The sequence below is a fragment of the Cavia porcellus genome, unplaced genomic scaffold (genome assembly GCF_034190915.1).
Source record: "Cavia porcellus strain 051 isolate PalLab524CR breed Dunkin Hartley unplaced genomic scaffold, mCavPor4.1 scaffold_12, whole genome shotgun sequence".
Taxonomy (NCBI): domain Eukaryota; kingdom Metazoa; phylum Chordata; class Mammalia; order Rodentia; family Caviidae; genus Cavia; species Cavia porcellus.
The window spans coordinates 82,677,556-82,902,359 of record NW_026947495.1 but is presented as its reverse complement, the minus strand read 5'-3'; the positions used below and the strand labels follow the sequence as shown (position 1 = coordinate 82,902,359).

At 51.5% G+C, this 224,804-nt stretch overlaps 1 protein-coding gene across 5 annotated transcripts; it reads left to right on the top strand.

The window, feature by feature from the left end:
* Positions 1 to 48,616: 48,616 nt before the first annotated feature.
* Positions 48,617 to 191,181, top strand: Satb2 (SATB homeobox 2). 5 transcript variants are annotated; one of them, XM_063259515.1, is made up of 11 exons: positions 48,617 to 48,836; positions 54,244 to 54,468; positions 72,861 to 73,037; positions 110,080 to 110,206; positions 111,212 to 111,335; positions 117,564 to 117,666; positions 133,551 to 134,023; positions 149,759 to 149,971; positions 153,307 to 153,462; positions 164,069 to 164,266; positions 188,370 to 191,181. In XM_063259515.1, the coding sequence occupies exons 2-11, from the start codon at positions 54,303 to 54,305 to the stop codon at positions 188,829 to 188,831; spliced, it is 2,199 nt and encodes a 732-aa protein (XP_063115585.1). In that variant the 5' UTR covers positions 48,617 to 48,836; positions 54,244 to 54,302; the 3' UTR covers positions 188,832 to 191,181. The 5 variants fall into 5 exon arrangements, with proteins under 5 accessions (XP_063115585.1, XP_063115588.1, XP_063115586.1 ...); XM_063259516.1 differs by lacking the exon at positions 48,617 to 48,836 and adding an exon at positions 51,747 to 51,859; XM_063259519.1 differs by lacking the exon at positions 48,617 to 48,836 and adding an exon at positions 53,420 to 53,569.
* The last annotated feature ends 33,623 nt before the right edge of the window (positions 191,182 to 224,804 follow it).

Below are 224,804 nucleotides of genomic sequence, written 5' to 3'. Positions count from 1 at the left end.
CCACCTTCCTGTCGCCCAGCTGTCTCTCTCCCTGTCTTGTGCCTGCTTCTCCTGGGATCCCCTACAGGGACCAGTCTCTGCCCCACACTGTCTGTCCACCCTCGGGGACAGCCTCCTGCAGCCGGGGTGCTGCTGTGTGTGGCAGGTACAGGCTTCTGGCAACACCCAGAAACTCAAGAGGACACGTGGAAGAAAGGAGGCTGAGCCTGTCTATCCCCAGGGCTCCCGTGCCCTCCCTGGCATCCGAGATCACGCTGTTCTTCTCAGGCAGACAACTCGGGGCTCACAGGTTTCCAGCCTGATCTTCCCAGACGAGGATGTGGCCCGAATGAAGGTCTTTCTTTCTAAATGTGCAGTTACGAGGCAGATGCTAGACCTTCCTTCACCTGCTCAAAGAACTGAGTGTTCCAGAAACTCACTTTGCCTTGAAGATGATTTTGCTTCAAACCTAGAGTACATTCACCCTAAAATGCTGGAAATAAACCTCGACCACGCCCAGGGATTTTGGCACCTGTATGCTTACGATATCTTACTTCACTGTTTGTCACAGAAGTCAGACAACGCCACTCCTGATTCCTAAAAGAGCTCGTTCACTCAAACATTGTGCAGACACTGAGAATTCTTCCCACCATGTAGAGCAGGTTCCAGAACTGTCAGCCCTTAAATAAAAACCAGTTCGGAGCATTAAAGTCACAAATTCACTTTTCAGCCTTTACTAGTCCTCAATGGTAAAGGGATTGTTTTCTTTCTAAAGTTTAGTTATATATTATTAGAAAGTAACAATGTCTATTCTAATTACTGTCTTTTAGCTGAATTGTCCATTTTTTAAAAAAATTTTAACCATGGTTTAATAGCAAAGGCTACTCAATTCTTAAAGCATGAGTGTCCTGCAATTTAAAGGTTCGGCTGTAATCCAGGTATTATACAGCAAGTGCTACAGGGAAATTACGTACTGTGTCACCCTCTAGACAAAATTCCGGGAAACGTCTTACAGAGCTGTATTAATTTAGCATCACCAGGGTCCCTTATTGCTTAACATAAGGTATGGTCATGCTTGTCCCTTTAGCTAACATCCGAGTGGAGGAAGCATTTCGTTTTGACCCCAGTGCTTGATGAGTCCTGCGGCTCTTCTCCACCAGGCCACCATCAGCCCTGGTGAGCACAAGGTCGTGAGTTCAATCTCCAGTACCAAAAAAAGAGAGAAGAAAGTGGGGTGAGACACTCCACTGAGACAAAGTACCTGATGCCTGACATGGTGGCGGGAAAGGCTTATTCACTTGGCAGTTGTGGAGGTTTCAGTCCGTAATCAGCTGGCTCCAAGGCGGGGTGGCAAGAGTTCACTGCGGTAGAAAACAGCACAGCAACCAGCAACGGGAGCAGAAGGGGAGGAGCAGGGAGAGAACTCTCGTGTCCCTACCCTGTGCGTCCCCCACGTGGGCGTGGCCCTCACACCCATCAGCCAGCACTGGACCAGGAGTCATTCACAAACTCTGGAAGCCTGCCCCCACGACTGCATGCGGCTCTGCAGGGACATCCAGACTCAGACTATAACACGGAGCAACCCATTTTTGCCCACTCCCGTGTCAGTAATTTCTACTGAGCCTTAGGATCATTATATGCATGTGCAACATTAACAAATCACTCCTTTGGTACCAGAGCATGACGAATATAATTTTTGAGGAAACGCCCCTAGTTTCTCTGAGAAGCATGTGGAGTCCTCATGGTCAGAACCTAACTGTGTGCCCCAGTGGGGGAGACTGTCCTGCTTACGCAAGTCCTTCTGGGGTCCCGGGCCTGTCCTTTGCTGTGGAGATTTCTCCCACAATTTAACGCACACACCATTTCAAGCACGAGTGACCTGTCTGCATAGCATTCCCGCAGTCAGACACATTTGTTTAAAGTGCAGTGGCCCTGGTAGGGTGAGGACCTGCCACCCTTACACAGAGCCCGCAGGAGCCGTGGTCGGCTGGCTCCCCAGAAGGTCCACGTCCAGGCCTGCGGGGGTGGGGAGCATTTCAGACCAAAAGCTCAGATGAAGATTAACCCATTTCCTTGCAACTGTGGCAGATTTGGGTTTTATTTTTACCCCACAGTCTTTAAGTTACAATACCTCTTTTGATGTAGCATATGCACATTGTGGATTCATAACTGCTTACTCGGATACATTTGGAAATTTCAGAGCCTTTTTTGTCATTATAGATGCCAATAAGTATGTTTTCTAGGAGAAAAAAAATTGCACTTTTTTATTCCTGATTTGAGGATCTTAGATTCTTAAAAAATTTATAACCTAATAATAAGCCATGTCTACCACTCATACTGAAGGATTTTTGCTTTCCTTAAAAGGAAGATACAGGACATTTTGGTCTGAAAATAACATCCTCTAATTCCATCTGGAAGTTCTAGCTACCTTTATTTTCTGGTGCTTCCTATTATAGTTTCCAAAAATTAACAAGCTCTCCTGAGTGAAGGCCAGCATCCTGAGCCCTTTCCTTCTGCCCTAACCGTGAGGCCACCGCACCCCTGCTCCTGCTGCCCCTGGAGCATGCAGTCAGTTTCACTGTCTGACACCTGCTGTGTCTGAATGCTGGTGTGAGTGCTTCGCCAAGTCCCCTGGTGACTGTGCAGAGGTGGGGCTTTGGGGCTGATCATTCCTGCAAACGGAGCCCCACATCTGAGGTCAGTGCCCTCAGAAGAGAGGCCAGGGTACTCCGCCAGCCCCCTGTCCCTGCAGGACACCCTGAGAAGCTCTCAGAAGCCATAAACTTACCCTTTCCTGGCCCCATATCTGCCAGAGCTTCAGTCTTCCCATCACCAGGACAGACGGATTAACAGGAAGCTCGCAGATGATAGGCTTCACATGAAACGGAGACCCAGAGCGATGGGCCGGCCTGCACTCTTCTGGTGTGAGGTTTGACAAGGCGGTCGTGGAGAAGTGTAAGCAGCTGAGATTGAATGACCAGTCACAAACGAGGGGAAACTCGGCAAAGCTGTGTGTCCAGCCGCATCTGCCACCCCATGTGTTTGCACACCAGGTTGGGGAGGACATCACCGATGCATGTCTTCTGACCTACATCAGGAGACGATGAGAAACCCCTCAGCCACCTCAGCCGCTGCTTCTGGGAGCAGGCCCGACCTTCCTCCTTCTGGGGTTTTCTCCAATGCCAGAGTGCCGGCCCTGGGTCAGTGTTTGCTGAAATTCGTCCACGCTCGGTTCTGAGCAGGGGCCAGGGTCCCATCCTCTCCACGTGCCTAGGAGTTGGAATCCTAGCTCCTCCTGCCTTCCCTTCCCTTCTGCCCATCTGCACACTTGGCATAGTTTTGGCCCTGAGCCTGTGTGTGGGGACAGAGCAGAGCCGAGCAGGGCACTATGTGTCACCCTGACCACTGCGGGCAGTGCTCAGTCCCTAACCGAGGAATCCTAGTGGCGGGTATTTCAGGAGGATACGCAGGGGTGAAGGACTATGTCTCCCTCCGTAACCATGCAGGGTAAACTCCGGTTACCGCACTCCACTGCCTGCCAGCCCGGGAGAGCTGTGCCCTCAGGAGGCCAGTCACCCTGGAACCTGTATTTTTATTATTGCCTATTTGGGATTCTCTATTGTATAAAATTTTGTCATCCTTTAGACCGTGTCAAATATGAATTGTCTCATTAAAGAAAAACTTTTCTCTGTAATTTTAGAGGGATGAGAGAGAAGTGGGTTACATGGGATCTTCTTTTATTTTTATTTTTTTTAAAAGGGCTGGAGAGCGCCCGCGGGTCTCGAACCACCGGACCAATCGGCCCCGGGCGGTTGGGAAGCCAGACTGGAAGGAACCGCTGGGCTAAAGCCAGCCCCTCATGGGATCTTCTTTTCGGGCTTACCTGGCTCAGTCAATTAGTTCACTCCCAAATACAAAAGTCAATTTCTGTTGATAGTGCTGCTTTTATTTTATTTTATTTAAAAAAAATTTTTTTTGGTGACAGGGCCCCATTGTGTCATTCAGGCTGGCCTTGACTTCACTGTGTGGCCTGGGCTGGCCCGGAACTCGCTTCAGTCCTCCTGCTTCAGCCTCCTGAGTGCTGGGATCACAGACGTGTGCCTCCAGGCCCCGCGTCTGTGGATAGTACTAGGGAAATACTTTGTTCCTGTTTGAAACCATTTCAGATTAATTTCTGCAAATCTGTGATATGCAGAAATTTTCAGAGAAATAAAACGGGGTGTATGGATTTAGGAGACAGGAGAAACGCCGTTTCTTAATTAACAGGGGCGTGCCCATTCCACAGCGAGAAGTCCACATTGAGCCTTGCCATGCATGCCTCCGGAGTGAATATGCCCATTGCTCAGTGTGCAGTCCTCTGTTTACACGTGTGTGCGTGTGGACTCTGTGGGCTTTTTCGTGTGGGTGGATATGTGGTCAAATTATGTGGATGCGCTTGTTTGTTGGGAAGAACGGGGTGTACACAGGAAATTAGGAATTAGAGGCCCTTCTGGTTTCACTTTAACAGAGGTAAGGACGGCTTGGAGTGGCTTTCATTCTTCATATGAAATCATTTAGACCGGCATTATTCTCATAACATACACCAAGCAGGAATCCGAAACCATCCTAAGGAATGAAGTCTCCGGCATGCGTGGGCAGGGTCCTGCTCCTCAGCGGAGGACGCTGACCGGCTGGCAGCCACCTCACTTCTGCAGAGCTGACTTCAGGTCATGGGAAGCTGCTCTCTGCACCTTCCGATCCCGGCCTGCGTGGACAAGAGCGCAGCCTGAGGAGGCTGCACAGCGCGGGGCTGAAAAAGGGCGCCGCTCCGCAGATGGCTTTGCCTCCCGCGTTGGAATCAACATGGCAAAGACAGAGGAAGTGAAAAGTGTTGATTTCCGTGGGAAATCTCAGAGCCTCGTTCTGGTGGGAACACATCCATGCAACAAACATCCAGTGAGAGCCTACTATGTGCCAGGCCCGAACTGGTGCCAGGGCCGAGTCTCAGGGAGGCCAGGGGCCTGTGATGGGCTGCTGCGCTGGGCGGGTCAGGCAGAGCCCGGGGCCTCCTCTGGAAGTGGCTGTGGCCGCACAGGTGGCCAGGGCTGGGTCCTCGAAGGATGGGCAGGACCTGCGAGGAGGAGGCCGAGGAGGTATACACGGTGCCCGGCAGGTTCAGCATGCAGAAACCAGGCGTGCGGGGAGCCCAAAGCAAGGCGGGTCACCTATTTCCCGGCTTTTACTAGAGAGGTCACAGTCTGCTGTCCCATCCGACTGAATTGGCAGACTTTTTTTTTTTTTTTGGCCTATGCAGTGTTTTAAAAATATTTTGAATTAGTTGCCAAGATGTAAAAATTGGAAGATTTCTCATAAAATTCCAGATTTCTGGCTTCTCTTGGCAAAAGAAAATTGGAAGATCTGGCAACACTGGGCCCGGATTCCCACGTGGCCACGAATGACGGCGGAGGAGCAGCTCTGAGCCCCATCCCCCAGGGAGCTGCAGCCTGGCCGCCCCACCTCCCAGCCTGCGGGCCTGGGCTGAAGGTCAGACAGAGCCCCTTCTCTGCCCCAGCACAGAAGCAGCAGGCTCGGGGCGGGTGGGCGGTGCAGCGGCGAGGGCCAGGAGCCAGAGCCCTGGACACCTTCCCGCAGAGAGTGCGGGGCAGAGGAATGCTCCCAGGCCGCCGTGACGTGGTCAGAGCTGTCCTCTGCTGACAGTGGACAGCACTGGGAGCAGGGCTCCTTGCCAGGTGGCGAAGGAAGCCTCAACACAGCCCAGAGAGATCCAGGCTGGGTGGCACTGCCTTCCTCAGAACCCTGAGAAGGCACAGGTGTGACGGAAATCCTCGCTGCCACATGGCCACAAACCCTGCCCAAAATCTGGACCTGCTCCCCATCACCCCCATGCCACTGTGCTCTGCCTTCAGAAGCAGCTCTGGAGTCCTCGCTGTTCAGTGTCTTTAGCTGTGCCTCACAGCTGCCTCTGTGTCCTTGGTCCATTCAAAGCATCCCCCTTTCGTGGTCCTTTTGCCTCTGAGAAAGAGCTGGGAGAGATGTGGTGCCAGGTCCCGTGGCTAAGGTGGACTTCCCGTAGTGGCTGAAAATTCTTCAAACTCATTGCTGCACACACCAAGCCTTCACTGTGGAAGAGATTCTTACATAAGTGCCTCAGTTTCCATCCTTCTCTAGGCTGTAGCTCACATCTTGGGTTTCCTGAGAGCCCAAACCAGGTGCACAGATGCCGGAGTCCAGCTGTGCACTGGGGTACACGGGGTCTGAGACCACCAGGCCACCCATCCTGCGTGGAGGGCAAAGTCCTTCTCGGGCCTTCTATCGCGCCAACACCATGTTCTTCAAAGGAGACAGACGCTAAAGGCTTGGAGCCTGCTGAGCAAATCAGCAGAGTCACAGAACTGCTGACGCACTGGCCGTTGATAGAGACGTCCTGCAGATGAGCGGTCACTTCTTTGTCTAAACTCTCATGCAGTCACCCAGCTTCTTCAGGGTAGAGGCCTAGAGTGCAATGGTGGCAACGCTTGCTGTGTACCACCACGCTGAGGAACACAGGAGGCTTGATCACTGTGACCTCTCGGCATGGCGCTCCATTACCACCATCCCCTCAGATCTCAGGCACAAGCGATCTAAGTGACTCCCCAGAGCGCAGCAGCTGAGAGGGCTGTGTTCGATTCCATGCGGTTTGGCATCGTGTCTGGACCTCTAGACCCTCTGTTTCCCTTTGCGCTTTACAGACTCAGGCGTGTCTGCTTCCCACCAGGATGTGCCGATGCCCAAATGCAAACCAATCGGCCTCAGGGTCCCTCCATCCCAGTGAACCAGGAGAACTCATGGCAGCTGCTGTGTAAGGCTCAGCCACAAGACACACCCACGTCCCCCACTTGGGTGCAAGACATGAACACCATGTGTCTCACTGTCCTGCGTGTCCCTGTGGGAATGTGTTTTGCAGTTAGTTTTGCTTAAAATGAAAGATCACCACCATGGCTCAAAAGTGTCCTTCCTGTTTCTCGAGTGAACTCACTGGGCACTTAATCCCCACATTAATGGAGCCTGAGAAGTTAATGGAGTCTTTGGGAGGTGACAGAGCTCAGGGCTCTGACTCCGCAGTGAGAGCCAGAGGGCCTCTCGGCAACAGGCGTGCGAAGGGCTGCGGGCGTGGCTGTCACTGCTCCGTCTGCCTGGGCTGTCTTGCCAAGGGAGGCCTTACCACGTGGTGCCCAGCAGGAGGCTCCATGCACCAAAGTGAGCCTCCATCCTTGGTGTCCCCAGGCTGCTGGTGACTGACCACAGAACTACACACACTGAGACAGCCAGGACAGATCATCTCCTCCACCTTGGACAAAGTAAGTGGGTGGTAAGAATCTGATGGATTTAATCCATGAAAAAGGAGCCTCCGAGCAGACCCAGGGTCTGCCTGGGTCCCCGAACTCTGTTCTCAGGCCTCGGGAAGTGAGGTGCTCCAAGCCTCACTGCTCGAGCGTATTTCTCTGGCTCCTTCACAGCCGGGATGTATTTTCAAATTGTGCCTAGTACCTCGGTAGTCAGATAATCGGCTTCACAGTGTTAGCATGTAAGGACTTAAGGAGTCTAAAGACAAGATTGTTAAGTCGGTTAAAAACAGAAGTTTAGACAAAATATCGAGTTGACTTTTAGTGTTCTATAGACACTGGCACTCATTGATAGAGCAAAATCTGACTTCGTAAATTAAAAGCACATCTCATTTAATACTTTCCTCAAAAAGCAATGCTGTTCTCCAATATCTATCAAAATGAGTGTATCGGATTCAGAGCGATGCCCCGAATGAGGCACCCTGAGTGTTCAGAGTCGATTCAAACAGCAGCAGGTCTTAGTCAGGTGACTCTGTGGCCGTCATAACGTGAGACTCCTGACTGCTGACCTGATTCTTTCGCTGACAGATGAGAAGAACGATGTCCACCTCATCGAAGCACAGCCTGAACCGGGCTCCGGGCTCTGGGCTCATGGTCACTGCTCTCCCCTGACTCAGGGCAGTACTTCTGCTTCGTATGACATCGTTAGGTGCACTCACCTACTTGCTACAGCGAGTGTGCTGTCTCTGGGTGCCCATTAAACCACCGAGCTTTAAACACATTCATGCCCGGCCCTGGCCAGAAACTCCAGGGATGCCTCAGGAGTCGGGGTTTCAGAGTTCCCCCTTGGGTGCATCTCCTGTGCAGTCAGACTGAGAGCTGCTCTGAAGCACCAGGAGGTGCTCTGTGACTCCACCGGAGCTAGCACTCAATGTCCTGGCCACCCTGGAACTACCAGCTCCAAGACAGTGGCCCCTTGAGCAACCCCTGATCCCTGCCTGCCCATGCGCCATTAAAAATACCCACAAGGGGGGCTGGGGATTTAGCTCAGTGGCATAAGCACCTGCCTTGCAAGCAGGCGGTCGTGAGTTCGATCCCTGGTACCGATAAAAAGGAAAAAGACAAAAAAAAAAAGAAGAAAAAAAAATACCCACAAGGAGGCCAGCATTATGTAAATTGCTAAGTTGCCTTGGTTGGGTTTGAACTTGTGATCCTCCTACCTCAATTTCCCAGAGTACAATCACATGTCTTTATAAATGTGATGTTCCCAAGCTTCTCCTCCACCGAGGTCACCAGCAGGGTCAGGAAAGGCACATGGCTTGTGACCGCACTGTCCAGCAGGGCAGCCTCCAGCCACACGAGACTATTCAAGTTCGAATTAGTTAAGATTCCAGAGTGAGAACGTGGGCTGAGTCGGGGGACGTCCAGGCCTGGGCTGCTGGACAGGGCATGATCTCGCCTCACTACATTTCAGCTGTGCTGCAGTCTGCCTGTCTGTGGCCTCACCTATGGGCAGTGGGGCTGACCAGGGCCCGTGCGGAAGGGGGAGCTCCGTGTGACGCGCTTTGGTGTAGTTTGTCCGACATTTGTGGTCTCTGTTTTTGCTCTCAGCCCTCCTCTGTTCGTCCGGAGCCCACTGCATGGCCCAGTCCCTCTCCTGGGGAGACAGACATTGCTGTCCAGTGGCGTGGAGCTGGGGAGTGCCAGTGGGGGATTGGGGGCGCCTTTCAGTGCTAACGCCCATCATAAATACTTTTTGCTACTCTAAACTCTGTCTAAATTTGAGAAAGACAAAATCAAAATTTGTTATGGCAGGCTGGGGATGTAGCTCAGTGGCACAGTACCTGCCTGGCAGGTGCAAGGTCGTGAGTTTGATCCCCGTCACCAAAAAAGATTTGTTACGGCAAGGAAGCTAAGCATCAGGCAAGAGATGGTCACAGCACTTAATGGGTGTGATAATTGAGAACTTTAACTTTTTCAAAAGTAAAAATTGTTTAAATTATTTGAGAGTAGGTCATTCACAGAATTAAGTTAGCTGTTTTTACTAGAGAGAATCTATTTGTATTTTGTCTTTTGGAATGGGCAGATAAGGACCTGCGAGCCTTTTCCCATTTGGAACAAACTCATCATATTTAAACAACTGAATCAAGCGGTTTAAGGACTATTTTCAATTCTTTTTTAATTTTAAAAATAAAAAATGATAATATAGAATTTCAAAACAAAATAATAGAAGATTAACAATGGTTGATGTATTGTGTGTTGTTATCTTCAGAGCAGTTGTTCAGATGACAAGATATAGGCGTGAAAAAGATCAGACAAGCAAACCACAAAAGCACGAACTGTTCTCTGATGAACTGACGGAGACTAGCAGCGTGCTTACCTACGCTGTGAGTATATATACAGGCATATAAGTTTCCTTCTTCGTTTCTCCTTTTCCCGAACATCTACAAATAAGGAATTGAGCAGTGTCTTCCTTTCCAATTGCATAGTATCTGCTTAGCTTCTTACTGGGAGATGTTATATTCTCAAGAAAGTCAGAGTTCACCTTCAGGAGAGACCCTTTACACTTCTAAAACACGCTGAACCTCGTCTTTCATTAACATTGTTACGCTGACGCAGCCAGCCAGGTTTTACTTTAAGCCAAGCATCCTCAATCATCACCACTAAAAATTTTGAAAATCACAGATATATTAGCAAAAACCAAAGACATCTGTATTTCTTTTTAACTGAAGGCTGTCTCGTAATGCATTAATTAAGACACACAGTATCTTAAATGGCTGGCCTTGTGTTCAGAGGTTGTTTACCAGTTAACTCAAAATAATGTTAATTAAGATTTTAAACCAACATTCTTATCAGATCTTATGGTTCGTAGCCTATATCTCTTTTCATGAAGACATTACCTATACTAATTCAATTTACTGGACCACAATGACCTCAATTTTATTTTATTTTGTAATATTCATTTATTTACTTATTTTTGTCTCTCTGAGACAGAGTCTCACTGTGCAGTTCAGGCTGGCTGTGAGCTCACTTTGTAGCCCAGGCTGGACTCAAGCTTGCAAATGATTCTCCTGCCTCAGCCTCCCGAGTGCTGGATTACAGCAGTGCACCACCAGGCCCGGTACGACCTCACTTTTATAATGCTAGAGGCCTGACTAGCGAAACCCATAGGGGAAATTTAGAAAATTCAAATTAGATATTTTTATAAAAATAAAGACTAGCCTAAACTAGAATATTTTGCTAATGTCATCTTAACATGGTGAAAAATTAGGGGGAAATCATTGTGAATTTTTGAAACCAAAACTTACTAGATCAGGCCTGTTTTCCAAGGAGTTACTTTGATAAGGATACTACATGAAATTTTAGGAATACAATTTTTAAATGTTTGTGTTTATAAACCGAAGTTTCCAGTTCTGTAGGTCACGTTCCAAGGCTCCTGCTGTCTCGCTATCCAATACCTGCGGCCACGGTGGAGGTGCTGTGACCTCAGAGCTGCCGCCCTGGGGTGCTTGGAAGGACAGAGGGGCGAGAGTGTCCTAGGCGCCCAGTGTGACTGCTCATGTCTCGCCTCGTGAGAGCCTTGTGTCTGAGCGACACTGCGAGAGTGACACCTAATGTCAACGTGGTGCCTGCGGTTCCCCGGGAGCTGGAGGGCAGAAGGGGTCACAGCAGCCAGGAGGAGGGCAGGTGGCCATGAGCGGCGGGCGCCTCTCTCTGCCGCGGGAAGCACAATGCCAGCCTGTCCAGCGTCCCTCCCCCACCCCGCGTCCCCCCGAGCGAGCTGTTTCTTTCTTTTGGCAGGCAGAGGCCCACACGCCTCAGTTAGAAACCAACTTTCCTTTAAGACTCTAGCTCTTCACAGACCTTCTAGGGAGGCAAGTTGAGAACCCAAATTGCATTTAGAAGATTTCTGATGTTAACTAAGAGAATAGTGACCAGTAGGTTAAGAGCTGATTTCTTTTTCTATTCTGTCAAAAGCTCTGCACAACCACTTCAGGTAGCCCTTCATTAAAATGGCATCTGAAAGACGCCTACAAGGTAAAAAGCGGGTCGAAATGTTACGAAATCGGGTGTTTGACCGGAGACCCCCAGACAGGCTGGGTTCACGCTGGGAAGTGGAAAGAGTCGGAGACCCTGCTGGGCACCTTCGTGCTTTGGGGACGTGGACGAAGGCTGCCCATCACCAACTTCGTGACAGGCCAGCAATAGCCCTGGACAGGGGGACTGAGGCCAGCCTCGGGAGCAGAAAGGAGGCCTGGACGAACCCTTCGCCCTTGTCAGGGGGACTTGAGGCCCAGCTAGTCACATCACCCATCCCTACACTGATATGAGAGAACATCTGCTCTCCTCCTCCCCCAGGGCGGAGCCCTGAGTCTCCGACTGTGTAGCTGGCCTGTGCCCTGGTGCCATTCAGGAAGCAGCAGGGACCAGAGATCAAGTTTCAGCACAGCCAGTGGACGCTGGAGATTTGCCACCTGCCCTTGCGTGCCCATGTCCAGCAGCTGACTGTCAGTGTGACATGGAGGGGAGACCCACTTGGCTAACAGTGAGCCGTATCCCTCTGTGAAGGTAAAAATCAGGGTCCCAAGCGCTGCTGCTTGGGTTCACTGAACAGAGGTTACTGTGTCCTCCAATCTTCAATTAGGATTTTAATCCTGGGCGATCTAAGATTCATTGTGCTTGACATTACGAGGTAGAAAGAGAATTGGGGTGAATCTTGGGACCTCGGTTTAAATATGTGCAGCTGTTTGAAGCTGGGTGGACTCTGGGCCCTGAGGCCTTTGCCTCTGATGCATGACCAGGCCACACACCCCTGGCTTCGCGGGTAGGAACCGGAAGTTCAGCTTAGCTCCTCTCCACCACACACTGGAGCCCCGCCTGTGTCTTCTGCACGCTGGAAGCCCGACTGATGGCCTTCGGGGGCTTTGGCCTCCCAGGCCAGTGTGCTCCCAGCAGCTCAGGGGTCGGCACCCCTGCCTCTGCTGCCCTGAGGGCCAGGCCCTAGGGCAGGGTTCTTGTTGTGTACCATTTCCCCTCCACTTCATGACTCTGAAGTTACCACGGGGAGAGAAAGTTCCCATTTCCCTCAATGCGCCTGCCCTGGGTAATTAGTGTTGGTTTCCTAGGTTACCAGATGGGATCCACAGCAAACATTTTGGGATGTTTCTTTGGTAAGAATGAGAGCAGCTTGCCAAATGTCTGGCACAGTAGTACCTCAGTTCACTAACTTAGTGATTTCCACTGCCCTGGTTGCAAACCGAGTTGGATGAGAACCGAATCAAATTCAATTGTTTGGTTCAATGTTTCTGCACAGGATGAAGCAGACTGTGACGGGAGTCGTTAGCCCATCGTCATAGAAGCTCTTCGGGACAGAGAGAGACTGAAACTGTCAGAAACTAAAGGGCACTGCTTGTTCTGAACCTGCAGGGCCAAGGGTCTCAAGTGCAGGAAATCTGGAGACCTAGACTCAGACTTAACTGTATTAGTCAGACTCCCATTGCTGGACGCAGGACCTGGCACCCACAACACACAGGAGGGGAGGATTAATACGGCTCATAAATCAGGGATTCAGTCTGTGGTTGGCTGCGTCAGCCAGACACCTTCCTCTGAGAACCCAGTGAAGCTGACACGTGAGGACCAACGCCCACATCAATGCTGGCCACTCACCTCTGCACATGGAGGAAAGCAGTCTTGTTGTGCTGAGTGAATAAAGGGCTCTGGACTTGGGGAGCTTCAACTTGGAGCCCTTGTCACCCCCAGATTTAGGGTTAGGTATATGGTCTTAAAACCTCCATGTAAAATGGCCTCAAAACCCTTCCAGACTCATAGGTTTAGTCTAAGCACTTCTCAGAGTGATCTGTGTTCCCATCTTGCATTGAGCAGTCCCCACTGTCACTGTGGGTAAAGCTCAGGATCCCCAGGACTGTCCTTGCTTTTGACATCAGTTTCAGGTCTGCAAGGGCCACCTGTAGGCTCAGCAGCCAAACTCTGTGCAGGGTGAGGTCAACCCCACACTGCCCAGTACTGGGAGCCAGCACCTTTGCTCTCTCCAGAGACCACTAAAGTAACTGCAAACCCCAAGCTAACGGAGATTAACTGCTTGTGTTAAAAACTGGGTTTTGAGCACTTAGGATAATCTATACATCCTGTTGGGCAATGCAGGTGAAAAGTCCATACACCAGCAGGATTTTCTAAGAACCCAGCAGAAAAGGAGCTTCATTTTGCTCACCATTGTGAGGAAAAGCTAAATTCTTTTATGCAGGGAGAATATTTTTGATGTTGTTATTCTAGGAAGTAGACATTTTGCTCTTGGAAAGTGGTCAGACCTTGAGTTCCACTCCTAGTTTATAAATGAGGATGGACAATGTGTGCTGGTGATTGAGTAGGGGTCAGGAGCTAGTCCAGGTCCCTGGACTCCTAAAATGAGTGCACAGTGAAGACTTAATTAAGAGACAAATGACATGGTTTGGGGTCCAAGAAGGCCACAACTCTTTGAAGCTAAGACAAAGATTTCTCTGGACTGCCCGTATTTATTGGATTTCAAACAAGTTGGGGTGGCACGAGAAAAAGTGAACAGAGAAACTGAGCTGAAGGCAGAAAGCTGAGCAGGATCTTGAGAAGTTAAAACAGAGACATTTTTAGGCAGTAAACTTTGCCAGTGAGAAGAGCGGTCTTGTGTCTATGGGTGGAAGTTTATTGCGCTGGAGTAGGGAAGAGCCAAATGCCACGTTTTCTTGTCTTCAGAGGCTGTGAATCCAGAGCACTGCGGTCAGCAACTTAACCCTTCCACGGCCCAATGCCCAGTAGGAGCCCTTGGTTTTCAGGGCTTCTCGTTTGGCAGTGCCACCCTCCCACAGCGACCTGACTAGAATTCTGTTTCTTATCTCTTCTTCCCAATTTCCTACCAGCACCCTTTGCTCCTGCTGCAGGGAGGCTATCAGATGAGAGGAGGTCTTTGTCAGCCTTGTGACAGGAAGTGATCTGTACCAGGATGCAGAAAAACCTTACTCTGTGAGCATAATTCACTCCAAAAACATGCTTGTAATCCGGGTGCTTGTGAATCAGAGCAAACATCCCCATCAAAAATAATCATGTACAGGGCCAGGCATAGTGGTGCATGCCTGTAATCCCAGCACTGGGGAAGGAGGCTGAGGCAGGAAAATTGCTGTGAGTTCAAGGCTAGCCTGGGCTACAAAGTGAGTGCAAGAGCAGACTGAACTGCAGTGAAACCCTGTCTCAAAAAGTCAAAAATAAAATAAAATAATATACAGTTAAATGACTCATTCCACATCCCAAAAAGTACTCATATAAAAATGATTACAACACTGTAATATACAAGATAATAAAGAAAACACAAAATGTAAAAAAATAAAATTCACCTGCACTTAGCTTTAAATGCCTTTGTGGCTGGTGTGAGGGAGACAGGAGAGAGGAGGGTTACTCTGCAGGACGACTTTCACTAGCACTAGCGGAATCGCTGCTTCTGCCTCCTCAGCGGAATCTGTCTCTTTTCATGCAGTTTTTACAAGAACTTGCCCCACGATGCTTGCTTTTGCCTCCTTGGGAGGATTTTGCAGAGATGTGTCACTGCATCATTGGCTAGCCGATCCAGCGCCTATGCTGCTGCAGGCTTATCCAGGTGCTGCTGCTCTGCAGAATTTCGCACTGTTTCCCATATCTTTGTACCTCCCTACCCTCATTGAAGACAGGGATTCCTCCACCCTCTCCTCTCCTCTGCAGATCTCCTCCTCAAGCTCCTGCTGTTACTCACCACGAAGACCCATCGCTTGCTGCTCCTGGCCCCCTCCTCCCCAGCTCGTGAATGTTGTCCTCCTCCATTTCCAGGCCTGTGGGTCTCCCCAGCACCAGATTCATCGACAACTAGCAGCTCCTTCTGAGCACGGCCTGTAAGTCATGGCTGAGAGCGCACTCAGACCACAGTTACCCCCAGAAGACTGCGGGCTCCCTTGGTGACCTCATCCTAGCCTTTACCACTCATCTTGAGGTGACTCATGCCTTGGAAATGACTATTCCAAAATTCTCAGAGGGTGGTAATCAGCTACCTTGAAGCATCGGTGTGATAGTGCTTCGGTGTAAAGCTTTTCACAGCTCAACACGAGCTGCAGGCATGTGGGCTGGAGGCTGGAGCAGAGTGGGGAGGAAGGCACCTGTCCTCTGAGAACTCAGACTCCTTGGGGGTCCTCAAAGCCTGGAGGAGGCTCAGGCCCATCATCCACAACCAGCTAGGCCACTAAGGCGGTCTCTGTCCCAAAAGGTGTTACTTCACTGCTAGACTGGAGACCTTAGCGATCTGCTCAGGGACAAGCTGGCAGTGACCCGGAGCCTCCCTGTTCAGCAGCCATAGATGTTTCTTCTGCGCCTTGCATTTTTGAAGGTTCGTGGTTATTGAAATGATACTCGAGCAGGGGCCTGACTTAGAAATCTGCTTCCATTAGCACAAAGCAAGAGGGTGAGAGTATTTCATGGGCTTGTGACCAGCACTGTGTTCTCTTCTTCTGAGTGTCAGTATCCTGACATGTTTTCCCATAAAGGCTCTCTCTCATTGCAGTTAGAAACCTGCTCTGGGGCTGGGGATTTAGCTCAGCGGCATAAGTGCCTGCCTTGTAAGCACACAGTTGTGAGTTCGATCCCTGGTACTGGAAAAAAAAAAAAACAAAAACCCTGCTCTGGCAGGGAACATTTGGAAACCAGCAGCTTCTGGAACTCGGCAGTGAAGGCCTCAGCCGTGGCCCTGGAGCTCACAGCCTCACAGTGCCTTCGCTCTAAGAGTTGTCAGACCACTCCCGCTCACCAGCTCACCTCGAAGCCTGCTTTGTTCCCCTGGGTTACCAGGCAGCTTACCTAGGAGGCCAGCGTGCGAGGCCTCTGCCTTCTCACAGCTGAGGTTCTCCACCATAGTCTCACCCGCTATTGCTTCCTGTTTATCCAGATCAGAAGCAACTTTGCTGCATAGTCCAGAGCGTGCGGCCACTGCTTTGACACCCTGGTGACTCCCTCCAGGCCCCCAACTTCAGCCTTCTCCTTTAATATTGTGCGAATGGTCGCCGTAGCTGTCTTACATAACTTTTGCCATTTTGGCCACTGTCACATCTTATTCATCCTTCTGCAAGATTCCCTTACTGACTTCCACTCTGATCATCTTCTTCCTACCACCTTTTCAACCTTTCTCTGCACAGGGGCCACTGTATTCGCTGGCACAGATGTGGACTACAGTACGGTGTTAATAAGGGTTTGTCACATCCTGCTCTAAGTTAATGTAACTGGCAGGAAAGCAGCGGAGGAAAAGGTCTCTGTCTGCAGGCAGCCTGACCTAGAGTAATGTGAAGTGTTCCTGAGCTTACTGCGTTCTGGAGAAGCAAAGGACTGTCCATAGCTTTTTTGAAGTGACAAAAAAAATCACTAATGCCAGTTGTGGCCACTTTCCAACATTCTGAGAAATTTCTGATTCCTGCCAAACACCACAGCCTGCGGCTAAGCATGGGAGATCATCGCCCACGATTCCACAGCAAGCGAGCAGAGAAAGAGGGAGGGTGATAGAGGGACCGAGAGACAGAGGAACCACTGGCTCAGTGGTGACCATTGACACTGGTGTCACAGGCTGATATTCCACGACGTTGCTCTTTTATCAAGGGAAAATGTATTAGAAATGTTTGCCTGTCCTGCAGAGCGCTTGACCAGACGCCTCGCAGTCCGAGGTCTGGCTGGACTTGCTCTCTCCCGTGCTATGTATTCAGACTGGGAACCGGCAGCCTCTTTCTGCTAAGGGAAGCGCAGGGAACATTTTAGGCCTGATGCCCTCTGTCACAGCTCCCCAGCTCTGTCCGAAATGCAGCCACTCGCAGTGTGTATGGAACGGGCACCATTTGGTCCTGAGAACGTCTCCTTTCCAAAACACAGCTGGCCAGATGTGACGATGGCCCTGGCTGTACATCCCCAATGTACACCACTGCTGTCAGGCTGCTGTTGTTCTCTCACCTGTGTGAAAGGCTGAGGACAGACGAGGGGCATCCTGAAGAAATGCAGAGGCAGGATTGTCGTGCTGGTTGGGTCTGGAATGTCACCCCTGTGTTAAAGGCTCAGTCAGCCCCATCACTGTGGGGAGGAGGCTGGACCTTGAGAGTGGGCCCACGTGGATGCCTTGAAGGGGACAGTGGGAAACCCACACCTTCCTCTTTCTCTTCTAGGCCAGGACAAGGGTTGCTTTGCTCTGCGACCCACCTCTGTGATGTGGCCGGGTGCATGTGAACTAAACCACCAAAGCTGTGAGCTGAAAAGGCCTTTTTCTCTGCAGGCTTTGTTTCCGGTCATGGAAGCCTGCGAGACACAGCCAGGAGCTGGGCGTGTGTGGTCGGGGCTGTCACGGGTCTGTGCTGCACGTGCTGGCCCTGGGCACATGGGTGTAAAGGTGACAGAGACAGATGTGCCCCCACTACCCTTGCCAGCCGCTTCCACCACCCTCTGGCTTGACTGAACGCACAGCAGAGACATGGGGGGAGCCTGCGCTGGGAGAGGCCCGCAGGGAGGCGTCGGGCCTGGAGCTTGTCGTGTGAGATGAGAGGGTTTCAGATCTGATCCCAGCAGGGCACAGTGGAGGCTATAACTAGATGACAGGTAGGAAAACAGAATGAAGACAATGCATTTGGTCACCAAAACCAGCCACCACTGGTCAGAGATTACAAGCAGCCCTCCTTTCTACCAAATAATCTTCCCACTTACTTACCAGCAGAAACCTGAATGTATTAAGAGAAGCAAAATGCACAAGCAAATTGGAAAGTCAGTTCCAGGATGCCCCACCTCCGAGGTGGCTGTAAGAGGCAGTTCTGGCTGTCGAGATAGAAGTCCTCTAGCAGTAAGAGGCAGTTCTGGCTGTCGAGATAGAAGTCCTCTAGCACGTAACTCCCTTCCATCCCTTGCTGGAAAAAGACAGACCCAGCTGCTGTGCACATTAGCCCCATGCGCTTCCTGCCCTCAAGGCAGAGATAGATGCAGGCTCAATGCTTGGAGACGGAGCAGCCACCTCTTCCTGAAAATCAGATGCGCAGCAGTTGGACTGGGAAACCAGCAACTTTGAGCCCTGACATTTTTTTTTTAATAACCGTAATTGTCCTGGTTACTCTTCTCTTGTTGCTGAGACAAAATACCTGATGCCCAAAGTGAAGGAAGGGAAAGTCCATTTAGTTTACAGTTTTTGGAGGTTTCAGTCCATACTCAGTTGACTCCAAGGCAGGGTGGAGTGGCTGAGGAGCAGCAAGAGCAAAAGGCCAAAAAGGGCAAAGCATGTCTCCTTCTCTCACCTATATTGTGTGCCAGTTACCCAGCCCTGGGCATATTCAGCACTCACCCACCAATCCCAGCGCTAGACAACGAACCAATCACAAACACGAGACTCAGCTGCCTCCATGACTGAATGAGATTTGGGAGGCCACTCATGCACAAACCATAACAATAACTTATTCAAGAAACATCGAACTTCAGTGCTCAAGCCACACTTGGTGTGTCCCTATTGAATGTAGCCAAACACAGCCAGCCTAAGAGAATCAACCGACTTCAGGATTTTTACAGTTGTGGAAATTGATCATGGCAGTGTTGAATGCTATTGAAGGCCCAACATAAAATCTTGACTTTGCTCTGCGTAGTGTAGACAGCAGGGTGGAAAGCAAGGCAGACCCAAGTTGACGGCAGTTTCTCTTCACTTTCCCCCAGGTGAAGCCCAGAAGGGCTGCGAGGCTGGCCGTTGGGTGCACACAACCCCTCTCCAGCTCATGCCCTCTCACGAGCAGTGCCACAAACACTTGGCGGGGTGGGGGGCATCCCAGCTCCTTTAATTGGCTCATCACCCCCAAGTGTGTTCCCAGCAGAAGCGCTGTTACCGATGAAGTTCTTCAAGTGAGCCACTATATAAGAGGAACAAGTTTTGTAAAAGTTTTAATTATCCATTCCCGATTCTCTCTACCCAGCTTTATAAATAAATTCTATTGAAACCATGTTTAGGATGAGTAATTCTTGAAAAATTTTTTCTTAAAAGCTTTTTGCCATTAATATTTTAGTTAATTAAAAATGCATTATGCCTTAATCCTTTGTTAAATGCACAACAGAATAAAACAGCATATAATATTGGACTGGAACTTTCTTTGGAACTGGATGGTTAAGCTTACAATTAATGGTTTATTAATGTAAACCTGGCGGGGGGTGAGCCAAAGAATATTTTCTGTTCTTATGTTTGCAAAAGAGATCAATTTACAAGGACATTATTTTTTCCTACTGAATTCCCAATTGTTACTATTAAAAGACATAGAATATGTGTAATACAAACATGTGTATCCCAAAGGACAGTTCAAAACGATTTCTAAACATGGAAAGTTTCTGGAAGAACCCAAAGTCAAATTAATATCCCAGAGCTTGGATACAAACTTGGATTTTGGAAATGTTTTCCCAGATTAAAAAGGAGTTTTGGTATGGGGCCCCATATGGAAAACATGCATAATTTATTCAAAAGACCAAAGTAAAAGTGAATTCACAGTTTGAAATCTGGATAATTATGCTATAATTAAAGGACTGGTTTGTTTTGTTTTAAAATTATTGTCTTTGGAGTTTCCACCCATCCTCTATTGCTATTCAGGGATTCAAAAGTGCTCTTTTTAAAAAAAGTTTGATTTTTCACTGACCTGAAAGTTTTTGTCTTCCTCTTATATACAACCAACTCAATGAAATATCCTGCCCCACCTTCCGTGTATGATACACCACGGGCCGGCCCACGGCTCTCCCGGGAAAGTGGACATCTGACGGTGGCCACAGTCGGCAGCCGAGGGGCACAGGCTCAGAGCCCGCGCGTGGCGCCCACAAGCCCACTCCCTCTGCGACTCGCTTCTCATCGCTCTGTGACCCCTGTGACGGAGCCAGCCCCAAGCCCTGGCAGTCCGAGCCCGCGGAGCACAAAGACCCCAAACAGTCATCCCCAAGGCCCCGCTGACAGGAGCACAGGGCTCTTCCACGGAGCTTGCATCTCCACCCCAACTCTCCCAATCCATTAATCACAAGCAAACAAACGTTTTGAGCTTCTTACATGAAGGAGTAATAGAAATTTTTTTCAAATATCTAAAAATTCTGTGTAATAGATTCCAGTGAATAAATATACATTTTAACTTCTTCCAAGACCATAAAGAAATGGAACTAATTATGTATTCAAATACAAAAACTAGTTTTGTGGATAAAATACCCAAGCTACCCAAGAAAGTTTAGAATATATAAAGTTGTTGTAGCAACAAAATTTTCAGTTTCCACACCCACTGCGCTCTTCTGTATGTATGCAGATTACTTTTCCTTTTGTTTTGTTTTTGGAGACCTACTTACTATGTAGCCCAAGCTGGCTTCAGACTCACAGCAATCCTCCTGCCTCAGCTTCCCAACTGATGAGATTACAGGCGTGCACCACCACACCCCGCCTCGGATCACATAACTGTTCACACTCACATTATACAGTGATTCCTTAGCTCTGGGACCAGTTATTCGGCCCCTCTGGTAAATTTCACCCGGGGGGCATAGTGTCTCACTTCTTCCATGAATCCTGGAATAGCTTCTTTTCAGAAAAACAAATGAAGAACATAAAACATATTTCTATTAACCATTTAAAAATTCTGTTTTGCCACATCACGGAGGACTAAGGCGTGCTCCAGTGTTTGGTCTTGTCTGTACTACATGGGCAGAAAACCTGGAGACAGGAGGGAAAACTCAGGAGAGAGACTGGGAAAGGCAGCTTGCCCGCCTTGCCTCGCAGGTTTGTGGCACAGCCTGCTGGGTGTACCCTGCAGGAGGCCAAGCCAAACCCTTAGGTCAACTGAGAGCAGAGGTGGGACCCCGTGGCCCAGGCCAGGTGGGCTGTCCCCTTCGCAGGGAGGCTGAGAGCTCTGAGCGCCCAGAGAAGCCTGAGGGTCCTCATCACAGGGGTGCGCTCAGCATGGCCTGGATCGGAGCTGTCGCCTGCTGCCGCCTGGGGCTCATGTGCAGCCCAAGAGCGGGGAGCGCCACGCCATTCCATTAGGATCCCGCTGGGAGCCGTCCTGGGCACCTCTTCTCTGGGACTGCAGGTGACAAGGCTGCCAGGCACAAGCTGTGGCAGAACAGAGGGCACTGCCCTGGCTTCCTTCCTTGGCCACCGGAGGGCACTGGCGTGGGCCCCTCACCTCCTCCCTCAGTCCTTGGGGCCCGGAGGAGCTCCCCGGCCAGCTGCTGTGTCCAGGGCACCCAAACCTTCTCCTTGGGGACTCAGATCCCAGTAAGGGACAGCGGTGCTGGGTGGTGGGCTCAGGACTGAGTGAGGGGAGCTGGGGCTGGGCTTGGGGCAGGAGCGGACAGGACAAGTGGTGCAGGCGACCCTGCCTGGGAGCAGAGGCTACAGAAGGGCGGGAAGGGGAGGGAAAGGAGGCCGTGAAGAGGACACAGGAGAGACGGCAAGAGGTGAAACAAGCTAAGGAGCTGGGTAAGGCACGGGGACGGAGGGAGGGAGGGCGGGAGAGATACCGGGGAAGGGGCATGCGGGGCTCCCACCCTGGACAATGCTAGGGGCGCCACAGGGAGCAGGCCACTGCACTGGGACCCCGTTCCTGTGGCGTGTGGCTCGGCTCCCTGTGGAAGACTACTGTTTGCTCCCGTGGTATTACTTTAACAATATAAAAATAATCAAAATCAAATCATTTTTCAAGTGAAATTTTTTACTTCCCGCATTGCTTCCTGAGTAATATTTCTTTCCTATCAGTTGCAGATTGGATTTTTAAGACGATGAAAAGTAGTCTTATACGTCCTGCCAAAATTAGAAAAAAAAAATTAAACTGAAAACTCCCATCCAAATATTTCACACTTTGTGCTGATGGATCTCATTACATTTCTGGGATCAGAAATAGAAGCATTTAATAAATATGTGCTGATAGAATGATACAACCTTTGCCGCCCACCAAGCTTCATTCATCTCAAAGTAACACTGGCCATTTGGAAGGAAGCATCCTGAGCACAGGCAGGGGCGGCCGCTGTCACCATCTGTGTCGGGGGAGGAGGAAGGCCAGGAGACGTGAGGTGGCCATGGAGCCCTGCCCTGGACACCAGGCCAGCGGTTGCCAGGAGAGAAGCCCTGGGCTGGAGAGAGAGATGCTCACCTGGTACCTGGAGACAGCACTGCCCTGCGGAGTCCCCCCCAGGAGTGCGGCAAGAGCGAGGGCCAGAGGCTGGAACTGCATGTGAGAGGGGGATGGACAAGCACGCTGGTGAGCCGGGGCTCAGGGCCCGCAAGAGGGAAGAGGGCTGGGGATGTGGCTCTGTGGTAGAGCTCTTGCCTTGCATGCATAAGGCCGTAGGTTAGATCCCCACCACCACTGGGGGGGAGGGGAGAGACGCCCCCCCCAATGGCTAACCCTAAAGGCTGCCCTGCCCCAGCCTCAGTGAGGTTGAAGCCTGCATGCACTGAGGGTCAGGTCAGAGCAATGCCACAGTTCTGCATAGACAAATGGACGGTGACCCTAAGCACAACATTAACTGCACTAGGGTGAGCCTGGCGGAAGAGGCATGGGCAACGGAGAGCAAAGACAGCGTCTCTAGCCCGAGGAGCTGGGAGCCCAGGTGGACGAGAAGCCCAGCCTTGGGAGCAGAGGGGCCGTCCACAGCCCTGGCAACTGTGCTTCTGCTAGGATATACATCAAGCAATCAAAAAACTTCCACTGAATTTTCTACTGAAAAGAAGACGTATAAACTGAAGTAGAACCCATGTTTCAATCCTGAAGGTAAAGCCCAATGCCTGCTCACACAGCCAACCCGCCCTGCAGAGCCCCAGTCCCCAGCCCCCAGGCACACTGTTGAGCACCTCTGGAGCCTCAGGGCTCCCACGGCCCCCAGAGCTGACTGTCCCGAGACCCGCATCAGGGCCCAGCCTGACTCTGACAGCAGAAGGACGCACCTGGCACCTGCTCTGCCGTGAGATTAAGCCCTTCCGGTCCCCAGAGCTGCTGTATCACCTCGAGGTGTGGACAAGGCACTGTCACCTGTCCCAGGCTTGGCAGGCAGCAAAGCTGATCTCAGTTTTCTGTTACTGGGAGGAGAATGCTGCCATCAACAACCTTGTCTACAGCTTTGGGGACAAATGTACGCTTCTCCACTTTTCTGTTCAGAGAAGGAAAGAGGAGGCAGGAGAGGTGTAGACCGGCTTTGGAGGTGACGTTTCCAGCGTGACCGTGCTGGTGTTTGCCCCGACCCCACCCGCAGCACGTTCCTATGCAGAAATGCATAAGGCCATAGGTTCTGTGTGGGTCAAAAAAGGGCCGTGATTGCTTACAGTTTTAAAAATTGGTTGTTGTCAAAGACACATTGCAAGAAATCACTCTCAGGCCGCTCGCCCGCTCCAGACACTCTTTCCCGTCACTCTTGCCGCTCTGTGGCAGCTCTGGGGGCTCCTTCCTGAGTGCCTTTGTGACTCACTCACCGTGGTCACCTCCATGTCTGGAATGCATTCAGGCATCCTCCTTCTTGGTCCTGTGACTGCAGAGGGGCCGGAAGTTGCATAGTGCCAGATTGAGTGAATAACTGCCGTAAACACTTGGCCAACAAGGTGTGGTCAAAACAGCATAAATACCTGCAAGTTTGTTATATTAACCCTGCTCAGAATATCAAAAATATTCCTGCTTGCTTTAAACATGCTTATCTCATTGTTTTGGGCAACATGTCTTTCACTGTACTAATTTTTTAGAAATTTGTGTTACTATATTTTTGATGTTTCATGTATTTGAATTTAATGTAAGGGACCTTGGCTAAAAATCTTATTTTGTTTCTTACATAATAGGCTTAATTGTGATAGTTGTGAGATTTTCTCGTGTTTCTGGAGATGTAATGCATTAGGAGACGGTGCCTGTCATGCTTTGGATCTGAGATGTCCCCAGTTCACGTGTTGAGACCTCGGTCCCCTCCATGGTGACACACAGAGATGGACTTTGGGAAGGGCCGGACCCTGACAGCTCTGATCTCGGGAGTGGGTTGGTCTGTGACAGGTCCCAGGCTGATGGGAGCTGGGAAGCGACGGGCTGAGGCGGTGGGGCCTTCTTGGAGGAAGCAGGTCAGGGGGCCCCCTTGAAGGGCTGGTGTTGCCCCTCATCCATCTGCTTTCTGGCTACCGCGATGTGAGCAGCTCTGCTCATCACACCCTCACAGCATGACGATCTACCCCGCTGTGAGCCAGAATCATTGGCGCTGGTGACCATGGACTGAACTCCCTGAACCGGGAGCCAAAATAACCCTGTCCCATTTCACGCTGCCTTCCCAGACACTTGGTGACAATGAAAGAACACTGACCAGTGGAGCCTCCCATGCTGCCCACAGCCTTGCTTGTCTGGGATACCCCAGTCAGCCCCCGATCTCTCGCTCACAGTCTGCTCGGGTTTCTTTATGGATCCCTGGAAGGATGAGACGGGAATGTCAGGGTGCAGTGCAGGGACTGAACCTGGGCCTCGCACCCGCCGGACAAGAGCTCTGCCACCGAGCCGGCTCATTTTAAAGTTGCCCCATCTCTGACACCAATTTTCTTTCCCAGAAGATTCAGTTACCCTCCAATCAAGTTGTATAATTCTTTATCATTTTTCCCAATATGACATGTTTAAAAAAATTCAGCATAGTCTTAATTTGCATTTTTAAGTAACTTACTCCAAGATTAAACATTTTTTGTATTTTTGGCCATTCGTGTTTCTTTTAAGTCAACTACTTATTCATACATTAGTTCATTTTTATTGAGATTTTCTTTTCTATTGACTTTAGGAAATGTTCCTACATTAACAAAATTGATCATACATTGCAAATATTTTTTCACTTCATGTTTTAGGTTCATTCATGATGGTACTGTGGGAGGTGATGCAGCAGGTGTCTGTTGTGGGTTCTTGCTTGTTATGGTTTGGTTCAGGCTTCCCCTGCTCCACTGGCTCTGGCTTGGGAGGGAGCACTTGGCAGGGGTGAGACCCTTTCAAGCCAATCACACGTGACGGAAGCAGGATAGGAGGGTGTTGCCCAGGGGGGAGGATGTGACCAGCCAAACCCCCACTAGCAAAACAAACTCCAAAAACAACTCCAAGAAGGAATGGTTTATTTAGGTGACAAGTCTGTAATTTTCAACTTTCACACTTATTTTTACAAAGTAGTATACTTTTCTATCCTTCTAGTATAATTATGGTTAATATTGCAATAAATAGAGTAATTTCTTTTTAATAACCTGTGTGCCTTTAAACGTAGGTAACACCCTAGTTTTAGATGTTTCATGCTAGCTGTACCCTCTGGGACATGGAGTTTCGTCTGTCTGCTTTGTTTGGTTTGGCAGCGCTCTGCCCTGCGGGCTGTGAGAGTGGCTCCTGTCCCCAAGGCAGGTGAGTCTCACTGGCAGTATTTTCCCCCGTGGTGCATAGAACAAAAGAGCAAAGCAGGCCAACAAGAGCTTCCTGAGCAGAATACCCACAGAATGGGCTCGGAGAGCTGTGCCAGGGCGGCGTCCATCGTGGCTAGCTCAGCTTTTCACGGGACAGCAAGGACGGTTTGGCTTTCAAAACTGCCACATCACCGTGTTCGCAGGATGAGGGAAAAGACATCCGATCCCTCAGTGGCTGGAGAGACCCAGGTACTTCACAATGAAGAGGAGCACAGAGAATAGAAAGTGTCAGTGTCCTGCTTGGGGATGGGAATCGTGGCTGAAACACAAAGTTACAGTCTCAAAGTCTTACCATAAGCCAGGCATGATGGTGCACACCTGTAATCCCGCACTCAGAAGGCTGAGACAGGAGGATCACCAGGAGTTTGAGGCCTCCTGGGCTACATAGTGAGACCCTGTCTCAAAAAAAATCAAAAAAGAAAATGTATTGTGACATGTATGTTTCTAGCTAGGAAAGTGGGGATAAATCACTGTCTGTCCCAGCCTCACCTTAAGTAAGCCATTTGCCCAGTCATGTGCTTTACAAGTCAGCTTGGCCCAGAGCTCAGCCCGCTGCCGTCTCAGGAGCACTGGATCTCCTGCTGCCCGTTAGGGTTCGGTTCACACCTTCGCCAATGAGCAGCAAGCACCCCCACCCAGGACCTCTGCACAAGCACTGGAGAGAACTCAGGGTTTCTGGGAGACGCCGCTTAGCTCTGGTTCCTTCTTGTGGTTTTATCTCAGCATCCAGCGCTCTGCCCTGGAGCTCTAGGTCTCAGTGGATCCCGCATCTCAGCCAGCGTTGCACCACCCAAGCCGTTCCTCAAAACAGGGACTCCTGGCCCTGGGAGCTGCCGTGGAGAGCAGGTGCTCTCTCAGGCCAGGGCTGGACACGGGGCCCTTCATCATCCTGCATGCTATCCGTGCCCCGCTCCTGTCACCGTGCTCTGGTGATGCTTTCGTCCCCAGTAAGCTGGACCTGTCTGCATCACCCTCCTATGGAAGGTATTTTCTTGGTCTTCGTGCTCCAGAGAAACTTACAGGTCACCCTGCCTTGCTCATGATTTTTAATTGAGATTTTCATTGGCATTGCATTAATTTTATAGATTACTTGGGAAAAAACTTCTTGATGAAATTATTTCCTTTCTAGAGACACAATTCGCTTTCCTATTTGAAGTCTTCCTTTGTATGTCTTGATGAAAATTTGCCTTTTCCTTTCTAGAGGTCATTAAGCCTCGTATTTATTCCTTGGACTCCCTGGCCAGAGCTAGCCTGTGCCACCCCGAAAGTGGCAAGTGGCGAGTAGCAAGTGGGGAGGCCAGCTTTCCAGAGGGGGACCCTCCGGAGGCCCTGAGCAGCATCCTGGCCGGTGGACGTGGCAGCCAGGGGCTCTGACCTGCAGACATAGTGCAGAGGGAGGAGGCAGGTGCATGCAGTGTGGGCGCTGTGGCCGGCTGCTGGCGGCCAGTGGCACTCCCAGCATCAAGGTCCGACAGCTGCAAGTGGGGCCCAGGCCAGGCAGCGTGTCAGTGCCTCCTGCCGGCGAGTGCCCAGGGAAAGGCACCTGTGAGATGGAGCTGAGCCTGGGAGCACCCCACCCTGCATCTGTCAGAGGGACCTGGGCTGAGTCGTCATCGTCATGGTGATTTCTTGGCAACGGCATGCACTTCCTCATCTGGCAACATAAGTGATGCCAGGACTTCGCCTGGTGGCACAGAAATTGCCTGACAGGAGGTCTGGGCCCTGGGCCTGTCCTGGTGGCTTCCGTTTCCACAGAAGGATAACCAAGGGTGAGCTGGGGTGGCATAGGCCAGGTCCAGCCAGGGAGTCCAACCCACATAGGCGACGGGCCTGGTGGGTTCCTTGTGCTGAGAAATGCCAAGGGGAGGGGAGCAGGGCAGTCCAGTGCCCTGGTCATTTGGTGGACAGCACACAGGGGCATCTTGTGGTCATCTTCAGGGCTGGGAATTAAACCCACAGATTTCTGAGCTTTATCCCAGTCCTTTTTCACTTTTTATTTTGTGACAGGGTCTTGCTGACCTACCACAGCTGTCTGTCAAACTGCGATCCACCTGCCCCATCCTCCTTTGAAGCTGGGATTTGCAGGCAGGTTCCACCACCACTGGCAGCCAGTAGGTTGTATCATCTTTAACATGTGGCTTCGGCCGGATGCAGTCACAGGGCCGTCTCAGCTCAGGGACACTGGGAGGAAGTCCAGGCTGGCCCGGAAGAGGAAGCCCTCCTGGTGACAAGCGTTCTCCCCACACTGAGCTTTCAGGCCCATTGCGGGGATTCACTGTGGGTTCCCTGCCTTTGCGGCTCTGGTTGTAACTCACAGACTGGGGGCAACAGCCTTAGCTCTGCGCTGCAGGAGCTGTCACTGTGATCTCTCCTGACTGTAGAGTCACATTGGTTTCAGAGAGATCCAAGCAGCAGGACGTGACAGTTGTCTGTCCTGTCTGCTGCCCCCAGCAGGGCACTTGGGGTTCAGTATGAACCCCAGTATGAAGCCCAGGCCGCAGCACAGGGCTAAGAGCAGGGGTGAGTGGGCCAGGCCCAGCTGGGTCCGGGTCGTGACCCACTGATTGGTCAAATGAGCAGGAGGTCCCCATGAGAGGACAGGGACAACATGCCTACCTGGCATCTCCAGAGTACCCAGTATTAAAGAATCAGTTCACTATCAGCCGGTGACAAACAAAAGAACTGTCAAGCTCTGAGAATCCGCAGAAAATTTACCTTTTGGAGCAACAGAAGTAACCGATAAACTTCCTTCACGCAAAGCTGAAGCAGTGCTGTTTTCACTGTACCCTTCCCCCTCCCCTGTCCCCACGGTCTCTGCCCTTGTGACTCAGGTCATGGGGCAGCTCACAAGCCACATGGCCCACCTGGCAGGACTGAGCTCTGCAACCCGCTGGGCCCATGTCCCCTGAGACAGGTCTCCTGGGAGGACATAACTATCCTTCTCTGGTCCACTTAACTGCTGGGCAACAGTGCCTTCTTTTTCTGGATATTTTATTGATAACCTGGTCTTATTTCAGGGGAGATTTCACTTTGATCTCACACAAAAACAGAGTGCAAGGCAAAGAATCAGTGGAGACAACATGGAAAATGGAAAATTAGAGTGGGACAGATGAGATAAAACCAAGAGAATGTGATTGTACCAGACGTGTATCACAAGGTTAGGTGTGAATCGGAGAATACAGGCCAGAGTGTGATGGAGAGTCCCAGTGTCGAAAGGGAAAAGAACCAAATTCCTTCCTGAAGGTCACTCATGAAAATTCTGGTCGCTCTCCATGTGAGTTCCGGGGAAGCCTCTCCTCGGCAACTGCATGGACACCTCGGCAGGGTCACCGGCAGACGTCCACAGGAATAGAAGCCCTTGCATGGGTGGTGACTTGGACACCAGCTCGTCCTAGACTTTATTTCTGAACAGAAAGCTCTGAAAACAGGCCCCTGTGTGGGTTTCGATTCTACGCGGTGAGGAGAGGCAGATGTTGTGCGTGTGCAGAACGGGGAGCTCTGAGCTCGTGGCGTGGTTTCTGGCTCCTTCGAATCCTGTGGTCCAATGCCTGGTGATTCCGGGGAGACTTAGATGAGGATTTCACAGCGAGAGGCTTTCACGTGAGCCCTGGAGTCCCTCACTGCCTTTTGACAGAAGCTAACCTCTCCGTGGCCCTGCAGCGTGCCCCATGGATGGTGTTTCGTCGTAGTGATGATTTGAAGTGTACAGTTCACCTGCGGCCCGCGTGGCCGCTGGTCCCCTTTCCACGTGGCGGGTTTGCATGGTGTGGGGCGTGTGTAGACCGAGCAGTGAAGTAGCTTAGGGAACAGCTGCAGGAGCAGGAGCGTCCGGGCCGGCGCACATTTTCCTGGTGTCTCATTTTCATCCTTTGGCTCTTGGCGGAGACAGATGGGGATCGAGTGTGTACCCCGAGCTCAGTTGTCCTGGTTGAAGGCTGTCCTGTATTTGAAATCAGCTCTGGAAGCCTCCCTCACAGAGGTGTGGTTTTCATTATGTGAAAGGGATTTTCACATTCAAGAGTATAATTACCAAGCCCGGCCCTCAGCCCACTGGGAAACCATCATGTGCTCCTGCACACTTTTTCCCCATGCCCTGGCTCTTCCCAGGCACAGTTATGTGAGGTTCTCATCTGCCGGCCTCTGTCACAGGGCCCTCCAGGCAAGACAGACAGCCGTCGCAGTTCAGGATAGACAGACAGCCAGTGCCCCATGTGCGTTGGTGACCATGTGGAAACCCACCCCTCCCAGCTGCCATGGCGCCCAGCCTCCGTTGGCCCAGAGAGACGATCAGAGCTCTGAAGGCAAATTGGGTTTGGAGCTCAGGTCCAGTTAGAGTGTAGAAATGGTGCTAAGAAGAGGCAAAGATGGCAGCGGACACGCGTAGCTCATCGGCTGCACCCCAGCGCCAGCTCAGGGCAGTGTGGAACTCAGTGCTGCCTGCAGGGACAGCCTCCGATCCCAGGGCCACCGCTTGCTGAGACTGCAGATGCCACTGTCCCCGCTGCCTGCCAGCAGCCTGGACCCGTGTGGCCCCGCAGTTGGTGTTTGGCCCTAACTTGAGATGCCCTAACAGTGAGGTATCTGCAGTAACAACTTGCATCTGCAATGCACTTGCCATTGTGTCTTGGCTGCTTCAAGTATTATAATTGTCCTAGCAACCCGAGGAAGAGCAGAGCTCAGGGTGCACCCCGAATTAGGGATGGGGAGACTGAGGCACGAAACCGTGGTGTGACCCATCGTGGTGTTCAGTAGTCAGGGGAAGCAAGGGTCTAGCCTTGTGAAGTTCAATCAGCATCAGCACCCCAGTGCCTCCCTCTGTGCCACCTCAGCAGGGTTCCCGGAGAATCAGCTCCTGGGTGCCCTGGGAGCTCCTCTGGGGCCTGGGGTGCCTTCTGCAGAAGGCTGAGCTCCTGTGTGAGTGTGAGGGGGTCGTGGGTACCTGCAGCAGGGCAGCTACACCCTGATTCCCCTCCAGGCCCTGGATCTGAAAAAGCCCAGCGAGGACTTGGAGTGCACAAGAAGCAGCTCAGGCTCATCCTCTCATGGGTCCCCACTGAAAACGGCCATTTGGACATTCTGTGTGGTCAGACTCAGAAAAAAACAACCCATCCCACCACTCGTTCACCATCGTGTGAAAGATCGCCCCAAACCTAACATCTGAAACCCATGACACACATGGTTTACCTGGGTGAGACTGTTGGAGCCAGTCCAGGGGCAACCCGCGGCCACTGAGACCCAGCCATGGCCCTGACCAGTGGAGCCTGGGTGAGGCCGCCTGAATCCTCCCGCAGTGACAGGCATGTGGTGACCTGAGAGGCAGAGGAGGGGGGCGTGGCACAGAGATGGAGCAGAAGTCTAACGGGTGCAGCCGGGTGACTTGAAGGCATTCTCTCCTCTGGGGACACAGGAAGAGGTGCGGGTTGGGGAGGTTCTTAGTCCACTTTCCTGGTACTGGGAAGCCCACCACCTAGAGAAGGAGGATTGATGTAGGCTCACAGTCTGGGGATCAGTCCATGGTCAGCTGACTCCAGGGCAGGGATGTCACAGCTGAGGACATTGGGGAGCAAAACTGCAGGGTTGTTAGCAGCCGAGGAGCAGAGCAGGGGAGAGCAGCAGAGGCCAGGATGGGGGGCAGATGTGGCCCCCAGGGCCACACTGCCATGCACCACCCTGCCTGGCTGCAGGGAGTGGTGCTGACTGCAGGATCTTCTCCATGGCACCAGTGTGAACGGTCACTAGGTGTCAGCACCTGAGCAGGGTCCTACACACCTGCTGGGTCTCCTCTGTGCCTGGGTAGTGGTTCCCTACCATCCAGGTGTCAGTTAGCAAATCGTTGCTGGGGCTGGGCTTCCATATGTGCCTCCCTCTTTCCTGGGGACAGTGTCCTCCCAGAATGCCGTGTCTCAAAAGCAGAGTCCCAGTGATTTGGCCTCCTGAGACAAGCCCACAACCTGCTACCACCCAAAGGTGGGGCCTCAGTCACTTTCTCCACCTGAGACACAAGAGCTGGCCCAGGGAGTGGACAGAGCTGCTCAAGGCCATGGGTGGGAAGCAGAGAGAGAAGGGAGGAGAGAGGCGAACCTCCCAGGTGTCACCCGCAGTGATGCCTCTCTGCCTGCCCCACCTCCTGAGAGCAGGCAGCTGTGGCACCGCGCAATGCAGTCGCCTTTCTAATGCCCCACTTCAGGAGGCTCTAGGGGACATGGAGGTGTAAACTGTAGCAGGAGGGGGCTGAGCTCACAGTTACCCGCATATGTTCCCATTTTGGAGATTATTTGCCCGTAATGTTAACCTGTATCCCTGATTCACTTCTTCTTGTAAAACTACAAACAACACAGAAGAACACAGGAGACTTGAGAGCCACCTTCCTGCTGCTCACTGAAAGACAAACTGGCCCCTTCTCCCGGAGCAGGACGCCTGTCCAGCACCTTACTCCATGCAGTTACAAGAGCACAGTGTGCGTTTACAGAGACCCGCACAGACACAAGGCACGGCCTCGCAGGTCAGCAGCTCTGAGCTCAGGTTACTCTGCAGCCACTTGGAGTCTGTCTCCCAACCTTTTCACATCGGCAAATATAAATCTTCTTTCCTCTGACAGAACTGAGGGACCCTCTGTGGCTGGTATGCTGCCTAATCCTCCCGTCTGATGGAAGCATGGGCTGCCTCTATGTGCCCGGGTAAGCAGTGGCCATCCACGGATGTTCTACGGAGAAGGTTCAGACGTGTGCTGGGAGGAGCACTGGTACACAGCTTCCTCTTCCATCCTACAAGATGTGTTGCTGATCAGACACGAAAACCTCCTGAGGTTTCCCATCAGCATCTACACTGAGGCTGACTGCAGCCAGGCCCGAGCCGGCAGCCCTCCGACAGTCCTGGGGGTGCCAGGAAGCGGGGTGCCTGGGGCAGCAGTGGGGATGGTTCCTCAGCCTCTGACAGCGTTTTTCTGGGACCTGCTGAAAGCTGAGCTCTGAGAACTGGTTCCTTCAGGGAAGGAAGAGAAAACAGGCTGGTAGTTGTTTACTACACACCTAGGAAATGTAGTGCTCGTGAACTTCACTGAGGCTAGGTTTTTGTTGTTGTTATTTTGGTCCTGGGGATCGGACTTGTGGCCTTGCACTTGCCAAGCAGGCACTTGCACTGTGGAGCCAAACTCCCAACCTGAAGTTATATTTTCTTGCCTTATCATTGTCCAGCCCTAACTTCTCTCTCTTTTTCTTAAACTGGGTCTTGCTATGCAGTTCAGGCTGTCCTTGTCTTTGTACTCGCAGGGACTCTCCTGCCTCAGCCTTCCAAGCCCTGGGATTACCGGTGTGTGCACCATGCCTGGCAGCCCTGCAGTCCCCTTCGATGAGCTTCCTCTCTCTCCATTGAAGGGACACCACTGCCCAGTTTCTCCTTCCCACATGCAGGAAAGACGTTCCTAGAAGATGTAAAAACCACTTGTGCCCTCCCCTCCTTTAGGTGTCTTTAGGAAAATCCCACTCTCTCCCTGGTTCAGGAGGACTCAGGATTGACCAGGACAGTGGGAGGGCATGCAATGGCTGCCCAGGAGGGGGCAGCAGTGGGGACAGAATTGTCTCATGGTTTGGGAGAAGCTGGAGTGGTTTTTTCTTCAACCTCCTGGGGGAGCCAAGAAGGCAGGGTCCTGGGGGACCCCCAAAGCATGGCCAGGGGATGGGGCTGAGGTCACACTGCCCACTGTAGGAGGCAGAGTGGTATGGATGGTGTCTCCCTGTGGCTTCCATCTGAGTACTGAATCCTCTGGTTTCCTGATTTCCCCTAGCGCGAGCTCATCACAGTCACCATCACCAGGGAGCAGCCTCCTGCTCTCCTGGGGCAGCACTTCGGGGGAAAAGTCCAGAAAGACGTGGTCTCTGACAGTGGAAGTGCAGGAACCCTGGGGCACGCTCGGGCCTGGCCGGGAGCCCTGTGTAGACCCCACTCCGGCTGCAGGGTCCCATCCCTTGGATGTGCCCCAGCAGTGCCCAGGCCGGCAGTGTGGACAGGGTTCTGTGTGGTGGGTGCAACACCGCAGGTTCCCTGACCCGTCCTGTCCTGCCACATCGGGAAGTGGCCAAGCCCTGCCTGTGCGATACCACTCACCAAGCTGTGTACTGCTCCCCAGCCCGGTGTTTTAAAATCTGGTCCAGCGAGGCTGTGGGGGAAAAAGAACCTTCTCCATCCTGCTGGGAACTGAAACTAGTTCAACCACTACAGAAATCAGTGTGGAGACGCCTCAGAAAACTAAAGCCAGAAATCCCATTCCACTCGGCCATTCCTGTTCTCAACAGCTTCTTGAGAGAGTAAAGACATCCTGCTACAGTGACCCACGTGCACACGCGTTTATAGCAGAACAACCCTGACAGCTAAATCATGGAAGCAGGTCCTATTCCAGCAGCAGGAGAACGCATACAGAAAATGGCACATTTGTACACAGGAGCACTGCTCTGCCGTGAAGAAGAGCCACCCTGAGGCACCTGTAGGATAATGGGTGCACGCTGAGACTGTGATGCCAGGTGAGACAAATCAGACACAAAAGCTTAACTGCTCCATAACTTCTCCTCCAGAGCAGCCCCAAGTCTTAATTAGTGAGCACTTTTAAAACAAAATAAAAATGGAAAACAGGGAGACAGATCTTTCTCAAATGGGAAAGGGACCAAGAGAGGAGGGAAGAAGAGGAATAAAAAGAACTCAGAGCAGTCATGAACGAGTTCCTACTCACAAAGAGCAGTGGAAACACTGTGCTGAACGCACCTACAGCTCAAAAATCACATCAAGTGGAGTCTGGCTGTAGCTGAAGCCCACGGTGCTTGCCAGCATAGGAAGGCCGGAAGCCTGAGGTTCACTTCTGAGAGTGAGCGTGAAGGACACTGGGCCAGTCACTGGAGACTTGCAAATGAAGGGATGCTTGGCAAGTGTGAGGCCACAAGTTTGAGTCTCAGTCAAGCCCCAGAGAAAAGAAATAACACGTAGGGAATCACACTGTGCAGAGCCTTGGGGTTCCCGGGCCACTCCCCAGCCTCCCCTGGGGAAACTGCCCTGGTGCCTAAGCCAGCAGATGCATTTGGGGTCTGGGGGCCCCGGTGCCCCCTGGGCTGACAGTGGAACTTGGGTTTTGCTCGTCACTGAGTCCCTGGCCACCCTCACCAGGTGACCCCACGTTAGGGCCACACTCACGCATGGCTTGTGGTGTCCGAGGAAGTCTCACAGGCATCCTGTGTTTACTTACCCGAAATGAAACTGCACAGAAAACAGGAAAACATCAATGCTCTCCTGCTTCAGGCTGTGAGGACACACACGTTGCCTGCCATGGTGATGAGGACAGAGGGTCCCTGCTGGGGTTTCTGCTGTTCCGTGAGGTCCATGGTAAGCACGAAGCACATGCTCGCTGGACTAAACCCAGAGCTAACAAGGGCTCGAGGTGCCTCTATCCACCACTGCTGTCGTCCTCCACTTCCCCGAGCCCTCAGGGACACTCACCAGTCAGCAGAGGGAGGAAGGGAGCCATGGGCCTCTTGCTTGGAGGGTTCTGGTGAGGTTTTCTCCTATTTGTGGCACACCTGCCAGAGTCACCCTGCTGCGGGACCAGAAATTCTTGGTTTAATGATGTTTGGGGAGCATAGCCACTGTGCCCTTCAAATACCTTGTTCTTCCACTGCAGCTGTGTTGTTGCCTGGAACACATCTGTATCCGAAATTGAGCACATCCGCACTTAGCACACACGGTCCCCAGCACCACCGCTCAGTGACACAGCACCCCAGGGAGCGGCTTGTTTCCTGAGACAGCGTGGCTGGCTGTGTCCATAGTTCAGGCCTATGCCCAGAGTCCCCCAGGAGGGCATGCCTGTCACCAGCCATGGAAATGATCAAAGTGCAGCATTTAAAGCACGGTGCTACTGAGTGACTTCAGTGTGCACTTCGTGGAGTAGAAGGGTCCCCAGTCAGTGTGTCGGAAGTCGACTGGGAGCTGTGCATTAATGAATCACTGGGAGAGGGACCTGGGGTCTGGGGTGTGTGTGCAGCTGTGGGTGTGCAGTGTACAGTGTGTGGTGGGAGTGGGGGGAGGGAGGCACCTGTCCTGCTTTGTACCACCAGGCCAGCCCCACCCGGTCATCTCTCCAACACTTTGGCAGGACGGGAGCAGAAGCTGGAGCACGGGGCAAAGGCGCTGGCCACATCAAGTCCAGAAGCTGTGATCACATGTGGCCCTTGAGCCTCAGGGTTTGCATCTGAGGTGCATGCGAACAGAGATGCATTCTGCACATGCACCAGCTGTCCATGAGGACATCACCCTTGGGTGCTGCAAACATAGGCTATTTGTTTTTAAAATTCTAAAAACACTGAAATGTACTGTAGATGCAAAATAGACATCAGTTTTCAAAGACTTAATGTGTAAATGAAAAAGAACATAAAATCTCCCAATAACTTTCTTATGGTTAGTCGTTGCAAATATGTTGGATACCTAGGGATAAATTACATATGTCCCTGTGTGTGTACAGAAGACACCTACTCGAAAATCTTTTCACTGGCAGCTTCTGTGTGGCTCCCAGGACACACCCCACCCTAGGGGGCGCTGGAGCCCAGCAAATGGGCCCATGCAAGGTCAGCAAAAAACTCTCCCAGGTGTCCAGGGGCAGCCTCGCCAGGCTCCTGTACTCCAGTGGACCTGTCGCTTGACCCCTTCCTTGCTGGCAGGCACGAGGTGGGCGAGGTGAGGACACTGGCGTACAACCTGGCATTGGCCTGGACTCGTCCCCTGGGCAGCCCCGGTTTTCTGAGCCCAGGCTCTAGCCGTGACACCCATATTGTAGATCCCCAAGCTGTTGGTCTGAGGCGTGGGAAGGCCAGTAGCTCAGCGGACTGGCCTATACAAACATTTCAGATCATACATTCTGGTAAGAACTTGCTTTTTTAAATTGACTTTGCGGATCGACATATAGACATTGATATCACACAGCAATAACTGGATTGCATGGAGTAGTTTACAGTTTTCCATGTCCTTTTCAACAAATTATCACTTTTTATTGTCACAACATCTTGTGAGGCAGGCAAGGCATGTATAGATTTTTATCCATATGCTAAAGCTAAGAACCAAAAGAAGGTTGCCTTGACCGCTTTAGAAAGCTGCTGAGTGACAGAACTGGGGATGGATCAAGGAGGATCTGGTTGACTATGTGGATTCCTAGTCTTTGGTGGCTTCTGTTGTTGTCTAGAGGGTCACCGTGGTGGGGTTGGGTGTGTGGTCCGCAGCTTCCTCAAGTCAAGCACTTCTGCCCCCTAAAGATGGGAAAAGTAATTACAGGGCTCGGACGTCAAGATCCAGAAAGTTGTGGTTCGGGAACCTGGGGAAGGAGCCTCGCTGAGTGCAGAGCACTTCGACAAGACTCGCTCAGTTGTTCCAGAATTTTAATTGTTCCCAGAAACCTCTGCAGTATCTCACAAAGCTCAAAAAGCACTCCAATTGTTTCTTGGTGGGAGGTCTGCAAGTAGCCAATCCGAGAGCGTTATTCAGTTCTCCTTGCTGCTGATTGGCTGCGGCCTGTCTCTCTCTGGGGTGCACAAGCCTCTGCATCCTAACAGTTTGCTGTGCCTGTCTCCAGTCTCCAGTGGTCTCTGCTTTATTCTTCCTAAAGCCCTAAGAACTCCAAGATGCCACCAAAACGCTCTGCACTAAGGTTTTATTAATACAGTATTTTATTAAATTACCTGACTGTAGGAGACAGCGCATTTAGGGCCTACACCATAAAAATAGGCACTTACAGGCAGGTTTCTGACCATATCCAGAATTCATGGTTTTTCACATTTCATGGGTGCTCCAGGGACCTAACCCCCATGAATTCTGGGGGACCGCTGTGCTGACTCCCAGCCAGTGGGGTGCCTTGACATCCCCTCCTGTGAGCTGCCTTCTGACCCCTCAGAGCCCGGGAAGATGCTGAGTCATAGGCAGCCAGAGGTGCTGGGAACTCTGAAAGCAGCAAGAATTCTCAGCATGTGGGGTTCAAGGAGTTTTTCTATCAGTGGTGTCACCACAAAGACAAGGAGAAGCATTTTCCTGGATCTCCCTACAGAGCTCACCCTGCAATGCCCTGGGCATGGTTCAGAACACAGAATAGGTGGTTAGGCCAGGGATTTAGCTCAGTGGCTCAAGCACTTACCTGGTAAGTGCAAAGTTGTATGTTCAATCCCCAGAACCACAAAAAAAGGTAGAATAGGTGGTCCACGGTAAGCACATTCCAAAAGCTAGGTCTTAGCTGAACAACTTGATGTGTGTCAGCCCACTGTATAGCCCTTCCTAAAACGGGAGAGTTTCAGAGAGTTTATGGTCGTGAATATACAGTGTGATTGGAACGCACGGTGAATGTTTGCATGGTATTGTAGTGAAAGACACATCACCACGAATCCTCCTCAGAACCCTCCCCTCACTGCAGACACGCTTACCCCATCAATCTGGCCGTTCTCTGAGGCAGTTCGGGCCCTGTCCTGGACGACTGCTGCTGCAGTGTCCCAAATTCACTCGAAACATTTATGCCAATTGCAGTTAAGGTATCCTCAGTCACCTTAGTCACCAGATCTGGCACTGTGTGACTTCTGGCTCGTCTCCAAAGTCACAGGGACCATGACAGGGAAATGTTTTGAGTGGGTTCATGACAACAGGCTAAGAAGGACAGCTCAACTTAAGAACTTCAGGAAAGAGGACTCCAGAGCTGCTGCAGAAGTGGAAAGGACAGTGGGACAAGCATGCTGGAAGTGAGGGGCTGCAGTGGGGTGGAATGGAGGGATTAATGGCAGTGTGCCTTTTTCGGTAATGAGTTGTCTAGATGTGAGTATTCACTGGTGTGCGATGACATCTCGTGTAAGGAAATGCAGTGCTCTGAAGGGTCAGGGTCAGTAACAAGCTGACTGAGTGGTGGCCTCGAAGAACACAGGCTTTGCCTTAGCTTGAGCCTCTGCTGTCCTTGGGGCTCCACTGGGCTGCTCCGCCCTCTAGTGAAAAGAGCTCTTTCCTGGTCCTCTGCAGACTGTGACCAAATGATCTACACCGGGCTCCATCCCCCTCTGCTGGACACAGCCACACACGTGCACTTTTGCCTCCCTTCCCTAAGCACTGGAGTTGCCTCTCCCCATTCATCAGAGCCCGGAAGCTCCCTGCCTCCAGCCTGGGTTCCTTTTGAGACAGTCTCTCTACACAGCCCAGGAACTCACTGTGTAGTTCAGACTGGGCTCAGGAAAAAAAATAGAGCTGCCATGCCTGGATTTGGTGATGCTTGTCTATAATCTCAGTTACTCTGGAGGCTGAGGCAGGAGGATTGAGGGTTCCAGGCCAGCCCGGGCAGTGTAGCAAGACCCTGTCTCAAAATTTAAAAGAACCTAAAAGTCTGATGATGCAGCTCAGTGGTCCAGTGCTGGCTACTCAGGTGTGCTGAGTCAGGCTGGTTCTGTGAGCTGCCTCCCAAAGCCTCCTGACAGGTGCAGCTGGAGGCTCTCGGTGAGCGTAGGGGAGGGAGGCTGTTGTGCAGAGGCTTCTCTCTGATGCCCTTTCTCCTTCTAGGACCCAACACTGCCATGGGAGCAGTGCCACCTATGGCTGTTCTGCAGTCCAGATTGGAGGAGCGAGAAGACTGTGCCTGGCTCCCTGGGTCCACCTGGCTTCCTGTGTGGCCCCCTGCCCAGAGCCTGAGGCCTGTCACCCCTGTGTGCCCCCCACCAGCAGGAAACAGCAGTGACCGGCAGAGAGCAACCCATGCCTGCTGGTGTGTGGGAGCTGGCTAAGCCCAGGGTCCTGGATTCAAACTATGTAAATACCCAGCCAAGCCTAGGAGGACAGGGAGTCTCCCTTCAGCTGTCCCTCAGAAACTGCCTACTGCAAAGGCGTGCAGGCCAGGCAGTCAGCATGCCAGCTGTGGCCTCTGCAGGATGCTCAGGCAGAAGCCAGTAGGCACCACGAGGGTGGAGGCCAGGTGGCTGTCACTCCATCCTGTCCATCCTCTGCAAACAGCTGAGGCTCTCTGCAGAGGCTCTCAGGGAGAGGAGGCCAGGCTCAGTGGCTGCCCCTCCTGGGCTGCAGCCTTGGGGCGGGGCCCTGAGAGCAGTGAGAAGAGCCCAGCCCCTGCAAGGCAGCCTCCTTTCATCAACCAGGAGACAGCAGTCTCCTTTCTCAGTCAGCACCACACAGTGAGGACCGAGCTGGCCCTGTGCAGACCCATGGACCTCCGGGTACACAGAGGTGTTTCCAGGGCAGCGGGAGGGCCGCTTCCAGCTTCCTTCCTGCAGTGATGCCTCTGCTGCCATCCCTGCAGGGAAAGACCCAGCCCCTCTGCTCTCCTCCAACAACAGGAGATCCTGGGTCTATACACTGGGTTCTGGGTCTCGGGTGACCACCGCACAGGTACCAGGGAGGGCACTGTACACTGCGGTTCACAGGAAGTTCACACAGCTGCTCCTTACTTTGCCTAAAAGAAAATGGATCTGAAGAACAGTGGGAACCAATATTCAAGTCCTTTTCACATCCGGAAATTAGCAACATGAACCGAGAGGGGGAGTGGAGTGGCTACAGCCACGCTGAGTGCCGTGAACGCTCGGAGTCTCAGGCAGCACCTCACACTTGGTGTTTGCTCCTCCAACTTTGTGGGGTGCCTTGAGGGGTGCCCATCCGACAGGAAGGGAGTTGATGTTCAGAGGGCTGTGGACCTCTCCAAGTCCCCTCAGAGGTGTAGGGCAGAGACCACTGCCTCTCTCTGCTTCAAGCCTGGATCCACAGTGGTGCATTTCCCTGCTGTTACAGAAACGGCAGCCTCTGCCAGAGAGGGCACACTCTCCCTTGAAGCAGGGTTATCTTCCAGCAGAGTCACTTCCTGCTGCTGCCGGCACACTCTAGAGACCTCTGCAGGTGAGGGTCTCAGCTCTTCCCAGCCCTAGCACACTCAGTGGGAAGGAGGGTAGGCTAGGGCAGCAGATGCTGAGCACCTGGAATCCACCGCTAGAGGGGGCCAGGACAGATGGGAGCTGGGGGTGACTGGATGGGACACTCTTTGCCAGGCACACCACCCCCCCTCCCCAGCACGTGGGACAATGCCAGGCAGGGGCATTTCCTGGATGCTGAGGCTGAGCTGGACCTTGAGATAAGGGGAGAGAAAACTCAAAAGGCAGCTAGTCCACTTTCTTCGGGGGTGGGGAGCGAGAGAAGCCAGCTGTACCGGGCAGCGGTGCTCCGGAAAGCAGCACGGTGCCCAGCAGGGAGGAGGCCGGATCTGTGTTTACATGGATGCTCGCTGGTCCGCTGTAGAGACTGCTGCGTGTGGTAGTGCTCGGGCAGACGTGACAATGTGCAGTTCCCCTGGTGGTTTAGCTAGCACTCAATCTTTCTCCTCCAAACTGGCTGGGTGACTGAGACTTTGAAATCCTCTCCTAAAACCCAAAGACAATCAGCGGGAAGCAGCTGTGACTGCCTGAGTCTGCGGAACCAGCCCAGAGTCGGGGCCACCAGAGCTCTCAGCCTGGGGTGGGAGGCAGCCTGGGGTGGAGGCAGGCTGGGCTTCAGGAGCCTCTGAGAGCGCAGCTAGCAAGGGCCCTGCATTTCCAGGCTCGGTGCTGACTGCCGGCCTGTGTGTAGGACAACAGCGGCAGTGAGGCTGTGTGTGCCGCTTTCTTCCCCTCGGTGCCTCTGCCTCTTGCTCCGGTCACTGCAGGGGAGCTGAAGAACTTGGTGTTTTCTACCCTTAAAAGTGGAAACCTGAAAGCCAAGTAAAAAAATTCCTGGGCAGGTGAAATGCAGCCCCGTCAGCTAAGCGAGCGCAATGCCATCCTTCACTGAGTCCGTGAGTGTGCCGGGCACGCGCATTGTCAGTCTTATGAGCGAATGTCACTTCTTTGTGCCTGATAGAGGCAGTACTGCTCATCTCAGCCAACCCAGGCCTCCCTTCTCCATCTCCCCAATTCCCTGGGGACTTTGGAGAAGGGAAATCGATCAGTCAATTAGTACCTTGCCCGAGACCCATTTCAGGGACATCACGGCACTGCTGCTGAATATCGGACATCGGACATCGGTTACGGGAAGAGGCAGAGCCCCTTCCTTGTGACAGTGCAGCTGTTTGCCCGTGTGGCAGGAGCTCGGGAAGGGAAGGCTGGCCCTGCAAATCACAGCTCTCGTGCTGACTTTACTAAAGTAGAACGTAACCCTAAAAGGACGGCTGTCATTTATATTTTACTTATAGAGTTTATTGTAAGGACAGGCTGTATGTTTTGAGGGCTTCATTCAAAATAAACTTTCTATTAATGCCCAACCAAAGTTTCAGAAATTAGATTTTATTTTTTCAAATCTGGTTTTAGAAATGTTTATCTTCTGTCCTTAAAAATTAACTGAAAATTAAGAATTGAAAATAAGTGAACAAAAACACATTTAAGCACTAAGTCTGGTCAGACATTTGGGGGAAACAGTCATGCAATTTGGAAGAATACCTTTATGATACCAACAACCCCCTCCTTTCTGTTCTGTTCTGTTCATTCATATGTTTTCATATTTGGCTTTCCCCCTAGTATTTCAATGTTACAAGTAACTTGCTTGTAAAAATCAGCAAGCTTTGAACCAAAGATCTGCCGGATTTTGGTGTTACAGTGACACTGTTCCTCTGATGTCAGTATTAAACAAAGTGGCATTAAAGGAGTATGCTCCCCAAGAGCCCTGTGGGTATGGAAAAACAACAAATCCACCAGGGTGACCTTGCTCTGCAGCCTTGTAGCGCAGCCATAGCGGACCCAGGGCAAGAGAGTGATTCTGGCCTGGCAGTGCTGAGTGGAGTGTGGTGGGGTCCCCCCTGCCGGCCTGAGCATCCGGAAGGCTGAGCTCCCAGCCTTGGCCACAGGGCTTCCACTGAAGATCTCCACCTTCCCTCCCCATATCTGGCGTCCTTGCTTTTTCTTCTCTGGGTGTCAGGAGACTCTTACGGGTTGGGTCGAGGGTCTCAGGAGAGGGTGGGTCTCATGGGGTGAGGGTCTTGGCCCTAAAGCGCTGGCCCTGACTGTGGGTTCACAGTCTAGCTGCAGCAACACTTGTCCAGGGATGAGAGGTCTTTAAACGTTAATCGCACCTTAAACTGAAAGCTTCTTCCTCCTGGAGCCCAAGGGATTAGGAAGAGAGGGGCGCTCACTGGTACTCCTGCTGATGGCAGGCAGCTGGCAGAGCCAGGCCACCGGGAGTTCTGGCATGTAAGGGTCCAGCCAGCACTATTCAAACTAAGTCCTGAAATCTTTGAGACTAAGAAGTTTCAGCCATGTATGCCTGCACGTTTGGGCATTATACAAGAGGTGATCACATGACGTTTACATTTTATTTCTTTTTATAAACTATTTTGGTACTGAGGATCGAACTCACCACCTTGGGCTTGCCAAGCAGGCGCTTGCCACTGAGCTGCATTTTAAAACTTTATTACACCATGGGCATGGCCATGGGCATAGACGCATCACTAGGAATCCCTCTCGGAATGCTTCCCCTCACTGGCTCGGAAACCCTTCTCTTCCTCCGGATGGAAGAAGCAGCGTTGACCGCTGCTGCGCAGTTCCCTCTTGTGGAAAGGCTGGAACACATCAGAGCGGCCCTGCCCACCGTCCTCACCCACCCACACTGTGTGACTTCCCGGCTCTCCCCCAGTGTCAAAATGACCCTGACAGGGAAATGTCCGAATTCCTTCAGGACACTGAGGCGGCCAGGAGAGCGCAGCTGAAGACCCTCAGGAAGGGCCTCCCAAGCTGCAGCAGAAGTGGTGAGAAGGACGGGGCAAGTGTGCTCAGAGCCAGAGGACTCTCAGGGAATTCCTGGCAGTGTGTCCTGTACTGCAGTGAACGTTAAAGTGTAAATATTCACATTTTTGATCACACTGTGTGTGAGTGAATACGGCACAGGAGGTGACCTCTCACGCACAAACTTCCTCTGTGTCCTTTGGGTCTTGTCTCTCTGCTCTGCCTTGGGTTCCAGAACTGGAGCCCAGGTGAGGACACAGCAGTCCCAGGTCTAGGTAGACCCTGGCCTCAGAGCTGCCAAAACGGCACCGAGTGGGCCTGGAGCCCAGTAGCCAGGGGTGGCGGCAGGCATTGGCACCAAGCTGCATAAATTGAGTGCCCTGCAAGCAGGCAGGGTGCAGGTCTGGCCAGTGGGGGGTACAGGGTATGGCATAACTGCCCACAGAGGCAGGCTGGACTCTGAGAGGTCCCCACCATGTCCTACCTGGGATGGGTTTGTCCCCATGCTGACCTCAACTCCAGGGGCTCCAGAGGCCTGACTCAGGGAATGTGCCTTGCTGGCCAGGACCTGACACTCCGATGGGACCCAGACAGTGCCCAGCTGGCTGGCTTTGAGGTGCTAGGCCTCACGGCGGGGTGGCTCATGTAGAGTGCATACAGAAGACTTGATCTGGACCCCATGAGCCAGAGGGGTGAGCTGGGAGCAGAATGCTGAAGAATCTGACCTGGAAGCCAACAGGAAATGTGGAACCCAATCCTTGGGGCATTTTCTGTGAAAAAAACTGTTGGGATACAGAGCGGACACCTCTGGAAGATGGGAGTAAAGGGTAGGGAGTAAGAGGGGACCTCCCCGGGCTCCTTGCCCACCCTCCTCCTCAGGTGCAGGAGAGTCTGTGCCCAGTGCCCCTGCTACCTGCCCAAGAGGATCTGCCTGTTTTGGTCCCTCATCTGGACTCCTCTAGCAGCTGGGGCCTAACCCAGCTCCAGCTAGGACTGGGAGGAGTCACTCCCCCTCCCCGCATTGTAGTGTGGTCTGGGGGCCCCAGGCTGCGCTATGACCTCGGCTGCCTGCTGCCCCAGACACTGTGCCGGCCTCCTTGGGCCACTGCACTTTATGGCCCCCTGGAGAGCTGAGACCTCCCAGAGCGGTGGCAGGGACAGGAGGGAGGGAGGGAGGGGTCGACTTCCTTTCAGAACTCAGGAGGTGGCACTGGGCTGTGAGGAGACAGACTGTCTGCCTGAGGTATTCAACCCCCCACACACCCCAATAGACACCTTGGCCCACCCTCCTCCTCTGGTCAGGGAAAGTGGCCCCAGGAATGGAGGCCGGAGTGGGCAGTGAGAGCTGGGTGCAGGCAAGCAGGGTGCAGGCTGGCATTTCCCAGGCCAGAGCCTTTCCACCCGGAGCCCCCTTGCCCCTGAGCCCCAGGCCCTGTGCCCCTCAAGCCCGTGGGCCAGGACAAGCCCTGGGCAGCAGAAGCCTCAGACCCTCACTGAGCTCACTGCACTCTGCCTGCTCCCTTATCTCCAAAGGAAGGCAGAGGACAGGTGAGCCCTGCAGGCCCTCCAGGACCTGGCGGGAAGGAGCAGGGCCAGGGCCCAGTGGCTTCCTGCAGGGGCAGGGCCAGAGCCAGGGAACAGTGCTGAGACCCAGGCCTGGGGTGGGGGGCAGGGCTGAGCCCAAGGCTGGGGCCCTTGTGGGGAGGAGACCTGAGCTCCGGGAAGTGCCTTGGGGATCAGCCTAGGAACTTCCTTCCCGAGAAGCCTGACTGCCTGGGACTGACGGAGGTCTACCTGGTGGCCCGATCCTGCATGGCCTCCTTGTGCCTTTCCTTGGGACAGTGTCAGGGGACAGGGGATGGCATTTGAATCTGTCCCTTCCTGCCGCCCACCTTGCCAAATCGAGTTCACAGGCCTGGTCGCCCTGGTCCCCTGGGTCACCTCTGCCCCCAACCACTTGTCTGAAACTTACCAGATTCCAACCTTAAGGCAAGAAAAAAAGTGTTTCATATACAAACCGATCAGGGTATTTGTAGATAATTGCGAATGTCAAATACTCAGGCGCGATGACAAAGTGCAGAGATGGCTGAGCCGCCGGGTGGGGCTGCTGGGGGGGCAGGCAGGGCCCAGACCCCAGAGGAGGAAGGAAGGCCACCGATGTCACCGTCACTCCGCTGCTGCTGTAGACAGAGTCCCCTCCAGAGTCAATGGTATCGGAGAGGCGATGCCAGGCACTCACTGTGAGGCTGCCACCGCTCCCAGTCCGAGTTGCCAGAGCAGCCTGCTCTGGAGCTGGCGGCTTGCTGAGCCTCAGGCGCCAAGGCCCCTGCGGTGGCGGTGGCGTGTGCCCTGCAGCCTGGCGGGGCGGGGCACACAGACCACTTTAGGACCAGGGCTGTGAGCTCCCGCAGAGAGCGGATGGACCTTTACCGAAGGAGAGGGAGGAAAAGAAAGAGCTTCTTCCCTTCTGGCGCCTGCCGGAGAGGGACACTGGGCGGTCCCCTGGCTGGCACACACTTGGCTGTCCTGAGCCCACCCTGCTAGGTCCCAGGGGCAACAGCTTCCAGAATACAGAGAAAGGCCTTCCAGCAACTCCAGTCCAGGGGGTGCAGGGGCTCTGGATCGCAAGCCACTGAGGACTGAGCAACCGAGTGGATCCACTGTAGGTGAGGTAGGGCACTGGTGGCAGGTCCGTGGCTCTCCAGTTGTGCGGATCACAGAGGGTGGCAGCAGGGCTCAGGGTAGAGGAAGGGCAGAAGCACAGAGGAGGCAAGCACAGCACCCTACACCCTGCCAGCTCTGCGGTCCTGGGCACAGTCTGCTCCTGGTCTCTACCCGAGTCCTGGGCCAAGGTGTCCCTGGAGGGGCTGCCTAGAGCCCTTTCCCTTTCTGCTCCAAGGGCAAAGAAGGTGGTGGTGGGGATCCCTCACTTAGGAGCTCAGGGAAGGACAGGGAGGTAATGGCTGCTGCAGGAGTGAAGGCAGAGTCTGCTAGCTGGCCCTAAGATCTATAGTCCAGTTTCTGAGGTTTTCAAGGAGGACAATTTAGAAAAATGCACCAGGGCCATGGCGGGGCACCTGAGGGGGGGGGGAGGCTGCGGGTGATGATCTGGGAATGTAAAATTGTGGCCCCTTCTTGCTGCAGCTGAAAGGTTAGGAGGGAGAAGGTCTGAGGCTGGGTCCCCAAGCCCAGTGCCTGGGTTCTGGGGGTTCCACCAGTGGGTCCAGCCTGGGTTCCAAAGGCCAGTGCAGGACACCAGCGGCTGTCCCAGTGTGGGCAGTGGGCAGCCCCGCGCGCCTGAGATGTGATTCTATTTGACTTTCCCAATCAAAGTGCATTGATTGGGGCCCAGAGAGTTCAGGGCACGTCACTGTCTTAATTAAACCTGCTATAAACAGACAGACCACTTCCAGCTCTTGCACACAGGGCTTGGAGAGGAGGAGGCTCCTACAGAAGCAGTGCCCGGGACGTTCGTTCTTAAAAACAGCGGAGAAACTGAAAGTGAGGCGAAGACTTTAAAGAAGGAAACCAGGACTCTGTGTCCTGTTCTCAGACATCAGCACAGGGCAGCAGTGCGGGCCTACAGAGTCCCTGACGCAGGCCGGTGGACCCGCGCGGGGAGGCAGAGTCCCAGAGCCCCTTGGTCATGGAGGCTGAGCTGCCCATCCCAGGGAGGCTTCTGCTTCCTTCTCTCACTCCTTCATCCTTTGTGCTGCTTCTTGGAAGCTGGATGCCAAAGGAAACATGGCTTCTAAGGCACAGCGAGCTGGGGGGGGGGGCAGGGAGCTGTGCACGGGCCTGGGAGGCCTGTGAGGGTCACTGAGCCAGGTGGGGAGCAGCAGGAAGGCAAGTTGCCTGGAACTAACCCTTGAAATGGGGAGGGTGCACCCAGGCTCCAGACCTGCAGCCACCCCCAGCCCACGATCTAGTGGGCTGCAGGTCTTCAGGAGGGAGTGGGGGGGCCGATGTGGTGGCTGGGCCTGGGCCTGGGAGCCGAGGGAAGAGCGCTTTCCTGCCGGGAATGTGCATAGGTCACATCTGTCTCTGAACTGCTCTGCCTTGAAAGCCACCGGCAGTGGACACCCACAGCAGAATCTGGGTCTCAAGGTCTAAAACGAAGGCAAACTCGGGGAAGCTCGAGGTTTCCCAGGAACAGGGGGCTGGCCCTTTCCTTAGGAGCTGGACACAGGAACAAACGGGAAAGAGCCGAAAGCTTGGGCGTGTTAGAGGCAACGGTGGAGCCAGCATTTCCCTCCTCTTCGCGGGCAAAACTGAATTCCCATTTCTTTGCACTGAGTAGCACCTGAGTCTGGCAGTAGTGGGGTTCAGAAATACTCCTCATTTCGTTAGGCTGACATCTGGCAGCACTAGTTATGCTGCATTTGGTAGGGAATTTAACTTCAGGTACATTGCATTACGGCGATTTTCCAAGTCCTCTCAAAGGTAGATTTAACTTCCGTACAGCAAAAACGAAAACACACACAAACACACTACTACAGTTGGACAAAATCATACCTAGATTGCTTTTAGAGTTTAGAAATCTTTGCACCGAATCCACAAACACTAATGAGTGGACTGTTCACAGTGATCTCTTACGAAAGACCTTTTTTGTATTTTAAAATGGGGGCTTGGTTCTCAGGTAGAAAAATTCTTTCCTATCAATAGGTTTGGAAAAGACATGCGAAAATGAAAACAGTTTAGAACGCATCTTAGTATACAAGCTTCTAACTGGAAACAACACGCATCACCACCTTCGTGAGTCAGAATACAGTGTAAGTTAAACTAAAATGCAAACCATCAAGCAAGCCCCACGGACTTTTCCGCCCGAGCCCGTGGAGGCATCTTCAGAACGCCTCTTCTAGCATGCTTCTCCTTGAGACCCACAAGGCCACATTTTCCCCCTCTTGAATAACAACAGTTCACTTTTCAAAGCCCTTCACTCGTGGAGTGGAGCGGCAAAGATGAGCCTCCCCTAGGCAGAGACTTTGGAAACAAACAACACACTCCCCACACAAACGCGCACACACAGTTGCTGGGCTTGAAAACCTTGCAGCGAGGGGGAAACGGAGGGGGAGAGGGAGAGAAAGAGGGAGAGAGGGAGAGAGGGAGAGAGGCAGAGAGGGGAGAGGGGGACTGCGAGCGCTCTTAGCTTAGGTAACCAACAAACCCAATTACTAGGCTTTATTGATACTAAAAGGAGAAGTTACTGTCCTAACAGTTCTCCGGCGTATTAGCGACTGAAATCTGCCCGGGCTGACGGAAACGCCGCGGGCGGTCTGGGCTCCGGAGGTGGCAGCGCTGACCACGGCCAGGCCGGGCCGGCGGTGGCGGTGGACGGAGGTGAGCGCCGGGCAGGGCGGGGCTGCTCGCTGGGGTCGCCTGCGCCGTCCGAGGGCTGGCTCCGGGGATTCGGAAACCGAGAGGTCACCGCGGACAAAGAGGTGTGCGCGCAGGCCGGCGCTAGAGCCCGCAGCGTCGCGTCCCGCGTGGCGTGGGGCCGAGGCCGCCGTGGGGTGGCCGCGCGGGCGCCTGCGGCCCCTCTGTGTGCGTGGGTGGGCTGCACAGGGAGCCGGCTTTGTTCTCGCACCCGGCCCCAACCCGCCGGCAAGTGCTAGGTCCGCTGGGCTCCCGCTCCTGCGAGGCCCGGGAGGGAAGGGGACCGTGGTGGCGCCATCCGGATCTCAGCGCGCGCAGCCTCTCGGACCGAGGGGGCCCGGGGGCCGGGGAGGAACCTCTGCTTCGTGCCGGGCCCAGGCTGGGGTGGGTGGACGCCTCCCGACGCGGGGCCCCTGGGTCGCTTCCCCTGGAGGACCGGGTGCGCAGTGTCCCGTGGCCGTGGGCCGTGGCCTGGAGCTGGGGCGCGCAGGGAGGCCGCGCTGGGTCTTCCCGAAGCCGCTCGTGGCTGGGGCTGGTTCGGCGCGCGCGCTCGCAGGCTCCCGTGGAGGGTGGGATGCCGGCGGCAGCCTCCACTCTGGGCCTTGGCCCGCAGCACCGGGCCGCAGGTGGTGCGCAGCCCACGCGGTGGCGCTGTCGCGAGAGGGCGCGGGCGGGCGGCCCCCAAGTGCCCTGCTGGGGTGGGGACCCAGACCATCGGCGATTCGTTCACCTAGCGTCCCAGGCCCGGCTTGCTTGTCCCTGAGGGTTTGATACGCGGCGTCCACTCAGAAACTCGCCAGCGCTACCGCAAAGCCCACCTAAACCCAGCAGCGACCCGCGGGGACAGCTAGGCCCAACCGCGGGGGTCGCTGCCGGCTATCACCAAATACAGCCCCGCTGAGTTCTGGGCAGTACTGGAACCATTTTTCCAGGGTCTGCACGTGGGCGCCCTGGGCCCTCATGGCCCATGACCACCACAGCCCTCCGTGGTCCCCATCCTGTCCTGGTTGGGCCAGCAGGACAGGTCACCGGCGCAGTGGATCTGCTGGCCCCGGAGGCAGAGAAAGCACGCAGAAGTGAATGGTAAGTTAAGTGTCCCAGAGTCAGAGAGACTGGGGCAACTGGGAGACCTGTGTCCCTGCTGTTCCCTGGCCCTCAGGGCTACAGGCTCAGCCCTGAGTCCTGGCTGTGAGCAGGCAAATGCTGGCCTTTTCTCCACAACAGCCCTGGGCACACCAGCCTAGGCCTCAGAGCTGGCAGCCATTTGGGCACAGCCACGGCAAACCCCACCAGGCAGACAAGACTGGGCAGATGTAGGCCAGGCAAAGCTGGAGTCCTGTGAAGGCTACTGATGCATCTGACTATCCCCAAGGACTTCCTGTGTGTTCCCCAGAGGAGGGCACAGAGTCCCTCCTCAGGCTCTGAGAGGCTGCCGTCTCTGGCAGGGCCTCTGGGCCTGGAGGGGAGAACATGGGAGCTACAGACAGGCTGGGCCTTCTCAGGCCAAGTGAGTGTCCATGCTGGACACTGATCCCAGGCTGGGCAGTAGGGCCTTCGAGATCCTGGGCAAGCATCAGCGACCCAGTGTGCACCCCACGCAAGCCAGGGCCATAAAACCTCAGTGTCCTCAAGCAACGTGGTCATTAGAATGCAGGCCACCGACAAAGGAAGGTGGCCTGAGGGAAGATAGGAAGAAGACCACAGAAAGACCATGCACAGAAAGCCCAGAACATAAAGATCAGCCACTTTAAAAATAACTAATCTCACTGGGATCCTGAAGAAGTGACCTTTGACTGAATGGAATCAAAGATCCTGGCAGTGGGAGAAGGAGAGAGATGGAGCCCATGGCCTCCACGAAGAGAGCAAGAGGGAGCCCAGGGCCAAAAATATTTGAAAAGGTGAAGCTGGTGCTCCAAATGCTAAGCAAACCGTATCTGCATTCGCAAAAATGATTTTGGATCAAACATTTAAAAAGAGACAAATGTACTTATGCCAATTCTTAAGTGTGATTTTGTTTCAAAAATGTTGGGAAATAAACCATTATGAACAATACAAAACGAAACAAAAAATCTTGAATCATCATCAGATTTATTCACTTCCTGTTTTAAAAAGTAGAAAATTTTAACAAAACATAAGAATGTTATTTAAAATATCTCTTATTGTTGAAATTAAATATGCTGGAAATAACCACTTTAGTTAAAAGAAGGTCAATTCAAAAATTGTACAGTAAAAAGCATATGTAATTTGAAACAGAAAAGACCTTTATTAGGGCAATTAAAGAAAAAATGCACTTCACACTGGACATACATCTGAAAACCTCCTACACTTATCCTTTTGAAAATCGAAAAGAAACTTACAAAATGAGCTACCTACCAAACACATGCAAAATACATTTCTGCCAATGATTTATCGAACTGGACATTCTTCTCTATGTTAAATGCAATTTTATTTATTTACTTATTTTAAAATGTAATGCAAACTACTCTACGACATTTTCCCAAAATGATAGATCTTTCCTAGTATTAAAAAACGACCCAGAAAAGTCGATGGATTAAAAAAGATGCAGACTCTAGCCACAATGTACATTTAATTGTACATAACTGCGTACTTTATTTAAATAACCCTTCTCAGGGGTTTAATAATTTAGAATCAATAGTTCCCTTCAAAACATAATAAAATATTTACACTTTATAAAATATTAACCGGTTAACAGTGCGGCCGTGTCGCTATAAGTGACGCCGAGGCCGCCCGCCCGGCGAGGCGAGCGCCGGATCCCGGAATGCAAATGAAGCTCTCGGAGCGGCGTCGGTGAAATAGCTCATTAATGACTTGGGGTGAGCGTTCCAACCATTCGCATCGTAGATATAATAATAGTGACGAATCAGACAGGAAAGACCCTGGCAGCGCTCTGCACCCCAGAAGCAGCGCGCGCGGTCGGCACCGACCTCGCGGTCCCGCGCGGATCTGAGGCTGCGAGGCGGACCGAGGTGAGCGCCAGGCGGCTGGCAGGACGGGCGCCCTCATCGGGTCCGCGGAGCACAGGGCTGCAGGAGTCCGCTGTCGCGCCCGTCCGTCGTGCAGCAGGACTGGGCCCGCCGAGGGCGGTGCGTGGCCAGGTGCGCGGCCCACGGCCTCGCGTGCCTAGCTGCGGGGTGGGGGCTGGGCGGGCGGAGAACCGAGAAAATTAGTCGAAGCCCGGACCTCAAGGGCCCCGCGTCTTCGCTCGGGCCGGCTCCCTATCCCTTGCCGAGCTACGATCGCCTCCGGGCTGGCGCGGGATCCGACGCGCCCTGGGGGTGCGGGGGCGGGGTTCCCTAGGGTCCCGGACCCAGGCCGGGGGCGGAGTTCCTCCCAGGGACCCCCCCCTTTTTCCTGAGACTCCGACGCCTCTCAGGCCGCGGGAACGGAGCCTCACGGGTGCGGGGGGATTGTGAAAGCACGCGGCGAACGGCCTCGCGCGCTGTCGGCCACCCAGCTCTCAGCGGTCTGCGCGCGGGTCCGAGGATTTCTATCTTGGCCCTGAGCGCGTTTCCCGAAACCGAATCCAGTTTGGCCCTCTGGCGCCGCCGTACAGTTAGCGCTTCTTAAGGGAGACCGACGCGCAGGCGGCAAGCCGTGGGCGTCCCTGGGGTCCGAGCACTGGGAGGCGCCAAGGTGTGCGGGCGGATGGAGGAGCCTCAGGCCGGCGTGGAGCGTCCACACGGACTTGCCCACAGCCGCCGCGGCGCGTGTCCGCCGACGCCGCAGGCATTCGCGGGGCCGCGGCCCCTGCCCACGTGCTTGCTGTTAAGGAGGACCGGCGCGCGGGCGCGGCGGTGGGGCAGGAGCGCGCCCCAGAGCCCGGGCCGGCTGGGGCCACCTTAAGCGGCCCCGCGGCAGAGCCCGGCCGCGGGAGCCGGGAAAGTTGGTGGCGGTGTCGCGTCGCTGCGGCCCGGCGGGGACGTTCGCGCCGGGAAGCCCGGGTCCCCAAGCCCAGCCGCGCGCCCTGTCCGGCCCTGACGCGCAGGGTCTGGAGCCCCGGCCACCGAGGATGCCACGGAGGACCCGGTCTTTGTCCGGCGCCGCACGGCGCGGCGCGGGCGGGAGGGGCTGTTGCACCCGGCCGCGCCCCGGTCCCGGCCCCGGCCCCGGCCCCGCGCGGGCGTCCCGCGGGTGGCGCACGTCCCGCGGCCCCTCCTCCGGCCCCTCCCCGCGCCCGCCCCCGCGCGGACCGTCTGCCGCGGGCGGCTCCCCCCCAGCCCATCCCGAAATAACCCGAGCCATCCCCTGCCCCCACCCCAAATTATTATTTCGAAGGCGCAGGATCTGGGGACGCCGGGGGGAGGGGGCGAAATCGGAAACCGGGTACGGCCCAGAAAGGCTCACTCGCGCCGCGTGACTCCACGCGCCGAGCCGCTGCCGCCCGCTGCGCTCCCGCCCGCGTCCGCCGGTGGGGACCGGCCCGTCCCCGGCCCCGACCCCGTCCCCCGTCGTCCCCGCCACCGCCGCCGCGCGCGGACCCCCGCCCCCTCCAGCCTCCTCCCCGCCTCCGCCTCCCTCGTCATAACCAGCGCTCCGCGCCCGCGAGGACACCGGCGGCTGGGAGCTGGGAGCAGGACAGGGCGCCCCGCAGCCCAGCGCAACTTTCGCCCTGGAGTCGCTGCTGCTGCTCCATGGACACAGCCCCGGCCAGTCGAGCCCGCGGCCGCCCGTGAGCAGTAAGTACCGGGCGTGCCCAGCCCAGTCTGGCCCGCCCGCGCCCCTGCTTCGGCCTCCCCACCTGGTCTCTGTGGATCCGGGCGACGATGCGGGCGCCGCGTCCTCAGGTGTTCCCTCGTTCGCGTCCCCACTGCCAGGGCCTCTGGGGTGCCCAGCTCTGTGCGGAACCGTGGCCGCCGGCGGCCGGGAAACTTTGCACGGCGACGTGGAGCTGTGTCCGGCCGCACCGCGCGGGATCCGGGGCGTCCGCGTGCGGGCTGAGGAGACGCGCGGGGTGGCGGAGGCAGGCGGGAGCGCCGGGACCCCGCGGCCGCGCGCTCGTGGCCAGGCGGCGTAGAGAGGCGCCCGAGTCCCGGGGCGCATGTGGATGCGGGGTCGGGCTGGTTCCCTGCTGTGTGGTTGCCGTGCCCGGCAGGGCTACTGTGGCGCGCAACCGCGATCTCCTCCCCAGCGTGGCCGGCGCCTTGGGCCAGGTCCGGCCTGCCGCGTCAGCCGCGAGGACCCCGCTCCGCGCCCAGCCTGACAGCGGCCGCCTGGTGCGTGCGGCAGGCTGGGGACCCGGGGACCCCAGCGACACAAGGGGGGGGTGCGCGGCCGTGGGGCGGCGCCGGCCCAACGCCTGTCACGTGTGTGAGCGGCTGTCCCTCTCTCTCCCCGCCCTCCCCGCCCCTAGGTCCCCGCGCGCTTTATTGCGACCTGCCGGCGGGAGCCTGGTCCCCGAGCCCGAGCGGCATGGAACGGCGCAGCGACAGCCCGAGCCTGCGGGACAGCCCCGAGCGGCGAGGCGGCAGCCCGGACGCCAAGGGGCCCCCGGCGAAGGCGGCGCGGCTGGAGCAGAACGGCAGCCCCCTGGGCGCGCGCGGGCGCACTAACGGCGCGGCGGCCCGGGCCGTGGGAGGTAACCGGGCGCGCGGGCCGGGAGCGGGTCGGGGTCAGGCGGAAGCCGCGGGCCGGGTGACAGCGCCCGGGCCGCCTCCGCCGCGGGTGGCTTCATCTCGAGTCAGAACCAGAAAGTGGTTTACCCAGAGGGTGGCATTTTTTGGGCACTTTGCCACTGTGTGCTGAGGTGTTGGCAGGTTTATGTCACAGCCAGCTAACTGTTTCTAGATTTTCCTCGAGAGCTCTTCAGCGCTTTAACTTTAGCCTCGCCTCGGTGCTGGGTGCAGGGATGAGGTTGGGGTGCGCTGGCTTGGTAAAGTCATCGGTACATTCAGGCCTGTGCAGGACTGCGTGCTGGTGCTATACTTTGTGTTAGGATAGCGCTGGAGGTAAAGGAGTGGCAGCTGGGAGCGGGTCCTCGGTGGTGCAGGGCAAAGGGGAGTCCATGAATCCCTCAACCCATGGGAGTGTCAGTGCCCCTGTTGTCTGCAAAGTTTCCACGCAGGCCTTTGTAAAGTTGTCCCGAATTAGGGAACCGGAGGATATTGCCAGGTAGCCTGATTAGCTACCTGCTAGCTCCACTCCCAAGAATTTAGTGTTATTTAAAGATAGGCTTTTGCTTTTGTTTTCACTACTAAGTGACAAGGAAAAGTAACCTTGTAATATACAGATAAAAGAGAAATGTGAGCATTAAAATATTTTGGGGTTTGCATGCCAATTGCTTACTTGTCTTATGTACAAAAATGCACATTTCCGCATGATATGTAGTGGGGTGTGTGTGTGTGTGTGTGTGTGTGTGTGTGTATCGGTTTGAGATAAATTGCTCCTTCCAAATTTTTAATTCTAAAGTTTTTTCCCCTAACGTTTCCCATAGTTTATTTAATGTAATTCTTACATTGGCTGGGCTAAAATGATATAAAACCCTGGCGAACTTAGTGATGAGCTGTCAGCCCATGTACCAGATGTCTGCTACCAGATCTTGAAGTAAATACTTAAAAATGCCTGCTCTCTTTTAAAGAGTTAAAAACAGACATTTTATAAAATGACATTTTTGGTTTTTGCTTATTTTGCTACTTCTGTTCCTTTGTGGTATACATGGACGATAGTTTGCGTCAATTTTTTATATTAACCCTGTCCCTGGGGAAGCATTAGTTTTAAAAACTTGTTTGGCTGTAGAGTGTGGCTTATCTATCTTCCCTTTTAGAGATGTGAAAATATACTTTTGATGAAGGAAGAGAAAACCTGACAGTTCTGTGACCAAAAGTGGGGTGTGCTGTGTGTGGTGTCAACCTGAGACTGGCCAGAACCTGGGGCTTTCCCTGTGATCACAGATGTGAGTGTAGAGGAGAAGCTTGGGTGGGACCTTGCCTGGGGGGTCAGGTGAAGGTGATGTAGTGGTGCTGATGCTGGCTGGACGAGTTTGCAGAAGTCCTTGGGAGGCAATGTGTTCTGAAAGTGGCCTTATGTGCAAGAAAAAACTTGGGTTTAAAATTTCAGTCTCTTTCTGAAAACCTAGAATCCACTGGACAGGAAGAAGTCTCTAAATGTTTAGAGTGTAACTGATAAAAATTGTGCTGCCCTAAAATAATAATTGCCCCCCACCCATCATATTGAACTGTAAAAGAAACTGATTTGTTTTATTGACCAGGGGGATACTGTTAGTGTAAAATAGTGGTGGCTTTTAAATTTTCTGAAACTGTAAACCTTATTTGATCACTTAAATTTGATACAAACCACAGATTTTGTCTTCATGAAGCAAAAGTTTGTTTCAGTGAGCTGCCTTAGTTACCTTTTCTGAGGTTTAATTTCATTTAGTAATATCAAAAGTCTTTATTTTATGCTTTCCCAACTGAAAATAAAGATGACATTATTTTGTCTTAGTGTACACTTGCAGTATTTAGTAGTGCAGTGGTTAAAATAGTTTATATGTGGTAAATTTTCAAAGTTTTTTCCTATAAAAGTGCTTTTGTACTATATAGCACAGGTTATTTAAAAAGAGATTGATTTAGAGAATTTCAAAATGTGTTAATTTAGAATATAAAATTCTGATAGTACAAAGCTTTCTTATTGAATGTTAATAATTATTTTGTGGGTTTAGGTTTATATGGTTTCCAAATGTACATTAAGATGTTAATAATTTCATTTCTTTGTAACTTTTAATCATGCATAGACTAGAGCAGTACCAGGCCTTTTAAAAAAATGCACATTCTCAATTTTTAAAAAAATGTTTAAAATATATTTCTAGTTAGAGGTACTAGGTGAAAGACTGTTTCTGAACCTAAGATAAATGTAAAATAGTTCATATATCTACCAGTGTGCACCCTTTTGTTTAAATTTTCTTTATAAAGTAATGTATTAAGCATAGATAACTGCAAAAAGCACAGTTGTATCATTTACTACCATTTTCAGGTATACCATAGTGTGTCAGTGTCAGAAAGATGGTCTTAATAAACTGCATTTGAAAAGTAGAGCTTAAAATTTGGGAACACATATTTGTTAATCTTTGATGTTCCCTGTTTTAAAGCATTCCCTCTGACCCAGGATAGGGGAAACATTGAATTAATCGGTTACTCAATAAAATGCTAATTTAGCTTATGCTTCTGATATGCAGTGAAACAGTTCACTGATTTTGAGTGCATTGGCCTGCATAGTAAAATCTGTTGTTCTACTTTTTTAGGGAAAGCAAGTTTGTTATGATTTTGGATGAAAACTCCATATTTGTATAAAAGTAGGGGCATGATTTTAGAGTCTGGATTTAACTAGTAGAGGTGATGGCTGGTTTACCAATTTCCAAGCCCACTTTTGATGGGAGACTTAGTAGTTGGTTCATTGTTTAAAATGTGATTAGTGTTAGATGACTGTCAGAAAACAGATCGATTTAGCTCTGTCTTTACAACACATACTAGGATGTTCCTGCTCATATGTAAGCAGTGTGTCTTAAAGCATGTATGGAGTAAAATACAAGCGCTCAGATGCCTATGACAGTCAGCTTTTATAGAAGGTCCTCAGGAAAGAAAAGGCTAATACCTCTTTAAAAAACATATGAAGGCTGCAGAGCTTAGAGCAAGCAAGAGCACCATGGTGTTGACAGCTTTATATCCCTGCTGGGTCACATTCACTTACTCAAATTGGCGTCCCCTCTCAGCTAGTAATTCACTCCATAAGGATTCCAAAAAAGGATGATTAATGGTGGGGACATTTGTATTTGTGAAATGGTTGCTTAGAACTTACATTTGAACTTTTAGAAACAGAGATTATTAAGGACGATGTAAATAAGAATCAGATGACCCCTCTTGCCACCACTGGCCCAGTCCCTCGTGGGCAGCGTGGAGCGCCTCACCCTTGCGGCTGCAGCCTGAAGCCCAAGGGGTGCTGGTGCTTTCTAGTGCAGGCAGAGCCTGTCTTCTGCCTGGGCTGCCGGAAGGTGCCGGCCAGTCGTGTTTTAGTAGCAATCAGGACCGTGCTTCATCCAGTTTGACACAAGCTTTCCCCTTCGTAATGCTTGGCTTAAAGAAGAGCTTTCCGACAGCTTTATGGAACTGAATGAGCAGCGCTGGTGTATGCCGGGTGGTAGGAGGCATTAAACATCAGAAATCACTTTTATGTTTTTCATTTTTGTTCAGAGTTTTTTTGATTTTGGGGGCATTAAATGTTCTAGATTTTAAAGGAAATACTTGTAGAGAATATTGGGAATATCCTATAGAGATAACATTTCTAAATTTACTTTTGAAAAATATTTTGTTGTAAAACTAACAACTTACTTCTTTGAAGAACTGTGGATGGAAGCCGTGTGCTCGCTGGTTCACCCACAGCAGCGCTGTTCTTGCTAGGAGGCAGCCCTCCGAGGATGTGACTGTCTTGCTGCAGGGGGACGGCGTTGTGCCGCACACACTGCTGTGCCCCACCGCGAGCAGTGCAACCAGGACCGCTGTGCAGGGCCTCCCTGGAGAGAGCTGGGTGTTGTCCACAGCAGCAGCTTAGTCGTCTGCGTGTGGGACATTTCCTTTCAGAGTGAAAGAAATATGGTTCAGGTCAGGTGTGGGCATTGTGTTAGCGGTCGCAGAGAGACATTTTACCTTCTGAAAGGAGTGCGGGTATACATGAGTGTAGATATTTACATTCAGTGCATACATTACTTAGGAACAAGGAACTGTAAGTGTCAGTATGGGGTACATGAGAAAATCCATTCTCAAGGAATGTTTGTAGGAAGGACTCCCAGTCTTTCTTCAAAAGAGAAAAGACTGTTTCTTCTACTTTTTTAAAAAAGGTTTTAAGATCTTTTAAATAGAGTGAACTTAGGCTTTGGGGTCATCCAACAATCTGGCATGTTCTCTGTAGTTTTGCTGAGGTAGAAAAATAGCCCTTCTGTAAAGTGTTTTTAGGCCTTGGCCTGTTATTAAAATAAAGATATACTTGGTCAAAAAATATATGCAATGGAACATACACATTAAATAGAACATAGGGTATCCACCCCTCCAAGTCCTGAGCATAATTTGGTGTTTCAAGTAATTTTGGACGACTCACGTTCCATCAGCAGAAACCCACTGACCATTGTATATTCAGTGTCATCTGCAGTGAAATGTGCACATGTTGTGTGCCTTGCTGTGTTTGTGCGTGGTGTGTTGGAACTACATAAATGTCCCTTAGGCATCTGTTTTTTTAATCCCTGGAAAAAATGTAATATCATCCTTTCCCTGGGTTGTAAGCAGCAGGGCCAGTCTGTACATCTTGGTATTAATCCTTTTTTCCTGTTGGCTTACCTATCTCTGTAGTGAAGGAAAAGAACCTAATCATCACTTATTAGATATTTAAGAATGTGAATATGGGTCATTTTAGGAGTTAGGAAATGAGGTTTATTCCAGCAAGACTGTGGTAATTACTTAGTGTAGTTGGCGAGAGGGTAAGGAGTGAAGCTTGGTGGTTCTCCTTTGTTGATTTAAAATTCCTGTTTTTTTTTTTTTAAGAATTTAGTATAGAAATAGTTTATATGTGTGTGTTTCTAAAAAAAGATTAGGTTAGCAGGGCTAGATAAATTTCAAATCATGTATTTGTTTTGGTTATGCTTTTTAGAATTTGTTGAAGAAGTGACATAATTTCTCATCATTAAAAAAGTTTCTTATTAATAATCTCACATTAGTGCAGAGCATTATTTCAGGAAACCAGACTTCATCTTGCATAGCATGTAAATTAATACACCATCTTTTATTTAAAAAGTAAGCTTTAAAAAACCTATATACCTGACGTGTAGCAGCATGGCGATTTTTGCTGTCTTCCTTGTGGGAGAGCTGAGGTACAATGGCACTTGGAACATATTTAAAGACGGAGCACTTGACAAAAGTTGTATGTGTAACAGTTTGTCAGTGAAAAGTGACAAGTGGGAAATGACAAATGAAATGTTGGCATCATCACTCTTTATTTTGATAAAAATGTCTCAATTTGCAGTGATATAATACTGTTTCATATTATTTCATGAGTTGTGTGAGATGCTAAGGAGAATTTAGATTTTGTGAACGGAAAATTAGCAGCCCGAACTCTCTGCAGAAGCGTTGGCAGCGAGGCCCCTTCCCCTGCCCCCAGAGTAGGAACAGCAGTGGCGTGTTGGATCTAACCCATGCATCTTAACTCGTTATTTGTTTCAAGGGGTGGGGAGGAAATAACTGAAAATGGTTTCAAGTAGGAGACCTTTATGCTCAGCTCGGAATGAGGGAGAGAGTTTGCCTTTTCGTTTCCTCCTCCTCCTCCATGGCGCCTGGGGATGCGCGAGCCCTTACTGCCCAGGACGGCACGGGTCTTTGCCCTCTGCCCTGGCCGCTGCCCTTCAGTCTTGACTCGGGCGTCCGCGAGGAGAGCTGCGAGTTCCTTTCATGGTAGAATACAGGAGAGGATTTTAAGAATGTCTGTGTGCTCCACATGGATCTTTATTATACACAAAGGAGGCATCATCTCCTCCGTAAGAAAACTGGGATGGGTGCTGAGCGGGGCGTGGAGGTCTGGGCTGCAGAGAAGCCAGTTGAGGACTCACAGATTCAAAGTGGACAGCACAGATGTAGCCTCTGTCGTGTGTTATTTTCCATTTTTTAAAGTCATGTTGCTTTTGCTCATTGTTATCAATCAACCAGGCTTTTACTTTCTTCTTTTACCCAGAAACAAGCCCCTTCAAGCCCAGGAACGTAGCGTGCTTTAGTGTTTTATAAAAATGTTCCATAGTGGAGGTTTCAACATCATGGGACTCTATATGCTTTTCTTTTCAATTAACAGAATTGTTTTGCCATTTAATAGCAAGTGATTTAGAAATTGTGGTAAAATCAGTATAATTAAGTGGCACTGAAAGACATTCGTAATCTCATACAACTTGTGTCTTTTGCTCCCTATTTACAAAGTTTTATTTAATTCTACATTTTAAAAATATGCAAAAGGATATAATATGTGCAGATGTGGCTGAGATATATAATTATGGCAATTAGATTTAGAGCGTGGACTTTTCCCCTTTTTAATTGATGTCTGTACCTTTTAAAAAGAAAGAGTAGTGGATGTTAAAGTTCCTAATTTGACAAAGGCCCAAAATGTAGGATAAAAAAAGCATTAGTAGAAATTGTAAGCATGTGAACCTTGAAATAAAGTTATCTGTAGCAGGCGTGTTTGCTATCTGTGGTTATGGCACATTAGGGGAGTAGAATCCCTGGGGGAAGTCGATTTCAATTCCAGTCCTTCTCGAGGCTTTTTCTGCTCGCTGGTGAGGAGGCGAATTTAGCTGTGCCCTTCGCCAGTTGCCTCGCTCCCGGAATGCAGTCCTGTCCTAACACTGGTTATTAAACTGCAATGCAACATGCAACAAAGATTTAAAAAAAAAAAAGGGCAGGGAGCCCTGCACGCTGCTATTTATAAATGCAGATGCATTTCACGTTGGAGTGACGGCTTGGTGCCCCTCAGCCACAGTGACTGAGATGCACAGCACAGTCTTTGTTCCCGTGGGGACTTGCAGGATACCAAAAACACCACGAGGAGAGACTCCAGTCGGAGTGGAGTGGGTGTTTCCCAGCACCAAGACCCACGGAGGCAACTGTGAGCATTTTCACGCCAACAGCTTGGAGTCTGTCATGTTTCCACAGCTGTACCTTTTCTTTCTTTAAAAGATGTCTTTGATGTTTCAGTACTTTTATAACTGATAATGATTGATTTTTTTGACACATGAAAGTATTTTCTTTGCAAAGAGAGAATATTTGGTTCAAAATGCCCAAAACTCCTAGGAAATGACCAAAGGCATAGAGGTAAAATAGCAGAATTTATGTGTCCTTGGATTATACCCCGTGTTAAAGTTGGGCATTTTAAATTGCAAATATTTCAGTTATTACTACGTGCAAGGAAGGCAAAATTGGTATCTCTAACAGCTTATTAGAAAAATACATTCATACTAGAACTGCTCAAATCGCAGTGTTTCTGAGCTATTATTATTACTATTTTTTGGTTACAAAAACAAGAACTTTCTTTTGTCATCATCCAGAGATGGTAACACAGCAGCATGATAAATGTCTCTTTAAGTGTCGTAGTAAAAGAAAATGGCTCGTCTTCTGAGGCAGCGGAGAGTTTATGTTGTTTTGGACCCATTTCCCAAGCAGTGATCGAAAACAGATTACAATAACAATTATACAGTCAGAAGATGCAATATCCATTTCTACTTTAATTGAGTGAAAGAATAATAAAAACATCATTAAGAAAAATGAGGTGGACCTGTCACACCATGTGCACATTTCTCGTCCTAGAGGAGAGGCAGAACGACCAAGCTCCCTTCCTGACTTGCAGGTTTTTGAGCTGAATCTGCGCTGGGAGCCCACTGGGTGCTGCTCCTCCTTGCGATGCTGGCGGAGAGGTTAAGGATGTGCTTGGGCTTTGTCTTCATTCACAGGCGGCGCAGGGCTTCGAGAGGCTGGGCACCCCACCTGCCTGTGCCTGCCCTGGCCCCCGTGCAGCCTGTCCAAAGTTGTGGCAGCACCTGGCCGCAGAGAGCTTGGTGTGGCCCTGAGCCTGCCGTCTTCCCCTCCCCGGTCAGGTGGACAGAGCTCCATGTGTGTGTAACACCATTGTTCCCCCAGGGGAATGGGTCATGCACAGTCCCTTGAGATGCAGAGGGTCCTGCTCTCATGCAGCCTTCCCATTCCTGGTCCCTGGCCCCACCCAGCAAGCTGGTGGGCAGCAACCCAGAGCCACGGGTGCTTCTGGCCCTGCCCTGTTTGCTGCCCTTGCAGCAAGTGGGGAGCTACTGAATGAGGGGGTGACTGTGGGATGGACCCCAGGTTCTGATGGACGCAGCTGGGAGCAGCTGCAGCCTGACACTGGACTCTGTGGAGGGGCCGTTTCTTTGATCTCATGCTGCAGGTATCTGAAGCCTGTGACTTACAAGCTCTCCGAGGAAGATGAAATGCAAGGCGTGAGCTAGGCAGTGTGGAGGACCTCCTGGTGGGACCCTCCCCACCATAGAGCTGTCCCAACCATGAAGCCATCCGTTTCGTGGTGGAATTTGTACCAAACAGTCCAAAAAAGCTTTTTAAAAACTGTTACTCAGTCCAGGGAGCCCAGTTAATAGCAGCTTCATTAAAATACTTCTGTCAGCAAAGGGTTTTCAGGCTTAGCGTTTACAGAACCTGACGCTGGTGACTGCCGTGAGCCTGCAGGGTCTATTAGTGGTTCCGCTTTTGCTGGACTTCACAGTTTAAACCTAAGCAGCACTTCTGAGTGGAACTTGGCATAGTGTCATTTTGCCTTAGAGGGAATTTTTGTTTTACAATTAAAAAAGCATTTTTTTTCATAAACCTCCTTCTCACGTCCCACCTGCCCTAAGAAAACAGCAGTTAAATAGTCAAAGTTTTAAAAGGGCATCTTTAATTTTAAAAAGGAGTGATTATCTGAGATGAATGTAACAATTTTCCATTAGTTCATATGGCAAAGTAGTGCTTTTGATATTAACAAGAAAGATCTGTGAGGTTGATAATGTAATGAAAATATTTTTCTTCTGTCTCCTGTACATGAGAAAGTCATGTGTTAAGTTTTTTTGTAAAATCAGTTTTGAGGACCCTTAAAACTTAGAAGTCAGTGTCTTGTCTTCTTTATCAGAAGCTGAGAGACAAAAAATGTATGCCACCTGCCGCTAAGGAATAGAAGGAGAGAAATGGGAATCTCGTTATAAATTGACTGCATTTCCCAGGGTAGTTTTTCTTTTTTGTATGTGAAATATCCCTAAAATTCCTAAGTGCACGGATATTTTCTGTGCATGAATGCAGTGTTAGAGCGTCTGATCAGGCAGCTGTTGGGAGTACAGAGCTGGGGAGGCAGGCGGTTGGGGTGTGTGGGGGACAGGGGTGTGCAGTGCTGTGGAGGTGCAGAGTGGGCGGCTCTGCGCGGCTCGCCGGCCTGCAGACCAGTTTGCCCTTCAGGTTTGGCCAGTGTGCGTTAGGAGACCAAAATCCCTTTGTCACTGCAGCCGGGAGAAGAGCAAATTGCTGTCCTGAGGGAAGTTGTGGCACATATGAGTCTCAGGAGAAGCCGCTTTCCCAGAGCAAGGAAGGTGGTCCTGACTGCTTTTCCCCTGTGTGTCCAGGTGACATGCGGCAGGACTGCCGCGGGTGGCAGGCTGCCGTGTTCCTCGGCCGGGGCTGCGCCGAGAGTGCATTTCTGCAGCTATCTTGTAGGCCCCGGGGCAATGGGCCATGCAGTGGTGTTCACAGGCCACAGCTTCCTTGGGGACACGGCTGAGCCACGAGAAATGCCAGGGCCCACAAGGACCCGTTTTGTCCCTTGTGTGTGTTGTGCCACCGTGGCAGACCCAGGGCCACCCTGTGTGTGCAGCAGTGCTGCCCCAATGTGCCCCTCAGGGCTGGGCGTCAGTGCCCCTCTTTTGATGCTGCTCCAAGCAGTTAGTGGAAAGCAAGCTGCAGAGCCAGTCCCTCGGCCCCCCAATAAAAAGCTTTATAGCAAAATAATTCTCGGCCCCATATAATGGGGCTGTTGTAGGTTGGTGTTTGATATTTTGTAAGACTGAAATACAGTCCATGTACCCAAACTAAGCGTTTATTGTAAACAAGTTAACTGCCAAGAGCTTATATTCTGTCAAACACAATTACACCGAAGGCCAATGCACGGCGTGGAAGCAGTGTGGGGATGGTCCCTCCTGCCGAGGGCTCCTGAGATGTTCTCCTCGGGTGGCACCCCAGGCTTGCTCTGCTCCTGTGCTGTCAGCCAAACGGAGAGGGAGCTTCTCTCTGGGGGGCTGTGGTATGTGGGCCGCGTGCTGTCCCTGCTCAGGTCTGAGATGAAAGCACTGCACCCGAGCTGGGTGCACCCCACACCCATGCCACACCCCTGAGCAGACCCCCAGGAAACCCCAATCCTCTTAACACAGGCTCGCAGGGGTGCTTGACTTGTGTTTTTGGTATTTTATGTGCAGCCTGCAAGATTAGAACTGTTTCAGAATTGTGTCCTTTGGGGAGGGCAATGCTGATAGGTTTCATTTTGAGGCTTGGAAATTATTTTTTGCTTAAAGAATTTGTAAAATAACCCAGGGGGTTTAAGGGACATGAAACCTCTTTGTGCTGAAGGCATTCGTACCTGGAATCACCCTCAATTTAAAATACTGTCATCATCTAGGGTTTTTTCTTTTGTTTTGAGGAAGGTAAATTTTTTCTTTTATTTAGGGCAAAGATTCCTCACTTTGTTCAGGAATCAGATCACTTTAGGCTTCGGCAAGGCTTCTTAAAAGCAGTTAAAAAAAAAAGCCAAATAATATTCCTTCTTTGGTCATCCAGTAGCTCTTGGCTAATGAGTAAGGACGAAGTAGGATTGACAGTGCCTTTGTACGCAGTGATTTACATGGTCTCTGTAGTCTTTGAAATAGTAAATTTACATTTTATTTTTGAAATCATATAAAGTACACAATTTAGAATGTGAGAAAGTGAATCCTGTGCTGGTCTTCTCTGTTGGAGTTCCCATGTAGGTGACGGCTGTTAAGTTTCATAGGTCCCTGTGTGTTTTGTCTGGGAAGTAAGTGATCCCACTGGACCCAGTTTTCCTCTTCGTAGCGGGGCTTTGTCAGTGTGATCCGGTCACAGAAATAACCTGTGAGCAGCAGACCCCAAGCTGGGTTCCGGGGCGCTGCGGGCAGCCAGGTGCCTGGGCTTCCAGGTGCGCTGCTCCCCTCACCACTGTCCGGGTCTCTCGTTCTGCATGTCCTTTCTGGGGATCAGCCACGCTCCTCCAACAGTCCAGGTGGATTTGGTAATGGTCGCCTGTCTGTCGGAGTCGGCGGTGTGAAGTCTGCCCTCATTTATGCCACAGTGATGGTTTCTACGCTCCTGCTAAGTGTGCATCCGTGTTTCCCATTCCAACCCTAAACAGAGTCAGCAGGGCTTTCGTCTCATGAGGGGCAAAGCCTTTATTTTTTACTCTAAAAACTTTCCCTTTCCTTTTTCATTTGATAAAAACTCTTCCATTCTAGGATGATTTCCTCTGAGGCTCTGGGCAGTGTTTGATCTCAGTTTTTAATAATTTTTGTGTGAGGCTAGCTCCCCGAAGGAAACGTGCTGGAAACCCGGGCGGTGCGTCTCATTGAGAGCTGCACGCTTGATTCCTTTATTAGCTCCTGGCTGGGGACCTGAGCGCTGCTGACCGCTGCCCGGCACCAGGCCGGAGCTTGATCAAGGCTTTGGGACAGTCCTTTACGTTTGGCCCAGTGGCATCGGGGGACCCCAGACCTGTCCTGGCGGAGCAGACGTTCACTTAGGACTCCTTTCATTGACTGCTCTTTTGGCCCACAGGACTGTGACTTGTGAGTTGCTTTTTCAGAGGGATTGGTGGCAGTGTGATGAGACTCACCGTGAACGTATGGTTTTAAACATGACCCGCTCAGCGGTCTCCAGCATAAAGTCTTACACAGCAGAGAGCCAAATCCTGGAGCTCCTGGACTCGGGTAGTGATTTCCTGGCCTTGGGCTGCAGGCCTCGGGTGGACCTTGGGCCCTGGGGGCTTCCTTGTACATTTAGTGTGCAGGCCACACCCAAGCTCTCCACTCTACTTTCTATTTTTTAAAAAAATTTCCAAGCCAAGATCAGGAAGTGTGTTGTCTGTTCTAGTCAGCAACTTGACAAAGAGGCCTCAGTCCCTTGATCTAGCACATGGGCGCCAATACCTCCCCTGGCTGGGAACACGCGGACATCGCACAGCTCTGTGGCCTGGCAGGTCTGGGCCAGGGTAGGGGGTTCCTGGCCTCTGGTCACCATCCCTGTCTGTCACAGCTGTTTTCCTAGAAAGCGCTCTTTGCTGGTCAGTGCTGATGACCCCTGTAGGAGGCCACAGGGCTGCTGAGCCTTTGGGCTCCCGAATTGGAACTGCTGGTTCTTGGTACTGATCAGTATCTAGTATTTTGCCTTTTCTTTCTTTCTTTCTTTCTTTCTTTCTTTCTTTCTTTCTTTCTTTCTTTCTTTCTTTTTTCTTTCTTTCTTTCTTTCTTTCTTTCTTTCTTTCTTTCTTTCTTTCTTTCTTTCGAGACAGGGTTTCACGGAGTTGCTTAGTGGCCCAGGGTAGGCTTGCACTTGTGATCCTTCTGCCTCAGCCCCCAGAATGCTGGGATTACAGGCATGAGGTGCCACCTCACTCTTAAGAATCAATATTTTGATACAGAGAGGACCTGCCCTGAGCCTGAGAGGAGCCCAGGGTGATATCTACTGCTTCCCACCATTCCTGCCCAGGGCGGCTAGCCTGTGTTTGGTAAGTGGCCACTATGTGGCTCCCTGGTGTCCACAAACCCTGCTGTGCCACAGTGTTTCTGTAGCTGAGGAGGATGTGGCTCAGGCTGGACTGTGGTCTCTCGTGAGGTGTGGAGCTCAGCCCACTCCCACGCCAGGCCTCTGGGTGCCCAAGCACGGGCTCGTGTTGCCCAGCACTGCTCTTGTCCTGGAGCTAAGCTAGGCTGCTGGCCTGCATGGCACCCAGCCTTGCTGGAGGGACCCTGCCCACCTGCCAAGGGAGAGAGGACAGGGCATCTCAGGCAGGGGCTGGGTGCTGGGCTATCCCCGGCCACTCGCCATGCGTCATGGGTGGAAAGAGCTTAAGACAAACCAGACCCACGGAGACAGCAACATGGCTGGCCTAGCAGGGACCTGTGCACCCTTGGGTGCCACCTGTGCACCCGTCAGTGCTCTTCCCTCTCCCAGAGTTGGTGGAAGCAGTTTATTGTATGCTCCAAAATGGCTTCCAATGGAAGTTAATTCAGGATAAAGTGAGTTTTTTTTTTTTTTTTTTTTTTTTATAAGAAAGATAGTCATGTATGCATGACCACACTTTGGTCAAGGTAGGCCCCTGGAGGACAGCGGGCCAGGAAGTGGTGGGGCCTGAAGATGTCTTGGCCGCCAGATTTGCCACCAGGTTTACCAGCAACATTGGGGCAAGGTTTTGAGAACCCCAGGTTGTGTGACTCCTGGGTTGTGAGGAGGAGGCGTGAGGGGAAGGGGTCTGGGGGGCCCGGGAGGGCAGGACAGACTGGCCCGGCTGTCTTGAGGCCACGCCTGGGATCGCGTGGGGCTGAGAGACCCTGTCTTCCCTTTCCATTTCCGGTTGTAGGTCTTGGCATTGGAACTTCCCTAGGTCACACTAGGGTGGGGAGAGAGGCTGCAGGTGGCACTGGCCCCAGCTCAGGGTGTGTGAGGGAGAGCCAGCACCAGGTTCTTCCAGAAATAGGCAGTAGGAAGGGTGGCCATCACCAGCGCCTGGTGCTCAGGGGACTCCTTCCATGTTTGCTCTAGGCTGGTGGGCACCAGGGCTTCCTCACTCGGCCAGAGGGTCCCTCATGGAGGGCCAAGGTCTGGCTTTGGTTAAGGACGGCATGGACTCAGGCAGGACAGCCTGAGCTCCACCCCTCACTGAGGTGTTTTCCAGGGGGAGTTGTTGCTTGCTGGCCCCTTGTCTTGAGTCTGCATTCAGATCAGCAGAGACCACAGCCCAAAGAAACTCAGGAGGAGATGGGGCACCCTGGGCTCCTGAAGCTGTTGAGAGGGTACAGAACCCCAGGACTCCGAGAGGTAGGGATCCCTCCTGACCCCTCCTCATCCCTCCTGACCCCTCCTGACCCACCTCACTGGGTGATGGTCACTTATCCTCGTGGGGATTCGGTGTCCTGCACAGGAGGTCCCTTTCCCCTGACCCTGAGTGCTCCTTACAAGGAAGGAGAGGAGGGGGGAAAGCTGTTGTCTGGGCCGACAGGGGCTGGACACAGGAAGCAGGAGCTGCAGCCCCAGTGCCTGCTGACGCCCTGCCCGGCCACTCTGGGCATTGACTTTGAGCAGACAGTGACCTTCCCTGGTCTCCCAGCCCCAGAAGCAGAGGAGAGGAATAGAAAGGGTGTCTGGGAAAAGCTCGCCTGTTGGCCACCATGCTGGACAGCGTGGCACCAGGCCGGTACTCAGCGCTCAGGCTCTGTGGGTGGGTGGGGTTTGATGGAGGCCACCTGTGCAGGGGTGCGTTTTCTGGTAGCTCCGTTTCACCCAAGTCACAGGCACAGGTGACTCTGATTTTAATCCTACAGTTTAAGATGTCCAACATATTATTTTTACATGCAATAAATTTTTAAAAATTGCCATGATCTATGTATTTTTCTTGATTGTCTTGAGAACAGAGAGTATGGTTTGCATTTACAGTGTGTTTCTGTGTGGGGAGCCACGCAGTCAGGGCGGTGGCCCGTGGTTCAGGGCCTTGTGGGGCAGGTGCTGCGGCCTGGAGCGAGTGTCCTCACGCTGGGCCTGTTCCAGTGGCGTGGCCTGGGGGGCTGTTTCTGTTTGCACAGCGACTGTTGGTAGTATGAGGCCAGCGTGGTCTTCAGAGGAGATATTTCGCAGTGGGGATCTTGAGCCTGGCTTTCAGAGCCCATGAGCAGACTGGTTCCTCTCAGGCAGCATGGTCGGTGTTGGTACTGCTGCCGAGGAAGGCAACACAGGCTTGTGGTTGGGGAGCCCCGTGTGGATGCGTCACACACAGCACACAGTGTCACCTCTGGAGCATCCAGGACCACACCTGACATTTGCAGGTGGAAGGAGCTCAGATAAACCGCAGAGGTTTGCTCACCTGCAGGGAATGATGCCAAGGTCACAGGGTCCTGGCTGGGGCCGTTTGTCCATTTAACCGTTCTCCTGCCCGGCTCAGCTCGCGTGACTGGTGTGTTGTGGAGAGGCAGTAACAATGGCAAATTAAAGATTTTTAAAATTTTATTTTGAGACAGGGTTGCACTAAGTTGCTCGGCTGTGTTTAAACTAGTGATCCTTGAGCCTCAGCCTCCTGAGTAGCTAGGGTTACAGGTATGCCCGCCACCCCTGGCTAACGTCGTTTAACTTCCTGTAACTCTCTATGCTTTCTCAGACATGAGGTCCTGGGAACAGCTTGAAGCTCAGCCTCATAGCTACCATGTTTGGACAGAGTTCCAGGCTTGTTTTTTGTGTTCTCTGACAGAATTTTCCAAGTATCTCCATGGCTAGGACGGGGCTTGACTTGCAGAGCACAGCGGGGCCCAGGCGCCTGCCCTGAGGATTGAGCTCCCATTTCTGCTGTAACTGTAAAAGGCTTAGCAGGGCTTGATCAGAAGGTCCAAAGTTCTCACCTGATCGTCTGGAAATGGGTCTGTGCTACCATAAAAGAGAAATAACACCGTATGCTCGCATAGCCGGGCGGTTCCCTAGCTCTGCTGCCCGCCCGCCTGGAGTGGGCTCTGAACCTGGGCATCCTGCTTCCCACTCTGCTGTTCCCTGGGACTGGCCTTTTAACCCTTCCTTCTCACCCTGCCTTCGGAAGTGCGTCCTGCGCCCCTCCCGTCCTGCCCCTCGCTCCACACCTCCTTCCTCTTTCTCTCCGTGTGTGCAGTGCGCGGGTGATGGGGCACGGGGAGTCCCATCTCTCTCGGGGACTTGTTTTGAAGGCTAGAAGGGTTGAGCAGACGCCACAACACCGCCAGCCTATTTTACGGCTCTTCATTTCTCTTGTCGTTGGCACTAGTAATTCCATCTACTTTTTATTGTAAAGACAGTCACTGTTTAGATCAAATTTTAAAAAGAAGGTAATCTTTCCTCAGGGATAAATACAATGTTCTTTGATAGTTTATTGGCTTCTGTGTATTTGCTTCACAACATACCCAGCCGTCACCCGCTGCAGGTGACTGTTGTATTGGCAGGCAGTGCCCACACCGGGAGGTGCTTGCCTGTTGACCGAGGGGTGTCTTTCTGCTGTTTTTTGGGCTTACTGCTTCTGCCTTGAGTCAGTGAACAGCAGCACTTAAAAATGCTTCACTTATTGATGGTCCCGAGATCCCTGTGCTTTATCCTGTGTTTCTGTGATCGCCTATCTAATTGAGCTGTTAATATCATCTGTCTTTGTAACATGGTCTGGACCGTAGCTCCAGACCATGAAAAGTTTATGCTCCCAGGAAATTGCCAAGTAACAGCTCCAAGGCAACTGGATTCAGGGGTCTTACCTGGTGCCGAGGTGCATGGCACACACGAGGATGTGTGACTGTGACCCTGTGAGCACACACAGGCCCTCGTGGTCAGGCACTCCTGACCCCACTGGGTATACCTGCTGCAGTTGTAGGGAGCGGAAGTCAGCCTGCTTCCGGGCCAGGCACCCCGTGCCAGCTTGAGGGTTTGCTCTAGAGGCTGTGCAGCGCTCCCTGCACAGGGTGGGGCCTGCAGCACACAGCAGCTGCTCGGGCTGGCCAAGTGCATGAACCCAGACAGGACCGGTTGCACAGAGAACTCGGTGCAGCTCAGTGTCATTCATTTCCTGTCCTGCAGTCTAAGTGTGGATAGTCAGACATCATCTACAGGGGTGGCCCCCATGTAGGCTGTTTTCTGTAACACCCAGTGGCCAGGCTAAATCCCCTTTTTGTCTGAAAGCTCGGCCTGCCCCGCCTTGGCATTCCCATCCATTTGTACCACGGGCAGCGTGGGTGCTGCTGCAGACGCAGGAGCCATGTGGTCGCTCAGCACCAATGCCTGGCATGATTGACGGGATTTGCTAGGAGTTTATGCAGTCTTAATAATAATTACTCTGGTCTTTAATGATAACAATGCCTAATGAGTATTATTACTGTTAATAATTGCTACATTTAATAATTGTGCCCAATACTTATTATCTTTAATAATAATAATTAGCACAGGGGAACCAGTTGCGCCATTGTATTATCTTTAGAACAGAAAGCTCAATCTGGTAGCCCGTAGTTTGCAGCGAGTCTGCCCCCGCCTGTGCCCTTCAGCAGGGAGTGAGTCAGGGCTCCGGGATAGTCGGGTGGGGAGGGCCTCCAGGCGTTGCGCTCCCAACGTGGCCCCCACGGACTGCACCATTACGCGTGGGTCTGGCTGTCCCCGGCCAGCCCTGGTCTCTACCTCCCCGGACCTGGTAGGACTGCGTGTTTCTCGCAGACAAGGGCCCCCCGCGACCTCCTTCCGGGACATGCAGACTTGTGTGCGCCGTGCAGGGCAGAGTCCGGGTTTACAACTCGTGTGTTGATAGCACTCGAATCTTCTGCCTTGGCTGTATGTAGATTTCAATGCCTGTATGACTTTTTTTCTTTTAAATAAAAAAACAGTTTAAAAATGTTTGGCGAATTAAACATTTTTTAGCTTTTCACACTTTGATACAAAGCAGAGAAATATTTCAGTGACAACAGATTTCAACAGATTTTCAACTAAACTAATTTGCTTTATTCTTTAGGGTAGTTTACTTCTTTTCTTCGCAAACACAAGAAAGATACTTTTTCTAGTGGTAACTGGTGTTAATACATAAAATAATTTTCAGGGGACGAGGCTCTGTATCTGGTAGTGTGCTTGACGAGAGCTAACTGTTAGTTAAGGCTTTAGTGATCAGGATCTTCTCCGCCCAGTGGATGAGCTGTTCACCACAATTAAACAAGTGCAGCCAGAGGAACTTGTAAAAATTCTCACTGCCCTTCCTGTACCTACTCATGGACTGTCTCAGGCCCTGAAATCAAACATGCCACCCTGCTCCCAGAGGTGTCTTGGGCGGGAAGCGGGGGATGCATTCTAGTCGAGGCAGCGTCACTGCGGTGTGCCAGGGCTGGTTCGCAGTTCCTGGTGAAAGCAGGTATGCAGACCAGGCTCCGTGGTCATCCTGACCTTGCCTGTATGCTGGGCCTGAGCTCATGGGGGGCCTCCCTTTTTAATGGCTGGAATCTCAGGGCTCTCCCTGCTGCTCAGGCAGTTCTGCAGTGGGGTAGTAACACAAGGGGACCCCTGCCTGCCATCCAGCCCCCCTGCCAAGAGGCTGGTGCAGTCTAAGGCCCTGGGCCACCACCAAGGGACATTTAGCACCATCTCATCCCAGGCTGGGAGCTGCATGGTAACCCAGCTCTGCTCTCATCTCCTCCAGGTTTGATGGTGCCCGTCTTCTGCGTGGTGGAGCAGCTGGACGGCTCTCTCGAGTATGACAACAGAGAGGAACACGCTGAGTTCGTCCTGGTGCGCAAGGATGTGCTCTTCAGCCAGCTGGTGGAGACGGCGCTCCTGGCGCTGGGCTACTCCCACAGCTCTGCGGCCCAGGCCCAAGGTAGGTGCCCCTCTCTGGGATGGGCAGTGCAGGCACATGGCTTGGGGAACTGACCTGGCCTCTCTCAGAGGGGCAGCAGGTGTCCTGAGGTCTCATGCCCTGTCCTTGGGGAGCTTCTGTCCGGCACCCTAGAACCACCCATGTCCTCAGCTTTTACATTCCTCTCCTAATGTTTTTCCTGAGTCTGCAGATTGGCCTTGGGGCTGGTGCTGGGGGTTTAGGTCCTGAGTTTGTCTTTAAACGTACTGTGTATGAGCACTCTGTCTTCTAAATTTATTTACTGCAGTGCAAGTGTACCTTCCACAGTTTATGATCAGCTTTTAATTAAACAGAAGGAAACAGGTACTGCAACTCTTTGAAAACTGTTTTGTCATTTTGGAATGGTCCGTTCAGTTATGAGGAGCGTGGCCTTTGCCATCACTTCCTTTTACCTGGCACCTGTTAGAATCACACCCGTGTTTCAGCCCTTGCCCGTTGTGAGTGCCCCCGGCTCCATTCTGAAGCTTAGCTCATTGTTCTTTTATGCCAGCGAGGTGACAAAACAGATGACAGTAGAAACACTCCCAACCCTGAATAGTGGCATCTTTTCTTTCTTTCTTTCTTTTTTTTTTTTTTTAACCCAGTAGAATTATGTTCTTGTTTTTCAGCTGGAATGACTGAATTGTGTGGTTTATGACTGTGGTTATAACTAAAGAAAAGAAACACGTACCTTTACAGGTCTTATTATGTATATAACTCCCTGCGTATATTACCTTTCCTCACTACTTGTGTAAATGCTGAGAAGTTTTCTGTGGTTTGAGTTTCTCTTCGTATTATTCGTATTTTTGTTCCTGATAATGGCCAGTGAGACCCTCATCTGAGAGGACTGTGAAAGATGCGAGGACGCACTCAGAGAGATAAATCCTGTTACTAAGGACACGGCTTTAAATCCCCAGCCCTTGGCTCTGATTCTGTGAACAGATCCTTGCTTTCTGCAATGTGTGGTTCAGCCCCACCTCCGTTCTACCAGATGATTTGAACGGGGATTGTAGGCACCTCCTCGGGCTTCATCTCTGCAGGCCTCGGTGCCCGCAGTGTCTGAATCCACTGCCCAACATCCTCCCCTGGGCACCAGGCTTTTGGGGCAACCTGATGGAGGCCGTCCCCTCACCCCTCCTTCTGTGCTAGGGACTCGGACTTTAAGCAGGCATACCACACCCCAGACTGCTTGCTTCCGCCGCACACCAGGCACGTGAGTGGTGAAAGGAGCCCCCGTATTCCCCAGAGCTGGTGCTGGAGCCCAGGCTGGCTGTGCCCTCGCTGCGCCCAGCGCGGCATGCCAGCTCCCCGCTGACAGGCCATCCGTCTCTGTTAGCGCAGCTGCCCAGGGCCCGCAGGTGGAACGAGGAGTGCTGAGCGGCCAAGATTGGCTTCTTGGCACCTGCGGCAGAGGGGGCCCTTGGGACGCATCACCAGGGAGCCACACTGCTGCTGGCAGAGACATGCATGCACTCCCTCACCCGGGCCGCCTGGAAACCAGGCCAGGCGGTTGTTCGCCTCCTCAAAATTGCTTGAAAAATTGGATTGGAAGTACTAGATGTTACATCCTTCTCAGTGGAACCCACAGGCGTGGGGGCGCACTGGGTCCAGCGGGCTTCGTGTGGAGCAGAGTGGGTGGAGGTTGGCACCAGGGCCAGCTCCATCCTCTCATGGGGAGAGGCAGTCGCCTGTGTTTGCTTCACTTGAGCCTGCTGCTCTCCATTTTGGGCAAGTGGGGGAACTTAGAGCTGCTCATTTGAAGGAAACCTCTGGATCTTTGCTATGGCTCAGATCCCTGGAGTGTGCGACCTGGGGCGGAGCCTGGAGGAGCAGGCCAAAGAGGGTCCCCAGGCGTGAGGTTCAGGTGTGGTTTAGCTCTTGTGTGACCCTGCTGGGTGGGGAGCTGCGGGGATGCCACAGAAAAAAATCCCTGTGCCTCGGACAGGCTGCAGTGCCTTGGAGAATTAGGAAGGCTCATATTGCCAGAACAGTAGGGTGCTGGAGCCTATTTCATTTTAGTTTTTATTTGTTGAGCTTTCAAGACAGGTTGCTATGTACTTGAGGCTGGCTTCAAAGTTGCCACGGTCCTCCTGCGTCAGCCTCGCAAGTGCTAGGATCACAGGCGTGTGCCACAGTGCTCAGCCTCAGGCTTGTTTTAAACACTGAGTTCTCGTAACATGAGTCTTCATTTTGACACGAGCCGGAAGGTTTTTCAGTAGCTGAGTTGGAAGAGAACTGCAGATTCCCTGGGGAAGGGCAGTGCACAGTAATGCGGTGTTTGGGGACGGAGCTCCAGCCTCAGGGAGGAGGTAGCATATCCTCCCGCGAGGGAGGCCCTCCGTGGAGCAAAGAATTGCATTCAGAAAGCGTATTTGCTGCCAAAGGGTGATAGAGGTCCTGCTGAGGCAGAGTCCAGGGCTCCCTCCACAGTTACAGTAGCCATTTGTATTTTATAGGCCAGATACCGGGACCCCACGGGAGACGAGGGCAGGCTCTCCTAAGTCACGGTCCCTATGTCTTTCAGGGGCGCGTGTCCTACTTCCTGTCTTTAGAGGGTCCGTGTCCTCACTTCCTGTCTGTAGGGCACTCAGCCTGCCCTATCTGTGTTTCTCATGGCATGCTAGACATGCGCCTTTTTGTGCAAAAGCTCCAGGCTGTGGACTGCTTGCTCTTCCCAAAGCTGGGGGCTGAGGGTCCTGGTGTGGCCCGGTGTCTCTGCCAGGATGATGGTCTCTGCCTCAGATGCGCCGGTCTCTTGGGAGAGAGACGGGTATTAGCCTGGGGTGCTGCTCCTCAGTCCCCGGCCCCACTGTAACACACGCTCCTCCTTTCCTGTCCCATCCTGTTGGCGGGCTTGTCTGATCCCACGTCAGGGGTGCCTGCCCCTGAGCCAGCGGGCACCAAGGGCAGCTGGATGCCCACCTGCAGGCTCAGCATAGTTGTAGGTAGACATTTTATCCTTTGCTTTCTGTAAATTTTCAGATAAATTATACAATTTATGTTTGACCAGAGAATTTTATTTAAAAACAAACACACTGGACAGTAAACAAGCCCAGATCAACAGGGTATTTTGGATGTCAAAACTGTAGATTCAAAAAGAAGTTTGTTAAAAATCATTTCTTATTTATGTTCCAGTGATTGCCTCTGTGCACTCATTTCTAGTGAGATTTTTAAAAAATGGCACAGAAAAATGCATTTTGTAAATATAAGTCAAGCAGATTGCTAAGTACTACAGTGATGTAAAATCTACATTGGTGCAGAACAGAGAGACAAGGAGAATATATTAAAATGTCAGGGGCTGGGGAGAGAGCTCAGTGGCCCAGCTCCTGCCCGGCAAGTGCAAAGTCCTGAGTTCGATTCCTGGTACCAAAAAAGATGTCAGCAGATGGGCCATGGGTTGTGTGGGGTTTACTCCTTCTTCTAATCAGAAAGAAACAAGTATGAAATTTTTCTTCCTGTCTGAATTCTTTCCAGGGTAAGTGGGAAGCCATTTCTGCTTGTTCCTGCATTTTGATGCGCAATCCACTGTGTCCCCAGTTTGTCACAAATGTGGGAACTGCATACCATACCCAGGGGTTCCATCGCTTCCTCCTGTGAAGGATGAGACAGGACCAGTAGCCATTAGCGAGCTTCCTCGTGAACCTGCGAGGGATCCCTTGGCGGTCAATCCCGCGGGGTGACGATGAGCAGTCGGCTCAGGGCCGCGGCTCTCTGGGATTTGTATGTGTTCACTCATGTAATTCACATCATGGCTTTTGAAGGGAGTTTGTAAAGATGGTTATCTGTCTTCTCTCTTGCTCTTTGTACTTTGGGTTTCTCATAGAATTGAATAAGTTGTTGTATTTTTCCCATTTTACAGAATAGGAAACTGAGTCACAGGAGGCTGGACTTTCTGGGGGCTCGGGCTAGGCTGCAGGAGCCCCAGAGGCAGGTGTGTGGACTGGGTGCTGGTGTGCTCGCGATGCTTGCGCATGTTTGAGAACAGCGCTGTTGTGCATGTTCCATTTCCACGACGAACTCTGCAGATGGGCCTTGACGTTACCTGAGAGAATCTTGATGTTAACAGTCCAGCCCCGCAGGACCGCGTCTGCATCTGCAGGAGAGCCTCCGGCAGCCGGTTCCCGTAGTCAGTGTTGCTGCCCAGGCCGAGGGAGTCCTGATAGGAAAATGAAGCCCGTCCCTGGGGTCTGGGTCGGGGTCTTCACTCCTCTGGCTTTCAGAGGTACACAGCTGGAAAACAAAACCAGCGTTCAAGGAGCTTCTGTTTACAGTTTGAATACACGCAAGAAGTTTAGGGTATAAATTTGGCTGCAGATTGGGTGCTAATTGATGGCTACACGGTTGCTTCATTCCCGAGCACACGCTCCACACGCTCGGGCCGCCTCCTGCCAGATGGCCGGGTGAGCCGGCCCAGGTCTTCTGGGAGACCCTGTCTCGCAAGACCGCGCCTGTGGTCTCGAGTCCTTTGGTCTGTGCTGCCTGGGTCGGGTGGTGGGGTGCAGTCAGCGTTGGTCATTACCCTGGGGAAATGTGCCTGCTCCTGCCAGTGGTGTCGGCAGCTTCCTTCAGTCTTCTGGGCTCACTGGGTCCAGGTCATTCCCTTAGGGGAGAGGAGTTCACAGCCCAGCCTGGGGCCCCCGGGACCCACGGGGCCCAGGGTGCGTGTGCTACGTGAGTGAAAATGGAGGCTTAAAAGTTTCATGTGTGCTAAACTTTAGAATATCTGTAAGGGAATTTTTTCCCTGGAGCACCCCTGGTAAGTGGGTTGCCACTTGTGAATTAGAGATTTTTTTATCAGAAGTAACCCAGCTGTCGCTGTTTGCAGGTGATTCGATTCCTGCTCCTGTGGTCCATGGTGTGGCTGTGCTGGTGAGGCCAGACCTCAGCATGAGGGCCCTGTGCGGGAGTTGCTCACGGGGAGACGGGGTTCAGTCCCTCAGGTCAGAACGCAGGAGCCGATCAGTGTCAGGAGGCCCTCTGGGGGCAGAGGACTTCACCCCGTGCCCCAGAAATGAGGACAGGGTCATGCAGGGCGAGGTCCACGGTCAAGCAGGGGCTTTGCTGTCTTACTGCTGCACACCGTCTGGGGACGGCCCTTACAGAACTCTTTGGGGCTTCTGTCCATGGAAGCTACCACGAGGGTCAGTTTCATCATCAGGAGGAGTGGTCTTTGAATTTAGATCACTCAGTGCATGGAATTCTCTGAAAATTTCACTTCTTAAAATCTCTTAAAATTGTTTTATGGGAACGAGTTACCTGGGGTCTCCTGCTCTAGGGTCCACCGGGAGCGATTGGCAGATGTCATTTATCCCCTATCCATTTTCACCCCTCCCCACTTGATCATTTTAAAGTGAATATTTTATCTGGATATTTTATCAATGTAGCTAAAAGATAAAGGTGCGTTAAAAAACATAATTCCATCTTGACTCCTAACAGATAATTCTTTAATATCATGAAGTATTCAGTAAAGGTACATATTTTCCTATTTTACACTAAAAGTGTTGATTTATTACAGTCAGACAGTCAGGTCTATAAATTATACTCAATCAGTCATGCATTGAGTCTTCTTGAATTTGTGGGTTTTTCTGTCCTCTTAAATTTTAAAAAAAGTCTAAAATTTATGTTTGCTTTAATTAAGAATTATTTTCGTTTGCTAAACTTAATGAAATTCCTAAGCCTATAAATTCCTTCAAATATTATAGCTTCAGAAAAGCAACCAGTAAACTCAGCCATAACCTTGGAAAGGAGCTCAGTAATTCACACTCTTTTGGAGGAGGGTGGCTTGGCAGACCTGTGTGCTGGAAGCCGGCCCGCGCCCTGGCATCTTCCCTGCACCCCTGCTCTCACCTCGTGGCCTCTGCTGCTTTCTTCGGCCCCCGCCCCATGGGATTCCTTTTTAATTAATCGCTTCTGTTTGGGAAGTTTCCTGCAAACTTTTTTCTCTTTGTAAGGCAGAGTTGGCAATGGTACACGTGTAGAATTGTTCAGCCTTGGAGCAGACTTGAACAAGCAAATTGCTTTTTAGAAAATCCGGGGCTCCCAGAGATAGAGCTGGAAATGCTGCCCTGCCCAAGTGGATGCTGAGCCTGCTGCGCCCTCAGTAGAGCCCGAGATGCTGATTCTGGACAGACCCTGTCCTCCTGGCCGCTGTGCTTCTGGGGACGGTCCCACACACCTGTGTGCGCACATGTGCACACGTACGTGCAGAACGCCTGGTGTGCAGCTGAAGGCCCACTGCATTTCCCTGCCTGGGGTTGAGTTAAGATCGAACGTCTCACACAGCATTTCTCTATTCCTTTTATTTATTTTGTCATAAATATGTGTTCCTTTAAACATGCAGGTATGTAATTATGGCTCCCGTGAAAGTCAGGTGACAGAGCTTTTGTCTCGGGGTGAACGTGTAGAGGTGAAGACTTCCGGCCTGCTTTGGGGATGCCTGGAATTGGATGGTGGCACTGGGTGAAACCCCCTCCCTGGCGCAGGCTGGTTCCCTTTCCCCAGCCCTAGACTTGCTATCTGAATGTCTAGTTTCAAGAGTCCTGGTGGTGGAAATAACTCAGGAAGAACCTGCGCTGTCCTCCGTGGTGCAGGAGTGCTTGGCAGCATTTGGGCATCGGCCTCAGAGCAGGAGTAGTGGCCTCACTGTGCTCCTCACCTGCATGAAGCCTTTCTAGGGGCGCAGCACCCACGCCCTGTGCATCGGGGGTGGATCGTCTCAGGGCCGTGTGGGGGACAGCCACTGGGACACACACTTAGAGCTGTAGCCGTGCCTCAGGGACATGCGTGTCTCTGAGGAGTTACAGCTCCATATTAGCAATACTCTGATATGAGATAATCTACATTTGATGTTTTATCCTACCTCCAAAGCATGCCTTTTTCCAGTTCATAGGTTTCAAATGCAGGGTTGCATCATTTGCTGAAAACCTAGGTAACATTCTGTATTGAGAAGATGCTGTATGCTGGCGCACAATTATAATCCCAGTGCTTTGGGAGGTCAGGGCAGGAGAATTGCAAATTCAAGCCTGGCCTGGGCAACAAAAGCCTGTCTCGAAATAAAACAGAAAATAGGCCAAGGACAGACCTAGTGAAAGGTGCTGGGTTTGAGCCCCATCCCCTTTCTGCTGCACATGCGCGAGAACGTGTCTTGCAGACTGGGACTCACTTGGTAGACTGCGTCGGGGTAGGTGGCAGACTCTTTTTCCCCACGTGGTCCAAGACACAGGCTGGGGCCACCATCGACTTCCGCTCTTGGTAAAGTCTGCCTTGAATTCATGTTCCACGGAGTTTTGGCCATAGAGTTTAGTAGTATTAATTTCTTTCAAAAACTTCCCTGCTTCTAATTTTTTTTTTTTATTTGGAAAAAAATTCTCACAAGCTGCCCTGTGGAGTTTGTGTGACTGTGTGATATTGGAACTCTGAAGGTGTGGGTTCTGCTGGCGCTCTAGTGTACCTTTCCAGCTTTGCCCGGCTCCAGTGGGACTGCTGTGTCTGCCCGCTTGGAACCTTGACCCTGTTGCCGTCCATTTACCTGTGGAGCAGCCAGAAGTGGGTGGTTGGCCCTGGGCACCCCACACTGCCCGGAATCTGGGAGCAGGGTGCGGTGCGCATCTGCTGGCTGCTGGGTGCCCAGGAGAGAGAGCCTGAAGGCCGGCGCCTGCAAGCTCAGGGAGCACACAGGCCACCCTTTCAGAAGCAGCGGTTGGAGACATTGTTCCTGCACCAGTGGCTCCCCTCTGTCTGTGCTTGGCTGAGGAACAGGAACAGGATGGAGTAGCACTTCTGCCCTCCATCTCCTAGCTGCCCAGTCAGGTCAGGGAAGGCCTAGTGGCCAAGCACATTGCAGGCTGGGCCCAGGCTGCGCTCCACTCTGAGGCCTGAACCAGCTGCTGGGCTTGGAGTCGGCTCACACTGTCGGCCTCTGCCTCAGTGGGTCCACAGGAGGCGCCTGCTGGGTCCCGGTGTGGGCTGGCGTCAGAGGGTGACCTCCCAGCAGAGGAGCCTCCTCGGAGAGGCGTGGAGCTGACTCAGCATCATCTTCCACTGCAGTGAGGACACGGTGCCCTGGAGCCAGGCAGACCCCACTCCTGGGGAGCAGCTCTGGGGAAGGGGCGCGTGGGAAGGAAGTGCTTCCACGTGAGCACTGTTGGAAGAGGGTGGCGTGCAAAACACGGAAACTTCGGCAAAGCCTGAGTGTTGACTCTGTCCTCCGGCAGACCCATCCCTGTCCCCAACCTCCTTCGTGGCAGGCCCTCAGCGCCTGCAGCTTCACAGCACCCCGGCAGCAGGCGTCGGGACCCTGGAGAGAAACAGCCAAATGCGAGCTGACCTCTCCGCCTGGTGGACTCGAGCCCCTGCAGATTATTGGCCAGAGCAGAACTGAAAATGTCTGAATTGGTTTTGCACATGAACAGTGACGAAAGTAGGCTTTACAGTGTTACCTTTCAGTTTTCTGAGAAACAAGCCCATGCGGACTTCCTGGTGTCTGGTGCGGCTGAACGCAGAACCGCAAGGATCTGTTGGCAATCAGGGTGGTTTCTGCAGAGAAACCGAATCTTTTGTCTGCTGGACATGACATGAGTGGATTTAGTGATGAATATTTAGGTGCTTACTTTTCTGTTCCGGGTGCTTGACATGCGTGAACTCAGTCCTCACTATACCCCATAGTGTAGCGCATCACCCACCTTACCAGTCAGGAAACCAGGGCACGGAGAGGGAAAACCTGGACTGGCCTGCACCGCAGGCCCAGAGAGGACTGTTCCCAGTCACCCGGTGAGGTCATCTGTCCTGCTGTCTGGGGGTCCAGAGCTCTGCTCTCGCAGATGGTACCTGCGCTCGGGGGGGACCCTGGAGTTGGTAGCTGTGTGAACACGTGTGGTTCTGTATCGAGTAGGGATCTTATTTTGACTTTAATGAAGTTGAGTTTGACTGTCTGGGATAACATTTTATTAGATACCATTTTTGTATGTCAGTACTTATAAATGTATATAGCTTTTGTAATCTTTATCTAATGCTAAAATACCTTTAAAAAAAAAGGACAGATCTCCCCCTCTCCTGCCCCCTGGACCGATACATAGGTAACAGTTCAGATTCTTTCCCTTTGGTTGTGCTGTAACCTTGTGATACATTATTTCCATGTTCTTTGTTATTATGCCTAATGCTACTTAACGGGAGATTTTCATTTTCAGGTCAAATGTTAGGTGTTGGTTTTGTTTGTTCTTATCTCAGGGAATTTGGGAGTGGCCACCAAGGGGACTTGGTGAGTTCAGAGCCTCTACCTAGCACACGCTGGATAATCAGAGTGACTTATTCCAGTATCTGTGTGCAAATTAGGTACACTGAGGAGAATCTCTTCATTTGGCTCATTGCAGGTGAGAGGCCAGTTGTTTAAATTTCTTTTTCATCGACTCTCTTTTTCTTACCTCTGCTTTATAGTAAAAGAGTTGTTTCTTTCTTTCTTTTTCTTTTCTTTTTTTTTAACGTGGAGGAAGAGTAGAAAGACATTGTGTCATTCAGAAAACTTTAGTTAATTGATTTCATATTTTGTTTTTGTAGCAGTCTGGTTCTTACCCACAGTTTGGTCTCTTTCTCCTGGAGAAGCACACACAGCATTGTGTGGACTTGAGCCTGAGCGCTCCCCGCTTGCACAACGACCCTGCAGCGTCCCTCGGCCTGGGAAGTAATAGCTGATGACAGGTCCTCTGTTTGCAGCCTCTGGTTTGTGTGCTGTGCAGCGGGGTGGAGGTTTCCTGAAAGACGCATTGGGAGCCCTTGCGATGTGTGTCTGGGTCTGAGTCGATGACAGAGGCCTGCTGGTGGGGTGGGGCTTGTCAGCCAGTCCCGTGGTCCTCCACATCCTGTAGTGAGGGTCGCAGTGGACTCGGGGGATTGCAGGCCCTGCTGGTGCCTCTGGCCCCCTTTCTGCACTCGGTTCTTGGACTGCCCCATTTGTCCTGTGCGTAGCTCGCATGGGCAGGGCACAGCAGGGCTCTCAGCAGCCCAGAGTCCGTGCTTAGAGGCAGGCAGGGCACATCCCTAGCCGGGGCACACTGGTGGCCTCTGGAGAGAAGCATTTGTTTGCAAGGAATACCTGCGTCTTCTTAACAGACATTCTGAGGATGGGTTAGCATTTATGGAGCTCTGACTATCTGTTAAAATGTATTCGTGAAACTGGAAATACCAGGGCATGGAGGAAGAACGTTAGTGAGGCAGGAGCGCTTCCCCGCCGTGCCGCCCTGGCTGTGCCACACTGCGCCACTGTGCTCCTGCTCACAGTGAGCCGCAGGCAGCTAGGCCTTCCCGAGTGACTCACACAGCCCTGACCGTGACCCTGTCGGGGTCCCTGAGTGGACAGGACTGTAACAGGCAGTGTGAAAGGCATCACCCCACTGTGTGGGAAGTCCGGGACCAGCGTGCTCGGCATGTGGCCTGTCCTGTGTTCTGGCCACACTGTCTCGGGTCGCCATGCTCGCCCTGGTGTCTGGCCCATGCCCAGCCCGCGGCTTCTTGCGCCTGTCCGCTGTTAGACCTTGAAACAGAGAACATGTGCGGCGACGGCATCATCAGGAGGGAGAAGAGCAAACCCAAGCTTTCCGTGTGCCGAGCACTCAAGGAGCATGCGACCCATGTGGCTTCAGGGCACAGATCCCTGTGGCACCTCACGGCTGGGCCCCCAGCGCTGAGGCCCAGAGACCCCAGGGTACTCAGCAAAGCCCGAATTGAGCTGGACCCAGAAGACTCTGGCCCACTCCCCTGGCGTGAGGAGGGTGGGGACATGGGGGTCACCCCGCCCAGGCCCAACCCCCCGAAGGAGCACATGGAGGCCCCCCACCCCGGCAGCAGGAGAATTTGGGAAACATCAGGAGCAGCATGCCACTTAATCTGAAATATTCTGGTGATTCTGGAAAGGGCAGTGATTTAATTTCAGATATAGTTGCATGAGGTCCCATAAATTGTTTTCTAAAATACTTGTGACACTAAGCCACACAATAAGCAGATCAAACTGATTGTTCCCTGACAAATCAAGATCTATGGCCCTGCTGTGGGGAGTAGTGGGTGGGCGGTGGTGTGGGGCTGTCACATCCCCACCCCAATGACTTACCTCCAGGGCTAAAAGTTTTTAAAAAACAGTAGGGCCAACAAAGCCCCAGCTGAACTTGCAAGGCCACGGATGGCTGCTTTGCTGGGCCAGCTGACCGTCCTGCTTGGAGGCCAATTGAAACCTGAGGCATGCAGATGCTGCCTTTAGGGTGCGTTTTTTATTATGCCTTACAAGAGTTTGGCTGAAGAGGTTTGAGGGTTTAGATGGTTTAGATGGTTTAGATGTTAGGATTTATAAAACAAACCCAGTTATACAATGAGCAGTATTTTCCTTTTTTTAAGACAGAGTCTTACTTTGTAGCTCAGGTTGGCCTTGAACTCACAGAGATACTCCTGCCCCAGTCTCCCAAGTGCTGGAATTACAGGCATGTGCCACCAAAGCCCGCTTTGCAAACAGTGTTACATAGAATCGGAAGGATGTAGAAGAAGGCCAGGATCCGAAGTGAAAGTAAAGGCCATTGGTAGTTTTGGCATTGGGGTTTTTGATTAGTTTCTCCTGTAATCAGCATCAGTGGCTAAAGGCAGGTTGACTTGCGGTTTATTTTCCCTGCAGAGCCATCAGGCACTGCTCTGAGGAGCGGTTGGCAGGGGTGGCTTAGTCCCCCTGAGTGAGGTGACGGCAGCTGGGTGCCCGAGTCTCTCTGCCATCTTACCTGCAGGCTGGGCCTCGTGAATCTGAAGGCCCACTGCTGGGCTTTTGACCTCACAGTATCTCTCCCGTGACCCTGCCTCAGTTTCCCTCTCTGTGACATAAGCTTGAGAACTCTGCCTCAGAAGGCCCTTAGGAAGCTGCCTGGCCAGGGAGCAGGTGACACCATGACCATCTCTGTGCAGCTGGAGGTCTGTCTGTCTGTCCCTTCAGTCTTCAGCCGGCCGCTTCTGCCAGTGGGTTCCTCGCTCTGGGAGACGCTCCCTGGGCAGCCAGGGCAATTTCCGCTCCTGCTGGCCTGAGGCTTGGAAAGAGCAGAACTCCAGGGCCCCTGCCTGTGTGTCCCACTCCGGCCAGGGTGTGCATGTGGGCCTGGCCTTCTGTCCTGGCCTCAGTGTTTGTGTGGCCTGAGAGGATGGACCACGCTGCCCCACCGTGGCAGTGTAACAGGAAGTGGTGACGGGACCGAGCTCGTGGGGGGGGTCCCCGTGGGTGCAGTGAGCAGTTCCCGCCCCTCCTCTCTCGGGCCCGTCCCCCCTCTCCGTTTTCTTAGTGCGAAGGCTTGCTGTATCTTTCCTTTCTCTGAGGGAAGTTCTGTTCTTAATGACTTGAACATGAATACCCCATGGGAGAGCAGCCTCCAAGCGGCTCTGCTGCCAGCGTGTCACTGTGTGGTCCCGCGACATCGAGGTGTGTGTTTATGTTAATATTAGAATCACCACCCAGAAGCTAATAATACTCCAGGAAAAGTATAATTATGCAGGTAAAACTATCAAAAATTGCATGGTGTACCTCCAAGTCAAATATAATTATTAGCGGAGAGCCTTCTATTTGGTAATTGTCCATTCATAGAATTGTACACAAACTAGTGTTTTCAAACTTAAGTATTTTTAAAATTTCATTTCCCATAAAGTCAAGTCCACTAGATTTTAGACAGAACACCCCACTCTGTTATCATAAAGCCACACCTACATGGCAGTGACCAGAACACAAAAGCAGAGTGCGAGGCTGCGCCTGCCGACAGTAACCACCTGACTGTGCAGGCCTGGTGCCTGCTGCCTACTGGGCTCCTGGCTTCTATTTTTACTCCCTAAGTGCCCAGCCCTGCCCAGCCTTTGCGGACAGACACCTCTTTGCTATGTCTTTCCAGTGGCCTGGGGCTGGTGGTGCTGAAGTCACCTTACAGGGCATGGCGGGCCTTGGGCTGCGGGCTGGGGTACCCCGGGGAGGGAAGGGCTGGAGACCTTTTAGCCCAGCACCTGCAGTCCCCGAGCAGCTGTGGACGAGCCTGCGTGTCGCCCGAGTGTGAGCCCTGTCATGCTCACCGGCCTGCAGTGTTGGCATCAGAGGTCTGTTACCATGCTGCTGTTTCCTGTCTCAGCAAGGCAAACCTTGTGAAGCTTCCAGTGCTGCGGCACGTGGGCCGTGATTCTCCACCACTGGGTTGGACGGTGCTGCCTCGACCCAGGCCCAGCAGGTCTTCTTAGATATTTCCCATCATATTGGTCACTTGGCGTCCACCTCAGTGGTTTCTGTGTGTAGTCACTGTGCCGAGGTCACCAGGAGTGACTGTCTGACTGTTGTGGGGTGGAACCCAGGGCTTCTCTCGGAAGTGCCCACTCCTTGTTGGCTCCAGCCTTGTTGGGTTTGGCTGTCTCCCATGTGTCCTGTGGCCCGGCTATGTCAGGTGGCCCCTGCAGGGCGGGCCCTGGACTGGCACCCAGCCATTCTGCACCCAGGTGTAAACCCAAAAGGGTTGATTGGCACACCTGTGTTCACACCAGCCTGGCTCACACCCATCTGGCTCATACCAGTCACTTGATGGGAATAACCCAGATTGCGTAGATGTATGAACTGACAAGCAGAATGTGGCATACATTTGCTGGAAGCGGCAGGCACTCGTGGGCTACCGGGGTGAATTCAAGCAGGCCTGGGCAGCTTCTGGGTTTTCTTTTTTTAATTTTTTTTTTTTTTTTTTTTTTTTTGAGACAGCCTACATTTTGAACTTCTGGCAATCCTCCTGCCTTAGCATGGAATACTTGGATTACAGGTGTGTGAGCCACACCCAGCTGAGCGTCAGTTTTTTGTGTGTGCAGAACGGAGGGCCTCAGAACCTATGAGCCCACACCTGTGCCACAAAGACAGCAAGGCTGCACTTTAAACCCAGAGATGCCACAAGACAGGCACGCAAACTCGAGTTATTTGATCACGTTTTCTCCCAGTTTGGCTGACGGAAGACCCAGCAGCAGGGTCCCAGCTGCTGACAGAAGGGCCTTGTCTTGAAGGGTGGCCAGGGCCCTGGCTGCCTCCGCATGTCTCGGGGAGCAGTTCCTGCTTAGCCCCAGCTCACAGCCGAGGATGCAGCCTCTCCGGTGCCTGCTGGGCCCCACCCGTGCCTCCATCACAGGCCCTGCTTGGCCCCTCCACACAAAGGACCTCAGTTTCCATCCTTGTCCCTGGGGCAGTACAAGTCTTTCTCCTTTTGGGGATTCCTCCTCTGGGCACTGAAGAGGACGAGCTCACAGTAAAGTGGCTCATATGTGGCAAGGACTAGAGGCCAGAGGACCCAGGGAGAAACCCACAGTGAGATGGGTGGCCTGACCAGGTGATCCTTTGGGGTGCAGGGCCTTTTCTGGAAGGTAGCTGGCTGGCTGGAAACACACGGTCTTCCTGCTTCGGGCTCCCAAGTGCTGGCCCTTTCTGGGCTCCAGTCTTCTGTGTCTGCAGGGTCCTCGTGTCCTCTGTGTGTGTGTGTGTGTGTGTGTCCCCCCCTGCCCCGCCCCACTCTGCCTCAGTCTGGTCTGTCCTGTCGGCATCTACAGCCTTCCCCAGAGTGCTCCATTTCCAGCGCAGCTGTGGCCGGGTTGTGTCTCCCTCGCAGTGTCCACTGTGTCCTGTCTGGACCTCGCCCACATCATGCTGTCCCCACTGTGGGCCACTGCATTCTCAGGTCACCCAGCCGAGGGCCCTGGACCTCCCTGTAGCCCAGGAATCTGCATTCTGGGTGTTTCTGCTGTGGTCCTCTATCTCCACCTCCCCTAGTCCCTGGTTCAGTGGGTGTCGCCCACCACTGCTATCTACCCAGTGGCTCTGCCTCTGCCACGTGGTGCCAGTTCATGTTGGTGCTGGTTCACCTGCCCCTGTCCTTAGCTGTGCCATTCCTCAGTTGTGCCAGGCCAGGCCTGTCCTGCCCCCTGACTTCCCCCTGTCACCTCATGCTGGGCTGTGTCCCCCTAGGGTTCTGGTCCACCTGGCTGTAGCCATCAGCCACGATGCCTCTTCGTGTGTACACCTGTGACCCTCCCCGAGAGTTTCACCTGTGAGCAACACAGTCTCTGGCTCCTAGCTCCAGGATAGGAAGACCTCCTGTGCCCTAGCATAGCACCCCAGGTAGGGTAGAGTTTGCCCGAAACAGCTGTGCAAAAATATGTCAGTAAGCCAGGAGTGTGTTGGGTGCCCACACCACCCACACCTCTCCTCTCGCCTCGGGTCTGAATGTCACTGTGAACAGGGACAACACGGGGCTTACGGTGCACGTGGCACATGGTGGGGCAGCGGTACCCCATGGGGGAGCAGGGTCAAGACAGGAGAGGGGATGGGGAGAACCCTCCAGGACAGCCGGGCGGCCTCCTAGAGGGCGAGGAGCGAGCAGGGAGAGCGCGTGGGTCCCATAGTGTTAGACGAGTGGCTGAGATGTAACTGCTGCCTGTGGCAGTTACTGTTTAGGCGTCTTTGATAGAGAAGACCCTCCAGGCATCTCTGATCACTGTTGGAGCTTTAGAAAGAAGCAATCAAAGGACTCCGATGGCTCAGAAAGCAAGCCTCTCAGTTCTTTGTTTACAAAGGTGAATGTAGGTGTGTCATTAGGCCCTCTGTGTTGCTTCTGATCTGCCGTGACTCTCAAACTGGTGGGGGGATTCATCCCAGGCTCTGACCCTTCCCACCACTGGCGTGTTGCCTTGAGGAGCTGGCTGTCCAGGACCAGCTTTGCCCCTGGGGCTGCAGCCTCCCTGCTCCACAGTTGCTGTGCTCCGTGGGACCGGGAGCTGAGACCATCGATCATTCGCAGGCTTCTTGGGCAGAAGCGGGCAGACAGGCAGTGCCAACCGCAGTCCACACAGCTAAGGAGGCCCAGTGTAGCGTCCTGATTGTGGGACTTCTGCCCCGGTGTAGTGGGCAGTGGATCAGTTTGACTCAGTTCCATGAAAGCTTCCAGGACGGCCACGTGTTTCAGCAGGCCCACTCCAGCCGTCCCAGGTATCCTTAAAGACATCTCAGTGCCAGAATTTCGGCCTGGCTGACAGTGTCCTCACAGGTCAGAGTTCAGGGAGTTGGGAAGCTCTGGGCAGCAGCAGGAGGATGCCGCTCACAGACTTTGTTCAGTAAAGCTTTTGTCCTGTGCTACTTTACCGTCCCTCAGAGGGTGCCGCCCAGGAGGGTGGCGTGCAGCCTTGGTGGTCTGTTTGCTCCGGTTACTAACAGCTTCGGCCCCGCAGTGAGTCTGGGGTGCAGGAGTGGAGCCTGGCTGGCAGCCCCGCTTCCCTGCCTCTGCATCCTGCAGACTCACAGTTCCGTCCAGGCACAGCAGCGGGCTCCTTCCCCTGTGAAGGTGAGCTCCAGGCAGCCTTGCACCCCACAGTGGGAAGGGCGCCTGCTGTGAGCAGTCCCTACATCAGCCAGGCCGTGCCACTCAGGGTCACAGCCAAGCCTACCACAGGCCTGCTGTGTGCCAGGTCAGGTGTTAGGACACTCACCATGAGAGGAATCTTTTGGATTTTTCTTTTCTTTTGATACTGGGGATCAAACTCATGACATCATGCTTGCCAGGCAGGTGCTTGTGCTGCTGAGCTAAACCCCCTCCCAATTTTTCTTTTCTGTTTTCTTGGGGGGAGTCTCTTTGAGACAAGGTCTCACTATGCATGTCTTCAACTCACTTTGTAGCCCAGGCTTATCTCAGACTCACAGTGATCCTCCTGCCTCTGCCTCCCCAGTGCTGGGATGTAGGCATGGCTGCCACGCAGAGCAAGAAATGTAGTCATTCCTTTTTAAGAGATGCTCTCGTTAGTGGCCTGTGTGAAGCCACTGGAGTACAACTGACATTTTGTTTTTGCTTGCTTTTTTTGTATGAATTTAAGAAAGATCAAAATTCATAAATACATGTGTATGCCATTTGAAAGTATGTATTGAATATATTCTTTGTTTTTTAATTTTACTTTATCTAGTCAAGTATTTTAGCCCAGTGAGATGACTCTATAGTTTTGTTTTGTTTTTTTTTGGCACTGGGGACCAAACTCCCAACCTCATGCTTGCCAGGCAGGCGCTTATGCTGCCAAGCTAAACCCCCGGCCCCTGGTAACTTTGCATGTGAATCACATTGTCAGTTGACATTCAACCCATTTGTAAGCCTCTTTGTTGACTGCTCAGGTGAGGTGTTGGGTGGGCGGGGACCCAGGCCACCTCTGCCGTGGAGACAGGTTTCCGAGCAGACCGCCAGCTTCGTGGGCCACCAAGGTCATCAAAGGCTTCTACAGAGGTGCCCACCTGCTGCCCTGATGAGAGAATATGGTCATCTTTTGGGGTTATACTTGTACACTGGACTTTTTATTTACATTGAGAACTTTGGGCTAGAAGTCATGGGATTGTGGGTCTCCCTCCGCGGTTTTATTTACTGCCCTCCGCTCTCCCTCTGCAGACCCTCCAGTGCTCCTGCGGCAGGAGGCCACCCTTGTTGGTAATTCACTACCCTGTTACCTTCAGGGCTTCCTTTATTATTGTTCTAGCATTTCTGGCCAGAAATTTTTGGAAGTTTCTTTTATTCCGCAGAGAAAATGCAACTAGGTGGCAGGCAGGGTTGTCTGCTGTGTCTTTGTTGTTCTGCTCCGCTGTCCTCTCCTGTAAAGCAGTGGTCCTGTCTCCTCCTAGGTCCTCATCTGCTCTGATGTCCCTGGAAACCTTGTCTAGGGTACCAGGTTCCCCAGCGTGGGATCTCCTGCCCCAGCAGCTCTTTGGTGAGATTCGTAGTGTCCTCTAGTCCCGGTTGCTGTCTGCTCTGCTCTGAAAGCTTGTTGCAGGCCCAGGGTTCTGGCACTCAAGGCTGCAGGTGGGGCATCACCCCGGCCCTCTGGCCGCTGCAGAGACCTCTTGCAGGCAGCTGCGCCTCTGCACAAGGCCTGGAAGACAGTGGGAAGCCACCCTTCCTTCAGCACTGCCCTCGGCTGAGTGAGCCCCGAGTTCTCTCAGTTTTCATGGTTGCACCCTTATCTTCAGTCCCAAAATGCAAGTGACCTTAGAAGCACGTCCGGGAGACATCAGTCACAGGGACCCACGTGCGCCCATGCTGACAGCAGCACTGCCTGTGACAGCTCAACCCAGAAGCGGTCTGTGTGTCCCTTGGCACGTGGGTGGCTGGAGACAGGCAGTGTTCGCTCCCTGCAGAGCACTGCTCTCCCGGAAGGAGGATGCACGTGAGTCACTCATGGGAGCACGGACGAACTCTGAGAGTACTGGGCTGGGAAAGTCATTCAGACGGTACAGGGCCTCGAGTGGTCTAGAGTGTGAGTCACACCGAGAGCTACAGAGAAGGTCGACGGCGGAACAGGGAGATGGCAAGGCGACCTCGTGATGGAGGGAAAGCCGTGCAGTGTGTGTGTGCCAGTTCCGGCAGGGACATGATCTGTGTGCACAGCACATGTGACTGCTAACACACGGGCTCCCCTGGCACACAAGGGCTGGAAATACTGTCTCAGCCTCCCATCTGTCCCACACAAGTCCACCTGCAGCCACACCCATCTTCTCCTTCAGCTGTGCGCTGTTTTCCTATACCCCTCCCCTCCACGGGTACCATGCCAGTCACCTCCAGGAGAAGCTGGCATCTGGCCTGTCGCACGCCCAACACCACACACCCTGTAGTGACATCCGTGGTATTCTCAGGGTACAGCTCCTGCTCTCAGAGCGTGAGGCTCCCAGGGCCTCTTTGGCCCCGTGCTGCTCAGTGTAGGCCCAGCCCAGCGCGTCACACTTCTGGGTTTGCCACCCAGGATGATGTGTGTGATGGCAAAATGTCATTAGCATGCAGGCTTGAACTGATCGGACTTAGAAATGCGTGAGAACTTGGGTCGTGGTCCTGACACCAGAGGGTTTGCTGTGTTTACATGTGTACTTTCTGCCTCGTTTGTGGGTTCATTCTAAAGACTCGGCCCTGCTTTTATTTATGTTATGCAGAGAGTAATAATAGCACTTGCTTTGAACCATTCCATCTTCCTGCAATGAAAGCATACCTAAAACTTCCAGTTTCTGTGTAAGAATAGACTCGAGAGGATTTGGTCTCGAGTGCTCCCCCTTTTTCCTTTTAAAGAAATATATATATATATATGTATGTGTATATATATATATATATATATATATATATATATATGTCTCCAGAAATAAGCATGTGGAGTTTTCTTTCTTTCCCGTGAATAACTGTGCTGCAGGACTTCGAAGACGTGTTCTAAATTTGCAGTTGTATGTGTGAAGGTTCAGGGAACACTTTTGAGGAAACCACTCTCCTTCCTCCTGCAGCAGTGATGGGGGTGGCGTCCCCTCTTCCCCGCAGCCCCGCAGCCTGTCCAGGCTGAGTCTGCGGCCACAGCAGAGCCTGGACCCTGGCTTTTTTGGTTTCTTCCTAGGACGGCACTCTCTCTGGTCCCTGAGCCTCAGGGTCCTGGGCCTGGGCTTCTGCCATGCCCATGGAGCCTGTGTCATGCAGGGCCCTGCTGAGGCGCCTGGCTGAGGGACAGCCTGCCAGTGGTGGTCCAGAACAGATTGTCGCCATGTAAATGTGGAGTCAGGGGACAGAATTTTCCAGGCTCGCCCTACTGTGTCAGCAAGGGACGTTTCAGGTCAGTTGTTTGCCTCTCCTGGTGCAGGCTGCTGGTCACAGCTGAACTGGGACAACCCCGGGCCGGTACATTCTGTGGTCTCCTCTGTGCCAGCCCGCCAGGAGCCTGCGTACCATAATTACTCCCTCCTGGCACAGGAGCGCCCAGGGAAGCCTCCTGTCTGCAGGCGCCCCAAGAGCCTGGCTGCCCCTGGCTTGGTTTTGTCTCCTGCATTCAGGAGCTGTGATGTGGAGATTCGGGCCTGAGGATGGTTGTGACAAGCTAAGGGTCATGTGGCAGGGACCCACAAGGCAGGGGGTGGAAGTGTCCAGGGCTCTCCTTGGTGGCCGCCACCTCTGGGAGCCAAACCAGAGCACCAGGTTCCTTTCCAGACATCACTGTTGGTCCGGATGTGTATGACTTCACGAATGCACGATTCATGGAAAGTGGGGTTTTAATCATGGTGTCGTGGGTGGCTGCAGAGACAGTGCTTGCAGGTGGCCTTCCCAGTGGTCACCGACCTCACAGGCGCTTCCCCCTGCTTCCATGCCATGAAGGGGCCCTTCTGATCTCACGGGTGCTTTCCTGTCCTGGCCATGCCTTTTTGTACTGTGGTCTGCACTTCCTGGGAGTTTTCTTACACTTTCTCATTAGCGTCCGCTGTTTGAATTGAGAGAGGTGACTCTCTGAGCGTTAATGGTGGCGGTGCCTGGAGGTGCCCTGTGTCACTCCCTGTCAGCCTATGAGAGGAGGAGGCCGCTGTCTCTTCCCTGGCCATCACCTTTGGTCCCGGAGGGATGTCCTCTGCCCCTGTCACCTCCGGGCTTCCCGCTCTGGTGTTGAGACCTCGTGTCCCCACCTCCCCGCCATTCCTTCCCAGCACAGACCATGAGCCCTGCTGCTGGACAGCCCTCTCCTGGTCCCTGTGCCCATGGTGTCCACGACACAGTGTCATCGGCCACTTTGACCTCAGTGATTTAATTGTGTCTTTTAGGCAACAACAAAACTTAATGGCCTTTAAATTGGGGCTTCTTATGAGTGTAGTTTCCTTCGTGTGAGCTGGTGCTTGGCTCTACTCGCAGGAGAGTAGAGTGGCTGGCAGTGACACACCCAGACTGTCTGCCAGGCCCCAGAGATGAATTGACGTCCCCCCGTCACACAGTCCAGGCTATTTCTTGCCTTTGCAGTTTCCAGATACAGTTAGAACCCTTCTTGTCCCCTCCACCTTGGTACCCTCCCTCCTCACAGGGACTGAACTGTCTGTGTCTTACTTTTAATTTAGTATTATCAACTTTTGTCACAGTGTGGATTTTTTTTTTGTCTTTTTCCTTTTTATCGGTACTGGGGATCGAACTCATGACTGCCTGCTTGCAAGGCAGGCACTTACGCCGCTGAGCTAAATCCCCAGCCCCTCAGTGTGGATTTTTCATGGCTTCCTAGTGGTTGATGGTTTGCCATGATTTACTTAACCATAGTATTTTTGGGCATTTAGATTATTTAGTGACTTTTTAAAAAAGTAAAAGACTGGGTTCAGAGTCTTTGCACTGAGCTGTATCCTAGCCCTTTTTATTTATTTATTTAGTCTTGCCAAGTTCCGTGGGTAGGACTTGAACTTCAGATCTTCCTGCTCAGCTTCCTGGGTGTTGGGGTTGTAGGTGTGTGCCACCATGCCCAGCTGTAGATAATGTTTTAATAAACGTGTATGTTAGATGTCATTCTATTTTTGATTAATTAACTGAAGTAATGGACGATAGAAGTCTGGGTTCTATTCCTAGTTGACGTGGATTTAGTTCCATTGCCTTTAAGGTGTCACATGTAAAATGTCAGATTTTAAATTTAATTTATAGTTTTCTTGTGATTAGTTACCTTAGAGTTGGAAAGTACACACTGCACTAGAATCTGAGCTGGTGAAGACTTTTACTGTCTGGATTTGAAGCTCCAGCTGAGGACTCTGCTGCCTTCCTTGAAATCGGAAGACCTCAGGCGGCAGCACTGCCAGTCAGTGTTGTGAGGCACCGTGCTCCCCGAAGAGCGCTGGGACTGTACCTAGGCAGCTCCTAGGGTGGACATCAGGCGAGCAGCCTGGCATCCCACTCCGGCCGGGAAAGGACTCCAAGGCATTCTGACTCTATGCCCCAAGCAGTGGTACCAGCCTTTGGAGGTACTGAAGCCCTTGGAGCTTGGTCACACTGGACCTGGCCAGTCCCCTGTGCCCTGGCCTGTAGTGCCATGATGTTCAGAACCCTTGAGCTGGCCCCTGACTGCCAGGTGAGCAAGGTGGAGCTGGACCTCCTTGGCTCCTGCCACAGAGGCTGGCACTGTCACTCTGCCCTGTCCCCCTTACCCTGCCCCTCCCCATTTGCACCCTGCCACTTGCTGTCACTGTGGCCACCTCGGATTTCATACCCTGTGTGGCTCTGCCCAGCCACAGGGCAGGTTCCTTCCCATCCTGTGGGCTGCTTGCTGCCCACCCACTGATTTTTCTCCTGGTGCCATAGGTTCCTGTGTTTGGCCCTGTTACCTCTTTAGCAATGTCCTACTTGTGGGTTGGGCCTGGTGCACCCTGTATGTAGATGCCAGGTCTGTTATGTAGGTGACCTGTGCCCGCAGAATGTCCCCAGGTATCAGTGGCAAAGGGAGGAGCCAGTTGATCGATGTATTCAGAAGAGAAGAGTTATTAACACTGCATAGCATCTTAGATTCAGAAGAATCCTGTGACATTTGGGGTCCAAAGAACATGACCAACTCAGTCACTGAATGAGGCCAAATCCTGGGGCCGCCTCTTGCCTGTCAGATGTATTAGTTTTAATTCTTAGTGACCCATTTATTAAATGCAACCATCTGGGGTTAAGCAGTTATTACAGACTGGTTTTGATCTCAAGTGCTTATCTTGGGTACTTAAGATGGAAAGATTGAGGCAACATAACACAGGAGAAGTGTTCACAATGTAGTGGGAAGAATGTGGGCTACACAGTCGTAAAAACTGAGTTTAAATAGTAGTTATGGTGCTTGTTAGCTGTGTAATCTTGGGAAACTGCTTAACCTTTTTGAACCCTGGTGTTCTGGTCTACAAAACATGGTGATAACACTCACCACTCTGGTTTGTTGTGAGATTAGAGATAACACGTGTTAGATTCCAGCGTAGTGCTTGCACAGCTGGGACTCAGCATGTGTCGTGTTACAGCCCTGAGCCTGCAGCAGGGCGCTTCATCTCTCCTTCTATAAGGTGGATAAAATTCTCGCTTCCATGGGTGATCTGTGGATTAGGTGACCTGGTGCAGGAGCTTACTGACAGCTGGCCCCAGCGGCTGCCCTCCTGGGGAATAGCAGACCTTCAGCGAATGAATCTAGGCAGTTAATGAAAGTGATCCTGTGGAACAGCTGGGACTCTGTGCCATGGTGACCATTTGGAGTCTTGAGGGTCCCTGTGTTTATTGGCCGGCTGTGGATGCAGTGGGGCAGCAAGGTATCATGTAATTTTCCACCTCTCAGCCGAGCCAGTGCAGCGGGCAGCTCCCCTGGGCAGCAGGTGAGTGTGGTCTGCAGGCGACCTGTGCCTCTGTGGTCTGTGTGACTCAGTCATACAACTGAGCCCCACCATCCCACAACCCTGATACCAGGGTCTGGCATGTGCCCGGCAACAGCTGTATAACCTTAGGCACTCAATTTGTGCCATAGGATTTTGGTACAGCCGTGCAGCATATGATAAGAGCTTGTGTGTGCAGAAGCTTAGCAGACGCCTGGATTCTCCTGCTTTCTGTGTACCTGGAAGTGACTGAATGGCCCTGCTCACAAGGGGCCATGTTTGTGTCTTCACTTGGCCACACAGGACTTTTTTCACCTTACGTATTATCTGCTAAAGACGCTCTCCATCATGTCAGAGTCAGTTTATTAGAGCTTTTAGGGACAGGACTTTTTCACTTCATGTATTGTCTGCATCTTTAACTTTAGAAAGCCAAATACTGGCTCTCCATCGCCACATCAGGGTCAGTTTATTAGAGCTTTTACTTGGTTGTTAGAGTTCTCCTTCTAGGCTTTTGAAAGGGAATCAGTCACCTGCATTCTTCATCATCATATTTCCTCACCCTAATGGCACAGCATTGGCAGCTTGGTTTTGCTTCGCTGCCCAGATATACAGAGAACCTGGAATCTGTGTCATCTCATTTGATACCCTTGGTGACTGTCATTTCAGCTGGGAGGAGCACCAGTGAGGGGTGGTGCCCGGGTCTTCCACGGGGGAAGGAAGCACTTGGTGTTCGCCTCTACCCTTCCAGGTCTCAGGTGGGGCTCTGGAGCCTGGGAGGGGTGGATTAGTGGGAGAATGAGAAGCAGAGTCTTGTGGACCCTGCGCTGGCTGCCTCGACTCAGGGGCCTCCAGCTCCAGGTGGCACCCCGAGAGACAGTTTTGATGGGATACGTTTGCTGCCTACCAGTGTCCCCGTCCCCATACCCCAAGTACAGCAGTTACCCTCTCTCCTTCCTGCAGCTGCCTGTACTGCACAGGGACCTCGGGTGGAGGGTGCCTCCTGTGGCCTAGGCCATGGCTTCAGGAAGCTGTCCCTTTGTGGATTTTGTGGATGATGATTATGGTGTTTCATGTTCACTTCCTGACACTCTGCTCTGGCTCCATTGTCCCATAGAACAGTCAGAAGAGCCTCTTCTCCAAAATCATTGAGTATCCCATTTCTTTTTTAAAAATTGTATTCACTTTTATTTTTCAATGCACTTTATTTTGGAGTAGCTTCAGATGTCAGGAAAGCAGCAGAGATAGCACAGGGGGCCAGCTTCCCCTGACGTCAGCAGGGTGCCCAGTAGTGGACCATTTGCCTAAAGGAAGCCATCAGCAGACACAGCAGAGACTCCCTCAGACTCCCCAAGTTTTGTCTGTCAGTGTTCCTTGCTTCCTTGTCCTTGGTGGAACTCTAGTGTCCTGTCAAGGTGTGGACTGTGCAGCTTCAAGAGCCAGTCGCGCTGTCTGTGACACCTTTTGCCCCATAAGACACTGCTCAGTGCTTTCTGGGTCTTTGTCAAGCAAGAGGACCCAGTTCTGCCATCATGGTATCTTTGGCAACTTTCGTATCTATATCAGCGCTGTTTAAAAAATTAACAAATGTTTTAAAAAATGACCTTCCCAATTTATTATTCTTTTCTGAACAATGTGTGGCATGCATTGGTCACTCTCATTGTTATTTTTCAGACTTACTGTGTTGGAACTGAATGACGGTGGTCAGTTTCTAGGACATAAAGTACCTTGCTATTTAAATGATCCTATGAACAGCAGAAGCCAGAGTTGAGGTGAGCATGGTGGTGCCTAACGTACTGCTTCCCCGATAGACAGATCACAGGTTTAAAATTAATGATTAGTTTTGGAGTCCGCTGGCTGCAGCTGTTTCCCAAATGCAGGGTATATATATCCTTTTAGCATGTCTTCACAAACTATGAGAGCACTGAATTCAAAATAAAACCGATGTCAAAATATTCTCTGGAGGATTGTGGAGGTCTGTCAAAGATGCAAGGCTTATTTTCAGCATTTGTGATCTCTGTCGCCTCCTCTTCCTGCCATCTTTTATTCCGTTACCGCTATTGTTCCGGTAACTCACCATTCAGGAAGATGGTCTGCACAGAAAGAGTGAGGATAAAGGCAGGAAGGCACACGTAGGCATGTGGACTCCTGTCTCTGCCTTTGAGAGTTTCTTTGCGCTCTGCTTAAAACTCCGTTTAAAAATAAAAAAGATGAGGGCGGCAGCAATCTGCTGTATTTCATGCAGACAGGCCCGGCCCAAGGAACTGCAAGCCGGCAACACAGAGCCCAGCGCCTGGCTTGCCTGGTGAGCCCACCCTGGAGAACGGCCTGCGAGCCTCTGCGCCTGCGCAGAGGCACCCAGGCCTGGGTTCCACCCGGCCACCGTAGAGCGTAGAGTGGCGCACGTTCTCCTGGAAGTGAGGCGGAGGCCTGGAAGAGAGGCGGCCTCCGCGTGCTGCGCGGTCTGGTCTCTCGGGACTGCTCCTCGAAGACCCTGCGATGTCCAGGGGCGGGACCTGACAGGCGCCGTGACTCCGGTCGTACTCCCAGGTCCGTACTCCCATCAGTACTGTGGCGACCTTGAGGGTGCTTTCCTCCGCATTCCAAGCGTGAGACATTGTCCGTGTTTGTAAAACGCTTCGGTCTGTGGGCCTCCCGCATGCAGTGTCGCGGGGGTCAGTGTCTGCCTGAGGACCTGCTCTGGGGAATTGAATCCGCTTCCTGAGTTCCGCAGCAGTCACAGTGCCCTGGGGGAAGCGTTAACTGTCTTCCAAAAAGATAACACAGACTGCAAGGGTGAGAATCGCAAGCATCTTTTGTGACTGGTAGAGCACGTTATGGCAATATTTTGATGTTAATAATTGCATTTTGTGTGAAGGACTAAAAGGTTTTTATGAGTCAAGCAAAGACATGTTTCAGAGAGCTGAAATTGGGGTCCTGACTAAGGGTTTGGGTGCCTAAAGAGGTACAGAAAGTTATCTTTTTCGATTGTCTAAACCCTGCCCATGTTGAAATTGCTAGGGATGCGTTGTGAGCAATATCGGGTGTGAAGTCAGTTTAGGACCAGATCACTTTCGGAAGAAGAATATTAGCAGGGAGGGAAGGAGCTGCACCCTAAATGGGAAGTAAAACTCTTCACAGAAGTTCCCCTGTGTGGAGTGGCAAGGGTGTATTAATAAAGATCAGTTTTATTTTACTTTCGTTTGGCTTTTTTGTTTTGGTTTTGGTTTTGTGAGACAGGTTCCCCATGTGTAGTTCAGGTGGGTCTTGAACTCACTGTATAACCCTGGCCTTGAACCCATGGCAATTCTCCTGCCTCAGCCTCCGAATCCCAGGGTTACTGTTGTGCATTACCATGCCCAGCAAGTTCTGCTTATGTAAGGACCTTATTCTGGTTTGTTGGCAGCATTGTTACCACCTCCACCAGTGGAGAGGCAAGACTTGTGAAGCTTTTGTTTCTTTAATTTGGCAAAATACAAATTAAATGCTGAGATTCTGTGTCACACAGATGCACTCGCAAGGGAAATTTGCCCTGGATTTTGGGCCCATGGTCCTGGAGCCCACTCAGGTCTTAGGTGTTATTATGCGAGTGCTACTTTGAGTCTGTGGGTCCGTGGTGACAGGCAGTCTGTGGTTGATGGCGACGGCTGTGAGATGGGACCAGGTGTGGAAGAATCATAGGTGGGTAAGCCAGTGTCTGTGGGCATTTTCCCTTAATATGACTTCAGCTGACAGAGTCACCCTAAAGTGCTGATTGGAGCTGAGACAAGTGTGCTTGGTAATTTTCACGTGAGCAGGAGAGTGTGGTCACTGCTTTCTCAGCGTGGCAACATAGCAATGCCATGAAAAGCTAAGAGTAAATGCCCAGTTTTGGATAGATTATTATAACGTGATTATGGTAGAACAGTATTGAACGAGCAGAGGCACATGAAGGACCACAACTGCACTATCCCGTGTAGGAGTGATTAAACAGAGGCCATCAGCATCCACATAGGGCATGGAGTCTCCTCCTGAATTACAGAAAGGGTGTGCTAAAATAATACCAAAAGCAAAACAGAACTACGACAGTGATGCAAAGGAGATGACGTGAAACACCACTCTATTTTAAGGACAGTTGAATTAAAAAAAAAAAAAGCAGCTCTTGGACTCCTTTGCAGCCTTTTCCCAAATAGAACACAGTAGAAATCTCCTGTAATCCCTGTCTTCTCTTTTTCACTAGTTCTCGTGTGTTAGTCTCCTCAGGGCCTGAGAGTGCTGGGGAAATGGGCCATGCCTTTGGGTGGGGAAGTGGGAGGACCAAGGAAGGGTGGGTCTGAGGTCCGGAGCTACCTCACTCCAGGGCAGCCACAGCCCCCTCTGTATGGGCGGTGGGTGCCGGTGAGGCCAGTGCCTGCTGTGGGTAAGGAGAGACAGGGGAAGCCGCACGTGGGACCACCTCAAGTCAGTGGTCTCAGGAGGAGGTGGCACCGTCCCAGTCCCGAAGGAGTGAGATGTCTCCACGTGTGGCTTACGCTGGTGCTGAGCTGGCCATGTGCTGGTCCACCCTCAGGAAAGGCACTTGGTGGTCCAGGCCTGTGAGTGCTTTATCCACTTAGTGCAGTATTGGCCTGGGAATATCACACCTGCTCTAATAATCATAGTATTGTTCTCACTGACTTAGAGGACCTGCAGGAAGTCATCTTCAGAAATTTTAAGGCAGAGCGCACATTTTTTCAGGTAGCCGCCCATTACGAGTCTGCAGGCAGCGGCTTTTGTTATTTAATAAGAAGTGCAGTTGATAGAATCATCCTCAGTTATTTTAAAAGTGCTGATTGAGCCATGTTCCCTTTTTTGGTTGATACGAAAGCATTGTATTGCTCCTCAACTGGCAGATCTTCAATTATCCTGAATTTAGAAGTTGTTTACTATACTTGAAAGTTTAAAAAAATGAGCACTCCGTGAGAAACAAAAAGCTGGTTGCATGCCATTTTTTAAGTGGAATTTTAGTGAAAGAAAAATCAATCCACCAATTCAATTGTTGCATTTTATTTCCATGGTTCAGAAGGCTTCATGTGTCTCTTAAGTGACAGTGATCTGAGTCTCCATTTTGGGGCCTTAACCCATTTGGCTCCTTTTACTTACTCTAGGATATCTGGGCTGTAGGGGCTATGGAGCCATTGATGCGAATAACCCACCTGTGGGCATGGCGTGGACATCACTGGAGAATTGGGTTGGCCCCTGAGCTTTCTTGGAGCCTGCATCAGCACGTGGACGTCTCTGGTGTGACCTTCCTATGTGGAAGCTCAGCTTTCTGCCTGCTGAGGTTGCAGGTTCTGGGGTGGTACCTGGTACAGAGCCCAGGGCAAGCCAGAAGTGCAGCCTGTGTCCCACAGCAGGGAGGTGGCGCTCGGCCTTTGCTCTTCCTCCTCTGCCCCTGAACCTGTGCACCCTGCTGGGCACTGTGGTATTTGGAACAGGTGCAGAGGGGCTTGGGACATTGGTGCTGTGTGGGCTGATATCTCTTTCTGGTCCACATTAGATGACTCACTGGTGACATTTTAGGAGATCAAGGTTTGCTTGAGGAAGATGATTTTCCTTTAAACACTTAACTAAAAATGCAGTTTTCACCTCGGATGCTAACTCTCACTTTGTGAATGCCTGCCAGTGTACTTAAACCCAATTTTATATTGTGAGTATCATCCTTTGAGTGGGGCAGGGGAGGCTTTTTGTTTTTAAATCCTCATGTTGTACAGGGAAAATAGAGGCCCAGAAAGGTTCAGCAAGAGTTCCCAGGTGCAGAGTGATGGGCAAGATAGAAATCTGCCAGCCACTGCTCCTCGAGTCATGTGGCTCCCTGGGGGGGCATCTCTTGTCACAGGGCTGCAGCCTGGGCTGCTGTAGTGATTTAGACCGGCGTGAGGGACCTGCCTTCCGGGGCTCATGTTCTCAACACAGTAACACTTTTTTGGCATTTACGTGAACCTGAGAATCCGTTTTTCTGTGGGTGTCACCGTTCCAACATGATAGGTCCTTGCACTTGGAAAGAAAGCCAGCACAACTGCGATGCCCCTCATGCCAGTCTCTGCTTTTCCTGCCCCTGGCTTTCCTTTTTCTGTCCAGCCAGCCCATTTGATAGTGATGGGGCTTGAGATGAAGGGATCTTGGAATCCTGGTTTTTACCTCTTCTCTTGAAGAGAATCACTCGCTCCGTCTTCCCAGTACTCGTGGTCCTTGTTTGTTTGTTTGTTTTTACCACACTTCCTGGGCAGCATGGGGTTCCAGCTGCTCTGGGTGTGACCCAGAGCCTGGGATCACCACCCTGAACAGCACGCTGCCCACGATACTATAAATTCTCAGGAACGAGCAAGGAAAGGAATCCATTTTGGCTTTCTGCTGCCTGAGATTGTCACCAGCTGTCTGGTCCAGCTGCCATGAGACAACTTGACATCAGGAGTGATCGCTGTCTCTCTCCCATGGTGACATGTGTGACACTGCTCTGACATGGCAGGATGTGTAGATGTCATCTCAGGTGTGCTCTGACTCTGACCGCCTTTGACTCGGCCCAGGAAGTAGGAACCCGTGCAACAGCACTTCCTGTATCTAGGGCCTTAGCTTCTTTCACACCAGTGAAGTGGTGGTAGCGTATTTCAAAGTTTGGTTTGCAGCCTTTAAAGATGAAATTTACAAAATGCAAATCCAGGAGCCATCAGAGCATTTTTGAATGTAATACCTAAAACCTGCAGACAACGTGCATTATTGGGCGTAATGTATCTGGTCGATGCTGTATGAACAGTGTAGTGAAATTATTAAAATACTCTAAAGGGAAAAGACAAAAGAAAAATTGTTCATGCCAAACATACTTGTGACTTCTACCAGTTACACATTTGCTTCTGTGGACATGCCGTCGTGAAACTGCCCTTAAGATGAGGCTTTGGGTAGCCCTAAATGATAGGGAACCAAGTGTGCCGAAGGTCCAGGTTCCCAGGCAGCTGGCAATGTGCCGTAGATCTGCCTTGCCTCTCCCAGGGCGTCAGCTGTGACAGAGGACCCGGAGCACCCGTCCTCATTCAGGAGGCTTGGAAGAGAATCTCGTGATTGTTGGTCTGGGAGGGTGGGAGGCCACTGTGTCTGGAGGTCCCCAGGCGGTGTCTTACCTGGAGGACACAGGGAATCTGAGCGTGGTCTGCAGACCCAACAAGGCCACGAGGAGCGAGCTTCAAGCTTCCCATGCCCGTGCAGCGCTGCGAGGGCTCGGTCCGCAGGGGCACCCGAGGGGAGGTGTGTGTTACCCGCTGCAGTGGTCCTTTAACTTCAGGCTCTCTCAGATAATGGTTCAGACACAGGAAAACACAGACCACATGAACACTTGGTAACCAGTGGGGGACGCGCAGAGCGGATTCCAGATAATCTCGCACGTTCCTCGCGACACCTTAGCAACACCTTAGCTCTCATTGGTCTTCCTTCTCCATGTAATCATTTTAAATGGTGCTATTGTGAAAAAAATAACGAAATGCCAACCATATTCTTTTCATACCCAACCAATATTTTGGCTGTTTTTCAGTAGAATTGGAATTTTGAAAATTAAATAAAGGTTTCTAAAATACCAAGTTCAGAAAGTTTTATTTAATTTGTGAAATAATTCTCTCTCTCCTTCTCTTTCTCCCCTCTTCTCTCTCTCTCTCTCTGCAATAAGGTCTTTATTAATTTAGTCTAGTTACTTAGTGCTTATATTAAATAACCTAATAAAAGTCAGGGTTGTAACATAACATTTCCCAAATGTGAAGCAGCATCTATTACATGAGACAAAATCTTTATGCTGCAGAATGCAAAAACTGTGTATAGAATTACAAGGCACCAAATGGTACTGTACATGTTTTTCAGTAGAATGTTTCTGTTTTGTAAAGGGCTCATCAGCTCAAAAATTGGAATATAGCTGTGTATCAGTTAATTCAGAGACTACTCTAAAATTCTACATTTTAAATACTGATACTCATCTTGATAATTTTTCCAGAAAGGTACATACATGATTTAAAACTAAGAGTCAGTGTTCTTACCAAGTTAAAAATCCCATGATTGGTGTTTGTCACTAATACCTGAATTGTGACAAGTAGAGCAGGTATGTGCAGCAGAAGGAAACTGTGCACCTGTGTGTGTGTGCGCACGTGTGTGCTGAGTTTTAGATGAATTTATATAACAATACAGCCTCAGCATCTATTCTGAATTGTTGAATTATTTATTTTTGTCTGGAGTTCTGTTTGGTTATAAATACATGATTAAGTACACTGTGGGCTCCAGCCAAATGTGTTAGGAGGTTTCATTAATTTGTGTAAATTATAAAGGTCCTTGAATAAAGTTAAGTATCTAAAGAATGCTGTTTGCTTTTGCATTTACTCTTAATCCAAGACAAGCCATTTGACGTACACAGAATCCCTTTAAAGTCCAGAGAGAGGGTCTTGGAGGGTCTGGTTAGTGCAGGGATACTGCCAGGCTCTGCAGTAGAGAGGAAATATATGCACTTCAGAAACCAGTTTTGTTTCGCCTTCTTTTTCTTCTTTGCTCATTGACAAGTCATTCTTACCACGAGTTTAGCAATAATAACTACAATTTATGCCATTTGCTGCTGCAATTTGGTGATACACCACAGTCAGGCCGCAGGTTAGAAACACAGGCTGAGTTACTCTGTACTGCGGAGTAGTGATTTCCCATGAACTGATTTATGGATAAATAATTCCATGTTCTTATTATATAGGACAGTTAGTTTTTAATTCCTTTAACAAAGCATGATCCAATAACAGAAATGGCTGTTCGGAGGGGGGTAAACTGAGCAATTGATGTCTCCTGTTTCACAAGGAGCCTGATCAGCAGGTTGGGGACCGTGGAAATGACACTGAGGACAGAAGCCCCAGGCGGAATAGCTCTGAGGCTGGGGTTTTTGTTGACACTCTTTTCCGAGATTTTTTCCAGGGAGTTATGAGATACATACATATGTGCACCCCACCCTTTGGATAGTAAAGCTAATGCGTCATTTTTTTCCTCCAGGCTGAGTCTTCACTTTGCTTTTAAAATTAATGTCAAAATGCACCTGGAATAAAGGAAAATTATCCATCAAGCTGCGTTATGTGACGCTTGCTGCCGAGTCCTCGCTTGGTTGCGTCCGTCTGTCTCGCAGATGGCTTTGCGGGCTCTCCCTGGTCATGTGCACCTGTGTCATCCGTGCACAGCTCCTTCCTCTGTGCGCGGGAGGTCTGATCCCCAGCCTCACAGGCCTAGAGAAAGTAAATATTTCTAATATTTGATGTCTTAAGTGATAAAAGCTCTCATCTTGATTCGTGTTAGTAGTTTAATTTAGCTGTGTGTTAGCAGCAGTAAGCTGCTCTACTCAGTCCTGAGTGCCCTAATTATAGTTATCTTTGGATGTTAGTAACTTAGAGTTGGAGACACACAAGAAAAATGTGTTAGATGGGTAAATGATCTGTACTCAGTCCATCCCTTCTCAGGTTCCACTGATTTTACTGTCTTCTCTCAGAGCCCTTTATTTTCACAAAACTGTCTAAAAAGTTGAATCAAATATTGATCAGCTATCATGTGTAGTATAACCCTTTTTATATTAGAGGCAAACAATACTAATGATATAAATTATGTTGATAAGGAACTAAAACTGGTAACAGTGCCTAACAGATAGGAACACAAGCAACTGTTGATAACTTCTTTTTGCGAAATGTCAACTCTTTTACTTCAGAAGAATATTGCATTGAGAAAGTAAAAAAACCGATTTCCCATTATTGTATCTTTTTAATTTTAGACAAAAATTGCTTCCATTCCCAACTTAATTTTATGTCACTAATTGGAAATTTACCTACAATTGCATTTTGTTATTTGGTCTGAATGCATTACGCAGAGAGTGGATTGGCACTCTGTATTTTAGAATGAACAGATTTGTCTGGATATAAACAGTTTTATTTATATTGTGCTCAATTCAATCATGTTAACATTTGTATGAATTTCAACTCCAAAATAAAGACCCATAATTTGTGACTCAAAGACCTTGAAACTGCATCTATAATAGTCTTCAACACCAGGCATTTTCTAACTGCTTGCAGATGACAGATTCTGTGGCAGTAGTGCAGACGATCTGGGAGTAGTGCTCCTGTTCGAAGGGTGCTCTGTGGAAGGCTGTTTTTCTGTGAGAAGCGCCAGGTGTAGCTGGCTGTTTGGTCTTGAGGTTCGTCCCTGTTTGCTTGGAGGCTTCACTTGTTCCCTTGCTGGACATTCAGTGTGGATGGGTCATGGGAACCATGGTCCTACTCTCTGGAGACCCCTGTGTGGCCCGGCACAGCTGGGGCATGAGAGGAGGGCCACTGGTCCAGCAGCCCACAGGCTTGCAGAAGGGCCCTCAGCCCTGGTCCTGGGTTCTTGACATGCCGCTGGCCTTTGGTCTTCAGCACACTTCCAGGTGGAGTCCCAAGCACCTGGACTTCACAAGGATGAGCCTTCAAAGTGTCAGAAGCACCTTGTGCTCTATACAGTACTACAACAGGACCCTGAGGTGGGGTAAGCTCCTTACTGTGACAGACCAAGTGACAGTCATTTTGGTGAGCTGTGGGAGAAGACAGATCAGTGGCTTGGTCAGAGTGGGAAGTGCTCCCAACAAGACTTCACAGAATGCAGAGACCCAGGATGGGCGCGAGAGCATTCAGGGAAGAGCAGGACTTGCTGTGCATAAGGATCCCCTGTGCACCATGCGAGATTGGGTGTCACATGAAAGGCTGTGGACTCGAACTATGTAGATTGGGGTTACAGAGCTGGCAGGGAGTGTGACATTGGAAATGGCTGTCATAGCAACCCCCTTACAGCCAGGGTCCTCTGGCACATCAGGCATTATTCCCAGTGGGCACAGGGCAGTCTTTTGGGACATGGGGCGGGCAGACAGTGAGAGCCTGTGGAGACAGAGGTGTCTTCATGGTGCCATTCACTGGCTTCTGCTGAGGAGCACTGTCAGGAAATGAATGAGAGAGGAAAGGCTGGGCCTGAGTGACAGGAAGTCCTCCTTTGTGACTCCAGTAGACAAGGGCCTCAACAGGCACAAGAGGGAATTAAAGACCAACAGGTAGTGAAATCATAAAAACTGCTTGGTCAGCTTTTTGAGCGAAATCAGTTACCATGAGAAGAGACTTGTTGAGAGCTGGTTAATGCGTGCAGCCTTGTTGCACAGCCCCGTGGCGGTGCTGGCGTGTGAAGGCTGGAGAAGGGCTGTCCCATGCTAGAGCCGCCTGAGTCGAAGGTTGGAGGAGCAGGGTGTGATGAGAGGCAGTTTCACTTGGATGGTTGTGTTCTTAGCCCTCATCTGCCTGGGGTCCTGCTTCCTGCTTGATTTCCTTTGTTAGCATTTGACAACTCCTCTAAGTTGCATTTTTGTCCTTTTTACCTGGCAAGGAGGGCTGTCTGAGGATGCATTGTGAGGAGGATGAGTCCATGACACACAGGCCCTGCTTAGAGGGACAGCTTGCTAACGACAGGGTCACTTCTTGCCCCCGCCTGGCTGGGAACACAGCCCCCACGACCCTGGGCTGCAGATCTCTGCGCAGCTGAGCACAGATCAGGTCTTCAGGTCGAGCTGGCTATTCGCTGCAAGTGGGGAGGAGCAGCCTACCACACCCCCTTGACTGAGAAAATAGCATCAACGGTTCTCTTCCAAGATGTGGCAGCCGCGCCTGAGCAGCTGCTCTGTGTGGAGGAATTAAGTGTGGGGAGACACCTGCGTGTTCTAATTCCAGCCCAAACAGCCTCCTCCTGGCTCCCCGAGGTGGGCAGAGAACACCCAAGTAGAGATGCCTGCCTGTCTGCAGGGGAGAGGTCTGTCGTTTCCTGCACAGATGCCTCCCCTCTGCTTTTTTAAAAAATAAAAGTATAATTCACATACAGTAAAGCATGTGCATACTGAGTGCTTGGTATGATGAGTTCTGACAGTTTTTATGCCCACGTAGCCACCAGAGTTCCTTTGTGTCCCTTTCCAGTTAAGTCCCTTGCTGGCCCTCTGACTTGGATCCGTCCCTGTGGGTTAGTGGTCTTGTCTGAGCTTGGGTGTGATGGGAGTGGAACCTCAGGACTGTGCCCCTCAGTTGTGTCCGCTTTGCTGTGGGATGGCCCTTAGCGACCAGAGGAAGGGCCCTGGCACTCTAGGAAGAGGTGGGTGTCTCCAGGCTGTGACTTCCGTGTCTTTGTGGATGCAATGATCTGTAAACCTGCTTCCACTTGCCCACAGGAGGGTACAGTGCCAGCCTACTCTCCCATCTTACAGGAAAACTCAGCCTCTAGGACGCAGTCAGCTTAGGCTTCGCTCTTGGATGGTTGTGGTGGGGAAGGAGGTCATAGTTGCAAATGATCTTTATGGAAAGGGAATGTGGGAGACACGTTCCCTGCGCCTCCGTAGTGGGGCCAGTGCTAGGAGCAAGGGAGGCTGGGAGGCCGAGAACCCTGATGTGGGCTGGCCGTGCAGCGGGTGGACATGTACTTCATGTCCACTCACGCATGTCCTTGTCACCAGCGCAAGTGGTGGGAGACTGTCCCGACCAGAACACAGCTTTCCTGGCAAGTGCAGTCGGTTTCCAGGAGCCAGAACTGCAGACATACGGCGCATGAGTGAGAGCTGTGTTCCTTCCCTGGGTCTGAGTCCAGGCTCTATTTATACGTAGCATATTCAGCAGCAGATTGTTCAATCTTAATACTGAAACAGTGCAGCATTTTAATATTTTTGTTCTGTTTATTCCCTGTTTTCAAGCATTATGTCGAATGTCGTGCATTCATTGATTTTTGTCTTGGCCAGGACTGGCCACCCAGGGCCATGCAGTGCATTTCCTCTGCTTGGACTTATCCATGGCTGCCAGGCATCATTTTGTGCATCTCTTGAAAGTTTACTTGGCTGACAGGTGTTTTGTCTCTTCTTAGTGATTACTTAAAAAAAAAAAATTGTAAAGAACAATGCAGTTGGATCTACCTGTATTGTCAAAAATAAGAATGCTCTTTTCCTTTTAACTCTGCCGTGTAACTTTGTTTATGTGTGATGTTTTGTGATGCCCTGGGGGCTGCTGGAGCTTTCATAGCACTGTGATAAAAGCCTTGTCCCTCTGTGTCATGGGGGAGAAGAGTTGCTGTTTGTGCTCTCACAGTACTGTGTGCCATGAGCCCGTGGATGAGCCCCTCCTGCAAACATAGCCACGTGCTCCCTGCGCCCAGGGCCCTGACCTCAATGCTCCGTGGAGCCTCGCTCTGGCCTTTCTCCTGTGTGCTCACCCGTAGGGAGAACCGGACTCTTCCCATCCTTAGAACAACCCAGGTACAAAAGGAGAAGGGAAGTCGAAGGCACCTGAGCCCCTTCAGATCTGTGGTCTGTGTGCTCCTGCCTGTGGCCCCGAAGCAGCCCCTGTTGCAAGGGAGGTGCATCTAGCGGTGAACCCCAGGCCCCGTGCTCTGGGACTCTCACCATAGGCGGAGGAGGACCACGTGCCGAGCCAAGCCCACAGATGGGAATTTTTTGATCAATTCAAAACTGAATCGCATGTTTACTTGAAGCTTTTTTTGTCTATGAAATCAGTAGTCCTGTATATTTAGCCTCAGTTTTAACTTAGACTGTGAGACTAGACTTTGGGGGAAGGAAGTGTCCGTGTGGTTCCTTCAGGAATGTAAGAAACAGGAAAACATAGAAGGACTGATTGTCCGTGGCTCAGCCTCACCCTCCTCGCTCCCCGCTTCCCATCCAGCTGGCTGCTCGGTGTCTCCTGACAGAGACCACTTGCTGCCCTGTCATGAAGTAAGCACCAGGCGGGCCTTGACTGTCGGCTGAGTGGTCTCCTTACCTTTACCAGTGTGAAGGGTTAATAAACAGCAGCTCTGTTTATGGTGTTTTTCTTCCCTGTGCAGGAATAATCAAGCTGGGGAGGTGGAACCCTCTCCCCCTCAGTTATGTGACAGACGCGCCTGACGCCACGGTGGCTGACATGCTACAAGACGTCTATCATGTCGTGACGTTAAAGATCCAGTTACAAAGGTGGGTGTTCCGAACATCTGCCTCTCCTTCCTTGAGCTCTGTGTGATTGGAGGTTCACTGCAGAGATCCCCGTGTCCCGTCCTCATTAATTTCCAGGCCTTGATGAAGGGAGGCGGGGAAGAGAGGGGAAGGCGAGGGGGGCGGGGAGCCGGGAGGCTCCCCGGGGCACCTTTATGGCCCACATTCCAGGAGTGTATGCTTGGTTTTGGAGTCGTGAAGTCACTGTCACAGGCAGTTGGGTGGTAGTTACAGCTCTGTTGGGGGCTAGAGGGCCTCCCACGGCCCCACTCATGGTCCAGGAAGCAGGTGAAAGCTGCCATTGTGGGTGGATGAGCCCCTCCAAGGCCTGCATCTGAGTCCTGGTGGCTGGGGTTGGCTCCTGGAGCAGGTTGGCCAAGAGTGCGCTGGTCCAGAGTCTGCCCTCCCTGTCTGGTGGCTGGTGCTGTGGAATGTACATGGAGGGGCAGTGAGACCAGGCCTGGCCCACAAGGGCACCAGAGAGAAGCTCGAGGTTCCTGTTGCTGTTTGTCATAGAGCTGTGAGGGAAGGGTCGCTGTCCTTCATTGTAAGGGTTTCAGATTCTCGCCCTTCAGAGTCTTGGTGCTGTGCTAGGGACCCAGGGGCCCTGTCCTTGCCTGGAGATGCTTGGATGTCTGTCTGGAGAGGTAGCTCTGGTTGGAACTGTGCCAGGGGAAGGTGGCCCTCAGACTCCTCATGTGGTGGGACTCCTGTTGACATCTACCTTGGGGTGTGCTTCAGAACCCAGCTGCACTGGGAGAGTTTAGTGTCACTCCGCCCTGCCGCTTCCATCGGCTCTTGGGGAAAGTCCCATTTCTCCATTTCCAAAGCTCCAGCGTTTCCTAGGCCAGTGTGATGTGACACCGTTGGGTCCTGTCACCTCTAAGAGTTAGTATCCTCTCCTTAGGCCCCGGTGGGGCACACAACCCAGACAGGATGTCACTGAGCTTGCTGTGGGGTCACTGTCACCGTCGCTCTGTTTTGCAGCTGTTCGAAGTTGGAAGACTTGCCAGCCGAGCAGTGGAACCACGCCACCGTCCGCAATGCCTTAAAGGAGCTGCTCAAAGAGATGAACCAGAGCACACTAGCCAAAGAATGCCCTCTCTCCCAGGTTTGTGTCGGCCACGGCAGCCACCTGGGGCTGGCAGGTGGACAGGCAGTGGGCAGGCCGGAGCTTCTCGTCGGGGAGGAGACTGTGGAGCTGGGGGCCTGGGAATGGAGAAGCTCCAGCAGGTGGAACACTGGTCTTTGCGCTGTGTGTGCACAGCTGGCCTGGGGTCTTTAGGAACTCACCCCAGGAAAGGGCCCTATGCATGAGGAGAAGGTCTGCCTGGGACAGCTGGTTCTGATGGCAGTGAGGGGGAGGGAGGGAGGCAGGCTGCCCCAGGCCTCCCTTGGGCGCAGGGCCTGCGTGTGGAGGACTGGGGGCAGCACCGTGCTCCTGAGCAGCACCACAGGCCGTGGTTCTGGCAGATGCTGGCCAAGTCGAGGTTGTTATGCGTCTGGGTGATTGTTTTTGACTTTACCTTTTAGGATGTGCTAGAGTGTGAATGCTTCTTCCACTGACCCTCTCTTGTCCTTGGGCCATACTGGCTGCCCCGATTTCCCAGGCACCCATGACCCCCCAGGCAGCCTTCCCTCAAGTTACACACTTTGGGCCAGGCCTGCTTTGGCAGGGGACTTAGGGTCTCGGGTCCCAGCCCCTGGTTTGAGCAGAGCCTGGAGTACCGTTAATCATGTTCACAGCACTGTGCCCTGGCACCCACATCTCTTTCCCAAACAGAGAGATGTGACCATAAGCACCGACTCTGTGCTCCCCCAGCAGTCCCGGTGTCTGCTCGCCCTGGCTGCCTCTTGGTGCAGTCGGGGCACACTCACCCTTGTGGGCTCTGTGTGTGCGGCACAGAGGAGTGTTTTCAGGCAGCTCCGCCCCTCACTTGGAGCCGAAGCTGTGTTGACAAATGCTTGCAAAAGACACAGCTGGCATACCTCGCAGAGGTATGGCGGCATGGAACATGGCCTCCTCCCATATGCAGTCCACTCGTGGAGGCAGACCCGGGAGGCGGGTGACTGCCGCCATCCTCAGCAAGCCTGCCTATGGGGACAGGTACAGGACCTCTGCGTCCAGTTACGTGGAGGGAGGAGAGGTCACACACGAGCCACGGCCCAGCAGGCCCCTGTCTGGTCTCAGCCCAGCATGCTGTCAGGGTGAGGGCTGGCAGCTGTCTGTCTCAGGTGTCGTCGCGTGAGGTTTGCTGTTCAGTTTCCATTTGGGATGGCCGTGCTCCCTGTGGGCACCCTGCGTGAGTGTCCACAGCCATCTTCCTTGCTTTCACGACACCCCCCTTCCCTCCATCGCTTGCTCCCGCCCTCGTAGAGCAAGTCTGTCTCTGTGTTTCCTGTTCCCTGCCTTCTGCTTTGCTCCATAACTTACCTAAACTTCAGATTGTTTGTACTCTGGGCTCCCCATAAGAAAAACACTGTGATAGTTACCCTTGGGTGCCATGGCCTCGGGGTGTCTGTGTCCCCACAGACGACCTGAGTTTGTCCTCTCTGTGGCAGAGCAGTGTTCTGCAGTGTGCTTCCCACACCCTTTACCCATTTGTCTGTTGATGCACATGGAGGCCCCTTCCAAGATACAGCCATTGAGAGCTGTGCTACTGTGAACATGGTGCGCATGGATCACTGTGCTGGGACAGTCTGTCACTCAATCCCGTGGACTCAGGAAGGAGGCTCCCAAGTGACTCTGGGGAGTGGTTCCTGAATAGGGCTCGAGTGACGAGGGCTGGTCCTCAGCAGCTTGGCTGAGTGTGTGTGTGTGCCCTAAGGAAGGGCACAGAGGCGGAAGGGGAGGGTTAGAATGCCACTGCTGAGTGGCATTTGATGAATTCTCACAATGAAGCAGCTCTTCCGAGCCAGTTTTTACCCTCATTCGCTCCTTGAAGTATCCTTACAGTATCGTGTGAATATTCTTAACATGTTGTCCCTGAGCTGCAAATGACACAGCACACAGGTTTCACCTGTTGCTGCCTGCCAAGTGCTCTGTCCTCAACATAGGGTGCCCAGAGGGTGCCCACTCCCCAGCGGCACACAGTTAACAGGAGGTGGTACCCAGGAGGCTGAGGCAGGAGGATCATAAGTTAAGTCCAGCCTGCCTGGACTCTGCAGGGAGACGCAGTCTTATAAAAACAGTAAGCATCTCTGGTTTGGAATGCTCATTTCCTAGCTGATGTATCATGTGCCTGCCGCGCAGGTAGTTTAATACCACATGGCTGCTTGGCCGCATAAATCTCACCAGCCTGAGAGGAAGGGGGTGGAGGTTTTTAATCATTTCATCTTTCTCAGACCTCTGTCTGTCCAAGCATTTTGTACAAATCATCTTACCCCATGTACATATTTTGCTTTTCCCTATTAAGTTGTGGATCACTTTTAGATTTCTTGTCTTTCTTTGACTCAAACTCCTGAATTAACTCATAGAAGGAACACAAGCTCATAGCTTATGTTGTTTATTGTCACCTTGTTTCTTGTTTTGGGTGGAAGGTCAACTCTTCACCTTGTGGTGGCTGATGAAGTGGAGGTGACTTCCTCCTACGTGGTTGATCTCCCTTCTTTGGAGATCATGGAATCAGCAGCCCAGTGATGGGGCCCTGGGCTCTTCCAGTGGTGGCTTTGACAGGGGACCTTTTCATCTGGGGCCTCTGAGCACCCTGGGTGGAGAGCCATCCTCATAACCATCATGTCTGACATCTCCCTGGGCTGCTGAGGAACAAACACATTTGCGTTTCTCTCAGAAACCTAGAAGAAAACTTACATAGATAAGGCAGTCTGGCTACACTAAGTGTAGTCCAGTGGCACTCGTGATGGCTTTGATTGGAGACACACTTCACATCAAATCATGGTTTCGTCATAACTAAAGACGAGAAGCACCTCGAGGTGGACGCCCAGCTCGAGCCCGTCCTTCATCCTCTAGCTCTGCTCAGGTACCGCACAGTCAAGTGAGCTGTCACGAGGGCGCAGTGTGCAATGCCCCGCTGCCACGTCTCTGGGCACCAGGAAGCTTCCAGTCCACTACGTCACACTAATGTGCTGTGGTCCGCATGGCCTCGAGTGTCCCCACGGTGCTGAGTGGCCCTATGAGCAGCTGGATTCTCATGGCCTCGTGCTGTCTGGCTGTCAACCAAGTCAATCGGCTTGTTAACCTTGGACCAGGAGCTAAACCAACCCTGGCAGATCTGACTCCTCAAACACCTGATCTCTTGTAAAAGTTTCAAATTCATGGTGAACTGTGTGCCAGATTGGATACTTTTAATCCCCTACCATCCATCCAAAATCTATTTAGAATTTCACAGTTACAGAAAAGTCTGGACTTTCTCAAAAGTTCCTGTATTTGGAAAGCCATTTTATTGCCACCTCAGTACCTAACGTGATCCGTGAGCATCTCAGTATGCAGTCCCCAGCTACGCCAAGCATCCCAGGGGCGCCTCCGGGCGTCTCTCCAGCCCTCTGCTGTCTCCCGCCCTGGCTCAGCCCTGAGCAGAGCGTGGCATGCAGTCAGTCTAGTTTTTTAGTAGCAGCCTCTGAGGAGCACAGGCCTCGCAGTGCCGTGTCTCTCCCCAGCTGTGGCACCAGCACCGTGTCACCAGTGGAGACACTCGGGTTTTGGTGCAGTCGCAGCTCAGTCAGCTCAGGCCTTGCTCACTGATGAGCTCTAAAAGTCCAGCTGCGTGGTACTTCTGGCATGACTAGAAAACATGAAATGTTCAGATGAACTGAATGACACATTTGTGTTTAAAAGCAGTGAATGGAATTAGATTCGTTTTTGGCGGGGTGGCAGGTGGAAAGGACTTTTGTCATTGCACCACCTATCATGCAGTACCTGTGTCGCATCAGGCCTCATGGCTGGGCAGAATGCAGCTCAGTGTAGAGCACTTGCCTGGAAGGCACAAGGCCCCGGGTTCAGTCCCCAGAACCACAAGCAAAGGGACGTTGACACTAATTGTTAGCTGCGTCTCTACACACGACATTAAGTCGTAAGCCTCAGCCTTACAGGGCATGAGTTCTGGTGAGCTCGGGATCTCTGGAGACCAGCGTCTCTTGTAGTCCTCTAAAGTTATCATCTTCCAGGTCTGTGTTAGCCCTTTTCAGTTTTGTAGGTCACTACCTAAGTTTCAATATTTCAAACAAATTAATCAGCACCCACTTTAAGATGAGTGTATTCTGTGTTCCCGGAGTACTGTGGAGAAGCCTGGGGATTCCGACTGAGGGTACCACTGTGTAACCTGGGCTGTGAACCTGAGGTGATCCGGTACAGGATGGCCTGTCACTGAGCCGTCCCCAGGTTGCCTTGTTCCTGAGGCCCTCTGGTGATGGTCTGGCAGCCCTCAGTGAAAGGCTTGTAGTGGGCATGCACCGCGCATGGGGTGACTAGAACAAGCCGAGGCTGCCCTGGGAAGTGGCCTCTCTTGCATCTGAACCATTTGCTCAGCCTGCCGCTGAAAACTATGTGACACTTTTCTGTGATCAGTGCGGACAGAAACCTAGTGATAAGATGGTTAGGCCAGACTTTCATTTCCGTGTCACCTAGGCTGATGATGGCCCTGCGTAGTGCCAGGGAGACACCAAAAGAGACACGGATCCCCTGGGATCAGAGTGGCGCAGGCTTGAGGCATGGGCACAAATGCGTATGTCTGTTGTCTGTGACTCCTGCCACGTGTGTCCACGTTGTGGCTTTGTGGAGCACAGCAGAGCAAGGCCAGTGAGGCAGCACCACTCACTCTGCCAGCGCCTCTGTTAGTGTCTTCTGTCATGCTGCCTCACGCCTGTCAGAATGTCCTCTTCCTGGGCCAGTGACTCAGCCCACATCAGAACCGTGAGATCCAGTGGAGAGGGCAGCAGGGACCGGCCACTGAGCTCCAGGGCAGCATTTTCCAGGAAGACAGGGGCCGACTGGGCAGGGAACAGCACGGCTGGTCAGCAGCACCCAGCAGAATGCTGTACAGGTTCACGGAGCAATGTGCACCCTCGGGTGACACTGGCTCTTTGAGTACCCAGTGCCGTGTTCAGACCCCAGGACCGAAACGTGGCTCTTAGAGCAAAGGTGTGAGGTGGACACAGGGCTGAAGGAAGAGCCGTCTGCTGTGTAGGAGGGCCAAGAGGTTCCCCTGAGTCAGGGAGGACCCCGACCCGCCCGCCTGTGCCGTGCTTAAAAGGAGCACGAGTCCGGTGGCGTTTCAGCTGGGACCTACTAAGGCCTGTCTGTCTGCAAACATTTGAACCTGCTAGTAAAACTTGCCATCGACTTGATTTATTGTGATCCCTTTTTATCTCTGCTACTTTGCAGATATGCTATTGGAAGTTCTGAGATAGCTCTGAAGTGCACCATGTCTGGGTTTAACATTTTTGAGATAGATGAGATTTCAAGGCAAGGTGTGAAACCTGGTGCCATTCACAGGGGTCCCTCGGGCTCATTGGCTTCTGAGTGCTTTCTAGATGTGACAGCACGGTTCGCTTGGGTGTGCATGGGCGCCTCGCCCCAGGGCCAGCCAGCGTGTGGACGGCGTGTGTGGCGCCGTGGGACCTTTCCTTCCAGCTGCGTGACTGTCATTTGATTTTAGTGCCGCGCTGGGTTGTGCTTCCTTCCACCCTGAGTCCAGGCAGATGGGTGCAGGGCCCTCAGTCGGGAAGACCAGAGGCTGAGGGCCAGGAGGGCCTCGGGCCCATGCCTCAGAGAGCTTCAGTGGTGAGGCATTTGGGTTGAAACCCAGTACAAGTGTTCCGTTTAGTTTCCCTGGTCTAAAATAGCACTGTTAATTTTTTCATTTGGTGCATTTTCACACAAGTGCTAATCACACATTTCTATAAATGATATTAATTTAGCTTATTTCCCTAAACGTTGTACTGCAGTGTGTAGCACGGATGTTCTCAGATCCTTGGCCGCCTCGAGGGCTGCAGTTGGACGCGGAACAGAAACATCTGAGAGGCCTTACTGGAAACGGGCCGGGCTGGGGCCGCGGCTCGTCACCTCTGCTCTGTTCCCCAGCTGGCCGCTGGCCGCTGGCCGCACTGCTGCTTCCGTTTTGCCTTCCTCCTGGTGCCTCAGCCTCTCCTCTTTGACGCTGGCCCAGGGCTGGCTTTTACGAGGAAGCACTGCCCTTGTTCAGGTGCTGGCTCAGAGCGCGAGCTCAGGTCACCGTGGGGCTGGCTGGCTCGGCTGGCTGGACAGTGACCGCCTCAGGTCGAAAGGTGCTGGACGTGGGTGAGGGCTGTAACACCTGCTCTGGTCCCCAGGAACGAGAAGTCACATATCTGAAACATAACTGAATGTTTTTCTTCTTTTCAGAGTATGATTTCATCCATTGTAAATAGCACATACTATGCCAATGTGTCAGCAACCAAGTGCCAGGAGTTTGGGAGATGGTATAAAAAATATAAGAAGATTAAAGGTAAAACAACTTCCTTGTCTTTAAAGCCTATTATTTTTAAGATGAATGAGTGGTTGGCTGTTGGGCATATATGCTAACTTCAGATATTGCTTATCTGTGTTACATTACAAAAGTAAGAATCTTAATATTTCTGTCATGAGATGCAAATTGGCTCCCTTGAAACCGAGATGGTATTAGAACTAAAAGTAACATTCTTAGCATAATTTATCAAGTCTGAGCTTTCCTCAGTGATACTTGTGAAGACCAAAATCCCTTAGAAATTGAAGAGCAGTTATTCTAGGCTACATCAGCCCCAGGGTTTGACTGCTGATGAACGAATTGGACCGTGTGCCTCAGCATCCGGAAGTCTGGGCGGAAGTGGTTTGGAGACTGTTTGTTCCAGGTGGTTTCCGGGGGGTGGAAGGAAGGGCCCTGCACCTGGGCACGCGTGTGTGCCAACCTGTTTCCATGTGCCAGTGCTGGGGAGCTTGAGCATGTTGTTTCATTTCATCAAGATTCAGTCTCCCCGTTGGAAAATCGAGAAAAATATGTGTCTGGGTAGCCAGAAGACTGAATAAGATAATATTGGAGTAACATAACCTCTTAGTAAACAGTGGCCATAAGGCTGTATGGTAATAACTAGTTAATAGGAGGACAGGAATGGTGCATTCCTGTCGCTGGAACTATGTGTGCTCTGAGCATGTGACGCTTTGCCTTCGCACATGCTGAGTGCCTGCCTCACTTCCCAATAAACCCAGCGAGTCCAGAGGGAACTGGGGTGCCCCTCTATAGCGTTGCCATTCGAGGGCCCTTCCAGTCCTCATTTTGTGTGATTGGGTCATGGTTTGTCACGCTCTGTCACAGGCTCTCATGGCTTCCCCTCCACCCCCTCTGAGGGCCAGGGACATTCATGGGAAGGACTCAGGTTTCCCGGGGCTGGGGCCACCCTTGCCTTTTTGGCAGCTGGGTATGTGCGAGCCCATTCACAAGGTCACCTTCTGAGGAAATGAGCTTCCCATGCATCGCTGTCACTTCCGAAGACAAAGGAATCAGAGCATTTTACACTGAGTATACAATTTGAAAGGGAAAACAAAATGTCCAGCTGTCTAGGAGCAATGGAGCGCATTGGAATTGAGAGATCTGCTCTGCCAGGTGATCTGAAGCACTCAGTGCCCTTCCAGGTCTGGTCTGTGCACTGGCCTGGGAATGTTCATGTTCGCCTCATGTTGGGGAAGGCAAGCAACTGCCTACAGTGGAGTTCTGGGATCAAAGAGTTTCTTTTCTGTAAGTCTTGCCTCCAAGTTTTTCTGCTAAAATAGAATTGTGCAAATGCTTGAACAGATCCTCTCTGGCAAAGAGTCAGAAGAATCACGCAGCTTTGGGGTCATTCATTAGAGCCGTTACTTTCTGCTCTAAGCAGAGAGAGTGTATCTCTGTTCACATAATCCCAGACGCAGAGATGGAGCCCCTTCGTGCCAGTGCTTTCAGAATTGCTGCCAGGATGTGTGTGCGTGTGCGTGCTCACACGTGTACACCTAGACAGTCGTCTTCTCTGTTTTCTTAGAGACTCAGTTCTTTAAGCTCTGGTTTTTTAAAAGATGGTAAATGTACAGTTAAATCTCTTGAGTGCCCTAAAAACAGCCCGAGACCTTGGTTTCCTCCCAGAGTCAAGGGCCCTCCCTGAAGAGGCTGTCAGACACAGTGGGCATGCTAGTCATGCGCCGGCGAGTGTGTGTGTGTGCCTGTGCATCGGTGGGAGGAGGAAAGGCAAGGTTAAGGTATGTGTGAAGTAAACACAAGCTGCCGTAAAACAGTTCAAGTGGTGTTGATTCATCAGCGGAGGGAGTGGGAGGGAAAACAAAGGACTGATGGCAGGTACACTGGTCCCACCAGAGAAACATCAGGCAAGTGGGGAGAAAGGACTTGGGTCTGCAGAGGCCCATCCAGTTCCCAGAAGCTTCTCTCTCTCCACGGAGAGGTTTTCATAGGGAGTTCCTGTCCGCTGGTGCCTGTTTCTCATGGGAGAGTCGTGTCCATCAGTTTTCCAGGTGAACCCCAAAAGCAGTGAGCCTCAGACATGGGAATCAGGGGTGTAACACCAGAATTGCGCCGTGGGGCTTCTCCCGAGGACCCGGAAGGTGAGGCTCCTGTGCCTCTCCCACTGTCTTCCCGCCCAGTTTCCGGTTTGCATCTGGGGGCCTGGTACTGGGTGTAGACCAGAGTGCCGAGCTAGCTCACTGCTGTCCTCAAGAAAATGCGGCTACTTTGTTAAATATGTTTCTTATTATCTGCTAATGTCTGCTTTAATAAAACAGTGGGAACTAAATGGTTGCTTCTTAATCAAAACCATGATTTTCTAAACATAAGCTATGTGATTCTGTTACAAAATGCCACATATAGATCTCCTAGGTCAATTTTTTTTCTTTTCTCATAGAAATAAATAAACAGTAAAAAAATTTATATACTCTGAAAGATCAAAGTAAATATGACTCAAAACTGGCAAAAATAAAAGTCTACTGGAAGGATTAAAAAAAAGATCAGATTGCAAATTCTATAGTTAATGCTTAAATAAATATGAGAAAAATGAACAATCAATAATTTGATATCATTAAAAACAGATGTAAAAGCTATATACAAATGGAATTGTCTGAATTTTGAAGTAAACATTTTAATGTGCATTTTTTGAATTTGTTGTTATTATAGCTAAACTATTTACACTTATCCTTTAAAAAGCCCTAAATTGGTTTGGCTTAGCATGCTAACTTTATTTTCCTCAGTGATCACAGCAAAGCACATTCTGTTTACCTTTTTCTCTTTAATTTCAAAGACAATCAAGGTTGACACAGACGTATTTGCGTTAACGTTGGCATTACTTCAGGATAGACGGGGGAAACAGAGTTTGTATGTCCTGGTTTTGAGGTCCAAGACCCCTGAACCTGTTTCCCAGAGTTTTTGATATTAAAGAACCCAGAGCACATGATGGGTGGGTTGCTTGGTGTAGGGAACTTTACAAAATTTTTCTTTTAAAAACTGCTGCTCACCTCATAGCATCCAGAGCTTCAGGCCTAGATTTTAAAACACGGAGCTTCCTCCTCTCCCAGGCGTAAAGAAGACAGTGCACATTTTAGGTAGTAATGATGCTCAGTGTTAGGAGCTGCAGGGTTGGGCACAAGGGAAAACAGGAATTATTTCTGAGGTCTTGGAATCAGGAAGCATTTACTCCACTGAGCGTCCTTCCATAAACTCTACACATTTTAATACAGTTACCTGCTTTTAACCCTGCTGTTCTTTTGCGTGCCCTGTGGATGTGAACTGGCCCACATCTGTATGACAGCCGGCCGTGTGTGTCCCGGGTACGCTGTGAGCCGGTCTGCTCCTGCGGGACGGCAGGAGTACAGTGACGGGCTCTGACAGAGGAGGTCGCACACGTCCTAAATGCAACTTAATTAGCAATTTTAAAAGTACAATTTTGTATCTAAAATATTTCTAATTTACAAATGTTTTTTACCAAACCATGGTAAATTATGATTTTTAGTGGGGTTAACCTATGTCTCAAGAATTAAAAAGGGTCGTTCAGAGTTCACACAGATCCTGGTCACTGTGATAATTATTTGTGTCATCAAGTACTATGGCTGGGACAAGTGGACTTAGCCAAGCCCCAGACTTTTGCCAGGATGTGAAATTACTCTGTCATATCCCTGTCTTAGTCAATTGCTCAGGAGCCCCTGATTGCTAGTTTTCTTAATTTTATTTGTTTATTTGAACTTATTTTATGAAATATTAAAAATTCTGGAAGAAAGAGGATTTTAAAAACCAGTGTCACTTCTCCAGCCTGGTTTATTCTAGCAATCAGTGTTTTATCTGACCCTGTCTGATCTAGTCTTACAAGATCAAACGTCCAGGCCAGCAGGCAGACAGTAAACAAAGCCCATGAAGGGTTTCGGTAAACACAAAGATTAGATGTTGAATGAAAATTAAACTCCTTGAACTAGTCTTCTGTACTAAAGTGGTTAAGTGGGTTGTGATTAAAAGAAATAAGTAATTATGATCATTATAGCTGAAATGATATAATGTTACCACATTTAAAGCACCTCTTGTACCCAAAAATGATTGTGTCGTTTACAAACTGGTGCCTCTTCGTTGAGTGGCCAAGTCAAGGTCTCCTGAGCCCATTCCACGAAGCAGCTCTCACTGGGTCCAGTGGGGTCCGCGGTCGGGACACCGCCTTTAATCAGCAATCTGCTCTTTTGTCTCTGTGCTGTGTAGCTCTGATGAGATAAAAGAGATGTATATCTTGGGAGTCACAGAGTCACAGAGGAAATTTGCTTTCACCCTGGGATCTACATGAAGGTGTTCTTCAAGGCTGTTTGTCTGCTCTAGGCTCGAATTGTACCTTGCTTGAAAGTAATGCCAGCACCAGATCCTTTGAATTGTGTGTAAATAGTGGACTCATGGACATGGAGTGGCACTTCTTAGCAGCCAGGTTCCGTCTCCCTGATCTTCCAAGCTAGGGCGAGCCCTGCACATGTTCTCCAGGTGTGCTCGCCCCGCAGGTGGCCTGGCCCGGGTAGAGGCCGCCTGCAGTGCCGGCAGCTGGGAGGGCCCCCAGCTGGGCTCGTGTCCTCGCTGGGACTTGGAAGCTCCTTCAGGCCTGTTGGGCGCTGCTGCTCCTACCCGGGTGCGCTCACTCACCAATGTTTAAAGGAGTGCGGGTAACTGATTGCTAATAATGTACATTGCAAGACAAACGTCATCTAAGGCATACTATTTATAAACTGCTTTGAATGCATGCCTTAAAAGAATGAAGCAGTTACCTGTTTTCCTGTCTGTGCAGCCTGCTCTTTGCACTCACTCTTTGAAAGAAATGTACATTCTTGGTTTCTGAAAGCCTACAGTCTGTGTGAAGCCGTCAGTGTTAGGACACATCTTTTATTACTTACAGATCAATGTAAGCATCTCTTTTATATACCTGGCAGGATTCTAAGGGTATGTAGGCTTTGCTTGCGAAAAATTACAGTGATAAATAGACTGTTGAAGTGAAGCCATTGTTTCACTGGCACGTCTGATAGGGCTGTCTGCCATGCTCGGAGTGGAGAGAGCTGCCTGTGTCCCACAAGGGAAGTGGCCGCGTCGGAAGAGCTGGCACGTCTCTGTGGACTGTGATAGGATGGGGTTTGTAGGTGCTTCTCACCTCAGGGACCAGTCGATCTACGGGCAGGGCGTGAGGCAGCAGAATGCCCGCAGCTGCAGGTGTCGAGTGTGATGGAGGAGCGGAATGTGGGGTGGATGAACGTTGTTGTCGAGAGTGGTGGCCCATGTGTCCTGGTGCTGCAGTGTGCTGATGTCCATGTTGTCAGGATGTGGTCAGCATGTCAGCTTAGCTTTGCATTGCCATAGCCAGCACCTCGACAGTCAGTGTAGCAGGAGAAAGTGTTTGGGCCCAGCATTGGGAGCGTGAGTCTTTGGGCTGTGGGTGACACTGCGTGGGGCCGTGAGGGGCAGCTCATTGTGGCATGAGTGTGGTGTTGGAACCATCACCCAGTGGCCAGGGAGTGACAGAGCAGATGGGGAAGGGCCCAGTGACACAGACTTGCCTCTTCATCCACCACATCCCATTACTGTCACCCTAGGAGCAAGACCTGTCACAAGGGCCTTTGGGGACACTGATATTCCAGGTCATGGAGACATGAAGAGGAAAAGGCAAGACACAATGGATGTGGGCAGATGAGCAGAACCACGGGAGGCCTGGCAGGGCAGGTGGGGTTGTTGCAGTGGGGACATGTGGGAAGCCAGGGTAACACTGGGGGGCCGTGGTCAGCTGAGGCATCGGATATCGAGAACAGCCACTGAGCAGTGCCGGAGGCCAGAACTTGGGAGAGCAGAGTCACAAGGCTGGCTGTGAATGGGCATGGAAAGGGAATTGCTCGAGTGGTCTGGGCAGAGATTGAGCACTGAGCAAGGAAGGCTTTGTGGATGCAGAGGTGAGAAGTGGGCAAGTAGGGGACAGTAGCTACTTGCCCCTGCAGACCCAGCCAGTTCAAGACCAGGACTAGAGCTCAGGTTTTGGCGCTGATGTTTGGACATTGCAGTTGAGATGGTGCAGAAAGACCACCCTTGGATGCAGCCAGGAAAAGGACAGGGGTGGAGGCTGAAAGAGAAAGGGGCCAGGTGCACACAGGGAGGAGCTGCTGGGAGGCTGCCCAGAGGAGCCTGGCACCGGACTTCTGGGGCGTAGTCTGTGGGCAGCAGCGGTCACTGATACCTAGCAGAGAGGGGAGTCAGGGGTGCGGAGGAGCAACAGGGCAGGAGAGAGGCGTAGGGGAGTGGCTTTGTGGCCCAGGCCAGAGATCCATGACCAGCTTTGGGGAGCAGCAGGGACTAGGGGTCACAGATACCTGAGGAGGCTGGCCAGCCCTGGGTGGGCCTGAGGATCAGCAGGAGCCCAGGGAGGTGACGGGTGGAGGATTCATAGCAGCCTTCTCTGCTGAATGCCTTGCTTTCTCTCAGGCCATGCTAGTTTCAGATTTCCCTGTGTCCTACCCAGAAACAAGCATAAATTGTGCAGCAGAGCTGGAGGTGGAGGTGGAGTTGCGCAGTGAAGACGCTGGCTTGCTGTGCACTGAGAGTTCTTGTGCGTGGAGCAGGAGGTGCCCAGGTGCTGTGTGGCTGCAGAGACCTCTTAGCTGCTAGATCTGGGAGGCTGCCCTAATTTTGCTCAGGCCGTTCACAGAGCCCAGAGCTGGCAGGCACTGTGAGCACTTAGGGAACTAAGCCCCTGTGAGAGCCCCATTTGTGACCCTGAGCTGTACTGCCCACAGGAACAGTCACTCACCTGCTTTGTCCACTCTGCACTGGGGAGGATTCCGGGCTCTGACTGCGCAGTTCTGGACTCCTGAGCAAGTAGATGAAGACTCAGGGCTAGCAGCAGCCCCAACCCTGGGTGTCCCCCATTCCCCCGTGCAGCCAGGGTAATGCTTGGCTGAGCCCCTACCTGGACCGGAACAAGCGTGGTTTGCTAGTGGGGGTCATGCAGTCCCTGGTCCTGGGAAGGTGGACCTCACAGGGTGAGGTGCCATGTGGGTGGACTTGTGTGGATGTGTGTTCTTAGAGCAGTTGCATTTTCTGCAAATGTTATACTGTAGCTAATCTAATTATCTGATGTCTTGGGAGAAAAAGGAAAATCCTTCCGCATTTAGTTCTGACTACAGATATCCTTAGGTCACAGTCAGAATCAGAGTCACTTCTCTCTCTATTGAGTTGCTGGTCTAAGATCTTAGTAACAGTCCACTGGAAGATGACGATACCTTTATTCAGTACAAATCAGGGAATGCTTGTGCTGAGAACAACACCCCTTTGAGATTTTTCCAGCTACTTTGCTGTGTGTTTTTCCTAAATATGACTTAAAACATTGAAGTCCTGTGACATCAAGAAGAGCTGTTTGTGGGGAAGAGGGAATCGTGGATGGGCCGCTTGCCTGGCTGGCGCTCCCGGCAGGCTGATTAAGGGGCGCGCTGTGTGCGGAGGGCGGGTGGGTGCTGCTCTAGCCGCGCTGTCTCTGCACTGTGCTCAGCTCGCCTGAGCAGTTACAGCTTGAGATTAAAATGAAAAGCAGAATAAAGATGCCGTTAGCTGTGGGAGCAGCTCTCACGGGCACACTTAGAGAAGCCTGTGGACTGAAGGACGCAGCGTTGTGGTAAAGGGGCGTTTGACACCAGTCCGTTGGTGTGGCAGCGTGCGCTCGTGGAGTAGAGGTGAATTGGGCTCACTTTTTCCAGGGGACCCCTGGCCCAGGAGCATTCACGGCCAAAGAAGGGTGTGCGGCTCCCACTGCCTCACAGTGGGTGGGTGTGTTTCTCTGTGTTTTAATACGATGGGAGAGGGAGGCACTAACGAGAGGAAAATACACCTACGAGACCTGCCTGTGGTGTCGTCGCGAGGCACGGGTGCTCCTGGGCTGATTTATTAGGAGTTAAGTTGGCTGGAATATCTTGCTCTAGGCAGAGATTCTGCAGGCAAGTTCTCAACACAGAGACAATTTCTCTTTATCACATTTAAAAGGAAAAAATCTTCAGGTTTGGTAGTCCTAAGAGACTTAGCTTTATTTTTTTCCCTTTTGCCCTTCAGCTTTTTTGAACTCTTAAATATTTTCTTTAATTACAGTTTATGTGCTCTTATGATAGTTTTTCCATTTGTTTGCTTTAGATGTGTGGGATTCCTGTGTGATAGACAGAGCATATTAGATTTGGCTCCTTTGATCACGTCTGTCAGTGTTTATGTTAACAATTGTTTTCGTGTAATAGTTGACTTTGTACCTACAGTTATTGACCAGCTGGAAATAAATAAGCAGCAGTTTCAGGGAGTGGGGTTCTGTATCTAGCACTGGCTGGTGAGGTTATTTCGTATAGTCAGGGAAACGAGTATTATGTTTAGAGTGTAAAAAGAAATTGATCCAGTTAAAGAATTTGAGGGTGTTAATGAATCCAGCTCAGAGAAAGGGGGCAAAATAACCACCAGGCTGCACCATGTGGAATTCCCACTTTTGTGGTTAGAATGATAGCAGATTGCCTGTTCCATCTGCTTCAGCTGTGTGTGGATTTGTTGTGAGCCGAGGTGCTGAGGCTGTTGTCCTTTGTGTGTGAGCATTTACCTTTTACTTCTTGTTGAATCTGTTTCCTAGAAACCCTTCATACTTCCTGCATTCCTGAGTGTCCTGGTGGAGTCCCATCTTCCTCTGTCAGGGGCTCCTGCTGAGGACACCTGATTTTGGACAAGCTTTTGTGACTGTAGCAAAACTTAAAAAATTAAGGGGTGCATGAAAATAAAAATAGTGTGTATTTGTGTTACAGATGTGTAAAATGAGTTGCTAATACATTGATAGGAGCTAAAAGGAACCAAAAAGTTTTTATGATCAATCTCAAAGTACTCTTAAAAAGCAGATGCTAGGGACTCACTCGTGTGGACCAAACAATTAAATTGTCCAACACAAAAACCTGGGTGGAGCTGTTAGAAGCTAACGGTGTTCAGCACTGTACCTCAGCTGGCGTCACTCCTGGCACATTGCGGTTGGTTACTAACATTTTGCCTATGAGCTGAACAAGCTCTGGGGCGTGACTCCAACACTCCCCAGATCCGACAGCTGTTCAGACCTCACACCAAAAAGTTCTGAGGTGGTGAGGAGGCATCAGGCTGATTCTTGCCACGGGTATATGCCCTCTAAATGCATGTGACAGCACACGCACATGCACGCACGCACGCACGCACGCACGAAGGGTTTCTAAGAAGGCTGCGTGGTTCTGACCCAAACACCAAGCCTGTTGATACCCATGTGGTTCCACTTGGGCAGTTTAGTGGAACTCAGAGTGTGGGGGCTGGGAGACAGAGGTTTTAGATTTTCCCTTAATTCTGATTTACCTTTAGTAGTTTTGTGACATCAGTTCTCTTGAGTTCCAGCTTCTTCAGTGAAGTGGTGGTGTTAGTATCTGTGCAACCAGACAGTTGCCATGGGAATTAAACCATGGCAGTGTGGGAAGGGCTCAGCCGGGTGCCTCAGCTCTTAGGTGAAGGCAGGGCTTGTCTGCACCTGAGATGCCAGCGCATGTGAAAGAGGTACGTTTGCTTTACAGACAAGAAAATTCCTGCACTTACAGTAACGCAGCATTTCCTAAAGGAAATCCATTAAAAAGTACTTGTAAAACATTCAGGCCCGAGAGCTTGATTTCGAGTGGTACAGAGAAAGTACTAGTACCTAGTTTTCGTTGGCCATGTGATTCACTTATTGTGCGGAGCCAGCAGTCCTAATCTTTTTTTTTTTTTTTTTTAAAGGGGGTGGGGGGGGGTAACCAGGGATCACACTTACAACGTCCTGCTTGCAATGCTAAATTGTTGCTGAGCTAAATTGCTGGCCCCCCTAATCATTTTAAACATGAGGAAGTATTATCTGCATTTGGACAGCTCTTAGACCTTGAATAACTTTCCTAGGTTCTCTTGTATTAGACAAGATTATGGTCTTTAAAATTGGTCTCCAAGGTATTAGGGCTGGGATTGGGGTGCAGGACAGTTGGATGGAGATGACGAATATCTCGTCACAGTGCTCTGAGATTTGGCTACCAACTCAGGCACTGATGCAATTGGTGGCTTTTCTACCAAGGGTGACAAAGGCAAGCCTGGGCCTCTCTTGCCTATGTAGAATCGCTTACTCTAAGGCCAAAGGAGTCGCAGCCTTCTGGATTTTTAATAGCTTTCTTTGTTGCTTATATCCTTTTAAGAGAGAGGTTCTGGGGAGAACTAGAATAGAAATTAGTAAAGGGTCCATCAGCACTCATTCATGTTCATTTGGTTAATTTGCATAAACATCTCAATGGCTTAAAGAAGAACTTCTGTAAAAAGAGATTCACCCGCTTCTGTGCTTTCCACGTGTTATAACTGCAGACAAACCCCAGAGCTATTTCATAAAAGCAATGGTGTTCGGTTTTGCTTTAAAATGCTCTAATCATAATTCTGGCAGGATTAGCAATCGCTTCAGCAATGTTGATAAATCTGCAAGAGCAACGCCATAGCTCCTGCTGCCCACCATCCTTCCTGTTGCAGAGGAGAGGTCCCTGAGAGGGGAGTCTTCATTCTCCCTCGCTGGGCAGGGGTCAGGATAAGGTTGGGTGTGTGCACCACTTCCCCAAGATGAATGTGCTTGTTGCATGTTGCAAACCCGGTTTGATTATTACCTGCCTCCTGAAGTCCTATAATGTCTTCAATGTTATGTTTTTATTAATATTGCTGTGTAGTGCTATGTTCAATTATGCCTGATATAGACAATTCTATTGAAAATAACAAGAGACATCATAGTAACTACTGTAGCTCACCTAGTATTGTGGTTGTATATGTCTTTTTCATTTCATATTTTTCCAGGAATTTGCTTTGTTGTTTTGATCTGCTTTTCCCTATAATACAGAAAGGATAGGTATACATGTAGAGATTCACGCATGAGTAGAACTTCTAAACAGTTTATAAGGATTATATAACACATGATGTAATGAACAGATACTCTGAATAAGAAGAGACACTAAGATACCCAGTGCTAATTCTGTAGCGTTATGATATAAAATCTAGCAATACTATTATTCTCTGTCCAGAGTGATATTAGTCTATTTACTTTTGTTTAATTTCAACATATGTAAAGATATGGACAGCCTATTTCGAAGAGAAGGAGAGACACTCTGGCAGCCATTGCTGACTTCCCTATTGTCTGGTCTTGAAGACCTAAAATGCCTTCATCATCCTGTTCTGATCAGTTTAGTACTTTGTTCAGTATGAATTCACTGTGTGTGAAGATACGAACAACTATTTGGAAGAAAACAAGAGACAATATGATAGACAGTGAAGATCTCTGGTGGTCTTGTTTTGAAAACTGCGTTTCTTAAATTGTTTTCTTATGATCTGCTTTGTTCTGTTTTGTTAAGTTTAATTTTACCCTCTCTAAAATGAAAGAAAGAAAGAGGGAAAGAGCAGGGCAGCAGAAGCGAGTATTCAGAGAGATTTGTTTTGAAAACACGAGCCAGAGCCCTGGTGCCTGTTACAGCCAGATAAGTGAGGCGGGCAGCGGCTGGAGGCTAAGCAGTCACTGGCCCGGTGGCCTCTCCCTGCTTCTCCTGTGCCGCCCGCTGTGACAGGCACTTACAACTGGCAGCCTCTGCTCAGAAATCCTCTAGAGGAGCCAGATGACAGGGAGTCCTTCTGGACACTGAAATTTCATGATCTCTGCTTTATGTAGCACCTATAGCAAACAGATGTAAAAATAATGGCATTTGGTTGAGGGAAGCATAAATTGAGCAGAAAAATTGTTGTTTTGGTATGTGTGTGTTTTTTTATGTTAGGACATTTTTGATGCCTGCACATTCCCTGAAAAGTAAAAAGTCATTCAACTTTCACTTTTAAAAATGCTTCCCTCCTCTCTGTTGGTTGATGGAAGTGGTTTAAATGCATGTGTACATTTAAAGCATATTTGTTGTTTTTCCCGTTTTTTATTCATTCTAAAATTTGAAACAAAACTCAGCTTTTCTACAAATTTAATTTCAAGAGTTGTGAAACCATGTCCTTTGTCAGTCTCGTCTTCCAGCTTGTAAATTTTAAGCCACATTTGCAGAAATCGAAAGACACTGAGCCATGCGTGCGTCCCGAGGCCTGTGATTCTTCTTGATGTGCATTGCTGTGAAGCATAACGATTGATTTTCACAAGTGATACGGTGACGTGGCACAGTTACCTGAACCAGAAGAAAAGACCACGGTTCTTTAGATGACCTTCTGGAGGTGACCTTTAAGCAGAATTGTCTCAGAATGACCTTATCTAAACAATTTAGGAAAAAGGAACAATTTGGCACATAGAGCTTTGTCTGCTGATCACACTACAGCTGTTTCTGGTACCTGTAGTAGCGCCTCAGCAGAGATCTTTCACGTGGCAGTATCGGTCCCGTGAATTCGGCCCTTAGATCCTGAAGTCTGGAGGTGGACGTGAGCGGAGCTCCGACACCAGGTCCAGTCTGTTTCTGCAGCACAGCGTGACTGCCACTGGAAATTGAGACTGGAGAAAAGCGGGGAGACGCTGTGCTGTCTTACGATGCACTAAGTTGCCCACAGCCCTGCTGCGGATGTGTTCTGGGGCCTTTCAGGCTTCCCCTTTTCCTTTTTTCCTCCCTTGTTAGCTGTGTCAGGGGTTCACTTGGCAGATTCATGGGTGCACGTAACAGACTTGGATCACTTTTCATCCTTGTCCCTTCCCCCACCTCCCCCCCACTTTCACCGCTTTGGGGGTTCATTGCATGTATCGTGCCCATCCCTGCCCCGCTCGCCCACAGCTGCCTGCCTGTCTCCGCCTCTCCCTTCCTCTGCTCTCACTGTCTCCCTTCTGCTTTCTGGACCTCTGTGCAGGGAGAGTGTGTCAGGCTTGACTTTGAGTACCTCCAGATCTGTTTGTCTTTCTTCAGCGACAGCACTGGGTTGTTTTTCACGGGTGAATAATACTTCACGGTGACCACACACCTCGTTTTCCGTTCCCTCCACTGATGGCAGTGGGCACTCGCGGGTCTCTCCCACCGAGGCCGGGAGCGTGGCCCTGGCTGTCAGAGGCAGGCTCTGGCCTTCGCTTTCCGAGTGTCTCACCTTAATGTATTCTGTATTCAGGGACATCATAAGCTTTGGAGCCCAGTGTTGGCTGTGGTCGCAGTGCAGGTGGACTTAGGGTGTTGCCCTTGTGCAGCACGGGGCGTGGAGGCGAGGTGCTGCTGGGGCTGCACGCTGTGGTGCGAGGGCCCCTCAAGTCGGCCAGGAAGACAAGGGGAGGAGGGGAGCCAGCCCGGGAAGGGGAAAGGAGAGGCAGCGAGGGAAAGCAGGCACTGGCTGCGGGCCGGGAGGCCTCTCTTCAGGCTCCCTCCGCTCTGGCTCTGCCTCTCTCGGTGTCTCCGTGTCTCTTCTCCTCCATGTGGGTCTCGCTCCGTCCTTCTCCTCTCTCCACCTCTGCCTCTGCCCGCCTCCCTCCCTCCCTCCCTCTTCTTTCTTAAACAGCACTCGCTCTTCCCCTCCACGGAGGAGCCAAGAGCTGGTGCTGATGTCTGAGGTGAGCGTGACTGAGCCGCTGACCGGGTGGAGGCAGCACCTGCCGATGGCCGCCCCTGGGTGCTTTGCGTCTTGAATGTGGTGGCTGGTGCCCTTTTTCCCTCTGGTTTTAGAAGAACTTGGCTGTAATTGGTGGAGCTGTCAGGGACTGAAGCACAGAAAGTGTCCTTCATGTCTTAGGTGCAAGGGAACAGTGTGGCAGCATTGGGCAGGATCTGGTTGTCAGAAATGTCTCGTTTGACCATTGCTGTATTTTAAAAATAAAGTTAATTACCAGTGTACGCACACGAGCTGTCATGTGAAATGCAGGTTCTTCTCGAGGAGAAACATCAGGATAAGGAGACTGCGGCTGGCTGGGGCGGTGATGCCTTCTGTCCTGGGGCTGCCTTCGAGGCGGCTTCCTGAGTCGTCCTGCCCTGAGGCCTGTGTGACCGATCCCGCATGGTGACACCCTGGCCCCAGAGCCTGCACCCGTGGCCATCACCCTCTGCTGGATGGCTCTGGCTGTGGGCCTCCAGCAGCCCCGTATGCCATGGTACTTGGGTGCAGTTGAACGCTACTATGGCGAACACAGCCTTGTTCAGGAAAGGTGTCTGGTAAACTAAGTGGGTTTCATGGGAAGGATCAAGTTAGAAATGGACGAAGTTTGAAGTAAACATTGGACTTACTTGGGAGTTCATAGGAAAGTTAAGCAGAAATTCAGTTCTTTAGGAAAGGAGGGAAGGAGCTGGGGATTTAGCTCAGCGGCATGAGCGCCTGCCTTGCAAGCGCATGGTCATGAGTTCGATCCCTGGTACCGATTAAAGAAAAAGAAAGGAGGAAAATATACACTAAGTATAATGTGATCCTAAAATATTTACAATCACTCGTTTCCTAAATGGGAAGTTTGTACTATCTAAAACTTTTAGGCACATAGATGATTACATACCTACTTACATTTTAACACATTAGTTTGCTCTCATGTATGTGTTGTAAGATCACAATATACGTAAGCTGTTAACTCAAAAATACTGTTTTGTGCACACTTACAGTTTGTTGACTGATTTTGTTCACGTTGTTTGCGTGTGATTAGTCACCGCCCCTGGGTCTTCACAGAAACTCTTGTTTGAAGTCGAATCTCCCAGTTTTCTAGCACATACTACTTCTGCTTCAGTTTTTTGAGGCACAATAATTTTCCGTACCAGTTACTTTTATTGTAAACTGAATGCCAAACCTAAGCACCATTTACATAATAGAGGGACAGTTATTTTCAAAAAAGTTTGTTTCTTTTGATTACCTTTGGTCTCCAGCAACCTCCCAAAACAGTGCTTCTGACAGTTATCTGGCACAGAACTGTGGCATAGTCATGTCCAACACTGGCAGTTGTGAGAAATGACTACCCAGTCTCTAGGAAATTTGCTTTCAAAAGCAGATTTTGCTAGATTATACCTGTGAGCACTTAGAGCTGGTAATGATGGAGTTGCCCAGCCGAATGTGTCTTCCCCAGCAGCAGAGCAGATTCCCTTCCCTGGCAAACAACCTAGTAACACCTCCAAGGCGCCTGTTGTGCTTCTTGTCCCTTTTAAGGTGATTCTTGGAGTTTTCAGTAAAGTGCAATGACAGGTAATCAAGTAACTAGCCCATGTAGTGACCAGTCCAGGTGACGCTGTTAGTCTTGGAGACTTCTCCTTGTCTCACGCGTGTCACATCCCTGAGATTCCCGGATGTGATGAATGGGCGTGCCGAGGAGTGGTGGGCATTTCCTGTGATCACCTCCAGAGCTGGGTGCCAGTATTTGTGTGCAGTTTGCATTGGAAGGTTTTCATTAATTCAGCAGGAGATGTCCTCGTCCTCTCCTGATGACCTTGACTACACCTTGAACCACACCAAGAAGATAAGGGGCTGACAGTCACCCAGATGACAAGGAAGGCACATGACAGTTTGGGAAGGAGCTTTAGAATCTAATGGCTGTGGCTTCTGCCTTGACTTTCATCAAGACACTTACTTTTAAATGTTTAGGAAAGTGGAGTGACAGATATTCCGACCTTCATATCCGTCTGTCTGCTTGCTTTGTATTACTTACCACGCTCAGTGAGCTCTCTGCCACCTAGCTCCATCCCCAGCCCTCCTTGGTATCTTTTACAAAAAAAATCCTTTTGTAATATTTTGCAGGAGAGGATAACTCACTTGTGTCTGGGGCTTCAGCCTTATATGAAAAGAAATCAATGTCGTTACTGTATCAAAATATGATAGCCAAGTGCTCCACAGTTTAACGATAAATACTGAAAATAATGACGACTTACCATGTTTAATCTCTTTAACAGTGGAAAGAGTGGAACGAGAAAACCTTTCAGACTATTGTGTTCTGGGCCAGCGTCCAATGCACTTACCAAATATGAACCAGCTGGCCTCCCTGGGGAAAACCAGTGAACAGTCTCCGCACAGCCAAATGCACCACAGTGCGCCCATTCGCAACCAAGTGCCCGCGCTGCAGCCCATCATGAGCCCTGGCCTCCTCTCGCCCCAGCTCAGCCCGCAGCTCGTCCGGCAGCAGATCGCCATGGCCCACCTGATCAACCAGCAGATCGCCGTCAGCCGCCTGCTGGCCCACCAGCACCCCCAGGCCATCAACCAGCAGTTCCTGAACCACCCGCCCATACCCCGGGCAGTCAAGCCGGAGCCCACCAGCTCCTCCGTGGAGGTCTCTCCCGACATCTACCAGCAGGTCCGAGATGAGCTCAAGCGGGCCAGCGTGTCCCAGGCTGTGTTCGCCAGAGTGGCGTTCAACCGCACACAGGTACCGTCGCATGTGGGGTTGCTGGAGGCCCAGAGCCAGAGCCGTCTAGGCAGAGGTTGTGACACCCATGCCCTTGGGTTAGTAATCCTCAGGCCTATCCATGCATGAGTCGATATAACTAGTTAGTTCACACCTGTAACAGGATGAACATCTCGGAACCGACCACGGAACCAGGACCCAGGGTATCATGGGGGTTTGGGTCTGGGTGCATCCTTTACTTTTTCCTGGGTGTGTACTTGGTCTTGGATTTTACTGTTACCATTCCTTGGTTAGGAAAAAAAAGCACTAATTGTAAATTACTTATGCGTGCCCAAACAACCCGTTGTTTATCTTGTTTTGAACTTTAGAAAAAGAGTATCATTATGTCATAATTCCTGTAATTTTTATAACCCTTTAAATGTGAGTGTAGGTGTAACATACTGATAATGGGTAGAAGCCTGGTAGAGTTCTTAACGTTCAGAAGCATCCTGTGCAGGTAGGGGAACAGCTCGCTCCTGCATGTTGTGTCTGGCTCTGGCCATTTGTGTGAATTGTTCTTTTCCATCAGGGGTCTGAACCTGGAGCGTGTCAGCGTCATCCAGAGGTCCTCTTAAAACACAGATTTTTAGCTGGACCTGGTGGCGCGTGCCTGTGATCCCAGCACTCAAAAGGCTGACACAGGAGAGTTCACGGCCTGCCTGGCTACATAGTTCAAAGGCAGCCTGAACTACATTGTGAGACCCTGTCTCACAACAACAAAACAGATTTCTGGGTGTCACCCAGAGTGTTAGTCTGAGGTAAAACTCTTATTTTGGAGGAGATACTGATGCTGCTGACTTGAGGACCTCACTGAACACACCCACCTAGGTCCAGTGTGGAACAGAAAGGGCAGGGACTAAGTCCAGGGCCCTGGCTCTGAAGGGAGCAGGGAGCCAGATGAGTACTCGGCGCCAAGCAGCGCGACGCGTGTCGGGGTCTAGGCAGAGGTGGTCGTGGGTCCCTGCTGGGGAGAGGGCACGTGGGAGGGTGGGTGCGGCAAGCTCTGAAGGGAAGTCTGCTCTGCGCAGATGGAGAGGTCTGGGAGCAGCCTGCTGCAGAGCGTGGTGGCTTGTCTCAAGCACACGTCAGCTCTCGACGGTTATGGGAAACGTGAGAGGCAAGCTGCAGATGGGCGGGTGCTGCTGCAGTGCAGGGAACGCCAAGGAGACCATGAGTCGGAGGCCAGAGGCGGTAGGTGCTGGTCAGGTTGGAGAGCAATGCCCTCGGGCAGCAGGCACACACCAGTGCCGGGCTAAGAACCTTGAACCTCGGCCCTGAGCACTGGGCCAAGGTCTTGTGTGGGCGTGAGCTATGGCCAGGTGTGACCAGCAGCAGCCAGAATTAGATCTCGGGAAATCTTTGTGCGCCTCTCGTGATAGTCAGGGTTAGGGACTGAGACCTGAAAATGCTGCCCGCAGTCTCAGGAAGATTTTAAACAGTCCTCAAAAGTAAGGACTGGTCCTAAGAGTTGTCTAAACACTATTGAAGGCATTAGAAAGTCTCTTACAAAGCCGGAGGACAGAAGGGGAGAAACCAGCAGCTCTGGAACAGACTCAGGGCAGGGAGCAGGACGAGGCACCTGTAGGACGGGCACAGCCGTGAGTACCTGTGGGACGTGAGCAGACCCTCTGCACGGGAACCAGGGGGCCCGGGCAGGCTCAGAGCCAAGTCAGGGATGGGCCGTGGGCCGCGAGATTCCAGAGCACAGTTCCATAGGGTGGAGACAGAAGCCAAAAAGCAGGAAGCAAGAAGGATTATTTTTGGAAGATAAGAGCAGATGACTTTTCCTCACTGAAGAGGAGGTCACACACATGGACAGCTCCAGTGTGACTGGGGGTCACTGTGAGTTCAGAGCATTTGTGAGGTGGTTTGGGCGTTCCAGCCCAAGGGAAGCAGCAGGAGCTGGTAAGGAGACCAGCCCCGTGCTGGCGCCAGTGTCCGCAGCGCGGGACTGCAGGCTGCAGTGGGAAGAGGCTCCTGAGCACGCAGGAGAGCTTGGAGGGAGTCGCTGCTCCTGGGGTTCTTGGCTGCAGAGTCCATCAGTCAGCTCGGAAGTGAGCCCAGAGGCCAGGAGGCCACACGGGCTCAGACCCCGCTGGCCAGCTCCTTTCCTGTGACTCCAGGTCCCGAGGTGGTATCCGCTGTTTGGGACTGGGGGCCGGAGCAGGGCTTCATGGCGCTGCTCCGCCAGGTGCAGCGCTGGTGCCTGCTGCTCATGGGTACAAGAGGGCCCTCGAGCCTAGAGACTGCCCGGCTGTGCCGACAGCTCTGTGGGCCCAGGGCAGTGGAGGGCGTGCTCGTGTTGCTATGGACCTGGAGACTCACAGTGAGGCAAGACCAAAGCCGAGCGCCCTGACCGGGAGGGTGCCCGCCGGCCAGCGCTCCTGGAGGGCTGTCTTCTGCATGGCCCTCTTTGTCTCTTTTATGGATTAATGATTTTTCTTTGGCATTGCCATCTTTGAAGTGCCATGTTATAAAGGGTCTAATTGAAGCATGGAACACATTTTACTATTTTCCCCTGCCATTAAATGTGTAAGAGGCTACACACAACAAGAAACATTCACTTTCAATCAGCGTGAGCTGGGGCTCCTGGGCCAGCCTTGAGGATATTGGACGGAAAGTGCAGAGGAATGTATGAGTATTTCCTTTTAAAATTCTGCTTTTAATTTGGGAAAGCTTTTCATCCCTCTGGGATCCTAACCTGTTGTGTATAAAGCCCAGCCTAATCCAGATATTGACAGAGTGACACAGTTTGAACTTGAGCCGGAGGTCAGCGGACACCTGGGTTCTGCTGCTCAGGGAGACCAAGACTGTGAGGCGGGCATGAGGGTGCTCTGGGCCCAAGCTGCCCCCAGGCTTCCAGGTGACGAGGCCGCTTTTCTTTAGGCATTTGAGGGTGACACCATAATTTGTATTGTGGATCACAGTTATACATAAAGTGAATTGTTCATCTTTGAGTAGAAAAGAATTGTGACTTTTTTCCCTGTCACACCAAGTACTTGCGGGACACCTAATGCTTGCAACCCGTCTCCTGCTCAGCTCCTGTACTGCTGTGTAGCTGTCCTCAGAGGCTTGAGTATTTTCTAGAAATGGTCTATGATCTCTAGACCTCATGCCTCATCAGATTCAGCAAAAAGCATTTTGATACATGTCACCATACAGTTTATTTCCTGAATTGTGCGTCATTTTATTTAGAAGAAATTTGGCTAGGAGTACAAGCTCAAATCATATGGAAACACGCATAAATACAGCTAACATTGTAAACAAAAAGCCCTGTCTTTCTACTTTTTCACACATAAGATTTCCAGATGAAAAAACTCCAGGTGTGGTGAACACTGGGAAATGCCACAGAAGCCATCACCAGATCCCTGGTGGGCGCGAGTGCGGCCACTCAGCAGTGCACAGCAGTCTCCAGTCTCCAGGAGCCTGCTTCTCACACAGTGTGTTTTCACAACGAGCTCTTTTAAAAACAGAAACACCTGTTTGCTGAGAGGACACCTCAGCCTTGCGCTGGGAGGTCAGGGCTGCTCTCGGAGCGGTGTCTTCCTTAGGTTTCTCTCGGTTTTGTTAATAAAAACGTGTGCTATGCAAACGAGGAACAGGAGCTGGAGCCACACACTCGGGGTGAGAGTGGACAGGGTGCAGGTCGGAGGCAGCACAGCCGTGGGTGTGCGGCACGGGCAGAGGCCTGTCTGTCCTGGTCCTCAGTAATGAGGGGCCCTGCTCTTCCTGCCAGGGAGCACAGGGAGGAAACCAGGGTGAGCCGTCCTCAGTGCTGACCTCTGGCGCTGTGTGAGCTGGAGTGGCTGCGATGCCCGCCCTGCCTCGCCCTCTGGAGCCCCTCGGGCTGCGGAGCTTGCTCAGCTCTCACTGGGACAGGACAGGGAGCTAGGAATGTCCAGCCTCGGGAGCTCGTGCCGAGAGGTGACAGCAGCTCCCTGGTCTCTGTCCTCGGGGGACCACTGTGCAGGACGGGGCCATCCCGGTCTGGCTTCTCAGTGGGCCCCCTGGCCTGGCCTGGGAAGCCCTTGCTAGCAGATACTTGGAGGAGTTGTCATCTCAGCACTGGCTCCTGTGCCAGAGTGGAGGTCCTGGCTGGTGCCGGCCCACTTTACATTTGAATAAAGCAGCCTCAGTTGTCCGTCCATTCTTTGCACACAGTAGCAGCCATACACTTCATGGAGCTGGCGTGAGATGTTTTACTAGCAGTTTCTCTCTGAACTTTTCACCATTGTACTGTGGACCTGGTCTCTAGCTGTGCGGTTCATTGTAGGTACTGTTAGTGTCTGGATGGACCAATGGCAAGGTGGGAGAGAGGCAGAACAAGACAGGCACACGCCCAGCGCCTGAGAGCTGCGCCTGGAGGGTTCTCACGGAGACCTGGGGCCTCCAGCAGCTCTGCCCTGGGCCTGTCCCTTGCTCTGTCGCAGAGGGCGAGCTTGAGGAGGCAGGAGGGTGTGACCTGCCCCTTCACACCCCTGCTTCCTTCCTTGTGACTGAGCGGCCGGTGCCAGCCGCTTCCACGTGCAGGGTGTGTGAGCGCAGCGGAGCTGCTGGACCGCTGTCTCTGGGTTTGTATCTGTGTGTCTTCACAGTGTGATTAGGAGGCTCTTCAGCCTCTGCCTCTTGCTCCAGTGTGGACATAAAAAAGTTAATCAGAGCCTGTGCCAGTGTGACAGGCTGGTGGCAGAATCTAAAAGACTTAATGTCCCTGCTGTCTAGTGACCCATGATAAGCAGTTGTTCATAAAATATGTATGGTGAATCTTCCTTACCAGACAGACTCTGCTCTCGTTTGTTTAGAACTCCACTGACCTATACCTCTTATGTCAGGGATTCCCGCTTGCCGCCTCGCCTGTCCTCGGAGACCTTCCCTCTATCGGTGTGAATCTGGTAAATGAAGTAGAGGAATCCATGATCCAAGTGAGGCTAAATCCAGGAGAGGCTGTGTGTGTCCCGCTGTCCCTGGACTCTGGTCGCAGGCTCAGGAAGCAGCCCCTGTGGGAATCCACAGCAAGAGTTTCCTGAGCAGAAACGACACGTGCCTCATTAATGTGGTGTGCTGTCCCCTGCAGTGCTACCTCAGAGAACTACAGCTTCCTCTCGTGTCTCGGCTTGTTCTGCTGGCCGATGCTTAGAAATAAGGGTTCGGCTGAAGCACAGGTGCATTTTGCAGGTTATTTTGTGCTTTTATAACCATGGGTCTTACTCCTCATAATGACCTTGCTTGGCCAGTGAAGGTCAGCATTAGCCCCTTGCAGCCTTGGCCAGAGTCTGGGGGGAGGACATGGAGTGCCCCACCCACATGCAGGAGAGTGCAGGGTCCACAAAACCCTTCAAGAATTACTGTGTTGATCGGTCCTCATTTGACCACTTCTTATTATGAGACTTTGCAAAAAAAAAAAAATCTGTAGTTTACTCATCAAAGCCACATAATTTGAAGAAACTTAAGACCAAGATCATAAATACAGTTTATGAAGTCACTCAGCAACTGGAGATGATTTCAGCGGATTGGAAAATTAGATAAAGTGATGTATCAGAAAAGTTAGCCAACAGGTCAGCTGCTGGAAATGTAAATGCTTTTGCATGAAGTGACGTGGCATTCTGCCCTGCTCTCTACTGAGACGATGTTTGCAGGATGTGCATGGCCACATTCGTAAAGTTAGAGTGCAGAAGAGCTTGCTAAACGTCTCGTTTGGCAGTGGCACTGTCAGAGAGAGGGGTGCAGCCTCACAACGAAATATTGGCTTCCAAACTTGAGAGTCTGAGCTTGGGAACAAAACTAGCCTGTTAATTTCTTTGTTTGATTTCTACATACTGTTACCCAAAGATAGACACAATTTAATGATGCATACAGTTTATGTTTGTAGAAAACTTGGCCTCCAAGACACCAGGAATTCATTGTCACCAGTATCCGGTCTCAGTCACCATTATTTCTCAGCCCCCAGGAAAGAAACGGGTGCTCTCAGGTCTCAGAGTCAGGGAGCACAATGAGCCTCGCAGGGTCTCGGCTTCCATGGTCCAGTGAGCCGGTTATAAACCGACAGGAAGGCCTGGGAGGGGAGGGCGCCCGCCCACAGAAAGGGGCTGCCAATATGAAGTGCTGCCGAACAGGCCTGGACGTGTTATTGAGTTTTAGAGTCAATAATGTCCCCTCTTTTGATTTCAGGACGATAAATTAATAAAGTAGGAAGAGATGATCCTGCTGCCTCATAAAATAAGCCAGCTTTCATTTCAGAATCACTGGCCTGAATTCGTAGATTTAAAGATCATAGTAATATTAATACCGCCCGAGATAGCAGTGTCTTGTTACTAGGTGGCTTGAGGTTGGTCCTGAGGAGCCGGCTCACTTTGGCTCCTCCTGCACATGTAAGTTGTTGCCACCGAGCACCTTTTGGGGTGTCTCAGGCAAAAGACCACAGATCGGGTGGGTCAGGGGGCTAAGCGGTGCCCTGGCTGTGGGTAAAGGGCCAGCTGATTGATTGAGCAGCTGCCGACCTCCTCCGTCCACCTGAAACGGAAGTCGTGGTGGGAAACAGGAGAAAGTGAGGAGGGTTTCGTTTTCTCTGCTCACGATGTCCTGTGGTCCGCCGCCCTGTTTCCTTCCTGACCAAGGCAGCATCTTTGGAAACCAGTCACAGGACTCCGCGTGGAAACCTCCAGTCTCTCCATTTTCACACAAAGTAAAGCGGACTCCCTTTGGCTGACAGTTTCACGGCTTTCCACCATTCTGCAGCAGGGCGTGACGGCCTTGTTTTGTGCAGGGTGGGGGCTTTCAGTGTGAAAGTCTACTTCTCCGTTATTTAGCCACTTGCCCATCCTGGGGGATTTCAAAAGTAAAGTATAGTTTTCACAAGAGCAATACAAGGAGAGTTACTGTAAGTCTCATTACTTACACACACCCACCACAGCATGTTTAAGCCATATACGGGAGTGTCCCAGTCACGATCACTGGTTGAAATAGTGACCGTTTGGCCCGTTAAGTGCGTGTTTGTTCAGAGCCAACTTGAAGGCAGTTGGAGCTTGCTGGTTTCTTTCGGTGTCACTGCAGGTTTGGCATCTACATCGACAGTTCAACAGCTGCTGCCGTTCCTTCTGTTCCGTGTCCGTGTTTGCAGCACCTCGTGTTTCCGCCCCTCGCGTGGAGTGGGTTCGTGGGCAGAACACGACTTACTCCTTTTTCACTGCCTCCGCTCTCTGCCTCTTGCTCCCCTCCCCACTGGAGAAAGCTGGCTTCCTGCTTCCTGTTACTTTTTATTTTGCTCTTTGTTGATACTTTGAACTTTTCCTGTAAGAGAAGCCATGTGGTGTTTAGGCTTGCCCCTCTGACTTACTCCACTTAGCATTATGGCCTCAAAGTGCCTCAGAGGACTCCAGGTCATCTTGCTGTGTGGTACAGTAGTGCTCCGGTGTGTGGATAATACCACATTTTCTTTACCTGTTCACCTTTTGATGGACGTGCATGCTGCACCCAAGATCTAGCAATTTTGAATTGTGCTGCTATAAACATAGGCATGCTTGGACCACTGTAAAATGAGGTCTTTAACTCTGTTGGGAAAGCACCTAAAATGGGAATAGCAGGCTCAAATGGAATTTTTAGTTTTAGTTTTATGAGGAATCTTTACACTAATTTCCATAGTGGTTGTACTAGTTTACATTCCCAATAACAATATAGAAGGTTCATTTTTCTCTGCAGCCACGCCAGCATTTGTTAGATCCCCTCGCCAATAAAAATGGTCATCATCTGAAATGAATAGATACTTCTCAGAAGAAAAAATACAGGTGGCCAATAAATACATGAAGAAATGTTCAGCATCACCACCCATTAGAGAACTGTAAATAAAACATCTTACCCCAGAAAGAGTTGCCATCATGAAGGAATCAAGTGATAGCTGTACATTTCTAACACAGTCTTCACAAAAGAAAGATGCCATCATGAAGCCACATTCACATTGCGTTTGAAATTGAAATCTGCTCCTTTTTAGCCCAGGTATTTCAATTTTGTTATAAAAAAATGTTCTGTTTTTGGTACCAGGGATCAAAATCACAACCTTGCTCTTGCCAGGCAGGCACTTACACCACTGAGCCAAATCCCCAAAAAGTGTTGTTTTGATAAATTAACTTTATGACTATGACTCGTGTTTAAACAGTGATAGAATTAAGGCCCATTTGAAATGATTTAAAGTGCTTTGCATATTTAAAGCTGAAAATGTAAAGTAAGAGCTGTCCTTGGATATGCTAGGCATTTATTTATCCCACTTAACAAACGTTTATTCAGAGTTCTGAGACTGCACCAGGGCCACAGTGGTGCTCACCTATGCTGTTGTGAGCTCGTAGTCACAGTGTATTCAGGGTGGGCCCTGACAGCTCAAGGGGACCCAGTGCAGGACAGTGACGGCAGTTTCCCAGGGGAGGTCACTGGGCCTCAGGGAGATTCACTGGCTGTTGATCAAGTAGAGGCCAGTTTTGAACCCAGTGAGGTTGGCTTCAGCCTGACACCCATAAGGACATCATCCGAGGTTGGTTTTGCTATGGCAGAGGAGTGGGTGAAAGACACAAGCCCCTCTTTGGGGAAGGCAGGCTTTCCCACCGACAGGCCCGCAGCACGCCGAGCACCAAGGTGTGCCCGTGTGTGCGGAAAAGCGGGTCCTTTTGGCCTAAGAAGCGGGGGAGATGAAGGCAGACATACTTGAGTGAGAAAGAACGGTGCTGTCGCTGCTTCGGGACCAAGTCAGCTCATGTGTTCATAGAATGCTTTGCTTGTGTTTAAAGGCATCTAATGCTCTGGAGATATAAATAGTCAATAAATGTATTTTTTGGTTTGCTTTTGTTTTGTTTTTGGGAAGACGTGTTTTTGCCAATGTTTTGACAAAGTAGCCAAAGCTAGTAGTTTTTGGGCAGAGCGCCAACAGTTGTGTCACGGAACTCTCCTGGAAGCTCGGGACCGCCAGGCCCAGCACTCTGTGTGTGCAGCCTCACGGTGCCAGGTACTCGAGGTGTGAGTGGAATCCGCGGATGTGCCGAGCTACAGCTCTGCCGCTAACACGCTGCCAGAGGGAGCTTGTTCAGTTCTCTGCTTTCCCCTTGGGGCGCTAGTGTGTTTAGAAAACTTCGATGGGGTCGTGCGTGGCCTGTTCTGGGCCTTCGCACTTTCTAATGACCATGAACGAGGAGGGACCAGGAGCACAGCGAGGGTGTTTACTCTCCGTGACCACTGGTGCGGTGATCAGTGATCGGGTAGCTCAGAGGAAGCGCTTGTCATAAATTGCGGATTTAGGGTGCAGAGAATATTTATGTGCTGGATATAATGCAATAAAAATAGCACTGTATATAAAAAATGGAGTTTGCATTGACCCCAAATACAGCTCCTGCTGTCATTTTCTGTAGGCTGAAGGGAAGATGTGGAGAACAGTGTGAGTCAGGCCCAGAGTGTGTAGCGTGCCAGGCATGGCTGGCCACCAGCAGTTCCAGCAGGACAGGACCGCTGCTCCCAGAAACAAAAGCAAAGCACTTAGTGCTCGAGAGCCTACTGGGTTCTCACGCATCATCAGCCGGCAGCGAGCACGGAGGACGGGGCTTCTGCCCACAGTGGTGCATGTGGTGGGAGGACACCCTCAGGGACCTGATCGAAAAGCAGTGACGCAAGCATGACGGGGAGCCAGTGCCTTTGCGTCATCTCAGTCCAAACCAGGGAGAAAGTTCTGTCTGCCTGCAGTGTATACACAGTGCCTTTGCACCCAGGCCGCCAGCGTGCTGAGAAATACAGCACTGCAGTGTCGTCGCCCGCAGACATGGCTGGTAGATGTGCTTTGTGTTTGCAGAGCTCATTAATTCCCCTCAGATACTCAGCTGTGCCCACCTAGTCCTACAGCAGGCCAGTTGCATAGGCTGTCTTCCCTAATAAAGAAATACTGTAATAAAAGAGAGGTTTTATTAAACTAATGCAATAATGGCATTTTCTTTGAGGACTCAACACATCATTTTTAATAATAAAAATCAAATTGTCATTGTTGTGCCCTGTATACACTTTATTCAAATCAGACTGAGTGCTTTGGCTTTGAGCCTGAGCAGTGCCCTGGGGGTGGCGTGGGGTGGGGAGTGCTTTTAGCATTTCACAGTTGTGGATTGCGAATGTAGGCACCACGGAAACGTGTTTGTGTTCATGAGCTGAGGAAGAAATAGCTCAGGACCGTCTAGAAGGAAGAGGGGCTGGGGTGCCAGGGAGACATTTTGGCTGGGTCAGATGTGGATGGGCACAGCTGTAGTTCCCCATGGAGCCCGCCCTGGAGCCCACGGCTGCGCGAGCTCGTGTTCCCTCCTGGAGATGTGGCTGGGAACTTGGGATTATCTGGCTTCTTGAGAGGAAACCAGGGTTTTGCTCTTGGTACCTGTGTGAAACATTCCAGTACTGTGTGAAAATGAAGGCTAACCGGTAAGCATGAAGAACGGGAGGAAAGCAGCCAATCAGCCTCTCCTTCCCTCTCCCCTCCTCTGCCCCTCCCCTCCCCTCCCCTCCCCTCCCCTCCCTCCTTCCTCCATTCCAAGGGAAGAGTGCACCAGGTGACCACTCAGCGACAGGGTGTTGAGCAGACTCCAGTGGATGCCAAAGCCTCTTCTTCGACCTGACCCTCTGTGATCTTAATCTACATGGTGAGGGTACAGGTGATTTGTTCATCCTTGCTGATTGGTTATGATGCCACTTGTTAAAATCCAGACATAGTTGCAAACTGAATGCATCCTCAGACTCACGCCTACATTATAAACTTTGCCTCTTGAGTCTTTAAAGAGCTATAACCTGACTTCTGAGGACGATTGCCTTTAAACACAATGTGCAGTCCATTCACGCCCCAGAATCAGTGATTGACTTATGTCAGGGTGCTGGGCTTTCTCCCAACTCACCCTGCCTGTGTTTCGGGAAGTGGGGAGTTCGGAGTGGGAGTTTGCTGTTGGGTCGGCAGCACCCTCAGGTGCCATCTCTGGGTCCCTGTGACACTGCTGTCTCCCTGGCTCGCGTTAGCCCAAAGCGCTGGCCTGTTTCTCTGTGTGGTACTTTTTGAATAGAGATACCTCAGTGGTGTTCATTCCGATGAAGACGTGAACACTGCCAGCCACTGTGTTTATCTCCCACTTCAGTGGCCACAGAGAAAAACGTGATTCACAGGCATGAAAACAGTCTCCAGCCAGTCAGATTCTTTTTCTAAAGGGAAGCTGAGGTTTGTCTGGGCCTCTTTCCCTGCTGCACACCTGGTGGATATCACTTTAAAAAATAAATTATGCCTCATTAAATTACAATTAAGTGGAATCACGATCATTTGTTTTTCTGGAAGGAAGATGTTTTGCATATTGAAAGCCTAATTTGTTGCAGGTGACAAAAAGGCTGTGCAGATTACCTAATATCACTTCATTTGGGGGCAGTGTGCATTACTGCGTGGTGAGCACCGCAGCCGTGGAGAGCGTGGCCACGAGAACCTCGGCTGTGGCTTGGAGTCCTGCTTTCGGGGACGAGCTCCTTGTATCTGAGTAGGGTGCTCTCTTTCCTCCTGACGTGTCTGTGGCTGCCGGGCCCTCTTCGCCCCACCTGGTCCTGTGTCCTCTCTGCTCATAAGAGTCACAGTCCCTCCTTTGCCCCAAGGGCGTGTGGCTCCTCCTCGCTAGGGTGGCACCAGCTCCTGCGTATTTGTGATGCTGTTGTTTTTCACTTGTTACTCTGAGACCTGTCCTCCCTGAAGAGGGTCTGTCTCTCAGCTCCGTACCCAGGGAGAAATAGGAAGCAGATTCCTGGTGCCCTTGTCCCTGCTTCATGGCTAGCATGCTGAGCCCAAAGGCCCCTCTGTGGCCATTTGGAGAGTCCAGGTTAGGGCACCAGTGGTGAACCCATGTCATGTGTGCCACTGTTGGTATCATCAAAAGCGCTAAAACATTTGCCATCACTGGTTTGGTGTCTCCCTAGACTTCCTGTGAAGAGATACAGTCTGATCCAGAGAGGCTGCCAACAGTGGAGGGCCGGGAAGAGAGGTCATCTGTGAAAGTGCAGTCAGTGTGGCCCCGCTGTGCCCCGGGGGCCCAGGCACTTGAAGGGCTCAGACTCCGTGTTCCTGGAATCAGCGTGGAGTGGCTGGTCCCTTGCTGTCCGACAGGGCCAGCGTCACCGGAAGTGATACAGATGCCCAAAATAGACATTAGGAGCTGGTTACGGGACATTCCCAGGAGTTCTGAGTGTCGCCATGGGTCACGTGTACGGACAGTGTGGGGCAGACTGCACACCTTGCTGGTGAAGTGTGGGAACCGAAAACACATCACCAGAAAGTGCAGATGTAGAGACTGTCAGCTTATTTGATACATTACAAAGAAATACTGCTTATCTAAAAGCAAAACTATGGATGTGAGTTTTTTCACTTTAAAAATTACTCACCTTCCTTGTTTCATGTGTGGAAACAGCCCATATCAGGGTTGGAGAACCTTTTAGAGCTTTCATTGATCCAAACAGCCGGCCGCTGGCATGTGTGCCAAGGTCCACTGCCTCTGCCATCCTGCAGGCGCGTCAGCCTTGCGTCGCCACTGCACAGTTTACAGCCCAGTTGGGTTGCTCTTCGTGAGTTTTTTGCCAAACACATACTTCCTCTGCTGTGCTGCAAGGGCTTTGACGCTTGGCCCAGCAGCCCATCGGTAGGAGGGAAAGGCTAGAGTGAGGCTGTCCTCCTGCAGCCCTTGTGGAGTCCAGTGCCCATCAGCCACGGCCACCCTGCAGGCTTCTGCATGGGGCCCACAGTCCACACCTGCAGCCCCACCAGGAGGCGGAGGCCATGTCCCCCAGAGAGGGCTCTGTTGCCTTGGATGAGGCAAACCCTTATTCACTTGACTCAGTCCTTTCGATATGTTTTAGTACGATTCCTGGCCTGAAAGTTTAATAAGCAGTATCCTGGTTACTTCATTAATTTCCTTCCATTTGCACCTTCTCCATATTCATGACCTCGCTGCTCACTATGCGCATCTGTCTTCCCAGTGCCCAGGTGCTGCTCCTCGCTGTCCATGGCGCAGGCGGCACAGTGCCGTGTGTAAGTGACATCTCCTGCCCGGCCAGCGGATGATTAAAATGCCAGCTGATGGGGTGGCAAGGGCTTTAGAAATATTTATGTGAGATAAATTATTAATTTACATTCCATCCAAGACAGTTGCAATATGGTAAACATTTACTTTTCTCATTAATGAGACCAGCCGATGCAGGGTGTGTGTGAGTTACATCATAGGTTTTCCGGTGATTTTCCCCCCTGACGGTTTTCAACCAACTAAACAAATTTACGTACACAGGTGAGCCTGCAGAAGGAGGACTCCATTTTTAAAACGTCCCCATGTACATTAAAGGCACCTCACATAAGCAAAGAGATAAAACCTGACACGCCAGCAGAACCCTTCTCTTCCGGGCCTCCACTTAGCCACTTGTTACTGAAAGATCCGCTGTGCGGCCGCAGTGCCACAGAGGAGAGCTTAGATGATGACTTGGACCGCGTTCCCCTGGCAGTGCAGGCCACCTCGCGGGGCTGAGACCTCAGTAAGGCGAATGGATCTCAGGAAGCAGCGCTCTACCACATCTCTACGTGACTGTCTCCTCAGGGTGCTGCTCTGCATTTGCCTTAGGAGTGGGCCAGTTTCCTAGAAGGTTGTCCAGCATGTTGAAAATGCAGAGGAAGGGTCTGTCCAGTTTGAGAGTGAAAGACCACAGTAACTCAAATGAGAAGCAATTAAAACATCCCATACTCTTGACTGGGCTTTGGGAATCCGTGAACTTACAGTTTCGAGCTGTGGTCTATTAGAGCAATAGTTTTTGTTATGTCATGACTTCGTATGCAGGGTCTTAGTTGTAATATGCTCTATAACTTATGAAAGTAATTTCATGGGGGAGGAATCGTTTCATCTTTGCTTTTGAGATATCCAGAGTGACTCTCATAATAGCTATCAGAGTATATTTTCCTGTTGTTCCTAAAACTTCAAATTGTAATATTTGGAAATATTTTAAGACCAATTTATTCCTTTTATGCACGGCTCATTATTAAATAAGGCTTAGAAAATATCAGTCTCAATGTTTTGCTGATAGTGGAAAAATCCACTGCCTGCTTGATTCTCCACCTATAGGGTTTTTTTTTTTTTCATCTTTAGAACAAATCCATTATGAGAATTTCAGGTTGCTCAGTGCAAGCGGAAAGTAGGGTATCTTAAAACAGAACTGACTTGTAATTTTAGAAAAGAATCAATATCTGGATTACCTAATACTTTCTGGAAGACAGATGTCTCACTTGTTGCTTCAGAAAGCATGATGAGAAATCTGAATTTTTCTTAGAACAATTTCACCTGTAGGTATCTACGCACATATATTCTGCCATGCTCTTTCCTTGAGCACATATGGACATACACACATATACGTGCACATATATTAATCTTACACTCTTTTCATTGTATACCATGTTTTGTATGGCGTGCACATGCGCACACACACACACACACACACACACACACACACACAGACACACACACACACACACACTGCTCTAGCCCTGGCTGTTCCCAGCGTTCCTTAGGAGTCCCCTAGTCAGCGCAGCCTTGTGCCCGAGCTACAGTGCTCTCCCAGGGTGGTTGCCCACCCGTGGTCCTCACAGTGAGGTCCTGGGCTGCGGTGTCCACTGGCTGCGTCCGTGGGTGCTGCACGCTGTGTGCCGCATGCCCCTGTGGGCAGCTTTGCCTCCTCAGTACTCTAAGACCTTATTCCCCTGAAAGGTCTCTACCATCGTAGGCTGCAGGTCTCTGGCCACCCGGGCATGCGGTGGCCTTTTCCTGGGAGCCAGGTCCTGCCCCGCACCGATGCAGGCTGGATGCGGGTGAGAGCCCTGCACGTGTGGGGTAGAGGTGGATCTGGCTCTGCCCACCATGCTGCTCTTCCCCACTTTGGGCTTCTGCTCTTTTCTGGAGTCTCTGCCACTTAATCTTGGCACCATTTTACTTTTCTTTGTGTGTTCTCTGTCATTAGAGCTCACGAAAACACTCATTTCCTGTCTGAGGCCTGCTGTTTGGACGAGTCACACATCCAACCAGGAGCTGAGCCCCAGCTCCTCAGGCTGCCAGCCACGTCCTCCCTGCCCGGCGGTGGGGTTGGGCCGCCCCGTGGCACCTCAGCTAAGGCCGGTGTCCCCGGCACCGAGGCACAGATGCTGCGGTGTGTGGTGTTGGGGCATCCCACAGTGCAGTGCCAGGTGTAGCCGTTGGCCTTGTCTTTTTCTTTTCCTGCCATGAAAAACGTGTGTATTGAAACCAGTGGCCGGTCACACAGAAATTCAGCCAAACTTTTTTTTTAAATCGATGTAAATCTCCCATACTGTTTAAATGTCGGAACTAAATTTACCAAACTTGGCAGATTTGTGAAGCTGAGCAGGACTGCCAAGTATTCCCAGTTTCAAGCAGAGAGTTCTAACAGTTCCTGAAATACTTGTAGGAGGCACCTGGTGGTAATTGCAGCTTGGAGACTTCTCCAGCCCTACCTTGCTGGCGGGCCTCTGCACACCCGATGATTACCTCGGGGGTGAGAAAGTGTCAGATTCAGGGGTCCCCAAATCCAGTGGTGGACACACCCTCAGACTGTTGCCTGAGAGCCGGGGGGTGAGTCTGGGTTTCTGAGGGGCGCCAGCGGCCCTGCAAGGCTGATCCCTCCCTCATTTCTGCCCCCAACCAGGGGCTGCTGTCGGAGATCCTGCGCAAGGAAGAGGATCCCCGGACAGCCTCGCAGTCCCTGCTTGTGAACCTGCGGGCCATGCAGAACTTCCTCAACTTGCCCGAGGTGGAGCGGGACCGCATCTACCAGGACGAGCGTGAGCGCAGCATGAACCCCAATGTGAGCATGGTGTCCTCAGCCTCCAGCAGCCCCAGCGCCTCCCGCACCCCACAGGTGAGCCCCCCCGCCAGTCCTCCGCACCAGACACCATGTACTTCATGTTGCAAAGTTCAAGACACCACCATTTAAGGATTCTCTAACCTACAAACAAGCGGGTGAGAGGACTGACTTCTGGCCCCCAGGGGTGCCCCTCCTGCAGTTAGGGTCCTGCTGGCCCTCAGGAAGCACGAGCAGAGGTAGGGAGAATGGGGTGTCGTAACAAGACGTCCAGAAGAAGCGAGGAGCATTCAAATGGGAGCTGAGTTGCACAGGAAACTCAGGTGTTTATCTGAGTGGCAGAGGATGATTGGGAACAAGAAGGAGACAGTGATCCACAGACAAGATGGAGAAGCCCTCGCCAGGGTGCACGTGCATTAGCCAGATCTGGTGATGAGCCCGCCACCCTGCAACCCCCGGACAGTGAGTCGGAAGTGGGGCCACAGTCGTCCTCCTTCCCCAGAGAGTGCCCTCCTAGGCTTGGTTGGCTTCACCCTTCCCTTTGTTCCGCAGTCAGGGACGCACTCCTGGGTCCGATGCAGCTGCAGGCAGCACCCCCAGGAAGGTGGAGGGCTTGGGCAGTGCATCCGTTCTGGTTCAGACCCAGCCCACACGCTGCGGCCTGCTCTCGCCTCCCTGAACTTCTCCCACTCCGTTGACTTCTCACGCACTGTTGCTAGGGCTGTGATGGGCTCTGAAGGATGGCGCCCCAAGTGGTATTTAACACGTGTGAGTCTGTGCAGAACTCAAGGCTGGTGCCACCAGACCAGAGGTGGTTCTGCTCAGGTACTATAGTTTTGCTTTCGAGTTTATTTTCTGACAAATTCCAAGGAACCGATTAAGCATAGAACAAGAATTTTATTCTAGTAGAATATTTGAGCTTTTTAAAGCACATCAATTTTTCTCACACATCTTGACTCTTTTTTATATTTTTGCACCCTGCAATAGATTTTTAATTGAAGATCACTTTCTGTCGTGCAGTGCCAAGTTGTGTGACTTACACTTTAGTCTTTAGTAAATTTTGAGCTTTAGTTACTGTTAAACCAAAAATAAGTCTCTTGACTGACTGCTTTGGACAAGTATAGCCAACCTATTTTACTTGTTTTTTAAATGTTGGAGCTTAACATTGAGTTGTTAAGCTGGCACGTTGTTAATTTGCACTGATACTTCTATGAAATTCACCTGGATTTTTGCCACTTTCAAAGTCCACGAAAGCTTTATTGGAGGGCCCCATCCCTCCCTTCAAGAAGCCCCCTGTGCTTGTTTAAAGCAGCCCTGTTAGTGCTTTCCTAGCCCTGACTCCTCTAGCACCCTTTCTAGAACCTTGACCCACTTATAAGGCTACACAGCTGAGACAGTAGTTTGCTTTTTCTCAAAAGAATCCCATTTTTAATGGGAAATTGATCATTAACAGTTTTGAGATTGCTGAGAATAAGTATGAGATGTGGAAGCATGTTTCTGGGAAGGGCCATTTCTTTGAAACTTTTGCTGGTCTGATAGTTACGGATCCAGGAAGGGATCATGAAGGTCTTTAAAATCATCTCACAAGCACCTGCTGTGAGACGTCTCTGTAGCCAGCATCGTGGTGCAGGAGGGTCCCCGTGAGCCGGGCGGCCCCAGACCCCACGCACTGCACCATGGGCTCCTGGCAGCCTGGAGGACTGACTCGGGGGAAGTTTGGCCTCCAGAGGCTGCTCACGGCCCTGGGCTTCACCGGTGTTTCTCAGTGTGCTTGCTGTAATGCAGCGACTGCACGAGAGCCACATGGATCACCAGAGGCGGTTACCCTTTGCATGAATTCCTTCCTCGCTGTTTGACGACCTTTCCCCGTGGTCCCAATAAGAAAACAGGTGTTTCTGCAGGCGGAAACTCCCAAAGGCTGTGGGACTTAGTGGCAGGGCTAGATTTGAAGTCCAGTTGTTCTCACCTGTCCTTCTGACCACACAGTGTAGTTCCTGAGGGCTTCTGGCTTCGGCTTCGCTCTCTGAGTCCAGAGATCTCAGACCAGTTAGGAAAGAGGAGACAGCTGGAGGCGCTTGTGCAACCACTGAGAAAGGCAGGAATCCATGTGAAAACATTGGCTTTTAGGGGAACGCATGGTGGGTTAGACTTTTGGGGAAGAAAAAGGAGTTGCTTGAAGCCATTAGTGTGGGTGGGTTGTGGCAGGGAGGTAGAAGGGAAGAGGACTTTGTGGATTCCACAGCCCACTGAGCTGGAGGCCTGGTGAGCAGGCTGCACGGGGGACCTGGGTCCAGGCCACGGTGCCTCCGCTCCCTGCTGCAGGCTAAGCATCCTCTTTGGCCTTGGTCCCTCTGCGGGAGAACCATGACCTTTCCTCACTTGCTGGATGCTTACAAGAATTGAGATAAAATTTAATCCTCTTTCTAGAGTCCTGGGCTGGGAAAGGGTCCCTTCGGTCCCACTCACCGTAGCTGGGCTGTCGAGGGAGCAGCCGCACGGGTCCTGGCACAAGTGGGGCCCACTCCACAGCAGCGCTCATTGCCCAGGGGTCAGGCCTGCTACTGCAGGGCCTCTGAGAGCCTCAAAGGCCAACCCGGGCACCGCCGGGGCCAGGACCCAGCGAGCCCCACAGGCTTTGCGATCAAGTGGATTCAGAGGTTTAGGGCTTTCCTTGCCACCTGCTGTGTTGTCCTTCATTTGTCTCTCAAGCTGATGGGAAATCATTCAATTAAAATGCGTGCTGCAGAATGCATAAAATTTCAATATGAGTTTAAGGAAATGAAAACAGGACATCACTGGCATTCCGAAGCCGAGTTTCATGAAATGAAATTTTGTTTCATTTCCACTGATTTCCTAGGTGAAATTAGGTGACTGTCAGGATAGCATGATGATGATAACGATGGGCCCACACATACTCGAATGACATACGTAAAGCTTCAATAAAGAATGAGAGTGACTCTGGGGAGGCATTAAATCGAGTAATCATTTATTATTTAGAGACCTCTACCCATTTACTTATTTTTTTCTGGGAGAATTGGCTCTTCCTGCAAGGTGCACCATGGTTAGACAGGAAAGGTGTGTGCAACTGCATGTGGGCTTTGCACCTAGCCGACCGAGTGTAGCATGGTGCCCAGCCCGCCCCCCCCCTCCCGGGAGCTGCACAGGGGCCGTGAGCGAGAGGGCTGGGTCACCAAAATTCTGTGCGTCCTGCAGGAGCCCACCACAGTTATTTCCAACCACAATTAACCTGATTAGAATAATGGACAGGAAGTGTCCCTCTGTAGCAAATGTGGCTTGGCATCAGCTGACTGAAGCCCTCTGACAATTTCTGCACAGATGGCTGGGCTGAATGCAGCGCGTCTTAAATTGTTATTTTCACGGTCTCTTGGTAGGCCAAAACCTCGACACCGACGGCAGATCTCCCCATGAAGGTGGACGGTGCCAACGTCAATATCACAGCTGCCATTTATGACGAGATCCAGCAGGAGATGAAAAGGGCCAAGGTGTCCCAAGCCCTGTTTGCCAAAGTGGCTGCAAATAAAAGTCAGGTGAGTAGTTTGCAAAGGCGCAAAGTCACGGGTCAGCTGGAGACCCTCTGCCTCCTCCTCCCACCAATAAAAATGCATCTGTCCTTAATAACAGTAACAGCGCTCATCCCTAGGGACCCTACGCAGCCTGCCATGGGCCCCGCTGGTGCTCCAGTTCAACAGTGAGACTAAGCCACAGCCTGGGTTTTTCTTTTGAAGAACTGTATTTTTGCAAAGACTCAACCTTGAGCAGCTCCAGCCCTGACTGAGCTCTGCCTCGGCCTTTTCCATCTCCTGCAGCTGACTTGATTTGTGGCTCAGCGGGTCAGGGCTTCTCTGTGCTCCTGCCGTCTGCTGTGATTACCTACCCCCGCTCCCCCATCAGGTGTTTCTTTTCTGTTCAGGGACAGTTGTTTTTCCAGTGGGAAACACACATGGGGAATCTAAAGTCACGGAAGCTCCTCCAGTAAAAATGTTCCAGTGGTCGGGATGGTGAGGAGGGAAAGCTTGAGGGAGAGGCGCAGACAGATGCCTCAGTGTTTATTTCTGTGAACAGCAACAGTTGAGGGGACCTGCTCTCTGCTTCGGCTTATTTAAAGGGACCGCTGCTGGCTGGTCGTGGACACTTGTGAGCAGGAATTCTGTCAGCCCTAAGCTAAACCATCAGTGCATTTCGCAGAACATGAAAGCTGGTTAGAACTGACTCTGAGAGGCACTGCGTCTGTAACTTGATTTCCTCTGTGACCTTGCGTGACAGGTGTCCTTCATGTCCTTGTGTAGAGATGGAAGTGGCTGGTCGCCCCACCAGGTCCTCTGGGGCCTGCGTAGAAAGTGCTGCTCAGCATTGCGTTGCTGTTAGGCAAGAAGGTTTCCAACAAAAAGCGAGCTTTTAAATGGCAAAAGCATGTGTGGGTGGATGGGAGGCTGTGGCCCGGACTTTTTTTTTTTTTAACTTCAGGTATTTTCAGATGCTGGTAATAGGGAGGCAGGATGTCAGGAAATTTTGAAGAGGGCTGGGATGTTTCCCTTCTCAATCTCAGTGTAGTCACTTTCCCAGATGACTCTGACTCTCTCCATCAATGAAATCAGTGAAACACAGCTTGCTAAGATGTGATGTCCAACCCTAGCATGAAACACATGAAAAGAAAATACCGTGCAGCCTTCTTAAACTGTTAGATGCATAAAATCCCGTGTAGCACATGGCCAGATATAATGAGGGTTGGAGCTGTTACATGAATAAAGCTGTTAAATGCATAATGCCACTTGGCAAAACTACTGTGCATTTAATGGTTTCCACTGTGTAATAAAGGACATATGTGGCAAGTGTGCCGCGAGTGTAAAAGCTGCACAATTGGTTTTGCAAACCTGTCCCTGTGCCGTGGCTCAGTGTAAACATCAGAGTTTCTCCCCGTGCTGCTTCTATGAGCATCTTTCAAGGAAGGCGGAGTACCAGTCTGAGAACGTGATCCCCAGCGCCTGTGATCGTCCCATGGACTTGGCACAGAGGCCCTGGAACAGCGATGGCGCAGCTCCCCACACAGTTCAGGTGGCTGATTGAAAGCCGTGTCTGCCAGTTGGCAGAAGCTTGTTTTTTGATGCCTCCCGAAGAAATCAGTAGCTGGGATTCTGTAGAATCTGTAAGGAAATGTCATTCTGGGAACCAGAATGCTAAGCTCCGTGGGGATGAGACCCCGGGAAGCTGCCTTTTCCCAGCGGCTCGGTGTCTCATCCTCCCTGACCAGCAGGGAGCTCCACTGTGGAGAGCAGACAAGACAAGCAGGACAGGTGTGGAGTTCAGGAATGGTGCTGCCGCGAGGAGGGCCTAACCTACCCAACAGCTCGGCGGGCGCAGGGTGTGAGACGCGTGTGTCTGAGCACCAGTGTGCGTGCCTGGGGAGGGAGCACACCTGGAGAGGTCCACCACGTGCCGTGGCCCCTTATGCAGGTAGCTGCGGGTCTGAACACAGGCTTCCTCTCCTCCCGCTTGTTCTCCCGTGGAGTGGTGGAGGAGAGAATGCCTGTTGGAGACTTTTCTGTCCACACAGAGGTCAAATTAGTGAGGCCTGTACTGAGGCCTCTTGTGAGCCCCATCCTCACGCACACAGCACCCTTCCCTCCCTTCCGTCAGAAAGTCCTCCTAGAATGAACCCGGCCTGCTATCAAGCTCTGTCCTGGGGTATGGCCTGCTGGAGTCACCTGTTAAAATAGTGCCCGGCCCTGTGCTGTGGAGGCAGCTTTGCGGGAGGAGGCGGGGGAGGGGAGGAGCTGCGGGTGGGCGCTGTGCCCGGGGCGGGCTGAGGAAAGTCCTGGGAGCAGATGAGAGGCGTGCGCGCTCCCCGAGCACTGCTGCTCAGTGTGGTCAGTGTGGTCTCGGAGTCCAGAGGGTTAGCTGCCTGTCTTCCTCCAGAATCGGGATGGGATGCCAGTGCCATGGATGGGCCCGAGGGTGTCACCGGCCGGTGTGTGTAGGACACTGTGTGCCCAGCCGTGGCCAGCGTGCCTGCGGGGCCCGCAGGAGCGCCTCATCCCTCGGTAGCTTCTGTGGTCTCCTGTCCCTCTCACTGCTGTTCTGCAGGGCTACTTGCGCAGCCCCTTCCCACCCGCTCTGCCACCTGGGGCCTGGAGGTGGCCATCCAGAAGGCTGAAGGCAGCCTCCAGGGGTCTTCCCTCCACAGTCCATGGATGGAGCCTGAGGCAGGAGGGTCACCATAAGTTGGAGACCAGCCTGGGCAACACACTGAGTGCAAGGCTAGCCTGAACCATAGCGAGACCCTGTCTTAGACCCTGTCTTAAAAACCCTTATCACGGTCACAGTGAAAGAACTTTGCCCCATGCTCTCTCCTAGGGACTGTGTAGCTTCTGGATACATATTTGGGTGTTTAATCCATTTTGACTTGATATTTTTGGATGGTAAAAGATGATAGGGTAAGGGTCCTTCTTTTGCATTTGGAAATTCGGCTTCCAGCACCGTTTGTTGAAGGAACTGTGCTTTCTCCCTGTGTCTTCTTGATGCTCTGGTTGAGAATTGCTTGACCATTTATGCTTGGATATATTTCTGGGTGCTCTGCTCTATTCCATTGGTCTATCTTTGCTTTAATGCAGTACCATACTATTTTGATTACTCTAGCTTTGTAATGTAATTTTAAATTTGTAAACTTTAAATTTTAAAGTGTGATTTGTTTTCTTCATCAGTATTGCTTTGGCTACTTGGTTTTTGTTGCTGTTTTTCATTTTTGTTTTTGGAGTTTTGTGGTTCCATATGAATGTTAGGATTTTTTTCCTATATCTTTGAAGAATGCATTGAAATCTTTTGTTTCTTTCTCCTTCTTGTCACCTTTCTTCTTCCCGTTGCCTTCTCCCCCTCCTCCTCCTCGTCCTGTGCCGCCTCCTCACAGCACTGAGCTGTTTGTGTGTTATTTCTGGTATTCAGGAGGAATACCACGTGTGCACCAGTGCGTGTCCACGTGAAGAACCCTGACTTGGCCGAGGCCGCATGTATCTGGGGTGAGGGACAGCACCACTGGGTGTTACCCTCCTTCCTTGGGCCTCTGTAGCAGGGGTCCAGAGTTGTGCAGTAAAATCCCCCTTCTTTTCAGCCTTTGTGAATGCACCATAGAAGTGTGAGGAGCCTCTGTCAGGAGCCCAGATGGCTGACAGTCAGTCCTCTTGTTAGGGGGCCGCACGACTGTGGAAACAGAGAGGAAGCAGGTCACTTTACTGCCACCGCCAGGCAGCACGGAATTAGGCCTGGACTCTAGCTGTGCCTTGCACAGGCCTGGGCTGAGCCCCGGAGTCCCGGCCAGGGTTTGCGGAAGCCCTGGACGTGTCTGCTGCTGGTTAGCCTCTTTCTGCTTCAGTTTTCTTGATTAGGTTATCTCGAGTCATTAGGGGGGTTATTTATTTTAATAGACACTTATTGGATTCGTGAAAAGAGACTTCAGTGACTGAGATACAAGAGCTGAATATTATCTGGCTCATTTCACACTTCAGAAGAGTCTCAACCAGCTGAAGAGAAATCCTTTCACAGTTACAAAAGTTTGTTTGGGGACTTTCTGTGCTTCCCTTGAGAAAGCGAACTGTCTGTGGTTAATAATACGAATTTTCTTTTAAGACACTGAGAAAACATTGCCTTCGGTTACATATGCTGACATTTTCTGTATTGAAGAAGTGGGTGATAAATGGCCTTTTACATTGCTGCTGCTGGAAGCCTGAGTCATTCTGCAGAGCTGTTCATTTGCCGACGTTCACTCCTCGGGGTGCCTGGAGGGGCAGGTGTGGGGGCTCACTCCGGGCACCCAGGTCCTCTTTGCAGCTCTCTGTCGGGGACAGCCTGAGAAGCACAATCCTGGAGCGATGCCCTGCCTTCCAGGAGCACAGGCCTACTCCACAGGGATGGAGTGTCCCTCTTGCCCTGGAGATCAGAGCACACAAAAGCTCGTGTTTAATACTTGATTGTACTACTGTGAAGTAGCATAGAAACCGGGGAACTCTTCATAGGTGGATCTTTCCCTCTGTATAACGAAAAGATCAGAGGGATGGGAGAAGTTAGAGGCCTAACCAGTGACCTGGCTCCGGGAATACAAGCCATTTTGTAGCAGCAGCGTTTCAGCACCATGGACAGGAGCCCTGAGCTTCAGCTGTGCAGCCTCCAGCCCCTGCTGGTAACTGCGGAGGCACAGGGTTTGGGCCCCTAGTCCAGCCTGCTGTCTAACACAGGCCAGACTCTGCAGCTCTGCTCTCATTCTGCAGAAGGCCTTGGTCATTTGAACTCTCAGCCTTTAGTGTGCAGTTTGGGGACCTTTAGACCGTGTGTTGTGTGTGTTTAGTGAGATAGATAATGCTATCCTTATTTATTTTCAACCCAGGAGAGCTTTAATACCGGACACATGAACAGTAGCAACAAACATATGTATGGAGAGAGACAGACAGACAGACAGATGGGAAAAGAGGGAGGGAGAGAGAGAAAACAAAATGTGAATAATGAGAATAGACTTTTTAAAGGATTGATGTAGCTGGTGATTGTTGTTCTTTCTCTCTAGAAGGAAAACTCGTGGGGGTGAAGTTTGTCAGATCGTACTTTACTGCCCCGGGCCGCTGTGGTCCTGGTTAACAGCCAGCAACGAGATTAACTACAAGAAAAGGTGTCTGGACTTGGCTAAGTGGCGCTCCTTACTCTGTCATAGTCTTCCTCTAGGACTTACTGTTCAGTGAGAAGTGGGAGAGAAAGTCAGTTCTGTGTCACATCAGTTAAAACCCTTCTGCTGACTGCCAGGCTACAGGATAAGAGGTGCTTTCCTTGCCTGGTGTCCTTTGCATCTGGCTCCTCCTGTCATTTCTGGACCTGTTTCAGCCTCTGAAGTTGGTCGTGGTGCCTGGGAGTGATGGTCCTTGTGTCTCTGCATCGATGGGGTGACATCTGCTTCCCATCTCCTCATGCTGCCTGGTGAGACCTGCCTCTCTCTCCTGGCTTGCCTTGGCTGTCCCATTCACAGCGGTGATGCTGAAGTCAGAAGTAATGGTGACAGTTGGGCTGGCTATGCGACATACCAGCCCCTGCATGGCACACAGGAGGGGTGCTAAGGAGCACAGAATTCACCTTCTGAGGTGCTGACAGGCTGTAATTCACCTCACGGGGTAAAGGGCACCAGTCTGCTTTTCTTTCCATAGTCATGCATTAGAGGCAGAGAAAGAGACCTTGGAACACTCCAGTATTGTGTGTGGAATCGGTGCCTCTGCATCATCACTGTGAATTCAGAACTGATGCCCATGCACTCCAGTGATTCCGGTTAAATCCAGCGTGCATCTCCAGAGCGCCTCTGCGTACAGGGACCCATAGTCTGCCCTGGAAGTGCTGACGTGCAGGAGTGAGCACTGTGGGGTGGAGCACAGCCCCTGTTACTTTGTGGAAGCAGGTGCACATCAGGCATGGGGCAGCCAGGTGTGAGGTCAGGTCGGAGCCTGGCAGCCAGGCCTGGAAGCCCAGCCTCTGGGCTCGGAGGTCCCATCCAGGAGGCGTGTGGCAGGCTGCAGGGGTGGAATGTTTGGTACGTTCCAGGTGCTGGAGAATGAGGTCAGGAAGGAGAAGCAGAGAAGTGGGGATTTCATCATTGTCTCCTTGATGCTCTTGAGTGTGATCCTCTGTCTGTAACTCAGCAATGAAACATCAGATTCTCAAGAGAGAAATTCCCTGTATCACCATTCCTCTTCCAAAAGGGAGTAGTGGCACGTTTCTTCAGGCAGTTGGAGTCCGTGCAGCATGATCTGCTGTGTAGGTTCAGGTTGCCCTGCGGCCCTTCAAGGACACAGGGTGGCAAGCAGATGGTGCTTTGACTGCTAGGGTCACTTCAGCTGCGTGGCTGGAAAGAGTGGCCAGGGCTGTTTTGTTTGCAGAGGGGAAAACATTGGCCTGCGAGGCTGGTAAGGAGCCTAAGGTGAGACATTAATGACTGTTATTCACTTGTGCACCAAGTGCTCAGTGATTGAAGAGAGTGGTCTCCAGACCTGGCTTCTCTCTAGGGTTGAGACTGGAAGGCAGGATGAAGTTTTAATCGTGCGTTCTTAGGCTGCACACGTATTTTCCTGTGTAAATTCTAGGGACTCTGAGTTTTTAAGCCTCTGTGTAGATACAGGCTGTGTAGACTCATGGAGGTAAGGCAGGAGGATACAGAAGTGCTGCCCTGTGCCGCCCACCCCATTTCCCCCAGTGTGAACTCCGCACAGCACTACAGTGCCATTACGGATAAAGTGCAGTCACCCAAATCGGGACATTATCATGCGTGGGTTCAGGCTGCTGGCTAAGGCTCCAGTCTGATTCCTCCCGCTTCTCTGCTGGCTCCGTTTCCTGTGCTGGGACCCCCTCCCCAGCAGATTGCATGTGGCCATGGCCGCCTCCCTCAGTCTGAGTGTGCTAGGTGTGCTCTTGTGGCCTTGTACTTCTGCAGCATGCAGATCGATGTTGGTCATCAGCTTCGCCTGATGCTCTGTGTGTTGGCCGTGCCTGTCCCCAGTGTGATATTGTGTGCTCGGCAGCGCGTGGCATCAGAGCGTCTGTCTAGGGAATCTGCGCGCCCTCTCCTGTGATACTGATCTTGTGTCACGTGGATTCTGCTTAGCACTTTCAGCCCTGCTGCCTGCCCACTGTCCGCTGCTTGTGGTAGTTGGCAAGGAGCAGAACCTGGAGAATGGACCAGAGAGCTATGCACCAACTTGTGCAAGACCCTCTTCTTACATTGAAGGACCCAGGAGCCCCTGTGGGGAGTTGCCCACGCAGAGGTCACCCAGTGGCCCCTACCGGAGAAGGACTTAGCAGCCAGCCCTCAGGCTGCATGTTTGGTGGCCTCACCACCTCCTAGTCGTGCTTGAACACTTCTGGCTCACTCCCAGTTTCACCAGGTCACGAAGGCCACACTGACTTAGGAAGATGAGGCGAGTCTCCAGTCAACACTCCCAGTCGTAGAGAGTCCATCGCCCATGGTGTCCACTCAGAGCGGGCCAAGGCTGGGACTAGGTGAACTTCTGGATCAGCGTTTCTGAAATGAAAACAATTCCCCTGGAATGTTCCACATAATACAGAGGGAACAACAACAAAAACCCTATTTGAGATTTTTAACAGAAAAAGGAGATTTGTTTATTAATAATTCATGAGTTCCCATTGAACATGCACGACAGAAACAGTGCTATTCAATAGAGAATACTGTCATCTGTCACTGTTTTATTTGACATTTACACTTTTTTTTTTTGCCTGATACTGCAAAACTTTCTTGGATGGCATGCAAAAATTATATAAATGAAAAGAATTCCAAGGAGGGGACCCTTTCTCTCTTCTGCAGTGGGTTTGCTCGCAGCCACAAGTGAACGCATGCACCCCTGCCCCACACACTCATTGGCCTCTGGAGCTGATCAGAGACCCTGTCTTGCAAGCAGAAAGTACCCGAGACGGGGAGCGTGGCGGGAGAGCAAGGCGGGCGCACAGGATAGCGGCAAGACGGGGAGTGCGGGAGGGCGGATTTCCTGAAGAGAGGCGTCCGGGGATGGCGTGCAGGGGAGTCAGTCAGGAGAAAGCAGATCATGGCTGCTGGGAAGAAAACCAGAAAAAACTGCCATTTCAGATAGGAATACATATTCATAAACGGCAGCCCAGGGGCTCCGCCATGGGAAGAGCAGCTCCTGGGAGGGGAGCGGGTTGGAGTGGGGAGCCAGCCCTTCGGCATGGTGCTACTGTAAGGCTCTTGCCGATCTTTCTGCTCCGTAGGTTAGTTATTATTTATAAAAATCACAGAGCCAGCTGATACATTCATAAGCTAATTATTGAAGCAGCTGGGTACACATGGTGCAATATGTCCAAGGCTGGGAAGTAGTGCAGATTTCTTGGGGCCTGCTGTGGTGAGGGCGCCGTTGAAGGCTCCATCCCCTAATCTGATCAGCCAAGCACACACTTTGTGGAGAAACTAGATTAATAACCCTCTAAATACCATGAATGTGCTTCACCTTCCGAACTGGGATCCCTTAAACATGCCATTAGCTTGGCTCCATCAGGGATTTGAGGGAGTTCTCTGTGCCTGAGAACAGGGGCTCGCGGGCCACTTCCCCTGCCAGAAATTAATTTGGTTTGCTTCTGCCTGCACACATGATCACACTTGTGTCTAATCCGCTCCCTAATAGCTTCAAGGTCAGGCCCTTGCTTGTCAGTGGGCAAATGGAGCCCCGAGCTCCTCCAAGACAGACACAGATCACGCCATGCATTTGCAGGCCCAGACACTGTCCTGCGTGACCTCTATGACATGCACGACAGCAGAACTGATAAGCCAAGCGCGGCCATGGACGTGGCCCAGGACATTCCCAGTGTCGAGGTGGAGGTGCTGCCCCTTCGGGCCATGGCGTCCCACGATGCAGCCCGTGCCCAGAGCAAAGCAGCAGGTGCCGTCTGCCTGCAGGTCTGGCGTCTAACAGATGTAGGGTTTTGTTTCTATTTTCCGTACAGCGATGGTCCCCGAGGTCCCACCTCCCCTGGGAGATGTTAAACATACCTGTCTGAAATGTTTGAGAGAGTTCAGTTGGAGACTTACTCAGATCTGTGAAAAGATGGAGAAATAGGAGCTTATTTTTCCACAGATGGTTTATTTTCCATTTCAAGAATTCTTTTCTTTGTATGAAAAAGCCCTTGAGGAAAAACACTTTGGGATCAGGAGATTTTTTTTCAAATAAAATTTATTTTCTGGTGGGGCAAAAAAAATTATCTTCATTTCTCATCCACATGGCACCTTGAAAATTAACCATTACTTCCCTCTAATTGACTAAAAAAGTCTGAAAACTCCAAGAAAGGCATTTCCCCACAAATGGTAAGGTGTCTTGTTTTCACCTTCCTCACCCTGCAACTCTCCAGCTCCCAGTTTATTGCAAGAAAAGATCAGGTCTGCGCAAACGTGGCCTCTCACTTGTAAAAACAAGGCAGTGTTGTGTTACAGATTAGTTTATAAATCCCCGGTGGCTTCACAGTTCAGTGCCTACAGCTGCTGCAGATGGGCCTGGGTTTTTGTCTCGGCGCGGTGCTGCAGCCGGCAGTTGAAGGGGAAAATGGAATGATCAGGTTATTAACATGGAGGCCGCGAGGAGGAGGCTGCACAATGAGAACAGCTGGTGTTGCTGTCTTGGCCGATGCAGCGGAGATAATCAAATCTTGCCTTTTTTTGGGGAAAGGCAGAAGACACAGTAGAGAGTTAGACAAACAACGGCTTAGGATATTACATGGGGCTCTTAGAGTGCATGTCAGGGACTCGCATTGGCTCAGGAGGGATGGTACAGGACTGCTTGAGATTTGGGATTCGTTTCTCACCAAGTCAGTTTGTGTTTACTTAGGTACCTTTTCAGAGAAATTTTTACTCTTGCAAAGAGGCGTGATGTGGGACAGTCCTTGTTTTTAACATTAATGATGTTGCTTGGAAATGATGGTTAGAAAGCGTCTGGGCACAATATTTTGACATGAGTCAGGAAGCGATGTTGACAGCATCCTCTGTATTATTTTCATATCATCCGTCATTATTTGCATTGCATTTTCTTTCTCCTGCAGTTGCAGGAGCAAGGACATCCGGATGCCAGAGTTGGGAGGCAGACTGTGCAGGTGTGAGTTGCCCAAGGCTGCCTTCCTGCAGGTGTGGCCTCGCAGGCAGGTTGGTGATGAGGGCAGGGAGCCCAGGGCCCTTGGAAATGGAGCGAGGGCACCTTCGCCATCCCCTGCTGGGGCTGTTGTCTGTCGAGTGCGGGTACTCAGAGCTGCAGGGTGTTTTCTCCCGGAGAAGGCCAGTGCTGTTTACACTTAGGCTTTCTTCTTCTTCAGAGTTTGTCATCTCCTAATATCCATTGGCTCACGATCAGTCTTATCTTGAATGGGATTCTAGCCAGTTGGGCGGCTTCTAAGAGTAGTAGCTGACCACTGCCACTCCCTTCTGGTGACCAGGGAACTGTAATCTCAGGTGAGGCCCTCAAAGGCATTGTATGGAGAATGTGGTAAGGGCGTCATGCTGGAGGGCATGTTGAAGTCACGAACCAGAGAGGATGCTCTGGCATGGTCATCTGAGTCCAGGCCAGGGCTGCTGTGCCCTCTGTGGCTAACCAGTGCCCCTCTCCGCAGGGCTGGCTCTGTGAGCTGCTCCGCTGGAAGGAGAACCCAAGCCCGGAGAACCGCACGCTGTGGGAGAACCTCTGCACCATCCGCCGCTTCCTGAACCTCCCCCAGCACGAGAGGGACGTGATCTACGAGGAGGAGTCGCGGCACCACCACAGTGAGCGCATGCAGCACGTGGTCCAGCTGCCCCCCGAGCCCGTGCAGGTCAGCACCCCTCCCTGTCCCTGTCCCTGCCCCCGCTCCCACCTGCAGGCCTGCAGCAGCTGCCAGGGGCCCAGCAGGCTCTGCCACACGCCCAAGGCAGGGCCCTGTACTCACAGTGGGCACTGTGTGCACTCCGGGGCGCTGTGCACAGAGGGAAGCGACGGAGGGTCAGATGCCCAAGACGGCTGCTTGCTTGTGCGCTGGTCCCTGGAACCTGGGAGAATTGGATCTCCCTGCCAGTTTGTTCTCTAAGAAAAAAACGAGTCATTATTGAGCCCAGATTCTTCAAGGAGCATTTATTTAGGGTGAGGAAAAGAAATAGCTACCAGACCTAAGGCATACCTTTGAGTGCAGCTGAACTTTTGGAAGAAACTGTGAGTTCTTAGAATTTTAAGATGTGATTTGATGCTGTCTTTGGTTTCCTCCTTTAGAAAGTCTGCCCTTGCTTGGGCAGCATGTTTTGCTGGCTTAGTTTTTGCTGTCACTGAAACTTTTTCTTTCTAAAAGTATTGAGCTTACAGAACCTCTCAGGGAGCTAAAGCTGCGCTTTCAGGAAGAAGCGTGACATGTGTTTCTGTGGTGGCACCTGCTCCTGGAGCCCAGAGGCACCAGGAGGGCCGTCAGACCTCTCTGGGTCTCCTGTGCAGAGGAAGGCAGTGAACCAGAGTGCCGCTGTGTGTGTGTGAGAGTGTGTGTGTGTGTGTGTGTGTGTGTGTGAGAGTGTGTGTGTGAGTGTGTGTGTGTGTGTGAAGAACAGAAGAGCAGGTGAGGAGGGAGGAAGGGTTGGCCGCAGGGCTTTGCTGGGGGCAATGGAGAGGCAGCAGGGCAGTGCAGCACACCCTCCGGGGTCAGCGGCTGGCCACTGTCCACCCACTGCCCAGGAGGAGCCAGAAGCCAAGGCCATTGCAGTGCTTTGCATCCAGGTGTGGGTGTCTCCGTCCACATCTTCATAGCCTCATTGGTCAGTTCCCAGCGCCAGAGGCACACAGCGAACGTCCCCACCAAGAGACTCACAAGTTCATCAGGGCCCTGCAGCATCCGCCCGGGGGCAGGCCAGAAGGTGCACCACCAGGAAGTGGCAGAGCTGCGGCCCGTCGCCCCTCTGCCCTGGGACCTCATCCAGCCCCAGAGCCCCTCTGCCTTTTGAGCCCTGCAGACTTTGAATCAGACTTTGAGTTTTTACTTCCTTAAAATTGAAGAGGAGTCCAGTATAGGTTTACTGGAAATTTATTTAGAAATTAAGTTTTTTTTGAAAAATTCAAGGAATACTCCTATTACTGATCAGTATCCTTTGGTAAGTGACAGTAGTCTAGGGTACCCCATTAGCAGAACAAGTGACCGCAGACGAAAGGCTGGAAACCATCTACACCCGCTGCTGTGGCACGGACGAGAAGGTCTGCGGGCTTCTGTCTGGCAGGGCACAGGCCCAGCCCCCTCCAGGCTCCCTGGCTGTCCCTGGGCGGCTGTGCCAGGGCTCTTCCTGCCCTGGCCTAGCCCAGGAGGGAAACTGACTCAGAGTAGACTTTAGTACCACGCCCATTTCAGTTCTGCAGCAATGAGGAAGTTTGGAACTTAGAGAAGCTTGACACAAAAATTGGGAACGCTGCTCTCCCTGTTCCGACTGCGGGCGCCGCCGTGGCGGCTCCTGGTCCTGGTCGGGTCAGCTGTGTGGCCCTGCGAGCTGCAGGGGGATTCAGCAGACTGTCGGATTCTGCAGTTGGCCGGCCGGCCGGCCAGCTGGAATGAATGGGGTAAATCCTGGACACAGACAGCCCATTGATTTATGAGTTTTATTACCTTTTATGTCAGTATTATCAGAAGTAGAGTTTGCTGACAGCATCTAATGTTAAGTGAGAATCAACGATTTTCCGTCTCAGTTTTCAGCATTCACATGAGCCTCTGATTTCACTAAGAGGAACCCACACATCACGGGAATGTGTGTTCCTGTCACTCAGACTGCAGCCGGAGAGCTCAGGCAGGGCAGTCCCTCCACCTGGGTGCGCGTCACCATTGACCTTTGCCCCATCTCTGCACCTCTCTTCACCACCTGGCTTTTGTTTTAACCTTGTGCCTATCTCATAGTTACACTGCTTTGCTGAATTTGTCAGCAAAACAGGGCTGTGGATTAGTAGTTATTTATTATAATCTTAATAGGAAAAGTAAACAAAATGAACTGGACGCAGCCCCAGCACTCACGCACCAGGAGATCTTGGCCCATGAAGCTTGGGGCGCCAAGGACTGTGTAGAGACCACCAGGCCCCCACAAAGCCTCTGTTAGGTGCCTGGGAGTTCACTTGTGATGTGATACTGGCTAAAATCTTAGATATTTTGGCTTAACTGTTGTAAGAATTTCTAAATTTCTGTGCAGGGAATATTCGTTTGGCAATGTCGCTTTGTCTAATTGGGTAGAAAATGTTCCCTCACTAAATGGGTAGGAATGGGTAAAATCAGAGATAATTAAGAGCTGCTCATGAGTGCAGCATCATGAAATACAGCCGTGCTTCCTGGCCTGGGGTGGAAGAGCAGTGTTTGCACCTCGGTTGGGGCTGCAGAGTGCTGCCCCCCAGTTTTCAGCCCTCTCTGTGCCGCTATTCACAGCCTGTCCAGGTAGGGCCTCACTGGTGCACCATTTCTAGAAGGAGCCCCCCTCCCTCGCCATGTCTCTCTGGGAGGCTGAGTCCCCCAGAGTCCCCACCTCTGTCTTCATGCAAGACAGGGTATTTGCAAATAGAGTTGTGCGGCCTCGCATTGCCTGCAGACGTGTTTCTTTTTAGCACCTGAAGTTTGAAATTTTCGAGCCCATATTTAGAAATTAGATTTCACATAAAATTCAAAAAATCCAAAGACTTTACCCACCAGGCTCAGCTCTCTCATGGCTGGAGCTGTGCCTTTTGTGAGCTCACCAGCCTGCATACAGGGCGCATGCAGATGGCCTGTCCTCTCCCTCTGTTTAGGCTCCACACCTATCCTGTCACCTTTGTCCTGCACACTCATGGCCCTCCTGGCTGCATTTCTGCATCCGAAGCCACACACCAAGCCACACAGGCCTTCACCCATGGCTTTGCCTCCCCTGATGGTAGACCTCACACACCACTTGTCTCCTTCCTCGCACCCACACAGCTTTGCACGCTTCCCTTAAATGCACGTTTGGTGAAATGGCAGTGACATGGAGCGGGATTGAGGACACTGAAGAGTGCTGGAGCCCAGGACCTGGCTGTGCCAGAAGAGCGGACGGCAGCTCCTCCCTGGGAATCCAGGTCTTTTAAGGGCGCATCTGGCATCCACAGTCTTGAATCACCTGCTGCTGTGAGCTCTGGGGTCCGGGCTTGAAGCAAACTAAGCCCATTCACCCCGGGGTCCACAGCTTGCTGTGCTTGGAGAGCATGAAGTCTCTGGGACGAGTGTTCATGACGCCCCAAAGGATCGTGTGGCACACGCAGAAACATTCACTTGTGGCATCGGGAGCTTGTGAAGGAGGGAGACAGGGGAAAATGCCCAATTGAGCCTTGATGATGAGAAAGAGATGCGAGGTTCCCCACACCATGTTGAGAGTCCAGCTCTAAACAGTGCCGAGATCGCCAAGGTGAGGCCTGGAAGGCAGAAAACTCAGCCGAAACATCGTGGGAAAGGCGCAGACAGGTTTTTTTGCCTTCCCACGGCTGGGGCCGAATGCTTGCTCCTGTTGTGGTGAGTCCCGCTTCGTGAGCCGTAGGTCCCGAGGCTGAGCCTCAGAACTGTGAGCTCAGGTGCTCGTTAGCAGCATTCTGGCCACAGCCGGAAAAGCCAGGGCCCTGGTGTCCGGTCAGAGCTGAGTGAGGACAGGTGTATGTGGCATCCAGCCTCCTCTGAATGCACAGTGGCGGGATACCCCTGTGCTGGAACAGGTAGGCCCCTAAGGGGTGGGCAGAGGGCACCTGCTGTGGTGCTCTGTCCACAGCTCGGGCTCAGCACTTTCCTGGGGCTCCATGGGGCTCCCCGACTATTGAGGGGGCGCCATGCTCCCTGACAGGTGTGTGTTCTGCGCAGTGTGTGCTGTGCACTCAGTAGAGTGAGCTCTGACTGGTGCCCGCTGGGGTCCCCACCCACTCGGTGGCACCCACTTGTCTAGACCCCTCTGCTGGCTCTTGGCTGGGGTGCTTGGCAGTTCTGGGAACAGTTTTGGTGTTACGATTTGAGGGCTCCCAGTGTCTACGGTGTGCAGGGTGTGTCCCACCCGGCCTCCAGCGCCTACTGTTCTGAGCCCCAGCATGGACATGGCTCACCCCTTTGCAGTGTCGGGTGGGAGCTGGGAGCAGCGCAGGCCATGAGAAGCGATTGCTCAGAGTCCGCAGACAGAACGACAGCCACTCCTCTCCCCATCCCTGGCACCACGTCACCCCTCCTCAAGCCAGGCTGCTACCCCTCATCTCCAGCGCTGGGGACCCAAGAGAGTGGATGCTTTTGCTGCTTTCAAAGATAAGACACTGAAGCCTAAATGAGGAAACCTGCTCCGTGTGAGAGGCTCCTCTAGTTTCCGTCCAACTTCACAGCCTGGCTTTTCTTGTGTGCCGGAGGTCAGGGCGCAGCAGCCCACATCCCTGGATGTGCACCGGGGCCGCCCAGTTACAGCCGAGTTTTAAACCATTCTGCGAGATGAGTGTGGGTTTGGGAACCTTGTTTTTTAATTTTGTGGAACTTGTAATGCAGTGACATGTTGGTGACTCTCATGACTGAGTTTCTCCTCATCAAGCCACCCTGGCGTCTGTGCTCATATCAGACAGGCCTGGCTGCTGACTGGGCAGCAGCAAGGTGCACACCACTGCCTTGTCAGCCGAGCTTGGGCCACTCCACTCCGCATACCCAGGGAACAGTGTGACTTGTGGATTTGCTCCAGCCTGGGGCACGGTGGCTGATGGAGCTGACTGTGGGTTTGCTTCAGCTTGGGCGGGCACGGTGGGTGATGGAGCTGACTGTGGGTTTGCTCCAGCCTGGGGCACAGTGAGTGATGGAGCTGCTTAGTGACTGGCTAAGGTGTCGGCAACTTCTCTCCCAGGGTGCCCATCCTCTGCCTGGTGCAGGTCCCACGTGCAGATGCACCCGGCCGACGTCTGCTTCTCACTGCTGTCCCGAGCAGACCTGCGCACAGCAGCCATGGCTAAGGAAATGCTGGAACAGAGCAGAGCCTCCCCTGGGAAGACCCTGCCCACCCCAAGGGGCCACGCTAGCTGTTCTCTAACAGTGTTTTACCCCATGAGCACTTAGTCCCCAGAACATCCTGATTTCAGTGTCACCAGCTAGTTTTCTAACATGCCTAAACTTTTAAAATTTGTCATTCAGGAACATAGAATGGGAAATGTCTGCAGGTAGTGCCTTGCATCCTAGGAGCTGGCTGTTTGCATCACGGGGCCACATTGCATTCTCCACAGCATCCACACAGGGCTCCCCAAGGGGCCGTGGCAGAAGGTAGCGATAGTGTATGAGACCCCTTAGTCCTGAGGTCAGACATGACATGCATAGTGGCCGAGCTCCCCCAGACATTCGGGCAGGGCAAGACTGGTTTTCTTTTTAAATTCGAAGTTTGAAGTCTTCTCTCATTACTAGAGATGCAGCAGGGCAGATCACTGCCGGAGGAGCTTCACACAGAGCCCGCGTGGGTGTTGGGTGAGGGTGGGCATCTGTGCACCTGAGCCAGCAGCGCAGAGGCTGTGGGGCCATGGTCACCCTTCCCTTTGCTTCCCTGCCATCACAGCTCCTTGCTGCCCGCCAGCTTCCCTTCCAGCTGTCCCCTGGCCTGTCACCTGCTGGACCTGTGACTTCTGCATGCTGCTCATCACTTCTCTGAGCCGGAATTCTACTTCCTCCAGGCCTTGATCCTTCACTCTCTCCATGTCTTCCTGTGGCCTTAGTCCAGGCCAGCTTCCGTGGCCCCTCCTTGTCTGCTACTTGAAGCTCGACAGAGAGTGGAGGGGACAGGTGACCTGAGCGCCATGAGGCAGGTTTCCTTGGCTTTCCGTCCCCAGCCAGGGTCAGGATGCTCACTGCAGAAGGCTGGGCACCACTTTGGCTTTTTGTGGCACATGTTTGTAGCACCATGTAAGAATTACCTAGTTGGCATGTGGACCCGACATTTTTTTTCTCCTTCCATTCCACCTCTTAGTCCCCTGCCATTTGAAGGAGATCTCTCAGCCTTCCAGACCGCTTGGATTACAGGCATGAGCATCAGGCTTGGCAGATTTTATGATTTTAACTATTGATGGAAACTATTTGAAGGACTGTTCATAACATGTAGCAGGTCATGGCTGCATGACTGAAAGACACAGGGTTGAGACCCCACTGGTAAATACAACCAGTTAATTTTACTCTTGAAAATTTATGATGCATTGCTTATTTCCTATAATGGTAGAAACAAGCCAGGCTGTGAAATAGAGGGCCGGGGTTTGCTGAAGTCTTAGGGGAGTAGTATGGTTGGTAAGCGAAAGGCCTTGTGTTAGTAGCTTTTGTCACTGTAAGGAACGCCCACAGAAAATGACGTACAAGGAGCCAAGGTCTGTTGTGACCCATAACTCTGGAGCCTGCAGCCCGGATCCTGTGGCCACAGAGCCCTGGCTTCCTGGGGAGGCAGTGTCGCCCTGGAGCAGGAGCATGCAGTTAGGCTGAGAGGCAGGAGAGGGGCCCGGGGCACAGTCCCCCTGGGGGCCGTGTGCCCGGTGAGCACAGGGCCTATCTCAGCAGAGCCACTGTGAATGCGTGGCTGTGGCTCGCTCACGCAGACCACAGCCATCCCCGGATGTTCATGCTGCCCAGGGCATTTCCTAAGGAGGGGCAGCTGCTCTCCATCTCTGCATCAGGGAGCCCTTGACTCACTGGGCAAAGAGCAGTCTTGTAAGGAAGCTGACTTGTGGCAGGGCTCTGCGACTTGGTAGCCTGTGACCCGGGGCAGGCGTGCTATGCAGGCTTGTGTGACCACAGACTTTCATCGGAAGCGTGCCCTCCGGGGCCCTCCATCCGTTTCTGACTCCCATTGAGGATTTCGCCGGAAGTGCGGGAAATAGAAACACGCTGCTCGTGGGGGTCCGATGTGCATGGAAAAGCAGATGAGCAGCAACAGGGTGAGTCCCAGCGCTGTGCTGATTCTCTTGGGGTGACGGTCAGGATGTGGCAGAGAAAGCCACCAGCCTACCTGCGCCGGCCTCTCAGCTGTTTCTGTTTAGTGAGGAAACCTAAAGTAGCTGAAAACTACTGCTGAGTTTTATTAAGTCCAAGCCCGGAACTTCCCCTTGTAATGATAGAAAAGCACACTTTCAATGAAAGGAAAATGCTGAAGTTCTGAAATTCATTTGTTTTATTATTACTCGGTTTGACCCTAGAAATGGCAGATCAAGCAAGCTGCCTCGGTTTGACAGCTCAAGGGTCACAGGTTCAGTTTCCTCCCAAGTCGTTTCTAGACCTCATTCATCGTGAGTCTTATAGCCTGTCAGCCCCGATGTGGACCCCCGGTAGAACTGCATGTCATGCTCAGTCACCCTGATCACTTTGGGACTGAGATGATGACAGGTGGGTCAGACCCAGTGCAGACTTCGCTGGGAGCAGGTTGGGGACCAGCAGGATGGGTAGGGAGCCAGCAGGCTGCAGTCTCCGTGGTAGGCCAGGTACAGAGCAAGGACTCCGGGATTCTGGCTGCTACGCCATCAGTGGCATAGAAGCGGCCATTCTGGGTTCTGCACAGGAGAGGCAGATGCTCTGAGTGGGCCTTTGTAATCTAGAGAGGCTGTTAAACTGGCACAACACTGAATAACTCCAGCTCACTTTTTAAAGTTCTGTCACTGCCTGTGAGTTTGTTGTTTATAAGCAAGATTTGCTGAAAACCATTGCATGAAAAGATCAGATGTGTTTGGAACTGAAAAACTGACATTTTAGCTCATCTGATCATGAGTTATTAAAACTTGCCCTGAAGTAGCAATCTACTTCACACTTCCTTTTAATTTAAATTTATTTTTTCTTGCCCAGGATTTGTCTGTATTCTTTCTGTATGTGATGTACAAGGACCAGCAGAATCTCTGGTCGGGTCCATTGGACAGACTAATGCAGCATACGGAGTCCCTAGGCTGCAATTTTGTGGTACCAGATAACCTGAGCAGATAGGACAAATCTAGGTAGAAAAGAAGGGGACAGTTGATAGCAGCCAAAGTCGCTGTTTCAGACATGACACAGTGAACTCAGTCAGTGCACTCAAAATAAGGAGTCAGTTTTTCATTGTAAAAAGTACTCTAAATCCCCAATGCTAAAATCTGTGATATGCACCCAAACATATGTACCTCCGGATGTGGGAAAGTCTTCCTATTTCCATGCAGAGTTACAAGGAAAAAACATGCTAAGGCGTGTGTGAGTGTGTAAGTGCAGTGTCTACATACAAGTGGTTTTTGAGTGTAGTTGTTCTCAACCGGGGCTTGGCTGTTCAGGTCAAGGGTGTTCTTGAAAGTGTCCCCTGGGGTACTGGGAGGCTCACATTGGGCCAGTCGGATGGATTTGCAGGCTGGTGTACTTTGGGGAGAAGTGAGAGGGATCCATGTTTCAGTGTCTCCTGTAAAATGAAACTTCCCAAAAAGAGGGGCGGGAGCCTGGCAGGTTGGCACTGTGGCTTCCCGAGGGATGGAAGGGGAGCCCACTGCATAGCAACACATACGCTGGCCACCTACAGTTTGCGTCCTGTCAGTGGACTGGGATGCAGTCTGTCTGCTGAGCAGAACAGCTGCTACACCAGGAGCGTTTCCTGGTCCTTTAGACGTGGACGAGGCCCTCTGCTCAGGAGCTCAGGCCGGAGGTGGCACATGGCCTGCATTCTCCATGACCTCGCCCAGCCTGTCGTGTAAAGCAGAGTGGTCCTCACGTCACACAAGCACGGCACAGACTCTCGCTCATAGGACACGTGTGTGACCAGCTCCTGTTCTGTCCCATGCTCTGCATTTCAAAACCTAGTCTGAAACACTTTGGCCCAGATCGGGAAAAAGAGCTCTGTGTGAGTTCCAGAACCTCAAAAGCACAGCTTCAGGCTGTGACACTAAAGGTGGCCCGAGTAGGGGAGAGTGACGGTCTTTACTCAGAAAGTGACCATTCTTGGTTCTGGGTTTGTGTTTGGTTTCTCCCTCTACCCTCCAACCTCCCCTGCTGCCCCACCTAATGTTTCGCATTAGATGGGAAGAGGGCCAGGCCAGGTATGTGCGAGCTCTGGGAGGCGAGGTAAGGAGAGCCCCACGTGGCGGGGTCACGGAGGCAGATGCGCGTCCTGGCTTCCAGAGCATTCTCCGAAGTCCCTCGTCCTCATAGTGTATCGCGGACAACAGTGCGGCATGGATAATTACATTTTTATGAACACTAGAAAAAAGTCCTTTTGACACACAGCATTTTCCCGTCAGCCTGGCTCTTCGGTCGTGTGCAGCTTCCATGCCCCGTGGCTCCTCCTTTCTCACTTGCTTTTAAAATGTTACCATTAGTAACGGGTCTGTTCTGAGGTCAGCCTCCCAAGAGAAGACACCGAGGAAGACCCCTCTTTCCTGTTGCCCCAAGCCAAACATTTGTTACCTTTTGCTGCTTATGCTTTTAATTAAGAAAGTTATGGTGACCAAATTTTCACGGAGAGTTTTAAGAGCTTTGGTCCTTTTTCAGGCTATTGCCACGTGTATTAGCGTGAATTATGTTTGGTGGCAAATCACTGGAAAAAGTCAGGAGAAAGAGTCCGAGGAGAAATACTGTCATCGATTTCTTTTCCGCTGCTCTCCAGTGAGGCAGGTTTTGACAGGCTGCATCTGAAAAAAGAGGTCAGCCGGGGCTCACCTGCTGGAGAGTTCCAGGAAACAAAAATACCGGACAGCACTCTCCTTCCTTAACCCTTTCTGATCAAATGCAGTGTTTCATTTTGAAAATGAAACTAATCCCCTTGGGGCTTTTGAAACTTTAATAATACACAATAAATAAAAATCATATCTCATAACTCAGCAGTTTCATTTGGCAACATCATCTCCTAGATGCACTGCAACTGCACAAACATAAATACTTGCGGCTTCAAAAGCCCCGTTTCTATTTGCTAAATAAACTTGGCTGGCTTGAAATTCCTCTGTGGACAGTCATTAATACAATCCACTCTGACAGCATTTAATTAAAGTGCTTTTCTCTATTAAATTCATTAGAACCCCCCCCCCCACACACACACACACTAGTATGTAACTCTTTTCTAGACGCAGCCAGGCAGAGACCTGGGAGCCCCTTTAAGGACCTTCTTGTCTCTCTTGGTAACATGTTTATTACACTCCATTTAGCCACCGTTAAGTACGGCTTAGAAAGTCAGCTCCAGGACACGGTCTCTGTCCCTTCATCAGTCTCCTAAAAAACAAATGTTAGTTTAGCTCATCTGCATAAGCAGTTCTTATCTGCATACTTTTCCTGTGCTCTGTCAACACTCCCAGGCATTTAGGCTGGGAGGTAATAAAGACAGGATTTCCATATCAGGACCGGGGAATTTGCGTTAGTGCAGAGCAGGCACTTGGCTTGAATATATTTGCCTGTGGATTCAGGGAGCATGCGTGTAACCGTCCAGTATTAATAGATTATTGACAGTTTAATGTCTTGGCACCTACGTAGCCCAAGAAGTATAATAACCAGGAAGCAGTCAATAGCGTTCACAGTCAGAACCTTTCAGTTAATTGCTGGTTGACCTTAGAGATTGCCGTTAGGCGATACAGTTCTTGGTTCAGACCAGCAGGGCTGTATTGATTTGCAGTTTATGGAGAGATGATCATCGGATACCCATTGCTCCAGTCTGTGGTAAATTTTGCTTTGTCTGCCATCTGAATTGCCTTTTTGGCTGTGCTTTTCACAAATACTCTCCTTACCAGCTCTACTTTAAAAATATTTCATTAAATATGTTCTCTTCTCAGAAATAGAAAGTTGGGATTCTTGAAGGCACACATGATCAAGTGTTTTAATATGATAATAGAGTTTTGATAGAATTCCTTGCTCAATCTGTAATTATAATTCCAACAGGGACCCTGACAAAACTAAAAACTGCTCTCAGGAAGGGCCCTTATATAATACCTTAAAAGTGCTGTACCTTAAAACAGAAGCAGCCTTTAAAGCCAAATGCTTTTTGATCTCCGTAAGTATAAATGAGATGGCCTATATTTGGTTTCTAGAGTTCCTATGCATAACTTCCATGATTTATTTAGTTTTAGCTGAATATTTCTAAAAACAAATTTTGTTAAAGTATAAATAAGCTACACAGGCAGACAAGAAGCAGTAAAGAGAGTTCGTAGCTCGACTTTAAACCGCTTGCTTTGCTCACTTTGATACCCGTGTGACATTGGAACCCTGGAGGCCGAAGCCAAGCGGGAGCAAAATATATACTTTGAATTAATTTTGTTACTTATCTGCCTTGCTGGTTCTTCACACAGGTTAACTTTATTCATTCGGCGTTTGTTTTGGACCGGCCTGCGGCGCTTTCCGGAGCGCGGGGAGGATGGACCGGCTCTCGCCTTCCACTGCACCGGGAGCCAGGCTCCTCTCGGGTTTTCTTGGGATACGGACAATCACTTTTAAGAAGACAGTCTTCACTTTCGTATATGCTGCTTCTCTTGGAAGTTCCCTTTCTTTTGTTGCGTAGATTCTCGAGTTTTATTTGTTGTTTTGCCTCCAGTAGCTTTCCCTGTCTCAGGAGCTGTGTGCGCAGGTCTGAAGTTCCCTTGGTGTAGAAGTATTTCTGTAGGTCAGGGAGGAGAAGAGAGAAGGAGACTGATAAATCCAGCATGCCATTGCCATTTTTTAATCCCCAAGAGCAGTGGCACCCTTGGTGTATGTCTTTTGAGTATAAGTAATTTTCAGTTGGGTGACTTGGGGGAAATTAGGGAACTGCACGAGTCCCTTTGGTGCTACAGCATACGCAGAGTGTACGTTTACATGTAATAAAGTAGGACAGACTTTGTAATTCAGCTTCTCTTGGGAATGATGTATTTTTAAGTGAACACTTATGCAGATTTGCCATTTTTCTCCTCTTAGGATGCTTCCATGTGTTCTAAGTTTTAAGACTCCAATTTGTTTAATAAGGCAGTTACCAGTGGAAAGTATTCTGGAAATTTAGGGCAAGTTTTAAGTTTCAACTGTGCATTCACCGCATAGTGCCTTAGCCTTGGAGAGGAAGAGACAAGGACTAATGACAGTGACCCAGCAGGGGAGGACACAGAGCAAGCCACAAAGGGCACCAGGCAGAGGCCCAGCCTTGGTCAGCTGCAGGACCCACAGTTAGCAAGAAGTAATGCTGCTCAGGTTCCTGGGAAAATTTGCCATCAGAGGGGCTTTGCAGGACACAGTAGGAGGCAGGTCAGAGGCTCCACTGTGGCTGGTGTGTGGCCTCCAGGCACAAGGCAGAGTCTTCTGGACACCCAGGCGACCTTGACCTGCTGATGGCCCCTGGAGGCTTTGCAAGATGCTCTGGAGGCAGAGGCTGCAGGACTCAGGCACATGATGCCAGGGGTCCGAATCCCAGTGACTGGAGGCTCCCTGTGGCGGGAAGCAGCGTCTGAGAGCAAGGTGGAAGGGGGTCCTCGGCAGAGCAGCACAGGGTTGACAAGGTTGAGGGGTGTGGACGGAGGACAGTAGTTCCAGACTTCTGCTGTCTCTGCTGTCACCCACTGGGGGTGGGGTGGCCTTGGGGCAGCAGTGGAGAGTGTTAATGATTAATTCCCTGCTAATGGCATTTGTGAGTATGTTTGTTTTGCATGGAGTTCTCAGCTATTAAATTAAATCCACCCCTAAGCAAATTCACATTTGAAAGTATAATGACTTGACATATCTGCTTTTGAGGATGACCTATCCAGGGTAAGCAAATATGCTGGGAGACAATCAGACTTACTCTGAATCCAGGCCTCCAGAAGGCCTTGGGGATGTTCGCGGAGCCTGGCTCTTTCTGTGGGAAAAGGAGTCTCTAGTCTAGCGCCATGGCCCCAGGAAATAAGGAACCATAGTCTCTGTCCCCAGGAGAAGGGACCTGGGCCTTGACCTGGCCTGTTGGGCCCCACCTCTCACCAGGTGCAGCCACAGGGTTTGGAAGCTGAAGGCTCCTTCCCTTGTGTGCAGGGTCAGAAAGGCAAGACCTCATCCAGCTGGGAACGGCACTTGGTTGAGAATTGAAAAGAATCCTCTAGAACCCAGTGCCTTTTAGCTTTGGGGAAGTTCTGCCTCACATCACTTAATTTTTCCACATTGTTTTTCTCTTGAGGGAAAACTGTCCATTGGGGTCAGTCTCTGTTGAAACCAAGCTAAGCTGCAGACCAAAGGCTGTGTTTGATAAGCTCTCATCTGACACCTCTGGGGGCTGGGCCACCAGAAGTCTTCCCTGCCCCACCCTAGGTATGGTGGCCACTGCGAAGAGTCTGAGGAAAAGCTTCTACTTTGATCCTTTGCCTTTGTTTACCCAGTTTGGACTTCAGGGCATAATAAAATACACATCAGTGATGTGGTAATGCTGGATATTTTGTCTTTTACCAGAGTAGTTGATTATAATCCACCGCCGAAGTTTTGCTTGCTATAAAAGGCATATTTCTACTTTTATGTGTTTGATTCACACAGTGCTGTCTTCTCAAGTCCTGTTATTAAGTGGTTACATCCAGAGAGCAAAAAATATGCTGAGGTAGTCTGTTGCTGGTGGATGTCTAATACTTTCGCTAACCATAACTGTCAGATTGTTCTGACTGCTGAGAGCCCTAACTGTAAAAATTACAGAGAAGATGTGGCCTATCGCATAATTTGGAGCATGCTCCTGGGGGCCTCAGACACGTGGGTTGCTTTCTTCTGCCTCTTTCCTCAACGTGCAGCTATTCCAAACACCCTCTCTTTAAATAATTCAAAGCCTACCCTTTTGTGAAGCTGAAAAACAACACAATCGTGAAGTCACTAGTGCCATTGTTATTTTTTTGGTTTAAAAAGTCAGGTCTCAGCATTCGGAAGTCGTATCTCACCGGCATGAATGAAGTTGTTTGCATTACGGTCACATTTTTACCCCACTTGAGAAATAGCCAGCGTAGATAAACGATGGCGTCTAACGGGGTTTCTAGACACTTGACGGTTACCTGTGCTTTGAATATCAGACCTTTTCCGGGACCATAGCTTTTCTGCCTTGTGTTCTGTGGCCAGGGCAGTAGAGGTGCACAGGGAGGGGAGAGGGGATGCCCATGGGGGGGGGGAGCTGGCACACACTGATGCAGCCACACTTCCTGAGCCCTCCCGTGGACTCTGACGCATTCATGGCCTGATTTTGGCTGTGCTGACCCTGCTACAGGGTGCTGGGGAGAGGAGCAGGACAAAGCCGTGAGGGTCGGCCTGTGCCTGTGTTGCTCCCCGGAGGGGAACCGTTTCCCATGCCCTTTGGTGTCCCCCTGATACCGAGCTCCCGTTGCTGATCCTTGCCTGCTCACTTTGCCATCTCAGTCCGTCTTGTGTATCTAAGCGGTCACTCGCTCAGCCCCATCTGTGGTTGCAGATTTTGGCCGTTCCCAATAATAAGATTAATGACTGTGTGCATTTGTGTTTTACCCACAATGTACCAGCATTGCTGCTGTAGTTGTTCTCAATTTATTACTGAAGAGGAAATGATATAAGCCAAAGGCTGTTTTAAGACCCATGCTTCCTCCAGCACCCAAGTTTATTTTAACAGATTATTGTGTCACAGAGTTGTTATGCTTTTATCTTCGACCAAAGTGTTTATTTTGAGAAACAATTATTAAACTGCATTAAAAACATACACAGTCTTCCAATAATATCTGTTACAGTATTAAAGGGAACTCAGACTAGGGCTGGATGAAATTGAACACGGATTTCCATGTCAGACTTCCTGCCACTTGGCTTGTTGGTATTGATCTCTTTTGACACGCTCTTCTTTTATTGAGTAGCACTCATCCCCCCTTCTCTCTTTAAATCCCCTTCCGATTGCTCTGTGTGCTAAGAGCAATTGTAAGAGGAAGCCAACTTATATTAAACCTGCCTGGAGTCAAAATGTAATCTAACACCTGTAGCCTGCAATTTGTCATCGCTTCATGGATACTTTTTTTTTTAATAACAGATTTCCTGAGTTTTGACCTTAGGATACGGTAGATCCCTCAAAAGCAACAAGAGTAAACCATAGTTTTTAATAAGTCGTATGATGTTAGAGTATGAAATTACAACCTCTTACAGCCAACTCAGGAACATCCTCTGAAGTCAGAAACAGAGCCGAGTTGTGTACCTAAGTGACTGTGCTTTGCTTCTGAAACTGAGCACAAAGTCAAACTGAAACTCGGCACGCACGTGCCATTTCCCCTACCGCTGCTCCCTGACGCCTGCCTCCAGGATTTGGCCCAGGTGTGGACGTCTTTAACTGAAGGATCTAGTTTGAATTTTATGGTAAAATGTGTGGTCCTGCGTTAGCACAGAGGCTGTGGCATGTGTATTTCACATAAAAGTTATGAAGTCTTTGATCACGGGACCCCTTTTCACTTTTATCATTGAGGGACCCAGTAGTGTGATACATGTACCAGTATGACCATATTAGAAATTGTTAGAAAATTTTAAAATACTTACCACTTTAAAAGTAATTATAGGCAGCATATACATATATAAATAATACATTTTATGAAAAACACCTTGTAATTCTGAAACAAAAAGTAAAAGTTTTACGTATTCTTGCGAATATTTTAATGTTTTTTTCAAATTTCTGTGTTTAATATTTTGTGTAGTTTTGGTCAAAGCCAATGCAGAAAAGCAAGCTTTAGACAGACATATGATTAAAGAAGGAATATTACAGCAGACTTTGCAGATGATGCTGACATTATTCCTTGCTGTTACAGCAAAACTCTGCAAGTGGCAGTTTCTCAGGGGTGGGTTACGAAGTGATGCTGAATCAGAAACCGTGCTGGTGAGAGCTCCAGGCTGCCACACGTTGTGGCCTTACCCGCCGGCCTGCCTCTCACTCCAGAGAATCTTTTACTAGCGCATAACTTCGTACTATCATGCACTGATCACTCAAAATGATTGGCTTACCCTTGTGTACAGATCTTCCAAATGTTAACATGCTCTGTTTTCTGGCCTATTTAAAGAGAAAAACGGAAACATTTGTTCAATCACCACTTACACCTATCATCAGAAAAGTGTTCATATACTGGGGAAGTGTGAAGGTTATGGGAGCAGTTACAAGTTTTCCAAAATTCTAAAAATTTTGCTTGAAAGGTCAAATTTTGTCCTTAGTAACAAACACTGTTAGTGTTTTTCTTGAATTGACAGGCTTATCACTTGCCCTAAGAGTAGTGTCTGCCAGATACTTAAATCTGAATAACATGTCTGTTACTGTCTTCCTCACGGGGACACAATACATGACACCCAGCAACTTAAAGGAGGAGAAGATTATTTGGGCTCACAGTTTCTCGATGTCACAGAGCATAGTTGGCTGGTCCCAGGACAGGGTGGCATCACAGAGGGGAAACAGTCCATGGCATGGCAGGCAGGAGAAACAGAGATAAAGGGAAGAGGAGAGAAGGCCACACCAGTGACTCTCTCCTCCGACCAGGTGCCAGCTCAGAACGTCACCTTTAGCTATAAACTCACCAGCAGACTCATCCACTGATGAGTAGCCACCTCCATGGCCCATTCACCTTCCAGAGCCCCACATGTGAGCACACGAGGCTTTAGGGGACCATCGTAGATACAAACCGTAACACAGTCTGCCCGTGGGTTGCTCTTTCAAGTAAAAATGATCTTCCACGGCAAAGGTTGTACTGCATCTCAAACATTCTCTTCTAAGAGAAGAGGCCACCATCTCTTTGCCAGCCTCAGATTTCCTCAAACAGAACAGGAAAAGGAGATCACTCCATAGTTGAGATTTAAGGGCGTTACTAAAGCGGTGCCTGCGTGCGCCCTCGTCCCATGAGCTTCCTGAGTGAGGAGCAGAGCAGCACTGTTAGGGTTGGCACATCTGCCTTGACCACTGCAGCCTGGCAGTTTCCCCTTCTGCTTTTGTAAACTGTAGCATGGTCAGAAAAGTGAATAATGTCTTAGTTGGTGTGGAAATATCTCTGATGGCATGGATGTCTTGTGATACACAGCTGGGCCCCAGTGGTCCATGGCCGTGCTTCGATGCGGATGCCAGGCCGTGTGTGCAGGAGTTCTGGGAAGGGATTAGGACTCCCCAGTACTGTGTGCTCAGTCCTCCAGAGGTGACTCCAAGGAGTTAGGGGCCATGTCAGGAGCAAAGGTGTGTGTAAGTGTCTGAGAGAAGGGCGGAAGAAAGTTATGTAGACACTCCCATTTGTAGATCTGCAGCTCTAAAGTGCAAAAGACAGACTTCCGAATGTGTTGCTGACTTTTATTATGAGCATATCAATAGACCGTGTATTAGCATTGCACTACGGCATCCTCTTCATATTTTTACCTGGTAGACAACACTGAGATGGTTACTGAGAAGACTTAAATTCTTAGCATGCATCATCTTAAACACAATCCTCTTAGTCCTGTGTACAGTCTTGACAGATAGCAAACACTGGCCGGAGTCACAGGGCAGCGCAGTGCTTGTGGCTGTAGGGTAGAACTGGGTTGGAAACTGTAACTTCCCAGCTCTTCAAACCCCTATCCTTGCTTCCACTCCTGTCCAGTGACATCTTCTGCATCATAGGCATCGTGTAATGCCCTCGAGTTATGGAACACACAGACACGGTAAACAGATTAGTACGTAAGGGGAAGTGCTGTGTGTTCTCAGATAAACACTACGAGTAAAATTCCTACAGTTAGTGGCAGTTCTTAATCAGTATTCACTCAAAAGAAGTAACAGTAGGAAAAGCAGTTATGCGGAGCAGGTTAGAACACCTGGTCTGGAAGCGGAGAGAGCGTGGGACGAGTCCAGCGTGGCCAGGCTCAGGCTGGAGGACGGCCCCTGGATATTTACATTCATCCTTAGTCATTCATGCTGGCTTCTCCTGGCTGGGTTTTGAGTCAGAACTAACAGTCTTTAATGCTGATTGTGAACCAAAGTGGCTAGAGTGTTGGAGCCCAGGCACACACACTCGTGGCGGCATCTCCGCATCTGCCTTCCACGCTCTAGCTGAGTGACATGGAAGGCCTCCACCGTGAGTCCCCCTGCGGTGAGTGTGTGTCCCAGAGGTTTAGTGGAAGAAAGCCGTCTTCCTTTGAGTTAACTATTTGGTATTCTGTGTCGTAGAGGAGGTGAAGTGAAACAGGCGAAGGTGTTCTGGTCTCGGTGCAGGCTTGCCCGAGTTCTCGTCTCCTGTCCTGCCTTGCCCGGCGGGGCACCCTGGACCCCTCCTCAGGACAGTCTTGTCACCCAGAGGCTCGCGCGCACCTGGGCACTGTCTTAACCTGCTAGCAAGCAGGATCCCCCCATTCAGCTGCCGCCTCAGTGCCGCATCTTCTCTGTACAAAAAGACCGCAAAGTCTTGGCATATTGTAAGTAATCCAGTTCACCCCGTAATGATACAGTGAATTATATACTTTCCTAAACTTAATCATTCAAAATCTTACTTCCTTCCCTGCAGGCAAGAACCAGTATATTTTACACATGGCTCACAGCTGGTTTTCATTGAGGCCTTCAAAATCTATTTGAACGCTGGGAGCTTTAAGAAGAGCCGCTTTATCTTCCTTAGCGTTTGTCATGGTAGCACGAGGTCCTTTTTTGCAGAATGTGCGTCTTGAAGACAGGGAAGCAGCATGTGTCCATGTTACAACTCTGCTTTGTGACTGCGAAGGGAACTTGGGGTTTTATTTTGAAGCTCATGTCCCTTTCGAGTGTATTTGCGGCTTCTCTTTCTGCGCTGCTGTCTCGTGTCCCTCTGTGCATGTATACGTCGTCTTTAGGCCCAGAGAGACACCAGAAAATCAGTAAGGAGTACTCAGCTGCCCCGTCCTCTTGTTTATACCCCACTCGTAACTAGGGCACCAACTCTTAATTGTTGGGTATGGCAGTCGCTGTTAAAAAGCAGTGTAAGTTAATAGGCCCAATTATTGTAGATTGGCCATAAATATTGAGTACGTGGATGTACTTTCTCTACTCCGTTCACTCAAGGCTCACTCCGTTCACTCACTTTACACACAGATCCTTCAGGGTGTGTTAACACCGTGGACAGAGACGCAGCCACTGTGGGGTAAATTAACCTGGCCTGCACCAAGGGCCCGAGCGCATGTTCAGTTGTTGCGGGATCGTGCTGCCATCTGGGGTAGTTTGATGAAGACCTAATAATGGGCCACACGCTGTCTTCACTGCTGACCCTGTGGCTGTGTGAGTTTCCTCTTCTCTGAGTAACAGGCGTGGTTTCCAGCGCAGCTCACGGGCTTCCTGTCTCCCATGCCCGTAGCTGCACCACCCGGCCATGTCGCCATGGTCATTTCTTCCCAGCAGTGTGTCCTGCAGAGACGGGACTGCTGTCTTGGGACGCGTCCCCTTGGAACGTGACCGAGGGTTTCTCATTTTGGTTTTGGTTGATATTACTGTCAGTAGTCAGGTGAAGCTGGTGGCCAGCACATGGGCAGTGTGACTCTAGGGTGGCAGCTTTCATGGCGTTCAGGTGTCCAGGCCCTCCTCGCTCTGTCTGTGGGTACCATTGCCCTGGCCCGGACCGGGCTCGCATCCCGTCCTTCCCTCTGCCTGGCACTGGGCGTCCTTCACACATGCCTCTGTTGTGGCAGGCCATTTATTGCCACCTGATGTTTTATTTATGACCTGTGTCCTCTGTTCTAGAGACTTCATTCAGTTTTTCTCCATGATTCTGTTGCTAGAAGGCAGGAGAACAGAATATAAAACCATGGGCTTTTAAAGTCAGACAGGTCCAACCATGGGCTTTAGAGGCTTGGAGCACAGGTCTTTAACAAATCTGCAAGTTCAGTTTTCTCATCATAAAAGGTAGGTGAACCCTCTGCCTTGGAGATTACGGGGAAACAGCACAGCGCAAAAATCTGTTCAAAGCCTTTAGACCACAATTTGGCTTCAGTAAACCTCGCGTCACCGCTAGCACCTCTAGTGCTGTTGGCATTGTTACTGAAATCTCTTTGGTATTCCACTGCTGTGAACCCTTACCTTGAAAAATCAATGGCCAGCTCAAAGAGGTTTTCAGATCAACCTTCCTAGACTCTTTATAGAAATGATCAAAAATGAACTTGTTGACTGTTAAGTTCAGCTGTGATAGACTTTAGGGTGTGACTTTAGCGTGCCCAAAGGGCAAGGGTGAGAAGGGATAGATCACTATCTTTGCAAAAACAATGGATTTTGGCAAAGCAGGGGGAAAGATGGTGTACCTTAGAGATAAGGATCATCTACTCATACAGTAAATTGCAGATACTGTACACCTTGATGGTCTTTCAGACACATTACATAGTCTTTTATTCTGCATGCAACTACCAACCAAGAAAATCTCCACAGTTGCAGGTGGCGATTTCCTGTCCCCTCCCATTCAGTGCACTGCAAGCGTGACCACTGTGCTGACGCTTGTCACTGTTGATATTTCCTGGTTTTTGCCATCCTTGTGTATTTCTTGGTTTTCCTCTTTGTGACTTTGACAGGAGTGTCATGGTGTGGTGGTTAGTGCATCACTTTTGACCTCTGCGCTCAGCCATCCCAGGCATGCGATAGCATCTGCATTGGCACGCGGCAGCCGTTTAGCTTCCTGCTGCTCTGCTGTGTCAGGTGAAGGCCACAGTCTGTGCACTCCAGTGTCGAGAGACTGCTGTTGCTTCTAGTGGGGGAGTTTAGTGCTAAAACTGTGGTAAAGATACCCTTTGGGGGACACTAGAACTTGGTCCGGGATTCATACAGTGTGTACATGACTTTCGAGGAGGGACATTTCTGCCCCCCATTTTGACTAGGGAAGAAGGTGAACCTGGAGACTGCAGACGTGGGCAGTGTTGCATGTATTGTTGGGAAGATGCTTGATTAAACTTAAGGAGAAGCCCAGAACATGTAATCTGGTGGTGAGAAGAGCAGGTTAGAGAAGAACACACCTCCGATCAGTGGACGGGATGTTCGTTGTCTCAGAAGAAGTAAAGGTGAATTCTGTGACTTAAAAATTAATCAGCCAGAAATCGGTGGCTGCACTGTCACCAGAGTCTGAGGCTCCTCTGTCCATCCAGCAGGGGTCAGAGGCGTGGCCCTCGGGACTCCTGCTGGGGACAGAAACCATGCTGAGTTAGTTTAGAGGGAAATGAGAACACGTGCTGAGAAATGCAGACAGAAAACTAAGTTCAGCTGAGTGGGCGCTCAGGCACCTGTGCTGGGCGAAGGCGGCTAAGAAGCTAACAGACTCACCCGGATGTGAACGAGTGAAGACAGGATGATCTGCACCCACCCGCGCTGTGTGCGTGGTTTTAGAAGAACGTTCAGATGGATTTTCCATTCATGGGAAGACCGTCCTTAAGCATTAGGTCCTATACAGCACCTCATGATGTGAGGATTTGCAGCTACTCATGAGAGGAAATGCTGCCCTGCGTTAGTTAGAATTTGTTGAAGACCAGCAACTCTCTGCCTAGAGGAATCAGCATTTTGGTGGAATAAAGGTAGCTGGGACAGGAAATGTTGGGAGTCTTTCTGACGGGCTGTGGGTTTCCAGTCTGGAGGCTTTCCTGAGGAGCCATGGAATATACATTCTCCTGTGTAGAGGCTTCTCCTAGGTGCTGTGGGCTTCTAGTTTATTGTTGATGTAAATAACACCTCCATGAGGAACCGTAGGATCCAGTTTTTCTTAGTCCGTGTACAGTTATGCAGGCTGTCTGGCACCAAATGCCCAGTCAGTGTATGGTAGTTGTTACTATTGTTCCTTGGCCGCTTCCTACCCCGCCTCCGTGTGCATACATATGACTGTGCTCAGCTCTAAGAAGTGGGGGCGGTGAAGTTGTCCAATTGGGCAACAAGGAGAACAACTGCGATCATGCAGAAAGATTATAGGAACTTCAAAGTATAGTTTTGGAAAATCTCTTTAAATCTAACCAATGTACAATGGAAAACCCCTAAAGAGCCAATCTAATTATTCAATTAAATGGAACCGTTCTGCTGACTTTTACTACAGAAGGCAAGCGTAATTTAGAAAATGGGGCATTTTAATTCTCTTTTGTTTTCCAATTAGCACAGTTTCTCTAATGGGGAGTGCTCGGGCTGCCTGGCGTCCTGGTCCTCGGAGCATGTGTGCTCTACCTGATGTCCGTCTCACCTGCTGGCCCAGAGCCTTGCTTCCTGCAGGACTCTCGGTGCTGCCCACTGCGCTGGCTGCCCGGGCGGGGGAGCCCCACGCCCCACTTCGCTAGCGGATAATTAGGGTGTGGGAGGAAGCAGCCTCACTTTCCTGCTGACGCCAGCTCACCCAGCAGACCGCATGGTTTACTCTCAGCCGGGAGTGGTGACGAGAATGCTAAGAACACTGATTTTAATTGGTCGGCGTGATCGGGGCTGAGCGCCGCTGCTTCACGGTCCTGTGCTTTACATGACTTCTGCCACCAGCCGTCAGCTTGTTATGTGTGACAGATACCCCACTTGCTCTTGATGATTACTTAAACAAGTTTCAGCCTTTTCTGTTTGCTGTTTATTTCATCTGCCCTGATGTTTTTTAAAGACTGTAAAGGCTGACATTTTCACATTGCAGGGAAGGTACATCAGAGGGCCCCGCAGCCTGGGAGAGTGGCAGGGATTTCTTTCTTCCTTCTCTTGAACCGCGTCCTGTGCTGCTGTGTGTCAGCTTGGAAGCAGCAGGCCCGTGGGCAGCGGGCAGTGTGCACTGGCGGTGGGGTGGTGGGCAGTGCTGTCATTAGTGCGTGACACACGGCGTGGTTTCTCCTGCCTCCGTTGGGGTGATTCTTCGGAATGCTGGAAAATGTTTGATTTGTGACCCTGACATGAACAGGGTTGCAGAAACACAGAGGGTGGTAGAAAGAGTGAGCCATGGTTTTGGAGAGTGAACTCAGTCTTTTAGAAGGTCTTGGGAGGATTCAGGAAGCCGGATGGGCTGAGCACAGGACACGTGGTGGGGTCCCGGCGGCACCTCTTCCTGGGGGCCGGGAGTTCTGCAGCTTGAAGGGCGAGCAGCGGCCGGCCGGCTTCCTCGTTAGGGTCGTTCGTGGTCCCGCCCATCATGTCCTTGTCACACAGGGTTCCCACTTCCTCCCAGTGCCTTCCTTTATCCAGACTGCAGGAGTCACTAAGTGAATATTAGAATAGGACTCGGTTCCATGCCAGGAGGTGGCGGCAGGATGTGATGGTGCAGTCAGCCTTGCCTCACTAGGTGGTTTTTGTTTTTGTTTTTGTGTTTGTTTTGATGAGAAGGAAAAAAGAAAATGTACTTAAATTACAACTGGCAACTCTAACCACGAATAAACAGAAATTATGGAGGTCTGCAAAAATAGAGCATTAGTTTTAGTGGTACTTAGAGTGTCCATCTGAGTATGAGAGGTATTTAAAACTCATGGTTTCAGAAACAATCACATCTTTAACTACTGTGAAGATTTTTGCATTTTTTAAACCTTGTTTAAAGATCAGAGTCAGGCTAAAGGAAAGCAAGCAGGTCCTGAGTTTACAAAGGGTTCTTTTTCTGGTTCTGGCTGGTGGCACGGTTGTCTTCTCCTGGGAGCTGCTCTGAGCCGGAGGTGGCCAGCAGTTGGGTCCCTCTGGCCTGGAGCCAGTGAGCCGGGTGGGGCCAGGGGGGCCCCCGCAGAGCCCACAGGAGTTCCCACGGCCTTGTCCTGACAGAGCGGGCCGGTCTGTGGCCCAACAGCCTGCTCTGCCTTTGTCTGCACATGGCCCTCGGAAGTGACGAGAGTGAGTGATGCCCTTTGGTGCAGCCCAGGAGAAGAGTCGTGTCCCGTCCCATGTCTGTCCTTTGACTTCAGAGAGGTGGCAGAGCCTGGTGTGGTTCACAGTGCGGAACCCGGAGCCAGATGAGCTCGGGTGGCTGGTGACACCACCTCTGGGCCCAAGAATCTGCATGCCTACAGCCGGGACCCCCAGAAAGCCCTGGTTTGAAGCTGAGAGCCCAGCTCCCAGAGCAGCCATGGTGTCACTGCAGGGCTGAAGACATGTGCGAGGTAAACTGAGTGACATGTTGGTCGTGTCCCCTTCTGTCCCCAGGTCCTCCACCGGCAACAGTCCCAGCCCACCAAGGAGAGCTCCCCACCTCGGGAAGAGGCGCCCCCCGCGCCCCCTCCAGCTGATGACAGCTGTGCCAAAAAGCCCCGCTCGCGCACCAAGATCTCCCTGGAGGCCCTGGGCATCCTGCAGAGTTTCATCCACGACGTGGGCCTGTACCCAGACCAGGAGGCCATCCACACGCTGTCGGCGCAGCTGGACCTGCCCAAGCACACCATCATCAAGTTCTTCCAGAACCAGCGCTACCATGTCAAGCACCACGGCAAACTCAAGGAGCACCTGGGCTCCGCCGTGGACGTGGCTGAGTACAAGGACGAGGAGCTGCTCACCGAGTCGGAGGAGAACGACAGCGAGGAGGGCCCCGAGGAGGTGTACCGGGTGGAGGCCGAGGAGGACAGCGGCGACAGGGCCAAGGCCGCGCCCGCCGAGGGCGACCAGAGATGATGCGGCCGCGGCAGCGTCCCCGCGTCCTCTCCCTTCCTCACAGACACCCTCTCGGCTTGTTGCATTCTCGTCCTTTTGTGTCTGTCTGGTTTCCCTTGCCCGTCACGACATTCCTCTGTTGCACAGGACATGCCTGGAGACTGAGTCCGGCACTTTAGCTCGGACAGCACCTTGGCAGAGACTTCCGCGGCCCAGCCCAGCCCGAGCCCGCAGGGTGCAGTGGCCCTGCCCACCAGCGGTGGGGGGCTCGGGCTCAGGCTCGGGCTGCAGGGCACGCGCGTGTGCATATGTACATGTGTGTGCGTGTATAGAGCTCTGCTCCCCGCGTGGATGCAGACCGCGGCCTGCGAGAACAGGCCACGAGATGAGCTCCACGGAAAAGACTTGGCCACCTGTTAAAACCACTTCCCACGAGTCGCTTTGGCTTTTTGATGACCTGCGGCCTGCTCTCAGGGTGGGGTGACTTATTTTTTGAACGCCTATTTATTTTTTGTGTTTGTCCCTGATGTTTTTTTTAATTCAGTGGCTTCCTATCTGGCAGCTCCATGGGTAATTTTTAGAGGTATGTATTTAACAAGATAAATCAACACTGCCAAAAAAAAAAGGAATAAAGAAGAAGGCGAGTGAAAACAAATCAGGGCAAATTAAAATGCTACAAGTCAGATTACTCACTCGCAAAGACACAGTTCAGTGCACAGTTCAGTGACTGCGCAGCGGACTGGCTGGCTGGCTGGCTGGCCGTCCGTCCGTCCGTCCATCCATCCCTCGTTGGTCCTCGCCCTGGTGAGCAGATCTGCATCCTGGAGGCCAGGCGAGGAAAAGCCAGCTCCGTGCAGCAGCTGCCTGCCTGGTGGCAGCCCGAATTCATGCCAGGAGCCACAGCTCACGGGGAATCACTTCCCTGTGGTGGCTTCAGATCTTAAACTATTAAGCCTGCTCATTTAAAAGTTGTTCTTCTTGGTTGTTGCTGTTTTTGTTTTTGTTTTCGTTTTACTAGAAAATAGTTCAGTGTATGTTAAGTTAGGGAAGAAGCTGCCGCCCAGCCCGAGGGGCTCCCTCTCCCCACCTGGCTCTTATTCCCAAGCTCGGACTCCTCCTCGTCACAGGCGATGACCCCTGGTCACCTGCACCGTTCGCCCGCCCCGCTGCAGCCCCAGCCCAGCCGCTGCCAGCCCTGCGTGCTGGCCTCCGGCAGCAGTCAGTGAAGCAGCCGCGGCAGGGTCACCTGCGTGGCGCGGAAGGAAAGTGTCCCGCTGTCCACGTGTGGAGCCCGGGGCTGCCCTGTCCTTGCCCTTCACGGAGGCAGGAGGGCACCGCGCCCAGGTGCCTGACTCTGCCTCCCGTGTTCGCGGCCCCACACGGGTGGAGTTTTTTTCGGTTGTGTCTCATGCAACTTTGTCAAAGACCTCATGCAATATCACTTTGAAAGTTACTTTCTGTTTACCACACAAGCATTGTAATATAACTGTTAATACTATTTATATATTTGAAAGGTATAAAAGGTAGGAGTTAAAAAACGTCTATGTGTAGATGTTAACTCAGAACTTACACTCTACAGGGAGAAGACACGTTGCAATACAAGCTAACTCTAGCTGCTCAGTGACCTCTGGAGTTTTTAAGGGACATTTTCCTGTACTGTTTCCAATAACGACGTTTCGACCTTACCTTGCCATGAGCGTCACATGTCCGCGGAGGGGCGGCGGCGGGGAAGTCGCTCCTTCCTGTCTGTCCGTGCTGCAGCTTTGCCCGAGGGCCGAGCTCGCTGCCCGAGCCCCAGTTACCCCCCGCTCGTCTTCTCGGCCGTCGCCAAGGTCACTCTGCACACACCCTAGGAACCGGCTCTGCCAAGCTCTCGCCAGGTGGCTCCTTGCTCCATGACATCCGCATTGGGGATCTTTTACACTTCAACCAAAAATTTATTAGGTATTTTTCAATGCTAAGTCTTGCCTTTTATGTTTTAAGTTCACTGCCGAGTTTGCAGTGGTTCTAAGTGAATCTGTGGGCATTTTAGCCTGTGGTCTTGCCAGATCTTTGCGAATTACAATGCATATATGTCTATTTATTCAATATCTGTCATATAATATCTATTTGGAAAAAGAAACTTTCTCTTGTAGTGCCTCTTGACAAAGCACAATTTCCCGCCTTTTTTTTGTGAAATGAAAAGAAAAAAACAAATTGTGTTTTATTGCAGTATCAACAATGTGAATAAGGATTAACATATTGTAAATGTTCTTTTTTCCATGTAAATCAACTATCTTTGTTATCACTAAGTGATAATTAATTTTTAACTTATGTGCATTGTTAGGCTGTTAGAATTTTTTGGTTGTTAAAATAAAACGCATTCAATAAATCTGACTGTTCGGTGCTCTGTTCCTGGGTGTCGCCTTTGCCCCACCCCCCTCCTCAGGCTGTGCTCAGGGGTCTGCGCCTCGCTGTGGGGCCACCCGTGGTCCCCCTGAGATGCCAGGATGTGTGGGCACGTGTGCACCCAGAGCACACTCACACCCTGAGCTGGCAGCGGGGGAGCCATGTCCCCCTCGGCTCTGCCGCCCACAGACGGAACTCCAATGGGTAAAGATGTATTTGTGGGCTCCCTGCTTTATTTTTCTAGTGACTGTTTTCTGTTTATAATTAAAAAGCCACAAATGACTGCGTGTCAGGAAACTTTTGGAGCACATATGTCCATGGTTAATGGACATAATAAAAGTCTTTTCTATTTAGAGCCGGGGTCCCACAATGTGTGCATGGAAGAATGCCGGGAGGATTGATGGATCCGAGAAATGTGCGAAAATGATGTTTTAGAAAGTGCTACAGTGGAAAAAATTACTCAGAACTCAAGTGAGAGGGAAAGAGCAAGTGGCTCGCGACAGAAGCAGCAAAGAGGAAGTATAGATTAGAAAGTGGTTGTGCTGTCTCACGGCAGCGGGCTATTTGCCTGCTCTCCCTTTCCGCCTTCCCGCGCTTGGTGGAACCATCCTTGCCTTTTCTCCGTGTGAGGAGAGAGCCCGCGCAGCTGTGTTGGAGCATCTTGGGGATTGGCAAGAGGGGAGCGTGTGGGCCTTTGTGGGAAGCAGGACAGTGCAGGCGTCGGGGGACCCCCGGCCTGGCTCGGTGTTGGAGGCTGACGCGGGAGGCTGGCTCCGTCCCCAGAGCCCAAGTGGGAGCGTGAGGGGCGGGGCAGGCCAGCGGGTGTTGTGTGTGAGTCCCAGCCGCGGGATGGGCCAGGGCAGGAAGCACTGGTGAGACACGCCCTTCGTTCCAGCCCGGAAGGTCCCAGAGCCCCTCACCCGGGGAGATCTGTCTACCCCACACAGAGGATGTGTCCCCCCATTCCTCCCACAGGGCAGTCACGCAGCAGGCGGTGGGTGTTTACTGGGCATGCTGTACCCCAGGCCTGAGCGATGCTGAGCCCACTGGTCATGGCGAGGGGAGAAGACCAGTGTAATCCCAGCGGACGGCAGTGGTGATCAGGAAGGCTGCCAGGGTGTCCACCGACACTCGCTTTCTGGGATGCTGAGGCAGGAGAATCACAAGCTCAACCCCAGTGTGACCAAATTAGGCGCTGGAAATGAGAGCTACCGAGGGACTTGGGGTGTAACTGAGAAAGTCCTGGACTCCAGTAAAACACACTCCCACACACAGAGTCAGCCTACAGCTTTGGGGTACAGTGTCAGCATTGGAAAGGCATGGAGTCCTTGTGCCCAGTGTGGGGTGGGGGGCAGCTGGGCGGGATGGGACACGCCCTGTGGGGTGGGGTGGCATTGTTCCCTCAGGATCCTGTCTGTGCCCAGTACCGAGGCAGAGATGAAGGAAGACAGATGGGTGGGAGGTGGGTGTTGGGCGGGTCGCAGATTCGATCTCACCTGGAAATGACAGAGCCGGAGATGAAAGCCAGAGTGTGTGACTTCAGGGCTCTCACCGTGTCCTGGAACGGCCCACAGGCTGTGCAAGCAGAGCTTCCGTGATGGCCCATGATGGTTGACATGTGACTGCTCTCACATATGGTTTTTAATTTTGTCTTTTTAGACAGGGTTTTGTCTGCAGTGCAGGCTGGCCCTGAGCTGACTTTGTAGCCCAAGCTGGCCTCAGACTTAGAGCAGACCTCCTGCCTTAGCCTCTCCAGTGATGGAATTGCAGCCACCACACCGACTAACATACATTTTTCCAGTCTTCTCCAACTACAATTTCTGATGAGTTTGTCTCAAAGGAAAAATAAAATCTAGCTTGTAAAGGCACCACTGTTAAGGCTTAGATGTGAAATGCCCCCCGAATTCCATGTGTTCGGAGTGGATTGTGGGGCACTGTGCTCATGGCTGAACACGCCATTAGGTGGGGCTGGTTGGAGGAGGGCACTGTGGCTGATCTGGATGGCTGTGTTCTTAGCCCCTCCTTCTTCTGTTTTCCGGCCACCATCACATGAGCAGCTGTCCTCTGCCAGGCCCCTCTGCTATGTTCTGTCCCTTGGAGCCAGCCGGCTATGGACTGAACCCTCTGAAATCTTGAGCCAAAATAACCTCTCTTCCTTTATGTTTTGTGTCTTGGGTTTTGTGTCTCCACAATCAGACTAGTACATTCTGCTAGTATAACTGTCCCAGAAGAATCTAGAAGTAGCTTCTTTGGGGATATTTAAAAGGAAAAATGGAGAAATAATTCCAGTTGGAGAAATAATTACAAAAATATTCCATTAGAGCTGTAGGAAGTAGTACAGAGCAATGATTAATTAAAGGGATTGGCATAACTTATTCACTACCCATTAAGGAGTGTAGCCCCATTTCTACAGACCACGTGGGTGGAGAGGGACCTGGCAGCTTGGTGGCTGAGGACTGCACTGAGCAGGCGGGGGAGCCTCGAGACGGGGAGTGAGAAATCTTCACAACTTGGATGTGGAAAGAGGCTTTTCTAGTGTGCGGCTTGACACAGGTCTTGCAGATCTTTGGTTTCCTTATGCAGAAAATGGGCTAACAGTGTCTGAATCTCAGAATTTCCAGGATCAAAAACCTTGCAGAAGATCTAGAATAATTCTCGGCTTCCTTTCTCTCATCCCTTCTTGGGGGAAAAAAGAAAGCACGAAATAATCAAATATTACGTATAGCTGATCTAAAAAGAATTCCGATAAATTTTAGAATAGAATAAAACTTGATGCTTAATTTTAAAGTGTAATTTAGAATCTTTTGTGCCCAGTTCCACAGCCACGCCATGCGCTCTGGGCCCTGTTCTGTCCAGAGCTCTCTGCCCTCCATCCTCCTCCCAGCCCTAAATGCTCAGGGTGCCCCAGGTTTCCTGCCTCGCTCCTGTTGTCCCCAAATCCACACTCCCCCCAGAATGGGGACATCAGAAGCCCCCAGTGCCAGTGACGCTCCCAGTTCTGTCTCCACCGGACCTCCTCATGACCCAGCCGGGGAGTGCCCCACCCCCTAGCACCGGTCTCGGGTGACAGCCTTAATGTGCCCCCAAGTGACCCCTCCATCATGTCCCACCCCTGTTGCACTCCAGAGTGAGCCTAAAGTACCAGACCCCCATGTTCTTTCCACGCATGGCACCCTGGGGACGGGGCGATATCGGGCCCTGCCTTTGCGATAGATCCAGTCCTGCAACCAGCCACCACTACTGCTGCCACCCATGTGGCTGTCACCTCCTGCTCGGTGCAGCCGCAGTCCTGTGCCCAAGCCACCTGCTCTCCCAGGTCGCCCTGGCTGGCTGAACCCAAGTCCTCGCCGCGTCCTGCATGGCCCAGGTCCTTCACTATCCCTGGAAGCCTATGCCTGCTCCCTCTGACTGTCCCCAGATGCTGTGTGGCCCACTCTAGGTGCCCTCTGCACCTGCCCTTGAGCTCCTTGTTCCCTTGGTGATAGCTGATCTGGCTGCTGCACCCTGTAGCCCTGGATCCTACCCTGGTTTTATTTATTTTTTTTTTTTTGCTAGTGAACTGCCTGATTTACCTATTGGTCATGTTTTATTCGTGGTCAGCCCCCTCCCCCTAAGGAACACACCAGGAGAGGACACAGTGCCTCCTTCGAACCCTCTACAGCCTGACAGGCCTCCAGCTGCCTAGCAGGAATGAGCCCCTTCACCTGGGCACCCAGCCCAGAGCCTCAGTGGGAACACTGGGCTGTGGGCCGCAGCAGGGGACAGAGACCTGAGCGGGTCCCCTCCTGGGCTTGCCTGTCTACCCTCGGTGGTATGGTTCTTCTGTCTACCACTCTGCTAATTTCTGGTGCACCCGGGGTCAGTTCTGGTTCCCTGCGCTGTCCCCAGCTCTGGGAGGATCGATTGTCTCAGGCTGTAGCTGCGGCTCCCAGATTCACATTCAAGCTGAACTTTGACTGCTGAACACCCTCCATGCCCAGGTTCTTCTGACCAGTCACCTCTGCGAAGCCTGCATACATGGAGCTGGATGCTTTGTCCCTGGGAGGTAGCCCTGGCACGCCTGGGTATGGGTCCTGCTGTCCCACAGCATCACACAGCCCTGGCTGCCGGGTGGGAATGACATTGGTAAACTGAGGCAGAATGAAAGGCAGAGGGCTGCAGGTCAGCCTCCATAGCCAGGCCGGGGAACTTACAAAGAGGAACAAGTCTGACTCCGCCCTGGGATCCAGGGTGAGCAGCTCCACGGTGAGGTGGCTCCGCAGGGAGAGGGCGGAAAGGGGGGAACGGGGAGTGCAGGAGGGAGCTTCAATGCATTCTCGGGGTACACCTGACACCTCTGAACACTGTCACCATGGCAACTCTACTCCAGTGCAGTTCTGGGGAACAGATCAGACACAGCACACAGAGTAGCCAGGAGGCCAGAGGGCTCTGGAAGCTTATTGTCTATTAATTTACTCTAATTGGTTGTTTTTAAATTTTCTTTTATGTTTAAATTTTTAAATCTATAAGTAGTCTGTGTTGACAGACGCAGTGACCAGTGTCCTCCGGGAGCAGTGCATGGACCTGGGCAGCCTTCATACCCACATCTCTCACTGACTTTAGTATTTGCTAGCTAACAAACCAAAATGCAAGACACCTTCTCCACGAGGGGTCTGTTGCGCAAACTGCCGAGATCCGTGCTGGTAACCACAGACCTGAGTCTAACTCAGCAGAAAACAAGAATTCAGGAGAGCAGAGAGAACCCGCGGCTCTGAGGTGTGTGGGAGTCAGAATTGGGCGGGGTGCAGGGAGCAAGCCCTGCAGCTGCACCACTGCCCAAGAGGGGGTGTCACCCACCCCTGGGACTGAGGATGACTGGCAGCAGCTGCCGACTCCTAGCAGCACAATGTAGTGGTTGGGGTGCAAACAGAGAGATGGGGTGTCGACTTTCTATCCTGGCCTTCTGTCATTTTCCTGGATCTCCGCCTCCACATCTGTAAGGAGAGGGAACATTTATGGCACTGTTGGGACAGAAAGGGTCACCTCTGGCTACAAAAGGCAGACTGCGCTCCCCTCAGCGGTGGCCATGGCCCTGCACGCAGCACGCTGTCCAGTGAGTATGGGAGGGTTTATGGAAGCCCTGGTGGTGCCCTTCGAAAGGCACCTCAGGGCTGGGAATAGGCGAAACCCACTGAAGTGCACATGGGATGGCATGGACCCACGAGAGACAGGAGGCCACATGCCCCAGACCGCAGGTCCTTTCCGTGAGCGGAACAAGACTGGCCTCACTGCTATCCAAACCAGAGGTGGCCCTTGGGCACTCACCGCCTGCACAATCACTTTTTTCATTCGCAGCTGGGGATTATCTGGAGAACACGGTTCTGTGACCCATTCCACTGTGGAGACCCTTTGCTGGGAGCTGAGCCCCAGCTGGAGAGCAATGTGATGAGAACCTTGCCCACACAGGGGATGCTTTCAAAGCATCCACACTTGGGCATCTCTGTGCTGGCCATTGGCCGGTTGCTGCCTGTAGTGCCCTCGCCTCCAGCTTGGTGGCCCAGGGGGACCTTCTGGAGAGGCAAGGTTGGGGACACTCTGCAGTCTTCTGCACCACTGCAGGGCGAGGCTATGCTGCCAAGCTCTACCAGTGAGCAGGTCTCCCACCAGCCCACTGTGTCAGGGAGCCGGCATGTGCGACAGCCCGGTGTCCTCTCCTGTCACTGACACCAAGACTGCAGCCCGCAGATGCAGGACCCACCCAGGTGTTCAGCTCGCAGACAGAGACCTTCAGCAATCAGTGCAAACCATCGGCGTGGTCATCGGAACTTCAGAGAAAGGCTTGAGACACTCCTGAAGCTGGAGGACGAGGTCTCACCTTAAAACACAGCCTGGCCAAGGGCGAGCGTCTAACTGGTCTATGTGCCCCGTGGGGCTCCTCGTCCTACTCTCTGAGCAGCCAGGAAAACTGTCATTGCAGCTGGCACCTAGGAAACATTGTCCTGAAGACACGGTTGGGAATTTACTTGCACAAGGTCTGTGACATGTGACCCTTGACACCTGGTTTCCACAGCACTGTGGATGTAGATGTTGCCTGTAGCATCTCTTGGTGGCTCCCAAGGGAAATTCCACCCAAGAAATTTCTCCCAGAGTCGAAAGTAAAAATAAAAAACAAGAATCATTCCTCCCCCCGGTATAGGTTTGGGCAATTTTTTTTCCTGATCATGAAAATAGTTAAGCTTCTTGAGTTGCAATGTTTTGTTTTGTTTTTTGCCCTGGCTACTAGGAAGCTCAGCATCAACTCTGCTGTGTACTCATAGCTACTGAATTAATCACGCACTACCAAAGGGGAGAGAGTGATGACCTCAAATTACCCCAAAAGCTGATTTTAGAGAGCTTAGCATTTTTATTAGAAAGTCATTAGAAAAACTAAGCCTAACAAAATTTCACCTAGGCAAATACGTCTTTCTGGAAAGACCAGAGAATTCCTTCAAGTTTGTATTGATGTAGAGCCATCTCATCTGACAATGCAGAGTTCAAACCACAGCGGTCCAGAACAAAGGCAGAGGGGCTGCTCACGCCGCATGTGCTGGTGTGGGGTTGGCCCCAGATTGGGAAGTGATCCATTTCCTGGTGATAGCTGCTCCCGGCTGCTGTGGGTCTGCCTTGAAGTGAGGTTGCACTGTCTGCACGGTATGGTTTAGATTGGACCCCAAAGCCGTGTGCATTGGTGGCTTTAGGAAGGTGTCGGCCTGGTGCTGCTGTGCTCATCGGGGCTGATCCGCTGGAAGGTTTGTGCTGAGCGAGCTATGAGGGCTGGAGCCTGGCCGGGGAGTGTGCAGGGTGTGAGCGGAGGTGTGTCTCCTCCTTGGCTCCTCCTGTGCTCTCTGCTTCCTGGCCACCACGAGGAGCGCACTGTCCTCTGCCAGACCCTTCCACCATAACGATTTCTGCCTTTGAGCTTACCGACCATGGACTGAAACTCCTAAAACCATGAAGCAGATAAACTTTTTCTCAAAGTTCCCCATGGCAGGTACTGTGCTTTGGCGACAAGGAGGGGCCTGAGATTGAGCACCCTGCCTACCACACCTCCTTGCTTAGTAGCACTGTATATTGTACAGTTTTGAGGTTCTCTGTGTTTGGGGTTCAGCTCGTAGTCGTGGAGCTGGCAGGGAGCTGTGGAGAGCCCAGAAAAATCAAAATCCCAGATGCGGACTACAGCTTCTACTGACTGCCTATGACTTCGCGTGATTGCAAAGTCAAAAATAAGCAGAGCTGTCGCTGTGGGTGTGCCGCGTTCCCCACAGGTCCCTCTGCGTGCACACAGGCCCCTGGCATTCCTCGCCTGAGGTCTCCAGATCGGTGGCCAGGGGCCACTCTGGCTGCTCTGAGCCTCCCAAGGTTGTGGCCACGCACAGCTCCATCCCCCTGGACCCTGGCGAACCTGGTGCTGTGCCGACCCGAGCAGTTGCCCACATGCCATCCCAGCGTGGAGCGGGGCGGCCGCGCAGGGGACAGAGCCTCCCCGCCGCCGGGAGATTGTTAGTCAGAACTTTTGACTGACTGGTGCCTCCGACCTCCCCAAGATGCCAGATGCACAGCTTTTTACTGTACAGAGTTACATATGTGTCCTTTGCATAAAGCCGCGCTGGCGAAACCTCAATCCCTAACTATTATATATTCTGAATAAAAGCGAAACATCTCAGCATTTGCAAAAATTCAAGATTTATCAACATATTGAGCTTTTACTAAGTCATGAATTCTTGATTTATATTCACAGTGCTTTTACATATTCATAGCCCTCTTTAGCCAAAGATCTTCAATATTCATTCACTATGGCGTGGTAAGTATCTGTTATTCAACTCCATTTACCAGTGGGTAAACTGATGCCCGAGAAAGGCCTCCTCGGAGGAGCTCAATAAAGAGCAGGATGCTCTCGGCCCTCGGAAGGGCTCGCTCCAGCTGTCTCCCTGGGAGGGAGGCCCCGCGCCTGCTTGCCAGTCCTGCTTCCCAAGCGTTAGGCGAATTGAATTTTCCCTCTGGGTTTGTTGGACTGTCTTGTAGTCTCCTCTGAAGTGCCCGGGACAAAAGGCCAGCCCAGGAAGCGAGCAAGTAGCCTTCTGCAAACTGCTTCCAACCAGGATCAACTGACCACATCAGTTCAGCCTACCCATGGAGGACAGGCAGAGAGAATCGTCCATTTGCTCCGATGACCAGTTATTGACGTGGATCGGGCTGGCAGAGTCCTGCCTCTCCACTTTTATTAGAGTAACATAGGTCAATTTTCTTAATACTTAATTCAATCAATTCATTTGGTTTCTAAATAATGTTATGAGGATTCTAATACACATTTACTGATGCCATTTAAAAGGAAGTTTAAAACTTAAAAATATTTCCAACTAAAACCAGAAAATTGCAAGGGACAAAAATGTGAATGATCCCGTGAGGGAAACCGGCCTCCAAGGCGTACCACGAGGGAGGCCAAGTCTGAAGCTGCGTAGGCGCATATCGGGCAATTGCTATATAGATTCATATTTTGCAATTAAAAAAAAAACTTGAAAAGGATGTCATTGTGGGACAATCTGGAAGGGTTATTGTTAAGAAAGTCTTGTAATTCTCTAAAATGTGAACTTGAAAGTTGGTGATCAGAATCCTTGACCTCCATCATGTCATCCCCAAGACAAAGTAAATTTAAGTTTTCAGGTGAGGACGAAACTGCACAGACGTCTGCTTTGTCCAATGTGTTGCTCTTTAGATAGCGAGGCGGTGGTGTATGGCATTGCTGTTGGCCCTGGGTGACAGGAAGCACATACGCAGAGCAATACAGAACACGGCTCCCCACTGGGATTTTCTGCCGCCATGGCAAAGTTCTCCATCCATGTAGCTCAGGATGGAAGCGCATGTGGGTAGGGGTGCCAAATTTATCAAAACATAGAACACAGCAAAGTTTTAGCAATGAGAATACCAGTTAAGTTTGAGTTTGAGATGAGTAAGTTTTAGTACACATACGCCCCACATAGAATTGACTCAATAAATGCTAGGCGCTCCTGTTAGGTTTTGAAAACCCACATCAATTCATGCTTCATGCGTCTGGAAGGGCATCTCTGGATGTCAAGTGAGGAGGCTGACAGAACGGAGAGGGAGCTGTGTGCCATTGGGGAACTGGGAAATCGAGGTCCAGCAGCCTGGGTGGAACAGGCCTTCTTTCCTTCTAGACTCTGTCGGCTTTTGATAGTCAAAAGCAAAACCATGGTCAGAAACCAGGACACACCTTTAAATGTCTCTTCTTCAACACCCAGCTATGGCCTGCATTCCCAGGGCGCCCCAATTTATGCTACAGATGTGTTTCCGGAGATGGGGCTTTAAGTCAGTTCCACTTGATCAAACATCCAGGGTTGCTGTCTGTTGAAAGCGATGTTGAGAGGCAGACACGTGTATATGCGTGCACATATGCACATGCACAGAGGCACACGTGTAAATGTTAAGTACATGCAATAAATGATGTATAGCTTTTTACGTGTTTTGATATCCATGTGTGTTTTGATATCCATGTGTAATTTCTGTGGAGTACAGGGTTTTGGTGAGTGTCTTGGCAGGGACAGGGTGGGCCACACAGTGTTTAACCAAAGCGATGGTGACCCCGGGCCTGTGGGTGGAGCCGTGGAGGTGTTAAGGGGCCTGTGGGACACAGGCACTGCCCACAGACCGTGGCAGGCTGTTGCCATAGATCAGTGCCCTGTAGGAAGAGTGGGTGGGGTGGCAGGACCGTGGCCACAGGACACTGGCAGAGTCACAGCTGCTTCTCCTCGCCTCTCTGTGGGGAAACTGAGCTCCGCACTCTGGCCCAGGCGGCCGGAGCCAGCGGGCAGAGCAGGGCCGGAGGGTGCTGGGCCGCCAGAGTGCATGGTTCAGCTCAAAGCCATGCAGTGCCCATCCCTCGTCTCGAAGCTCAGCTCCCAGCCAGCCTGCAGGGGGACACAATCTTGCCTCCCGTGTCCAGGCTTTCAGCATGGAGCTCGTTCAGGAAATTTGATGCAAAGTTCAGTCAGTTCCACAAGGTTTGGTCCATTAGGGAAAGCTGAAGTTTAGGGTGCACTTATTTACATGGACACGGGCAAGGACTTTGCCCTGGAGCCGCATGGTGTGCGAGGTGGCCCTGGCCCATCGTGAAGCGGTGATTCTCCCAGGTTGCACTGGACCAAGGTCACTCGGCTCCTCTGTGTCTCAGGCACAGGTGCGCACCCTGCCCTGTTCTGCAGGCCAGAGGGTTAAAAATGAAGGTAATTCCCACAGTAACTGGTGGCTTCTCATCAGGTTTTACCGGGCCGAGGGACCCTCCGAGTTGTTCACGGACGTTGTGTTCTAAACCGTCTGTTTCATCGCACAGGGAGAATAGTTCTGGAGCACAATGAGGAGTCTTCCTCTTTGTCAGGAACTGGTACCGCGGGTCCCAGACTTTGAAACGGGGTGGGGGGCATGCGTCACGGGCTGGAACTTTGAAAGCCTTGAGCCACCGAAGGAACTTGTCTGGGAACATGGGCGTTCCCTTCCGTTAACTGCCCCCAGGCACTGACCGGCTTGCTGACTCTTCCTGCGGAGCGTGTGGCTGCAGATCATCCACAAATGCCCCCTCGGTGGCAGACACACGTGGGCACTGTGTGCAGAAGGCAAGGAGGTACAGAGGCGGGGCCAGGCCTGCCCTCATCCCAGCTCCCCGCACGGCACCAGCCTCCAGGCGCTGTGAGCACTGCCTGTCCTGCTGCATGGACCCGCTGTGTGAAGTCGCTCCTGGCACCAACGGGTGCTGCCATGGCTGCACGGAGGGTTTCACACCCGTTTCACTCGAGTGGAAGGGAATCCTAAGGTAAAGTGCGACAGAACGGAGTTCTTGGGGTGGCGACCGCAGAGGGTAAATCGCAGAATCCTCTGCTTCTGCCTGTGTAGGATACAGAGATCACAGCCCCAGCCTCGGAGGCCAGGAACACAGGCAGCAGCCGGCCTCGGACTCCTAGCCACACGCCAGGGCCCTTCCTCCTTCGTGCTCATTCCATTCTCTGCCCTGCAGTGCAACACCACCCAGGCAGCTTGCTGGCTGGGACTTTTTTGGATGTTGAGAGTGCTAATTAAGCCGCTGTTAAAATTAAACATTTTACAATGAAGTGCATGTTCAGCTCCACATTTGATGATGTCACATGGGTAGCTTACAACCCGTAGAGGCGGCACTACTCAGGCCGCAGAAACGGCTGAACGCACGGTCAGCCTCTCCCCTTGGTGACCATCTGGGTGGCGCCCACTGTCAAATATCTGGTGGGCCCCGTGATCCTTTTCATTTCTGAAAGTGAGATATTAGGTGTGAAGAGGGACCAAAATGGTTAGGAAGCGGCGCAGGGTAGATGATTTCAGGTCAGTAAAATGCAAAGAGGGGAAACTGATTTCAGCTGCTAATGAATTGTGACACCCATCTCCCGAGGGAGATGGCGCCCTAAGGGTTGCTTAGAGCAGTGGGTGCCATGCGGTTGGGAAGCCAGGTGGGTCGTCCCTCCCTCCCTCCCTCCCTCTCTCCCTCCCTCCGTCCCTCCCTCCCTCTCTACCTCCCTCCCTCCCTTCCTCCCTCCCTTCTTCCCTCCCTCCCTTCCTTCCTTCCTTCCTTCCTTCCTTCCTTCCTTCCTTCCTTCCTTCCTTCCTTTTTCTTCCCTTTCTTTCTTTCCTGCCACACAGGAAAAGGCTCTTGCAGAAGAGAGAATCCTGCAGAGAAAGATGAGGCACAGGTGGGACTGAGGGTCCCCGAGTGCAGTCCCCATGCTTGGCCTCTCTGGCCTCAGTTTCCCCTGGGAGAGACTCCTGAAGTCCCTCCCGAGCCGGGTCTCAGGAGCCTGGCCAGCCTCCTTTCGCCTTCCTCCTCCAGCTGGGACAAGAAGACGTTGGATTCGACACTCTGTCCAGGTAATCCATGTCTGTCCCTCTTTGCATTTGTCCTTCTTGTTCGGACGCTGTGGCTGGCTACCTGCGGGTGGACACTGCCTTGCAGGGCAGGGCCTAGAGATGCTCCCTGATGGGGATGTTCCCTGACACGGATGCCTGAGCCCCGCTGTGCGTCTTCCTCTTCCTGTGCCTGTCTCTAGCTGTCCATCTGTTACCTGAGTGAGGTCTGGAGCACCTGCAAGACCCATGGGGCAGATTGCCTGCAGTGTGGACCCGGGGAGAGTGGTGAGCAGGGCTACGGAGGCTGGGGAGGGGCTCGGCTGCAGCCACTGAGGCAGCGTGGGGCAGGGCAGGCTCCACAAAGCCTGCTGCTCTTGGCTCCAAATCCTCCATGAGGCACTGCAGCCCGCTGGATCTCAGTCCCCACAGGCATCAGATGACACCAATAACTTCCACCTTTCCCGAGAACTGGCCGGGTCCCGTTACCTTGTTCTTCCCCTCCATGAGGCACCATGCCCGGTGCATCCTGCATCCTGCAGGAGAGGTCTGTGCTAGCTCCCAGCGTCCTGGCTGAGGCCCGAATCAGAGGGCTCTGGGCAGGGGCACAGCAGAGGACATGGCACAGGACGGGCGTAGTTGCGCGCTCAGCAGGCCTGGTGGGCAGGAAGCCACAGAAGAGACAGGAGCGGTGGCAGAGGAGCCCTTGCAGGCTGAATCCCGTGACCCCTTCCTTCTGACAACACCCTGCCTCCTACTGATAGCGGAGAAAGAACCCCCAACCTGCCTGATGTCCCCTACAAAATCGTGTTTCTGAAATCGAAGTGAGGCGGGTCCAACATGGGAGCTCACCAGGTGGGCATGGGTGGGACAGAACCATAGCGAACGGGTAAGGTCATGGGTGGAATTGCTCAGGTAAAACTGATGAAACTGGGGACAAATGGGGTAGCAAGGCCTGTAGCAAGCGGGCCTTTCCTGCAGGAGGCTGGGAGGGAGACTCCTGCCTCGCGAGGTGATGGAGGCCTATTTAGGAAAGAAGTGTGTGTGTGCGTTTGCTTTGTCTTGAGGCCTGGCCCAGCAGGAGGTGTCTGTCTCCTCTAAGGTTGCAAGGTTGTGAACTGGCTCCTTCCAGTGCCCAGCGCTGTCTGACTGCCTAAAACAGCTGTGAGCTATGAACCCCATAATCTAGCCCCTCCCAAAGGTCCCCCTGTGAGCTCATGGCTCTTGGGGACCTCTAGATCAGAACCAGGACACGTGAATACTGGGAAAGGGAGTAGTCGCCATGGTTATGGTGTCTGTTTCGGGCATCATCAAAGCATTTTACATGCACGACATCCTGTGTCCTCGCTCATCTCAGGAGCTGGGAAACACGCTCACCTCTGAGACGTGAAGAGGCAGAATTCACAGCAGCCAACAGCTGACAAAGGAGGCATCCGAGAGAGAAGGGAGGGAACAGGGCCTGCACACTGCAGAGAGAGCAGTGGCCTGGTGAGCCTTCGCGGAGAGAAGCCACAGGAGCAGTGACCACAAGCACATCGGTCACCAATGACAGACGGACTGCAGGTAGCTCAGTGTGGACCTCTCGGGGAGGTAAAGACTCCAGGGCCCAGTGTGCAGCAGCTCCCTTCTGAGGTCCACCTGTGAGCGCTCCCCTGGGCCTCAGCGACAGGGTGGGAGGGGATTCCCCCACAGGTCCAGCGGGAGGAAGGAAAAGCACCACTCCAAACTCCCAGCACGCTGTCCACCACGTGGGGCGCCTCTGACGCCTTCGAGAGTGGGGTGTAACCCTCAGAGCTCTCCAGCACAGGCAGCCCTCTGCTCACATCCGGCCCCGAAAAGAGCATAAGAAAGGCCCCTGGAGGCCACCAGCAGGGATTCTGCCCGCAGCGACCCCGAAGCTGCATCGTGGAATTGCAGGTGGCTCCCCTTCCACAGCTCAGGACCGTGACCTTGGGACATGGCATGGTCACAGCGTCTATGACAGGGAGAGCTGCCAACCAGACCATTGAAGGAATTGAGGGAAACCCAGAGGACAGCAGGGAGAGGATGGAGAGCCAGCGGAGAAGAAATGGGAATCTCTGGCATCCACAGTGACACAAAACACATCCCGAACGGACTGCCTCGATGCCTGCTGTCAGCTGCACCACATCCCGCTCTCCACAAGAAGTCACAAGGCTTGCCAGAAGGAGAGGGAAGCCCAGCAGAGAAACAGACATCAAGGTCAGACTCGTGACGTGATGAAAGCTGAAACACCTCTGATTAACACATCAAGAGTTCTGGTGGGAAAAGTACACGGCAAGCAAAAGCAGAAAGAGAATCAAGGCGAAAGGAAGTCCTAGAAACCCAACTCAGCAGAAATTAAGAGCGTCTTTGCAGTCCGAAGGCAAACAACCCAGCTAGGCCTTTACCCCAGCTGGATGGAACTTAGTTCCACGAAAGCAGCTTTGTTCATCACTGCCCACACCTGGAAGCCATCGTGATGTCCCTGTGTAGGGGGGTGGACAAACAGCGTGGTCCCTCGTACGACAGAACCCTGCTCGACGTTGAAAGAAGCAGGCTGCCACGTCGCAGAAAGACGCGGAGGAGCCAGGCAAAGCTGCTGGAGGGGGACCCCGGCTGATAGGCGCTGTCCTGCATAATTCCAATTGATGGCACCGTGTGAAGAAGGACCTCAAGAGAATCAAGAGACGGGCCTCCCCTGGGGAAGAGGCCGGGAAGAAGAGACGAAGGCGGAAGCTGAGACTCGGCATCATGAAATCAGTCTGCGATGTCAGCGCTGTGGCACGGGGACGTGACATCAGACAGCTCCAAACACTCTGGTGATGCAGCCCAGGGGAAGCCAAGGACTTTGGTTTGTCATCTGTGTCCTTACAGGCCCACGTACACCGCACCAATGCAAGGGACCCGGCTGCCGAGGATCTGCATGTGGGCACGCTGCGGAATCTGTCCGGTTTTTCTGTAAATCTAACACTTTTAAGACACAGATTTATTGATTTTTTTTTTTTTTTTACAGAAATGTGTTCACTTTGCAGATGAGATACCTGCGGCTTGGATTTCAAAAGGCAAAGTGGACAGGTGAGCCACTCTGGGAGCGCTGCCCTGGAATTGGGTATCATCGGTGTGCGTGCAGGACAGAGCTCGCAGGAGGCCCTCATTTTCTCAAGCCTGCGTCTGCTCAGGACTCAAGAACCCTGAGGTCCCCTACAAGCAGGGCTCCTGCGAAGCGGATGTGCGCTGCAGCGGCCCGCGGTACTGCAGTCCGGCTTCCTGTGCCCTCTGCGCCCTCTCCGTGGTTCTGCCGGGCACTCAGCCGTGGGCACCGCAGCCCTGGTTAGGACGGGTGCTCAGGAGCAGGGAGAAGGAGAGCTGCAGCCTGGCTGAGCTCAGGGCTGAGGACCTCGAGCTGGAGGCTTTCAGCTGCCTGCACCAAGATGCCGCCCGTGTGGCGGTCATTCTGGAAGGAGTGTGAAGCATCGGCATGAGCGAGCAGGAGCTACGGCGTACTTTTCTTCATCTTCCTGGTTAGTCACTTAGGGCCCCCGCACCCCTCAGGGGTCCTCACTGAGCACCCCTACAGGGACTGGGAGGGCCTGGGGGACACCCCTCTGGCACTTGGCCTTCTCAAGGGGACAGGCAGACAAATGGAAGCAGTTTTAAAAGCTGTCTAATAGACTCCCTTCCTCTAAGAAGGCCAACTGCCCTGAGGGGACAGCCCCGCAGAAAGCTGCCATCGGTGACTTGAGGTCACCGTCCTGTGAGCCGCTGGCCCCAGGTGAGCAGGAATGCGCCAAGCCTTCCACGCAGAGAGGAATCACAGGCTTGAGCTGTTGCTGTAGACGGAGGTGCATTTTGGTGTTGTTCTGAATATTGAATGACAAAAAGAAAAAGAAAATAAATCCTGCAAAAATAACTGCATGGCATTAGTGCTCAGAATTTACGCTCCAAGAAAAAAAAAAAAGAGGAAATTCCAAATTAAGGCCAAATATTCGCGACCACACTGGCTTTTCAGCTCGCGATGGAGCTGCTGGCGCAGGGCTCCTTCTCCACCTGGTGTCCTTGGCTTTCATTTCGGCACTCGGCAACCCAGTCACCGCTCCGGAAAAACCGCGGCCTTTCCTTCGGACTGTGCAGTTTTTATTGCTGCGATTCGCACGCATTGAGAATTTTTTTACTAAGCAACTTTAAAAAGAAGCGTTTGTTTGTTGCAACTTTGTTTGAAAGTTGATCTTTATTGAAAGGCAAGGCAAAGGGAAGGGAAGATCAGAATGGATTTCAATAATGTTTTCAAAATATCTTTAAATAAAAATTCAAGGAACAAGACTCTAAAAGGAAAAAGGATATTAGGGAAATTGCAGAGGGAAAGTGAACCCCAAACCTCGCACCACTGTTGACAGGAGTGTGTCAGGAATTTCGGGTGGCAGGTCTCTGCTCCCCAGAAGCTAGGTGTGCTCAGGCCTTTAGTTTTCGTAGTGTCCTTGAACTTGCAGAATCTGCTCAAGTCTGACTTTCCCAGTTTTCAGACTTTATCCATTTTAGAATTCTGGGGGGACCTTTGGAAAATCCTGATTTTCCAGTCACATTGCAAACCAACTAAAACACAGGAATTTCAAAGGCTGAACTCTGGGCAGTGGCATTTTTAAAGCTCTTTAAAATGCCAGTTGGCAGCTGAGTTTGAGGACCACTGCTTTTTTCTGTAGTTACCGTTTTGTTTGCTGAGATGGGGTCTTGCTATGTAGTTCAGGCTGGCCTCAGACTCACATGTAGCTCAGGCTGGCCTCAGACTCCTGGTGCTCCTCCTGCCTCAGCTTCCCGAGTGCTGGGCTTATAGGCATGCATCACCACCACTCCTGGCTGAAAACCACAGTTCTAAATAACTGGTTAATCGGCCTCCTGCTAGACAGCCATTCATCAACACCAAAGTTTCGGTTGTCAGACAAGGATGAGCAAGTGGATGGAATCTCTGTCTCTTCTTACCTTCCCATCAAAGTGGAGTGCGAGGACTCCAAGAGGGCTCAGGAGCGATTCAACACTGTTGTTTAACAAACAGAGCAGGAGCCGCTGGCTTTTCCTCTGGGGGAGGACGTATATTGGTTATACCATGTGGAGGAAGCCCAGGGGTTTTGGGGACAGAGAATTAGAGCTGGACAGAGCTTGGCAGCCCCTTGCTGCCATGCAGTGTCTGCTAAAGGCATGGTTGCTGTAGGGGGAGTCTCCTTAGGGCTGGCTCTGTTGCCGCTAATGAGCTTGAGGTTAAAAACATGACTGCTAAGTGTTTCCTGTTGAGGTGTGAATGTCAGTCAATTAATGAAATAGTTAAGCAAATAGGCACTTTCCTGGTATTGGGTTGTGAAATACCATGTCATTACTAGAGGTAATAACGGGACAGGAAGTGGTGGAGGCAAACCTTGGATCTGTGTTGCACTCAATTTTCAGGAAAGGAGCAAATGGTTCCCCTGATAAACTAAGGCACGGGAGCTTGTGGTCTTTCCCAGAGCTGGACCACAAAATAACCAGAGGGGACGTGTGGAGCTGTGGCACTGGCGCCTATGCGGGCGGAGGTCTGTCCTCTGGAGCGAGGTCTCTTTATTCTGTGCCCAGCAAAGGGGAGAACTGAGTCGTTTTCGGATCGCTCTGTGTAATCTGGGCCTCCCACCAGGTGGCAGGGCCCTTTCAACAGAAGTGCAGGCGGACAGCACTGGGTCTCCAGGCTGAGAAAGTGACCGAGTGGCATCTCCTGGCAGGACGCCACATGGCCAGCGCAGGGTGTGGCTGGAGAATCGGCAGTGACCATGTTGGAGTCCAGCGCTGCCCTTCACTGCGTGTGAGGCCAGCAGTGGATTTCACGTCCCAGGCCTTGGCCTGTCCATGCTGAGTAAGGAGCCACTGATGGGCTTTGTGCCCGAGCGCCTGGTACCAGGCTCTCGGCTGAGGTGAACGCGTCAAGGCAGGAAGGCCTGTCACCCGTTCCTTCTGCTGCAACCGCGAAGCTGTGCTGGCCACTGGAGTGACAGTGCCCTGTGGCACCGGGTACCAGGCCCACGCTTGGCCCAGGGCCTCAACTCTGCTGTGAGGCATTTACCCTGCAACTGTGTGTCAGCTGCACCTCCCTCCTGGGCCTGATCACCCAGGAGTGTGAGCTGATATATGTGGGTGGCAGGCCTGAAGTCAGTCCAACTCTCTGGCCACTTTTAAATCCACGTAAATTATCAAATGGCATTGAAAGTGGCCCCAATAGGCTCACTATGAGTTTATAAATGAATTCCTTCAAGTCGGTGGGCGGGATGTGGACGCCTGGGGTCCAGCCCTGCTGACGGTGAGAATGGTAGCTTCGATCCAGGAGGAAGCCCTGAGCCCTGACCGGAGGACATGGGGGCAGAGACACCAGCATGGGGGCTGGGCAGCGTGTGACAGTGGGGCCCTCTTCTCTAGAGCAGATTGTTTATATCCTCAGGGTTCTTCAACATCTGGACAGGTACCAAGGCCTGACTCAGCCTGTCTGAGCACCTTGGTGAAGCACGTGAAGATCTGGCCCGAGAGGTGGCATCTGTTCAACGCTGGCTGCCCTCACTGTCATCTGTGTCACTGTCCTTGTCAGGTACAGGACTCTGCCGGGCAGATGGGGTCCCGGGCGAAGGGACGGAGCATCTTCATTAGCCGTCACAGCCCAAGAGCCGCCTGTGCCTTTGAACCCTGGCTGCATCTTATGTGTGCCTTTTCTCCTCAACCCAAAACCCCGTCATCCTGGAAAATTATGCTGCTTCTTAATCCGGAAGATCGAAGAGAGACAGGTGGTGACATCTAACCCAGTAACTAAGGTGGACCGGTGACTGAGATGGCCCCTTGCCTTCTCCGGAGCTGGTGTGGAAATGTACAGGACACACTCCCGGAGGTCTGTGTCTTGTGTGCACAGCGCAGCTAAGGGTGGTGACAGCAGCTGTTGCCAGGGCGGAGCGTGGTTATTCCTGCAAGCTGTGCACATGACCAAGGAGGGGATCCTGTAGCCAGTACAGCAGGGCAGGTGGCCAGGACAGGAAGGCCACCCCCTGATGGGGTGCTGCTTTCTTAGGGCTGGCGAAGCAATGTTCTACAAGCTGGGTGACTTAACAGGATGGAATCCCAGGTCCCGGAGAAGTCCGCGGCCAGGGTGTCGCACCCAGAGGGGACCGAACTACCTCTCCCGAGGGCCTGCGCTAGTCTGTGGTGTCACTCAGCCGCAGACAGCGCTCCAGCCCAGGCTTCAGTGGCCCGTCCCTGTGTCTCTCCTGGTGTCCTCCTGCAGTGAAGCCCAGGTCGGGTTGGGTTAAGCCTCACACTGGTGGCTTCAGTATTCCATGCAGACTTTGTCCCGAGTCAGATGACATTCTGGGGAGCATGCTGCCTTAGGGGGACACACTTGCTCTCAGCACCACGGGCCCACATTCAGGTCGGCAGCCTCTCAGCCTGCTTTGTGCTTCTGTGCTGGAAATCTGTGTTCGCAAAGGATGGACATTTTGAATTCAGTTCCCCGGGACTCAGTCCTCCGTCGTGGTGCGTCTTTCCTCCTGCGGTCCAGGCAAGGCCGGGAGTGAAGTTTATCTTCATGTTTCAGTGTGATTTTCTCCTTGTTTTAAAGGTTGTGCCTGCAGGAAACAGCTGTCTCTGTTTTGCATGAACAAAATACACCAAGAATATAAAAATATGACCCATTCCATTGTTAAGGTCAATTTCTGGAAAAAAGGATGCTAATAATCACAGGTTCTCACGCGTGCAGGGCCGTGTGAGAGGCGCCTTCCTTACACTGCAGAGCTACACACTTACCATCACTAGATTTAATGAAATGTATTACCTTCAAGGACAGAAAGCTTATGACTCAGCTATATTGACTGTTTAACCTTGAAAATAAACATATTTTTGTAATTTCCTGGCTATTTAAAATCTTAATATTCTGATTCTTCTTCTCTTTATGCTTTGTAGTTTCTGTGTGTCTATTCTCAGTTCGGTTCAAGTTCAAGAGACAAGTTCAACCCCAGTCTGTCTCTTCTGACACCCGACAGCACTCAGTAACGGCCACATTTCAATAATAAACACGTTATTTGTGCATGTTTTTGAGCCTACGTGTGTTTAAGCACTGTGCAAAAATGTCCTCGTGTATCTTACTTCGTCTTTGCCTTTCTATTCCTGGAGGTGCTTTTATGGCAGGCACATATGCACACGATGATCGTATGGCCATCTTGGATTATGTATTGCCCCTAATGAAATTAAACATTTTGGTTTACCCTTGGGCAACCTTTGGAAATAAGACAATAGTCTCAGTTGTTTGTTTCCTGGAGAAATGTTAATGATTAACTTAAGAAGAATTTCGTTTACCCCACTGACTAATTTTTCATAATTCCGTACAATTGCTGGGTACCTTATCTTGTTTAATGTGTGCTCCGCCCGATAATGGGCTCCTGTAACGCTGGCGCACATACGGCCCGGGCTGGGGGGAAGCGCTGTTTCCCTGCAGACTTTAGTTCTTTTCAATTGAGGGGATTTTTAAAAATTAGAGTCTTGTCCACAGCTAGAAAATGTTGAATCCAGGCCCTGCTTTAATGGCGGTTAGATAAAGCATCTGTCTGATTTATTCGAATACTAACTTTTGCCCGAATCTATGGAGTAACTAATGTTTTCCACATGTTCCCGGCAAATCGTTACTGGTGTGCTCCAGTGTGCAGTGAAACGTTAAAAAATGTGAGTTTCTGAGCGATTACAGCCTCCGAGGAGCGTGCATCGTCCGGACAGAGGTAGGGGGCGACACGGCGAAGCTGGGCGGAAAGGTGATCGCCGCTCACCGTGGTCATGTGCAGGGTGCTGGGTGAGGGGGTCTGCCCTGTGTGGCTTAGGGGAGCCTGGTCTCTGGGGTGACCCGGGCTCCTCCCTCGCACCCCTGGCTGCAGAGAGAAGCCAGCCTGCTTGCGGACGGTTGGCATCTGAGCATCTGTGTGGGACAATACCATGGCTTCTGTCTGGAAGCGCCATGCCAGTCCGTGATCTTTATTTAAGTCCGCTACTTTATTTAAGCTCCCTTACAAGATGTGATTGACGTACAAAAAGCTGTACTTAGTTGATGTCTGGAATCTGATGAGTTTGGAGATGGGTATATGCTTGCAAAACAGGCCCCGCATTTGTGCCATACATCTACCTGGCACTTCCAAAAGTTTCACAAATTTATATTTATTGTTATTATTTTGTGAGAAAATCACTTAACATATGATCTCTCTTAGCAAATGTGTAACTATACAACAGAGCATTGTGGACTATAAAATTATGCTGCATCTCTCGGCTTAATGAGAGTTGATCAAAAACTGTAGAGAATGTTTAAATTTTAAGCATTTTTTTACAGTTAGAAGACACATTGGCCTGGGCGTAGTGGCACATGCCTGTAATTCCAGCATTCAGGAGGCTGAGGCAGGAGGACCACTCCGAGTTCACAGCCAGCCTGAACTACACAGCAAGACTCTGCCTCAAAACAGAGATTGGCATTAACCCCTCACACCACCGCCTCACTTTGAACGCATTTCCGCGTGGCCCCTGCCCCCCGAGCAGCAGCTCTGTGGTCTGCTTTCCCCGTGTCTGTAGCTGTGCTCTTGTGGCTTCCTCCGTGTCCAGAATTAATTTCAAACACTCACTTTTCCTGGTCATTCTGACTGGGGAGAAGCCAGAAGTCGCCTGGTGCCAGGTCCGGGGGGCGAGGCAGGTGAGGACACGGTGCCGTGGCTTTAGGAGCTGCCTTTCCCTCCGCTGGCACTGGCACTGATGTATTTTGGTGACATCTTGGAAAGACAACCACAAAAAAGGACTCCAGCACTGCTTCAGGAAGTGGCACCAGCGATGGCATAGCGTGCCTGAGGTGCGGAGAGGCTGCTGAAGGGGACTGAGGCTTGTGCGCATTTTACTGTAATCAGCGTTTCTTAGCTTAAGCATCCAGTGTGCTTGATCGCCCCTCCTGTCCTCTTGTGCAGTGGACGCTTCGTGTCCTCTGACCCACGGCTCCTGGTGTCTTTCCTCTCCGGCCCTGGCAGCCAGCTCTGTGCCCTCCGCTTGCGTGAGTCTGATGTCGCGGCCGTGCTGTGTTTGTTACGTGGTGTTTGTCTTTCCAGGCCCAGCTGGTTTTCTGCAGCACGCGGCCCGCTCCGGCCTCGCTGTGTGCTTCCTCCTTCACGGCGTTTGCTTCCCGCCCCCACAGTGGGTGCAGCATCCCCCTCCTTTGGCGTTGCTGGAACACGGTCTGTGACCGTTTCGTGTAGGTGCTCGGCGTGCACGTTCGCTTTGGAGAGGGGTCTTTTCAGCTCCTTTCAGCTGGCCCACGTGGGTTTTGTTGGTTTGTTTTGGGGCTTTGCCCCTGAGTTGTATGAGTTTGGTTGCTGACCCTTTATCGGATGCATGTTTGCAAACCCTTTTCATACTCCGAAGCAAGAGCTGCTTCCATGTGCGCAGGAGCTTTTGGTGTGGTGCAGGTCCGTGTTGCCGTGTTGGCTTTTGTTGTCAGAGCCGAGGGGTCAAAATACAAATTAACAAGCCCTTAACTAGACTAAGAAGGGAAAAAGAAAAAGAGTTCAATGCACAGAATTGGAAATGAAAGGGGACAGTACACCCAGTGGCACTGAGAAAAAAGGACCCCAAAGGATGGTTATTCTGTGGCAACAGCTCAGGTAACCTAGAAGAGCAGGAAGATTTCCTAAAACCAGGCGACGTACGACTGACTGGAGCGAGACAGAAAGTCCAAACAGAAGAGCGGCACACAGGGAGGTCAGATCAGTGATCAAAAACTGTCTGATGGAGACCGCAGGGCGGATGGCTCACAGGTGAGTTCTCCTGAACATTAAAGATGAAGCAATACCCCTCCTTCTTAGACTCTTCCCAAAAAACAGAAGTAGAAGAAACATTTTGTAAAAATGAGGACAGTGGTAGTATCACCCTGAAACCAAAGCCAGAGACACTCTAAGAAAAGGATACTCCAGGGGCTGGAGGTTTAGCTCAGCGGCATAAGTGCCTGCCTTGCAAGCAGGCAGTCATGAGTTCGATCCCCGGTACCGATAAAAAGGAAAAAGACAAAAAAAAAAAAAAAAAAAAAAAAAGGATACTCCAATATCCCAGATGAGCATGAACCCAAAAAATCCTTAAGAAAATAATAGCAAGTTACATTACAGCACATTACAAAGGTCAGCTACCGCGACCTCATGGGGTCCAGCCAGCCTGGGCTGCAAGGATGGTTCAACCAGGCAAATCAACCTGCAGTGCAGTCCCTCTTAGAATCCCAAGGACATTTTTTATAGAAACAGGAGAAACTAAAAGTTTTTATAAAACTATATGGAACTAAAAGATCCTAAATAACCAAAGCGATTCAGAACCAGAATTAACCTGGAGACACTGCCTGTTGACTTCAAAACATATTACAAAAGTACCTGAATCCGTATGGTATCAGCATTGAAACAGGCACATTGACCAATGAAAAGAGGGGAGAGCCCAGAAATAAACTGATTCACCTATGGCTAGCTGCTGGCTGGGAGGGCGTGAGGGCACACAGCGGGGAGAGGAGACAAAACTATCTCCATGAAAAGAAAGAGGAAGGAAGGAAGGGAGGGACAGAGGAAGGAGGGGAGGAAGGAAGGAAGGAAGAAAGGGATTCTTGCTTTGCCCCTGAGTGCTGCAGGATGGGTGCATCACTTCTTCTCGTTTCATTAGAAGAAAACCGAGGGGCAGAGAGGCTACAGGACTCATCCCCAGTCACCAAGACAGTAAACGACGGGGCCAAGGTTTGAGCTGGGTGGAAGCTGGGCACCCTCCGTGCGGCTGGCTCTGAGTGACCCCTACAGAGGCTGCTTGGTACCACTCGGTGAGAAGGCCCAGGACTCCAACCCCAGTGCCGCTTGGAGCGGGTGTTCGGGGTGCAGTGCGTAACCTTGCTAAGCTCAAGGCTCCTCATGTGTGGAGCAGTTGCTATGAGCACTAAAGAAGATGACCATGCGCTGAGAAAGGCCAGCACAGTCCTGCCATGGGCCCCTGGAACCCCTCGGTTCCAGTCTACACCTTGGTGGTCTCCAGGTGGCCCCCCAAGTGCCAGGCATGTCCCCGCCATCACCCCGCTGAGATGCGGCCGGGCAGTCTAGCCGGCACTCCTCCAAAGCGAGGCTCTGCCCAGGTCTGGAGTCTTGGTCCCTTCAGGCAGAGATCAGTCCACTGGACTCCACTTTTTAGTACTGAGGGCCACATCTGTTTCAGACCAAAAGTAATACCTTGTATCTGGAAAGGTTTGGGTGACATTATTTGTGTGTTGCATTGAGGCAGAAGTTACAGTCCTTAGCGACGCCAGGAATTCCAGACATTTGAACACAGTCTGGCCCTCTGCACAGCAAACCGCATCCCTGTGCAATTATTATTTTATCTAAATTCCTTCCAGCCGAGTCTAGAGTCCCTTGGGACAAAGGTGGCCGCTCTGTGGCACACAAGCCTGGAGCTCTCGGGGCTGAAAGCGAGGCCCATGAGCCGGTATCATGCTGCTCAGCTGGGGTCACGGCCACTTCCTCCTGCTTGCTGTCTGGACCGGGTTTCCCCAACTCCTGCTTATGCTGACGTTCAGGATTGGGAAGAATTCACAGCAGGGTCTTCCTTCTCTTGGAGCTCGTTCCTTCTGTCTCAGGGTCTCTTTACAGCACCGACCCGAGCTGGTCTCTGCCATAACCGGAAGCTACCGCCCTGGCAGCCCAGCACCTTCCTCCTCCGCACGCTCGTGGCATTCTTTGATCTTGTTTTACTTATTTGTTTTACTGGAACAGTGGTCTTATGCAGAGACACACCAGACTGTGTCTCAGGCTCACGGCGGGTGTGTGGGACAGGGCTGAACCGTGTCTCCGGGGGAGTCAGGGGTGTCCCTTGAAATCAGCTTCCCCCTCTACCCCAAGGACTGAGGTGTGGGTGAGGATGCCGGGAGCAGGCTGTTTGCACCTGGGCATCAGCAGGTGGGGCCTTGGGAGCTGAACTTCGGTCTCCATCACCCGCTGTGGGCCGTTTCCCAGCTCCAGCTGGCTCCTTAAGTTCAGAGAGACGAGGAGCGGAGCTCCCGACCTTACCCACAGGCCCTCCACAGGAGTGAGCACGGGGACCTCCGGCCTCCACTCCTGCCGCTGCTTTAAGTCTGTCTCTTCTCACTTAGAAACTGAGCACGGGGATTCCTGTGTCCCCTGCTGCCACACTGTGCTCCACGTACACCACGCTCTGCTCCGGAGGAGGAAACGTTTCCACGGGGACCTGAAGAAGGGGTGATGTGGGCCTGTCTGCCAGCTGGGAAGGAGGCGGCATGGGGAGGACCTGAGTGAGGATGAGGATCGAAGGAGAGATGGTTCAGGCGAGAAAGGTGTGCTGGGTTTTCTGTCCTGCTGAGGCGGACCCTGAGGGTGCTGGGGTCCTACTTCGAGGTTGTGACTTGTGCAGAAGCAGCAGGAACCAAGAAGAGGCCCGAAGAGTGGGGACAGCGAGGTCACAGAGATGCTTCAGGCCGCGCTGCGCAGAGGGAGCTGTGTGTTCTCGTGGTCTGAAGACGGTGCAGGTGGGCTGGGCAGGTGGGAGACACCTGTGGCCGGTGGCCTAGGCAGCAGGCAGTGGAGGGGCACAACCCCAGGAGCAGCCCCCTGAGCCGAGTGTGGACTGTGGGAACAGGAGGGGCTGCAGCGAGATCCCCGGAGAGAAGTGAAGGCAAGAACCTGGAGATTAACAGCTGCTCCTAGGGGATGTGCAGTGGCACTTGCGTGTTTCTTAAAACCTTGCTTTGGTTCCTGAAACCGCTGCCAACAGAGCCACCGTGCGGCCCAGCTGTCCCCTCCACACTGCATTGCCCACGGAGCTGGAGCCGGAGTCCCGAGGGACACGGGGAGGTCCATGTGATGGCACTGCTCCCGGCGGCTGCACTGCAGAATCAGCGAGGTGCCCACCAGCAGATGAGCTGATGAGGGGACCTGGGCACGCAGCAGGTGGGAGGGCACAGTGCCCTGCAGGACAGCGGGTCCATGTGGCATCAGCATACTAGCGACATTAGCCAGGTGCAGAAAGATGAGGCCCCTAGATCCGCTCCGACCTGCTGACCAGGGAGGACAGGGTGAGGAGAATGTGAAGGGGAAGGGGACCGCTGGAGGAGAGGGTGAGCAGGAAGAGGAGCCTGGGAGGACAGGGCAGGGTGCGCTGTGCGTGCCAAGGCGCCGTGCTGAATGAGTGTGTACAGCGAGTGTGCGTGTGGACACGGCCCGGCGAGCGGTCCCAGAACGGTGGGTCGCGCCCTGCGATTCTGTTCAGATGACACGGTCCCCTTCTGACTCTCACTCTTTATCACTGAGACTTTTTCTTGAGTTCTCTGTAAATTAAGTGCTCCAAGACTAACTGAAGAGGAAAGATAAAATCCTGGTAACGGGCTTTTCGACCTTCTTTATCTGCTGCATTCTGAGTCAGCACCCCTGTGTCGGGATTCATTTTTTATGCCCCCGTGTGTCCAGCTTCCCCAGTGGACACTGAATGGGACAGTTGGGGGCTGCAGTCTTGTGCAGTTTGCAAGGTAGGAAACATGGGAACGGGAGGGGGTAAACTTTCTACGTGTCAAAGTCTCGACATACACTGAAATCGGCTCCCAAGAACTGTAGTATTTCTCTTGTTAAATTCTCTGCAGTCTGCTGACACTGGCCCCCAGTTCCCTTTCAGCTTCTGCTAGGCTTCTGCGCTGACCCCCACGCCTTCCCTTGGTGTCCAGCGTGTCTGTCTGCACATGAGGCTGGCCCTGCCCACCACGGGGACGGGGCTGTGATTGCTGGTGCAGCCGCTGTGGGATGCTGCACCCCGTTGGTCTCCTCACTGTCGGCCGGAAGCAGAGCAGGCTTACGTGCCCCCCAGCCCCACCAGGTGACTTCTTCCTTCCCAGTCCCTACGGCAAAGCTGGCCAAGCCAGGCTGTCCAAGTCAGTCTCAGTCAGGAGGTGATGAATGCACAGTGCCAGGGTTTCTTTGTGAAAGTGACATCTTCGTAAATGGCTACCATATGGGGGCAGGCAGGTGGCCAGCAAAGGTTCCTGTCCTGTGTCTGCTAGACAGCCAGCCCTCCCTGCAGCACGCTGTCAGCGAAGGGTACCGAGACTGAGGCTCCTGGAGCCGTGGCCGGCTGAGCCCTGACAGGAGACCCCACTGTGTGTGAGGCCGGCGCTGGGTGCTGTCAGCCCCGTCAGCCCTGACAGGTAGTGACACTGCCTACCTGAGCACGCGTGTGCACACGGCCCCCGCGGCGCTGCACGCAGCAGAGCGGCTCCTGGAGCGGGGGACGCAGAATGCACGGTGCTCTCTGCCAGTGGGAGGTGACAGGCGGGTCAGGACCTGGACAACGCCATGGGTTTAAAAGTCCAGATCTGCAGCTCACTCTGCCCCCTCCGACTCCACACATCTGACACTGGCTTCTTCCATCAGCTGCTCTTAAAAGAGGTTTCCCCAAGGTTACCTCTGAGCCGGATTCTGTGTGACCGTGCGGGGTGAAGTGGGCCGGGCAGGGTAACGCGTCAGAGCTTCCGCTCCTGTCATGGGGGCTGCAGCCCCACACGGTCCGGTCTGGGGCAGGGCACGAATCCTGCTGAATTACACGTGGCTGCTTATTGTCCCTCCTGTGCTCAAATCAGAAACACATTTATCCCAAGCCTCTGTCCTTGTCATTCCGTCCATCAGCATTATTAAGACTCGGTTAAATTTGCCGAGTTGTTTGGCTTCCTGGACTTTAGGGATGGAAAAGATACAGCTAAGCTAAAGGCAGTAAAGAGCTAATCGGTCCCCAGCAGAGTGAAACTGCAAATCCTGCCTCCTAGAAGATCAAACGGGAGACTGCACCTTATCAAGGTACCTCGGTCTCAGACGCCTTGTACAGCGTGTTACTCTGAGTAGATGGCCCTGCCAGGGCTGTCAGCATTCCCAGCAGTGTCCGGTGCTGCAGGACCCCACCCATCCTCTGCAGGGCAACAGTTAGCACAGGGCCAGCCAGCGTCGCTTGGTCTGCTGGGCTCAGACAGCAGCTCGTGACTCTGCGGGGATTATGTAAGGTGGGGAGCAGGCAGCCGTGTGCTCAGGGATTCCCTCCCCTCAACTGTGTGGAGCTCAGGCTACCCTCAATTCTGACAGAGCTGCCTTGATCCTCTACTAGAAGGCTGAAAGTAAACCACAGTGAAGACATACGGGGTGAGTAAACATTCGTGCAAAAACTCCCCCTCTCGTCCCCCTCCCTGGGACCCCTCACCCTCCGAAACTGCCCAGGCCTGATCCTGGTAGCATCCGCACGGGGAACCGTTCTCAAAAAGGGGCAGCGAATTCCCTTTGGTGGCTCACTGACATCTTGGGTATCAGAAGTTCAGTGGCTGGCTTGGTACTCGTTTAACTTCCTCTTATTTTTATGTAGCAGGTTGTATTCTAAGCACTGATTCACTTAGTCTCCACAGAACTACATAAGTTGTCATCAACCCCCCTTGCAGCAGGGGAAACTGAGGCAGGGAAGGGTTCCCCTGGGTCTGCTCTCTCAGTCACATGTTCCTCTGCCATCAGGGTTCAAGGCCAACCGTGATGTATTTCAAAGCCTGCGTTGAGCTTTGAGGCTAATTTTTCCCATATGAATCTGAGTGTCTTACTAAACTTCAGAGAAGTTTTAATTTTGTAATTTTCTCTTAAAAATTGGAAATTGCTCCTAATTGGTTGTTTTTAATTTTGAGCATTTCAACTATTCTTCAGTATAATTTTTTCCTTCAATATAAAAGGATCTGTGTGTTCCTTGCCTACCCTCCTCCCTCAGATAATTTTAAGATTATAAAGTGGTGACCAGCCAGGGTGCGCACCTGTCCCTGAGTGCTACCTCTGGCACTGAGCAGGACAGCTCAGCAGGACCTTGCAGACAGAGTGCAATGCCCCAGGGAGGGCGGCAGGTGCAGTGCCCACATTTCTGGGTCCACAGAGGCCTCGTGGTGGGGGTCACAACCAGCGTGACACGGCCTGGCGACACAGCAGAGGGAGGTGAGTTGTTTGAGACAGAAGCGCTGTGGATAGAGGGCGATTTAAAGATCAAAGGTGAAGAGAGTTTGGAAAATAAAGCAAAGACGAGAAGGAATTCAGAATGCTGCAGCAACGCTTCCCGGACAGACAGAAACGGCACAGTGGCCACTTCCGCATGAGAAGTGCTCTCTAGAGAAACACAGGTGCTGTGCCACTGCAGACAAAATCAGTGACAGGCGCGGTCAAGCAGAGGGACAGTTTGGAACATGGAGCTGAGAAGTGAAAATTGTGAAGGAAAAGATGAGATAAAAGCTGAGGAGGACAAACCCAGGAGACCTCTGAACAGCAGCGACCAGCACTGGGGAGAGAAAGGAAGGAGCGGACAGCGTGTGTGAGCCCGCGCGTAGGTGTGTATGCACTTGTGTGAGTCAGGGACATTTAGCATCGTCCAGGAAATGTGATTCTGTTCTGATTCCCCGCACTATTTCAGCTGTCTGTCTGTTTCAGCCGTGCTGTCATGGTTGCCTTGATGTCCTGAATTGATCCAAAACACCTCCCCTTCGTGGTCATCCTAACTCCGGGCAAGCCCAAGTCCCGTGGCGCCTGGCCTGGTGGATGAGGCGGACCAGGGCTCTGTGCTGTCTTACCAGCCCGGCTTGCCCTGGATGCTGCGCAGCCGTAGCATCCACCATGTATCTGACCACACCTCTTCAAGACCCTCAGGAAGGGGACCTGGAGCTGCTGTGGAAAGTGTCAAGAAGAAAGGGTCAGTGTCTGAAGCGAGGATGGAGTCTCTGAGGGGCACTACACAGTGTGCCTGTCACTACTGTAAGTTTTAGAATGTAAGCGTTCTCCACACAGCACGGTCACCCTTGTGTGCCAGCCGTACCGGCAGCTGTGGTGCAGGACACTGTTTCCCGAGGTGAGCTTGCGGCCGAGAGCCAGGGCCTAGTCTCCACCTTCCTTGAGATCCGGTGTGGGGAGCACAGTGGGCGTGGGGATGGCAGGAGTGAGGATCGGAGGACCCCTGCAGGCTGGGGTGCAACGGAAGTGTCGCAGGGAAGCAAGGAGAAGACTCAGGAAGCTGCAAAGATTTGGAAGGCAGGCAGGGGAGGAGCAGCAGCCCAGAGGGTGACAGGGAGCTCTCTGGGGGGCACTGCTCTGTGCTTCCATCTCCGTGACCCCACAGCATAGCACGTCCCCATTTCTCAGACGAGGACACTGAGGCGGAGAGTTTACAAACTTGTTCAAGGCTGTTCAGTTAAACGCTGGTGCCGGGCAGTCTGGCTCCAGCGCCCGCACCCCACAGTCATCCACAAAGGCAGGATTTTGTTTTTCAGTACTGCTCGGCTTGACCCCAGGAACCCTCTCTCGTGGCTGCGGACGGAGTGAGGACCCTACTGGCTGAGCCACCCGCGTGGCCTCCGCAGTAGCTGACGCGGGCCGCCCGTCGCATCTGCGGGCTTATCTGGGTGCTCGGAGAGCGGGTAAATGATCCCCAGGCTGTCTTTAAGGTAATGAGAAACAAATGCCGAGAGTTCTCCTCATTATCAACGGCATATCAGCGAGACTTGTGTCTTAAAATGTGCATTCAATTTCTAATATTAAAAAGCGTAGTTAAAGCCATATGTGTGGTATTATCACGCATCTTTGTGAAATTAGTAGGGGACCCATTTGAATAACCATTTTGTTTAGATCAAACCTACTGGAGGTTTCTTTCTTTAAAAAAAAAGAAAAAGAAAAAGAAAAAGGCTTTCCTTTTCCCTGACCCTCTGCAAATCCAAATAGGGAGGAAAACTCATGTGTATGCGTTTGTGGGGCCTAGGCAAGGTGATTTGTCAAAAACAGAGAGACAGGACTAGTGTGGGGAGGTCAGCTGCTCCCAAAGAGCGTAGTTGCTGGTAATTGGTGGACGCGAAGAGTGCTTTCTTCTCCTGCCTCTGTCTCTCTCTGTCTCTGTCTCTCTCCTTTTCCTGACCTACACTCTGGGGCAGATGAGGGAAGTGCTGTCTGCTTGGTGCAGTCTTAGCTCTGCCCTGGCTGCTCCCCGACCCATCACGCAGCTCTCCTGGTCCCCATCAAGTCTCTGGCCAGGCGAGGCTGGGAAACTTCAGTCCTGCTGCCCGCTAATTCCCCGCCTCAGGTCAGACGTGGACCCCGGGCATGCTGGATTTCATGAAATGTGCGGTCCTGGAAAGACGCCCTCCATGCTCCCTATTTCTAGAGAATGAGGGTTGTGAACAGTGACTGCTACCTCTGGGGACACGTTGGTCCCAGCCCATAAAGTATCGACACACTGCACAGATGTTTATTCACTGTGGGTCTTACGGAATGTGGGGAGAAGATACATCAACAGCCTCAACCAGAATATTAGAAACCAAGAGTCCGGGGAATGCCTAAGAATTTTAAAACATCACATTTTATAACAAACTTGTTGTTTTCAGAGCAGATGCATACAGAGTAGGTGGCCCAAAAAAATGACAGAAGCTGAATTCTGCTTACTGAAACTGAAAAGAGCTTGTAAAACAGGGTGCAGCCAAGGTAAAAGGCATAAACATGAAATCTGTTGATTTAGTCTGCCTTAAGTGGAATTAAACAACAACAAAAATCTCCTGATTGTAGGAGCTGAATCAGCAATAGAAGAAAAATCCCCGAAGAATCCACCCTATACTTACAACCTACTTGAGGTTTTCCTTCTGACAGACAGTTCCCTAAGTATAGACAGCCTCCCACTGTCGGTTTGTACAGCTTTAAATCTGTCCCTTTCTTTGGTCTGGCCCCTAGGACAGAGCCTAGGTTCAGACTGTTTCACTTGGTGCTTTGTAATTGATGCTTCGTCTATGACAAGGATTCTAAAAATTTCCATTCGAAGTTTTCCCACACAAAGAAATCTGAGAATGCACCTCATTCCTTAATGGAAGCAAAACTCAGGCTGCCGGGTGGGGCGGGTGCCACGCGGTTTGGGGACTGTGACCGATGCAGCCACTCTGCTCAAGGTACAGGGTCAGGCGTCAGGATGAAGGACCAGGGTGCCCAGCTGCAGGGCCATGCAGGGTCCAGGACAAGGCAGGGTGGTCAGATATCTGCATTGGAGAGGAGCAAGGCTGGAAAAGAGTAGGTCACAGGTTTGTCACCATTGTCTGTGTTCAAAGGAGGAAGCAGAGCGCCTGCAGTTGAGGGGCGCAGGCTGGGAGCATTTTCTAGGTGCTGAGGTTTGGAGGGGCTGCGGAGAGGCAGGGCTGGCTGAGCTGCAGGGGAGATGCACCCAGGGCAGCTGTCCTGGGTCCCGCGACAGGAGCCCCAATGCAGAGCGCTGATGCCAACCAAGCAGGGGGTTTTAGGAGACACTGGAAACAGCTGCAGCAAATGCAGTGCCGGAAATGTCGAGGTGCTTTGGTTCCGAAAGACAGCTGTGGGAGAGAAGAGAGCTCCATGCACGGCAGGCCGAGGGTTCGGAGGAGCGCACTCCATGGCTCACCCCGCAGGGTGTATCCACGGCTGGCGCCTGACTGGCAGTCCGCTGCCCTTCTCCACCGGCTTCTCTTCCCCTCCGCTTCCTGGTGCCCAGCTCCCTTGGGCAGCTCCTCCTCTCCTCCCCTTTTACTGTCTTTTGATGGCTGTCCTCGGGCTCAGCATTCTGCAACCTTTCTTCCGAGAGTCCTTCTTTCTCGGGCTCCTCTGTCCTAGCCTCTTGGCCATTTGTGAGTAGACACTTGGTCTGTGGCGGTTCCCTTGTCCTCCTGACTTGAAAACTGAGGTTGGACATTGCTCCTAAAGTCGACTTAGGTGAATGTGACAGCTCCTGACATTTCACAGAGGAAGAACATTTTTCTGGGCAAAACTGCTGGAGTAGAAATTCCACATACAAGTTTCCACGGAGAGTGGGCATGGGGTGGGCGCGGTCAGGAGGCCTTGTGATGAGCTGAGACACAGAAGGGCTTCGGGCTTCGCCTTAAGGGCGTTAAGACCCAGAAAGACTTTTGAGCTCGGGAGTGCCTCCCACCAGATTTACTGCACGCGGGCGGAGATGGAAAGATGCGGGTCTGTGAGGCAGAGTCGAGTTAGGGGCTTGCAAAGGAGAATCTTTTACCGTCACTAAAGGGTGATGGAGCAGGAAACCTGGATCAGCAACAGTGCAGGTGAGAAAAAGGTGGGAAAGGAAAGGAAGGTGGAGCCGGTGGCCACCTTGGCCCTTCTCTTTAGGGTTCCTGGTGGACGCCTGGCTCCAGGCCGAGTGTAATCGGCTCCTTCACAGTGCTCTGAGTGTTGGCCTGTGTGAACGGGAGGGAGTCGCTAATGCCAGGCTTTCGATTTGGGTCCTGGAAACAGGACCGTGGAAGCGGGGACCCGCCCAGGGTCATTCCTCCCTCGGGGCTGGGCTGACATCGTGCTCTCTAGGAACCCCAGTCCCAAGGCCCTCCTTCACCTCTCCCTGGCCCCGGCCCTTCAGTCCCAGCCGGGCTGTTTCTGGGGAGACGTGGGCTGGGTGTGCAAGCTCCAGGCTCATCTCCTTAGCAAAGCATCTTTCAGCCATACTGTGTGGGGTTTCTCCATGGCTGGGTCTCGGTTTGTTGGAAATTACTTTGCAATAGTGATTGGTTGGTGATTCTCTTTTCTTTTTTTGGTACAGGGAATTGGACTCAACCTTGTGCTAGCCAGGTAGACGCTTGTGCTGCTAAGCTAAATCCCCAGCCTTGAT

What these genes read in the sequence shown, in the direction of transcription:
- Satb2 (XM_063259515.1), top strand. Translation starts at nt 54,303, where the DNA reads ATGGAACGGCGCAGCGACAGCCCGAGCCTGCGGGACAGCCCCGAGCGG. An exon ending in CTCTGCGGCCCAGGCCCAAG is followed by an intron (nt 73,038 to 110,079) that starts GTAGGTGCCCCT and finishes TTCCCTGTGCAG; the next exon opens with GAATAATCAAGCTGGGGAGG. An exon ending in TTAAAGATCCAGTTACAAAG is followed by an intron (nt 110,207 to 111,211) that starts GTGGGTGTTCCG and finishes TCTGTTTTGCAG; the next exon opens with CTGTTCGAAGTTGGAAGACT.